Source organism: Pseudophryne corroboree, chromosome 5, assembly GCF_028390025.1.
Source record: "Pseudophryne corroboree isolate aPseCor3 chromosome 5, aPseCor3.hap2, whole genome shotgun sequence".
Lineage (NCBI taxonomy): Eukaryota > Metazoa > Chordata > Amphibia > Anura > Myobatrachidae > Pseudophryne > Pseudophryne corroboree.
In genome coordinates this window covers 510,418,864-510,665,657 of record NC_086448.1, presented here as the reverse complement: position 1 = coordinate 510,665,657, position 246,794 = coordinate 510,418,864, and the positions used below count along the sequence as shown (strand labels likewise).

The 246,794-nt window shown below is 45.2% G+C and overlaps 2 protein-coding genes across 4 annotated transcripts; one reads left to right on the top strand and one right to left on the bottom strand.

Moving 5' to 3' along the window:
* Positions 1-29,795: 29,795 nt before the first annotated feature.
* PSMG4 (proteasome assembly chaperone 4) lies at positions 29,796-48,146 on the bottom strand. 2 transcript variants are annotated; one of them, XM_063923067.1, is made up of 3 exons: positions 47,969-48,146; positions 31,921-31,996; positions 29,796-30,185 (listed from the first exon to the last, which is right to left on the bottom strand). In XM_063923067.1, the coding sequence occupies exons 1-3, from the start codon at positions 48,131-48,133 to the stop codon at positions 30,064-30,066; spliced, it is 363 nt and encodes a 120-aa protein (XP_063779137.1). In that variant the 5' UTR covers positions 48,134-48,146; the 3' UTR covers positions 29,796-30,063. The 2 variants fall into 2 exon arrangements, with proteins under 2 accessions (XP_063779137.1, XP_063779138.1); XM_063923068.1 differs by lacking the exon at positions 47,969-48,146 and adding an exon at positions 47,194-47,566.
* On the top strand, positions 48,146-223,021 carry ACD (ACD shelterin complex subunit and telomerase recruitment factor). Of its 2 annotated transcripts, XM_063923066.1 has the most exons (14): positions 48,457-48,544; positions 62,594-62,715; positions 63,577-63,701; positions 76,771-76,861; positions 109,298-109,377; positions 110,335-110,379; positions 113,607-113,659; positions 158,403-158,545; positions 192,200-192,281; positions 196,152-196,214; positions 204,577-204,702; positions 213,842-214,824; positions 221,501-221,580; positions 222,636-223,021. In XM_063923066.1, exons 2-14 carry the CDS (start codon positions 62,608-62,610, stop codon positions 222,700-222,702), a joined length of 2,046 nt encoding a protein of 681 aa, XP_063779136.1. In that variant the 5' UTR covers positions 48,457-48,544; positions 62,594-62,607; the 3' UTR covers positions 222,703-223,021. The 2 variants fall into 2 exon arrangements, with proteins under 2 accessions (XP_063779135.1, XP_063779136.1); XM_063923065.1 differs by lacking the exon at positions 62,594-62,715 and having other exon boundaries at positions 48,146-48,544.
* The last annotated feature ends 23,773 nt before the right edge of the window (positions 223,022-246,794 follow it).

Here is a 246,794-nt window from a genome sequence, read left to right as displayed (position 1 = left end):
TCCTCCTGGGAGAATGTCTGTGCCAGCTAAATTTCGACCGAGGTTGTTGCAGTGGGCTCATATTTCCAAGTTTTCCGGTCACTCTGGAGTTCAAAAGATGTGGGAGTTTCTACGAAGATCTTACTGGTGGGACACTATGAAGAAGGATATTCAAGATTATGTCAGCTCATGTCCTCAGTGTGCTCAGCACAAAATTCTTTGTCTGCCGCCTGCAGGGTTGTTGCATCCACTGTCCATTCCTAGGAGGCCATGGACTCATATCTCTATGGACTTTGTCACCGAATTGCCTCTCTCCAAGGGTCATAATACTGTCTGGGTAATTATTGACCGTTTCTCTAAAATGGCGCATTTTGTACCTCTGACCGGGTTACCATCAGCTCCCAAGTTGGCCTTGTTATTTATCCGAGAACATTTCCGCCTGCACGGGTTACCTCAGGAGATTGTCTCTGACCGGGGGGTACAATTCACTGCAAGATTCTGGAGAGCTCTCTGTACGGCCTTACAAATAAAACTCAAGTTTTTATCCGCTTACCATCCACAAACCAATGGGCAGACTGGACGCGTCAATCAAGATTTGGAGACTTTTCTCCGTGTTTATCTCTCTCCCTCGCAAGACGACTGGGTGGAACTGTTGCCATGGGCCGAGTTTGCCCATAATCATCTGTACCACTCTTCGACTGGTGAATCCCCATTTTTCATTAATTACGGATTCCATCCTCAAGTTACAGAATTGCCCATTTGTCCTCCGGAGGATGTTCCTGTTGCAGCCTCTACTCTCCGGCACTTTAATCAAATTTGGAGTCAAGTTCATGCTAACCTCAAGAGAGTCTCCAGCCGCTATAAGTTCTTTGCGGATAGGAAGCGACGAGCAGCTCCCCAGTACAAGGTTGGTGACCGGGTATGGCTCTCTACCCGCAATCTTCGGTTAAGGGTGCCCACTATGAAGTTTGCTCCGAGGTTTATTGGTCCTTACCCCGTGTTACAAGTCCTGAACCCGGTTGTCTGCAAATTGGGATTGCCTTCCCACCTCCGGATACCAAATTCCTTCCATGTCTCTCTCCTTCGCCCCCTTATTTTAAACCGGTTCCATTCAAAATCCCTGAGGCCAACCTCTGCAGAGACTGAAGCTGGAACGGACTTTGAAATTAAAGCTATTCTTGACTATCGTTACCTCCACAAGAATCTACAGTATTTGGTGGAGTGGAAAGGTTTTGGCCCCGAGGAGAGGAGCTGGGTTAAGGCTACTGAAGTTATGGCTCCCCGACTGGTGCGGATTTTCCATTCCAGACATCCAACGAAACCTGGAAAGTGTCCGGGGGCCACTCCTGGAGGAGGGGGTACTGTGACACGCCAGAGGCAGCGTTCACCGTGCTTACCCCTGCGTGCCTGCTGGTCGGTGTTGCGGCCTCCGCCTTCGGTGGTCCACGGGCTCCGGTGTCTGGCTGGCGCGACTCCCGGCGGTTCCCCGGGGCAGGGGCGCCGCCATGACACCCGGCATCACGTGGGCAGGGAACTGGTGACGTCATCAGACTGTTCCGCCAATCCTGCGGAGGCGGAAGATTCAAAGTCAGACGCCGTCTTTTCCCCTGAAGTGGATGCCAGTGCTCTTGTTCTCGGCGGATCTCTCCGCAGTAATATCCCAGTGTCTCCGGCATTTCCAGGTGTCAGTTGTTGCACAGCTTCCAGCGTTCCCAGCCGCGGCTGGGTTCCACTGCGCTCCAGTCACCAGTGCTTCTTGGAGTCGGCGTGGGCTGCAGGTTAAACTTCGCTCTCAAGTTTTGCAAGTTACCAGTGCCTTTAAACACCGCTCTCAAGTTATACAAATCCTCAGCGTCCTTTAATCCTCGCTCTCAAGTTATGCAAGTCCTCAGTGTCTTTAACCATCGCTCTCAAGTTATATAAATCCTCAGTGTCCTTTAACCCTCGCTCTCAAGTTATACAAGTCCTCAGTGTCTTTAACCATCGCTCTCAAGTTATACAAATCATCAGTGTCTTTAACCACCGCTCTCAAGTTCTTCAAATCACCAGTGTCTTTAACCACCGCTCTCAAGTTCTTCAAATCACCAGTGTCTTTAACCACCGCTCTCAAGTTCTTCAAATCACCAGTGTCTTTAACCACCGCTCTCAAGTTCTTCAAATCACCAGTGTCTTTAACCACCGCTCTCAAGTTCTTCAAATCACCACTGTCTTTAACCACCGCTCTCAAGTTCTTCAAATCATCAGTGTTTTTAACCACCGCTCTCAAGTTCTTCAAATTATTAGTGTCTCTAAAACCATCACTCATAAGTTCTTCAGTCACCAGTATCTTTTACCATCACTCACAAGTACTTCCTGGACATTTCTCCATACGTTCCTTCGATGTTATGTGAGATTGTGTTGTCCTTTTCCTGCAATAAAGTTCTTCAATAATTTCATCAAGCCTTACTGTCAGAGTCCTGTATGAGGAAGCCATATATCAGGCCATCCCTGTTCCGACCCAACTGTGGTTCCTCTTCCTTACCATCGGAAGAACCCCCGAGTTCACAACACCCCCAACCTAGGTCAGTGACAATGTGCTTCATCTAGAATGGACCCATACCTTGTAATGAGAAAGTTGATATATTTAAAATGCAACTGTTGTCTATAATGTTGGCAGCCATTGTGTGAAAAGCAATGTTACTAGGAACCAAGTGACAATAAATACAATAAGAAGCTTAAATGCTACCCATCTCTTATACAGAGCAGAAGCAAGCAATCTGGGTGAATGGTGTTTGGAGCTCTGGGACTATGAGGTACAAGCAGTGTAAAGAGTGGAGACCATAGTAACCAATCATCTTTGAGGTAGCATTCATCAAGTACAGTTTAATGCCAAAAAAATGCTGAATCATCCACTTGGGTCTCAAGTACCAGAAGGCTATTAATACTTTATAGACTGTACAAAGAACGGCAAATAAAATGGTGCATAGCCTACATCACAAAACTTAACTCGAAAGAGAAAAAGATCTTGACATGTAGTTTGCAGCAGAGAAGGGAAAGCGGGGGGACATATTAGAACTTTCAAATACATCAAGGTTTTTAAAAAGGTATAGCTGAGGAGGGTCCCAGGGCACTCGCTGGACTGAAACTGCCATTCTGTCACCGCACGCCTGCTCCCACTTGCATCTGCTGCCAGACCCAATGTGGCTGCTCTGGGAGGGAAGAACAAAGCCTTGCCCGGCCGCTTGCCTACTCCAGGGCCGGGCTACTGACCTACAATTCAAGAACATCGGTTGTCCCTCTCTCTAGCTGACACCAGAAACCCTCATTCATGAACATTTGTAATGAACGTATCTGGCACTATGTACAGGCCACAGAGGCTCCCGCGTTACCTACAAATACACCAGCAGTTTCTGTCTTGAGGCTGTAGCAACATCTAAGGGCTCTACATGAGCTATTTTACCATAAATTGTTGGATGGTGTGTAAAGGGGCATACACATGTTGCAATTTGTTCTAGCGATTTGTGCTAAGCGATTTAGGGTAAACGATTTCCCTTGAACTTCCCAGTGTCTAGATTGCCCATACACACGTAGCGATGTGTACTGAAGAAAAAAAAAGTTATTTTAAATGGGTAGACGTAGATCACTGTCGCTCATTCTAAACACACGGAGCGATTTGAACTCACTTGCTAAGCGATCTGACTAGAGTTTGACTGCATGCACACAAGATCTGAGCCTGTGATGGCGATGTGCGGGACCGCGCATCGCCATCGCTATGGGATGTACACACGGAGCGATTTATGCTTAATTTCTAAGTGATCTAGACAGATTGCATAGAAAAGAGGAATAAAATTGGCCGGTGTGTATGCCCCATAACTCTGTGTTCTGTTGCAATACCTGTTCTTCGTTGATACTGTCACCTCCAATCCGTCAGCACGTGGTCCCATCATGGATTGTGTCAGCACTGCTTCATTGCTGTATTTTGATAAAGCTGAATTTTTACCTTATAACATTCGCTATATGTGGGTAAGAGACTCAGTACGCAATTGGCGTATGGGGTATCGTAAGGGTACGCACTTAGCGTAGCAGACGCTTAGCCGTGGTCGAGACGCACATGCGGCACGCTCGCTCACAGCTTAACGCTTAGTGTCGAGCACGCTATAGGTGGCCGACTACCGTAACGCTACGCTACTAGCGTAGCGGACGCTCGTGACCACGAGGGGAACACGAGCGGCCCAGACGCTCACGGGATGACACTCCGTAAACCTCGTATGCAACACACTGAAAGATTGAGTTTATACTGTAAACCTTACTACTGAAATACTGTAGCGATATAACGCTGCTTAACCTTGTTAAAACAAAAGCTGCTTGAGCGATTGAGACGCTCTGATTACCCTCAGCAATGTAATAAACACACAATACCTTGCTAAGGCTCCAAAACCTTTACTAACAATAATTAACTATGTAAAAAGGGGAAAACAGTTAACAGTTCATACACTACAGACTAACATCAATATCTAAGCAGAATAACTACACATAAATATACAATAGCGGCACAATCACAAACAATAACATATAATGACAGAGAGAAAGAGAACGTGGCAAAATACAGTCAGAGAATAAGTTGGTTACAGAGAATAACTTACACACACTGGGGAATGATCGCTGCGCAGTCCTGGTACCAGCTCCGAGTTAGTCAATGATGAAAACCGTTTGTGGAGAGAAGACTGAGCTGGCCAGGCTGGCTGTCCTTATATACACTGCGTACAGTATACTACAAAGGGACCTATAATCTCATTGTTCATTGGACACAGGAATGTCTCCTCGCATCATAACAAAAGGTCATAGGTTAGTTTGAACAGGTGGGCTGTGACTATATCAAACTGCTCAGGTGGGAGGGAATCTCAGAATTCCCGCCGCATGGATAATGAACCGCAAATATAGTAAATGTCCAGAAACTACTAATAGACATAACTATACGCAGGAGCGATTAATCTTTACCTAACCAGCACCGGATTGTTTCTAATAAAATGTTCTTTAGTTAGGTACCAAACACAACTGCTCAAACCCTGTCTGACCCTTCGTACCATGCAAAGAGGGATTCCTCTGTCCAGCGACCAGTTACATTAAACAAACTTACTGTTATTATTAAGGGGAACATTACCTATAAAACATACTATTTGAATTTATTATGTAACAATTGAGGCGCCCGCTAGACGCACACAAACTCTACCGTAAATGCACATACCATGCGCTCGAGCGCATGGCCGAGGAGGCGCCGTCACGCAACTGCGAATATGCGCACGCACGGGAGAGAATGTGCACGTGCAGCGGGCAAGCGCATGGGGTGAATATATAGCAACGTGTAGCGTGATATTTTTCCGACTTTGACAATTTGTTATTCCCTGCTTTTTTATCATGTACTTCTGCCTACTGTATGCTATGTGTGCTATACCTCCACTGAAGTGCATTCTTCGTGGGCATCTATTCATACAGGGTATATCATACTGCCACACATGCCAGTTATCCCAGAGATGCTTTAGGTCCCTGTGGGGCAGATTTATTAAGCCTGTGAAGTGATAAAGTGGAAGGTGATAACTGACCAGCCAATCAGCTCCTAACTTCCATGTTTCAGGCTGGGTTTAAAAAATGAGTTAGGAGCTAACTGGTGCGTTATCATCTTCCACTTTATCACTTAACCAGGCTTAATAATTCTGCCCCTGTGTGCATTATCTCCCATAGCGTAACCTCAGTTGTGTGCCCAACATGGCTGCCTTACCTGGTATGCTCGTGCCTTACATGGACCTAACTGTTATGACTGTACTCTACTCCAATCGCTAGGAAGCTGCAACCACCCACTTTGTGTCATTTCTCTAGGAGAAACAGATTCCACCCATGGTAATGCTACACAGTGCGCTCACCATTGCTACCTCATCTGGTACCTTTTGTGGGTGGAATACATGATCTGTGGAAGTTATTGCCCGAAATATGCTTACTGTGCTTTACAGGTTGCTGCTGTTTTCAGTTATCTGTAATACCAAATCCTTCTACAATGTACCATGTTGCTGATGACTGTAAAGTGACTGAGATCTATGGGAGAAATGTGCTGTATAAATAAATTATTATTATTACAGGTTGAGTATCCCATATCCAAATATTCCTAAATACGGAATATTCCGAAATACAGATTTTTTTTTGTGAGAGTGAAATAGTGAAACCTTTGTATTCTGATGGCTCAATGTACACGAACTTAGTTTAATACACAAAATTATTAAAAATATTGTATTAAATGACCTTCAGGCTGTGTGTATAAGGTGTATATGAAACATAAATGAATTGTGTGAATGTAGACACACTTTGTTTAATGCACAAAGTTATTAAAATTATTGGCTAAAATGACCTTCAGGCTGTGTGTATAAGGTGTAAATGAAACATAAATGCATTCTGTGCTTAGACTTGGGTCCCATCGCCATGATATCTCATTATGGTATGCAATTATTCCAAAATACGGAAAAATCCGATATCCAAAATACTCCTGGTCCCAAGCATTTTGGATAAGGGATACTCAACCTGTACTATGATGACAGGAGGGAGACATTCTTCAAAGGGAGAAAAGTAATAGAACACGAGGACATGCACTGGAGGGAGGAAGGTTCAGGGGAAATTTGAGGTAAAATAACTTCACAGAAAGGGTAGTGGACAAGTGGATAGCCTCCCATCAGAGGTGGTAAAGGCCAAGACAGTAAAGCAATTTAAACATGCTTCTAATAGGAATAAGGCTATTCTTACAAAAGATATGAGGATCAAATGTGTTTTGAGGTAGTATTGTTAAAAAAAGGGGCAGACTAGATGGGCCAAGTGGATTTTATTTGCCATCGAATTATATGGGATAAATTTACTAAAACTTCTAAAACAGAGAATTGGTGATGTTGCCCATAGTTCTACTATGAAGATGACAATTTTACAGAGCAGGGCTCCACCAAAATCTATGTATTGGGCAATATAAATATGCTGTTATAAATTTGGATTTAAATTAAGGGGAATTTTTAAACTCTTGCCACTGAATCCAGGTGGTTGAACAACTTAAAAAACTATCCGTTGTCACTATTACATCAATGTGACTAAACCATTCCTTGATAGGGGAAGACCTCTAGTTAGCTGGAATTAGTCATATTGTGATTCCGTATGCTACATTTGTCAGCATTATTGAAATGTTTTAGCACAGATATCTTTAATTTATAAACCGCATGATTATAGTCCTTAGCTACATCAATTACCTCAAGTTCTATAGAGAGCATCATGTCCGTTTCCTAGAATAATGTTAGCATAGAACACTCCCACCAGATATGATAGTACCTAGTGCAATGTTGTATTGCCAGAATAGGGCACACTAAGAAGAATAACTGGGTCCATCTATATCAGTTGTTTTCAAACAACAAGTTCTCCCAACAAGTCCTGTTTTGTTTCGATTCTCACTTATGCATGATTAAAGACATCCACAAAACTTTTCCTGTTGGTAGTACTTTTTAAAAACTGGAGTTGAGAATCCCTGACTTTGCTAATAAACTAAATATGGCCTCCTGCTAATTTTTTGGAATATTTTAGGCCATTTGCCATCTACCAAAGGTCTATATAAATCCACGTTCCATGCCTCGACAAGCTGTGGTGTATAACAAAGCATAATTCAGGTTTCACTTATAAAGATATGTTATAATTGATGAATGCAGAGTTGCATCTGTTAGCAGATGGTATCTTATATGTTTTAGCACTATTCTGGAACAGAGCATATGCAAGTAGGGGAATGCAGTTCTACACATTTCAAGTGCATCTACACTTATCACTAAAGAGGCGTAACTGTATTGCAGTTTGGTGTTCCCATGTAGGCTATGCAGAGTTGGATATAAGCAAACATACAATACAACCTGTTTCCCGGTTTTACTTTTGCACCCAGTAAAATGTGTGCACGGATGAAGTTTAATAGCAAACAGAGCACATCATCACAAGAGACGCACAACTCTAGATACAGCGATTATACACAACAGTTCAGGAGCAAGTTATTTCCAACTCTGGTCAGGCCCAATATGTTTTGTGGCCAAAACAAAAGGACAGTATCTCCAATAGTGTGAGATTACTTAAAATGTTAAGGTGGGTACACACTGGCCGATATATCATCCGTTCTCTTGAACGGCCGATATATTGCGGGTCCGTCGGCCAGTGTGCACGGGCGATACATTTGTGAACTCCGTCGTTCACAGACGTATTGCGTCAGCACCGCAGCACAGCCGACGGCCAATATATCTACCGATATATTGGCGCGTCACTGTGTGTGTACATGCCGCGGCAGCCGGCGGTGATTGACAGCTGAACTGGATCGGGCAGTGTGTATGCTCAACACACTGCCCGATCCGTCCACAGATATATCTGCCAATCAATTGTTCGGCAGATATATCTACCAGTGTGTACCCCCTTTACGCAGCCTGAGCTGGACAAAACCTAGGTAGGTAAGACTGAAGTTCATAAACTGTAAGGGATAAAGACAAATTCCCTTCTTTCCCACCATTTGGCACACAGAGATATCCAGCCCAAGTCCATACCTCCATTGGCTATGATCTGAGCACTGGCAAGAAATCTGCTTTATGAATAATAGGATTGAGAGGAACCAGGATTGCATTTAAACAGGAAAGACCGAATCCCAATTGCAAATCCACCACCCTGAAGACCTTCTCTGCATCTGTAGATAACAGAGCCTCGGTCTTGTATTCCCAGATATACTGTATGAAAGGGTTGCCCAAATTCAGTCCTCAAGTGGTTAACAGTCCAAGGCTATCCACACTTCAGCACAGATAGTTAAACGAAATTAAATGAAGTACTTAATTACATAACCCGTGTTTAAGCACGGATATCATTAAAACTTGGACAATGAAGGTGTCTTGAGGACAGAGTTTGGGAAACTTGCAGGAGATCTGTAACCTTTATAGTGTTATCGTGGGGCCTAATTGCTGTGTATTAAATCAGGTAGATATGGTTTAACATATATAGCAAATAGATGTCGGCGGCGGCATGGCATCGCTTGCAACATCACCAGATTGAGCTGCATGTAGAGCTGACGGGCGATGTCGCAAGCGAAATGTGGGAGCGCATGTCATTGACGATATAATGGGTATACACTGGACGATTTGAACAATAGGTCATTCAGAAATGTTGGAATAGTCCATATTGTTCAAAACATTGTCCAATGTGTACCCAGTTTAAGAGAAACTTTACTGAATTCCGCCCAGATCCTCTTTATGGGTGCTGGACTGAACCTCAGTATTACCGCTTTCAGATCACAATGCCGGGTCCCACCCGGGAATTGTAAACGGATTCTTCCCGGGTGGGACCCAGCATTGGACCCTTACACACTGGCTTCCTGATCTGGTAATATACAGATGGAGCCACACGAGAGCATCCCCGTCCGCCTGGGCGCGCATGCCCGCGATGGAGATGCGCCCCATTTACTGGAATGGGGGCGTATCTGTGCACTCTCGGTGTGACTAGGCGGACAGATCACCCAGTCGTGCCGGGAGTGCTCGTTTGCGATGTAGCCGCGTCAGATGAGCGCGGCTTCATCTGTACCGGTTCGGGTTGCCATTGCGGGCAGGAAGAGGAGGGGGGAGGTGGCACTGTGAGGTGAGATCATCTCTGTGCCGCCTCTACCTATGCTGTGAACAGGTCCTGGGTCGCATTAAACCAGCAACCCGTTCACACTGCACCTGGCCCGGTACTAAATCCAGGAATAACCCTTCTTTATTCCTGGGTTAAATTACTGGGTCAGTTGACCCAGGAATTCAGCAGTGACCCCTTTCACACCGCACAGCGAACCCGTGTCAACCCGACAATATACCGGGTTGATACTGGCTTATTTGTGCGGTGTGAAAGGGGTATAAGTGTGAAGGGCATGTAGGTGCTGTAAAGTTTCTTGGGTAGGGAATGGCTAATTATTTTCATACTTTTCATTTATTTGGGTTTCAGATAAAAGAAGAAAAAAGAAATTAATAACCCATGCATGCATAAAATCACACACACATACACATACATACTATTACACACATGCACATATACTGTCACCCACTTAAACACATACATATATGCACTCACATATATTCAGTCACACACCTGTATACAGGGTCACACACATCCATACAAACACATATACAGTGCTGAAAGTAGGGTGGTACGGAGTACCATTAAGAAATATGGTGGTGGCATTTTTGTGTGTGGGACATAAAATGGTGTCAGTGGCATAAATGTGTGTGGCATAATATGTAATAGGCATTACAGTGTGTGGTATAATATGTAAGGCATTACGGTGTGTGGCATAATGTGTAATGGGTGTTATGGTGTCTGGCATAATGTGTAATGAACATTATGGTGTGTGGCATAATGTGTAATAAGCATTACGGTGTGTGGCATAATGTGTAAGGGGCATTACGGTGTGTGACATAATGTGGTCATGCCCCTATTGTCATGTAGCCTCTCCCTTAGTTTCATGTGACCCCACCCCCTCATGACACGTGGCCACACCCATTTTTACTATCCGTACCACTAAGAAAAAATTCTACTTGCACCACTGTGCATATTTATAGTAGTCCCACAAACACTCATACAGTGCCCCTTCCCTGAGTCACACATTTAGGCGCTGCTGCTGGATAGTGAGGTCTCCTCCCCTCTCTCTCCCATGCGGCTGGCTGGCTAGCACTGACTTTCTCTTGCAGGGTCCACAGTAGTATCCACAGGATTTACATTGGGTTATGAGGTAACATCAGCAGATTGGCACCAACGATCAAAAGCTTTCGGCCTCCCAGAATGCAACGGGCCAGTCCCCTGCCTCCTGGCTCAGGCAAGTTTTTTTTGTTGGTGCGGCAGGAGCTGGACCACAATCTTTGGGCTGCTGATTTTGGCAACCATAAGCTTGTTATTTAATTTATTTTTATAGTCTTACGTTTATTGAGCAAGTTTTTTTAAAAAGCATCTTACACGCACCTTAGAAAGAGTCGCTCCAACAACTCCCTGCCGGGTCGCGACAATGCTCACCCACCTGTTCAATGCTGTTTTGGCATGCATCTTTGTAGGATGTACTAGCAAGTCCAGCTGACGCTACCAGGCTGTGGCCGGAGCACGGGGAGAAGGTAAGGCGTCAGTTGCGCTTAGCAGGGGAGACGCGAATCACAGCTGCACTGTTTTCAGGAAGAGACTACTGAACAGTTGCTAATACGGCTGCCACCTTGGGTGCACCAGCGCTAGGCCCTAGGGATTATAGGCTCCAGGGATTAGTGTGAGGCCGGGATCCCTGGGGTTGATGTCAGCAATGGGGAGTAAGATGCTCCCCTGGTTGTCCCTCCCACCGGTTCATGACTCGTTTCCTCCGAGTTTCCCACCATGAACTGATTTTCCACTTCCGTCTGAGACGCTGTGTAGCTAAAGGACCCAGTAGCAGCATAGGCGGCTGTGTGACTGGTTACATAGTTACATACAGTAGTTGTTGAGGTTGAAAAAAGACAAAGGGGGTCATTCCGAGTTGTTCGCTCTGTAAATTTTTTCGCATCGCAGCGATTTTCCGCTTTGTGCGCATGCGCAATGTCCGCAGTGCGACTGCGCCAAGTAAATTTGCTATGCAGTTAGGAATTTTACTCACGGCTTTTTCATCGTTCTGTTAATCGTAGTGTGATTGACAGGAAGTGGGTGTTTCTGGCGGAAACTCGCCGTTTTATGGGTGTGTGTGAAAAAACGCTACCGTTTCTGGGAAAAACGCGGGAGTGGCTGGAGAAACGGGGGAGTGTCTGGGCGAACGCTGGGTGTGTTTGTGACGTCAAACCAGGAACGACAAGCACTGAACTGATCGCAGATGCCGAGTAAGTCTGGAGCTACTCAGAAACTGCTAAGAGAGGTGTAATCGCAATATTGCGAATACGTCGTTCGCAATTTTAAGAAGCTAAGATTCACTCCCAGTAGGCGGCAGCTTAGCGTGAGTAAATCTGCTAAAAGCAGCTTGCGAGCGAACAACTCGGAATGAGGGCCAAAAGTCCATCGAGTTCAACCTGTATTATAAATTTTAGATTAATTAAGTGCTGTATCCTTGGATATTTCTTTCAGCTAGGAATTTATCTAATCCATTTTTTAACTTATTAAGTGAATCCACCATTACTACCTTCTCTGGCAGAGAATTTCAAATCCTTACTGCTCTTACTGTGAAAAACCCTTTTATCCGCTGTGTATGAAAAAAAAAATTCTTCTAACTTCAGGGGGTGTCCTCGTGTCCTATGTTGCGTTTTTTTGATAAACAAATCGTTTGATAAATCCTTGTAGTGTCCCTTTATGTATTTATAAATATTAATGATGTCCCCTCTCAATCGCTTCTTTTCCAGTGTAAAAATATCTAACCTTTTAAGTCTTTCCTCATAATTCAGTGCCTCTAACCCCTTAAGCAGTTTGGTGGCTCGCCTCTGATCCCTTTCGAGTACCAAGATATCTTTTTTTATAGTGAGGTGCCCAGAACTATACACAATATTCCAGGTGTGGCCGCACCAAAGATTTATACAGTGGCAGGATTACACTCTCATCCCTTGTCTCCATACCCCGTTTTATGCATGCTAACACCTTATTTGCTTTAGTTTCTGCATTTTGACATTGCGTACCGCTACTAAGTTTATTATCGATGAGCACCCCCAAATTTTTTCAACTACCGTTATCCCTACATTTTCCCCATTTAGTATATATGGTGCCCGATTGTTCTTAGTCCCAAAGTGCATAACTTTACATTTGTCTATATTGAACCACATTCTCCATTTTTCCGCCCAGACCTCAAGTCTAGATAAGTAATTCTGTAAAGACTCAACATCTTTGTTTGAATTAATTACCCTACATAGTTTAGTATCGTCTGTGAAAATTGCCACTGTGCTTTCTAGGTCAATTCCTGCGGTATTCCACTGAACACTGAGGCCCATTCAGGGAACATCCCATTTATCCCCACTCGCTGTTCCCTGTTGAACAGCCAATTACTGACCCAAGTACAAATAGTGTTTCCCACCCCAAGCTCTCTTAGTTTGAAAATTAGTCTCTTATGTGGGACCTTGTCAAAGGCCTTAGCGAAGTCCAAAAAGACCACATCCACTGCTTTACCCTGATCAATATTATTGGTCACTTTCTCGTAGTTGCTTATTAAGTTAGTTTGACATGAACTGTCCTTCACAAAACCATGCTGATTCTTAGTAATAACCTTGGAGGTATCCAAGTACTCTAGTATGCTATCCCTTAATATACCTTCCAATATTTTCCCCACTATAGATGTCAAACTTATCGGTCTATAGTTGCCGGGATGAGTTTTAATATCCTTTTTAAATATTGGGACTACCTCTGCTATGCGCCAGTCCTTCGGTATCATTCTGATGCAACTGACTCACTGAAGATCAAATATAGGGGTCTAGATATCTCTGAGTTAAGTTCCATATGAACCCTGGGGTGAATTCCATCTGGCCCAGGAGATTTATTTATCTAAATTTACTCTCCCAGACTACTTCCTTGTTTAACCAATTACTTAGCAACGGGTCGTTATTATAGTTTATGTTGTGCTCTACTCTCGTCAACCTGTCCTCTCTAGTAAATAGTGATTAAAAGAATTTAATCAACTATCAACATTAATCAAGACATCTAACGCGCCTTTTAATGGCCCAATATTCTCCTTTTTTAATTTTTCAGCATTTATATACTTAAAAAACTTTTGGGGGTTTGTTTTACTCTCCCTTGCAATTTGTTTTTTTGTTTTCTATTTTAGCTGCTCTGATTTATTTTTTGCATTTTTTGTTACATTCCTTGTAGAATTGGAATGATTCCGCCTTCCCGCCAGACTTAAATGCTTTGAAAGCACGCCTATTTTTAGTAATTTGTTCTTATTAAGCCACATCAGTTTGAATTTACTACTCCTGTTTTTGTTGACCTTGGGAATAAACAAATGAGTGTACTTATTGAGCGCAGTTGTAAAAACATACCACATTTCAGCCGTATTCTTACCATGAAATGCAATTTCCCAATTTATGTCCTTCCTTGCTTACTTCAGCAAGTTGAAATTAGCTTTTCGAAAGTTAAAAGTCTTAGTTAGACCCTTATAGTGTTGTTTTTGGAAACTGATTTCGAATGTGATCAGATTATGATCGCTGTTTCCTAAGGTCTTCCCCACTTATTTGATATTATTTCCTCATGATTAGTTAGTACTAGGTCCAGTATAGTCCTATGCCTAGTCGGTTCCCTGATTACCTGGGACAAGTAATGATCTTTAAGCATGTTTAAGAACCTGTTACCCCTAGCTGTATTTACTGTTTCGGTGTTCCAAGTTATGTCCTGGTAATTAAAGTCCCCAATGATAATGACGTCCCCATTCCTGCAGCTTTTTTGATTTGCTGCAAGAGTTGTAATTCGTCAGACACACTATTATCTGGTGGTTTATAGCATGTCCCTATCAAGAGCTTTTTTGCATCTTTACCCCCACTTGAAATCTCAACCCATAATGACTCCACGTTATCTCCAGTCGCCTCATAAATGACATCTTTTAAAGACGGTTTTAAGCATGGCTTAACATAAAGACAAACAACCCCCTCCCTTATTATTAGTCCTATCTCTCCTGAAGAGGGTGTACCCCTCCATGTTTGCTGTTCAGTTGTGAGAATCATCCCACCATGTCTCTGTAATGCCTATTATATCATATTGGTCATTAAGTGCAATAATTTCTAATTCCCCCATTTTACTTGTTAGGCTTCTTGCATTTGCAACCATACATTTAAGTTTAGTAGTTCCCTGATCCGCAAGTTTTATTGTAGATAACGTTTCCTTAGGAACTTGAGTTTTCCTTAAATTACCATCGCTATTTTTCTCCCCCCCCCCCCCTCCACCCCCATTATATGTTATAAATCCCTCTTTTCTTCGCTCTCTACATGTCCTACTAGTTCTTACTAATCCCTCCCTCCAGATATCTAGTTTAAAATCTCCAACCTTCTAACCATTCTTCTCCCCAGTACTGCTGCCCCCTCCTCATTCAGGCACAATCCATTGCGACAAAAAAGATGGCGCCTGACTGAGAAGTCTGCCCAATGTTCCAAGAACACAATCCCCTCTTTCCTACACCAATCTCTAGGCCACACAGTTACCTCCCTAATCTCCCTCTGCCTCCCTGGACTAGCGCATGGCATAGGTAATATTTCAGAAAATATTACCTTAGATGTCCTTGCCTTTAGTTTTTGGCCTGGGTCCCCATAATCTTTCTTAAGGACATCCCACCTACCACTAACTTTGTCGTTGGTGCCAACATGACCAAGACCGCCGGGTCTTTCCCAGCCCCTCCCAACAATCTTTCTACCCGGTCCGCAATGTGCCATAGCCGAGCGATCGGGAGACAACAGACTGTACGGCAATCACGGTCACGGTAGCGGATTGCCCGGTCTTCCTAATTATAGAATCCCCTACCACCACAATCTGACTAGATACCTCGCTTTCTCTTATTCCCTTTGTCCTGGAGGGACCACTCCTCCGGTTGCTAGAGGGAATGGTATTGTTCAGCTCCGTAATTTCCTCACTGCCATCCCCAGAATCCTCGGGCAAATTTATTGGGGTTTGGCAGATAAGAGATGTCCTGTCTCCCCCTCTTCTTCTTTCTTATAACTGTGACCCAGCTAGCTACCTGATTGTCCTGATCCTCTTCTACCGGTGTAACCCCCTGCAACTCCTCCACCGTTCTATCTAAGCTCTACTCGAGATTGTGAATACCCCTCAGTCGCTGAACGGTTTGCTCTAGATCAGTTACCTGGGCTTCCAGGGCAACTATTCACATACACCTCACGCAGATGTACTCACACATGGACGGTTGCTCCAGGTGCGCATACATCTTGCACGACATGCACTGAGTGAGATTCTCAATCACGGCCCCATCCATTTTCTTTAAATAAAGAAACAAAATTGGTGCCTGTGTTCACAGGGTGTTTGTGTACACTATTTGCGCCTGGATCCACTCAGCGTTCACTAACGTATTGATCGATCCTGGAAGCGGGGTGAAGTCTCCCTGTATCCCACTCTCCTGAGCCAGGTGATACAGCACTAAGTCTCTACCTACCATTAAGTACGAGTAGTTGAATATGTGCCTGATGCATATGAGTCTGTAAACTATTGCTGCCGTTTCTTTCGCTGTGCGACTGAATACGTTAAATGTCCTATATAAGGTAATGCAATAATATGTTTCTCCTACATACTTGAAATGTATCTGTAGTTGAATATGTGCTCATATTGCTTATTGGGGGTCATTCCGAGTTGTTCGCTCGCAAGCTGCTTTTAGCAGCTTTGCACACGCTAAGCCGCCGCCTACTGGGAGTGAATCTTAGCTTATCAAAATTGCGAACGAAAGATTAGCAAAATTGCGAATAGACACTTCTTAGCAGTTTCTGAGTAGCTCCAAACTTACTCGGCATCTGCGATCAGTTCAGTGCTTGTCGTTCCTGGTTTGACGTCACAAACACACCCAGCGTTCGCCCAGACACTCCTCCGTTTCTCCAGCCACTCCCGCGTTTTTTCCGGAAACGGTAGCGTTTTTTCACACACTCCCATAAAACGGCCAGTTTCCACCCAGAAACACCCACTTCCTGTCAATCACATTACGATCACCAGAACGAAGAAAAAAACCTCGTAATGCCGTGAGTAAAATTCCTAACTGCATAGCAAATTTACTTGGCGCAGTCGCACTGCGGACATTGCGCATGCGCATTAGCGACTAATCGCTCCGTTGCGACAGAAAAATAACCAGCGAACAACTCGGAATGACCCACATTATACTAATGAATAACTTGTGATTGATTGCTAGTGTGATTGCTGACTTTACTATTCTTGTCAGTTTCTGTGTATATACCGATCCTCAATGCTGGTGCAAGGCAGGGAGGGATCAGATTGTATGTCACTTTAACAAGCTATAAAGGGACACTTCAGAGGATGAGGATTCCTCGCATTCTGGTTTTGCATACAGAGATGATGATGATGATGATAAAGGTCCCAGCTCAGTGGATATACCTGAGCTAATTAGTGCTATGAAAGCCATTCTATCCTTAGAGGATGCAGCAAAGCCTTTTGTTTGCGCTGGTGCACCCAAAGTGTCAGCTGCCTCAGCGACTGTTCGGTATTCTCCACCCCGAAACAGTGTCTCAGTGTTAGCTGTGTCTCTAGTTTCCCCTGCTAAGCGGAACCGATGCCTTAGCTTCTCCCCATGCTCCGGCCACAGCCAGGTAACATCTGCTGGACTTGCTAGTACATTCTACTGAATGCCCGGTGAAACAGTGCTGTACATGTGGGTAAGCGTTGTTGCTATCCAGCGGGGAGGTGTTGGAGCGACTCTTTCTAAGGTACGTATAAGACACTTTTTAGAAAGATCGCTCAAAAAAAGAGTAAGACTATAAAAAAAATAATAATAATGAAAAACTTATGGGTGCTAATAACCAGCAGCCCATTGACCATGGTCCGGCTCCTGCTGCACCATACAAAAACCTGAATTGCCTGAGTCAGGAGGCGGGAATATAGGGGACTGGCCCGTTGCATTATGGGAGGCCGAAAGCGTTGATCGTTGGTGCCAATCCACTGTCGCTACCTCATATCCCAATGTTTATTCTGTGGATACTGTGTACTTAGGAGAAATAGAGTTATCGATGGTAAGTCTACTATAACTACATATATACAATATAGTAGGGTGTAGCCCTGCCCCCTTTTCAGGCTCTGGGTGGGATGTATTAATATACATCACCGCCCCTCACCGCAATGTTGATCGCATATGAACTAATGCATAGGGGGTCATTCCTAGTTGATCGATCGCTAGCAACTTTGTGCAATGCTGCGATCAGATTGTTGCCGCCTATGGGGGAGTGTATTTTCGCTTTGCAAGTATGTGAACGCTGTTGCAGCCGATGGCACAAAAAAGTTTGTGCAGTTTCTGAGTAGCTCTGGACTTACTCAGCCGCTGTGATCACTTCAGTCTTTTTGGTCCCGGAATAGACGTCAGACACCCGCCCTGCAAACGCTTGGACATGCCTGCATTTTTGCAAACACTCCCAGAAAACGGTCAGTTGACACCCACAAGCGATCGGCTGTGCGAATGGATTCTTCGTTAAATCCATCGCCCAGCACCAATCCTCTTTGTACCGGTACAACACGCCTGCGCATTGCGGTGCATATGCATGCGCAGTTTTGCCAAGATTTAACCTGATCGCAGTGCTGCAAAACGTTGCTAGCGAGCGATCAACTCGGAATGACCCCCACAATACGATATTCTCCTTCATAAGTTTGGGACTTGTCTCACCAAAAAGCCCTCCCCATCTACTATATGTGGGCTGCCTGCTAGACCGCGAACCTGTGATCTCTACACCCACATGCAGTGGGGTTTGGTACGTAATGTAGGTACCCAGGATGTTCTAACGGCAAGGCCAGTGCTCTTATCCTAAACTACCTTTGAGGTGCAACTATTACCTCTTTTGTAATCATTCTATGGAGATGTCTTGCTAATAGGAAAAACCAGAAGACGGGGGCAGACTCCTGCCACTAAGAACCAGGTGATAACACTTTTCAGACTAATTTATACTGCTGTTTATAAACAGACACTATAAGAGAAGAATCTAATTTAACTCCCGCCTACTCCCCTCCTGAAGATGTTGCATCCATGGCTTCCTCCACTTCTCCAACTTTGGTTAATAATTCTGACACCACCATGGCTGATATGTTAGCCCATTTACATTATCTCCCTACAAAGAAAGACCTCCCGACCAAGCGAGACTTTCAAGAACTTCAGTACAAATTGAGAGAAACTGTTAAGTTGGAGATATTGGTACTTCAAGTTGACTTATCACACATGGCACATGGGGTCTCTGACGAAGAGGACCATCTGGGAAAGCTTGACACTTCGCACAGGGCACTCCATTACACTATCATCCTACAGGCACAGAAACTATGAGCCGTACAGAACCGGTTTGATGATCTCGATAACAGGGGAAGAAGAAACAATCTACAGGTTGAGGGATTCCAGAGGATTGTTCAAGGGCTAGTTATTGTGGCGACCGACTCAATGTTTTACTTTTCGATCGAGCCCACCAAACACTCCATCCTAGAGGCCTCCAAGCAGATGTTCCTAGAGATATAATCTGCAGACTCCACTACTATCATGTGAAGGAGGAAATCAGGCAAGAAAGCTAGATCATTTGGAGTTCAATAGTTCGGTGATACACATATTCCTTGACCTCTCCTGGAATACACTCCAGCAGCGTCGGCTTCTTAAGCCACTGACGGATGTCTTAAAAGGTCAAAATATACGATTTCGCTGGGGCTTTCCTTTGAGCATTCAAGTGTCCCGTGAAGGTCTCCAACTCTCACTTCATTCACCAGAAGATTTGGACACCTTTTGCTCTTGAACCACCTAGCCTCCCTACTCAATGTTCACCCTGGACACCGGTGGAGAAGCGGAAAAGTTGTTCATAGACCTCTCCTCTAGTCCAAAGTGACTCAGGCACCTGAAGCAAGCCCACTCAATAATTTGCTAATTTCTCTTCCCAATGTAATTGGGTATTGAATGCTAGTGACATCATGTGCTTCAGCAACCAGTCTACTGACTTTGGTTATTGATATATATTTTTTTTTGCAGTTTATACGAGTAGGAGGAGCCTGTTGTTCCCCCTTCTGTTATTGTTTTTCTTTTTGCTCTTTGTGCAATGGTCAGTTGCGCCTCGGACACACCATGTTATGACCTCTATATTGATATCTATGTGTCCAACAATTTGCTAAAGACACACCTTGTCGTTCTTTCACGTAGTTTTCTCTAATGTTTCCATATGGTTTCTTTTTTCTCTTATCATGTTCTCACTATTACCCATCTAAACGTGGTAGGGTAACCTATAATGGTAGGCTTGCTACTTTGCTGATATAGTCCTGCTCTTTACCATACAACAGAAATTGAGCACTTCCTGGGTGGCTCAGTTGCCACTTGACCCCAGTTGGGTTGACCGCCTTCCTGCATCAGACTTTGGGCCATGGGGCCAGTCCATGTGGCCCATTGGCGGTTGTCATTTCATTTGTAATTTTACTTGTACTTTCAATTATATTTGTTACTGAACTTTCACTAATAGTGGAAGCACAAGATCACCTCGTTGTTCTTGTATTTGTTTCCTTTTTCTCTTCTCTTCCTATTCTCTACCTTCTTTCCTCCATCCAGTCGTCATCATGGTTAGACGCTTTTCGGCACAAGCATTTCAACGGTCATTCCCAACCATTGGTGAGTAACCCTGTAACCATTTTTTCCTTCCTCTCGGCAATGCATATCAGCATTTCTATAATACTATATGATGACACCGAATATTAAATTGTGCTCCTTTAATGTAAAGGGGCTGAACGTTACTGAGAAACGTTCTACCTTGCTGCGTGAACTCCGGCATCAACGTGTAGACATTGCCTTCATTCAGGAAACACATTTAAATTTCTAGCCTCCCAAAGCTCGGTAACTATTATTTTCCCACAGTCTATTGCAGTGACAACCTCCAAAATGAATCACTTGGTGTGGCTATTTTGGTTTCACGTTGCCTCCCGCTTTTAAACATTACACATACTATGCTGGTAGAAGGCAGATGCCAGGTTCTTAAATGCCAGATTTTTAATCAGTCTTATACATTTGTTAATATATATGCCCCAAACCAAAGACACAGACAGTTTCTCTTACGTCCTAGAGGATGCTGGGGTCTACATTAGTACCATGGGGTATAGATGGGTCCCTTGAGAGCCATGGGCACTTTAAGAGTTTAATAGTATGGGCTGGCTCCTTCCTCTATGCCCCTCCTACCAGACTCAGTTTAGAAAATGTGCCCGGAGGAGCCGGTCACAGCTAGGGGAGCTCCTAGGAATTTTTCTAGTTTTATTGTTTTTCTAAGAGTGTTAGGTACAGGGAGGCTGCTGGCAACAGCCTCCCTGCTTTGTGGGACTTAGTGGGGAGTAGGGACCAACTCTAGAAGTTAATGGTTCTCTATCTCCACTGACAGGACACTGAGCTCCTGAGGGTGCTGATCGCAAGCCCACGAGGCGATCGCTCACTACCGCAGCACGGCTGCCACCCCCTAACAGAGCCAGAAGATAGAAGAGTGGTGAGTATGAGGCCGGCGGCCCACCAGCAGGAATGGCAGCACAAGGGTGGGAGCGCAGCTCTGACAGGCTGCGCTCTGGAAGGCTCAGCGGCACTTGGTGTACAGCACTGTGAGGGGCGTCCTGGGCCAGCGCAACATACCCTACACTGGTCACATATGCTAACAGGGGCTAATCCCACTGTTAGCAGTGCAAAACCTCAGGCCAGTACAATCTCTAAAGTGCGGGAAGACGCTCCATTACAGGGGGTGGGGCTTCTCCACAGAGTGGATCAAGCAATCACCAGCGTCATTTTCTCCCTGCAGATCGCACTGAAGAGATGCTGACAGGGAGCGCTGCCCTCCACATAACTCCAACAGAGTGTTATAATCACTGTCTAATCCTATTAAGGTTATTCAGTCAGCGGCGGCCGTTTAGTCTATTAACTGCCTACTGGGGCGCTGTGTGGCTGGCTCCATATACTCTGTGGCTCTCTGAAGGTACTCTGGTGGAAATTGTGTCTGCATTTTCTTGTGTGTGTTTGTGTATGGCACTGTGAGGGGCGTCCTGGGCCAGCGCAACATACCCTACACTGGTCACATATAGCTCACATAAGCATGTTTAGAAACTCTATCTTGTGCTGCAGAGTGTGTATCTTCTCCAGAAGAGTCTATTCCTCAGGACTGCAATATACTGTCTCAAAGCCTTCTGAATCCGAACCCCTAGGGTGGATTCTCATAGCGGAATAAGATCCCAGATTTCATCTCGGATGGCTCAAAATGAGACTGAAACACAGGTTTTAAGAAAGTCTGTTGAGGTTTTGTCGTATTCAGCTCCCACTACCTCATCAAAAACCCCAATTATATACCCAAAGAAGTGTGCTCTTGCCCAGATAATGCAAGCTGACACGGATACAGACTCTGATACGGGGACGGTGATGGGGATATGCATCCCTTGCTAAGGGGGTGCAACTCATGATTTAGGCTATTAGGGACATTTTACACATTACTGATAAGGCACCTGAGCAGGTAGAGGAGGCTTACTTTACCAGACAATAAGAAAACCTCCCTTACCTTCCCTGCGTCTAAGGATTTAAACGCATTGTTTGAAAAATCGTGGGAAACCCAGAGAAAAAGTTCCAGATCCCAAAAAGGGTTCTCATTGCTTGTCTTTCCCTGAGGAGGACAGGAAAAAGTGGGAAACCCCACCTGTAGTAGACGCTTCTGTATCTAGGTTGTCTAAGAAGGTGGTTTTACCTTTCCCTGGGTCCATCGCTTAAAAGAGCTGGCGGACAGCATGATTGAGACTACGCTCAAATCACTATACACAGCTACTGGTGTAGCTTTAAGACCCACTATTGCTTGTGCGTGGATTTCTAAAGCCATAGTAAAGTGGTCAGGTACATTACTAGAGGAATTAGATACTATGGATAGAAGTGACATTGAATTATTTTTTCGTCACATACAGGATTCTGCAGGTTTCATGGTGGAGGCCATGAAGGACCTTGGCCATCTTAATGCGAGAGCTTCTTCCATGGCTGTCTCGGCACGCAGGGGACTCTGGCTGCGCCATTGGTCTGCGGATGCAGAATTCAAGAAAAGTGTGGAGAACCTACCCTTCACAGGTCAGACTCTGTTTGGGAAAGCGTTAGACTGCGGGTAAGTCAACCTTTCTTCCCTCAGCAACACCGCCGACTAGGAAATCCTCAAAATCCTCGGCATGACGGTGGACCTCCCAGCCTGGAGATCGGGCAAGTAGGAGCAAGTCTAAGAAACTTCAGTCACGTCTGGGCGTCATCGTGCCTGGACCCCTGGGTACAAGATATTGTTACCCAGGGGTACAGACTGGAGTTTCAAGAACTCCCACCTCACAGATTCCTCAAATCAGGCTTACCAGCTTCGCTGACAGAATGTGCTATCCTACAGGAGGCCATTCAAAAATTGCTTAAGTCAAATGTCATTGTTCCAGTTCCACCTCACCTAACAAACAAGGGTTATTACTCAAACCTGTTTGTGGTACCGAAACCAGATGGTTCGGTCAGGCCGATATTGAACCTAAAGTCATTGAACCCTTATTTGAGGGAATTCAAATTCAAGATTGAGTCTCTGAGAGCTGTGATCTCAGGTCTGGAGGAGGGGAAATTTCTAGTATCCCTAGATATCAAGGATGCGTACCTTCACATTCCGATCTGGCTGCCTCACCGGGCTCATCTAAGATTTGCGCTGCTGGACTGTCACTACCAATTCGAGGCACTGCCGTTTGGCTTCTCCACGGCACGAGGGTGTTCAAGGTCATGGCGGAGATGATGCTACTCCTCCGCAAGCAGGGTGTGAACATTATTCCTTATCTGGACGATCTGCTGATAAAAGCATCTTCCATGGAGAAGCTGTTACAGAGCATTGCTCTCTCCACTGAACTACTCCAGGATCATGGATGGATCCTGAATCTTCCATAGTCGCATCTGGAGCCGACAAGGAGATTGTCCTTCCTGGGGATGATCCTCGACACTGAAGTACAGAGGGTGTTTCTGCTGGCAGAGAAAGTGTTGGTGATACAAACAATGGTCCGGGATGTCCTGAAGCCAGCCCAGGTATCGGTTCATCAGTGCATTCGCCTTCTGGGGAAGATGGTTGCCTCCTACGAGGCTCTACAGTACGGAAGATTTAATGCACGGTCTTTCCAACTGGATCTCCTGGACAAATAGTCGGGATCTCATCTTCACATGCACCAAAGGATGTCTGTCGCCAAAAGCCAGAATTTCACTCCTCTAGTGGCTGTAAACTTCTCACCTACTAGTGGGCCGCAGGTTCGGGATTCAGAATTGGATCCTTCTAAGCACGGATGCAAGTCTCAGAGATTGAGGAGCAGTCACCCAGGGGGGAAAACTTCCAAGGAAGGTGCTCAAGTCTGGAATCCATCCTTCCGATAGATTCTGGAACTAAGGGCCGTGTACAATGGTCTTCTACAAGCGGCACATCTTCTAAAAGACCAGGCCATTCAGATTCAGTCGGACTTCCTGGATCTCCATCCAGGAGAGTGGGGCCTCCACCCGGAGGTGTTCGCGGAGGTGACAGGTCTGTGGGGCGTACCTCACATAGACATGATGGCCTCCCGCCTCAACAAGAAACTTCGGAGGTACTGTTCCAGGTCGAGAGACCCACAGGCAGTGGTGACTCCGTGAGTGTTCAAGTCCGTTTATGTGTTCCCTCCACTTCCACTCATCCCAAGGATTCTCAAACTAATATAAAGAACAAGAGTTCAGAAGATCCTCATTGCTCCAGACTGGCCAAGAAGGGCTTGGTACGCGGAGCTTTTGGAAGATCCAAGGTTTCTTCCTCTTCGCGAGGACTTTCTGCAACAGGGGCCGTTTGCTTATCAAGACTTAGCATGGCTACGTTTGACGGCATGAAAGTTGAACGCCAGATCTTAGCTCGAAAGGGCATTCCAAACAAGGTTATTCCTACCCTGATACAGGCTAGGAAAGGAGTAACGTCTAAACACTACCATCGAATTTGGAAAAAGTACGTGTCTTGGGTGTTATTCCAAGAAGTTTCCTGCAGTGGAGTTTCAATTAGGACGATTTCTCCTCTTTCTGCAAGCAGGTGTGGTTGTGGGCCTGCGTTTGGGCTCCATAAAAGTCCAGATTTCGGCCTTGTCCATTTTCTTCCAGAAACAATTGGCTGCCCTCCCAGAGGTTCAGACTTTCTTGAAAGGGGTTCTGCACATCCAGCCTCCCTTTGTGTCTTCTACGGCACCTTGGGATCTTAATGTGGTGCTGCAGTTCCTGCAGTCGGATTGGTTCGAGCCTTTACAGGAGGTTTGTGTCAAGTTTTTTACTTGGAAAGCGGTCACACTATTGGCATTAGCATCTGCTAGACGTGTGTCAGAATTGGGGGCATTGTCCTGCAAGAGCCCCTACTTGAGTTTCCATGAAGATAGAGCTGAGCTCAGGACGCGTCAGCAATTTCTTCTGAAGGTTGTGTCGGCTTTTCATATCAACCAACCTAATGTGGTACCAGTGGCAACTGACTCCTCAATCACCTCAAAGTCCTTGGATGTTGTGAGGGCTTTGAAGATTTATGTGACGAGAACTTCTCATCACAGAAAGTCAGACGCTCTGTTTGTCCTTTATGATCCCAACAAGGTTGGGTGTCCAGCTTCTAAGCAGACAATTTCTCGCTGGATCAGGTTCACTATCCAGCATGCTTATTCTACGGCAGGATTGCCGTGTCCAAGATCTGTTAAGGCCCACTCTACTCGTAAAGTGGGTTTTTCATGGGCGGCTGCCCGGGGTGTCTCGGCTTTACAACTTTGCCGAGCGGCTACTTGGTCAGGGTCGAACATGTTTGCTAAGTTCTACAAGTTCGATACTTTGGCCTCTGAGGACCATAAGTTGGGTAAATCGGTGCTGCAGGAGCCTCCGTGCTCTTCCTCCCGTGCTGGGAGCTTTGGTACATCCCCATGGTACTAATGTGGACCCCAGCATCCTCTAGGATGTAACAGAAAATAGGATTTTAATGACCTACCAGTAAATCCTTTTCTCGTAGTCCGTAGAGGATGCTGGGCGCCTGGCCAGTGCTTCATTTTCCTGCATTTGTTACTTGGTTAAGTACTGCATTGTTACTTGGTTAAGAACTGTTGTTCAGCCGTTGCTGAATTGTTTGAAGATGGTTAGCTTGGCTTTCTGTTGTTATGTGTGAGCTGGTGTGAATCTCACCACTATCTGTGTATGGCCTTCTCTCGAAGTATGTCCGTCTCCTTGGGCACAGTTTCTAAACTGAGTCTGATAGGAGGGGCATAGAGGGAGGAGCCAGCCCACACTATTAAACTCTTAAAGTGCCCATGGCTCCCAAGGGACCCGTCTATACCCCCATGGTACTAATGTGGACCCCAGCATCCTCTAAGGACTACGAGAAAAGGATTTACCAGTAGGTGATTAAAATCCTAGTTTTTCTCTAAAATACAGTACTGCAACTAATAGAAGCTATTAAGGAGGGTTGCCTAGTTTTGGAAGGTCACCTGACCCTGTCATTGACTGTTTCCCTTCCTCTTCAAAGATGCTTACGCGCAATCACAGAAAAATGCGCCGGCTTCTCCATGAGTTCCAGCTTATGGATTTATGGAGAATCCACCATCCAACCGTGAAAGATTGTACCTTTTTTTCTCACCTTCACAATATGTACACTAGACTTGACTACTTCCTTGTAGACCATAGATTTTTACAATTCTTTCCTACAAGCGAGACTGGACACATTTCTTGGTCAGACCATGGGCCAGTCTATGCTTCAGTTAATATGTCCTCATCTGCCCCTGCGCCTTGGACATGGAGGTTTAATTCCTCTTTACTTAGTGACCCTCGCCTCACATCAGATGTAAATACTGCTATTATGGATTACATAGAACTCAATAATACTCCTGAAGTTGGGGCGTTGACTATTAGGGAAGCACACAAATGTGTGATCAGAGGCAAATGCATATAATTATGCTCACGATAGAAGAGTGAGAAAACATCTGAGACAGCTTCTTTTTGATCACATTGCTACTTTAGAAACCCAGCACCAGATTACACTAGATCCACAGGTATTACAAGATCTGACAGAGGCCAGACAGGCTCTAAATAAGTTTTTCAGTGACACCACCAAAAGGGACTTGGGTAAATGTAGACACAAATTTTACTTGTGGGGTAACAAACCAGGAGCTACAGTATGTTAGCTCGTGCTCAGAGACTTCAGTCTTATGTGCACTCAATTCGTACTAATACTCGAAAGTTAGTTCAGACATTTCCACAAATAGCGGAATTTTTTCAAAATTATGCCATATTATGTATAATTTAAGGCCAAATCAGTCATCCTCGGAAGCTCTTGGACTGAATGTCCTACTTTAAATATTTTTTTTTACGCGAGATAGATTTTCTGACACCTTCAGACACAGATTCAGTTTTTCTAGAGCAAACCGTTCTCAATAGAGGAGATGGAAGCGGCACTATCTGCGACCCCGGTTGGTATGTGCCCAGGCGCAGATGGATTCCCGGTGTGCTATTATAAGGCATTTAAAGCATCTTTTACCTCTATTTTTATGGGCCTGTAACTTGATAATCACAGGATAATGGCTTTTCCAAACAAGCTTTGGAGGCTTATTTCTGTTATACCCAAAGAAGGTAAGGACCCTGTGCACTGCTTGAGCTACAGACCAATCTCCTTAATAAATTGTGATTTGAAACTTTATGCTAAGAGGATTGCAAACAGATTGAATCTCTTTCTCCCCGAGATGGTACTTGGGGACCATGTGGGTTTTGTGCCGGGTCGTGAGGTAATAGACAATACGTCCAAAATTATAGACCTCATCCATCCATCATGCTCGTACTGGTGCTGCTCCTGTGGTCCTCTTGTCCACTGATGCAGAGGCCTTCAATAGGGTCTCCTTAGCCATCTGGGCCTGGGGCCTATCTATCTCCAACGTATTCTAACCCTATGCAGATCACAGATGGATAGGGTACAAGTGAACAGAGCTTTCCATCCCCTTTATGATTAGAAATTGGACAAGACAGGGGTGCCCTCTTTCCCCAATCATTTGTGTTGTGCATGGAAGCACTTGCTAGAGCGATCAGAATAAATCCGGATATTCACGGCATTAGAGTGGGTAAACAAGACTATAAACTGTTGTGATATGCTGATGATTTACTAGCTACTATCTCAAACCCAGTTGTCTCTCTCTCCCAGCCTTAATGGCTGAATTTACGTGATTTAAAACTTTGTCCAACTTTAAGATAAACTACAATAAATCGATCGCTCTCACTATAACCACTGAGTGATTGAGGGTCTCTGTGACTTATTCCCATTTCTATGGCACCCTTCGCAGTTTAAATATTTGGGGGTTATACGTTCCTGTGATAACTCAGACTTATATAGACTTAACTTTCTCTTTGTTGCATAAAATTTAAATAGATTTTAACAAATGGTCAGCCCTGAATTTATCCTGGTAGGGCAGAATAAATACTATAAAAATGAATGTTTTACCGAAAATCTTGTATCTTTTGCAGACATTGCCCATTTTAAGACCTAATACTTTTTTCAGGGAGCTTCAAGCTACTGTAGGCCACTTTGTATGGGGATAGAAAGGTCATACTGTAGATTGGCTTAGTCAGTCTTGATCCGAAATCGGGTAGACGGAGGTTTACAACTTCCTCACTTCGTTAGCTATTACAATGCCGCCCATTTAGTCAGGGTTATAGAGATGTCACAATTTCCTCCCATGAAGCAGTGGCCACTGATTGCGGGATTATCCCGTGGCAATGTAAAATCCCCCAAACTAGTCACCCATCATTAAATCCATTACATTGCTAGAAAAAAATTTAAACACCTGCCGTCATTCAGCCCTGGTCCCTCTTTATGCATGCCCTTATTAAATAACCTATACTTGCCACCAAATGCTCTCTCTCATTCCGCATTACTTACATGGACCGAGGCGGGCATTTCCAGGCTGTCTCATTTGGTTACCCCACTGGCCTCCACTCCTTTTCGGAACGGTCATAAATTTACGGTCTGCCGACTAACAGTTTTTGGGTATATTTACAGCTCTGACATTATGTTAATGATTTGCATGCCCGTTCTGGAGGTTGGCGCCCTACTTTTTTTGAGACTCTATCAGACTCTACACTTAGACATTTGATATCTCAAGTTATACCAAAAATGCATAACTTGCCTACTGTATGTCTCCCAACCCCCTCATTTGTGTCAGGATGGCAAAGAGATCTTGGTAGGGAACTCACGGATGACTAATGGATGCGTATATACCGTTATACCTTTGCTAGTTCACCTTCCATTCAAGTTTCAGAAATGCAGTATAAAATAATGTCCAGATGGTATCGCTGCCCTGACTGAGTTCATCAGATGTTCCCTTCTGTGTCTGCACTATGCTAGATATATGGACAGTCAATAGGTACCCCTCTCCACATATGGTGGCAATGTCTGGTTTTGTCTGGATTCAAGCATCAGGTTCAAAAGATAACTCGCCAACTAACTGGGCTCTCAGTCACTGAGTCGCTGGAATTTAGGCTTCTCAATTTGATGGCTATCCCTATTGCTCAATATAAGAAATCTTTACTTCAACATCTGGTGAACACGGCTAGGGCTACCATCCCGCGTTATCTGAGATCTACCCAGCAACCCCCAATATCACATTGGCTTAAAAGGGTGGACTTTTATATGACCATGGAAGAACTTACCATTACCCCACAATCTTCTACCTCTGGTTTTTCGGCAACTTGGTATGAATGGCTTAGATTCAAAGAATCCTTTGCCTATAAAGCCTATATGGCTTCAGCTTAACCTCTACATCTTAAAACCACAATGACGACCCTTTCTTTTTTCTCTTATTACTTCTCTTATTATTCCCATTCCTTTCTTGCTTCTCTCTTTCCACACTTGCCTCTCTCCTCGCTTTATCACATTCTTACCATATTCAATTATTTGGTGATTATGAAATTTTATATGTCACAAGAATTGTCTTATGTAGAATCCATTCTTCTCTCTTTAGGTGATATGTATCAAATAGTGTTATTGTTGACTTTAAACATCGCCTTTGTCAATTTCTATTTACAAACACTTGAAAAATCACCTTGTATGTTGATGTTGTTCACTGTTTTTTTTTTCTTCTTATTAAACAAATAAAGATTGCATAACAAAAAAAACGGAAGTCCATACATTTAATTGCATTAGTTCTTTGCATAAAGTACAAAAAAAAAGAAACTCTCAATTACCCTGGAACCTGGTAATAGAGGCAAATGGTATGAAGTTGGGTCTTAATCACCTTCCACATACTTTATATGCCAGCACTCCATTGGAGTATAATGTCCTGTGTGCTACTAATTTCTTGTTTCCAGCCACCATGTCTGAACGTGACTGCTGTAGGCCTGCCCAAGCAGCCTTACTTGTCCTCAGAGATCAGAGACAGGTCTATTTAAAATCTGTCAGGAAAGGATTCCATCTCCTCCTTGATTCTCTTCTCTATCAGTAGCATTAGCTGGCTGTCATTGCTTGGGATGTTCACGCTAACAAACACTTGTTTTTTAGTTTTCATGGCTGTAAAGTAGAAAGAAAAAAAAAAAAAAAAATACTTTTACTCCTCCATCCATACCAACATTAGTTATTTTTTTCTGTTTTCATTTTAACGTACTAAAATAAGTTGAAAATCAGATATTAACATATTGTGCCTGCCTCTACAGGCATCATACTGACAGAAAAACACAGATCAATTAAACAGAAAAGTGCAAAAACGATGTTATTTCTTATACTGTCATCTTCATGGATTTACTGGGGGGAGATCATGCCAAACAATTCTTAGACTTTTTTTTACTGGGTGACTAAAGTAATAGATGAAGGAGGGGCAGTTGTAGCATATGTAGACTTTAGTAAGGCATTTGACATTGTCCCACATCGTAGACTGCTAAATAAATTAGAAAGTGTGGGTTTGGATTCTAAGATGGTTTCATGTATAAGATCCTGGTTGCAGGATAGGAAACAGAGGGTTGTAGTAAATGGAGTGCAGTCTCAGGAGGGAAGTGTAACTGTTTTCAGTGTGAGCTTATTAGTCCATATAGATAGTTTTAATTATTTTCTGCTTTTGTTTATGGATGTACGTGGACCCTTATTTATGTAAAAGTGCTGCCACAGCAGCTCAACGGAGATGAGGGACCGGATGTAATGCCGTCCGAGTTAGCCAGAGGTGGGGGTTACCGGCCAAACTTGGACATTTTTTTTTTAAAAGCAGCAATCACTTACAAGGCATCGATTAGCTTCAAGATTTTAAGCAGTAATTTGTTTTAACGCAAAAACAAACTGGTTCTGCTTTAAAAATTGCTAACCATCTTCAATGTTCTCTAATTAATCTCTCACAATAGAAAGATGGAAGTTAGATTGTTTGGAAATATTATTTCCAGGCTCATGAGCAAAAATAATTGCTGCTCTGATATCATTACAGATATCTTTTCTACTAGCCACGGGTTAACATAAACCTGAATGCTCCAGATTGAACTATAAACCATTTTGCTTTTACACAGCAGTGGGGGCAATTTATGACTGCTATATAATGGTAAGCACTTTAGTGGCCGGGATTACCTATCGCCATGGAAACAGTATGGGTGTGCTTACTTTTCCACATGTGGCTTCTTCATGGTGGCTTACTATGTGATGAAAATACAATTCTAATCAAATATTTGATTTCAGTTTGTCATTCTAACATTTTGGGACTTGGCTTGGACTAGATGATTGTGTGCCAATATGTATTAACAGATTTTAAAGAAGGTTTACTCTGTATAAACAGACTCAATATCAGCAGTGATCTTCAACTGATGTCATAAGTAGATCTCATTTTTTGCCCAATTGTTTTTTGGGCAATTCGATTAAAGCTATTTTTTTCCCTCGCAAAACAAAATCCCATTTTTGCGTGAAAACACAAAGGTCCGGGAACTTATCTTGTATCCTATGTGTTTTCGTAATTGCGGGTGCGAAAATGTGGCTCATCCCAGGGATTTTGTTTTGGGACCACAGTGGGATTCAAAAACAAAATATCAAGATAAGTGCTGCAGCCCGCAGCACTTATGGGTTAATTGGATAGCGCCGGGGGAGGTAACACATTTGAAGAAGGACTGAGGAGAGCATCTCCAGACAACAGCATAACTCGGGCTTCTGGGACTGAATTTCTTTTGGGTTCAGTTTTTAAATATTAGTGGAAAAAGTACACAAATGGATTCAATGAAGTTGGGTAACGAGGGAGAACTGTGTGCCAGTACTAACATATGGCTGAACTGATACAGACCTAGTCTCTGTGCAAAAGAACTTGAAGTTGTGTCAGATTTGTCACCAAGAATCAATGTAGACAACGGTACAGAGTCCTGGAATAAACACACAAAAAGAAATTAGATATATCAGTCAAAAATAAAAATGATGAATGTTTTAGCATGAGCACATTTTCTTTTTCAAGAGGGCCTCATATGAGTCAATAAATTGTAAGAAAAAGTACTTAGATAATGATCCAACAAGTGTGACACATCAGGCTACAGCTGTCACAGGATATTTTCAAATAAATTACATATGCCATAAGGTTTATATGTGAACAATAATTTAACTGCAAATTAAATCCCATATTATGTATGTATGTATGTATGTATGTATGTATGCATACTAGGTGATTCATCGCGCCCTACGGGCGCTCTTCACACCATCGTAAGGGGCTACACGCTCTTAATCCTTGCACGTCCTTGTGGCGTGCAATATTTGTATTATTTGGCGTATTACCTCCAATCATAATTGTGTGTGGTTAAATATTGCATGGACAAAGGGCATGCGATGGTTAAGGGGTCGTAGCCCCTTGCAACGGCGTGAACAGCGCACGCAGGGCCTGATGAATCACCTAGTAGGTGCTGTGGTTGGGGGAGGGGCGGGTGCGGGACAGACGTGGATGGGGGGGGAGGGGCCGGTGTGGTGGTGCGGAGCCACCGCGGGTGGGGAAGTGGTTGCGGGGGTGCTGCGGGTGGGGGAGGGGCGGTTGCGGGGGTGCCGCGATTGGGGATCCGGAGCCACCGCGGGTGGGGTAGTAGTTGCGGTGGTGCCGTGGGTGGGGGAGGGGCAGGTGCGGAGGTACTGCGGGTGGGGGAGGGGTCCGGATCCACCGCAGGTGGCGGAGGGGTGTGTGTGTGGGGGTGCCGCGGATGGGGCCCGGAGGTACTGCGAGTGGGAGAGGGGCGGTTATGCTTCTGCTTCTCCTCCTGGAAGCAGCTAAGCTGCTGTCCTCTCTTTGGCAGTGGCTCTCCCGGAGACTCGCACAGCAGCCAGTCACTTTTGTTAGTGCCGGTGTCCCAACGCACCGCATTACAGGGAAGTAGACGCACTAAATAAACTACAGCTCCCAGCAGCCCTTAGCGCCGGAATGTTTCAGCGCTAAGGGCTGCTGGGAGCTGTAGCTTATTTAGTGCATCTACTTCCCTGTAACGCGATGCGTTGGGACACAGACGCTAACAATAGTGATTGGCTGGCAGAACTGACTGACTCACTGAATAAATGTAAAAGGTGAGAGCTGTGCAGTGTCAGTGACACTTAACTGCACAGCACTGTCACCTTTTACATTGATTCAGCATCCAGACATTACCCTCCGCGATATCACCCACTCTATCCGGTACATTAGCCATCACGGGGCTTCCAGGCCGGCAGCCCATGTGCTGTGTTGCGGAGTCAGGGCATCTGGGGATCTGGGCGCGGCTGTGGCGGGGAGGCACTTCTTTGACATCATGTGCAGCAGATGCTCCAGGGCTCAGACTATGCAGCGCAGGGAGGGCTTTGAAAGCCTTCCGCTGCGCTGCTTTCATACACATCTATGCCGGTGGCCGCAGCAGCTGTTGTTCCACCTGCACTGTGGCTAGGGGGTGGGGATTGTTGATGCCGGAGGGGGCAGGTGGACTGGCAGCAGGACATAGGTGAAAAAAAAATCCTTTTACTGCAGCGTCCTATCTACAGCACAGAGACTTGCTGCAGATGCAGTGGCATACCATCCAACTGTACCTTTTTGGCATGTACAGTACCTTTTTTTTTTTTTTATGGTCTGTACAGATTTCTGGCTATCTAAACTTCCATTGAAAGTATAGGAAAAGGGGTGTGGCCACACCACTTTACCCGTGACCACGCCCCTTTTTCGAATTTGTACTGATTTTTATGTGTAAACGGTTGAAGGGTATGTTGCTGCAGATGCAGTGAGCCTATTTGGGGTGTGGACCTGGAGCTGCAGCTCCATCAGCAACCATTGTTAATCCTGCTCTGGGAACACACAGCAGCCAAAGGGCAGAGCCTCCCATTGGATGTAACCTGTGTGGGAGGGCGTTTCTCGCCCGATCAGCTGTGGACTTAGTGTGATAGACCTGCCACTAACCCAATGAGAGCTCCTAGCCACGCCCAGCGTTACACACACAGTCACTCTGGGCTATTATATAGGAGATAGAGATATAGAGATAGAGATAGAGATTATCTATATCTATCTCATTATGATGCTGGTTTTAATATTGCGATTTAATAAAAATATATAAAAAATATATATAACTGACAGTGTGTAGCAACAACTATGCTACAGTCATGTTAGTCTTCTTTTAATACTAACAAAATATCAAAAGGGTATTTTAAAAAAAAATTAAGACAGATATTGTAGGATCCAAATCTAAGGGAAGTAATCAATTGCTGCAAGAATTATCCCGCTACTAATTGCTGACAAAAAACCCTCTGGCACGAGGGAAGACTATTCAATTAAATAGCCTTTTTCCCCCCGTGCTGGAAAATCAGGATTCAGGCGCAGAAACACACTGACTCCATGTAAACTGCGCAATAAATGCACCCCCTCCCCACGATTTTGTGGGTTTTTCCGCTGACTTTAGTGTCCAACTGTGGAGAGTCGTGCCCGATGTATGCAACGGTAACTGAATACCTCCAGCATACCAATTAGCCAAGGGGGAAAACCCTGTGGCTAATTGAATTCCCCCTAATAGTCCAAAGCTAGGAGTACCTCATTAAGGGGATGGCAGGAGTTCGATAAACCTACAACACTATTTGGAACACTGCCAGTTTATAATACCTGTGCTCCAAGCAATGTTTTACTTCCAATCCCCGACCACTACATTCTGGCAATCAATATTTTAGTACATAACAATAAAATCATCATTATGGTAGAAATAGAGTTATCAATGGTTAGTCTAAGTGCACATGATAACATTGGGATATGAGGAAGCGACAGCAGATTGGCGCCAATCAAAGCTTTCGGCCTCCCAGAATGCAACGGGCCTGTCCCTATATCCCCGCCTCCTGGCTCAGGCAGATCGGTTGTTTTCCAAAGCTCGAGGCAGAAGCATCATAGAAAGCCCTAATCAGGCGAGAAGAACAAACATGCACACCCTTCCGTACAAGAAGGAAGAGGTTAGTAAGTGAAAGGATCCTCAAATGAGGTGCGTCAGGGTGGGATCCCTGTGGACTTAGGAGAAAGAGTTATCAACGGTAAGTCTACCATAACAATTATTTCTTCTGCAGGGTCCACAGGTTATCCACAGGATAACATTGGGATGTCCCACACAATTTAGTGGTGGGGACGCTACCGATTGGACAGGAGAATCCTTCAACCGAATTCAGCATCCTTAGGGGCAAAGGTATCAAAGGCATAATGTCTAATGAATGCGTTAATGGAAGACCATGTGGCTGCCTTACATATCTGTTGTGATGCCCATGACGGACTTACCTTACGAGTAGAGTGAGCAGAGACAAAAGCCAGAACAGGGAGATCAGCTTGAAAACAGGCTTCTGAAATAGTCAATCGAAGCCACCTCGCCAGTATCTGCTTGTCAGCAGGCCATTCTCTCTTGTGAAATCCGTAGAGAATGAAGAGTGTGTCTGTTTTTCTGATGGTACTAGTACGATCTACGTATACCCTTAAAGCACGGACTACGTCCAACGATGCATCTCCCGCAGAGAGGTCTGGCCCCCTGGAAAGCCAGGACTACAATTTCTTAGTTAAGGTGGAATTTAGACACCACCTTAGGAAGATACCCAGATTTAGTTCTGAGAACTGCTCTATCTGGATTTAAAAAAACAAAAACAAATGGAGGACGACATAACCAAATCTGTAACTCTTCTAGCTGAAGCCATGGCCAGTAGAAAGAGAACTTTAGCTGTCAACCATTTAAAACCACTCTTTTAAGTGGTTCAAACGGAGCAACTTGAAGGGCCTTTAGAACTAAACTTAGGTCCCAAGGCACTGTAGGAAAAACAAGAGATGGTTGAATGTGAAGTATTGCATGGAAAAAAGTGCGCACATCCTGTAGGTTGGCAATTTTCTTTTGGAACCACACAGCTAGTGCTGACACCTCCACTCAAGGAAGCCACCCTTCCTTTATCTATTCCTGCCTGAAGGAATGCTGGGATTTTGGGAACTCTGAAAGACCTAGGGTCAAATTTCCATTCACTGCACAATTGAATTATAGGCTTGCCATATTCTGTGATAAATGCGAGCTGAGGAGGGTTTCCGTGCTCTAAGCATTGTTTGAATTACCTGTTGTGAGAATCCTCTTGACTTCAGGATGGCGGTCTCAAGAGCCACACCGTCAAAGACAGTCGATCCAGATGTCTGTGATAACAAGGCCCCTGAATCAGTAGATCTGGATGTTGAGGTAGTAGGAATGGAGCATCCATCGACATCCTCTGCAGATCTGTGTATTAATGTCTTCTGGGCCAAGCCAGAGCTATTAGTATCATGGCACTTTTTCCTTGTTTTACCTTTCTCACCACCCTGAGTAACACAGCGATGGAAGGAAACACATAGGCCAGATGAAAGTCCCATCTCACTGACAGGGCATCCACAAAGATCGCTTTGGGATCCTTTGTTCTTGGATCCATATGTGGGCACCTTGTGGTTCTGACGAGACGCCATGAGATCCATCTCTGGCAACCCCCATCTGTCGACCAGGGTCTGGAAGATTTCTGGGTGTAAAGACCATTCGTTTACATGAATGGTGTGCTGACTGAGATAATCCGCTTCCCAGTTTAGGACTCCTGGAACGAACACTGCAGACAAGGCTGGATGATGACGTTCTGCCCACTTTAACGATTGACTTACTTTTTTTCATTGCTTTCCGGCTGGGAGTTCCTTCCTGATGGTTGAGGTATGCTATTGCCGTTGCGTTGTCCGAGCGGATCTGGACTGGTTTCCCCTGAAGGATGTCCTTTGCCTGATTCAATGCCATGGATATGGCTCGAAGTACCAATATATTTATTGGCAGGCAGCTTTCTTCCTTGGTCCACTGCCCCTGGAAGCAATTTCTTCCTGACACTGCTCTGAAGGCTGGCATCTGTTGTCAGAATTTCCCAATCTGATATCCAAAAGGGTCTGCCTTTGTTCAGATGGGATGTCTGTAGCCACTAGGCTAATAACCTCCTTACTTCCAGAGGAAGAACCATAGTCTGCGTTTTTATAGTCTGATGAAAAACATTCCACTTGGTAAGGATCAGATGTTGCAAAGGCCTGAGCATACTCTACCATGTCGAATGTTGACATCATTAATCCCATCACACGCATTAGTGCATACGCTCCAACTGTGCAGAAGCTCCTTAATCCTTACCTGAAGTTTGGTTATTTTGGTCAGAGGTAAAGTTACTCTCTGAAGGTTCGAATCCAACACAGCCCCCAAGTGAGTCATCCATTGTGAAGGACCAACGATTTTGCCCAATTTATGAGCCAAACATGCTTCTGCAGACACTCTTGTCTGTTGCAGATGACACAGGAGCAATTCCTGAGACTGTGCCAGGAATAAAAGATCGTCGAGGTATGGAAATATTCTTATCCCCTGTTGGCGGAGATAAGCTTCCATAATCACCATAATTTTGGTGAATACTCTGGGGGCTGTGGTCAACCCGAACGGCAGAGCCTGAAACTGAAAATGCAGTTGGAGGATAGCGAACCTAAGATATCGTTGATGGGATAGGGCTATAGGAACATGTAGGTAAGCATCCTGTATATTCAGGGACACCATAAAATCCCCTGGTTCCATAGCCAAAATTATGGAACGTAAAGTCTCCATATGAAACAGAGGTAGCCAAATGTACTTATTCAGCATTTTTAGATTGAGTATGGGCCGGAACAACCTGTTCGGCTTCTGGACTATAAACAGGTTGGAGTAAAAACCCTGTCCTCATTGTGCAGGAGGAACCAGAATGATTATTCCTGACTGAAGCAATTTCTGAACTGCCTCTTGTAAATCCCTGTCCCTCTTCTCTACTAAAGACAGGGTGGTACAAAAAAAAAACCTTTGAGGAAGGTTTTTCCCGAAAGCAAATGCATAACCGCGAGATACCACTTCTTGTACCTAGGCATCCGTGGTAGACTGCTGCCAGATTTGTGCAAAATAAAGAAGTCGGTCCCTCAGCACTATCGGGTTGATGGCTTATCTTCTGTTTTAGAAGCCGGTCCTCTGGTTGCCCAATGCTTTTTAGTCTCACCAGACCTGATATACTGGGACTGTTTGCCATCACCCTTTCCTTTTCCTTGAGGCCGAAAAGCTGGAATTTTAGGTTAAAATTTGTAAGTAAAAGGAAACTTAACTTTCTTCGAGTCTGCTTCTGACTCAAATACTGGTTAACGCTTTACTAAAGAGAATGTCTCCAGTAAAAGGTATTGACTTTTTTGGATTCAGAATCATCTTTCCAGGTGCGTAGTCAAATTGCTCGGCGAGTGGCTACTGTTGAGGCCGATGCTTGAGAGGCAATAGTACCCATATCTAAGGCTGCGTCTTCCAAGAACATTGCAGCCTGTTTGACATGTGCCACATGGGACTTTTGCTCTCTAGATGTCACTGAAGTTTCCCCTTCTAATGCATCCGCCTAGGCAGCCACTGCTTTAGCCATCCAGGTTGAGGCCATGGCTGCTCTGATTGCTCAGAAAGGGAAAAATAAATGGTTTTTAGCAAACCATCTACTCTCCTATCCGTGACATCATTTAAAGAAATTGAAGGCAATGTAGATTTTCGCACTAAGCAAATCACATGCGTATCTACTTTAGGGGCTACCTCCCTCTTTTAACAGTCCCCAGTCGGAAAAGGATAATTGGAATTCCATTTCCTAGGAATGCTAAATTTCTTACTGGGAGTAACCCAAGCCTCTTCCATAATTTTTGTCAGCTGTTCTGATCCAGGAAACTCAGTCTTAACTGTTTTGGGACATTTAAATACAGGTGCCTTGGATTTTAACACAGGCTCTGCTGATTCTTCTAAGGATAGAATGGATTTCAATGCAGTAATCAACGCGTATGTCCACTGAGCTGAGACCTTCTTCCTCATCCTCATATGCAGAACCAGAGTGTAATGAGTCTTCATCCTCTGATGAATCCTCATCTGAAACGTGTAGACTGTGAAGATGTTGTTTCGTGTCTAAATGATTTACTTACCACTGGCTTTTCAGCCTGTTTCTGTAGAGAGGATACTGCTTCCCCTGCTGGAAATGATAAACTGCAGACGGAATGCTGGAATGCTGCACAGCTATACTGGATAATGTCTGTGCAAACATAGCCCATGGGGAATCAGCTTGCACCTGCCTCTGCCTTGAATTTTTCAGGAGACCTTGGTGAAAGCTAAAACACTTTGCAGCCAACCCATCCTGAACCAGATCCTGAGAGGTTAACCCAGCTTTACATGACAAACATGATATAAGTGTTGGTGCTGTTGCGAGTGCATTTTCCTCACCTTTGCCGCTCTTAGACATGATAAATAATCAGACACTTTCACAGTGTAATACACAATTTGTGACTGTAATCACTTTAAGATGCGTTAAAGTGACATACAGTCCGTCCCTACCCTGCTTAGCACCAGCATTGAAGATCTGAGTAAACAGAGAAAACTGATTTAGAGTAAAGTCAGCAATCACACTAGCAGTCAGTCACAGGTTATACATACTATAATAAGCAATATGAGCACATATTTCACATACAGATACAGTTTAAGTATGTAGGAGAAAATAGGATTTTTATTACCTACCGGTAAATCCGTTTCTCATAGTCCGTAGAGGATGCTGGTGTCCACATTAGTACCATAGGGTATAGACTGGTTCCTTGGAAGCCATGGGCACTTTAAGAGTTTAATAGTGTGGGCTGGCTCCTCCCTCTATGCCCCTCCTACCAGACTCAGTCTAGAAACTGTGCCTGAGGAGACGGACATACTTTGAGAGAAGGAAATACACAGATAGTGGTGAGATTCACACCACCTCACACATAACAGAAGAAGACCAAGCTAACCAGCTTGAATTAAGTCAGCAACGGCTGAACAACATTACTTAACCAAGGAACAAGGCAGTACTGAACCAAGTAACAATTGCAGGAAAACGAAGCACTGGGCGGGTGCGCCGCATCCTCTACAGACTATGAGAAAAGGACTTACCGGTAGGTAATTAAAATCCTATTTTCTCTTATGTCCTAGAGGATGCTGGGGTCCACATTAGCACCATGGGGATGTACCAAAGCTACCAGTATGGGAGGAAGAGCACGGAGGCTCCTGCAGAACAGATTTGCCTCTGAGGGCCTAAAGATTGGTTAAAGTATCGAACCCTGACCAAGTTGCTGCTCGGCAAAGTTGTAAAGCCGAGACACTCCAGGTAGCCGCCGAGGAAGAACCCACTTTACGAGTTTAGAAGAACCCACTTTACGAGTAGCGCTTAGAAGCTGACCTGTGAAGGGTAGGTTCTCCACACGCTCTTTGGATTCCGCGTCCGCAGACCATTGGCGCAGCCAGAGTCCCCTGCGTGCCGAGACAGCCATGGAAGAAGCTCTTGCGTTCAGATGTCCAAGGTCTTTTATGGCTTCCACCATGAAACCTGCAGAATCCTGTATGTGACGTAAAAATAATTCAATGTCACTTCTATCCATAGAATCTAAATCCTCTAGTAAAGTGCCTGACCACTTTACAATGGCTTTAGAAATGCATGCACAAGCAATAGTAGGCCTTAAAGCTACGCCATTTGCTGTGTATAAAGATTTGAGTGTAGTCTCAATCTTGCGGTCGGCCGGCTCTTTCAAAGCGGTGGATCCAGGTACAGGTAAAACCACTTTTTTAGACAACCTATACCCCTTTTCCACTTAAAGCACGGGTCGCCTGACACGGCTGCGACCCGTGCTACAGCCCCCTAATGACAGCGCTCACCAACCCGGCATATTGCCGGGTTGGTGACGCGCTAGTGACGCGGCAGAGGCGGCGCTGGGAGATCACATGGTCTTCCAGCGCTGCCCTCCCTATACACAGTGAACGGGAGCCACGTCGCCTCGACACGGCACCCGTTCACACTAGACAGCTAGCCGGGTTGAACACGTGCTCAACCCGGCTAGCTACCCGGGTAGGATTCCCGGATCACTTGATCCGGGAATTTGCCGGGGGACCCGTTTCCACTAGGGAAAAACACGGGTAAATGTGCGCCCCCGCGCATTTACCCGTGTTTTAAGGAGCTAGTGGAAAAGGGGTACTAGAAACAGAAGCGTCTACCACCGGCAGGTTTTCCCACTTTTTTCTATCCTCAGGGAAAGGAAAACCAATGAGAACCCTTTTAGGGATCTGAAATTTTTTTCTCCGGGTTTTCCCAGGATTTTTCAAACAATGCGTTCAATTCTTTAGACTCAGGGAAGGTAAGGGAGGCTCTCTTATTGTCAGTAAAGTAAGCCTCCTCCACCTGCTCAGGAACCTTATCAGTAATGTGTAAACATCCCTAATAGCCTCAATCATGAGTTGCACCCCCTTAGCAAGGGATGCCTCTTCCCCCCGTATATCCCAATCACCGTCCTCTTAATCAGAGTAGGTATCCATGTCGACATGCATTATTGTTGCAAAAGCACACTTTTTATGATATACATCAGGGGTTTCGGCTGAGGTAGTGGGAGTTGAATACGACAAAACCTCCACAGATCTTTTCAAAACCTGTATTTCAGTCTCATTATGATCTGTCCTAGATGAAATCTGGGATGTCATTCCCTTAAGAGAAGACACCCACTGGGGTTCGGATTCAGAGGACTGAGACAGTATATTGCATTCCTGAGTACATGGAATAGACTCCTCTGGAGAAGATACACACTCTGCAGCACAAGAAACAGAGTCCCTAGACATGGTACCTTCAGAGAGACAGAGTATAAGGAGCCAGCACACACAGCGCCCCAGTGGGCAGTTATGTGATAAATTCCTGGCGCTGACTGAGTAACCTCAATAGATTACACAGCAAGAAGAACTCTTCCCCCCAATCCCCCCCCCCCCCCGCCTTCTATAACCCCCTGGTACCACACAGGATAGCTGGAGTTATGTGGAGGGTCAGCGACCCTGTCAGCGTCTCTTGGCTGTGATCTGCAGGAGAAAATGGCGCTGGCGAGTGCTGGATCTGCTCCGAGAAGCTCCACTCCCTCTAATGGCACGTCTTCCCGCACTTCTGATTTTATACTGGCCTGAGGTAAAGCGTTGCTAGCAGCAGTACAGAGTCCCTGCTAGCCATAGCGACCAGTGTTTAGGGTATTGCGCTGGCCCAGGGCGTCCCTCACATTGACGCACAACTGTACCTCTGAGCCCTCCGGAGAGCAGTCTTACAGCGATGCGCTCCTACCCTTGTGCCGCCATTCTCGCCAGTGACCCACTTATCAGGGAGCCAGCGTCATACTCACCACCTCGATCTTCTGGCTGCTAGGGGGTGGCAGCAGTGCTGCGGGAGTGAGCGGTCGTCTCGGGGGCTTGCGATCATCACCCTCAGGAGCTCAGTGTCCTGTCAGCAGAGATAGGGGCCATTAACCTCTAGGGTTGGATCCTACTCCTCCCCCCCCCCCCCCCCCAAGTCCCACGAAGCAGGGAGACTATTGCCAGCAGTCTCCCTGTACCTCTTTAAAAAAATAATAAAACTAAAAGAACTCCTAGGAGCTCCCCTAGCTGTGACCGGCTCCACTGTGCACATTTTCTAAACTGAGTCTGGTAGGAGGGGCATAGAGGGAGGAGCCAACCCACACTATTAAACTCTTAAAGTGCCCATGGCTCCCAAGGGACCTGGCTATACCCCATGGTACTAATGTGGACCCCAGCATCCTCTAGGACGTAAGAGAAACAGGTTACTGCATACTTTATAAAAATGTTTTAACCGTATTCAGACGCATTGCGTAAGAAACCACAGTAATATTATCAAACTCATATGCATTATGCACTTATCCAACTATTCATACTCAAAGGTAGAGACTTAGTACTGTATAGCCCGTACTCAGGAGAGTGGGATACAGGGATTCTTACCCCACTTTCAGATTTGATCAATAAGTTTGCGAACGCTGAGTGTATCCAGACGCTATAAGTGTACAACGCCGCTCCACGAACCTATAGTGAACACAGACACCCAAGTGAACACTGACGCACCAGTCACACAGCCGCCTATGTTGCGACTGGGTGCCTTAGTAGACAGCGTCTTGGTTGGAAGCGGGAATTCAGTTCATGGCGGGAGACTCTGAGGAAACTGGTCATGAACTAGGGGGAGGGGCGACCAGGGGAGCATCTGACTCCCCACTGCTGACATCAACCCTAGGGATTGCGGCCTCATGCTACCACTGGAGCCTATGATCCCTAAGGCCTAGCGCTGGTGCACTCTCTGTGGCAGCCACGTCAGCGACTGTTTGGTAGTCTCCTCCCAAAGAGTGCGGCTGTGTCCGTGTTCGCCCTCTAAGCGGAACCGATGCCTTACCTTTCCTCCCGTGCTCCGGCCACAGCCTGGTAATGTCTGCTGGACCTGCTAGTTTTATCCGTCAAAGACGCCCGCCAAAACAGCACTGTACTTGTGGGTAAGTGTTGTCGCGACCCGGTGGGGAGTTGTTGGATCAAATCTTTTTAAGGTACGTAAAAGACGCCGTTTAGAAAGATCACTCAGAAAAAAAATAGTAAAACTCTAAATATAACATAAAATAGCTTATGAAAAACCAGCAGCCCTTAGACCAGGGGTGGCCAACCAGTCAGTGACAAAGAGCCAAAAAACCTTGTTAGGTACATCAAAGAGCCGACATCGAGCCGATGGCGCGCATGCAAAAATGGAATGTGGCCTTGTGCCTGCTAAACTACACCCCTGGTATAAAATACATTGAAACGGCCAGAACGACATAAAATTAATTTTTTAAAGCCAGATCCATTGAAAAAGCCACTTTCACAAAATATAATTGAAAAAGCCAGATTCACATCATAAACTTCAGCTCCCCCGTGTCACTCCAGCCAGCTCTCCCATGTGTCACTACTGCCAAGACCCTGCTGTGTCACTCCAGCCAGCTCTTCCATGTGTCACTCCAACCAACACCCTCCTGTCACTCCAGCCAGCTCCCCCGTGTCACTCATGCTAGCTCTCCCATGTGTTACTCCAGCCAACACCCTCCTGTCACTCCAGTTATCTCTTCCATGTGTCACTCCTGCTACCACCCTCCTATGTCACTCCAGCCAGCTCCCCCGTGTCACTCCAGCCAGGTCTCCCATGTGTCACTACTGCTAAGACCCTGCTGTGTCACTCCAGCCAGCTCCCCCATGTGTCACTCCAACCAACACCCTCCTGTCACTCCAGCCAGCTCCCCCGTGTCACTCATGCTAGTTCTCCCATGTGTTACTCCAGCCAACACCCTCCTGTCACTCCAGTCAGCTCTTCCATGTGTCACTCCTGCTACCACCCTCCTTGGTCACTCCAGCCAGCTCTCCCATGTGTCACTACTACTTTGACCCTGCTGTGTCACTCCAGCCAGGTTTCCCTCGTGTCACTACTGCCAAGACCCAGCTGTGTCACTCCAGCCAGCTCCCGAATGTGTCACTCCTGCTACCACCCTCCTATATCACTCCAGCCAGCTCTCCCATGTGTCACTCCAGCCAGCTCCCCCGTGTCACTCATGCTAGCTCTCCCATGTGTTACTCTAGCCAACACCCTCCTGTCACTCCAGTCAACTCTTCAATGTGTCACTCCTGCTACCACCCTCCTATGTCACTCCAGCCAGCTTCCCCGTGTCACTCCAGCCAGCTCACCCATGTGTCACTACTGCCAAAACCCTGCTGTGTCACTCCAGCCAGCTCCCGAATGTGTCACTCCTGCTACCACCCTCCTATATCACTCCAGCCAGCTCTCCCATGTGTCACTCCAGCCAGCTCCCCCGTGTCACTCATGCTAGCTCTCCCATGTGCCACTACTTCCAGCACCCTCCTGTCACTCCAGCCAGCTCCCGAATGTGTCACTCCTGCTACCACCCTCCTATATCACTCCAGCCAGCTCCCCCATGTGTCACTCCTGCTACTACACTCCTATGTCACTCCAGCCAGTGCTCCCATGTGTCACTCCTGCTACCACCCTCCTATATCACTCCAGCCAGCTCCCCCATGTGTCACTCCTGCTACTACACTCCTATGTCACTCCAGCCAGTGCTCCCATGTGTCACTCCTGCTACCACCCTCCTATATCACTCCAGCCAGCTCCCCCATGTGTCACTCCTGCTACTACACTCCTATGTCACTCCAGCCAGTGCTCCCATGTGTCACTCCTGCTACCACCCTCCTATGTCACTCCAGCCATATCTTCCATTTGTCACTACTTCCAGCACCCTCCCACATCACTCCTGCCAGGACCTTCCTGTGTCTTTCCAGCCAGCTCTGCCATGTGTCACTCTAGCCCACCCCCATGTATCACAACAGCCACCCCCCATCCACTCGTGCCATTGCAGCAGTCCCTAATGTGTCCTCTGTTTGCTTGTGGGTGTCTCACCTCTAGTATCTGACTCCTTCAGTTTTCAGTCCCTATAGTGCTGCTGCGTGTCTGGCTGGAGTGCAGCGGTTTCTGTATCTGTTGTGGTCACATGATTTAGAGTGTTGGGAGCCACATTTGAATAAAGAAAGAGCCACATGCGGCTCAAGAGCCACACGTTGGCCACCGCTGCCTTAGACCATGGTCCGGCTTCTGCCGCACCAAACAAAAACTAATTTGCCTGAGCCAGGAGGCGGGGATATATGGACGGGCCCGCTGCATTCTGGGAGGCCAGAAAGCTTTGACGAATTGGTTCAAGATCCGCTGTCGCTCAACCATATCCTAATGTATCCTGTGGATACCCTGTGGACACTGCAGGAGAAAATAAGTAATATTCTACAAAAAAAAAGCAAGAAAAAAAAAAAGCTTGTGGCTGCTAATAACCAGCAGCCCATTGACCATGTTGTCGGCTCCTGCCGCACCAAACAGAAAACGGATTTGCCTGAGCCAGGAAGCGGGGATATAGGGATGGGCCCGTTGCATTTTGGGAGGCCGAAAGCTTTGATCGTTTAGTGCCAATCCGCTGTCGCTACCTCATATCCCAATGTTATCCTGTAAATAACCCGTGGACCCTGCAGTAGAAATCTATATTTCTGTAGTAACAACATTGTTAGAATTGTCAACTCATTTTGTGAAAATCCAGTAGATGGCAGCAAAGACCACACATTTCACTGAACCAGACTTTCCCAAAAATATTACAGTCCAGGTTTTAAGGCTATCCATGCTTGAGCACGGGTGACTTCAGTATTGCAGTCAATTTGATTTAACTATCTGGACTCAAGCATGGATATCCTTAAAACCAGGTCTGTCTTGGCAGAGTTTGGGATCTCTTGCACAGGTGAGTTAATCTATTTTGCAGTACTTATCCCACCTATTTCCAGACAGAAATCCTAAAAACAGGACCTGTTGGGGACACTCAAGGGATGGAGCAGAGACTCACTGCTTAGCTATGCAATATGACGTGTGTAGTGGTATTTTCTATTGCTTGCATATTCTGATTGTAGGTTGTTGCAGAGGCCTCTGACAGCTGCTGCGATAATTTAAGATACTAATTAGAAGACAGATTTTTGTTTACTTGATATTTAATTTTAGTTATTAACCTTAATGTTTTATTAAGCACCATTATTATTAATTTTTCCCACCATGTAGTTACTCCTGTTTTCAGACGGGTTTCCCCCAGGGTCAGTGTTGGTGGAAATGCGCACTGATAATGACAGCTAAGAAGAACCGAATAACTTGTAAAAAAAAAAAAAATCTAATAAAATCGGTCATTCTTAAGTAAAATAACCAGCTGATTCCCATACTCCTATGCACAGGATCTCTGCTGGAGAAACTCACTCCTGCAGCCTGCGAAGTTCCAGGGCTCAAGGCCTGACAGCAATCTGCAAATGCAGGCTGCTCACAGATGGCAGGACAAGCTGCGAGAATATTGGCATCTTTAAGAGTATATGGTCAAAATCCCTGGAGCATTATAAGATGGAACACATGAATAGATACAAGTTTCAGTTGGTCTGCTGATATCCTGGTCAGGGGACACTACCATCTAAACACAAATGAGGGACTGTGCTCTTTCTGATGGATTCTATACCAGAGGTATCTGCCAGTACTAAGTAACACTAATGTATGTAGGAGGGATCACTATTTCCGACAGCAGCTGCAGCCCCATAGGTTTCTATGGGGGCTGCAAAAAGGTCAAATTTACCAATAGTGTGCCGGATTTTGAAGAGCACATAAGCTACTGTAGCTGCTTTGCAAAACCTACCTGCAGTTCTGCACAGGATCGAGGGGCCTGGTTTTCGGACCGCTTCGCCAGATAGGCATTTGTGAAGTCCACCTTTGAACTACTAAATGTTGCATCAATATGATGTGACATACAGTGGTAATTACTGGTAGCCACTTCATGCTATACACGAATAGGCACCACTGTTTGCAAAACCAGTCCCTTAGTCCTATGGGGACTGTGATAATGGCCCCAGAAGCTAGATGGTGTCAGCCCATTGTAGTCTATAGGCTATAGATACACAATTATTTTTTTTAAGCGATTGTTCATCAGCCCGTACTAGCATATGTGCAGTCTAATGGCCTTGCATTAGCATACCTCCCAACATGACCCTCTCCAGGAGGGACAGAATGCTTTGCTCCTGGACTTGACTCTTAATTTATAATTGCTGGCACCCGTGGTGAAATAACTTATCAATTAACCTGTTCAATACAGGTGCCGGCAATTATAAATTGAGAGAAGACCAGTAGCAGAGCATTTTGTCCCTCCTGGAGAGGGTCATGTTGGGAGGTATGCCATTAGACAGGTTATATCTGTAATCTGTACCTGGAAGTGAGAACATAAGCTACTATTGCAGCGGTGTCCCAGCAAGAGATATTTACATGTACTGGTAAAAATGGCCATTATATCAAGCACTGAAAGACATCGTTTGGGTTCCACAAAGCAGCTAGAAATGAGCACATAACTGACGTAATGTACAGTGTCAGAAAGCCAGAGGCTGGCCATGTTCCTGCACATAACGAAGAGGAACACTCACAAATTTGCTGCACATGGCTACGGCCAGATTGCACAGACCGGCGGACAGGCCGACCCACAGGAAGAAGCAGCCCTCCAAGCCCATCACGTGGAAATGGATGAGTCTATCACAGATCTTCTCGCTGAAGTTGTGCACAGTGATGGGGTGATGCGTGGAAGACTCCATGGCTGGCGCACACACCCACCTGCCCGGCACTTCACTTCCGCTGACGTCATACTCTGAGCGCTAACCCCACAGTCTACAGTGAGTTACGTGTGGCCATATTGTATTCGGGTAAATTGCAAAAGTAAGAAACTTCTTGCCCAATGTAAATATGGCTGATTTAATGATTAAAAAAAAAAAAAAGTGCCTCCGTAATCCTGTCTGTTTCTATTGCGTGAGCCCAGCTATGTCGGGATAGAGGTGGTCTGCTACTGCTCTATGCTCCGCAGTGAAAGGGAAGCTCCCATATGGACGCCGTGCACTGTAACGTGTCTCCTGGTGACAGCGCCTCCCGCAGGAGGCTCTTATAGGCTACAGCAGAAGAAGGCGCATCTGCCCGCCCGGGAGCGGCGAGGGATCATCTGTTGTCGGCAGGTCAGTAGCAGCGGGGAGGGCTATGCTGTGTTGTGTTGTGTTGTGTTGCCTGCAGGTCAGTTGGAGTGGGAGGGCTGTGCAAAGTTGCCTGCAGGTCAGTGGGAGTGGGGAGCAGGGTTGGACTGGCCCACATGGGTACATGGGAAACCACCGGTGGGCCCTATTGCCTGGGGCCCCACCCCCTCCTTTAGGGATCAGGTTCCAGTTTATGCTGTTACTAATCTAGTACATTATCTTGCATGCACTACAGTGTTTATTGTATATATTTATCTAGGGTACCAACACTTGCAAAATGGTTAGGTAAACCAATGTGGTGGCTTGGCACACCCACTCTAGAGACTGGCCACACCTCTAAACCTGGGCCCCTACCACTGCATTCCCCCGGAGGTCCCTACATGCCCCAGTCCGACACTGGTGGGGAGGGCTCTGCTGTCGGCAGGCGGGTTTGAGCAGTTGGAGTAGGATCTGTCTGCAGTACAGAGGCAGTGTATGGCCTCCCTGATCAAGTGTGTTTATATAGTTTTGTCACACTGGTGATTTTCTTCCTTCATATAGTCATTATGTCCTACTACTGTAGGTGATTCATCGTGCCCTACGGGCGCTTTTCACACCATCGCCCTTGTGGCGTACAATATTTGTATTACAGTATATGGGGTATTACCTCCAATCATAATTGTGTGAGTGGTTAAATATTGCACGGACAAAGGGTGTGCAATGGTTAAGGGATCGTAGCCCCTTGCAACGGCGTGAACAGCGCATGCAGGGCCTGATGAATCATATAGTAGATGCTGTGGTTGGGGGAGTGGCAGGTGCGACGCGGATAGGGGAGGGGTCCGGGGGGTGCCGCGAGAGGGGGAGGGGCTGGTGCGGTTGGGCCACGGGTGAGGGAGGGGTGGGTGCCGCTGGTGGGGGTCCGGAGCAGCCGCTGGTGGGGGAAGAGTGGTTGCAGGGTTGCTGCGGGTGGAGGAGGGGGTCTGGATCCACCGCAGGTGGTGGAGGGGGGTGCTGCAGCTGGGGCCCGGCGGTACTGCGAGTGGTGGAGGGGCAGGTAATGCTCCTGCTTCTCCTCCTGGAAATAGCTAAGCTGCTGTTTTCCCTTTGGCAGTGGCTCTCCCGGAGACTCACACAGCAGCCAGTCACTATTGTTAGCGCCAGTGTCCCAACGCGCTGCATTACAGGGCAGAAGATGCACTCCATAAACTACGGCTCCCAGCAGCCCTTAGCGCCGAAATGCTTCGGCGCTAAGAGCTGCTGGGAGATGTAGTTTATTTAGTGCGTCTACTTCCCTGTAATGTGGCACGTTGGGACACCGTTGCTAACAATAGTGACTGGCTGACAGAACTGACTGACTCGCTGAATCAATGTAAAAGGTGAGAGTGCTGTGCAGTGTCGGTGACACTGCACACCCACTGCACTGCACAGCACTGTCACCTTTTACATTGATTCAGCGTCCAGACATTGCCCTCCACGATATCACCCACTCTATCCATTACATTAGCCATCTCGGGGCTTCCAGCTGTGTTGCGGAGTCAGGGCCTCTGGGGATCTGGGCGCGGCTGTTGCGGGGAGGCACTTCTGTGACATCACGTGCAGCGGATGCTCCTGCGCTCAGAGACTATGCGGTGCAGGGAGGGCTATGAAAGCCTTCCGCTGCACCACTTGCATACACATCTATGCCGGTGGCTTCACCAGCTTTTGTTCCACCTGCACCGTGGCTAGGGAGTGGGGAATGTTGATGCCAGAGGGGGCAGGCGGACTGGCAGCAGGACATAAGACGCTGCAGTAAAAGGATTTTTTTTTTACCTATCTACAGTGCAGAGGCTTGCTGCAAATGCAGTGGCATACCCTCCAAATGTACCTTTTTAGCAGGTACAGTACATGAGAGTACTTTATTTGTGTCCAGATGGGATAGGTACAGAATGGAATGAACGTACTCATCAGAAGGGCCACTGATCTAGTATTCAGAGTATGCTTCGTTTCTGAACTCACTAACACTCCTTTCCCCCTCTCAGATCACAACCTTATCACCTGCTTGCTCTCCTCCGTTAATTCAAACTCTGTGTTGCTCAAGGCCTCCAATCCTCCTCAAACCCGCAGAAATGTTAACAATTGATCTTCAAGAACTTTCCACCTCACTCCAAAAAACTGCTTTCACCTATTTCTGCATTCACCTCTCCTGCTATGGCTGTATCACACCTGAACGAGACTCTAGAACTAGCCCTTGATGAAGTGGCTCCAGCTACCCATCACACTCCACGTAGGCCTAGATGTCAACCATGGCACTCTAAATTAACAAGACAACTACACAAACTCACACGTAAGCTTGAATGTCAGTGGTGTAAATCGCGTATTTCAAGTGACTTCCTCACATATCAGACTGTCTACCACTCTTATAGAAATGCCCTGTACACTGCCAAACAAACATATTTCCAAACTCTTATCTCTGCTCAAGCCTCTAACCCCAAACGACTCTTTAATACATTTAAATCACTTCTGAATCCTGCATCACCTACCCCACCAGCCACTATCAAGGCACAGGATCTTGCTTCCTACTTCAAGGAGAAGATAGATAAGATCCGAGATGAAATGGTATGCTCTTCAGCAGCCAGTGACCTGCTCAGTTCTTTACCTGACCCCTCTGGCACTCTCTCTTCATTTGACCCCACAAATAAAGATAAAGTATCATTACTCTTCTCATCCTGCTTTTCTACTACCTCTCCTCTTGATCCTTTACCCTCACAAATAAGTAAAGCTCTGTCTCTGGTGCTCATCCCTACCTTAACTAACATCTGTAATCTCTCTCTCTCTACTGGTATTTTTCCTTCACTCTTCAAGCATGCAATGATTACTCCCATTTTGAAAAAACAAAATTCTGACCCTAACTCTCTCTAAAACTACCACCCTATCTCTCAGCTCCCTTGTCTCTCTAAGCTACTTGAGAGACTTGCCTACACTCGACTCACACACTTTCTTAACTCATACACTTTGTTGGACCCACTTCAGTCAGGCTTCCGCTCCCACCACTACACAGAGACGGCACTGACTAAAGTGGTTAATGATTTGGTCACTACGAAGTCTAAAGGCCATTACTCACTACTTATTCTTCTAGATCTATCTGCTGCCTTTGACACTGTTGACCACTCTCTTCTCATACATACAAACAATACAATCCCTAGGTCTTAAAGACACAGCCCTTTCTTGGTTCCTATCCTACTTATCTAATCACTCCTTCAATGTTCGCTTCTCTGAATCTACCTCCTCTTTGCTACCTCTTTCAGTTGGAGTACCGCAAGGCTCAGTCTTGGGTCCTCTGCTTTTCTCTATCTATACCTCATCTCTTGGTAAACTAATCAGCTCTTTTGGATTTCAGTATCATCTGTACACAGATGATACTCAAATCTACCTATCCTTCCCTGATTTGTTCCTATCTGTATTGGGCCGTGTTACTGAATGCCTATCTGCCATTTCATCTTGGATGACGTCTCGCCACTTCAAATTTAATATTTCAAAGACAGAGTTAATTATATTTCCACCGGCCAATAGTAGGTACCAACCTGATATCTCTATCACTGTTGAAAACTCGACAATCTACCCTACCCCACAAGCTCGCTGCCTAGGTGTCATCCTTGACTCTGATCTGTCCTTTGTTCCCCACATTCACTCTGTCTCAAAATCATTTTACATGCATCTAAAAAACATATCCAAAATACGACCATACCTTACACAAGACACTGCTAAACCTCTAATCCATGCTCTCATTATCTCCCGCATTGATTATTGCAATAGTCTCCTAACTGGTCTTCCCAAAATGATACTCCCATCACTACAATCCATTCTGAATGCAGCTGCGAGGCTAATCTTCCTCGCTAGACGTTCATCGTCTGCAGATCCACTCTGTCAGTCCCTCCATTGGTTACCTGTATTCTACCATATTCAATATAAAATACTTTTACTCACGCACAAGGCTATTAACCAAACTACACCAACGTACATCACTTAGTCTATCTCAAAATATCTCCCGACCTCTTCGCTCTTCACAAGATCTGTGTCTCTCATCCACACTCGCTCCCACTCACGATTGCAGGACTTTCATTGGGCTGCACCCACTCTGTGGAATGCCCTACCACGTACAAACCAAACCTTCAAGCGTTCCCTGAAAACTCACCTCTTCAGGCAAGTGTATCCAATTCCAGATCCGCCCACATAACTTTCATAAATCTTCGTATCAAATTACATCCACTCTGCACAGTTCACACACATTCTCACATGTCTTCTCATGCTTCCTCTTGACCCCGGTTCATCATTTGCTGTATGACCATATCATACAGCCCACCAAGAACCTTTGCAATCTGGTGGACAACTATGCAATAGATAGCACCTATCCTCGTGTATCCATGCCTATTTCCCTATAGATTGTAAACTTGCGAGCTGGGCCTTCCTACCTCTATGACTGTTTGTTATTTCCCAGTCTTGCTATATCATTGTTTTGTTATATCATTGTTATTTCCAATTGTAAAGCGCAACGGAATTTGCTGCGCTATATAAGAAACTGTTAATAAATAAACTCTGTATCTAATATCTGTAGTACAATCCAGAAAGACAATAACCACCAAGCTGATACCAAAAGTTAGTGAAAGTCAGAATACTGCATTCACCAGCCACATTATACCTGTAAATAAAGTAGTGCAATTGATCATGCACAATAATAGGAGTGGAAACAATGAGTATACCAGGCTTATTTCGAATGAAACTTAGTGTACACACATTAATCAGGAATCAGGAGCCAGTTACAAGTTTGGGAGATGTGTACCCACATATTTAAGTTGAATAATTCCTGAATGTTGAAGAGAAATTGTGAATATGGTGATGTCCTTTACCATGCTATATAGAACAGGGGAAGCAGCACTATGCAGTTGTCAGTACACTTATAAAAGAACCAAGACCAGCTCAACAAAATGTGGTAGTATCTTTTATTTATATGGCGCTACAAGGGTTCCACAGTTCCCAATTACAGACTACATAAACAAATAATCAAAACAGGAAAACAGCAACGTAAGGGCCCTACAGACATGCCGATCCGCCACCGAGGTGCCCGACGGCCGATACGGGCGACGCGGCGGCGGGGGGGGCAGTGACGGGGGGAGTAAAGTTTCTTCACTCCCCCCATCACGCGGCTGCATTGAAGTGCAGGCAAATATGGACAAGATCGTCCATATTGGCCTGCATGCACAGCCGACGGGGGACCAGCGATGAACGAGCGCGGGGCCGCGCATCGTTCATCGCTGGAGCCTCCACACTGAAAGATATGAACGAGTTCTCGTTCATTTATGAACGAGATCGTTTATATCTTTCAAACAAATAGGCATGTGTGTAGGGCCTATTACAGTTGAAGACAATTTAGGACAAGTACAGGGTAAATAAACATAGCTACATCAGCAAATAACACTGAAATAAGTATCAGGTGGCAGAGGACTGCTGGAGTTGCGATACGTACCTAACTGTGGCCTGATTGCTTGAATCACACAGAGGTACAATTACATTACAGCTAACATAACCTTTATTGCATGTATTTATTTTATTAGGATTAATCTTCATCCAAAATAGCAACGTCTTAAAAAGAATTATGGGTGTAATACATGACTGGACAAGTACTGGTTTGCATACTGAATTAAGGTAACACCGAAAAAGATCTAAAACACACAGGAATACGTTCTCACACTGGTCATATATATATATATATATATATATATTTTAAATTATATATAATTTGTTTAGTCCGTTCAAGGTGACCGATCCTGCCAATAACACTATGTTAATTTCTCTGACGTCCTAGTGGATGCTGGGACTTCCGTAAGGACCATGGGGAATAGCGGCTCCGCAGGAGACTGGGCACAAAGTAAAAGCTTTAGGACTAGCTGGTGTGCACTGGCTCCCCCCCCTATGACCCTCCTCCAAGCCTCAGTTAAGATTTTGTGCCCGGCCGAGAAGGGTGCAATCTAGGTGGCTCTCCTGAGCTGCTTAGAAGTAAAAGTATACTTAGGTTTTTTATTTTCAGTGAGTCCTGCTGGCAACAGGCTCACTGCAGCGCGGGACTAAGGGGAGAAGAAGCGAACTCACCTGCGTGCAGAGTGGATTGGGCTTCTTGGCTACTGGACATTAGCTCCAGAGGGACGATCACAGGTTCAGCCTGGATGGGTCCCGGAGCCGCGCCGCCGGCCCCCTTACAGAGCCAGAAGAGCGAAGAGGTCCGGAGAAAGCGGCGGCAGAAGACGTTCCTGTCTTCAGATAAGGTAGCGCACAGCACTGCAGCTGTGCGCCATTGCTCTCAGCACACTTCACACTCCGGTCACTGAGGGTGCAGGGCGCTGGGGGGGAGCGCCCTGAGACGCAATAAAACTTGATAAAAACCTTATGTGGCTAAAGAAATGCATCACATATAGCTCCTGGGCTATATGGATGCATTTAACCCCTGCCAGTTTTCCAGAAAAAAGCGGGAGAAAGGCCGTCGTGAAGGGGGCGGAGCCTATCTCCTCAGCACACAAGCGCCATTTTCTTTCACAGCTCCGCTGGAAGGACGGCTCCCTGACTCTCCCCTGCAGACTACACTACAGAAACAGGGTAAAACAAGAGAGGGGGGCACTATTGGCAGCTAATATATAATACAGCAGCTATAAAGGGAGTAACACTTATATAAGGTTATCCCTGAATATATATAGCGCTCTGGTGTGTGCTGGCAAACTCTCCCTCTGTCTCCCCAAAGGGCTAGTGGGGTCCTATCCTCTGTCAGAGCATTCCCTGTGTGTGTGCTGGGTGTCGGTACGATTGTGTCGACATGTATGAGGAGGAAAATGATGTGGAAGCAGAGCAATTGCCTGTGTTAGTGATGTCACCCCCTAGGGAGTCGACACCTGACTGGATGGTTGTATTTAAAGAATTACGTGACAATGTCAGCACTTTGCAAAAAACTGTTGACGACATGAGACAGCCGGCAAATCAGTTAGTGCCTATTCAGGCGTCTCAGACACCGTCAGGGGCGCTAAAACGCCCGTTACCTCAGATGGTCGACACAGACCCAGACACGGATACTGAATCCAGTGTCGACGGTGAGGAGACGAACGTAATGTCCAGTAGGGCCACACGTTACATGATCACGGCGATGAAGGAGGCATTGAACATTTCTGACACTACAAGTACCACAAAAAAGGGTATTATGTGGGGTGTGAAAAAACTACCAGTAGTTTTTCCTGAATCAAATGAATTAAATGAGGTGTGTGATAAGGCGTGGGTTTCTCCCGATAAAAAAACTGCTGATTTCTAACAAATTATTGGCACTATACCCTTTCCCGCCAGAGGTTAGGGCACGTTGGGAAACACCCCCTAGGGTAGATAAGGCGCTCGCACGCTTATCAAAACAAGTGGCGTTACCGTCTCCTGATACGGCCGCCCTCAAGGAACCAGCTGATAGAAGGCTGGAAAATATCTTAAAAGGTATATACACACATACTGGTGTTATACTGCGACCAGCAATCGCCTCAGCCTGGATGTGCAGCGCTGGAGTGGCTTGGTCGGATTCCCTGACTGAAAATATTGATACCCTGGATAGGGACAGTATATTATTAACTATAGAGCATTTAAAGGATGCATTACTATATATGCGTGATGCACAGAGGGATATTTGCACCCTGGCATCAAGAGTGAGTGCGATGTCCATTTCTGCCAGAAGGGCGTTATGGACGCGACAGTGGTCAGGTGATGCAGATTCCAAACGACATATGGAAGTATTGCCGTATAAAGGGGAGGAGTTATTTGGGGTCGGTCTATCAGACCTGGTGGCCACGGCAACGGCTGGAAAGTCCACCTTTTTACCCCAGGTCACCTCTCAGCAGAAAAAGACACCGTCTTTTCAAACTCAGTCCTTTCGTTCCCATAAGAACAAGCGGGCAAAAGGCCACTCATTTCTGCCCCGGGGCAGAGGAAGAGGAAAAAGACTGCACCAGGCAGCCTCTTCCCAGGAGCAGAAGCCCTCCCCCGCTTCTGCCAAGTCTTCAGCATGACGCTGGGGCTTTACAAGCGGACTCAGGCACGGTGGGGGCCCGTCTCAAAAATTTCAACGCGCAGTGGGCTCACTCGCAAGTGGACCCCTGGATCCTGCAGGTAGTATCACAGGGGTACAAATTGGAATTCGAGACGTCTCCCCCTCGAAGATTCCTGAAGTCTGCTCTACCAACGTCTCCCTCCGACAGGGAGGCAGTATTGGAAGCTATTCACAAGCTGTATTCCCAGCAGGTGATAATCAAGGTACCCCTCCTACAACAGGGAAAGGGGTATTATTCCACGCTGTTTGTGGTACCGAAGCCGGACGGCTCGGTGAGACCAATTTTAAATCTAAAATCCTTGAACACTTACATAAAAAGGTTCAAGTTCAAGATGGAATCACTCAGAGCAGTGATAGCGAATCTGGAAGAAGGGGACTATATGGTATCTCTGGACATCAAAGATGCTTATCTCCATGTCCCAATCTTCCATTCTCACCAAGGGTACCTCAGGTTTGTGGTACAAGACTGTCATTATCAGTTTCAGACGCTGCCGTTTGGATTGTCCACGGCACCCCGGGTCTTTACCAAGGTAATGGCCGAAATGATGATTCTTCTTCGAAGAAAAGGCGTCTTAATTATCCCTTACTTGGACGATCTCCTGATAAGGGCAAGGTCCAGGGAACAGTTAGAGTTCGGAGTAGCACTGTCTCAGGTAGTGTTACGTCAGCACGGGTGGATTCTAAATATCCCAAAATCACAGCTGATTCCAACACGTCTACTGTTCCTGGGGATGATTCTGGACACAGTCCAGAAAAAGGTGTTTCTCCCGGAGGAGAAGGCCAGGGAGTTATCCGAGCTAGTCAGGAACCTCCTAAAACCAGGCCAGGTGTCAGTGCATCAATGCACGAGAGTCCTGGGAAAAATGGTGGCTTCTTACGAAGCGATTCCATTCGGAAGATTCCATGCAAGAACGTTTCAGTGGGATCTGCTGGACAAATGGTCCGGATCGCATCTTCAGATGCATCAGCGGATTACCCTATCTCCAAGGACAAGGGTGTCTCTCCTGTGGTGGTTACAGAGGGCTCATCTTCTAGAGGGCCGCAGATTCGACATTCAGGATTGGATGCTGGTGACCACGGATGCCAGCCTGAGAGGCTGGGGAGCAGTCACACAGGGAAGAAATTTCCAGGGCTTGTGGTCAAGCATGGAAACGTCTCTTCACATAAATATCCTGGAACTAAGGGCCATTTACAATGCCCTAAGTCAAGCAAGGCCTCTGCTTCAGGGTCAGTCGGTATTGATCAAATCAGACAACATCACGGCAGTCGCCCACGTCAACAGACAGGGCGGCACAAGAAGCAGGAGGGCAATGGCAGAAGCTGCAAGGATTCTCCGCTGGGCGGAAAATCATGTGGTAGCACTGTCAGCAGTGTTCATTCCGGGAGTGGACAACTGGGAAGCAGACTTCCTCAGCAGACTGGTAACACCGTGGGTGTACCAGTCGGTGTATGTGTTCCCTCCTCTGCCTCTCATACCAAAAGTACTGAGAATCATAAGAAAGAGAGGAGTAAGAACTATACTCGTGGCTCCGGATTGGCCAAGAAGAACTTGGTACCCGGAACTGCAAGAGATGCTCACGGAGAATCCGTGGCCTCTACCTCTAAGAAAGGACCTGCTCCAGCAGGGACCTTGTCTGTTCCAAGACTTACCGCGGCTGCGTTTGACGGCATGGCGGTTGAACGCCGGATCCTGATGGAAAAAGGCATTCCAGATGAAGTCATCCCTACCCTGATCAAAGCCAGGAAGGATGTAACCGCGAAACATTATCACCGCATTTGGCGAAAATATGTTGCGTGGTGTGAGGCCAAGAAGGCCCCCACAGAGGAATTTCAACTGGGTCGTTTCTTACATTTCCTGCAAGCAGGACTGTCTATGGGCCTAAAATTAGGATCCATTAAGGTTCAAATTTCGGCCCTGTCGATCTTCTTCCAGAAAGAACTGGCTTCAGTGCCTGAAGTTCAGACGTTTGTCAAGGGGGTACTGCATATACAGCCTCCTTTTGTGCCACCAGTGGCACCTTGGGATCTCAATGTAGTTTTAGGGTTCCTAAAATCACATTGGTTTGAACCACTCACCACTGTGGAATTGAAATATCTCACATGGAAAGTGGTAATGCTGTTAGCCCTGGCTTCAGCCAGGCGTGTCTCAGAATTGGCGGCTTTATCATATAAAAGCCCTTACCTAATTTTTCATTCAGACAGGGCAGAATTGAGGACTCGTCCTTAATTTCTCCCTAAGGTGGTTTCAGCGTTTCACTTGAACCAACCTATTGTGGTACCTGCGGCTACTAGGGACTTGGAGGACTCCAAGTTACTGGACGTAGTCAGGGCCCTGAAAATATATGTTTCCAGGACGGCTGGAGTCAGAAAATCTGACTCGCTGTTTATCCTGTATGCACCCAACAAGCTGGGTGCTCCTGCTTCTAAGCAGACGATTGCTCGTTGGATTTGTAGTACAATTCAGCTTGCACATTCTGTGGCAGGACTGCCACAGCCAAAATCTGTTAAAGCCCATTCCACAAGGAAAGTGGGCTCATCTTGGGCGGCTGCCCGAGGGGTCTCGGCTTTACAACTTTGCCGAGCAGCTACTTGGTCAGGGGCAAACACGTTTGCAAAATTTTACAAATTCGATACCCTGGCTGAGGAGGACCTGGAGTTCTCTCATTCGGTGCTGCAGAGTCATCCGCACTCTCCCGCCCGTTTGGGAGCTTTGGTATAATCCCCATGGTCCTTACGGAAGTCCCAGCATCCACTAGGACGTCAGAGAAAATAAGAATTTACTTACCGATAATTCTATTTCTCGTAGTCCGTAGTGGATGCTGGGCGCCCATCCCAAGTGCGGATTGTCTGCAATACTTGTATATAGTTATTGTTACAAAAAATCGGGTTGTTTATTGTTGTGAGCCATCTTTTTAGAGGCTCCTAAGTTTTATCATACTGTTAACTGGGTTCAGATCACGGGTTGTACGGTGTGATTGGTGTGGCTGGTATGAGTCTTACCCGGGATTCAAAATCCTTCCTTATTGTGTACGCTCGTCCGGGCACAGTATCCTAACTGAGGCTTGGAGGAGGGTCATAGGGGGAGGGGCCAGTGCACACCAGCTAGTCCTAAAGCTTTTACTTTGTGCCCAGTCTCCTGCGGAGCCGCTATTCCCCATGGTCCTTACGGAAGTCCCAGCATCCACTACGGACTACGAGAAATAGAATTATCGGTAAGTAAATTCTTATTTTAACCCGGGTCAGCAATTAAACCACCATGGATGTCATTTTAAATGGACTTTTTTTGGCTCAGAAAGATGAGGTGTCAGAAGGGGACCAAAGGAGAGGGTGGGGACAGCTCATAGCATTGCAGGAATCATGGCTGACATAGGTATGTTTTTATACACAATTGCATCTTTAACTGTTCCAGTAACATACCTCCCAACTGTCCCGATTTTCGCGGGACAGTCCTGTTTTTTTGGGGCTGTCCCACCTGCAGGCCGCAGTGTTCCGCAGTAGGAGGGGGCAGTTGGGAAGCTCCTGCCACTGCTGCTCTGCTTAGCAGAGCAGCAGTGAATAGACGTCATTACAGAGGGAGAGGGGGCATGCCAGCAGCTCAGAGAGCGCTCGGCATGCCCCCTCAGTGACGGTGCAAGGGGGCGTGACTCATGTTTGCGACTCTGCCACTAGACCACGCCCCCTTGCATATAGTCCACACACCCTTTTCGGGTTCACATGCGCTTGGTGCGCCCCAAGGTCCCTCTTCGTACTTTTAATAAGTTGGGAGGTATGCAGTAAGCTGCCTAGCAATCTCTGCCTCACCTCTAATTCTTAATGCTCTCTGTTCTCTCCTGTGTAGCAGGGCTCAGGCTGCTGACATCATCAAGGCACACAAAGAACAGCCAATCAGCACTTTTACATGAATGTAGGGTTGAGTAACCCGGGTTGGACACTTTAGAGTGCACATTGACCTGGATCCAACCCGTGTTTAACACTGCTTTTATACCGGGTTGAAATGCAGGGTTACTCGACGAGGGATATTCAAAAGTGGTGCTTTTAGACTGCACCTCGACCCGCGTCTAGCCAGCTCGACCCGGCAATATCCCAGGATATATTTGCCGTGTGAAAAGGGGTATCATCAGCCTATACTTGTTCTAGTGAGATCCTAAGAACTGATGGTGCACCCCAGGAGATCTACATTACAAACTGGAAACCCAGGGGAGAAAAGGGATGCTCTCTAAGTGGGCACTCTTATGAAATAGATTCATGAAAATTTCATATTTATTAGGAATTGTGTAAAAATATTGGAGCCACACAAGAAAAAATATATAAAAATGGACAAAGACGTATACATATATCATTAATAGCACAGTTACGTGTAAACATGTTGATTATCATCCATAAACAAATCCTATGTATCTAGCAAAGGTCTTCCATAAAATAATCTGACCCAGGAGTTTCCATAGTATTATAAACAATCCAAATGTTTCACAGGAAATAGTACTGATTAGCACCTATAGACTGTATGTGGTTTTTAATTTGGTCTCTATAAAATATTTTGTATAATATGTGACCTCAAATACATTTCATATCATTAGGTCAGGGCGTAATTTCATACTAGAAGCCTGAAGGCAAGATAGTTGTTGGTGCCACCCCCTAACGTCCCAATCCCTGAAGCACTTAGGCAGACATTGCTCCTTACCCACATTCATTACCTTCATTGTACCAGCAACCAGTCATACATCCCCCGCCTTCACTACCAAACACCCCTGCAACACAAAGACACACACGCCTCCCCCTGCAGTAGGGATGGCCATCAGTGGATTCATCGATAGTTGCCATTGATGGTACCATCAGTGATTAACCTCGTTGGTATAAAACCATTCACAGGTAAACCATCGATGGTTTCAAACATTGATGGTCATCCCTGTGCTATGTATTACTAATCCTCTCGGCCAATCACGGATTAGTAATTGCAGGTCCATCAGGGGAGCGGAGCTAGGCTCCGTACCTAGCATTAAGCAGGAGGAGAAAAAAAACTACAATCTGGGTGTTTCTACCATTGATGGTGGAGAACCATTAGTTTTGCCTTCCGTGGCAGAGAACCATTTGACGTCTGCCATCAACCATTGATGATTTGTAATTGATGGTTGATGGCCATCCCTACCCTCCAGTCACTGCCAATACCCCAGCAGCGTCCAGACACACGCACTCCTCCACCTGCATTCTGCCAACACCACCCAGCTTCCCCCTTCACTACCAGCACTTGGATTGTCTCTTGTACCTCTGCCCCTGCATTAGGTGCCGACTGCTTCCTTCCTTTTCTACCATTGTCACTGTAGCCACAATGTAAACCACCTTTTACTTATTTACATGCTATGTTAACAAATCACCAACTATGAGCATCTGAGAGCTTCCTTTACTTCTAGTACATGCAGCACTCACTGAGAGGAATAATTATTTCACCTTCAGGTCACCAAATGTTGAGCTGTTAGAATTAAGGGGGAATACACACGGAGAGATCCGTGCTTAAAATCTAAGCAATCTGACCAGATTGCTTAGAAGTTAAGCACGGATCTCGTGTGTATGCCCCCCAGCGATAGAGTCACACGTGATGCATCGCTATTGCCGGTGCTAGATTCAGGCTCAATCTAGCAGGTCACTCACTTCAGCGCCCCCCCCCCCCACCTTCGCTGGGTCTGTGATAGATCGATCAGCACCCATCTCTATCGTGTGTACCCCTCTTACGTTTGATGTTGCACTTGATTTTCAACCCAGGAGTTTTCGTATTGGTACTGTCCCCCTGTAAAAAGGTGTCTAACAGGCTTTTACTTACAGCTATACTCCGTAATAAAAAGGATATTTTTCATAACCACCACAAAACTCTTCCAGTTTACAGATATCCAGTTATGTGAGAAGAATGGAAACTTGTATAAGTATATATATGAACACTGCTTTATTATATCTACACACAGGACATAAAACCGATATGGCTGCATATCATACTTGCATTGGCTGGCCTTGGATTCTTGATGTCCTTGCTAAATATGGCCAGGGGGTTGTCAAACAAAAACCTGTCCTTGCTCAGGTGATTGAGGTAATTATTTTGTTTTTACAGTATCACATAGTCACAAGATTATAATCAGTGTTGGATGTGTCGGTAATTCTGATCAGCTGGTGACTGCATTGTTTGTCTGCAATGCTTGTCCACTCTCCCACCATGCCTGGGCGACTTGCGTATGCTGCCACAGATCAGCTTAAACAAGTGACTCTAGTGTGTTTGTCCAGCATGTTCTTTCTATTCAAAAGAGTTGAACTGCATAATTATGGTCTCTCACACAGTAATACCCATTTTCACCCTAAAACCCGTGCCTGAAGCGGGTAGTAAACGGGTTTCAAGTTTGGTCATAGTGGCTTGAAACCCTGTAGACACCGCAGGCTGGACCTGGGTTAATGGTGGGTCTTCCCTCTGCTCACACTTGGAGATGACATCCTCTTCAAGTGCTGGTCAACTGGCTCTCCATACTATTTTACCGGGACCCTGGACACCTGTTTACACTGAACCCTGGTAGCAACCTAGGTCGGATTCCCAGGTAACTGGACCCGGGTTATTTTTCAGGGACCCTTTTCCACTGAGCCTAGACCCAGCAAAAATGCAGGTTATTGCGGCAGTGGAAAGAGGGCATGATGGTTTTTGATAGAGAGGATCCAGTGCTCACAAGAAGTTACATGTTGATACAAGATTCATAGTATCTTCCATAGGGCAAGTCATTTATTTTATTCATTTCTGAAATTAATTCACAAAATTCTTATTAAAAAACTCGATCAAAGAATAACTAGTTTTGGAAGCTATAGCAAAAGAAAAAGAAAGGTACAGATTACAGCATAGCATTGTATTCTAGCAATGCAAATCAGCTCCGTTTATTCATGTGTTTTATATTTGTTTTTCTTCTATCAGTTTGTGAAGATGCCAAACCTATCTGCAGAAGGCTCCCAGTATCCGGAAGTTGCGGTGCATATATCAGATCAGAAGTATTATATTAGAGCAGTCCTCACCAGGGAGGCCCAGGAAACATTAGAAAGGTCTGTACAATTACAGATCTGCTTTTGGCACTTTCCTTATACTGTACCAAATATAGGTGACCAAATGTATCAATTCTTTACTCTTTGTAGTTTCTCGTCTGCGCTAATCTGCCATCTTCTTATTCCAGTCTTTCCCTCTCTTTAGTATCTCCATCATTTCATAACTGTATGCTTATGTGGCTGCTATTACTATGGTATTGGCAACCTTCCTTCCGTCATGGGTACGGGATCCCGACAGTGAGGATGCTGGCGGTCAGAATACTGACAGCGGCATCCTGACAGTCAGAATACAGAGATTTCTCTATCGTCCTAGTGGATGCTGGGGTTCCTGAAAGGACCATGGGGAATAGCGGCTCCGCAGGAGACAGGGCACAAAAAGTAAAGCTTTTCCAGATCAGGTGGTGTGCACTGGCTCCTCCCCCTATGACCCTCCTCCAGACTCCAGTTAGATTTTTGTGCCCGGCCGAGAAGGGTGCAATCTAGGTGGCTCTCCTAAAGAGCTGCTTAGAAAAAGTTTAGCTAGGTTTTTTATTTTACAGTGATTCCTGCTGGCAACAGGATCACTGCAGCGAGGGACTGAGGGGAGAAGGAGTCAACTCACCTGCGTGCAGGATGGATTGGCTTCTTGGCTACTGGACATCAAGCTCCAGAGGGACGATCACAGGTACAGCCTGGATGGTCACCGGAGCCGCGCCGCCGGCCCCCTTGCAGATGCTGAAGTCAGAAGAGGTCCAGAATCGGCGGCTGAAGACTCCTGCAGTCTTCTAAAGGTAGCGCACAGCACTGCAGCTGTGCGCCATTTTCCTCTCAGCACACTTCACACGGCAGTCACTGAGGGTGCAGGGCGCTGGGAGGGGGGCGCCCTGGGAGGCAAATGTAACCTATATAAAGGCTAAAAATACCTCACATATAGCCCCCAGAGGCTATATGGAGATATTTAACCCCTGCCTGATTTCTCTAAATAGCGGGAGACGAGCCCGCCAGAAAAGGGGCGGGGCCTATCTCCTCAGCACACGGCGCCATTTCCTCTCACAGCTCCGCTGGTCAGGACGGCTCCCAAGTCTCTCCCCTGCACTGCACTACAGAAACAGGGTAAAACAGAGAGGGGGGGCAAATTTATGGCGATATTTTGATATAACAAAGCAGCTATAAGGGAGCACTTAGTATAAGGCTATCCCTGATATATATATATATAGCGCTTTTGGTGTGTGCTGGCAAACTCTCCCTCTGTCTCCCCAAAGGGCTAGTGGGTCCTGTCTTCGTTAGGAGCATTCCCTGTGTGTCTGCTGTGTGTCGGTACGTGTGTGTCGACATGTATGAGGACGATATTGGCGTGGAGGCGGAGCAATTGCCAAATATGAGGATGTCACCCCCTAGGGAGTCGACACCAGAATGGATGCCTTTATTTATGGAACTACGGGATAGTGTCAACACGCTAAAGCAGTCGTTTGACGACATGAGACGGCCGGACAATCAATTAGTGCCTGTCCAGGCGACTCAAACACCGTCAGGGGCTGTGAAACGCCCTTTGCCTCAGTCGGTCGACACAGACCCAGACACAGGCGATGACTCCAGTGGTGACGGTGACGAATCAACCGTATTTTCCAGTAGGGCCACACGTTATATGATTTTGGCAATGAAGGAGGCGTTACATTTAGCTGATACTACAGGTACCACTAAACAGGGTATTATGTGGGGTGTGAAAAAACTACCTATAGTTTTTCCTGAATCAGAAGAACTAAATGACGTGTGTAATGAAGCGTGGGTTGCCCCTGATAAAAAGCTGATAATTTCAAAGAAATTACTGGCATTATACCCTTTCCCGCCAGAGGTTAGGGAGCGCTGGGAAACACCTCCTAGGGTGGACAAGGCGCTAACACGCTTATCTAAACAAGTGGCGTTACCCTCTCCTGAGACGGCCGCACTTAAAGATCCATCAGATAGGAGGATGGAAAATATCCAAAAAAGTATATACACACATGCAGGTGTTATACTACGACCAGCTATAGCGACTGCCTGGATGTGCAGTGCTGGGGTAGTTTGGTCAGAGTCCCTGATTGAAAATATTGATACCCTGGACAGGGACAATATTTTACTGTCGTTAGAACAAATAAAGGATGCATTTCTTTATATGCGTGATGCACAGAGGGATATCTGCACACTGGCATCACGGGTAAGTGCTATGTCCATTTCGGCCAGAAGAGCTTTATGGACGCGACAGTGGACAGGCGATGCGGATTCAAAACGGCATATGGAAGTTTTGCAGTATAAAGGGGAGGAGTTATTTGGAGTCGGTCTATCAGATTTGGTGGCCACGGCTACAGCCGGGAAATCCACCTTTCTACCTCAAGTCACTCCCCAACAGAAAAAGGCACCGACCTTTCAACCGCAGCCCTTTCGTTCCTTTAAAAATAAGAGAGCAAAGGGCTATTCATATCTGCCACGAGGCAGAGGTCGAGGGAAGAGACAGCAACAGGCAGCTCCTTCCCAGGATCAGAAGCCCTCCCCGGCTTCTACAAAAGCCTCAGCATGACGCTGGGGCTTCTCAAGCGGACTCGGGGACGGTGGGGGGTCGTCTCAAAAATTACAGCGCGCAGTGGGCTCACTCGCAAGTAGATCCCTGGATCCTGCAGATAATATCTCAGGGGTACAGGTTGGAATTAGAGACAGATCCACCTCGCCGTTTCCTGAAGTCTGTTTTACCAACGTCCCCCTCCGAAAGGGAGACGGTTTTGGAAGCCATTCACAAGCTGTACTCTCAGCAGGTGATAGTCAAGGTACCTCTTCTGCAACAAGGGAAGGGGTATTATTCCACTCTTTTTGTGGTACCGAAGCCGGATGGCTCGGTAAGGCCTATTCTAAATCTGAAGTCCTTGAACCTGTACATAAAGAAGTTCAAGTTCAAGATGGAGTCACTCAGAGCAGTGATAGCGAACCTGGATGAGGGGGACTTTATGGTATCCTTGGACATCAAGGATGCGTATCTCCACGTTCCAATTTACCCCTCACACCAGGGGTACCTCAGGTTCGTTGTACAAAACTGTCACTATCAGTTTCAGACGCTGCCGTTCGGATTGTCCACGGCACCTCGGGTCTTTACAAAAGTAATGGCCGAGATGATGATTCTTCTTCGAAGAAAAGGCGTATTAATTATCCCATACTTGGACGATCTCCTAATAAGGGCAAGGTCCAGAGAACAGCTAGAGATGGGATTAGCACTGTCTCAAGAAGTGCTAAAACAGCACGGGTGGATTCTGAATATTCCAAAATCCCAGTTAATGCCGACAACTCGTCTGCTGTTCCTAGGGATGATTCTGGACACGGTTCAGAAAAAGGTTTTTCTCCCGGAGGAAAAAGCCAAGGAGTTATCCGAGCTTGTCAGGAACCTCCTAAAACCAGGAAAGGTGTCTGTACATCAATGCACAAGAGTCCTGGGAAAAATGGTGGCTTCTTACGAAGCAATTCCATTCGGCAGATTCCACGCAAGAATTTTCCAAAGGGACCTGTTGGACAAATGGTCAGGGTCGCATCTTCAGATGCACCTACGGATAACCCTGTCTCCAAGGACAAGGGTGTCTCTTCTGTGGTGGTTGCAGAGTCCTCATCTATTGGAGGGCCGCAGATTCGGCATACAGGATTGGATCCTGGTGACCACGGACGCCAGCCTGAGAGGCTGGGGAGCAGTCACACAAGGAAGAAACTTCCAGGGAGTATGGACGAGCCTGGAAACGTCTCTTCACATAAACATTCTGGAACTAAGAGCAATATACAAATCTCTAAGCCAGGCAGAACCTCTGCTTCAAGGAAAACCGGTGTTGATCCAGTCGGACAACATCACGGCAGTCGCCCATGTGAACAGACAGGGCGGCACAAGAAGCAGGAGTGCAATGGCAGAAGCTGCAAGGATTCTTCGCTGGGCAGAGAATCATGTGATAGCACTGTCAGCAGTGTTCATCCCGGGAGTGGACAACTGGGAAGCAGACTTCCTCAGCAGACACGATCTTCACCCGGGAGAGTGGGGACTTCATCCAGAAGTCTTCCACATGCTGGTAACCCGTTGGGAAAGACCAATGGTGGACATGATGGCATCTCGCCTCAACAAAAAACTGGACAGGTATTGCGCCAGGTCAAGAGATCCGCAGGCAATAGCTGTGGACGCGCTGGTAACGCCTTGGGGGTACCAGTCGGTGTATGTGTTTCCTCCTCTGCCTCTCATACCAAAAGTATTGAGAATTATACGGCAAAGAGGCGTGAGAACGATACTAGTGGTTCCGGATTGGCCAAGAAGGACTTGGTACCCGGAACTTCAAGAGATGATCACGGAAGATCCGTGGCCTCTACCTCTAAGGAGGGACTTGCTTCAGCAGGGTCCCTGTCTGTTTCAAGACTTACCGCGGCTGCGTTTGACGGCATGGCGGTTGAACGCCGGATCCTAAAGGAAAAAGGCATGCCGGAAGAAGTCATTCCTACTTTGATTAAAGCAAGGAAGGAAGTAACCGTGCAACATTATCACCGAATTTGGCGAAAATATGTTGCGTGGTGCGAAGATCGGAGTGCTCCGACGGAGGAATTTCAACTGGGTCGATTCCTACATTTCCTGCAATCAGGATTGTCTATGGGTCTCAAATTGGGATCTATTAAGGTTCAAATTTCGGCCCTGTCGATTTTCTTTCAAAAAGAATTGGCTTCAGTCCCTGAAGTCCAGACCTTTGTTAAGGGAGTGCTGCATATACAGCCTCCTGTGGTGCCTCCAGTGGCACCGTGGGATCTCAATGTGGTTTTGGACTTCCTAAAATCTCATTGGTTTGAACCACTAAAAAAGGTGGATTTGAAATATCTCACATGGAAAGTGACCATGCTTCTAGCCCTGGCTTCGGCCAGGAGAGTGTCAGAACTGGCAGCTTTATCTTACAAAAGCCCATATCTGATTTTCCATTCGGACAGGGCAGAACTGCGGACTCGTCCGCATTTTCTCCCTAAGGTGGTGTCAGCATTTCATCTGAACCAGCCTATTGTAGTGCCTGCGGCTACAAGTGACTTGGAGGACTCCAAGTTACTGGACGTTGTCAGAGCATTAAAAATATATATTGCAAGGACAGCTGGAGTCAGAAAATCTGACTCGTTGTTTATATTGTATGCACCCAACAAGATGGGTGCTCCTGCGTCTAAGCAGACGATTGCTCGTTGGATCTGTAGCACAATCCAACTTGCACATTCTGTGGCAGGCCTGCCACAGCCTAAATCTGTAAAGGCCCACTCCACAAGGAAGGTGGGCTCATCTTGGGCGGCTGCCCGAGGGGTCTCGGCATTACAACTCTGCCGAGCAGCTACGTGGTCAGGGGAGAACACGTTTGTAAAATTTTACAAATTTGATACTCTGGCTAAGGAGGACCTGGAGTTCTCTCATTCGGTGCTGCAGAGTCATCCGCACTCTCCCGCCCGTTTGGGAGCTTTGGTATAATCCCCATGGTCCTTTCAGGAACCCCAGCATCCACTAGGACGATAGAGAAAATAAGATTTTACTTACCGATAAATCTATTTCTCGGAGTCCGTAGTGGATGCTGGGCGCCCATCCCAAGTGCGGATTATCTGCAATAATTGTACATAGTTATTGTTAACTAATTCGGGTTATTGTTGAAGGAAGCCATCTTTCAGAGGCTCCGCTGTTATCATACTGTTAACTGGGTTTAGATCACAAGTTGTACGGTGTGATTGGTGTGGCTGGTATGAGTCTTACCCGGGATTCAAAATCCTCCCTTATTGTGTACGCTCGTCCGGGCACAGTACCTAACTGGAGTCTGGAGGAGGGTCATAGGGGGAGGAGCCAGTGCACACCACCTGATCTGGAAAAGCTTTACTTTTTGTGCCCTGTCTCCTGCGGAGCCGCTATTCCCCATGGTCCTTTCAGGAACCCCAGCATCCACTACGGACTCCGAGAAATAGATTTATCGGTAAGTAAAATCTTATTTTCTTAGTAAGTATGCTAACACTACTCATCCCCATCCTCCTACAGCCTATGTCTAACCCTAACTCTCCCCATCCTCCTACAGCCTATGCCTAACCCTAACTCTCCCCATCCTCCTACAGCCTATGCCTAACCCTAACTCTCCCCATCCTCCTACAGCCTATGCCTTACCCTAACTCTCCCCATCCTCCTACAGCCTATGCCTAACCCTAACTCTCCCCATCCTCCTACAGCCTATGCCTTACCCTAACTCTCCCCATCCTCCTACAGCCTATGCCTAACCCTAACTCTCCCCATCCTCCTACAGCCTATGCCTAACCCTAACTCTCCCCATCCTCCTACAGCCTATGCCTAACCCTAACTCTCCCCATCCTCCTACAGCCTATGCCTAACCCTAACTCTCCCCATCCTCCTACAGCCTATGCCTAACCCTAACTCTCCCCATCCTCCTACAGCCTATGCCTTACCCTAACTCTCCCCATCCTCCTACAGCCTATGCCTAACCCTAACTCTCCCCATCCTCCTACAGCCTATGCCTTACCCTAACTCTCCCCATCCTCCTACAGCCTATGCCTAACCCTAACTCTCCCCATCCTCCTACAGCCTATGCCTTACCCTAACTCTCCCCATCCTCCTACAGCCTATGCCTAACCCTAACTCTCCCCATCCTCCTACAGCCTATGCCTAACCCTAACTCTCCCCATCCTCCTACAGCCTATGCCTTACCCTAACTCTCCCCATCCTCCTACAGCCTATGCCTAACCCTAACTCTCCCCATCCTCCTACAGCCAATGCCTTACCCTAACTCTCCCCATCCTCCTACAGCCTGTGCCTAATCCTGCACATCCCCATCCTCCTACAGCCTATGCCTAACCCTAACTCTCCCCATCCTCCTACAGCCTATGCCTAACCCTAACTCTCCCCATCCTCCTACAGCCTATGCCTAACCCTATACATCCCCATCCTCCTAGAGCCTATGCCTAACCCTACACATCCCCATCCTCCTACAGCCTATGCCTATCTCTAACTCTCCCCATCCTACTAGAGCCTATGCCTAACCCTACACATCCCCATCCTCCTACAGCCTATGCCTAACCCTAACTCTCGCCATCCTCCTACAGCCTATGCCTAACCCTACACATCCCCATCCTCCTTCAGCCTATGCCTAACCCTAATTCTCCCCATCCTCCTACAGCCTATGCCTAACCCTAACTCTCCCCATCCTCCTACAGCCTATGCCTAACCCTAACTCTCCCCATCCTCCTACAGCCTATGCCTAACCCTAACTCTCCCCATCCTCCTACAGCCTATGCATAACCCTAACTCTCCCCATCCTCCTACAGCCTATGCCTAACCCTACTCATCCCCATCCTCCTACAGCCTATGCCTAACCCTAACTCTCCCCATCCTCCTACAGCCTATGCATAACCCTGCACATCCCCATCCTCCTACAGCCTATGCCTGTCTCTAAATCTCCCCATCCTCCTAGAGCCTATGCCTAACCCTACACATACCCATTTTACAGCCTATGCCTTACCCTAACTCTCCCCATCCTCCTACAGCCTATGCCTAACCCTAACTCTCCCCATCCTCCTACAACCTATGCCTAACCCTAACTCTCCCCATCCTCCTACAACCTATGCCTAACCCTAACTCTCCCCATCCTCCTACAGCCTATGCCTAACCCTACTCATCCCCATCCTCCTACAGCCTATGCCTTACCCTAACTCTCCCCATCCTCCTACAGCCTTTGCCTAACCCTAACTCTCCCCATCCTCCTACAGCCTATGCCTAACCCTAACTCTCCCCATCCTCCTACAGCCTATGCCTAACCCTACACATCCCCATCCTCCTACAGCCTATGCCTAACCCTAACTCTCCCCATCCTCCTAGAGCCTATGCCTAACCCTACACATCCCCATCCTCCTACATCCTATGCCTAACTCTACTCATCCCCATCCTCTTACAGCCTATGCCTAACCCTACACATCCCCCATCCTCCTACAGCCTATGCCTAACCTCCCCATCCTCCTACAACCTATGCCTAACCCAGTGGTGTAACTAGAAATTTTTCTCCCCCAAGCCAAAAAATCCTTCGGCGCCCCCCCCCCCCCCCATACCCCACATAATTGGCACTAGCAAAGGGAGAAAAATGCGCGTGCCACCATAAAGGGGGTGTGGCTTTGTTGAAATGGGCGTGGCTTCGTGTGAAGGGCGTGGCATTGCAGGAAAAGACTACCTTATACCCTAGTTTTGCAACCTGCGCGCCCAGACGTTGGCCACCACAGGAAAGAAAAATAATCCTGATTCATGCCCTTTACATTATTTGTAATTTTTCCTCCTTATAGTAATGCCCAGTATACATTATTCCACATACTGCAATGGCCCTTAGACATTATTCCACACACAATAATGCACATGACACAATATGCACACACTGTAATGCCCCAGACACATTATGCCACACCGTAATGCCTGTGACACATTATGACAGGAATCGCAATGCCCGTTATACATTATGCTACACACTGCAATGCCCCTGATACATTATAGCACATACAATGTCTTTGACACAGTATGACACACACCACAATGATCCTGAGACATTATACCACATACCACAATGCCCGTGATATAGTATACAACACACCGTAATGCCTGATACATTATGACACACACCGCAATGTCCGTGATACATTATGCCACACACCGTAATGCCCATTACACATTAAGTTCTACAGTAAGGCTTCTAATTACTTTTAAATTACCTGCTCGTTGCCAGGGGTTTCATGCTCTTGGTTCCATGCACGGTGCCAGGGGTTTTCATGCTCAGGGTGTCATGCTCGTTGCCAGGGGTTTCATGCACTGGGTGTCATGCTCGTTGCCAGCGGTTTCATGCTCTTGGTTCCATGCACAGTGCCAGGGGTTTTCATGCTCAGGGTGTCATGCTCGTTGCTAGGGGTTTCATGCACTGGGTGTCATGCTCGTTGCCAGGGGTTTCATGCACTGGGTGTCATGCTAGTTGCTAGGGGGTAGTGCTTGTTGCTAGGGCCATGCCCCCAGTGCCACATATGCCCCCAGTGCCAGATATTCCCCCACAGTGCCAGGTATATGCCCCCAGTGCCAGATATTCCCCCACAGTGCCAGGTACATGCCCCCAGTGCCACATATACCCCCCAGTGCCACATATGCCCCCTCAGTGCCTACTCCCCCCAGTGCCAAATATTCCCCCACAGTGCCACATATGCCCCCTCAGTGCCTGCTCCCCCCAGTGCCAGATATTCCCCCACAGTGCCAGGTATATGCCCCCAGTGCCAGATATTCCCACACAGTGCCACATATGCCCCCTCAGTGCCTGCTCCCCCCAGAGCCAAATATTCCCCCACAGTGCCAGGTATATGCCCCCAGTGCCAGATATTCCCCCACAGTGCCAGGTATATGCCTCCAGTGCCAGATCTTCCCCCCACAGTGCCAGGTATATGCCCCACAGTGCCAGATCTTCCCCCCACAGTGCCAGGTATATGCCCCCAGTGCCAGATCTGCCCCCACAGTAACAGGTATATGCCCCCAGTGCCAGATCTGCCCCCACAGTACCAGGTATATGCCCCCAGTGCCAGATCTGCCCCCACAGTGCCAAGTATATGCCCCCAGTGCCAGATCTGCCCCCACAGTGCCAGGTATATGCCCCCAGTGCCAGATCTTCCCCCCCCAGTGCCAGGTATATGCCCCCAGTGCCAGGTATATGCCCCCAGTGCCAGGTATATGCCCCCAGTGCCAGATCTTCCCCCCACAGTGCCAGGTATATGCCCCCAGTGCCAGGTCTGCCCCCACAGTGCCAGGTATATGCCCCCAGTGCCAGATCTGCCCCCACAGTGCCAGGTATATGCCCCCAGTGCCAGATCTGCCCCCACAGTGCCAGGTATATACCCCCAGTGCCAGATCTTCCCCCCACAGTGCCAGGTATATACCCCCAGTGCCAGATCTTCCCCCCACAGTGCCAGGTATATGCCCCCAGTGCCAGATCTGCCCCCACAGTACCAGGTATATGCCCCCAGTGCCAGATCTGCCCCCACAGTACCAGGTATATGCCCCCAGTGCCAGATCTGCCCCCCCAGTGCCAGATCTGCCCCCACAGTGCCAGGTATATGCCCCCAGTGCCAGATCTTCCCCCCATAGTGCCAGGTATATGCCCCCAGTGCCAGATCTTCCCCCCCACAGTGCCAGGTATATGCCCCCAGTGCCAGATCTGCCCCCACAGTGCCAGGTATATGCCCACAGTGCCAGATCTGCCCCCACAGTGCCAGGTATATGCCCCCAGTGCCTGCTCCCCCCCCCCCCCCCTATGTGTTGGAGGGACACGGAGCGCACATCGTGCGCCTCTCCAGTGTCCCTCCTGGCTCTCCGGCTGGTCTAATAAAGGAAGTGCCGGTTCGTGAGCCAATCAGAGCTCACGAACGGCACTTCCTTAGACCGGCCGGAGAGCCAGGGAGGGACACAGGAGAGGCGCGCGATGTGCGCTCCGTGTCCCTCCAACACAGCAGGGAGGGAGAGGAGACCGCAGATTGACATGCGGACGCTCGTACGCATGTCAATCTGTTCTAAGTCAGTGGCGCCCCCGCAGCCCCTCGTCCCCAAGCCACCGCGAGGGCTGCGGGGGCAGTAGTTACGCCACTGGCCTAACCCTAACTCTCCCCATCCTCCTACAGCCTATGCCTAACCCTAACTCTCCCCATCCTCCTACAGCCTATGCCTAACCCTACACATCCCCATCCTCCTACATCCTATGCCTAACCCTACTCATCCCCATCCTCTTACAGCCTATGCCTAACCCTACACATCCCCATCCTCCTACAGCCTATGCCTAACCCTCCCCATCCTCCTACAACCTATGCCTAACCCTAACTCTCCCCATCCTCCTACAACCTATGCCTAACCCTAACTCTCCCCATCCTCCTACAGCCTATGCCTAACCCTACACATCCCCATCCTCCTACAGCCTATGCCTTACCCTAACTCTCCCCATCCTCCTACAGCCTATGCCTTACCCTAACTCTCCCCATCCTCCTACAACCTATGCCTTACCCTAACTCTCCCCATCCTCCTACAGCCTATGCCTTACCCTAACTCTCCCCATCCTCCTACAGCCTATGCCTTACCCTAACTCTCCCCATCCTCCTATAACCTATGCCTTACCCTAACTCTCCCCATCCTCCTACAGCCTATGCCTTACCCTAACTCTCCCCATCCTCCTTCAGCCTATGCCTAACCCTACACATCCCCATCCTCCTACAGCCTGTGCCTATCTCTAACTCTCCCCATCCTCCTACAGCCTATGCCTTACCCTAACTCTCCTCATCCTCCTACAGCCTATGCCTAACCCTATACATCCCCATCCTCCTACAGCCTATGCCTAACCCTAACTCTCCCCATCCTCCTACAACCTATGCCTAACCCTAACTCTCCCCATCCTCCTACAGCCTGTGCCTAACCCTAACTCTCCCCATCCTCCTACAGCCTATGCCTTACCCTAACTCTCCCCATCCTCCTACAGCCTATGCCTAACCCTAACTCTCCCCATCCTCCTACAGTCTATGCCTTACCCTAACTCTCCCCATCCTCCTACAACCTATGCCTAACCCTAACTCTCCCCATCCTCCTACAGCCTATGCCTTACCCTAACTCTCCCCATCCTCCTACAGCCTATGCCTTACCCTAACTCTCCCCATCCTCCTACAGCCTATGCCTTACCCTAACTCTCCCCATCCTCCTACAGCCTATGCCTTACCCTAACTCTCCCCATCCTCCTACAGCCTATGCCTTACCCTAACTCTCCCCATCCTCCTACAACCTATGCCTTACCCTAACTCTCCCCATCCTCCTACAGCCTTTGCCTAACCCTAACTCTCCCCATCCTCCTACAGCCTATGCCTTACCCTAACTCTCCCCATCCTCCTTCAGCCTATGCCTAACCCTACACATCCCCATCCTCCTACAGCCTGTGCCTATCTCTAACTCTCCCCATCCTCCTACAGCCTATGCCTTACCCTAACTCTCCTCATCCTCCTACAGCCTATGCCTTACCCTAACTCTCCTCATCCTCCTACAGCCTATGCCTAACCCTACTCATCCCCATCCTCTTACAGCCTATGCCTAACCCTATACATCCCCATCCTCCTACAGCCTATGCCTAACCCTAACTCTCCCCATCCTCCTACAACCTATGCCTAACCCTAACTCTCCCCATCCTCCTACAGCCTGTGCCTAACCCTAACTCTCCCCATCCTCCTACAGCCTATGCCTTACCCTAACTCTCCCCATCCTCCTACAGCCTATGCCTAACCCTAACTCTCCCCATCCTCCTACAGTCTATGCCTTACCCTAACTCTCCCCATCCTCCTACAACCTATGCCTAACCCTAACTCTCCCCATCCTCCTACAGCCTATGCCTTACCCTAACTCTCCCCATCCTCCTACAGCCTATGCCTTACCCTAACTCTCCCCATCCTCCTACAGCCTATGCCTTACCCTAACTCTCCCCATCCTCCTACAGCCTATGCCTTACCCTAACTCTCCCCATCCTCCTACAGCCTATGCCTTACCCTAACTCTCCCCATCCTCCTACAACCTATGCCTTACCCTAACTCTCCCCATCCTCCTACAGCCTATGCCTTACCCTAACTCTCCCCATCCTCCTACAGCCTATGCCTTACCCTAACTCTCCCCATCCTCCTACAGCCTATGCCTAACCCTAACTCTTCCCGGCATACTTCCGTTAAGGATACTGACTACCAGGATTCTGGCGCTGGGCATTCTCAGCAGTGTTTGTAATCTTCTGGCCGTCTGTATACTAACTACATCCCCATCATAGTCCCACTTATGTATTTGTATTGCGCCTTCATTTTATATTTACTTTAATTGTTGAGATGTCTATTGCTGTCCATGCAAACAGTGATTAGGACTGGCTATTTTACACCTGATACAATGTATCTTTTGTTTTTGGTGTATTTAATGCAGATGATTTAGTCCAGGCTATAAGATGGGAGTCATGCAGCAATACTGGTACATGCGGCACACTCAGGTGTTTCTGTTGTTTTCTTATTTCAGGGAAGATGAGCACTTTACAGTTGCCGATATCAAGAACAAGCTAATCATCTTGAAAAAGTTCTCTGTGTGTTTTACAGCAGTGGAAGAACTTGTAAGTGATTATCTAGGATGTAGTCATTGTAAAGCAATATAGATTCAAATGGCTTGAATTGTTGAATTGGATTGCGTCATTCTTTGTTGAATTTAATCGCATCATTCTTGCAATTTTCAAAATAAGAATGTTTTTTTCTGCAGTTATGGCTAATGTGGCTATGCCCGTTTATATAACCTCCTATGGCTATGGCTGGTCAAAATGCTTTAAGCCATTTAATATAGTTTTTTTTTTATACTGTATTTATTTATTCATTTATATTAAAATAAAATATGTACTTTAATAAATTCGAGGACTTCTAAACATTTTATTAAATGGTAACATTATTCCTTAGACAAATAATTCATTACATTTTGTAGTCAATTAAGTGTTGTGACATAGGGCCTAATTCAGTAAGGCCCGCAAAAGTACTGAAATCGCTATTTGCAAGGTCTTCAACTGCGATCGCAGTCTAAGGCCTGGAGGGGGTGGGGGAGGCGTCGACGCCACTTTTTTTGGCGACAACGCTCTGTTCAAGGAGCGCTGTCTGGAGAACGCAGTAGTGTCCGGACCGTTGCTGTGGCGGGCCGCAGTGGCTGCGTGACGTCACACGCAGCAGCTGCAGTCCAAAGGATGACGGCTCTCCGACTGCCTACGCAGCTAGTTACCTTACGCGGGGGCTACCTTTAATCGTGGGCGCATCGCTATCTTGCATGTAAGTGGGGGGAGGGCAGGGCCGACCCAACGCATACGCGGGCTACGCAGCCGCGTTGAGCGCCAGGCAGTAGAGGGTGCTGCTGCAGACAGTGAGTCACAGTGACTCACTCTCTATAGCAGTGGTGACCAGCAAGCGGCTCGATCCGCTCCCGGCCACCGCTGCCCATCGCACTCTGAGGTCTCCAGCGGCTACTGCTGTGAGGCCCCTCCGTCTACAGCGGCGGTGTCTATCTTAAATTCGGCGCCGGCCCGTGTGCCAATCAAGGCTCGCGTACCGGCAGCTAAGGTTCCTGATTGGCTGCCGGACCGCGAGGTCTAATTGGCTCACGGGCCGCTGCCGAATTTAAGATAGACACCGCCGCTGGAGACGGAGGGGTAGGAGAGGCACGCGCTGCGCTCTCCTCCCCTCACACCAGCAGCTGAAAAGAGGTGAGCAGCACTTTTTTTTCGGTGGGGGGGGGGCGAGGCACTGGGGGCATGTATATCAGCAGTGGGGGCATATCTGGCACTGTGGTAGGTACATGTATCAGCACTGTGGGGGCATATCTGGCACTGTAGGAGGCACGTGTATCAGCACTGGGGGCATACCTAGCACTGTGGGGGCATGTGTATCAACACTGGGGGCATATCTGGCACTGTGGAGGCATTTGTATCTGCACTGGGGGCATATCTGGCACTGTGGGGACATATATATCTGCACTGGGGGCATATCTGGCACTGTGGAGGCATGTGTATCTGCCCTGGGGGCATAACTGGCACTGTGGAGGCATTTGTATCTGCACTGGGGGCATATCTGGCACTGTGGGGATATATGTATCTGCACTGGGGGTATATCTGGCGCTGTGGGGACATGTGTATCTGCACTGGGGGCATATCTGGCACTGTGGGGACATGTGTATCTGCACTGGGGGCATATCTGGCACTGTGGGGACGTGTATCTGCACTGGGGGCATATCTGGCACTGTGGGGATATATGTATCTGCACTGGGGGCATATCTGGCACTGTGGGGATATATGTATCTGCACTGGCGGCATATCTGGCACTGTGGGGATATATGTATCTGCACTGGCGGCATATCTGGCACTGTGGGGATATATGTATCTGCACTGGGGACATATCTGGCACTGTGGGGATATGTATATCTGCACTGGGGGTATATCTGGCACTGTGGGGATATGTGTATCTGCACTGGTGGCATATCTGGCACTGTGGGGATATGTATATCTGCACTGGGGGTATATCTGGCACTGTGGGGACATGTGTATCTGGCACTGGGGACATCAGTCATCCACTATCTCCATGTCACCCTGCCTCAGTCACCCACCATCTCCTGTCACCCCTGCCTCACCAGTAACCTATTATCTCCCGGTCACCCACTATCACCCTGTAACACGGGGAGTACAATTGTGTAGCCACACCCCTTTCTTGCAAAGACCACACCCCTTTTATCCCATCAACGGGGGCCAAAATAGATTTTTGTTTACAAAACAAAATAAGCTTGGGCCGGCCCTGGGGGCCTGGGGGGGGGGGAAGGGGGGGTGAGTGGACCTGGCATGCGGGCGGCCTTGTCCTGTGCTGGGACGCCCCCCCCTCTTCCGCATGTTAGAGAAGTGAGTTGTAGTTTCGCGATTTTTTGCAAAACTACAGCTCAGGATGAATTAGGCCCATAATCCAGTATTTCATCTTGTAAATGGTCAGAATGCTTTTTTAATATTTATAATACTATAACAAAATAAATATGTTTTGAAGCCATTTAGGGCAATTATTATGACCTTATTATGACTTTTAAACTCTTAACAATCTGCAGTTTATATAACCTTGTTTACATAAGTATTACACATGTGCAGTACATCCTAAACTTTATCCTAGGATAGTAATATTTTATTATGGGAATATTTTGAACAGAAAATATTGTGTTGTGCAATTAAAATTAATATTTGTCTGGTATTTGTTCTAGTACAGTAGCTTTATTATTTTTATTATTAATAATTATATAGCGCCACCATGTTCCATTCACACAGCTAGGGTCCAGAGTTGTCTTAAAATAGTAAAGCTGAAGCTTTCCTAACCTGTGTAATTTGGTTAAAAAATTTATAAATGTCTTAATCATGGTGGTACAGGTTCCTCCTCCGCAAATAATTACAGATATCTGAAGCTGGTACTGGATAAAGTAAAACTCTGTTTCAATCCAGATACCTTTTTTCTTATTTCTGCAATGTTACAGTATTGACCCTGAACTGGATTTAAGTAAGGTAAGGTAGAGACTGACCTACGCATTTGATATGGCAGATAGGCAGTATATACTGTATGTAACCAATGATTATACCGCTGTTGTGATGCACACTACTGAAGGCTAGTTACCAGGTTAGGGTTTCCATTGCCAACCTTATGGTACATGTACCCCATATTCAATGTTTCCTTCAGCCTACACATTATAGGATGCATAGTATAAATCAGGGTTCTACAAAATTCTGTGGGTAACAACAGAAGGGCATTTATATAGTGATTCCAAATCCCCACAAAGGGGGTCATAAGGGGGAGTCTGTGAAATTGGGGAACGGATCACTGTGACCTGACATTAGAAGTGTCTAATGGGCGGTTATTGATTTATGGTGTAGAAATAATGAGGTAGCAGGGATAGGGAGGGAGGAAGACTTAGGGGGAGGGGTAGAGATGAGCAATAAGGAGGGAGAATAGGAGATGGGATAAATTACAGCTTTCTGATGAAAATGAAGAGGTTATTGGTGATTGTGTCGAGTGGGAAATAAAACCTGCCTGTGTACAGTATGTTATCCATATGGCAATGATTTGTATTTCTCATACGTCCTAGAGGATGCTAGGGAATGCTTCAAGAACCATGGGGTATAGACCGGATCCGCAGGAGACATAGGCACACTCTAAGACTCCGATTGGGTGTGAATTGGCTCCTCCCTCTATGCCCCTCCTTTAGACCCCAGTTTAGATTCTGTGCCCAGTGAGACTGGTCACACACAGGGGAGCTCTACTGAGTTTCTCTGAAAAGACTTTGTTAGGTTTATTATTTTCAGGGAGATCTGCTGGCAACAGGCTCCCTGCTTCGTGGGACTGAGGGGAGAGAAGTCAGACCTACTGAGTTCAAGGGCTCTGCTACTTAGGCTACTGGACACCATTAGCTCCAGAGGGTTCGATCACTTGGTGCGCCTAGCTGCTTGTTCCCGGAGCCGCGCCGTCACCCCCCTCACAGAGCCAGAAGAAAGAAACCGGGTGAGTACAAGAAGAAAAGAAGACTTCAGTGTTGAGGTATCGCAGCGGTCACGCTGCGCGCCATGATACCACACACACAGCGGCACTGGCAGGGTGCAGGGCGCAGGGGGGGCGCCCTGGGCAGCATGAACACTTAAGTTTTTAAACTGGCAAATATGTATATTATAAGTGCCTAGGCACTAAATATAGACCCCCGCCAGTATAATTCTGTAGATTTGAGCGGGACTGTAGCGCCCCGGTGAGAGGGCGTGGCTTAGCCCTCACAGCTCTTCCAGCGCCATTTTCTCCTCACAGAGACACTGGTCCTTCCTAAACACTGCTGTATAGATCAGAGTGGAAAACGAGGGGGGGGCACAGTGGTTTGGTGTAATAAAAATTGTAATAAAAACACTATCATGGGCGCTGGGGAAAATGAGCTGGTAAACTCCTTCTGTGTTTCCATGACAGAATGTACTGGGGTCTATCCCTTATAGCCAGTGTAATGTCGGTGCGTGTTTGGTACACGTGTGTCAGCATATTTGAGGCTGAGGGCTCTGCCACAAAGGGAATAACTATGTCGGTGCTGTCGACTCCTAATGGTACTTGGTACATGTAAATATGTCAACATGTCAGTAGAGGTATATTTTTCCCAAGAGAAAACTATATGGGAGACACAGACGTGGGGGGGGTCCCTGTCGGCACCAACAATATCTGACTGGGTGGATATGGACATGATAATATGATGTATATCAGATAGATCTATACCTATATGTAATATGTATGTATAGTATAATTATATAGGTCTGTGGCATGATCACAGACGTGATAATATTATGGAGGGAGTCGTATTCATAGAGTAGATTTCTCTTAGACCCCTCAGGGGTGCAAAAATGTTATTTTGCCCAGTTACTACTCCCTGAGATCGACTCGAAAATCTCTTAGGTCGACCATGTTTCCTGATCCTCAAAAATTGGCTTTCAGTACCTGTTCACACACATTAGAACGTATTAACGTCACTAGAGACCTTGCTGTTCCTGAGAAAAAATATATATGTGCATATATATATATATATATATATATATATATATATATACACACAAAATCTGAGGGTGCTAGTGACTTAATTCAGACAATCAATAAAATTTAAAATTTATTCTTAAAATTCAATGTATAACTCTACTTCATCTTTTCAAATAACATAGTTATCATACAGGATGGATACAACATCAAAAAATTTCAATATACACCAATCAGGTTTTTGCTCAGTTACAGTACCCAATTCAAATATATACCAATCAGGTTTTAATCAGATGTAGAACCCAACGCGTTTCGTCCCTTAGGACTTCTTCAGGGGTATTAGATCTGATTGAACAGAAAAAGTACAATGACTTACAATTACAATACATAGATGAATAAAACCATCCAGACCCATTGGTTAGATACAAGCATTCCATATAATTTAGACTAGAATTAATATAATTTCCTTTTCAATAGTGCCCATATATAGTGAAATGGCATAATTTGGACTATAATGCAATAGCTATTTCGTTAGTGCCAGTATATAGTGGAGATAAAGCAGGTGTGGTGAACTAAGTGATGAATAGGTATACATACCAACATAAGTCTGAGGCTAATAACTCCAGACGGTATCCATAATGGTGAGATAAAAAAAGAGCCTACACCAAAATCGGACCTATAGTGAAAATGATTTTACATTGTATGTGGGTGTTTCTCAGAATTAATCACCCATGTGACAGAAATATTATTTCATATACATACCTAATAGACTCATTGGATAGAAACCAGAGAGAATTCCTTTGACTGTTATTTATAAAAACAGTCAAATATTGGTGAAGTAGGTCTATAGAATTAGATCAGGCCTATAATAGAAAAAGTTATACTCAAAAGGGGGAACCCACTTAATGTTAGGACCACCATCGTGATAATAAATATTTTAATACATACCCATATACTAGGTGCTTTACACACCACTGGATAGATATAAGATTTTAGTTGGCCTCAAATCATGTAGTTTGAGTGCCTAGAAACATTATAAATTCATAATCAAAATTCTGAATCCATAATATATAGCAAATAATAAATTAATATGTATCAAAAAACCAATAGGTTGGATTCACAATATATACACAAATACAATCAATCCAATAACCCTAATTATATAGAGATATTGAACCCCAGAGTAGTAAAACTTACTTCAGTACTGCCACCTCTCACAAAATCCAGTGCATAACGGGAAGTGGTGGTGATCTACTTATTTATACCCCCTACACAGTGACCTCATTTCCTCTTAATTCTAATTGGTGGGCAATATGCTCCCTATATACCTAAATTAAGGTGTCCGAATCTGGAACCTCATTCCCCAACATGTGCTAGTAGTGCGGCATATGTTAACTGATATAGTTTCTAGTCTAGAATCAGCGTGGAAACGCATGTATTTAACATGCGTTCCACGGCCGGGTATCTACTTCCGGTATCTGCGTTCCACCGCCGTCACTTCCTGACTGGCGGGGAAACACATCTCAGAAGGCAAGCGTCTATAGCAACGAGATGTAACCATATTTTAACGCATTGCGGAGGTTATCATCATACCGCGACAGCCGGAAGTTTACTTCCGGTGTTTGCGTTCCAACTCTGTCTCGTCCTGGCTAGCAGAATCTAACCAGAATGAGGCGGGCATCCACTATTAAAAAATGTGGACATCAACTACTGCGTACCATATGTTGCCATGGTGCCGCCGAGGGGAGGGGAAATAAACATAGCTTATCATTATATGAAGGTTGCCATAGAGACTATTGGTGTAATTATAACGGTTGCTATGACAGCCTTTACAGAGTTGCTGGTATTCCTTAATTAGACGATCTACCAGTGACTACGATCACCATGGCAATGAAAGCAATTGCCATGACAACCGGTACTCAGGATGCTATTATTACTAAAACAGACGATAAGGTTATTTTAACAATCGCCATAGCGATCAGGCAGTATATTCAATAACGGCCTGATCACACCTATGCAGTGCTATTAGTATGGTCCTTATCTAACATCAGTTGTCGATGTACACTGGCTAATACCCCAATTGTCACTTTAGCGGAATTAAGTAGAGACTAATATTACATCTTATATTAACCAAACCTTACATTACTTCCCACTCATACCCCTTATCATAGGTGATATATATTATACCCCTTATTATATCAACTACTCTAAAGGTTCAATACCTCCACATTTACAATAGAAAAAAACTAGTAGTGCCCTATTGAGCTCATGGGTCTAATACCTGTAATTATGGACCTGTATTAATATAGACTTAAATTAAAAAAACAACTAATCATACACGTAACCCACGGCCTATGATGACATGTCAACTTCTTCACACAGAACATAAATCAAATAAACGAAGCAATATCAATCCCTTCATTCAGGCCAAAGGGCGTTAACGTATTCATAGTATATATCCAAAAACTTTCACGTTTTGAGAGTGCTAGTTCCCTGCTGCCCCCTCTTTCAAGTTCTTTGACAGTTTCCAATACGCTAAATCTAAAATTTGAGATTAGAACTTCTGAATTGTGCTTGTCCGCATAGTGCCTCGGTAGACTGTGTGTTCTTACATTATTTTTAATATTACGCATATGTTCTTGCACTCTTAGTTTCAATTGTCTCTTTGTTTTCCCTATATAAACTAAACCGCAACTGCAGGATATTTTATATATGACAAAACAACTGGTGCAAGTGATAGCCTCATCTAGCGTAAAACGTCTTCCTGTGTCAAGTTTGAATTCAAACTTGGTACGGTCCATGAATTTACAACAAATACATTTCTGACAGGGATAACAACCCGATTTCTTGTCTGCCAGGAAATTCTTTTTCCCTAAATTAGACGTTTTCTTTTGTTGTTGAAATCTACTTGGAGCAATTCTACTTTTAAGATTGGTAGATCTCCGAAACACCACCTGTGGTTTCGCTGGTAAGTGGGAACCAAGTATAGGATCTTTCTTGAGTAATCCCCAATGACGGTCAAGCACTTTTCTAATTAAATGGTTCTCTTTATTGTACTGTGTAAGAAATGGTCTGATACGCATTTTCTTCTCCATCTGGGGTTTAGGGACAAGTAGATCCAATCTTTCTCTAATAGAGGCTTTCTCTCTAGCTTCCTCAATCAAGCGAGGATCATAACCTCTCTGTAGGAAACGTTCAGCCAATACCTGGGATTGAGACCAATAATCCTGTAGCTGACTACAGTTCCGTCTTACTCTTAAAAATTGTGAATATGGGACACTTTTTTTCCACGTCGGATGGTGGCAGCTTGAAAATGGAATGTAACTATTATGGTCCACTATTTTGAAAAAGGTTTTAGACCGTATACATTCTCCTGGTATGCCTTCCAACACTAGGTCCAGATACTCGATCTGTTGTGGATCTTCTGAATACGTGAAGCGGAGATTATTATCATTAGTATTAATATATTGGATGAACTCAGGAATTATCCCAGGATTCCCTTGCCATATAATCAAGATGTCGTCTATATAGCGTTTATACAGTACTATGTTTTCCTCGAACTTCGAGCCATAGATATAACTCATTTCCCAGGCTGCCATAAAAATATTTGCGTATGAGGGGGCAAATTTAGTCCCCATAGCCGTCCCCTGGGTCTGCAGGAAAAACTTTCCATTATATTCAAAGAAGTTATGTTCTAATATGAATCTTATGCATTTCAAAAGAAACATAACTTCTTTTTCTTCCATTGCTGAGTTAGTAGTTAAGGCTTTTTGTACCGCTTCCATTCCCTTAGAATGGGGGATACTAGAATACAATGCTTGAATGTCTATGGTAATCCACACCATATCAGAGGACCACACCAGATCTTTAACAATATTAAGTACAGATGCAGAGTCTTTTAGGTGCGATTTATTCAACCGAACAAAAGGCTGTAACTTTAGATCTACATAATGTGATAAATTCGCGGTCAATGAGTCCACCCCTGCTACTATAGGTCTCCCGGGGGGGGGTTACTTTTATTCTTGTGGACCTTAGGTATATGGTAAAAGACCGGAATTAAGGGGAATCTAACCAAAAGGTAATTGTATTCCTCTATACAAATACACCCCTCCTTTAAACCTTCATTCAAAAGTAAGGACAGTTGCTCAAAGAACTCCTCAGTAGGGTTTCTATCAAGCCTAGCATATGTAGTATCATCCAGAAGTATCTTATTAGACTCGTCCATATAAGTTTGAACATCCTGTATGACTACAGCGCCCCCTTTGTCAGCCTGTTTAATTATAGTTTTATCATCCTGTTTCAATGATTTAATTGCTTGTCTTTCTTGGGGATTCAAGTTCCCCGCATATTTAGAATTGATTAATTTGATATTACGAAAATCTTCTTTAACGGAGTCATAAAAGATGTCAATATGACTTCCTCGAGATTCTACAGGATAAAACCGTGACGGTAAGGCCACCACTGGTTTAGGCTTTATCGAAGACGTAATTTCTACACAAGGATTTTTCAAAAAATGACGTTGAACCGTAAGACTACGTATGTACTTATTCAAGTCTATAAAGAGATTAAACTTATCAAGGTGCGCATCAGGGGCAAACTTCAAACCCTTATCTAGAACCGAGAGTTCTGCTGTAGATAGTTCTTTTTGGGAATTGTTGATGACCCCTGTGCCTGAAGGTTCTTCCTTTTTTTGGGGGACCTTTCGTCCACCTCTTGTTCCTCGTCTACGCCAAAACCTCTTTTTTTGGACTGAGGGGAATCTAGTCTCGTGTGGAGTTCTTCCTTCCACTGGCGGTGAGGGATGATGGGGCGTCTTTCTAATCTGTCCTCTAAAAAATGACGTCTGTCATTTTCCTCAGGAGTGGGAGACCTAAACACATCAGGCTTTTCAGTGTACCTTTCCGGTCTCAAATTCAAACGAGCTCTATTCCGTGGATTGTAATACCTCCCACTATTTTCCTCTCTTTGATGTACAGAGTCCCAATATTGGGAAGATTGTTTCCTAGGTGTAGGATACCATCTCCTTTGATAATCATCTCTATGGGATTCATACCGGGGTCTCCTTTCCGTACCCCCCCCCCCCCCCCTATGCATATTCGGTCTAAACCCCCTTCCAATGGGTTGATATTCAGTCTTTGGAGGATACCTCCTATTGACCTTCTGTGTATCTACCAAATATGCATCATTGGTACGATTATAGATCTGCCCACAGATCATCAATCGTACCAATGATGCATATTTGGTAGATACACAGAAGGTCAATAGAAGGTATCCTCCAAAGACTGAATATCAACCCATTGGAAGGGGGTTTAGACCGAATATGCATAGAGGGGGGGGGTACGGAAAGGAGACCCTGGTATGAATCCCATAGAGATGATTATCAAAGGAGATGGTATCCTAGACCTAGGAAACAATCTTCCCAATATTGGGACTCTGTACATCAAAGAGAGGAAAATAGTGGGAGGTATTACAATCCACGGAATAGAGCTCGTTTGAATTGGAGACCGGAAAGGTACACTGAAAAGCCTGATGTGTTTAGGTCTCCCACTCCTGAGGAAAATGACAGACGTCATTTTTTAGAGGACAGATTAGAAAGACGCCCCATCATCCCTCACCGCCAGTGGAAGGAAGAACTCCACACGAGACTAGATTCCCCTCAGTCCAAAAAAAGAGGTTTTGGCGTAGACGAGGAACAAGAGGTGGACGAAAGGTCCCCCAAAAAAAGGAAGAACCTTCAGGCACAGGGGTCATCAACAATTCCCAAAAAGAACTATCTACAGCAGAACTCTCGGTTCTAGATAAGGGTTTGAAGTTTGCCCCTGATGCGCACCTTGATAAGTTTAATCTCTTTATAGACTTGAATAAGTACATACGTAGTCTTACGGTTCAACGTCATTTTTTGAAAAATCCTTGTGTAGAAATTACGTCTTCGATAAAGCCTAAACCAGTGGTGGCCTTACCGTCACGGTTTTATCCTGTAGAATCTCGAGGAAGTCATATTGACATCTTTTATGACTCCGTTAAAGAAGATTTTCGTAATATCAAATTAATCAATTCTAAATATGCGGGGAACTTGAATCCCCAAGAAAGACAAGCAATTAAATCATTGAAACAGGATGATAAAACTATAATTAAACAGGCTGACAAAGGGGGCGCTGTAGTCATACAGGATGTTCAAACTTATATGGACTAGTCTAATAAGATACTTCTGGATGATACTACATATGCTAGGCTTGATAGAAACCCTACTGAGGAGTTCTTTGAGCAACTGTCCTTACTTTTGAATGAAGGTTTAAAGGAGGGGTGTATTTGTATAGAGGAATACAATTACCTTTTGGTTAGATTCCCCTTAATTCCGGTCTTTTACCATATACCTAAGGTCCACAAGAATAAAAGTAACCCCCCCGGGAGACCTATAGTAGCAGGGGTGGACTCATTGACCGCGAATTTATCACATTATGTAGATCTAAAGTTACAGCCTTTTGTTCGGTTGAATAAATCGCACCTAAAAGACTCTGCATCTGTACTTAATATTGTTAAAGATCTGGTGTGGTCCTCTGATATGGTGTGGATTACCATAGACGTTCAAGCATTGTATTCTAGTATCCCCCATTCTAAGGGAATGGAAGCGGTACAAAAAGCCTTAACTACTAACTCAGCAATGGAAGAAAAAGAAGTTATGTTTCTTTTGAAATGCATAAGATTCATATTAGAACATAACTTCTTTGAATATAATGGAAAGTTTTTCCTGCAGACCCAGGGGACGGCTATGGGGACTAAATTTGCCCCCTCATACGCAAATATTTTTATGGCAGCCTGGGAAATGAGTTATATCTATGGCTCGAAGTTCGAGGAAAACATAGTACTGTATAAACGCTATATAGATGACATCTTGATTATATGGCAAGGGAATCCTGGGATAATTCCTGAGTTCATCCAATATATTAATACTAATGATAATAATCTCCGCTTCACGTATTCAGAAGATCCACAACAGATCGAGTATCTGGACCTAGTGTTGGAAGGCATACCAGGAGAATGTATACGGTCTAAAACCTTTTTCAAAATAGTGGACGCTAATAGTTACATTCCATTTTCAAGCTGCCACCATCCGACGTGGAAAAAAAGTGTCCCATATTCACAATTTTTAAGAGTAAGACGGAACTGTAGTCAGCTACAGGATTATTGGTCTCAATCCCAGGTATTGGCTGAACGTTTCCTACAGAGAGGTTATGATCCTCGCTTGATTGAGGAAGCTAGAGAGAAAGCCTCTATTAGAGAAAGATTGGATCTACTTGTCCCTAAACCCCAGATGGAGAAGAAAATGCGCATCAGACCATTTCTTACACAGTACAATAAAGAGAACCATTTAATTAGAAAAGTGCTTGACCGTCATTGGGGATTACTCAAGAAAGATCCTATACTTGGTTCCCACTTACCAGCGAAACCACAGGTGGTGTTTCGGAGATCTACCAATCTTAAAAGTAGAATTGCTCCAAGTAGATTTCAACAACAAAAGAAAACGTCTAATTTAGGGAAAAAGAATTTCCTGGCAGACAAGAAATCGGGTTGTTATCCCTGTCAGAAATGTATTTGTTGTAAATTCATGGACCGTACCAAGTTTGAATTCAAACTTGACACAGGAAGACGTTTTACGCTAGATGAGGCTATCACTTGCACCAGTTGTTTTGTCATATATAAAATATCCTGCAGTTGCGGTTTAGTTTATATAGGGAAAACAAAGAGACAATTGAAACTAAGAGTGCAAGAACATATGCGTAATATTAAAAATAATGTAAGAACACACAGTCTACCGAGGCACTATGCGGACAAGCACAATTCAGAAGTTCTAATCTCAAATTTTAGATTTAGCGTATTGGAAACTGTCAAAGAACTTGAAAGAGGGGGCAGCAGGGAACTAGCACTCTCAAAACGTGAAAGTTTTTGGATATATACTATGAATACGTTAACGCCCTTTGGCCTGAATGAAGGGATTGATATTGCTTCGTTTATTTGATTTATGTTCTGTGTGAAGAAGTTGACATGTCATCATAGGCCGTGGGTTACGTGTATGATTAGTTGTTTTTTTAATTTAAGTCTATATTAATACAGGTCCATAATTACAGGTATTAGACCCATGAGCTCAATAGGGCACTACTAGTTTTTTTCTATTGTAAATGTGGAGGTATTGAACCTTTAGAGTAGTTGATATAATAAGGGGTATAATATATATCACCTATGATAAGGGGTATGAGTGGGAAGTAATGTAAGGTTTGGTTAATATAAGATGTAATATTAGTCTCTACTTAATTCCGCTAAAGTGACAATTGGGGTATTAGCCAGTGTACATCGACAACTGATGTTAGATAAGGACCATACTAATAGCACTGCATAGGTGTGATCAGGCCGTTATTGAATATACTGCCTGATCGCTATGGCGATTGTTAAAATAACCTTATCGTCTGTTTTAGTAATAATAGCATCCTGAGTACCGGTTGTCATGGCAATTGCTTTCATTGCCATGGTGATCGTAGTCACTGGTAGATCGTCTAATTAAGGAATACCAGCAACTCTGTAAAGGCTGTCATAGCAACCGTTATAATTACACCAATAGTCTCTATGGCAACCTTCATATAATGATAAGCTATGTTTATTTCCCCTCCCCTCGGCGGCACCATGGCAACATATGGTACGCAGTAGTTGATGTCCACATTTTTTAATAGTGGATGCCCGCCTCATTCTGGTTAGATTCTGCTAGCCAGGACGAGACAGAGTTGGAACGCAAACACCGGAAGTAAACTTCCGGCTGTCGCGGTATGATGATAACCTCCGCAATGCGTTAAAATATGGTTACATCTCGTTGCTATAGACGCTTGCCTTCTGAGATGTGTTTCCCCGCCAGTCAGGAAGTGACGGCGGTGGAACGCAGATACCGGAAGTAGATACCCGGCCGTGGAACGCATGTTAAATACATGCGTTTCCACGCTGATTCTAGACTAGAAACTATATCAGTTAACATATGCCGCACTACTAGCACATGTTGGGGAATGAGGTTCCAGATTCGGACACCTTAATTTAGGTATATAGGGAGCATATTGCCCACCAATTAGAATTAAGAGGAAATGAGGTCACTGTGTAGGGGGTATAAATAAGTAGATCACCACCACTTCCAGTTATGCACTGGATTTTGTGAGAGGTGGCAGTACTGAAGTAAGTTTTACTACTCTGGGGTTCAATATCTCTATATAATTAGGGTTATTGGATTGATTGTATTTGTGTATATATTGTGAATCCAACCTATTGGTTTTTTGATACATATTAATTTATTATTTGCTATATATTATGGATTCAGAATTTTGATTATGAATTTATAATGTTTCTAGGCACTCAAACTACATGATTTGAGGCCAACTAAAATCTTATATCTATCCAGTGGTGTGTAAAGCACCTAGTATATGGGTATGTATTAAAATATTTATTATCACGATGGTGGTCCTAACATTAAGTGGGTTCCCCCTTTTGAGTATAACTTTTTCTATTATAGGCCTGATCTAATTCTATAGACCTACTTCACCAATATTTGACTGTTTTTATAAATAACAGTCAAAGGAATTCTCTCTGGTTTCTATCCAATGAGTCTATTAGGTATGTATATGAAATAATATTTCTGTCACATGGGTGATTAATTCTGAGAAACACCCACATACAATGTAAAATCATTTTCACTATAGGTCCGATTTTGGTGTAGGCTCTTTTTTTATCTCACCATTATGGATACCGTCTGGAGTGATTAGCCTCAGACTTATGTTGGTATGTATACCTATTCATCACTTAGTTCACCACACCTGCTTTATCTCCACTATATACTGGCACTAACGAAATAGCTATTGCATTATAGTCCAAATTATGCCATTTCACTATATATGGGCACTATTGAAAAGGAAATTATATTAATTCTAGTCTAAATTATATGGAATGCTTGTATCTAACCAATGGGTCTGGATGGTTTTATTCATCTATGTATTGTAATTGTAAGTCATTGTACTTTTTCTGTTCAATCAGATCTAATACCCCTGAAGAAGTCCTAAGGGACGAAACGCGTTGGGTTCTACATCTGATTAAAACCTGATTGGTATATATTTGAATTGGGTACTGTAACTGAGCAAAAACCTGATTGGTGTATATTGAAATTTTTTGATGTTGTATCCATCCTGTATGATAACTATGTTATTTGAAAAGATGAAGTAGAGTTATACATTGAATTTTAAGAATAAATTTTAAATTTTATTGATTGTCTGAATTAAGTCACTAGCGCCCTCAGATTTTGTGTGTATGTATTATTCATGAATCCTTGCTGACGAAGGGTTCTTCTAGAGGAGCTGCTTGTATTTATCCCGAGCGCAACTTGATACCATTTCTGTGTGTATATATATATATGTGTGTGTATATATATATATGTGTGTGTGTGTGTATATAATATATATATATATATATATATATATATATATATATATATATATATATATATACAAAACAGATACTCTCCCTTTTGCGCTATTAAACAGAAAGGTAGAAAGGATTGGGTTAAGGCTGCCAAATTCCACTAAGTCCCTTGTTAGGAGGGACTAAAAAGATACAAATATGTGCCAGTAGAGGAATGGGCGCACTTGGGTTGTTTTTCCACCCAATATTCAACGGGGAAAAACAGCAGTCTCCCTAAGATATTTACTCCTAATTTGTGAGCATAAAACCACATTTAACATGTTCCATGTAAAATTTATTACAACATAAAAGCAATGATACAAAACGGTATAGTATCTCTTCTTGCAGATAACACCATATAGTACAGAGGACCAGTTGAAATAACTTTGATAGATTCCTCCTTCTCCTTTGACAATTCGGAGATTTGATGTTTATGAACAAATAACCCGACGCGTTTCGTCTTACTCTAAGACTTCATCAGGGGTATGTCTAAAAATATATATAAAATATTTATATCAGAATCTTATCCTGATTAAAACAATAATATGAGGGAACATGTCAATAAACGAGGAAAAATGCAAGACAGAACTTAAAACATGGGCAAAATATACAAATATATATATAAATATGTGAGGAAAAAATATACATACACATATGGTTTAACATACAAGGAGGATGATCTTAACATATCCATGGAAAACAATTATGTGATACAATCTCAGAACAAAGAATTCACAATTATACCAAAGAGAAAGAAATAGACATATAAAGAGGAGTTCATCATCACAAGAACATAATAATTACATATGGCATACCTCTAGTGCTTGATAAATACTGTTAGTGCATCAATAAAATGGCAATTACGTATTCTGGATACTTGAAAAAACCACACACCGGTGGGGTACACAGGTGAAAGTTAGATTAAGCCTAATTGGGGAAATATAAGTTTTTAGTACTAACAACAATTAATAACATATTCTGCATAATACTGGGCTCAATAATAACAAATAAATGAATATATCTGTACATTGAACACATACCTTATGGTTAAGTGCTTGAATAGCAAGTTCAAACGCATAGGCCTGAACGCAAGTTCAAATTGGTATGTGACCTAACAAAAATTATTAATATTCACTAATTAGAGATATATAACGTAACAGCCTTTATATAAATTGGTTAATGTGCTAGTAGATTGAAACACATACCTTATGATTCAGGGATTTGGATAACAAGTTCAAATACACAGGTCTACCACAATTTCATATGCGTGTGTAACCTGGTAAATTAGAGGAATATGATTCTTGAGACAGAGAACTTGCTCATACCAGGTGTGAGAAGTTTTAATTTAATAAACTCCCTTTAGAAAGGGGGGGAGAAGGATACACTAGTTTCGAAAATTCATTAATTCGATTAAATCTTACGTGAAATTGGTTCCCCAAGGGGGTATAAAACGTATTAAAAATATCGATAACCATATGTTATCCTTGAAATTCAGAATGTTGAGTTAATTCTCATCATCTCATAAGATAATATTAATAAACTTTCATATTGTTACTAATAGTCATAATAACACCCCCTATTTACAAAATAAGCAGGACATAGTGAAAACAAGGGATTCCATTCACATAAAGTGCTAAATGGAGCCATATTTAAAAGCGGTGTTCACAAATAATAAATAATAAATCTTACCTTGCCAGCAGCTACAATAGCTTCAAGTCACAACCAGTGTAATGAGGCTGTGTGCTGAGACTTACCCTTACATAGGAAACAGAAGTGACCTCACTTCCCCTAATGCAGTGATTGGGGTATTAAAAACCTTAAATAATATTGGAATAAGTCCTATGTTACTAACTGAAATCGTTACAGTGATTAAACATTAAAGTGAGAAAATTAATGGCCTTAAAGTGAACTTTTATAATACACTATAAGGGATAAAAAAACCTTAATAGTAAACACATCCCATAATGCATCTGGTCGTTACAGACCAAACTGACATGATTGACAGGGCTATTCACCAATAAAACTGGTTCAGTGAAAACAGACCTAATCTCTATCCCATACGTCCCATAATGCATCTGGTCGTTACAGACCTGACTGACATGATTGACAGGGCTATTCACCAATAAAACTGGTTCAGTGGAAACAGACCTAATCTCTATCATTATAAGTATAATAATATTATTCTCCTCTGTGCATTACAAACAAAGTGTGAAAAAGCTGTCCTGGTGTGAATTATAAACACCTCAGTAGTAGGGAAATTTATCCCCTTAAACAGTGTTTTCGTGATAAACTAATCCTGCCGCGCTGGGACTAGAACACTGATATCTCGGCGTCGATAAGGCCAGTGTCCCACAGAGCTAGTTACATCTAGATCGCGCCGCTGGGTAAAACGGCTTGCGTTCCAGCGGCGCGATTGTTTGCGTTCCACAGCGCCGAGATGGTGTCACGTGATTGTATCACCTGACACTCGGATACATGATCTGAACTGGCCAATAGGTGCTGAACAGGGCAGCTGGTGTTTAGTGACGCGGACGTTAGTACTCCACGCAGCTGTATCTCACCACATGACCACCCCACGTGACAATTAGACATGTGGTTTGGGCGGCCAATAAACGGATCAAACTAGGTAACCTAGGAGACCGCTATGCAATCGCTACCAAAAATAACATTTATTAGTGTGTAATAATGTGTATATACACATAGTAATGAATAATGTGATAAGTGCGATATTCTACCTAATCTATTAACTAACTCCTACATTATTAGCTACATATATACGATGATTTAGAAAAATATATAAATTGGTCTATTGTTAATTAACCACCTACATTTAAAGCACCGCTCCTAAAAGTGGCTCCACTTTTACAAATAACATATTAAATATTAACAAATGCCCCCTAATAGGAATACAAATGATCATCCTTTTCAACACCATTATTTATAAATACACCAATATTGGGAATATAAATCATAATCAAAGACATAAACAAGGGAATATCTTGAAGTGTGAAAAAACATGATACTACAGGAACGCTACCATATCTATAGTTTCATTTAAACCAAACGGGATAAGAGTGTTCAGCGAATAGATCCAATAGGATTCTCGCTGGGCTAGCAGTCTATCTCTATCTCCTCCTATCTACCATAATATGCTCGATAACCGTAAATGAGAGACCCAGGACTTGAGAGTTCTGTTTCTCCTGAAAATGTCGAGGTAAACTGTGGTTTTGGACCTTGTTGGTAATATTTCGTAAGTGTTCCTGTATTCTTAACTTAAGACACCTTTTGGTTTTACCAATGTAAGAAAGGTTACAACCGCAATCAATTTTATAGATTACGTAGTTAGTATTGCAGGTCACAATTGTCCTCAGTTTAAAGACTCGTATGCTGTCGTCTTTCCAGCAAAAGCCTTTTTTATCGATAAAGCGACAACATTTACATTTATTACAGGGGAAGAGCCCTGATCTCTTCATTACAGGATGTTCATTAAGAGTCTCACCCTTGTTTTTATCATTCTGAAGTTGGCTGGGAGCGAGAATGTTCTTAAGGTTCCTGGATTTTCTGAATACTATGTTAGGCTTGGTAGGTAAGTGTGGTCCCAATATTGGGTCCTTCAAAAGGAGATGCCAATGCCGATTCATAACACGTCTAATCTTGATATTTTCTTGATTATATTGTGTTATGAACGGTCTTTCGGTGAAACGTTCTTCTTTTTTACTTTCTTTTACTTCCAAAAGGCTATTTCTATCAATTTCAGAAGCTCGAACCTGGTCTCTCCTTAGATGGATCTCATTATATCCCCTATCTAAAAACTGTTCTACCAAAATAGAAGATTGTTCCCAGTACCTTTCCAAACTGCTACAGTTTTTCCTAATCCTCACGAACTGGGAGTAGGGTACTGTAGTTTTCCATCGTGACAGATGGCAACTATTTGAAGGTATGAAACTGTTAGCGTCTGTCTTTTTAAAAAAGGTTCTCGTATCAAGAGTCCCGTCATCTTCGATGTTTAAAAGGACGTCCAGGTAATCAATAGTAGAAATATGCTGCTTATAAGTAAATTTGAGATTATGGGAATTAATTTGAATCTCTGAAATGAAATCACTCAATTCCTCCAACTCTCCATCCCAAATAAGAATCACATCATCTATGTATCGCTTATAGAATTTGATGTTAGGGTATCGATAGCCTCCGTCCGCATAGATGGTCACACGCTCCCAGCTGTCCATGAAAATGTTTGCGTACGATGGGGCAAATTTAGTCCCCATCGCTGCTCCCCTGTTCTTGCAGGTAATACTTTCCTTCAAACTCAAAATAATTGTGATTTAAAATGAATTTTATACTCTCCAATAAAAAGGTTCTTTCTTCTTTACAAACATTCACATCCATTGTTAGGATGTTGCTCACAGCCTCAAGTCCTTTAGAATGGGGAATGGATGTGTAAAGGGCCTGTACATCCACTGTGGCCCATCTATAAGTGGATTGCCACTGAAAATCATTAAGTAGCCTGAGAAGACTGGTTGAATCTTTCAAATATGAAGGTTGTACTCTCACATAAGGTTGTAATTTTAAATCGAGAAAGTGTGACAAGTTAGAAGTCAGGGACTCGACTCCAGCCACTATAGGTCTTCCTGGGGGTGGGACTATGCCTTTGTGGACTTTAGGTAAGTGGTAAAATACCGGAACCCGAGGCTTTTTGTTAAACAAAAATTCAAACTCTTCTCGACATATGATGCCTCTACTACATGCATCATTTAATAGCACATACAGTTCTTCTCCAAAACTGGCTGTCGGATCCTCGTTAAGTAGTTTATATGTTGCCGCATCATTAATTTGGGTCATGGCTTCTTTGACATAGGCCGTCCTCTCCTGGATGACCACCGCTCCTCCCTTATCTGCTGTTTTGATAATTTCGTTATCACTCTTAAGTTGTTTAATGGCATACCTTTCCTGTGGATTAAGGTTGCCACAATACTTGTCATCTTGGACTTTCAATCTTCTAAAATCCTCTTTTACTGCGTCAAAGAAAAAATCGATATGATTCCCTCTCGATTCCACTGGATAGTATCTAGACGGTGGAGCCACTAAGGGTTTGCTTTTCGGTTCGTAAGACCATTTCGGTGTAGGATTTTTAAGGAAATGCCTCTTTAGGGTTAAACTGCGTATGTATTTATTGAGGTCCACATAGAGATTAAACTTATCAACGTGTTGGTTCGGAGCAAATTTCAGACCTTTACTTAATACCGAGATCTGTAGGGCTGATAGTTCCTTCTTAGTAAGGTTGACGATGCTTGATTCATTGGCTCTTGTGAGAAGTTGATCGCTCTTCGTTTTTTGTTTGGTGACCTTTCTTCCACCTCTCGTCCCTCTTCTCCTGGGTAAAGTTGTCTTTTCACACCTTGCGGTGAATCCAATCTGGTATGAAGATGTTCCTTTTCTTGGAGGTATGGTAAAACCATCCTCTTTCTTTCCCCTAAAAAAACTTTATTCCTAGGGGATTCATATCTACGTTCAAATTTATTTCGTTGTGCGAACCTCTGTTGATTCCCTCGGGGCGAGTATTGATTATAATATGATGATGTCCTCCTATATCTACGTATCGGGGAAGTGTATGAGCTTCTTCTTCTCGTACCATAGCCGCCTCGTCTGCCTTGATATATGCCATATGTAATTATTATGTTCTTGTGATGATGAACTCCTCTTTATATGTCTATTTCTTTCTCTTTGGTATAATTGTGAATTCTTTGTTCTGAGATTGTATCACATAATTGTTTTCCATGGATATGTTAAGATCATCCTCCTTGTATGTTAAACCATATGTGTATGTATATTTTTTCCTCACATATTTATATATATATATTTGTATATTTTGCCCATGTTTTAAGTTCTGTCTTGCATTTTTCCTCGTTTATTGACATGTTCCCTCATATTATCATATTATTGTTTTAATCAGGATAAGATTCTGATATAAATATTTTATATATATTTTTAGACATACCCCTGATGAAGTCTTAGAGTAAGACGAAACGCGTCGGGTTATTTGTTCATAAACATCAAATCTCCGAATTGTCAAAGGAGAAGGAGGAATCTATCAAAGTTATTTCAACTGGTCCTCTGTACTATATGGTGTTATCTGCAAGAAGAGATACTATACCGTTTTGTATCATTGCTTTTATGTTGTAATAAATTTTACATGGAACATGTTAAATGTGGTTTTATGCTCACAAATTAGGAGTAAATATCTTAGGGAGACTGCTGTTTTTCCCCGTTGAATATTGGGTGGAAAAACAACCCAAGTGCGCCCATTCCTCTACTGGCACATATTTGTATCTTTTTAGTCCCTCCTAACAAGGGACTTAGTGGAATTTGGCAGCCTTAACCCAATCCTTTCTCACTTTCTGTTTAATAGCGCAAAAGGGAGAGTATCTGTTTTGTCTATTTCGTTGCTGTTAGTTACTCCCCATTGCTGCTAGGTGATATGCCTTTATTTAATGATCGGAAAAGTAGGAGTCAGAAATGTAAAACCATTTTTTTAGAGGATATGCAAGACATGGAACAAACGGAGGATGATAATGATGAGTATTATCATTTATTAAATAATATGGAAAAACTGGCCACTAGAGAACTTAAGAGTTGGTACGATCTAAGCACACTTGAGAAATATTTAGAAGTCGGACGAATTCCTAGAGGTCTGAGGTTAAATAAGACCCCGATTATGGGATCTCAGAATGACGAGTTCACTAAGAGTTGGAATAAGATCCTTGATGAGAGCGCAGCCCGATTAGTGGAGTTGATTATAAAGGAGAGAAAGAAAGAGTTAGAAATTTTAGAAGTAGATATAGCTAAACTGGAGGTTTTACTTACCAAATTCAATGAGGATGATGAATTCAAACGAGATGTGTCGGATCTCCAATATAAACTTGATACCCTTGAGAAGGAGATCATCTTGCGAAAGCAAAAAAAGTTCACAAGAGATAAACTGGACTATGAGAATGGTAATATACATGATTGGAGTAATGTCAGTCAAAAACCTGGTCAAAGAAGATACCCTGACCAGGGGGGTTGGGGAAGAGAAACGGACACACTAGATAATGAAGTTTTTCACCGTAGACGAGAATATCCCCCCCCACAATATCAAGGCAGACGAGGCGGCTATGGTACGAGAAGAAGAAGCTCATACACTTCCCCGATACGTAGATATAGGAGGACATCATCATATTATAATCAATAATCGCCCCGAGGGAATCAACAGAGGTTCGCACAACGAAATAAATTTGAACGTAGATATGAATCCCCTAGGAATAAAGTTTTTTTAGGGGAAAGAAAGAGGATGGTTTTACCATACCTCCAAGAAAAGGAACATCTTCATACCAGATTGGATTCACCGCAAGGTGTGAAAAGACAACTTTACCCAGGAGAAGAGGGACGAGAGGTGGAAGAAAGGTCACCAAACAAAAAACGAAGAGCGATCAACTTCTCACAAGAGCCAATGAATCAAGCATCGTCAACCTTACTAAGAAGGAACTATCAGCCCCACAGATCTCGGTATTAAGTAAAGGTCTGAAATTTGCTCCGAACCAACACGTTGATAAGTTTAATCTCTATGTGGACCTCAATAAATACATACGCAGTTTAACCCTAAAGAGGCATTTCCTTAAAAATCCTACACCGAAATTGTCTTACGAACCGAAAAGCAAACCCTTAGTGGCTCCACCGTCTAGATACTATCCAGTGGAATCGAGAGGGAATCATATCGATTTTTTCTTTGACGCAGTAAAAGAGGATTTTAGAAGATTGAAAGTCCAAGATGACAAGTATTGTGGCAACCTTAATCCACAGGAAAGGTATGCCATTAAACAACTTAAGAGTGATAACGAAATTGTTATCAAAACAGCAGATAAGGGAGGAGCGGTGGTCATCCAGGAGAGGACGGCCTATGTCAAAGAAGCCATGACCCAAATTAATGATGCGGCAACATATAAACTACTTAACGAGGATCCGACAGCCAGTTTTGGAGAAGAACTGTATGTGCTATTAAATGATGCATGTAGTAGAGGCATCATATGTCGAAGAGTTTGAATTTTTGTTTAACAAAAAGCCTCGGGTTCCGGTATTTTACCACTTACCTAAAGTCCACAAAGGCATAGTCCCACCCCCAGGAAGACCTATAGTGGCTGGAGTCGAGTCCCTGACTTCTAACTTGTCACACTTTCTCGATTTTAAAATTACAACCTTATGTGAGAGTACAACCTTCATATTTGAAAGATTCAACCAGTCTTCTCAGGCTACTTAATGATTTTCAGTGGCAATCCACTTATAGATGGGCCACAGTGGATGTACAGGCCCTTTACACATCCATTCCCCATTCTAAAGGACTTGAGGCTGTGAGCAACATCCTAACAATGGATGTGAATGTTTGTAAAGAAGAAAGAACCTTTTTATTGGAGAGTATAAAATTCATTTTAAATCACAATTATTTTGAGTTTGAAGGAAAGTATTACCTGCAAGAACAGGGGAGCAGCGATGGGGACTAAATTTGCCCCATCGTACGCAAACATTTTCATGGACAGCTGGGAGCGTGTGACCATCTATGCGGACGGAGGCTATCGATACCCTAACATCAAATTCTATAAGCGATACATAGATGATGTGATTCTTATTTGGGATGGAGAGTTGGAGGAATTGAGTGATTTCATTTCAGAGATTCAAATTAATTCCCATAATCTCAAATTTACTTATAAGCAGCATATTTCTACTATTGATTACCTGGACGTCCTTTTAAACATCGAAGATGACGGGACTCTTGATACGAGAACCTTTTTTAAAAAGACCGACGCTAACAGTTTCATACCTTCAAATAGTTGCCATCTGTCACGATGGAAAACTACAGTACCCTACTCCCAGTTCGTGAGGATTAGGAAAAACTGTAGCAGTTTGGAAAGGTACTGGGAACAATCTTCTATTTTGGTAGAACAGTTTTTAGATAGGGGATATAATGAGATCCATCTAAGGAGAGACCAGGTTCGAGCTTCTGAAATTGATAGAAATAGCCTTTTGGAAGTAAAAGAAAGTAAAAAAGAAGAACGTTTCACCGAAAGACCGTTCATAACACAATATAATCAAGAAAATATCAAGATTAGACGTGTTATGAATCGGCATTGGCATCTCCTTTTGAAGGACCCCATATTGGGACCACACTTACCTACCAAGCCTAACATAGTATTCAGAAAATCCAGGAACCTTAAGAACATTCTCGCTCCCAGCCAACTTCAGAATGATAAAAACAAGGGTGAGACTCTTAATGAACATCCTGTAATGAAGAGATCAGGGCTCTTCCCCTGTAATAAATGTAAATGTTGTCGCTTTATCGATAAAAAAGGCTTTTGCTGGAAAGACGACAGCATACGAGTCTTTAAACTGAGGACAATTGTGACCTGCAATACTAACTACGTAATCTATAAAATTGATTGCGGTTGTAACCTTTCTTACATTGGTAAAACCAAAAGGTGTCTTAAGTTAAGAATACAGGAACACTTACGAAATATTACCAACAAGGTCCAAAACCACAGTTTACCTCGACATTTTCAGGAGAAACAGAACTCTCAAGTCCTGGGTCTCTCATTTACGGTTATCGAGCATATTATGGTAGATAGGAGGAGATAGAGATAGACTGCTAGCCCAGCGAGAATCCTATTGGATCTATTCGCTGAACACTCTTATCCCGTTTGGTTTAAATGAAACTATAGATATGGTAGCGTTCCTGTAGTATCATGTTTTTTCACACTTCAAGATATTCCCTTGTTTATGTCTTTGATTATGATTTATATTCCCAATATTGGTGTATTTATAAATAATGGTGTTGAAAAGGATGATCATTTGTATTCCTATTAGGGGGCATTTGTTAATATTTAATATGTTATTTGTAAAAGTGGAGCCACTTTTAGGAGCGGTGCTTTAAATGTAGGTGGTTAATTAACAATAGACCAATTTATATATTTTTCTAAATCATCGTATATATGTAGCTAATAATGTAGGAGTTAGTTAATAGATTAGGTAGAATATCGCACTTATCACATTATTCATTACTATGTGTATATACACATTATTACACACTAATAAATGTTATTTTTGGTAGCGATTGCATAGCGGTCTCCTAGGTTACCTAGTTTGATCCGTTTATTGGCCGCCCAAACCACATGTCTAATTGTCACGTGGGGTGGTCATGTGGTGAGATACAGCTGCGTGGAGTACTAACGTCCGCGTCACTAAACACCAGCTGCCCTGTTCAGCACCTATTGGCCAGTTCAGATCATGTATCCGAGTGTCAGGTGATACAATCACGTGACACCATCTCGGCGCTGTGGAACGCAAACAATCGCGCCGCTGGAACGCAAGCCGTTTTACCCAGCGGCGCGATCTAGATGTAACTAGCTCTGTGGGACACTGGCCTTATCGACGCCGAGATATCAGTGTTCTAGTCCCAGCGCGGCAGGATTAGTTTATCACGAAAACACTGTTTAAGGGGATAAATTTCCCTACTACTGAGGTGTTTATAATTCACACCAGGACAGCTTTTTCACACTTTGTTTGTAATGCACAGAGGAGAATAATATTATTATACTTATAATGATAGAGATTAGGTCTGTTTCCACTGAACCAGTTTTATTGGTGAATAGCCCTGTCAATCATGTCAGTCAGGTCTGTAACGACCAGATGCATTATGGGACGTATGGGATAGAGATTAGGTCTGTTTTCACTGAACCAGTTTTATTGGTGAATAGCCCTGTCAATCATGTCAGTTTGGTCTGTAACGACCAGATGCATTATGGGATGTGTTTACTATTAAGGTTTTTTTATCCCTTATAGTGTATTATAAAAGTTCACTTTAAGGCCATTAATTTTCTCACTTTAATGTTTAATCACTGTAACGATTTCAGTTAGTAACATAGGACTTATTCCAATATTATTTAAGGTTTTTAATACCCCAATCACTGCATTAGGGGAAGTGAGGTCACTTCTGTTTCCTATGTAAGGGTAAGTCTCAGCACACAGCCTCATTACACTGGTTGTGACTTGAAGCTATTGTAGCTGCTGGCAAGGTAAGATTTATTATTTATTATTTGTGAACACCGCTTTTAAATATGGCTCCATTTAGCACTTTATGTGAATGGAATCCCTTGTTTTCACTATGTCCTGCTTATTTTGTAAATAGGGGGTGTTATTATGACTATTAGTAACAATATGAAAGTTTATTAATATTATCTTATGAGATGATGAGAATTAACTCAACATTCTGAATTTCAAGGATAACATATGGTTATCGATATTTTTAATACGTTTTATACCCCCTTGGGGAACCAATTTCACGTAAGATTTAATCGAATTAATGAATTTTCGAAACTAGTGTATCCTTCTCCCCCCCTTTCTAAAGGGAGTTTATTAAATTAAAACTTCTCACACCTGGTATGAGCAAGTTCTCTGTCTCAAGAATCATATTCCTCTAATTTACCAGGTTACACACGCATATGAAATTGTGGTAGACCTGTGTATTTGAACTTGTTATCCAAATCCCTGAATCATAAGGTATGTGTTTCAATCTACTAGCACATTAACCAATTTATATAAAGGCTGTTACGTTATATATCTCTAATTAGTGAATATTAATAATTTTTGTTAGGTCACATACCTATTTGAACTTGCGTTCAGGCCTATGCGTTTGAACTTGTTATTCAAGCACTTAACCATAAGGTATGTGTTCAATGTACAGATATATTCATTTATTTGTTATTATTGAGCCCAGTATTATGCAGAATATGTTATTAATTGTTGTTAGTACTAAAAACTTATATTTCCCCAATTAGGCTTAATCTAACTTTCACCTGTGTACCCCACCGGTGTGTGGTTTTTTCAAGTATCCAGAATACGTAATTGCCATTTTATTGATGCACTAACAGTATTTATCAAGCACTAGAGGTATGCCATATGTAATTATTATGTTCTTGTGATGATGAACTCCTCTTTATATGTCTATTTCTTTCTCTTTGGTATCATTGTGAATTCTTTGTTCTGAGATTGTATCACATAATTGTTTTCCATGGATATGTTAAGATCATCCTCCTTGTATGTTAAACCATATGTGTATGTATATTTTTTCCTCACATATTTATATATATATATTTGTATATTTTGCCCATGTTTTAAGTTCTGTCTTGCATTTTTCCTCGTTTATTGACATGTTCCCTCATATTATTGTTTTAATCAGGATAAGATTCTGATATAAATATTTTATATATATTTTTAGACATACCCCTGATGAAGTCTTAGAGTAAGACGAAACGCGTCGGGTTATTTGTTCATAAACATCAAATCTCCGAATTGTCAAAGGAGAAGGAGGAATCTATCAAAGTTATTTCAACTGGTCCTCTGTACTATATGGTGTTATCTGCAAGAAGAGATACTATACCGTTTTGTATCATTGCTTTTATGTTGTAATAAATTTTACATGGAACATGTTAAATGTGGTTTTATGCTCACAAATTAGGAGTAAATATCTTAGGGAGACTGCTGTTTTTCCCCGTTGAATATTGGGTGGAAAAACAACCCAAGTGCGCCCATTCCTCTACTGGCACATATATATATATATATATATATATATATATATATATATATATATATAATGTATGTATATAAAGATATTTATAATGAATGGTAAAGTTTGTCCTTCTCAATGGATAGAAGGTGAGAGTCACCCCCTGTTCTGCACGGGGCCCTGTCACAAAGGATCGTATGCAGGAAGATATGTGATCCTCTAATTATGTGTCCGCATGTACGTTGTTTATACTTGCATTACATGCGCATGGGGGAGTAGTTGTATGCAACTTAAGTTGAGTCATGTCTATATCATTGCAGCATACTGCCGTGCGACTACAAGGGATATAGGACTCTTGTTTTCGCGGGCCACTTCCATGGCGGTCTCGGCTAGAAGGGCGTTGTGGATTCACCAATGGAATGCTGAGGCTGACTCTGAGAAGAACTGGATTATCTTCCATATGAAGGTGAAGCCTGGTTTGGGGATGGCTTTGTTAAGTTGATCTCGGCAGATACCACTGGTAGGTCTATCTTCTTGACCTATGTTCCCTCACAACGGTTGGTGACGCATTTTTGTAGGATGCAGTCATTTCGACCGAATGGATATGGTTTTCCCTTTCTTTGCAGGTAGAGGAAGGTGAAAAGGTAAGATGCCAGCAGCCTTTTCAAGTTCGCAGAAACAGAAATCATCCTCTGTTTCTACCACATCCACCGCATGTCGCTGGGTCTATCTTGCGGGATCCCACACCGGTGGGACCACGTCTAATACTCTTCAGTCAGTCCTGGAACGGACATGGACCAGTGAGTTTAAAGAATAGAGTCCCAAGGGGGATATACTGGAGTTTCCAGATGATTCCCCTCACTGATTTTTCAAATAAACCTTTCCAATTCTCCTCTGGACGGGGAGGTAGTATGCGACGCCATACAAGAGTTGGGTCAGGATCAGGTCATTGTCCTGCTGTCCCGGTCACACACACACAAAAAAACAAAAAGGATAAAAGCTGTTATTCAAGCTTTTTCGTGCTTCTGAGGCCGGAAGGCTCGGTCAGAACAATTCCAAACAATTTCTACTTAAGAAGTTGAACTACAAGATGGAATCTCTCTGGGCAGGGATCTCCAATCTGTTAAGGAGAAAGAGGGTCTAAGGGGGTAATTCCAAGTTGATCGCAGCAGGATTTTTGTTAGCAATTGGGCAAAACCATGTGCACTGCAGGGGAGGCAGATATAACATGTGCAGAGAGAGTTAGATTTGGGTGTGGTGTGTTTAATCTGCAATCTAATTTGCAGTGTAAAAATAAAGCAGCCAGTATTTATCCTGCACAGAAATAAAATAACCCACCCAAATCTAACTCTTTCTGCACATGTTATATCTGCCTCCCCTGCAGTGCATATGGTTTTGCCCAATTGCTATCAAAAATCCTGCTGCGATCAACTTGGAATTACCCCCTAAATACGGTTCTTCCGCATTAGGCTTACCTGGTTTGCTATTCAGGATTGTTAGTGCCAATTCACCGGAGTGATGGCGGTATGATTTCAATAGTAAAAGAGTCATTATTACTCTGTACTGGGACGCTCTCCTGCGTACGGGGAGGGAAAGAAACAAGTGGTGCAAAACGTTGTTTTATGCCTGACGGATCTTCAACAAAGTGGTTGGCTCCTGAACTTGCCAGAATCACGGTTGATCCCAACGACGCGGTTGTCTGCGTTGGAAAAGATGTTAGATACAGAACTGTTGAGAGTTTGTTTCTTCCAATGGAAAGAGCTCTGAAGATCCAGAGTCGGGTCAGATCTACAACAGTGTCAATCCATCAATACGTTCCATTGATGAAAAAGAGTTGCGGCCTACGAGGACATTCAGTGAGCAGGTTAAATGCCAGAGTGTTTTTTAGCGGGACCAATTGGACATGTGGTCCATCTTCTTCCAGGACCAGAATTTCTCTCCTGTGTTGGCTGCTCAGTTCTTACCTCCTAGAGGGATGAAGGTTCGGGATCCAGGATGGGATCCTGGTGTCCATGGATGCAAGTCTCCAGGGCTGGGGAGCAGTCATTCAGGGGGGAACGATTTTCCAGGGAAAAAGGTCAAGCCAGGAAGCTTGTCTGCACATAAACATTCTGGAACATCTTGTTCGTGGTCTGCCCGTCTTAATTCAGTCGGACAACATACAGCAGTGGTGTACGTAAACCGCCACGGCGGATCGGAGATCAGAGCGGAGATGGCAGAAGCCACAAAAGTTTTCCGCTGGGCGGAAAGGGCATGTAAACGCTCTGTCAGCGATCTTCATTTCGGGTGTAGAGAACTGGGAAACAGACTTCCTCAGCAGACACGATCTCCATTCAGGAGAGTGGGGTCTTCATCAAGAGGTCTTTGCAGAAGTGTCAAGTCGTTGGGGAATTCCTCAAATAGACATGTTGACGTTTCGCCTCAACAAGAAACTTCAAAGATATTATTCCAGGTCGAGGGACCCTCAAGTAATAGAGGTGGACGCCCTGGTGACACCGTGGGTGTTTCAGTCAGTCTAGGTGTTCCCTCCACTTCCACTCATTCCAAGGTGATAAAGATCATAAGAGGAACAAGGGTTCAGGCGATACTCATTGTTCCAGACTGGCCAAGGAGGGCCTGGTATCCAGATCTTCAGGAGTTGCTCATAGAAGATCCCTGGCCTCTTCCTCTTCTAGAGGTCCTGTTACAACAGGGACCGTGAGTGTATCAAGACTTACCGCGGCTGCGTTTGACGGCATGGCGGTTGAACGCCAAATCCTAGCCCGGAAGGGTATTCCCAGTGAAGTAATTCCCACACTTCTTCAGGCTAGAAAAGAAGTAACGACAAAGCATTATCACCGTATTTGGAGAAAATATGTGTCTTGATGTGAATCCAAGAAAGCTCCTACGGAGGATTTTCCGCGGGGGCGGTTGCTCCATATTTTGCAAGCAGGTGTGGATACGGGCCTAAAGTTATGCTCCATTAAAGTACATATTTCAGCCTTATCAATTTTCTTTCAGAAGGAATTGGCCTCCCTTCCAGAAATAAAGACCTTCTTGAAAGGCGTGTTGCACATCCAACCTCTCTTTGCGCCTCCTGTGGCTCCATGGGATCTTAATGTGGTGTTGCAGTTCCTACAATCTCATTGGTTTGAACCTTTATGTAAGGTTGCATTAAAATTTCTTACTTGGAAAGTAGTCATGATGTTTGCCTTAGCATCCGCAAGGCGGGTATCTGAATTGGCGGCTTTGTCTCACAAAAGCCCCTATTTAATCTTCCATGCTGATAGAGCGGAGTTGAGAACTCGTCAGCAATTTCTGCCAAAAGTGGTTTCACGTAAACTAGCCTATTGTGGTGCCAGTGACTACTGACACCTTGGCGGAATCGAAGTCTCTCGATGTGGTCAGAGCTTTAAAAAATCTATGTCGCCAGAACGGCTCATGTTAGGAAATCAGAGGCTCTGTTTGTCCTATGGGCTCCCAACAAGATTGGGGCTACTGCTTCCAAGCAGACTATTGCGCGCTGGATATGTACTACGTTTCAGCAGGCTCATTCTACGGCAGGATTGCCGTTACCGAAATCGGTGAAGGCCCAGTCTACTAGAAAGGTGGGATCATCCTGGGCGGCTGGCCGAGGGGTCTCGGCATTACTACTTGGCCGGGATCAAACACTTTTACGAAGTTTTACAAGTTTGATACCCTGGCTGATGAGGACCTCTTGTTTGGTCATTCGGTGCTGCAGAGTCGGCCGCACTCTCCCGCCCGTTCCAGAGCTTTGGTATAAACCCCATGGTTCTTGAAGCATCCCCAGCATCCTCTAGGACGTATGAGAAAATAGGATTTTAATACCTACCGGTAAATCCTTTTCTCTTAGTCTGTAGAGGCTGTCGGGCGCCCTTTCCAGTGCGTACTGTATCTGCAGTTATTGGGTATGTTTACACACATGGTGTGTTGTGTTTAAGTCAGCCTGTTGCTGATGATGTTCATGCCATGGCATGTGTTACACACACAGGTTGTGTTACGCTTTATGTCAGCGTATTGCTGCATTTTCTTCATGCCATCGGCTGGTGTTCTATTGAATGCCACGTCCTGCGGCATACTGAGGTGTGAGCTGGTAAGATGCTCACCGTGGTTTAACAATAAATTCTTTCCTCGAAATGTCTGTCTCCCTGGGCACAGTTACTTAAACTGGGGTCTGGAGGAGGGGCATAGAGGGAGGAGCCAGTTCACACCCAATCGGAGTCTTTGTGCCTATGTCTCCTGCGGATCCCGTCTATACCCCATGGTTCTTGAAGCATCCCCAGCATCCTCTACGGACTAAGAGAAAAAGATCCTATTTTTTTTTTTTAGTAACATTAGGAAGTATTGCAAGATGACACATTCACATTCTGTGACTTACTTATTAAGGAATTTTTCTTGAATTTGAACTTCTGTCATATGTCTCTTATTCTAGAAAAACTGTGAGTTTTACCTTTGTGTTCAGCATTTAAGTGTGATGGCCATGGAGACAAATGCAGTGGACCTATTGAACTGGTGAGTGATGCTTACCTACCTAACATTCACTTATATTGCTCTTGTACAGTTGTCTACAAGAGAACAATAATTTAGGGGTACCTTACTAACTAGGGTGCTGTAACTCAAAGCAATGAAAGGAAAGATTACTGCATAGTTATTGATCTTGTACAATTTAGACTAACAAGAAGATAGATGATTAATGTTCTTTGGACGGTTAGGGCTTCTGTGCAATATATGACATTTTAATAAATCACTTACACTGTTTAGGCCTGATTTGGAAGCAAAGCCTATGTTGTACTGATGGTCAGGCAGATTAGATTTGAGAGGGGTGTGTCCAAATGTAAATCTAAACTGTAAAAAATAAAGCTCTCCTTTATTTGTGGCAGCCAGTATTTACCCTGCATGCAAAAAATTATACTTTGACCAATTGCATTGCAGCCTGGTTTGCTCCAGATACAAAGTTACTTGTTTTTTGGGCTTTGCGCTGAACTCAGAAGTTGCGTCACAGTCTTCAGTGTTTTCTACAATTACATAGTTATTGTTATAATATCCAGTATCTGGATTTGAATATCAGGAATACAGGAATATTATTGGCAGATGTAACTCAATATTACTCTATTTTATGTCATGGTGTCTTTCCCAGGATTGTGGATAGGAGAACCCATCTTGGCGGTGGGCATCTGTAAATTGAAATTACAATTGAAAAAAAAAAAAGCTTCTAAGCTTACTGCGTCCCTAAACAGATATGTCCCCCCCCCCCCCCCCCTCATCCAGCCCATGCACCTGCAGCTGCAGGCTGCAACCTGTTTGCAGGAGCATAGAACCCATGCAGTCCTATGGATTGCGGGTGAGTGCGCATGGCACTTCTATCTTACATGCTTTGCATGAGAGTTTCGGGGTTTTATTTAGTCTGTAAGATCTTGTCCAGATACATATTTAAGATAAAATGTAAAGAATAGTGGTCTGTTGTTTCAGTAACATGGATCCAGGAGTGTGGAAGATCATCAAGGAACTGTGGCAGTAAGTTACACATGACATCCCGGAGTTTCCATTACTTCTTTGAACATTAGGGACCCATTTATCATTACATATTTGCAAATATTTAGTATCACTCCCATGTATTAAGGAGGGATTACAGCAGATACCTCAGATATCTGCTGCTGTCTCTCTATGTCCAACAGCAGCTGCAACCCCCAAAGGATTTTGTGGGGGATGCGATGCTGTCAGATTTACCAAGCTTCGAGTTGAGTTGTCTCCGCAGGTAACGCCATCTAGCCCGTTCTAGCCTTTGGATTACACATCAAATCACTGGGAGAGGGTTTCTCCAGGAACCCTCCCCGGTAATGGGTGTTGCATATGTGCGGTCAGTGGACTGCGCATGTGCAGGAGTCTCATCACTGAAGTGAACACATTGCAGGGATTGGCTCCTTTTGGAGCCCCTGTCCCTGGGTGTGCCACTTCATGCATCTGAGTGGTGTAATTGCATTCTGCAGTGCAATTTTGGGTGCTTTTATTGTGCACAAATCACATTTTTGATACATGGGCTGCTTAAATTGAGTGAGTGTTATTAACTATAGAAGTACAAACTTACTGCAATCAATCGAAACCAATTAGTTTGGATAAATCTAGTGGAAGTTACACAATGGAAGCAAAAGTCTCTATGGTGCTAATGGCGCATTTTAACTTTGTGTAAATCCTGTCCATTGTGTTGTATTAATGACTGAATTTTGTGTGAGAATGTCTCTGCCTTTGTCTTACCTGGTGACAGGCAGCAGGGAACTGCCGAGCCTTTATCTGTAACACCCAGCTTTTTGCTCATTTGGCACTTTTTCACTGCTCTATGCCCTATTGGACCAATCTATTATCCTAATTTAGGTCTGTCAAATATCCAGATTTTTTCTTTTGTTAACTTGTTTTGACTTTTATTAGTGAGATTGTGTTAGAAAGTCACACTATAAGGCCCTTGAAGTATGTCAAGTGCCCATCACCTGTTTATAGTTTTTTTTTTTTTTAGCTTATTGTTTTTGTGTTTTATTTTTTTGCATGCATTTTTGTCTTTGGATTTTTTTTCTCTGTTTTATTCCTCCAACTGCTGTGTACCGTGAAGGTGGGTACACACTGGCCAATATATCGTGGGTCCGTCGGCCAGTGTGTACGGGCGATATGTCTGTGAACTCCGTCGTTCACAGACCTATCGCGTCGGCCCCGCAGCACAGCCGACGGCCAATATATCTACAGATATATTGGCGCATCGCTGTGTGTGTACGGGCGACCAGCCAGCCTCCGGTACACATGCTGCGGCGGCCGGTGGGGATTGACAGCTGAACTGGGCGGGCGTGTGTACACGCCTGCCCAGTTCATGACGTCAATCCCCGACGGATTGGGCAGTGTGTATGCACAGCACACTGCCCGATCCGTCCATAGATATACAGGTTGAGTATCCCATATCCATATATTCCGAAATACGGAATATTCCGAAATACGGACTTTTTTGAGTGAGAGTGAGATAGTGAAATCTTTGTTTTTTGATGGCTCAGTGTACACAAACTTTGTTTAATATACAAAGTTATTAATAATATTGTATTAAATGACCTTCAGGCTGTGTGTATAAGGTGTATATGAAACATAAATGAATTGTGTGTATGTACACACACTTTGTTTAATGCACAAAGTTATAAAAAATATTGGCAAAAATTACCTTCAGGCTGTGTGTATAAGGTGTATATGAAACATAAATGCATTCTGTGCTTAGATTTAGGTCCCATCACCATGAAATCTCATTATGGTATCTAATTATTCCAAAATACGGAAAAATCCGTTATCCAAAATACCTCTGGTCCCAAGCATTTTGGATAAGGGATACTCAACCTGTATCTGCAAATCAGTTGATCTGCAGATATATCAGTGTGTACCCACCTTGAGACTCTCAATGAGTAAAACTTCAAAAGTTATCTACTGAGCTATTAAACGGAGACATTTATTGTGGCCATCCAGGCAGGTGTTGCTATGAGACCTTTATCCTGTGGGGCTGTGAGGCATCAGTATACAGATATCTTTGGTCTACCCAATAGAGGCCAAGGAAGGGCTATCCCCTTGGAGGCGGTGCTCTCCTTTTGGTTTATTTATTATTTAAACTTTATTTTTTTCCAAATCTCAGAATCAAGTTGAAAGATGCATTTAGCAAATATACTACACATTTTTTGTGATAAACTGTCACTCTTCCATTAGCTGATAATTCCAAGTGTTTTTAATAAAACTACTACTGCAGTCTATTACTTTTGTCCCTGTGGAAGGGAACTTTTGTAAGATACAATAACAAATGGCCCTTTGCATACACAGCCTGTTATATGTTCTGAAAACTGTTTCTCTATAAAAAATAATAATATGATGGGTCTGTTCAGTGTCCTCCAATGCGTGTGCAGAGGAAGCAAGGATGCGCCGGACAACTCCCACTGCATGGAGATGGGACAGACTTGGTAGAGGAGGTTCGGCCCCTGGGGTAACTGTGGGGGGGTGGGGGGGGTGGTGGAGGGTTGGGGATAGGACATGGTGGCAGGAGGGGAGCTGTGATGGAGTGCATTGGGGCGAGGTGGACACAGCAATATACTAGTGTGTGTGTGTGTGTGTGTGTGTGTGTATATATATATATATATATATATATATATATATATATATATACAGGTTGAGTATCCCATATCCAAATATTCCGAAATACGGAATATTCCGAAATACGGACTTTTTTGAGTGAGAGTGAGATAGTGAAACCTTTGTTTTTTGATGGCTCAATGTACACAAACTATGTTTAATACACAAAGTTATTAAAATATTGTATTAAATGACCTTCAGGCTGTGTGTATAAGGTGTATATGAAACATAAATGAATTGTGTGAATGTAGACACACTTTGTTTAATGCACAAAGTTATAAAAAAAATTGGCTAAAATTACCTTCAGGCTGTGTGTATAAGGTGTATATGTAACATAAATGCATTCTGTGCTTAGATTTAGGTCCCATCACCATGATATCTCATTATGGTATGCAATTATTCCAAAATACGGAAAAATCCTATATCCAAAATACCTCTGGTCCCAAGCATTTTGGATAAGGGAGACTCAACCTGTATATATATATATATATATATAGTTTACATTTTGAGCTTACATTATTATTATTTGTAAGATAAATCTCCCTTGCCACAGTAAATCTCTAGTTTTACCTTTAATATGTAAAATGCTGTGTGTGTTTCAGAAATTACATGAAAGAATGTGAGATGAGGGAGACTTCTGGCATGAATTCATCAGGTAAGTTCGCTGCAGAGATATCCTTTTTTTTTTCATCTTGATTTCTGCTGCGGGGTACACTGGGCTCCACAAGTATAGACATTGGTGTGTAGAGTAGGATCTTGATCCGAGGCACCAACAGGCTCAAAAGCTTTGACTGTTCCCAAGATGCATAGCGCCGCCTCCTCTATAACCCCACCTCCCTGCACTGGAGCTCAGTTTTGTAGTTGGTGCCGCAGATAGCAGGCACGTAACAGAGGGGCTGCTCCAGGCAGCCCTAAAAAGAGCTTTTTTTATGAAGAAAAGTGAAGACTTCAAGGGCTGCAGCAGTGTGTAGATGTCAGGACATTAACTGCTGCAGCTCCATCTCTCCCCAGCGTCGCTGTACACTCCCGTGCCCTGGTTGCCGGGTAACTACAGCGGGAGGCTCTGGTTTTCTTCTGGTCAGGCACACACGACTGGGGCTCTCCGGGATCGCGTGGCCGCGCTTCGGGAGGTGGTGAGTAGGTCCCGCTCGCGGGACCCGTGCTGTATCGCGATCCGGCGCGGCCGGTGGGAGGCGGACCGCGCGCGCTGGCGGTGGACACTGTGGCAGTACAGGCGATCCCACTAGATCACCAGGGCATGGGTGCAGGTCAGGTTTTCTCTCTAAACCTTTTTATTTGTAGCCCGCAGTACCAGGTGGTTTTGCCAGCAGAGGGGATGATAAGGCTTAGACCTGGAGCCCCTCCCTCAGCCCCAGGGCGCCATTTCCAGTAAATGTTCCCGCCCTGGAGCTGCATATCTGTCTCTCCCTCACTCCCTGCCAGTGTTTGGGCGCCATTTCTCTCAGCTACACTGTTCCTGGGACTGCTTGGGCAAATCCTCCTTTTGTAAAGCCGCCTGGTAGTCAGCGATGTGACTTTACAAGACACTTAAGTATTCTACATGTCATTTAGACAGTAATAGTTAAGAAAGAGTGCATTTAGTCAGGGTTCTCTGGTACAAGTACCCTGTGATATACATCCAGTTCTTACTGTGCAGTGTTATATCTATTGACTACATAGCTATATATATATATATATATATATATAAAGCTAGTCCAGTGCAGTATTATTGTTGGTAATAACCTCTGCATTGTATAACTTTGACTATATGTGTGTGCATTAGCTTGCTGGGTGATTTTCTTTCGTGTCTCTCACTCAACTTGCTATCCCTATATTCTATAACCTGAGGGGGCTTGGTGCGTCAGGTTTATAATAATATAATATAGGATATTCACAATATATACTCTAATTGTATTTTTCTCTGTGATTTTAGTCACCGTATCTCTCCTGTAACACTGCGCAGGGGTTTGGGCAAGAGGTATTGTGCTGCTGACAATTGTACTGTGTTACCTGATATTGCAAGTTATATCATGTCTGCTTCTGAGGGTAACGGTTCTGGGGCTGAACACACTACAGGTGTTGCTGACGCCACAGATCCCTATGAGGAGAATATAGCAGCTGTGGGCTCTGGTTCTGGAGGCTCCTTGCCCCCCAGTGGGACTGTGGTAACGGGGGTCCATAATGACCCGCCCTGGGCTACTTTCTCCACACTTCTGAATACGCTAGTTACTAAACTAACGCCCCCTATGGGATCCCCTATGCCGGTTCAACCGTATGTGGTCCCCGCGGCTAACCCGCTGTGGGCAGATAACTTGTCTGCTCAATTGAAGAAATTGAACCAGTCCTTGACTACTAAAAAGTCTGACCCTCGCTCGCCTAAGACCAAGGGGTCCTCTAAGCGAGCTATTGCCTCCTCACAATCCACTGCTGTCACTGACACCTCGTCTGATGAAGATGGCGCACCCCACAGATTCTGACACAGATACTGCTGATGGGGAGGGTAGTTCACATGTGGATATTCCTGATCTTTTGGATGCTATTAAGTTGATTCTACAGATTACGGATGATCCCGAGCCATCCGTCCCTCCTAAGAAACCAGATAGGTTCAAGCGTCAGAAGGTGGTTAATCAAGTTTCTCTGACGTCCTAGTGGATGCTGGGAACTCCGTAAGGACCATGGGGAATAGACGGGCTCCGCAGGAGACTGGGCACTCTAAAGAAAAGATTAGGTACTATCTGGTGTGCACTGGCTCCTCCCTCTATGCCCCTCCTCCAGACCTCAGTTAGAATCTGTGCCCGGCCAGAGCTGGGTGCTCCTAGTGGGCTCTCCTGAGCTTGCTAGAAAGAAAGTATTTGTTAGGTTTTTTATTTTCAGTGAGATCTGCTGGCAACAGACTCACTGCTGCGAGGGACTGAAGGGAGAGAAGCAAACCTACCTGCTTGCAGCTAGCTTGTGCTTCTAAGGCTACTGGACACCATTAGCTCCAGAGGGATCGAACACAGGGCCCGACCTCGATCGTCCGTTCCCGGAGCCGCGCCGCCGTCCCCCTTGCAGAGCCAGAAGACAGAAGAAGCGACGAAATCGGCGGCTGAAGACTCCTGTCTTCATTAAGGTAGTGCACAGCACTGCAGCTGTGCGCTATTGCTCCCACAGCACACCACACACTCCGGTCACTGTTGGGTGCAGGGCGCTGGGGGGCAGCAATTAGATTACCTTTTGGCAAAAAATGCACATAATACAGTTTATAAAACTGTATATGTGCAAAAAGCCCTGCCATTAATATTATACAAAATGCGGGAGAAGCCTGCCGCTGAGGGGGCGGGGCCTTCTTCCTCAGCACACCAGCGCCATTTTCTTTTCACAGCTCCGCTGGAAGGACGCTCCCCAGGCTCTCCCCTGCAGTATCCATTACAACTAGGGTAAAAAGAGAGGGGGGCACATAAATTTAGGCGCAATTGTGATAATAAGCAGCTATTGGGAAAAATCACTCTTTTTAGTGTAAATCCCTGTGTTATATAGCGCTGTGGTGTGTGCTGGCATACTCTCTCTCTGTCTCCCCAAAGGACTTTGTGGGGTCCTGTCCTCAGTCAGAGCATTCCCTGTGTGTGTGCGGTGTGTCGGTACGGCTGTGTCGACATGTTTGATGAGGAGGGTTACGTGGAGGCGGAGCAAGGGCAGATAAGTGTGGTGTCGCCCCCGACGGGGCCGACACCGGATTGGATGGATATGTGGAAGGTTTTAACCGATCGTGTCAACTCCTTACATAAAAGGTTCGATGACGCAGCAGCCTTGGGACAGCCGGGATCTCAGCCCGCGCCTGCCCAGGCGTCTCAGAGGCCATCAGGGGCTCATAAACGCCCGCTAGCTCAGATGGTAGACACAGATGTCGACACGGAGTCTGACTCCAGTGTAGATGAGGATGAGACAAATGCACAGTCTACAAAAGCCGTCCAATGCATGATTACTGCAATGAAAAATGTATTGCACATTTCTGATATTAACCCGGTTACTACCAAGAAGGGTATTATGTTTGGGGAGAAAAAGCAGCCAGTGACTTTTCCCCCATCTGATGAATTAAATGAATTGTGTGAGGAAGCGTGGAGTTCCCCCGATAAGAAACTAGTGATTTCTAAGAGGTTACTGATGGCGTACCCTTTCCCGCCAACGGACAGGTTACGTTGGGAAACATCCCCTAGGGTGGACAAGGCGCTCACACGCTTATCAAAAAAGGTGGCACTGCCGTCTCAGGATACGGCCGCCTTAAAGGAGCCTGCGGATAGAAAGCAGGAAGCTATCCTGAAGTCTGTGTATACACACTCAGGTACTATACTGAGACCTGCTATTGCTTCAGCATGGATGTGTAGTGCTGCAGCTGCATGGTCTGATTCCCTGTCAGACAACATTGATTCCCTCGACAGGGATACTATTTTGCTAACCATAGAACATATAAAAGACGTCGTCTTATATATGCGGGATGCACAGAGGGACATTTGCCTGCTGGCATCTAGAATTAATGCGATGTCCATTTCTGCCAGGAGAGTATTATGGACTCGGCAGTGGACAGGTGATGCTGATTCTAAAAGACACATGGAGGTGTATTGCCTTATAAAGGTGAGGAATTGTTTGGGGACGGTCTCTCGGACCTCGTATCCACGGCAATAGCCGGGAAGTCAACTTTTTTACCGCAGGTTTCCTCACAGCCTAAGAAAGCACCGTATTATCATGTACAGTCCTTTCGGCCTCAGAAAGGCAAGCGGATCAGAGGCGCATCCTTTCTGCCCAGAGGCAGGGGTAGAGGAAAGAAGCTGCACCAGGCAGCCTGTTCCCAGGAACAAAAATCCTCCCCCGCTTCCTCTAAGTCCACCGCATGACGTTGGGGCTCCACAGGCGGAGCCAGGTGCAGTGGGGGGCGCGTCTCCGAAACTTCAGCAACCAGTGGGTTCGCTCACAAGTGGATCTGTGGGCTGTACAAATTGTATCTCAGGGATACAAGCTGGAGTTCGAGGCGACTCCCCGTCGCCGTTACCTCAAATCAGCCTTACCAGCTGCTCCCAGGGAAAGGGAGGTGGTATTGGCGGCAATTCACAAGCTGTACCTCAAGCAGGTGATAATCAAGGATCCCCTCCTTCAACAGGGACGGGGTTACTATTCCACAATGTTTGTGGTACCGAAACCAGACTGTTCGGTGAGGCCCATTCTGAATTTAAAATCCTTGAACATTTATATAAGGAAGTTCAAGTTCAAAATGGAATCGCTCAGGGCGGTTATTGCAAGCCTGGAAGAGAGGGATTTTATGGTGTCGCTGGATATCAAGGATGCTTACTTGCATGTCCCCGTTTACCCACCTCACCAGGAGTACCTCAGGTTTGTGGTACAGGATTGTCATTACCAATTCCAGACGTTGCCGTTTGGTCTGTCCACGGCACCGAGAGTATTTACCAAGGTAATGGCCGAAATGATGATACTCCTTCGGAAGAAGGGAGTTATAATTATCCCGTACTTGGACGATCTCCTTTATAAAGGCGAGGTCCAGAGAGCAGTTGTTAGTCAGCGTAGCACTTTCTCGGGAAGTGTTGCAACAGCACGGCTGGATTCTGAATATCCCAAAGTCGCAGCTGATTCCTGCGACGCGTCTGCTCTTCCTGGGCATGATTCTGGACGCAGAACAGAAGAAGGTGTTTCTCCCGATGGAGAAGGCCCAGGAATTGTCATCTCTGGTCAGGGACCTCCTGAAACCAAAACAGGTGTCGGTGCATCACTGCACGCGAGTCCTGGGAAAGATGGTGGCTTCTTACTAAGCGATTCCCTTCGGCAGGTTCCATGCAAGGATCTTTCAGTGGGATCTGTTAGACAAATGGTCCGGATCGCATCTTCAGATGCATCGGTTGATCACCCTGTCCCCAAGGGCCAGGGTGTCTCTGCTGTGGTGGCTGCAGAGTGCTCATCTTCTTGAGGGCCGCAGATTCGGCATACAGGACTGGGTCCTGGTGACCACGGACGCAAGCCTCCGAGGATGGGGGGCAGTCACTCAGGGAAGGAACTTCCAAGGACAGTGGTCAAGTCAGGAGACTTCACTACACATAAATATACTGGAACTAAGGGCCATTTGCAACGCCCTGAGTCAAGCAGAGCCCCTGCTTCAAAACCAACCAGTGCTGATTCAATCAGACAACATCACGGCGGTCGCCCATGTAAACCGACAGGGCGGCACAAGAAGCAGGATGGCGATGGCAGAAGCCACAAGGATTCTCCGATGGGCGGAAAATCACGTGCAAGCACTGTCAGCAGTGTTCATTCCGGGAGTGGACAACTGGGAAGCAGACTTCCTCAGCAGGCACGACCTCCACCCGGGAGAGTGGGGACTTCATCCAGAAGTCTTCAAGCAGATTGTAAACCGTTGGGAACGGCCACAGGTGGACATGATGGCGTCCCGCCTCAACAAAAAGCTAAAAAAATATTGCGCCAGGTCAAGGGACCCTCAGGCGATAGCTGTGGACGCACTAGTGACACCATGGGTGTACCAGTCGGTTTATGTGTTCCCTCCTCTTCCTCTCATACCCAAGGTACTGAGGATAGTAAGAAAGAGAGGAGTAAGAACTGTACTCATCGTTCCGGATTGGCCAAGAAGAACTTGGTACCCAGAACTACAAGAAATGATCTCAGAGGACCCATGGCCTCTGCCTCTCAGACAGGACCTGTTGCAACAGGGGCCCTGTCTGTTCCAAGACTTACCGCGGCTGCGTTTGACGGCATGGCGGTTGAACGCCGGATCCTAACGGAAAAGGGCATTCCAGATGAAGTGATTCCTACGCTGATAAAGGCTAGGAAAGATGTGACAGCACAACATTATCACCGTATATGGCGAAAATATGTTGCTTGGTGTGAGGCCAGAAAGGCCCCTACAGAGGAATTCCAGCTGGGTCGATTCCTGCACTTCCTACAGTCAGGAGTGACTATGGGCTTAAAATTAGGATCCATAAAGGTCCAGATTTCGGCCCTATCTATTTTCTTTCAAAAAGAACTGGCTTCACTGCCTGAAGTTCAGACGTTTGTTAAGGGAGTGCTGCATATTCAGCCCCCTTTTGTGGCACCTTGGGATCTTAACGTTGTGTTGGATTTCCTGAAATCCCACTGGTTTGAGCCACTTAAGACCGTGGAGCTAAAATATCTCATGTGGAAAGTGGTCATGCTATTGGCCTTGGCTTCGGTTAGGCGTGTGTCAGATTTGGCGGCTTTGTCGTGTAAAAGCCCTTATCTGATCTTCCATATGGACAGGGCAGAATTGAGGACTCGTCCCCAATTTCTCCCTAAGGTGGTATCAGCGTTTCATTTGAACCAACCTATTGTGGTGCCTGCGGCTACTCGGGACTTGGAGGACTCAAAGTTACTAGATGTAGTCAGGGCTTTGAAAATCTACGTAGCCAGGACGGCTGGAGTCAGGAAAACTGACTTGCTGTTTATCCTGCATGCACCCAACAAGCTGGGTGCTCCTGCTTCAAAGCAAACTATTGCGCGCTGGATTTGTAACACGATTCAGCAAGCTCATTCTGCGGCAGGATTGCCGCATCCTAAATCAGTAAAAGCCCATTCCACAAGGAAGGTGGGCTCTTCTTGGGCGGCTGCCCGAGGGGTCTCGGCTTTACAGTTTTGCCGAGCTACTACTTGGTCGGGTTCAAACACATTTGCTAAGTTCTACAAGTTTGATACCCTGGCTGAGGAGGACCTTGCCTTTGCTCATTCGGTGCTGCAGAGTCATCCGCACTCTCCCGCCCGTTTGGGAGCTTTGGTATAATCCCCATGGTCCTTACGGAGTTCCCAGAATCCACTAGGACGTCAGAGAAAATAAGAATTTACTCACCGGTAATTCTATTTCTCGTAGTCCGTAGTGGATGCTGGGCGCCCGTCCCAAGTGCGGACTCTCTGCTATACATGTATATAGTTATTGCTTAACTAACGGGTTATTGTTATGAGCCATCTGTTACTGAGGCTCAGTTGTTGTTCATACTGTTAACTGGGTATGGTTATCACGAGTTGTACGGTGTGATTGGTGTGGCTGGTATGAGTCTTACCCTGGATTCCAAATCCTTTCCTTGTTGTGTCAGCTCTTCCGGGCACAGTTTCCTTAACTGAGGTCTGGAGGAGGGGCGTAGAGGGAGGAGCCAGTGCACACCAGATAGTACCTAATCTTTTCTTTAGAGTGCCTAGTCTCCTGCGGAGCCCGTCTATTCCCCATGGTCCTTACGGAGTTCCCAGCATCCACTACGGACTACGAGAAATAGAATTACCGGTGAGTAAATTCTTATTTTTACCTCACTCTGATCACCTTGTGGATATACGTCGGGAATCCTGGGAAAATCCAGGGAAGAAGTTTGTGCCTCAAAAGAAGATGCTGGCTCGCTATCCCCTCACGCCAGAGCTGTTTAAAACTGGGAAACACCCCCTCCAGTGGACTCGCGTGGCTAGGATGGTGGTTTCCTCAGCTCTACCTGTCACTACCGTCACGTCTCTGAAAGAGCCTACGGATAAACGTGTGGAGGGTTGTCTGAAAGCGATTTACACCCTCACGGGTGCTGCACAAAGGCCCACTATTGCAGCAACATGGGCTGCAGAGGCTATTGAAGCATGGGCCCTAGAGTTGGAAGCTTAAATCTCTTCTGACCATGCTAGACAATGCTTGTCATATATTGTCACAGCTTCTCCCTATATTAAAGAGGCGGCTTCTGATGCCGGTATTCTAGCAGCCAAGGCCTCTACTACGTCAGTCCTGGCTCGCCGGATATTGTGGCTGAGAACCTGGTCCGTAGATCTGGATTCTAGAAAAACCCCTGAGGTACTCACTTTCAAGGGAGATATTCTGTTTGGGGAGGATTTAAATAAGATAGTGGCTGACTTGGCTACTGCCAAAACTGCCTGTCTACCAAGTACCGCTCCTTCTGTGTCGAAGGCTAAAGGTACTTCCTTTCGTCCTTCAGGTAAAGCAAAAGGTCAGGCGTACCACAAGCAGGCCCACACTTCCAAACCTGGTAAGCCAAAGCCCAAAAGAGCCTGGGCGGCCCGTCAGCCAGCTTCCAAGACCGATAAGCCTGCCGCATGACGGGGCGGGCCTCCCCCTGGGGGATCCCATGGTGGGGGGCCGGCTTCTAGGGTTTACCCAGGAATGGTTGAAGACCACTTCAGATGCCTGGGTACGGGAAGTCTTCACTCGAGGCTACGCCATAGCCTTCAAAAACCGTCCCCCCTCATCGATTTTGCCTGACAGACGTCCCTTTGGACCAGACAAAGGCAAAGACTCTACATTTGGTGGTACAGACCCTCCTGGACACAGGAGTGGTAGTACAGGTGCCTCTTGCTCAGAGAGGCTGGGGGTACTATTCTCCTCTGTTTCTAGTCCCGAAACCGAATGGGTCCTCCCGGCCCATTCTCAACCTCAAGGCATTGAACAAATTGGTGAAAAGTCTCCAAGTTCCGTATGGAAACCCTTCGCTCCATAGTTCTGGCCTTGGAACCTGGGGATTATATGGTCTCTCTGGATATACAGGATGCTTACCTGCACATTCCTATAGCAGTGTCGCATCAGCAATACCTGAGGTTTGCGATTGGCAACCTCAATTACCAGTTTCGGGGCGTTACCTTTTGGTTTAACTACGGCTCCGCGAGTCTTCACCAAAGTTATGGCAGTGATGATGGTGGTACTCCGCCGTCAAGGGGTCAGGATCCTACCGTATCTGGACGACTTGTTGATCCTGGCAAATTCCCCAGAACTTCTCCTACGTCATCTAGATCTGACTGTCCGGTTTCTGCAAGCCCACGGGTGGCTCATCAACTGGAAGAAATCCTCCCTGGTCCCTGCTCAGAGCATGGTGCACCTGGGAGCGCTATTGGACACTCACAACCAGCGGTTGTTCTTGTCTCAGGAGAAGGTCGTGAAGCTTCAGCACAGGATTCGTTGCTTCCTTTCTCGTCTGCAAGTGTCGATGCATTCGGCGATGCAGGTGCTGGGCCTCATGGTGTCAGCATTCGACATGGTGGAGTATGCTCAATTCCATTCTCGTCCCCTCCAGAGGCTGATTCTGGCCAAGTGGGACGGCCTGCCTCACTGGATAAGGTCTCACATGATCTCCTTGACTCCGGAGGTACGTCTGTCGCTGTACTGGTGGCTCCAGGACCAACGATTGTGCAGGGGCCGTCCCTTCTGGATATCCGACTGGGTCCTGTTGACAACAGATGCCAGTCGAAAGTGTTGGGGCGCGGTGCTGGAGCAACACTCCCTTCAGGGTCGGTGGACCAAGGAGGAGTCTCTCCTCCCGATCAACATTCTGGAATTGCGGGCGGTCTTCAACTCATTGAACCTGGCCCAGCATTTATTTCAGAACCGTCCTGTTCAAGTACAGTCGGACAACGCCACCACAGTGGCTTACATAAATAATCAAGGCGGCACTCAAAGCCGTTTGGCAATGAAGGAAGCCTCACGGATTCTGCAATGGGTGGAACGCCATCTACCGGCCATATCGGCGATATTCATTTCGGGAGTCCTGAATTGGGAAGCTGACTTTTTCAGTCGTCAGGACGTACACGCCAGAGAGTGGGGCCTCCTTCCAGAATTGTTTCAACTCCTAGTGGAAAGGTGGGGCCTTCCAGCCGTGGATCTTATGGCGTCTCGACACAACCACAAGGTTCCGGTCTTCGGAGCAAGGACAAGGGATCCTCAAGCAGCATTCGTGGATACGCTGGCGGTGCCGTGGAGATTTCGGCTGCCGTACGTGTTCCCTCCGGTGTCACTCCTGCCCAGGGTAATTCGGAAGTTCAAGCAGGAAAGAGGAATCCTGCTTCTCATAGCTCCAGCGTGGCCCAGACGGCACTGGTTCTCAGACCTGCAGGGCCTATCGTCAGAGCGTCCAATTCTACTTCCACAACGCCCAGACCTCCTCGTTCAGGGCCCCTGTGTCTACCAGGACCTAGCCCGGCTGTCTTTGACGGCGTGGCTCTTGAAGTTTCCGTCTTGAGGGCTAAAGGGTTTTCTGAGGCGGTCATTCAAACTATGTTGCGGGCCCGGAAACCGGCTTCTGCTCGGATTTACCATAGGGTCTGGCATTCTTACTTTGTTTGGTGCGCATCTAACAATTATGACGCTTCCAAGTTTAGTACAGCCAAGTTGTTGGCTTTTCTTCAGCAGGGCCTGGACTTAGGCCTGCGTCTGGCCTCCCTCAAGGTTCAAATTTCTGCCTTGTCGGTGTGGTTTCAGAGAAAAATTGCGACCTTACTTGATGTGCATACCTTTACTCAGGGTGTGTTGCGTATCCAACCTCCCTATGTCCCGTCTGTGGCTCCTTGGGACTTGTCGGTGGTTTTGGAGGCATTACAAGAGTCTCCGTTTGAACCTCTTGGTTCAGCTGATCTTAAGTGGCTTTCCCTTAAGGTGGTGTTTCTGCTGGCTATTGCCTCAGCTAGAAGAGTGTCGGATTTGGGTGCCTTGTCTTGCAGTTCCCCATATCTGATATTTCACCGTGTCCGGGCGGTTCTTAGGACTCGTCCCGGATATTTACCTAAGGTGGTTTCTTCGTTCCACCTTAATTTCTGAGATTGTGGTTCCGGCACTTGTTTCTCCTGATCTGTCTCCCAAAGAGCGGTCTTTGGATGTGGTATGGTCTCTCCGTATCTATGTGAAGAGAACTGCTTCTATTAGGATATCTGATTCTCTCTTTGTTCTGTTTGGGTTTCACAAACGGGGCTGGCCTGCTCACAAGCAGACTTTGGCCAGATGGATTAGAATGGTGATTGCACATGCTTATGTGAAGGCTGGTCTGTCAGCTCCTGCTCACATTACGGCCCATTCTACTCGGTCTGTTGGACCTTCTTGGGCGGCCCATCGTGGTGCGACCCTTGAACAATTGTGCAAGGCGGCTACGTGGTCCTCAGTGAACACGTTCATAAGGTTCTATGCCTTCAATACTGCCGCTTCCCAGGATGCTTCCTTTGGACGCCGGGTTCGTGTGCCCGCTACAGTGCGTCCCCTCCCATAAGAAACTGCTTTAGGACATCCCCAATGTCTATCCTTGTGGAGCCCAGTGTACCCCGCAACAGAAAACGAGTTTTATGGTAAGAACTTACCTTTGTTAAAACTCTTTCTGCGAGGTACACTGGGCTCCACAAGGTGCCCACCCTGACGCACTTAGCTTCTTTGGGTTGGTATGGCATTAGCCGCTGACACTTCTCCTGTTGTGAGAATGTGCTGTTTGTGGCTACTAACTGTTGTCGTCTCTTTTCCTGCTACTGCATTGGGCTGGTTAACTAAAAACTGAGCTCCTGTGCAGGGAGGCGGGGTTATAGAGGAGGCGGCGCTATGCATCTTGCGAACAGTCAAAGCTTTTGAGCCTATTGGTGCCTCGGATCAAGATCCTACTCTACACCCCAATGTCTATCCTTGTGGAGCCCAGTGTACCTCGCAGAAAGAGTTTTAACAAAGGTAAGTTCTTACCATAAAACTCGTTTTTTCTTATAATACCATTTCATGCCACTGTACCGATGATACATTGTTTTTACAATTCTATATAGGAATATTATATATATATATATATATATATATATATATATATATATATATATATATTTACACACAGTGTATACATACAGGGTGATTCAAAATTCGCAGTACACCCTTTCGTTTCAAAAACTGTGCAGGAAATGGGAAAAGTGCATACTTCAGTATGGTATGGGTGAGGTGGGCTATCTTTTAGGGTAGAACATGGGTGCCATCTTGAAATCGGCCATCTTGAATCTGTCAGTTTTTTCAAATGGAGAGGGGGTCGTGTAACATCTCAGACAACATCAGAATTTGCTGAAAGGTTTATTGCTGCAAACAGATTTGAAATAGCAGTTATGGTTAAAAAGTTACAATACTTTTTTTGTTGCAGGTAACTGAAGATGGCTTTGACAAAAGAGGAGAGAACTGAGGTAATTCTGCTGGCAAACGTCATATGCTGCTTTGTGGGATGCCAAAACCATTGTTGAGGTTGTCCCATCAGTAGCACTTTTTGGACGACCACTCCGTGACTTGTCAGCCACGGTTTTTCGGAATTTGGAAATTAGGCACCTGATAGTGTTATGTGAAATTGTAGGTTTTTCTGGGTGCCAGTTGTTAAAATCTGCAGCTATGACACGGAAACTTCGTTCTCCAGACATCAAAATGACCACAATTCTCTGCTCTTTTGTCAAAGCCATCTCGGTTACCTGCAACAAAAAAGTGTTGTAACTTTTGAACCATAACTGCTATTTCTAATCTGTTTGCAGCAATAAACTTTTCAGCAAATTCTGATGTTGTTTTACGTGTTATACGACCCCCTTTCCATTTGAAAAAACTGACTTAGATTCAAGATGGCGCCCGTGTTCGGTACATACCCTAAAAGATAGCCCATCTCACCCTACTTTACTGGAGTATTCAGATTTCCCATTTCCTGCACAGTTTTTGAAACAAAAGGGTGTACTGCGACTTTTGAATCAGTCTGTGTATGTATGTGTGGGTGAAATATTTTATTAATACTGTATTATCATTGTATTAATAAGACGTGAATGGATATACAAACCCTCAAGCAATCGATATCTTTTTAGGTGTTTCAGAGAATGTTTATGAAAATGAACTCTTGAATTTTTTTACTTGTAATTTTAAAAATACAGTAAACATTTCTGCAGCGGGGTACACTGGGTTCCACAGGGATAACATCGGGGTGTAGAGTAGGATCTTGATCCGAGACACCAACAGGCTAAACGCTTTGACTGTTCCCAAGATGCTCAGCGCCGCCTCCTCTATAACCGCGCCTCCGTGCACAGGAGCTCAGTTTGTTAGTTGCTGCCTGCAGTGCAGGCAGCTAACAGGGAGCAGCCCTGAAAAGAGCTTTTTTAAGTGAAGATAGAATACTTCAAGGCAGGGATGGAACTGCCGGAGACAATGGAGTCTTTTGCCGCCCGGGGTTCAGCCCTGAAGGGGGCACTTCATCCATTGTTCCCCGGCCGTTCCGTGCCCTTCTAACTATAGTAGATACAGCAGCTGCCAGATGGAGGGCAGCCGCGTCAGCGGAGGTAGCGTGTACAGCGCAGGGACTAGTAACAGGCTCTGCCGTACTATCATCACCCAGCACGGCTTCCCTACTGTTCCCCACCGCTAGCTGCAGCACTGTAACTAGTAACAGGCTTCACCGTACTATCATCACCCAGCACGGCTTCCCCGCTGTTCCCCACCGCTGGCTGTGCTACAGCTAGCGGTGGGGAACAGCGGGGAAGCCGTGCTGGGTGATGATAGTACGGTGAAGCCTGTTACTAGTCCCTGCGCTGTACACGCTGCCTCCGCTCCTTCACACACTGCCACAGCACATACAGCGAGCCGGGCAGCGGCCAGCGCTGTAGCTGCCCGCTGCACGCTCCGCCCCCTCCCGGCTCCCGGCCTCTACTGCTGCTGTACCAAGTGATCCCGGCGGAAACAAGAGAAGACCAGCGCGGGGAGCGGAGAGGCAAAGGTATGGGATGGGGTGCGTGGCTGGGAAGTGGCTGAGTGTTCTCTGTCCTGTTACTCATGTACAGTAGGTAATGTAACAGAACACCTGCTGCTGTCACCGCTTACAGGGTCCTTTTGACTAAGCTTGTCTCTCTCTCCTTCCCTGTTCCCACCCAATCCCCTCCACCTCTGTGCTGGCCCTGTCTCCCCTCTCTCCTGTCCCTGTCACTCCTGTCCTGTCCTATCCCTGTCACCCTTGTCCTATCCCTGCCACCTCTGTGCTGGCCCTGTCTCCCCTCGTCCTATCCCTGCCACCTCTGTGCTGGCCCTGTCTCCCCTCTCTCCTGTCCCTGTCACTCCTGTCCTATCCCTATCACCCCTCTCCTATCCCTGTCACCCCTGTGCTGTCCCTGTCTCCCCTCTCTCCTGTCCCTGTCACCCCTGTCCTGTCCTATCCCTGTCACCCTTGTCCTATCCCTGTCACCCCTGTGCTGTCCCTGTCTCCCCTCTCTCCTGTCCCCCCTGTCCTGTCCTATCCCTGTCACCCCTGTGCTGGCCCTGTCTCCCCTCTCTCCTGTCCCTGTCACCCCTGTGCTATCCCTGTCTCCCCTCTCTCCTGTCCCTGTCACCCCTGTGCTGTCCCTGTCTCTCCTGTCCCTGTCACCCCTGTCCTGTCCTATCCCTGTCACCACTGTCCTATCCCTGTCACCCCTGTCCTATCCCTGTCACTCCTGTGCTGGCCCTGTCTCCCCTCTCTCCTGTCCCCCCTGTCCTGTCCTCCTCACCTCTTACCGGCCCTGTCATCTCTCTCAGCTGACCCTTCTGTACAGTACTTGTCACCCCTGTCCTGACCCTGTCACACCTGTGCTGGCCCTGTCACCCCTCTTTCCTACCCCTGTACTGTCCCATCCCTGCCACCTCTGTGCTGGCCTTGTCTCCCCTCTTTCTTGTCACTGTCACCCCTGTCCTGTCCTTGTCACCTCTGTGCTGCAGGCCCTGTCATCTCTCTCTGCTGACCCTTCCGTTCTGTCCCCTCTGTCCAGTCCCTGCCACCCCTGTCCCTGTCAACTCTGTCCTAGCCCTGTTAACCCTCTCTCCTATCCCTTCAGTTCTGTCCTGGTATCTCTGTCCTGGTTCTGCCCATGTCACTCCTGTCCTGTCCCTGTCCCCTATGTTCTGGTCCTATAGGAACTCTCTTGTTCCTATCACCTCTATCTTGGGTCTATCTTGGTCCTGTCATTTTTGTTCTTCCCCACTGGACTGTCCCTGTCATCTCTGTATTGGCCCTGCCACCTCTGTCCTGTCCCCTATATTCTGTCATGGCCCTATCATCCCTGTACTCTCCCTGTCCCCTATGTCCTGGTCCTGTCACCCATCTCTTCTGCCCCTTTGTTCTGTCCTGGCCCTGTCACCTCTGTCTTAGTCTGTCCTGGCCTCATTGCACTTTCCCTTTCATCTCCGTACTTGCCCTGTCACCTCTGTCCTGGCACTTGTTTTTTCGAGGGGTGGGGGCACCAAGCTCTAACTTGCCTCCGGGCGACAGGGATGAACTTACGCCACTGCTTCAAGGGCTTCAGCAGAGGCACTGTCAGTGCTAGATGTCATTCTGACATCTCCTGCTGCAGCTCCATCACCTCCCCTGGCAGCGCTGTATACTCCCGCGCCCTGGTTGCCGGGTACTTACAGCGGAGGGCTCCGGTTCGGCAGGTCAGGCACACACACTCACCGCAGCTCTCCGGGATCGCGTGGCCGCATTTAGGGAGAAGGTAAGAGGGTCCCCCAGGCGGGACCCACTGGAAATCCCAATCCAGCGCGGCCATTAGGAGGCCGCGCGCACTGGCGTGGACACTGTGTTGGTGCAGGGACCCCACTAGACCACCAGGGCAAGGGCACAGGTCGGTTTCACTAAAAACCGTTTTACTATGCCCACAGTACCTGGTGGTGAAGTCCAGCAAGGGGATAAGGCTCTGATCTGTAGCCCCTCCCCCAGCCCCAGGTCGCCATTTAGAGTAAATGTTCCCGCCCTGGAGCTGCATCTCTCTCTCCCTCACTTCCTGTCCGCATTTGAGCGCCATCTTCACATGCTGAGCTTATCCTGGGACTGTATGGGCAAAGCCTCCTCTGTAAAGCCGCCTGCATTATCAGCGCCGTGCATTTTACAGGACACTTAAGTATACTACATGTCTGTTGACAGTGTTAATTAAGAAACAGTGCATTACTTCAGGGTTATGTAGTACAAGTACCCTGTTATATACATCCAGTGTGCTATCACACTGCACAGGGGGTTCTTGGTTAGGTATTATACTGCTAATATTGTACTGTGTTTCCAGTGGTTCATGCTTTCATATTATTCAGCTTCAAGGGGCGACTGTTCTTTGGCTGATCCCGCAATACGCGATGGTGACGCCGCAGACGCATTAGAGGAAAACATAGCAGTGGAGGGTTCAGGTTCTGGGGGTTCTCTACCCCCTAGTAGGTCTGTAGCACCGGGGGTACATAATGACCCGCCTTGGGCTACTTTCTATACTTTACTAAACATGCTGGTAACTAGACTTACGCCCCCTATGGGACCTCACGTGCCTGTACAGCCACATATTGGCCCTCATTCCGAGTTGTTCGCTTGCTAGCTGCTTTTAGCAGCTTTGCACATGCTAAGCCGCCACCTACTGGGAGTGAATCTTAGCTTTGCAGAATTGCGAACGAAAGATTCGGATAATAGCGAATAGAAATTTCTTTGCAGTTTCTGAGTAGCTCGGGACTTACTCCGCCACTGCGATCAGTTCAGTCAGTTTCATTCCTGGTTTGACGTCACAAACACACCCAGCGTTCGCCCAGACACTACGCCGTTTCTCCAGCCACTCCCGCGTTTTTCCCAGAAACGGCAGCGTTTTTCCGCACACACCCATAAAACCGCCAGTTTCCGCCCAGAAACACCTACTTCCTGTCAATCACACTCCGATCACCAGAACGAAGAAATTTCTTCGTTAAGCCGTGAGTAAAATACCTAACTTTTTGGCAAATTTACTGGGCGCAGACGCACTGCGAACATTGAGCATGCGCAGTTTGCGACAAATCGCTCCGTTGTGAAAACCACTAACGAGCGAACAACTCGGAATGAGGGCCATTGTCCCTGCGGTTAATCCGCCATGGTCAGATCTCCTGTCCACTCAGTTACAGCAATTGAATCACTCACTGAACAAACAGAAACCTAACCCTCGCCCGCCTAAGACCAAGGGATCCTCGAAGTGGGTCATTACTTCTTCACAGTCCACACACATTTCAGACACTTCGTCTGATGAGGATGGCGTGTATACTGACCCCTCAGACACTGACCCAGATGCTTCTGATGGGGAATCTGTTTCACAGGTGGATGTTCCTGACCTATTAGAGGCTATCAGGCTGATTCTTCAAATTGATGATGACCCAGAACCTGTCGTTACCTCTAAGAAACCTGATAGATTTAAACGTCAGAAGCTTACTAAATTAGTTTTATCTCATTATGACCATTTAGTTGACATACGTCAGGAATCCTGGGAAAATCCAGGAAAGACATTCACACCTCACAAAAAGATGCTTGCTCGCTATCCCCTCGCTGCGGAGTTAAGTAAAAATTGGGAAACACCACCGCCGGTGAATTCGCAAGTAGCTCGGCTGGTGGTCTCCTCTGCTCTGCCTGTAACTACCGTCACCTCTCTGAAGGAACCGACGGATAAGCATGGGGAGGGTTGCTTGAAAGCTATTTATACCCTTGCAGGAGCTGTGCATCCCACCACTATTGCGGCTACTTGGGCTGCAGAAGCTATTGAAGCATGGGCTCAGGAGGTGGAAGCAGTGCTGCCGTCCAATTTGTCTGATAATGCTTGATATGGATAAGTGAATACAAAATGGAAGCTGGATGTCAGTTTGTCTATTGCTTAAAAGAAACTGTTGTTTTAAATGTGATTTTTATATGTTTGCAGAAACTTTGATTTTTAGTCAAAACAAGAAGTTAAGGCCAGCTGCGCAGTGTATCATAAGACTGCGGTTAGCTAGTGTTTTGCAAAATAAGGAATTGTATTTTGCAGAATAAAGATAATTAAAAGTAGGTTAAAGGTAAAATGTATTTTGATATTAAACAGTCATAATCACAAGATGTTGAGCTAATTAATTGGAAATCCACCATAAGGGGAGTATATGAATTAATAATATATTCTGATAAATGAATTGTGATTGGTTTATGTATATGATTGGTCTGCAAATTTGATTGGATCATGTAACGCTGTAATGACAAGTATATCAGATGAAATCAATGTGTCAATGTTCAGTTCATGATATTCTTTTATCGTGAGCCCTGTGAATTTCACAATGCAATAAATCTACCAAAGAGACTTCATTGTTCTTCAATTATTTGAACGGCTACAATATTCTGGAGGTTCCCGTACCGAGATCAATCCAACATTGACACACGAAGAAGGAAGGTGGACTGGTGCCGGGGTACCTGGATCAATCGTGGCCACAGGTAAGAGCTGTTATCTTACTTCTGCTCCATGTGTCCCTGCCTCGGTCCGCTGCCTTTGTGTGTTATTGTTGGTTTGTAACTCTTTGAAGTCTTTTTGGAGATTGTGAGTATGGAACCAAATTGAATTTATCTGCATTTTATTACCAGTTACAGTGATTTGTATAAAGTTTTAGGACTGAAATTTGTGTTGTCATAGTTACGGATCACAATTGGATCTTTTGTCTGCCATATCTTGCTAAATTCAGAGTGAAATCTGCGAGTGATTGTGAGTGAGATTGGCCGAGGCTTCACACCGGCAGAGTCTGGACAGGGCCCAGGTAGGAGAGAGGCTCCGGTTAAACTTCTCATGCTGGATAGTATCAGGGATACTCACCCACTGTGAAAAGCACCTTGTACGCAAAAAGGCCAAGCTTAGCAGAGTGTGGAACACGTGTGCCTGTTCAGAGCCGTGGCACCTGACGAGGTGGTGAGGTTTCCTAAGTGGAGTAATATCTCTATAAACAAGGGGAGCGTCCCTGTTTACCATTGTATTGGACATTGAGGCTGGACTTTAAAATAAAGATTAGCCATTACAATGGGTCAAGAGATGTCCACACCGAAGGGCTCTTCTATGTTAGAGATCCCGCAAGGCAGTCCAGCAAGTGTGATGTATCAGAGATATGGAAGTGTGGCTGTGAAATTTCTCAGGAAATGGCATACAAAACAACCTGAAATACCTGTGATAGGAACCTTTGATATGCAGAAATGGACAGACTTAAGGGGTAAAATAAGAAAAAGGGAGGAGTGGAAAGCTTACACACTATGGCTGGAGGCATCTAATGTAACCCCGCCACCAACCTATGTTGCACAAATGTCCTGTCATGTAAATAATGAAGGAACGTTACAATTACAACCCAGGCATGCTTCCCCACGGGTAGTGCAGGCAATGCCAGTAAAGACACTAGAACAAGAAAGCCCAGACCCACTAGAACACATACTCCCAGCAATGATGGCACTGGCTGGTGCCCCAAGTGCTCCTCCAGTACAGGAGAAGAAAAAGGTAATAAGGGTTCTAGTAAACCCCAAGACTGGGAAGCATGACACTTACTTGGTGGGGGAAGATGGGATTTGGGTAGCGCAGATGGATTTGTTTGATGGGGATGGCGACTCTACTGGAATTTACGTTTATGACCCCCTCAGTCAGACATACAAAGCTCAGTACAATAACATAGGTGGTGAAACTGTCACACACACTTTATGCAAGAACAAGCAGGGAAATTTAGTTCCTTATGAAGACAAATGACCAGTAATGGGAGCGCATTTTGCAGACATACACCCATCGAACATTTTGGCTTCTGGCACTCGTAGCACATCCACCCAGGGCAAACCACTTGCAACAATGCCTCTGAGAGTGGTAACTACAGATCGGGGTGCACAGTGGTCCATACATGTTCCTTGGTCAAAGGCTGAATTACACCAAATTTGCACAGAATTAGCAGATTATAGATCAAAGCCAGCAGAAGTTAAAACCAAACTCAAGCGCCTGTACAAAGTACATCAACTAACACATAGTGACATGGCACAATGATTTACTGCTTTGCTCACAACTGAAGAATACAAGAAGCTCGCAACGGACCTAGGGTGGGATAAAGAGGGGTTTAAGCCTCCCGTAGACGTTGCTAGAGAAGAACTGGACCAAGAGTGGAAACATTTAATGACAGCTATTACAGAGCAGTTTCCTTGCCAGCCCAATTGGGGGGAAATAAAGATGATTAAACAAGGTCCTACGGAAACAGTTAGAGATTATTGGGGCAGATTTAAAACTGAGGTCCAAAATTATGGAGGCATTGAAGATATATTTAAGGAGGAAGTGCTTCAGCCCATGTTATCTGGAGCTCTTGTGGAAGGTCTTAAGCCTCAGGTAAAAACCCGTTTGACCATCAATGATCCTCTATGGCGCAAAAAGGGTCCAGAAGATCTGGTCACTCTTGCAATATACCATGAGGACAATTTGGTGGTCAAGGGGTTCCACTAGAACAGGTGACTCAGGGAACTAGTCAGGGGCAGCAGGAAAGACAGGTGGTATATGCTGATATGAGCAAGTCTTATGAAAGTTTACGACTCCAGGAACCTGAGCCCATATACCAGGCTTTAGAGGAGGATCAGGCAGGTAGGGAAAATACACAGCTTGCTAATTTTACTTATGAACTGGATAACAGGGTAGGAGTTAATCAGGGTGAGTATGTTAGACATGAAATACAAGCGATTTTCACCTAACTGTGTCAAAACCCTCTTAGCAAACACCGGAAGGTTCCTATAAAAAAACCAGGGATTCCCGTCCGGTGCGGTGAGCATTGGCGCCAGGCCCATCCCCGTGAACCTACCTTTTGCCTATGTTGTGCGTTTACCTAACCCTCATTAGCAATTGTAAAACCGAACCTTCTGATTTGTGTATTAGAATGCCAAGTATATTGGCAGAGAGAGGAATGATATGGATAAGTGAATACGAAATGGAAGCTGGATGTCAGTTTGTCTATTGCTTAAAAGAAACTGTTGTTTTAAATGTGATTTTTATATGTTTGCAGAAACTTTGATTTTTAGTCAAAACAAGAAGTTAAGGCCAGCTGCGCAGTGTATCATAAGACTGCGGTTAGCTAGTGTTTTGCAAAATAAGGAATTGTATTTTGCAGAATAAAGATAATTAAAAGTAGGTTAAAGGTAAAATGTATTTTGATATTAAACAGTCATAATCACAAGATGTTGAGCTAATTAATTGGAAATCCACCATAAGGGGAGTATATGAATTAATAATATATTCTGATAAATTAATTGTGATTGGTTTATGTATATGATTGGTCTGCAATTTGATTGGATCATGTAACGCTGTAATGACAAGTATATAAGATGAAATCAATGTGTCAATGTTCAGTTCATGATATTCTTTTATCGTGAGCCCTGTGAATTTCACAATGCAATAAATCTACCAAAGAGACTTCATTGTTCTTCAATTATTTGAACGGCTACAACAATGCTAGACAATGTCTTTCGTATATTGTCACAGCCTCTCATTACATTAAGGAGGCGGCTTCTGATGCCGGTGTTCTGGCGGCCTGGTCCCTGCTCAGAGCATGGTGCTTCTGGGGGGCATTGTTGGACACTCACAACCAACGGTTGTTCTTGTCTCAGAAGAAGGTCCTGAACCTTCAGGACAGAATTCAACGTTTCCTCTCTCGCCCGCGAGTGTCGATGCATCGCCGAGTGTAAGTACTAGGTCTCATTATGTCGGCTTTCGACATGGTAGAGTACGCTCCATTTCATTCCCGCCCTCTGCAGAAGCTGATTCTTGCCAAGTGGGACGGCCTGCCATGATCTCCTTGTCTCCGGAGGTTCGTCTATCACTGAGCTGGTGGCTACAGGACCATCGATTGAGCGGGGGTCGTCCCTTCTGGATCTCCAACTGGGTCCTTCTGACGACGGATGCCAGTCTGCAGGGTTGGGGCGCGGTGTTGGAGCAACACTCTCTTCAGGGTCGGTGGACCAGGGAGGAGTCTCTCCTCCCGATAAACATTCTGGAATTGCGGGCGGTGCTCTGAATCTGGCCCAGCATTTCATACAGAACAGGCCTGTTCAAGTACAGTCGGACAACGACACCACGGTGGCGTACATAAATCATCAAGGCGGCACTCGAAGAAGCATGGCAATGATGGAAGCATCAATGATTTTCAGTGGGCAGAACGCCATCTGCCAGCCATTTCGGCTGTGTTCATTCCGGGGGTCCTCAACTGGGAAGCAGACTTCCTCAGTCGTCAGGACGTACACGACGGAGAGTGGAGCCTCCATCTAGAAGTATTTCAACTCCTAGTGGACAAGTGGGGCCTACCAGACGTAGACCTGATGGCGTCTCGACACAATCACAAGGTTCTGGTCTTCAGAGCAAGGACAAGGGATCCTCAAGCAGCGTTCGTGAACGCACTGGCAATTCCATGGAACTTTCGACTGCCATACGTGTTCCCTCCGGTGTCACTTCTGCCCAGGGTGATAAGGAAATTTAAGCAAGAAGGAGGAATCCTACTTCTGATCGCTCCAGCGTGGCCCAGACGGCATTGGTTCTCAGACCTACAGGTTCTCTCGTTAGAGCGTCCTCTTCTGCTTCCACAACGCCCAGACCTCCTCATTCAGGGCCCTTGTGTATACCAGGATTTGGCTCGGCTGGCTTTGACGGCGTGCCTCTTGAAGCTTCAGTTCTGAGGTCCAAAGGATTTTCTGAGGCATTCAAACCATGTTGAAGGCCCGTAAGCCGGCTTCTGCCCGGATTTATCATAGGGTCTGGAATTCTTACTTTGCTTGGTGCGCATCTAACAATCAGGACGCTTACAGGTACGGCCAAACTTTTGGCCTTCCTACAACGGGGCCTGGACTTAGGCCTTCGTCTGGCCTCCATCAAGGTTCATATTTCTGCCTTGTCGGTATGGTTTCAGAGAAAAATTGCGACTCTGTCTGATGTTCATACATTCACTCAGGGTGTGTTACGGATTCAACCTCCCTATGTCCCGCCGGTGGCTCCTTGGGATTTGTCGGTAGTTCTGGAGGGCTTGCAAGAGTCTCCGTTTGAACCTCTTGAATCTGTGGACCTTAAGTGGCTTACTCTTAAGGTCTTGTTTCTACTGGGTATTGCCTCTGCTAGACGGGTTTCAGACTTGATACAAAAACAAAAATTGAAAACCTGACCAGTGCGCAAATAGCTGCCTGTCTGAATCAGCTGATGTGGAGCGTCACCTACACTCCAATACCACAATACAACACCACAAAGACCATCAACCTCGATTCCCTTGGCGCTCAGGATTACAGTCCAAAGGTCCTCTGACTCAAAGTGGATATGAGTCATGCACTCAGAACCTTGAAAGACATAAAATGACACCTCATAGGGCAATATATCCAATTCTTCTATATTGGTGCAATAATAATAAGTGAGGACTCCTACCCCTTGGAGTGGTCTACGTTTTAGGTAGACAAAAACCGCATGTGATATTTCTAGTAGTACGGCCCACACTGGATACTGCACGTATTCATCCTCCAAGAGAAGAAATAATCCCAAAATAGTATAATACTGTTTTTAATAAAATATGCAATAAAAGAACAGTGACAGTGATGCTAGCCTCTCACCCGGTGAGTGGTCTACTCCAATGAGGGCAGACAAATGAGCATAAGAATAGAAAGTCCAGGCGTCCCTGCAGGCTCCAAAACACACCAGGCTCGAGTCAGGACCACTGCTTTCTCCCTCCCCCAACGCGTTTCGATACTTCCTGTATCTTTATCAAGGCATGGAGGAAGTGATGACTCCTTAGGTATTTATACCTTTCATAATAACTTTGTAAAAAACCTATTTCCAGACATAGACTTCTAACTCTAAAACATTCCTATAGTAAAAATGGGGCACATTCCCATGTGGGTAGCCGGTCCGGGATTTGAATCTATCCCGAATCATAGTGGTCGATTGACTTCAGCCGTTTATGCCCGCGAGAACGCTGTATAGAACGTCCATCTCACTTCCTGTTTCCGCCGGAAGTGACGTTTCGTGCGTTCCACCGCAGCGGTCGATGTTTGACGGTCATCCTACTTCCTGTATATACCGGAGGTGACGTTCTCTGCGTTTCACCGGCATCTCATGTTTTCCCCAAACTTCCGCTATTCTTTAGTTCATACATGATGTCTTATACGGAAATATTTGCAGGTCATCTGTCATTCCATTGTTCCATATAGATATCTCCTTCAAAATAATGACACATATTTGTATGATCTGTGCATATAAAACATATCCCTATAATGCCTTAAATAAAAAGCCCAACGATATGCATAAGTTAAAATCAGAGAAACCATTTAACCTCAAAGTCTTTATTTAGACCGGAGGGAATTAAGGTCTTATATCTATAGATAAAACTCATCTCCTCTTTGGCTAACTTCGTTGTTATATCTGTTTGTCTCGGATTTAGACTCACTTTTTTTTTTTTAGCCCATAAATTTTTTTAATTTTAGATACATCACAGTCATGATTAGTTTTAAAATGTGCCGACAAGGCATGGGTATCCAACCCCTTGCGGATATTTCTGAGGTGTTCACTTATTCTGGTTTTTAAGGGTCGACTAGTGCGGCCAATATAAAATTTACCACATACACACTCTATTCCATAAATTACATTTTGTGTGTGTGGCATGTTATGAAATCTCTAATCGTAAATTGTTTTTCATTGATAGTGACATTCACAGCTTTTTTCCCAAAATTATTTTTGATACCCCTACATCCCAGACATGATCCACATCTGTGGAACCCAGATGAGATACTATTTTTATTTGATATTGTGGTATCATGGAAACTCCTAACTAGCTTATGTTTGAGATTGGGGGCTTTCCTAAAGATGCAAACTGGATGGTCAGGTAATTCAGATCCTATTATGGGATCTTTTTTTAGGATCCCCCAATGCTTCCTAAAAAATTTTGTGACCTGATTATGTTGAGTTGAATAGTCCGATATGAATGCCCATTTTAAATTATCCCTATCATGGGGTACCTTTTCTTTATATGTTCTTTTTAATAGGTCCCTACGATCGATTTTTGATACTGATTCAATGGCCAGATCGATCTCTCCTTCGTTGTAGCCACTTGCTCTAAAACGAATCTTTAATTCTTGGGCTTGTTCCATAAATACCTCATGATCTGTACAATTTCTCTTGAGACGTTTGAATTGTCCCAAGGGTATTGTATCCAACCATTCTTTATGATGACAGCTGGATTTGCTAATGTACGTCCTAGAATCTGTTGGCTTAACAAAAATTTTTGTTTTTATAGAGGTGTTCTCATTGTATATGGTAAGATCTAAAAAATCTACATTGGAGGAACTGATGTTAAATGAAAGAAAAATATTCCTGTTATTGGAATTAAGATAACTGCAAAAATTCTCCAGAGAACCTCTATCTCCATCCCACACAAAAAAGATATCGTCGATGTATCGACGCCAGGACACCAGGTTCGCCCCAAAGGGGTTGTGGTTCCATATCACTTCCTCCTCCCACAACCCCATGAAGATGTTAGCATAACTTGGGGCGAACCTGGTGCCCATCGCTGTACCTCTCTTTTGAACATAGAATTCATCCTTAAAAATGAAAAAATGATTGTTTAGAATGAAATTGATCCCTTCAATTAGGAATTCTTGCATTTCTTTGTGTATCTCTGAGCGTTCTAAATATCTCCTCACTGCTTCCACACCTTGAAGGTGATCAATAATGGTGTAAAGAGAAGATACGTCAGCAGTTACCATAAAATATGTATCTTTCCATTCTAACTCATTTAGGTGTGTTAACACATCTATGGTATCCTTAAGATGTGATGAATTCGTCATGACTAAAGGTTGGAGGAAGAAATCAATAAATTCAGACAGATTTGCTGTCAAAGAATTTATCCCAGCAATAATCGGTCTGCCTGGTGGTTGGGTTTCACTTTTATGTACTTTAGGCAATATATAAATTGTGGGAATAATGGACTCTTCTGAAAAAAGAAATTGGCTTTCTACATCAGTGAGTGTCCCTTTATTATTGTATCTATCAAAAATGTTTTTTAATGCTAGGGATACTCTCTTAGTTGGATTACCTCTCATCTTTCTGTAGGTGTTTTTATCATCCAATTGTTTATATATTTCTTTCTCATAGTCACATCGGTTCATGAGAACTACTCCCCCCCCACCTTATCCGCAGGTTTGATTACTAGCTCAGGGTCATCATTAAGAGTTTTAAATGCCTTTCTTTCTTTTATGGAAAGGTTATTATCAATTTTGATCTTTTCAAGTTTTTCTATATCGTCAAGTACAACTTTGCTGAATGTTTCTATAAAGTTCCCCTTTAAATATGAGGGGAAAAACTTTGACCTAGGTTTGAAAGGGGTAATATTCCCCTGGGTCATCTCCACCTCCTCATCATTTTTTGACATGAAAAATTTCTTTAACGTCAGCTTCCTTAGATATTTTTGGACATCCACAAAAATATTAAACTGATCAATTTTTGTTGAGGGGGCAAATTTAAGGCCCTTCTCCAAAAGGGTCCTTTCTTCTTCAAGCAAAACATGGTCGCTTAAGTTAAAAATTTTAACCTTTGCAAATGAGAGTTCATTAGCAGTTCTCAGTTTTTTCTTTTTTCTATATTTCCTTTTCCTAGATCTAATTTTCTTTTTTCCAGCCCTAGTGCCTCGTTTCTTACGGCAGGGTGGTACTACCTCTGATTCTGATAGTACCTCCCTCTGCCTAAAAAAGGGGATCTAGTGTGAGTGTGTTCAAGTGGTGCAGACCTATTTTCATCTCGTCTGGGTGATCGGGGTGGAATGTCTCTATCTCTCCAGTTATATTCTCTATTAATGTCAAAATTCTGTCTGGGTGTGAATTTACTGAAATCGGAACGGGCATTGTTCCTTTGATAATTTGGACGTCTCCAATTATTTACAGGGAGATTAGACCTATTTGTCCTCCTCTCCTGATTATCAAGAGGTTGCCTCTCTGCTGTCCTATTGAATCTGGTATGATCTCTCCCTTTCCATTTCTTATTAATTCTTGGTGTTTCTACATCATTTTCTTTCCTCTCTAAGAATTGGATGTCGGCTTTCTCATTTTTATCCCTTGTATATTTTTTACTTTTATTGTCAATTATGGCTTTGTCTAGTTTTTCAATTTTATCAAGGATTCTTTTTTCTGTGTTCCTATATTCAAGGGAATCCTTTGAGGGTTCTAACAAAATTTTGAGATCATTAATGCTATTATCCAACCTTGTTAGCTCTTTCTTTCTTTCCTCTATAATCAGGGTCATTAATTCATATGAACAGTTTTCCAAAATGGCTGTCCATTTTTCCTTGAAGTGTTCTGTGGCAGTAGTGAAGCTGGAGGTTTTCTGTATTTTCAATCCCTTAGGGATTAATTTATGAGCTATATACTTCTCCAGGGTCACTACTTCCCACCACACCTTGTTCTCCTTTATGAGGACATCTGATAAAGCTAAATATTTATCTTATATAAAACCCTTTATGAGGTCTAAGAACACTATACGCTATTTACATATGGAGTACCGTAAGGGTACGCTCGTTGCATAACGATCGCTTAGCCGTGGTCGAGACGCTCAAGCGTCACGTTCGCTCACGGCCGAGAGATCACAGGCAGGCACGCTATTGGCTGCCGACTAACGTAATGATTCGCTATAGCGTAGCGGACGCTCGGGAACACGAGGAGATCACCAGCGGCGCTGACGCTCACAATGTTAAACCTTTAAATCTAAACCATAAACAATGTAATATGCTGTAAAACCTTAGTGTAGAGATAGGGTGTATATGCAACACAGTGTAACCTTATTAACTTAAAAGCTGTTTGAGCGTCACCGACGCTCTGTGAATACTTAACACTATAAGAAATACACAGATACCGTGCTTAGGGTCCAACGCCTAATATATATATTATGAATGTTATACTTGCAAAAGAATTAATACAATACAAGTCATACACTACAATATAACATAGACTACCTAACCAGATAACTACACAGGAAATACAATACAATACTATTAAGTTTAGGAGAGTACGAGAGAAAGAGAAGAAGAGAGAGAGAGAGAGATATGGCCCATAACATCAAGAAAGACAATATGATTGCGGAGAAAACTTACGCACAAAGGAAACGATCGCATGCGCCTCTGGACATCCAGCTCCCGATTTTCAGCAATGATAACCGTTGAAGAGTGAGAGCTGGATGTGATCGGCTTGTCTATTTATGCCCCACACACAATACAATTCAATGGTCCCTACAATCTCATTGTTCATTGGACACAGGAATTCCTCCTCGCATTATAACAAAAGGTCATAGGTTGATTCATACAGGTGGGCTGTGACTATTTCCAACAGCTCAGGTGGGAGGGAAACTGGGTTTCTCGCCGCATGGATAAGTAAGTGCAAATACAGTAAATGTTCATAAACTTCTTATGTCCATAACTATTCGCACGAGCGATTTAATCCGCTTCAAACCAACACCGGAATATTGCTAATTAAATACTCTTCCGATGGGTACTAAACACCACTGTATTACTCCTGTCTGACCCTTCGTATCAAACAAAGGGGGATTTCTCTGTTCATGAACATTCTATATTAACCAAACTTTCAGAATCTATCAAAGGGACCATGATCTACAAAATACATTATATAGTGGAAATATGTAACGAAAGAGTCGCACGCTACGAACACATGAACTCTACCGTAAATGCACATACCGCGTGCCCGCAACAGCGAGTATGCGCACGCACGGGAGAGCGCACGCATGCGCAGCGCAGACCTGTGTGAGGTGCAAAAATATGGCAGTGTGCATAGAGATATTTTTCTGACTTTGACAGTCCACCCTTTGGCAGTCAACAATAACTGCCACTTCCTAAAACATTTCAAAAAGAGAAAAATATATGTCAGGGGTTAATACATTTACATGGTTGGGTAGGGGAGGAGAGGAGAAGGTAGGAAAAGGGTATGACCTAGTGTGATAGCAGAAGCATGTGTGTATGAATCCGTGCTTGGAGGTCATGTATCATCGTGCCGTACGTGTTTTAAATCAAGCTTCGAGGTATTGCGAAGTATACATTTGAATTCCTTCTTATCCCGTGGTACGGGTCTGTGGATGGGCTGTCAAACTTTACCGAGCTCTTTTCGGCTGTGGTTGTAACAAAATGGGGAGCACATTTTAGTTGATGATACATGAATGGGGGAATATGTGATTGCTGATATCTGTGCCTGTATTCCCTATCGACTATGTGTGTAATTACCTGAAGGTTGTAGAGATGAAGAAAAGACATAATTACGGTAAATGCAGTGGTATTCTATGTCAGGTAAATGAACATTTGTCGGTTGAAGTCTTGTTCGGTGTCTGTTGAATGCAGTCTTCTTTGTGCTTTTGCCAAAAGGCGTGTGGGCAAAAAGCTTTGTCAATGTCCATAGATTTACAAAAATGTTGGGCTAGCGTAATTTTAAAATTTCTAGGGAAACTGGGGATCTATGGCAAAGTTCATCAAAAATCTGCGTATCAGGTTGTCAAAACTTCTTCTTTAATCCATCTGTTGTCTGTATATCGGCTCATCAAATTCCTCGTCCAAGTGGGTCTTTTTACCTTGGAGGAAAATGGAAAAACAGGTGAAAGAAACGGACCGTAGAAATCGCATTTTCATCACATCATTGTTTCTACATTTGGGTCATAAATCAAATCCATTGGAATTACAGTTTCCTCACTCCTTAAACTCATCACCCTGGTACTTTGTTTACACTTCGTTAAAGCCTGACCGCATCTAAATATCAAGCCAATCGTTATGATAACACCTAAGATACATAGGAGAAACTTCCCAACATCCATTATGACTCCTTGAGCCCATTCTCCTAAACCAGTGAACCAATTTCGCGGGTTCAACCATGACACCCAACCAGTCAGCTCATTACCTACAGCAGCAAGAGTGAGATTGTGTCTCCTGCGAAATTCCCACTTCAGTTGGAGAATATCGTCCATCTTTTGGTCTATGACCTCGACCGGGTCCTCGGTACTATTTGTAATATATGTGCAACATTTCACGCCGTACTGCGTTGCCAGTGTGACACAATATCCACCTGTCACTGCCGTGAGATAATTGAGAATCATTCTATGCTGAACCAGTTCTGTTTTATAAGCTTGAAGTTCTCTTCCAGTATACCTAAACGTGTCATCATACATTTCTGAGATATTGTCTAACAAATTTGCGAGCGCAGATATGTATTTATAATTCAACACTCCTCTGGCGGTGCGAGTGATGTCTAACGCGATTAGAAACTGAATCCCGGTGGATTCATGGATCATGTCAGAGGCCGGATGCTCTGTTCTTTCTATCAGGTGCCGTTTAACTACGTGCTCGTAATGGGTGTGAGTATAAGGAGCTTGGGCAACACGGTGTATATCCTTCATTTTGGCATGTGATACAGTCATTACTTCAGGCAGTACTTTTCCAATATAACACAATCCTTCAGAGTTTGGGGCAAGCCACTTATACGCCTTCCTCCCGCATATGAAATATGCATCATCGGGGAGAACATATGGGACGGAGTAGGACATAACCATATTACACATCTTCCATGTGAAATCTCCTAACCCTAATTCTCCCATCTGTCTAGTACACGTATCAGCTTGTACGATATGTGCACAGTATCCTGGTGATACCTCTCCAACTCTCGTAATCCTATTTCCTAGGGTATACCTATATCGGAAAGATTTTCCTCTACTGGCTATGTGGCGTACAAGCTCTGTATCTGTCGGCATTCTATCTGCTCTATATGAAAAGGTCATGGTTTGGTTACTCCATGACACTTCCCAATTTCCCGGCTTTCGGGGATTGGAAATGTTAAAACATATGAGGGATCTATCCACATGATATTGGTGGAGCTTCAAACTAGGAGGACTGGAGATATTAAACCTCCTGTCCACCGGCCTCCCACCACTTAGCTCAAGTACCTCCCCTATCGTTAAAGGAAATGGTACTAGTCCTGATTTGCTATGACCTTGAGGTACTTGAGAGCATACCCAACAATCTGTTTGATTTAACACACTACCCACTAAAGAGTGATAGTCACTCAAGGGATGCCGGTCCATGTGGATATTAAAACTGGATTGGCATTTCTTAATGCACCCATCCTCAACTACGTTGTCACAGAGCCTACAGATACAGTTTTCTTCAGCTAACAATCCTTCACAATTCCTTCTATGGTCAATGCTATCGGATCGTTTTCTGATACTCGCCTTTGCTTGTTGATTATGTTGTTCTTGGGAAACTACGCCTCCATCTCTGTCATCAGAACCTATTCCAGAACCTCTCTCGACCTCCATGGTACTCTCGCCGGAACAGACTGCTCTGGTCAACATCATGGTCAACAGAAAAATCCGGATCACAGTCTCTTGGGGCAAGTCCATCTTATAGGAGGAAACGAAGAAGAATGAGAAGGGGGAAAAAATAATTTGAGGGAGGGGGGATGGGAAGTGGAGAAAAACAATAAAAGGGAACAGGGAATCGACAACTGCTTTTGATCTTGTGATTCTCAATGCTCAGGTGCCGCCTCAGTCCTCCTGGAACAGACACTCCAGTGATACAACTTCCTCTACCGTCTGTTCCTTATCACGGGACCTCTCTGGATCAGCAACCTTCTTACAATGGGACGAATGAACCCAAGTCTCTCTCTCGGCAACTTTCAATGCTGTAGTGCTAGTCAATAAGACTTGGTATGGTCCTTCCCATCTGTCAATAAGGCAACCTGAGCATAGAAAATTCCGTATCATTACATAATCCCCAGGTTCAATGTCATGACAATTACTATCTGGTAAATCAGGAATCACCAACTTCAAATTATCATTTTGATTCCTTAGCTGTTTACTCATATTAACCAGGTACTTTACAGTCACTTCATTGTTACACTTCAAATCATCCTGAGGGTTAATCATAACATGCGGTTGTCGACCAAACAAGATTTCAAAGGGAGACAGATTAAGAGGGGACCTGGGAGTGGTTCTGATGCTGTACAGTACAATGGGTAGAGCTTCTGGCCATGTCAATCCTGTCTCTGCCATAACTTTGCTCAGTTTATTTTTAATAGTGCTGTTCACTCTTTCTACCTTCGCACTCGCCTGTGGACGGTATGGAGTGTGCAGCTTGCTATCAATTCCCATCAACTTACACATTCCTTGAAAGACATCACCTGTAAAATGGGTACCCCTATCACTTTCAATTATTCTAGGGATACCATATCTACATACAAATTCCTGCACAATTTTCTTAGCAGTAAACATAGCGGTATTTGTGGCCGCAGGAAATGCTTCGACCCAATTTGAGAAAACATCTATACAAACAAGTACATATTTCAAATTTCGACAAGGGGGTAATTGAATGAAGTCAATCTGTATTACCAGGAAAGGGCCGCCTGCAGGTGGGATATGAGATGGTTCTGTTGGTATTGCTTTTCCGATGTTCTTTCTCAAACAGGTAAGGCATGACATTGCTCTCTTACTTGCATGAGATGAAAATCCTGGGGCGCACCAATATGCTCTTACCAACTTGCACATTCCCTCCTTGCCCAGATGAGTCAGCCCGTGAGCTGCCTCAGCTAAACATGGGAGATATGCTCTGGGGGCCACCGGTTTACCTTGTCCATCCGTCCAGAGTCCTGAGGACTCCTGGCCATATCCTTTTGCCTTCCAGACTGCCTTTTTTCTGTGGAACACAAATTTTGCATTTCACACAACTTCTGTGTGTTGATGGTATTAAATACCATCAGTTGCGTGGTGTCTGTCTGTCTGGGGGTACCAGCTGCTAACTTAGCTGCTTCGTCTGCTCGGTTGTTACCAAGTGATACTGGGTCTTGGCTATATGTGTGTGCTTTACACTTGATAACAGCCACTCTGTCGGGTTCCTGTATCGCTGTTAGAAGCCTTTTGATGTGGGCTGCATGCGCTACCGGTGTACCAGCTGCCGTCATGAAATTTCTGAGGCGCCATAGGGCTCCGAAATCATGGACTACCCCGAATGCGTATCTAGAGTCGGTGTAGATATTGGCTGATTTGCCCTTAGCCAATTCACATGCTCTGGTTAGGGCGACCAGTTCAGCAACCTGGGCTGAGTGAGGTGGGCCTAGCGGTTCCGCTTCTATGGTGCCTTGGTCATCTACGACTGCGTATCCAGTACACAAGTCTCCCGAGTCTGACTGTCTATGACAACTACCGTCCGTGTAGAAAGTTAGATCTACATCTTCCAGTGGGTTGTCACTGATGTCAGGCCTTGCGGTAAAATTTTGGGTCAAATATTCCATACAATCATGTGTGTCTTCCTTTGTGTTAAATTCTCCTTCCCCACCACTCTCATCCTCCACCCTTTGTGCCTGTCCAGGCACACCTGGGAGATATGTTGCAGGATTTAATGCACTGCATCTCCTTATGGTGATGTTTACGGGGGCCATTAGTGCCAATTCCCATCTTGTAAACCGCGCTGATGAGACGTGCCTGGTTTGGGCAGAATTTAGCAAGGCTGACACTGCATGTGGTGTATGAATTGTGAGGTTGTGACCTAGCACTACATCTTCGCTTTTCGTTACTAGCAATGCTATCGCAGCAACGCTTCGCAAGCATGTGGGGAGGGATCGCGCTACCGTGTCTAGCTGAGCGCTGTAGTATGCTACCGGCCTGCTGGCATCACCGTGCTTTTGGGTTAAGACGCCTGCCGCGCAACCAGCACTTTCTGTTCCGTACAGCTCAAAGGGTTTCCCATAGTCAGGCATACCTAATGCTGGTGCCTGCGTTAGGCACTGTTTAAGTCTCTCAAATGCCAACTCGGACTCGTCTGTATGCGAAATCCGATCAGGTTTGTTTGAGGAGACCATCTCCTGCAAAGGTAACGCTAGAATGGAAAACCCTGGGATCCAGTTACGGCAATACCCACACATTCCTAAAAATGTTCTGATCTGTTGCTGGGTTTGTGGCAGAGTCATGTCTCTAATTGCTTGAATTCTATCAGCGGTCAGGTGTCTCAGTCCTTGTGTCAGGCAGTGTCCCAAATATTTTACCTTAGTTTGGCATAATTGCAACTTGTCTTTGGAAACCTTGTGTCCTGTGTCTGAAAGATGAAACAGGAGCTGTTTCGTATCCTTCAGGGATGCTTCCAATGAATCAGAACACAGTAGTAAATCATCCACGTACTGTATTAATACTGATCCACTCTCTGGTTGGAAAGACTGTAAACAATCATGCAAAGCCTGGGAAAAGATACTTGGACTGTCTATGAAACCTTGTGGTAATCGAGTCCATGTGTATTGGACTCCTCTGTATGTGAATGCAAACAAATATTGGCTGTCAGGGTGCAGAGGTACCGAAAAGAAAGCGGAGCAGAGGTCAATAACAGTGAAAAATTTCGCAGTGGGAGGGATTTGCATAAGGATGACAGCTGGATTTGGCACTACGGGGAACTGACTCTCAACTATTTTGTTAATCCCCCTTAGATCCTGCACTAGCCGGTAACCCCTCCCCCCACTCTTTTTCACAGGGAAGATGGGACTATTGGCAGTGCTGGACGTTCTTACCAGAATGCCCTGTTGTAGCAAGCGCTCTATTACGGGATACACTCCTAACTCCACCTCTGGCTTCAGAGGGTACTGTGGGATTTTTGGAGCTATCCTACCATCTTTTACTTGTACAACTACCGGAGCTACGTTTGCCATTAATCCAGTGTCCTGTCCATCTTTAGTCCAAAGTGACTCTGGTATCTGGGATGTCATTTCCTCTACTTGGGATGGAGTCCTATTTGTCATAATGGTATGTGACATTAATTTTGACGGGGAGTCTAACATGTCTCGCACTTCCTGAGCGTGATTCTCAGGTATGTCCAAGAATACACCTTCAGGAGTACAATAAATGACGCACCCCATTTTGCACAATAAGTCTCTTCCCAGGAGATTAGTCGGTGCCGATGCAGCCAGCAAAAAGGAATGCTTGGTATGTAACGGCCCTACTGTAATCTCGGCTGGTTTGCTAACAGGGTAGTGCTGGACTACTCCCGTTACCCCTATGGCTGGAATTGTCTTACCAGTGGTTCTCATGCCCACTGTCGAATTTATCACTGATTTGGCCGCCCCTGTATCTACAAGAAAGTTTAATGATTTACCAGCTACATTGATTGCAATTTCAGGTTCACTCCCAAGACTTGCAATCAATTTTACTGGCTGCAGATTACAGGTATGGCCACACCCCTATTGGGTATGGTGACCTCCCTGAATCCCGCTGGCAGCAACTGCTTGTGAAGGGGTTAAATGGGAACTACCAGTGGCTTGCCAGTCTCTGTTCGGGGGGTATCTTTTTGTTTCCCCTGTATGTGGCTCATAACTCCGTCTCTGCGGACCTTGCTCCCAATGTCGTGTGTCGTGTCGTTGTCTAGGGGGTTGATATGAGTTTTGTGAATTTTTCACTCTACAGTCTCGTGCCATGTGTCCCTGTCTATGACAAGAAAAACAAGTTACCACATTTGACTTACCCACAGGGTTTGGTGATTTATACAAAGGCTGCCTTGTGGTCAGGGCCTGTATACTTACGGCCATTAACTTATCACCTTGTGACTCCCTGTGTCGGGTGATATTCCGGTCGTGATCAATAGCAGCCTCTCTCAAAGTAGCCACCGACAGACCTCGCCAACATGGTTGCGTGGTCTGTACTCTTGTCTTTAATGTCTCTTTTAAACCATCCATTAGTACAGATACTGCTACTTCTCGATGGTTTATGTTTGTTTTAATGTCCTCTATACCTGTGTACTTTGCCATTTCTAGTAATGCCCTGTGAAAATATTCTGCAGCAGTTTCTGACTCTTTCTGTCTAATGGAGAAAATCTTGTTCCACTTAACTACCGCTGGAAAATACTCCTTTAACTGTAAACTTATTCTTTTTACGTTATCTTTGTTGTACACATCTGTAAGAGGTACATCCTGATCTTATCCACAGTCAGCTAAAAATTGAGTTGCGTCGACATTGGAGGGTAAACATGCCCTCAGCAATACCTGCCAGTCTTTGTTATTGGGCTCTAAAGTGTTCCCTAGGTCTCTGATGTATTTCTGGCTAGCAACTAAGTCTTTTCTAGGATCAGGGAATTCGGACACTATGGTTCTTAATTCCATTCGGGAAAATGGGCTGTACATGGCAATGTTCCTAATAGGTGTGATTCCTGTCGTGTCAGTTTTCCCATTTGGCACTGCTATTACCCTAACAGGATTAAGTTTACTAACATCACTCTGTGTAGGTTCTACAGCCTGTGGTGAAATGGTTTCAGCGTAGTGTATGGTGCCGTACTTACCTGTAGATACGACCTCACCTATCCCTCCGCTAGGGGCTTTTGTTACTAATCTCGTGGGTGGAGCCGTGCCTACTGTTGTCTCTGCTATGGTGGCTGCTAGAGAGAGCGCCGATATTGTTGCCGATTCGTTCTCTTGATCACACTCCTGGGGAAAGTTCAAAACAGGGTACAACTTGCACGGGTTAATACTTGCATTAGTTAACTTATTAACATTTACACAGTTGCTAAGTGTTTGTTTGTTACACCCTAATGCGTCATTCTCCGCAACCAATTTCTCTCCTGATATGTATGGTGGCGGCGGGGCTGTCGCTATCAATTTCTTGATAGGATTAGATCCTGCCGCCAGAGCCAATCCTCTCTGTATTTCACCCTCCTGTTGCCATAACTGCAAATAATCATAATGTTGGATTCGTCTCTTTGTTGATTTAATGAGACATATCCTCCTCCTTAAATTTTGCAACACTTCTGATCTAAAGCTACCTACTCTTGGGAATTTCTCCCCGTCATGCACTGTCATTCTCTCCCATTCATCACATAAAACCTCTGTATGAGAGCCATATTTTTCACACATTACGTACCTTGCCGACCCGACTGGTCGGTTTACTGAATCAACCCGAACCGAGGTTGATCGCCCCCTTCCTGAACAATTGGCCCCCATAACTTGCAGGCGTTGCTTTCACCACCTCTGACCTTATTTCAGGGTCTTCAGCGAACCCTTACAAAAACCAAAATGTTCACGATAGGCTGACGGTGGCGGTTTACCGAGTACCCCACTCACTCGCCCACGCCGACCAATACGACCCACACACTGCCTTAGTGCTGGCGTACTCGACCCAGGGCCCCTATGAACCTCTATTTACTGGAACATGCGAGGGATATCCGCAGAACACTTACTCTTTCCAGTAACTATTGGTTGTTGGACAATTCCTGAGTGACCAGCGAACTTCCCTTCAGAAAATAAAAAATTACACAAATCACATCAGAGTGTACAAATAGTTTTATGACCGGGATCGTACACAAATGGTACTGGTCAGATTTAACTAATGTACACAATTACGTGCGGTACAATCGTTCAGCACATAAGCAACTAATCTTATGTACTGAGCGACCAGTGGAATCGAAAATTTCGGCTGCGAATTCCTTCAGCCAGAGCTTTATTGGCCTATATGAGTTTTGCACCAACCCCCTGGGTTGTGCCCTTTTCTCTTTTATGGCAGACTTCTTAGTCTGCTGTACCTGGACCTCCCGGTCTGTAGTATGACCTCCTGGTCTACTATTCTCTACTGCTCAAATTTTATGTTTAACCAGAGATGCCTCCCTAGCCACCATGCACGTCACTTACATGTATGTACCTCTGCGAGAACTCGACTTCTTGTGGTTCAACCTGTAAAATTGTATAAACTTATATATACAAAACACTCACTCACCACACGTACACTTTTGCTTCTATTTCTATTTCTGCGCAGAAATTTTCTTTAGACCAGATGTGTTGTGAATTTGGAGAAGGATCTGTTAATCTAAATTTCGGACACTAAAAATAGATTTTTGCGCTATTTATCGCCTGATGCGCTACTTATCGCCTGTTGCGCTACTTATCGCCTGTTGCGCTACTTAAAAATCAACTGTCGTGTGACTTGAGTTACGTGGGCGTACCCAGACGCTCCGTTGCGTAATTTACGCTGCGTGCGTCGGCCTTGGCGTACGCGGGTCTCAGCCCTTTGTTAGAGACACGTGTACACAAAACCAATGTCCACCGCAACACAACTAACACTTTTATCAATGTAGATGATCCTCGATCGTCTACCGCGCAACACACCAATCTCTCCTTTTACCTTAGGTAGAGTTGCATGTGGGTTTTACACTTTAACTATGAAATAGCGACAAATCTCTCTTAGCACGTTTTATCAATTATAAAATGGCAAACAGGAGAGTGATATATGAAAATACACGAATGAAAAAGAAATGCAGATATGTGCGTGCGTACGCAAGACAGAAATAAACAGTTTTAAAAGACACTAGCGTGTTGTTCTTACCTCCGGTTCCGGATTCCTTCAGCACCCTTTACTAAGCGAAGCAGACGCTTATCCAAACAGCACTACGAGGAATATGACCTCCCGCCCTTTGCTGCTGGATAATGTCTGCTGAAATTACCTAGCAGAGATATGTGAATGACAGGACGAGCCGCCAATTGATAAAGCTAAATATTTATCTTATATAAAACCCTTTATGAGGTCTAAGAACACTGTACGCTATTTACGTATGGAGTACCGTAAGGGTACGCTCGTTGCATAACGATCGCTTAGCCGTGGTCGAGACGCTCAAGCGTCACGTTCGCTCACGGCCGAGAGATCACAGGCAGGCACGCTATTGGCTGCCGACTAACGTAATGATTCGCTATAGCGTAGCGGACGCTCGGGACCACGAGGAGATCACCAGCGGCGCTGACGCTCACAATGTTAAACCTTTAAATCTAAACCATAAACAATGTAATATGCTGTAAAACCTTAGTGTAGAGATAGGGTGTATATGCAACACAGTGTAACCTTATTAACTTAAAAGCTGTTTGAGCGTCACCGACGCTCTGTGAATACTTAACACTATAAGAAATACACAGATACCGTGCTTAGGGTCCAACGCCTAATATATATATTATGAATGTTATACTTGCAAAAGAATTAATACAATACAAGTCATACACTACAATATAATATAGACTACCTAACCAGATAACTACACAGGAAATACAATACAATACTATTACGTTTAGGAGAGTACGAGAGAAAGAGAAGAAGAGAGAGAGAGAGATATGGCCCATAACATCAAGAAAGACAATATGATTGCGGAGAAAACTTACGCACAAAGGAAACGATCGCATGCGCCTCTGGACATCCAGCTCCCGATTTTCAGCAATGATAACCGTTGAAGAGTGAGAGCTGGATGTGATCGGCTTGTCTATTTATGCCCCACACACACAATACAATTCAATGGTCCCTACAATCTCATTGTTCATTGGACACAGGAATTCCTCCTCGCATTATAACAAAAGGTCATAGGTTGATTCATACAGGTGGGCTGTGACTATTTCCAACAGCTCAGGTGGGAGGGAAACTGGGTTTCCCGCCGCATGGATAAGTAAGTGCAAATACAGTAAATGTTCATAAACTTCTTATGTTCATAACTATTCGCACGAGCGATTAATCCGCTTCAAACCAACACCGGAATATTGCTAATTAAATACTCTTCCGATGGGTACTAAACACCACTGTATTACTCCTGTCTGACCCTTCGTATCAAACAAAGGGGGATTTCTCTGTTCATGAACATTCTATATTAACCAAACTTTCAGAATCTATCAAAGGGACCATGATCAACAAAATACATTATATAGTGGAAATATGTAACGAAAGAGTCGCACGCTACGAACACATGAACTCTACCGTAAATGCACATACCGCGCGCCCGCGGGTGCCCGCAACAGCGAGTATGCGCACGCACGGGAGAGCGCACGCATGCGCAGCGCAGACCTGTGTGAGGTGCAAAAATATGGCAGTGTGCATAGAGATATTTTTCTGACTTTGACACATCTTCCAATTTATGGAAAATATGGCCGAGGTCCTCATCCAAAACATTACCATCATTTTCATCCAAATTAAATAGAGCATCTATTTTTTTTGCTCTATTTTCACGGTGTCTGAACATGACTGCAGCACAACCAGGTTTAACAGTGGTGAACAAATGCAAATACAAAAACAAAAATTGAAAACCTGACCAGTGCGCAAATAGCTGCCTGTGTGAATCGGCTGATGTGGAGCATCACCTACACTCCAATACCACAATACAACACCACAAAGACCATCAACCTCGATTCCCTTGGCGCTCAGGATTACAGTCCAAAGGTCCTCTGACTCAAAGTGGATATGAGTCATGCACTCAGAACCTTGAAAGACATAAAATGACACCTCATAGGGCAATATATCCAATTCTTCTATATTGGTGCAATAATAATAAGTGAGGACTCCTACCCCTTGGAGTGGTCTACGTTTTAGGTAGACAAAAACCGCATGTGATATTTCTAGTAGTAGTACGGCCCACACTGGATACTGCACGTATTCATCCTCCAAGAGAAGAAATAATCCCAAAATAGTATAATACTGTTTTTAATAAAATATGCAATAAAAGAACAGTGACAGTGATGCTAGCCTCTCACCCGGTGAGTGGTCTACTCCAATGAGGGCAGACAAATGAGCATAAGAATAGAAAGTCCAGGCGTCCCTGCAGGCTCCAAAACACACCAGGCTCGAGTCAGGACCACTGCTTTCTCCCTCCCCCAACGCGTTTCGATACTTCCTGTATCTTTATCAAGGCATGGAGGAAGTGATGACTCCTTAGGTATTTATACCTTTCATAATAACTTTGTAAAAAACCTATTTCCAGACATAGACTTCTAACTCTAAAACATTCCTATAGTAAAAATGGGGCACATTCCCATGTGGGTAGCCGGTCCGGGACTTGAATCTATCCTGAATCATAGTGGTCGATTGACTTCAGCCATTTATGCCCGCGAGAACGCTGTATAGAACGTCCATCTAGACTCACTTTTTTTAGCCCATAAAATTTTTTAATTTTAGATACATCACAGTCAAATAAAAATAGTATCTCATCTGGGTTCCACATCACTTCCTCCATGCCTTGATAAAGATACAGGAAGTATCGAAACGCGTTGGCGGAGGGAGAAAGCAGTGGTCCTGACTCGAGCCTGGTGTGTTTTGGACTTGGGTGCCTTATCCTGTCGGTCACCCTTTCTGATTTTTCACCGTGACCAGGCGGTTCTTCGGACACGCCCTGGTTATCTACCTAAGGTGGTGTCTTCTATCCACCTTAACCAAGAGATTGTGGTTCCGGCCTTTATCTCTCCTGATTTGTTCTCCAAAGAGCGGTCTTTGGATGTGGTATGGGCTCTCCGTATGTGTGTAAAGAGGACAGCCTCCATTAGGAAGTCTGATTCTCTTTTTGTACTTTTTTGGTTTTCACAAACGTGGCTAGCCTGCGAATAAGCAGACCTTGGCCAGATGGATTAGAATGGTGATTGCACAAGCTTATGTACAGGCTGGTCTTCCAGCTCCTGCTACCATCAAAGCCCATTCTACTCGGTCGGTTGGACCTTCTTGGGTGGCCCGCCGTGGTGCGACCCTTGAACAGTTGTGCAAGGCGGCTTCGTGGTCCTCAGTGAACACGTTCATAAGGTTCTATGCCTTCGATACTTCCGCCTCCCAGGATGCTTCCTTTGGACGCCGGGTTCTTGTGCCCGCTACAGTGCGTCCTCTCCCATGAGGAACTGCTTTAGAACATCCCTGATGTTATCCCTGTGGAACCCAGTGTACCCCGCTGCAGAAAAGGAGATTTATGGTAAGAACTTTCCGTTGTTAAATCTCTTTCTGCAAGGTACACTGGGTTCCACAGGGCGCCCACCCTGACGCACTTAGCATCTTTGGGTTTGTATGGCATTAGCCGCTGATACCTTCTCCTGTCATGAGAATGTGGTGTACGAGGCCACTAACGGTTGTCGTCTCTTTTACCTGCTACTGCATTGGACTGGTTAACAAAACTGAGCTCCTGTGCAGGGAGGCGGGGATATAGAGGAGGCGGCACTGGGCATCTTGAACAGTCAAAGCTTTTAGCCTGTTGGTGCCTCGGATCAAGATCCTACTCTACACCCCGATGTTATCCCTGTGGAACCCAGTGTACCTCGCAGAAAGAGATTTAACAACGGTAAGTTCTTACCATAAATCTCCATTTTCCTTTTACTTATACAAAAAAACAAAAGGCTTGAGGGAGAGCCTCTTCAGTTACCATATCTGTTTATTTAATTATATGAGGTTTCTCAAACATACAAATGTTTCTTTTCTTATTCACTAGGATACATTTTGTTATACTTCTCATAAACCTCCATGTTACTTTACAAAACAACACTGTATAATTTATGCGTTTATCTATCTGGAATTTCCTTATAACTTTTTATAGGGATATCAAATAGGGACCATCAGTCTTATTTCACATACAGATTAGATCTTCATTCACATATAAATAGATATAATCGCTCGTTCATTATATACATCTCTCTACTCTCAGGAATTTGAATATTTAAGTCTTAATTCATACTTCAGACTTGCTATTTATATAATCCCTATAAGTGTTTGTAAAGGTCAAGTGCGACTTTCCGTGTTGGTTATAATCGTTTCGCAATATACTCATTCAAACTCTGAGAGATGTACAACGAGAGACACTATTAGTATCTGTGAGGCATAACAATAGTGTGACACATTCTCAATAAATAATGAATGGTTTTGAGTGATATTCATACAGTATATTTGGAAAGTATTCATATTTAATAGCAGTATGACTAGTCTTAAATGTTCAAACTCACAAGAGAAGAGAAATGTATGTAATGAATGAGTGATTATACCTATTCATACTGTATGTGCATGATTATACAGAGTATCTCACCTGTATGTGAAATAAGACTGGTGACCCCCTGTTTGATATCCCTGTAAAAGGTTATAAGGACATTCCAGATAGATTATCCCTGAAATTATACAATGTTTTTTTTCCCCCCTCACAGATTAGCAAAGTAACATATTCAATTAGCTGCACTAATTTACAGCAGCTAATTGAATTGCCCATGGGGGAAAAATTGCGGAACATTTTCTTGTGTAACTGAATATCCTCGACTGTGTGCTGCATATTCTGTTACTATGTAGCTGTGTGATTTTCATAGGGTGTCTGCTGTATTACAATAATTTTTTATGGTCTGGTCATGGTGTGTATCGTATATCTGGCCAAAATACCGTATGTGGAGGGCTGACAGTCTTCAGTTCTACATGTTACCTGTTCTACCAGTTTTATTCTATCTATTTATAATACTGTATATTTATAAAGTGGTTATTAGTCAAACTGACTGAGAAGCAGCGGACAATGGGGGTAATTCAGACCTGATCGCTCACTAGCTATTTTTTGCAGCGCTGCAATCAGATAGACGCCGTCTATAGGGGAGTGTATTTTAGCTTTGCAAGTGTGCGATCGCATGTTCAGCCGAGTGGTACAAAAAGAGTTTGTGCAGTTTCTGAGTAGCTCAGGACTTACTCAGCCGCTGCGATCACTTCAGCCTGTTCAAGACCGGAATTGACGTCAGACACCTGCCCTGCAAACGCTTGGACACGCCTGCGTTTTTCCAAACACTCCCAGAAAAAGGTCAGTTGACAGCCACAAACGCCTTCTTCATGTCAATCTCCTTGCGATCAGATGTGCGAATGGATTCTTCATACAATCCATGGCCCAGCACCGTTCCGCTTTGTACCCGTACGACGCGTGTGCGCATTGCGGTGCATGCGCAGTTCTGACCTGATCGCTGCGCAGCATAAAAAACTTGCGTGCGATCAGGTCTGAATTAGGCCCAGTGTTTCCTATATTAATTTTGTGGCCCACTAAACTCATAACATTCTTATGGAAAATACTGCCAGCTGTGGCATGTAGCACACACATACTGGGGAGCTTTATCTGTACATTGAGATTCAGAATTGGATTAAAGCTGGGTAGACGTCTAAACATCGGTGTGAACCAGCGATGCAATGTAACGATACCGCGTCTTCTGTGGAATCGTCCCATTGGACGTGCACCACATCCAATGGAATAATGTGACTGCTTAATTCGTCAAACAATGGGGGTCAATGCAACCTGATCGCATGCTAGCTATTTTTTGCAGCGCTTTGATCAGATAGTCGCCGCCTATAGGGGATTGTATTGTTGCTTTGCAAGTGTGCGAACGCATGTGCAGCCGAGTAGTACAAAAAAGATATGTGCAGTTTCTGAGTAGCCCAGGACTTACTCAGTCGCTGCGATCACTTCAACCTGTCCGGGACCGGAATTCAAGACAGGAACCATCCCAGCGAACGCATGGACACGCCTGCGTTTTTCCAAACACTCCCAGAAAACGGTCAGTTGCCACCCATAAACGGCTTCTTCCTGTCAATCTGCTTGCGATTGGCTGTGCGAATGGATTCTTCATTAAATCCATTGCATAGCAACAATCCGCTTTGTACCCGTACGATGTGCGTGCGCATTGTGGTGCATGCGCAGTTCTGACCTGATTGCAGCGGAAAAAAACTAGCGTGTGATCAGGTCGTGATGACCCCCAATGAATTGGGTGGATTTGAGGGTACACACTATACGTGGATTGCAACATCGTCCAATATATATCGTATTTTCTGTATCCATCTTACGATATTCCCCTCTCCCAATTGTATGACTCTCCACATATTTTACATTTGTCCCTAACCCCTGCAGGCGCACATGGTTTTAAAAACCTGCAAATTGCACCTTCTAGCTGATGTAGGCACTTTGTATCTAGTTATACATATAATGCTGGGATGCCGTTCACCATTGCTTACAATACATAACATACAGTATAGATAATATCGTCCTCATAGAAGTGTAATACTGTTTTTCATATAGTGATGTTCTATTTAGAATAATTTGTGTCTCATTTACTTAGACGTGTGTCTTACCCAATTACTTATGGTTGAAAGTGAAGAGAAATTCAGAGCCTTGAAATCCATTGCTGAACACTGTCTTGATCTTAACCCATTTGAGACACAAGAGATCCCAGCACAAGCCCGGACAAATTGGGGTAATAAGGTACAAACCTTCTAGATAAGCAAACAAATGGTTTTCTTTTGCGCAAAAAATGAGCAGCTGAAATTCTACAGGAGTTATCGAACCTGTATACAAACCAATACAAGAAAAAAGAATCGAATAAGCACTCAACTGCAAGTTACCCATAAAATGTCTCTTAAAGGAAAAACAGTCGGTCATCTGTCGTTCTTTTTATGAATGGTTCCAAATCCTTCTCCTCCTCTAAATATTGCTCCACAACGTGAAAATATGTAAATAAACACAAAAAGAACATGTAGTGTAATACGTTCTATGAATAAAGTCCAACAGTTTTTCCCCAGTCCTTATGTTATGGGTCAGTGTCTTCTATTGATAGAGGGTCACTTCTGGTGTTTCAGAATATACATGTGCTCACGTGTGCTTACTTCTTATAGGAGCGTGCCACACCAGTAGCAGTTTCTTTAAAGTGATCCTTCTGCCATTACCATACACCAATATTACCAAGTTGCTCACATGTATGCTTTACATATAGTAGGTTATGATCCCTCACAAGTACGGGTGTAACACACTCCTATAAGTAGTAAGCCCACATGTGAGCACATGTATATTTTGAAACACGAGAAGGTGACCCTCTATCAATAAAAGACACTGACCCAGGACGGGAAGAACAGGAAAAGATTGTTGGACTTTATTCATACAACGTATTACACTACATGTTTGTTTGTTTTTTGGGGGGCGGTTATGTACATATTTACACATTGTGGAGCGATATTTGGAGGAGGAGAAGGATTTGGAACCATTTATAAAAAGAATGACAGATGACTGACTGTTTTTCTTTTAAGAGACGTTTTATGGATAACGGAGCGCATAATTCCATTCTTTTTTTCTTTTAAAGGTGCAAAGTGAATGACCTAGAGCCTAACTTCATATTAACATTAATCGTTGCATGTACACACTTACTTGTTTAGGCCTGTATCTTCAGTTGCATGTATTTTCAAGTATAAGCATAGTTGCATCTGCAGCAAAGTTATTACAATCATTGTATACTCGTAAACCCGCACCTGTCCTATAAAGCACAATGAGCAGATGTACTAAGCCTTGAAAAGTGATAAAGTAGAGAGTGAAAAAAGTACTTCCAGTCAGCTCCTAACTGTCATGTTACAGGCTGACATGACAGTTAGGAGGTGGTTGGTTGGTAGTTTATCACTTTCGAGGCTTAGTACATTTGACCCAATGGATACACCTCCTAAAGATAGGGGTGTGACTAACTTACATTTCTCCTTCTCTACTGTACTGCACTTCAGCATAAACTCCACATTCCCACCTCTCAATCCCCAACCATGGGGCCAAAAGTGCAGCTCAAGGTGTGCACGTAATTATACATACAATTAAAGAATCTGTAAATGAGGCCTTTTATGATCATGTTGTTGCTTTTTCTTCCTCTGCACTCAGTTGTTACGCGACTTCTCACAGAATGTAAGCTTCTATATATGAGAGAACCATTTATTGAGCGTAATCTTTTCTTATTAAGTACTGTAAGTCAAGTTAACATATACAGTGCCTTGCTAAAGCTTTCACCTCCCTTGGATTTTTACCTATTTTGTAACATAACTTGTAATTTAAAAAAAATTTTATCTGATTTTTATGTGATGGATATGCACAAAATAGTCTAAGTTGGTGAAGTGAAATGAGTTAATTTTATATAAAAAATAATTTTTATCAATAAAAATGTGAAAATTGGCATGTGCAAATGTATTGACCCCCTTTGCGATAAAGCCCCTCAAAAGTTCTGGTGCAACCAATTACCTTCAGAAATCACATAATTAGTGAAATGAAGTCCACCTGTGTGCAATCTAAGTGTCACATGATATGTCAGGATAAACACACCTTTTGTGAAAGGCACCAGAGGCTGCAACAGTACTAAGCAAGAGGCATTACACCATGAAGACCAAGGAGCTCTCCAAACAAGTCAGGGACAAAGTTGTTGAGAAGTACAAGTCCGCGTTGGATTATAAAAAAAATATCCAAATCTTTGATGACCCCCCCCCCGGAGCACAATCAAATCCATCATCTTCAAATGGAAAGAACATGGTACCACAACAAACCTGCCAAGAGAGGGCCGGCCACCAAAACTCAGACCGGGCAAGGAGGGCATTAATCAGAGAGGCAGTACAGAGACCAAAGGTAACCCTGAAGGAGCTGCAGAGTTCCACAGCAGAGACTGGTGTATCTGCGAATGTGACCACAATAAGCGGTACACTCCATAGAGCTGGGCTTTATGGAAGAGTGGTGTCAAAGTCGAAAAATATTGCAGTACACACATCATGTACAAACCACACAGATGGCCTCCGTGCGCGTACTTGCTCTGCTGTGCGTGCACATATCCGCAATTTGCGTATGGTCGCTCCCGCGGTCCTGCGCATTAGCGCGTGGTATGGGTATTTACGGTAGAGTTTGTGAACGCATGGAAAGCTATCAAAACACATTACATATATAATCCAAATAGTGCACAATGTACACATAGCCTCCCTGCACCACATCAGAAAGTAACAACAGTTTAAATGGTTTCAGAACAAAGGGATTCACCTTTACAGAATAGGAGGGGACAGAACAAGGTTATAAGGTGGTGTTTGGTATCCAGCTGAAGGGTATTTTAAGGGTAACATTCCGGTGTTGGTTTGAGAAAGATTGCATGTTCCTGTGGATAGTTATGTGCAGGAGCAAAATATAGATATAAACTGTATTTACTGTACATTATGTATGCGGCGGGAATCCAGAGGAGGCCACCCACAAGAGCAGTTGGGAAAGACATCGCCTACCTATTCAAACCGACCTATGACCTCTCCTGTATTGTAAATGTGCATTCCTGTGTCCAATGGACAAAGAGATTACAGTATCTATTGTATTGCTTTTTGGAAGAATTGTATAAAGAGCTGCTGCAGGCCTGGTCAGACAGAAGACTCGCAAAGTTATCTATCAGATGACCGAGGACCGACCGGGTTGCGCAAGCTGGTACACTCACGTATGTACCATTGAATGTAGCCATTTACTCTGTTATATTGTATTGTATTATTTGTATTGTAACCCCCTTTCAGCAATAATCCACTGTGGTGTCGGAACCCAGCGGTAAAATCACAATTGGTGTCGTGTCTTCATTGCCCTGCTAAGGTTTAAAGCGTATTTTCATTGCATTGCATAACTGTTCAGGGCTTGTGGTGTATCTCTGGGTGTGTACGCGCTGTGAGTACTTTGTACCGTCAGCGCGACGTTTGTACGCGAAGTCCGTACTCCGTACGGGACTTTGTACGCTAATAGTGTACAACGTGCGCAGAGTGTGTGTTAAGTACAGCGACCGCAGCGGCTCCATGGTAAAGTGTATTCAAGGTGTGTTTAAGGTATAGCTTTCTTTCCTAAGGATATTTTCAGCATTATCAATTGGGGGCTCCTCCGGTTTTCCACATTCTTACTACCTAACAGGTCACAGCAGACTTTATCTATCAGCAAAGGGTGGACAGGACAGTATCCTACGTAACCCTTTCGTGGTCGTTGGAGAAAAATTTTTTGGCGCCAAACGCGTACACAAAAGGGCACCCATACTTTGCATACTCTCTCACATTGTTGCCATAACATTCAGATTGCTAGATTCATCTAAACCTGTGTGAAACCGGAGATATTTGTTGCTATATAGTTAAAACTAAAATTAATGTTTAAGGAAGTAAGTGTAAAGCACAAACACAGTCTGGCCTAGTTGTAAAGGTTTATACAGAAAGAAACTGTGTTGTGTTAAGTGAGCGAATATAGTTAGCATTGCTCACATTTATAGAAGTTGTGTGATCTGTTTTATTGCGTACGCACATTGGTATACGTGGTACGGAACGTGAGGACAGCGTACAAAGACGTGCACGTAGCGCAAGGCCGCACGCGTGGCATAGAGGTACGCACGGTTGCGTAATTACGCAAGCTTGCGTAGGGTTGTGCGCGCATAATAAAACCACATGATAGTTTCGCTTAGTTAAAAGGCGGGACAGTAGCCACGCTACAATAGCACCAAACTACCCGGTTTCTAAAGAAATTTAATATAAAAACAAAATTTAGTGTAAATCATTTTTCTCTAACGTCCTAGTGGATGCTGGGGACTCCGTAAGTACCATGGGGAATAGACGGGCTCCGCAGGAGACTGGGCACTCTAAAGAAAGATTAGGTACTATCTGGTGTGCACTGGCTCCTCCCTCTATGCCCCTCCTCCAGACCTCAGTTAGAATCTGTGCCCGGCCAGAGCTGGGTGCTCCTAGTGGGCTCTCCTGAGCCTGCTGGTAAAAGAAAGTATTTGTTAGGTTTTTTATTTTCAGTGAGCTTCTGCTGGCAACAGACTCACTGCTACGAGGGACTGAGGGGAGAGAAGCAAACCTACCTGTCTACAGCTAGGTTGCGCTTCTTAGGCTATTGGACACCATTAGCTCCAGAGGGTTCGAACACAGGCATCTGTCCTCGATCGTCCGTTCCCGGAGCCGCGCCGCCGTCCCCCTCGCAGAGCCAGAAGAACAGAAGCTTGAAGACGGCGAAAACGGCGGCTGAAGACTCCTGTCTTCATTTAAAGTAGCGCACAGCACCGCAGCTGTGCGCCATTGCTCCCAGCACACTTTCACACTCCAGTCACTGTAGGGTGCAGGGCGCTGGGGGGGGCGCCCTGGGCAGCAATTGAAGTACCTTTTTGGCATAACATACATATATACAGTCGGGCACTGTATATATGTAAAAAACCCCGCCATTTTTTTCACACAGAAGCGGGACAGAAGCCCGCCGCTGAGGGGGCGGGGCCTTCTTCCTCAGCACACCAGCGCCATTTTCTCTTCACAGCTCCGCTGGAAGGACGCTCCCCAGGCTCTCCCCTGCAGTATCCAGGTACAAGAAGGGTAAAAAAGAAAGGGGGGGGGCACATAAATTTAGGCGCAAAAGACATAAAATCGGCAGCTATTGGGTAATCACTTATTATAGTGAATATCCCTGGGTTATATAGCGCTGTGGTGTGTGCTGGCATACTCTCTCTCTGTCTCCCCAAAGGCCTTTGTGGGGTCCTGTCCTCAGTCAGAGCATTCCCTGTGTGTCTGCTGTGTGTCGGTACGGCTGTGTCGACATGTTTGATGAGGGTTACGTGGAGGCGGAGCAAGTGCGGATAAATGTGGTGTCGCCGCCGTCGGGGCCGACACCTGATTGGATGGATATGTGGAAGGTCTTAAATGATAATGTAAGCTCCTTGCATAAAAGGTTTGATGACGCTGCAGCCTTGGGACAGCCGGGGTCTCAACCCGGGCCTGCCCAGGCGACTCAGAGGCCGTCAGGGTCTCATAAACGCCCACTATCTCAGATGGTTGACACAGATGCCAACACGGAGTCCGACTCCAGTGTCGACGATGATGAGGCACAATTACAGCCTAAGATGACCAAGGCCATCCGCTACATGATTATTGCAATGAAAGATGTATTGCACATTTCAGAGGTTAACCCTGTCCCTGACAAGAGGGTGTATATGTTTGGGGAGAAAAAGCAGGCAGTGACTTTTCCCCCGTCACATGAATTAAATGAGTTATGTGAAGAAGCGTGGAGTTCCCATGATAAAGTGGTGATTTCCAAAAAATTACTGCTGGCGTACCCTTTCCCGCCAACGGACAGGTTAGGTTGGGAATCCTCCCCTAGGGTAGACAAGGCGATGACACGCTTATCTAAGAAGGTGGCCCTGCCGTCTCAGGATACGGCCGCCCTAAAGGATCCTGCGGATAGGAAGCAGGAAGCTATCTTGAAGTCAGTGTATACACACTCTGGTACTCTACTGAGACCAGCTATTGCTTCAGCCTGGATGTGTAGCGCTGTAGCAGCATGGACAGATACTCTGTCAGAGGACATAGATGCCCTGGACAGGGATACTTTCTTGCTAACCCTGGGCCATATAAAAGACGCCGTCTTATATATGCGGGATGCCCAGAGAGACATTTGCCTGCTGGGCTCTAGAATTAATGCATGTCCATTTCTGCCAGGAGGGTCTTATGGACTCGGCAATGGACAGGGGATGCAGATTCTAAAAAACACATGGAGGTTTTGCCTTATAAGGGTGAGGAATTGTTTGGGGACGGCCTCTCGGACCTGGTGTCCACAGCGACAGCTGGAAAGTCGACTTTCTTGCCTCAGGTTTCCTCACAGCCTAAGAAAGCACCGTATTATCAAATGCAGTCCTTTAGTTCTCAGAGAAGCAAGAAGGTCAGAGGTGCATCCTTTCTTGCCAGAGGCAGGGGTAGAGGAAAGAAGCTGCACCATGCAGCTAGTTCCCAGGAACAAAAGTCCTCCCCGGCTTCCACGAAGTCCACCGCATGACGCTGGGGCTCCACAGGCAGAGCCAGGAGCGGTGGGGGCGCGTCTCCGAAAATTCAGCAACCAGTGGGTTCGCTAACAGGTGGATCCTTGGGCTATACAAATTGTATCTCAGGGATACAAGCTGGAGTTCGAAGTGACTCCCCCTCACCGTTAACTAAAATCAGCCTTGCCATCTTCCCCCACGGAAAGGGAGGTAGTCTTGGCGGCAATTCACAAGCTGTACCTCCAGCAAGTGATAATAATGGTCCCCCTCCTTCAACAGGGAAGGGGTTACTATTCCACACTGTTTGTGGTACCGAAACCGGACGGTTCGGTAAGACCCATTCTGAATTTAGAATCCTTGAACATTTTATATGAAAAAATTCAAGTTCAAAATGGAATCGCTCAGAGCGGTCATTGCAAGCCTGCAAGAGGGGGATTTTATGGTATCTCTGGACATCAAGGATGCTTACTTGCATGTCCCCATTTATCCACCTCACCAGGAGTACCTCAGGTTTGTGGTACATGACTGTCATTACCAATTCCAGACGTTGCCGTTTGGTCTGTCCACGGCACCGAGAGTATTTACCAAGGTAATGGCCGAAATGATGGTACTCCTTCGGAAGCAAGGAGTTACGGTTATCCCATACTTGGACGATCTCCTCATAAGGGCGAGGTCCAGGGAGCAGTTGTTGATCAGCGTAGCACACTCTCAGGAAGTGTTGCAACAGCACGGCTGGATTCTGAATATTCCAAAGTCGCAGCTGATTCCTTCGACGCGTCTGCCCTTCCTGGGTATGATTCTGGACACACAACAGAAGAAGGTGTTTCTCCCGGAGGAGAAGGCCCAGGAGTTAGTGACTCTGGTCAGGGACCTCCTAAAACCAAAACAGGTGTCGGTGCATCACTGCACGCGAGTCCTGGGAAAGATGGTGGCCTCATACGAAGCCATTCCCTTCGGCAGGTTCCATGCGAGGATCTTTCAGTGGGATCTGTTGGACAAGTGGTCCGGATCGCATCTTCAGATGCATCGGCTGATCACCCTGTCCCCGAGAGCCAGGGTGTCTCTTCTGTGGTGGCTGCAGAGTGCTCATCTTCTCGAGGGCCGCAGGTTCGGCATACAGGACTGGGTTCTGGTGACCACGGATGCAAGCCTCCGCTGATGGGGGGCAGTCACTCAGGGAAGAAACTTCCAAGGGTTGTGGTCAAGTCAGGAGACTTGTCTGCACATAAATATACTGGAACTAAGGGCCATATACAACGCCCTGAGTCAAGCGGAGCCCCTGCTTCGAGACCAACCAGTGCTGATTCAGTCAGACAACATCACGGCGGTCGCCCATGTAAACGACCTCCACCCGGGAGAGTGGGGACTTCATCAAGAAGTCTTCACACAGATTGCAAATCGATGGGAACTGCCACAGGTGGACATGATGGCGTCCCGCCTCAACAAAAAGCTAAAAAGATATTGCGCCAGGTTAAGGGACCCTCAGGCGATAGCTGTGGACGCGCTAGTGACACCCTGGGTGTTCCAGTCGGTATATGTGTTCCCTCCTCTTCCTCTCATACCCAAGGTACTGAGAATAGCAAGAAAAAGAGGAGTGAGAACAATACTCATCGTTCCGGATTGGCCAAGAAGGACTTGGTACCCAGAACTACAAGAGATGATCACAGAGGACCCATGGCCTCTGCCTCTCAGACAGGACCTGTTGCAACAAGGGCCCTGTCTGTTCCAAGACTTACCGCGGCTGCGTTTGACGGCATGGCGGTTGAACGCCGATCCTAACGGAAAAGGGCATCCCGGATGAAGTGATTCCTACGCTGATAAAAGCTAGGAAGTATGTAACAGCTAAGCATTATCACCGTATATGGCGAAGATATGTTGCTTGGTGTGAGGCCAGGATGGACCCTACAGAGGAATTCCAGCTGGGTCGATTTCTGCACTTCCTACAGTCAGGTGTGACTATGGGCCTGAAATTAGGGTCCATAAAGGTCCAGATTTCGGCCCTATCCATTTTCTTTCAAACAGAACTGGCTTCACTGCCTGAGGTTCAGACGTTTGTTAAGGGAGTGCTGCATATTGAGCCCCCTTTTGTGCCACCAGTGGCACCTTGGGATCTTAACGTTGTGTTGGATTTCCTGAAATCCCACTGGTTTGAACCACTTAAGACTGTGGAACTGAAGTATCTCACGTGGAAAGTGGTTATGCTGTTGGCCTTAGCATCGGCGAGGCGTGTATCAGAATTGGCGGCTTTGTCATGTAAAAGGCCTTATTTGATCTTCCATATGGACAGGGCAGAATTGCGGACTCGTCCCCAATTTCTCACAAAGGTGGTGTCATCGTTTCATTTGAACCAACCTATTGTGGTCCCTGCGGCTACTCGGGACTTGGAGGACTCCAAGTTGCTGGACGTAGTCCGGGCTTTGAAAATATATGTTTCCAGAACGGCTGGAGTCAGGAAGACTGACTCGCTGTTTATTCTGTATGCACCCAATAAGCTGGGTGCTCCTGCTTCAAAGCAAACTATTGCTCGCTGGATCTGTAGAACGATTCAGCTGGCTCATTCTGCGGCTGGATTGCCGCATCCAAAATCAGTGAAAGCCCATTCCACAAGGAAGGTGGGCTCTTCTTGGGCGGCTGCCCGAGGGGTCTCGGCTTTACAGCTTTGCCGAGCGGCAGTTGGTCGGGTTCAAACACTTTTGCAAAGTTCTACAAGTTTGATACCCTGGCTGAAGAGGACCTTTGTTTGCTCATTCGGTGCTGCAGAGTCATCCGCACTCTCCCGCCCGTTTGGGAGCTTTGGTATAATCCCCATGGTCCTTACGGAGTCCCCAGCATCCACTAGGACGTTCGAGAAAATAAGAATTTACTCACCGGTAATTCTATTTCTCGTAGTCCGTAGTGGATGCTGGGCGCCCGTCCCAAGTGCGGACTTTCTGCAATACGTGTATATAGTTATTGCTTAATAAAGGGTTATTGTTATGAGCCATCCGTTGAGTGATGCTCAGTTGTTGTTCATACTGTTAACTGGGTAAGGTTATCACGAGTTGTACGGTGTGATTGGTGTGGCTGGTATGAGTCTTACCCTGGATTCCAAAATCCTTTCCTTGTAATGTCAGCTCTTCCGGGCACAATTTCCCTAACTGAGGTCTGGAGGAGGGGCATAGAGGGAGGAGCCAGTGCACACCAGATAGTACCTAATCTTTCTTTAGAGTGCCCAGTCTCCTGCGGAGCCCGTCTATTCCCCATGGTCCTTACGGAGTCCCCAGCATCCACTACGGACTACGAGAAATAGAATTACCGGTGAGTAAATTCTTATTTTTTTTTTTAAATTGCCTCTGGGGGTAAAGCTGCCAACTTGAATGAATCCTAATTTTCTGTACAGAAAAATAAAGTATATTTGAGTGAGCGAATGCAGGAGTGAGTGGATACTGAACCCAAGAACTGAAGTGGTCTAGGTGGCCTAAGCTAGGTGGTCTAGGTGGACACACTGGGTTAGTAGAGGCCCGGTGGCGTAGGGTTCGCAACCCAGCGTTATTAACTAGGTGGTCTTAGTGGACTGAGTGGTATCCCATACAACTCTTAGTGGTCTGAAGTGGTCTAGGCTAGGTGGTCTACAGCAATCCTAGGGCATATAGATAACTAGTATCTATAGGCTGTGCTATTGCATCACATGTCCGCTTGTTCTGCACAGCGCAACGTGATATTATTGTGTCATATGCGCTGTGGAAGAGCATACGCAGATGTGATTGTATAGACAAAGGGGTTTTTCTTTGATAACTTCGGGAAATCTCCCTGGTGGGCTTCACTAGAAAGGGTGAAAGATAGTTATCTAATTTCTCTGTTTTTCACCCTACAAACAATTCCAGTTGAAAGATACCGCAAAGGACATTTTCACTGCCTCTCTCAGGAAAATATTCCAAACAGAACTTCCACCGAAAGAAATTACGGTGTAAGGTCTGATAGGAGCCCTAAGTTGGGTACATTGCGATCCGCTACCAACAGTGTATCGTTGTACTGGCCAGCGTGGGCGAGAGCGAGTGGAAGGCGCTCGGGTATACTTCCACCGTCTACTTATATTGAGTATTTTGGTGTTTGTGGGATTTTTTTTTAAATTATTAGAAGAGACCCACAAATATGGGAGCCAGTTGCTCAAGTAAGAGACGTTTAGACAGGGTTCAGGTAGAATTGTGGCCAAAAGGCTCAGCAAGGTTGATCATGTGTGAAAAATATGGTTCACACACAGAAGTTTTATGCAATGAGTGGGTATGTATGACTAACAATGATAGGGTACCATTCCCTAGGGTGGGCAGCTTTGAACCAGAGGTACTGCAGAATGTAAGCAGTAGAATATGTCTTCTTAAATCCAGAAAACAAAGGATTAGACATAATGATTGTTTAAAATTATGGCAACAGGAGGGGGATATGTAAAGAGAACAAATTCGCAAAACAGGTTCAAAACCTAGCGGGAATGAGAACACAAACACACACCAGTGTCGACACAGGTCGAAGGGGAAGAGATGGCTACAGTCAATGGTATATCCGTAAATGATAGTAGTATGCAAAAACAATGTATTAACCCTAATTTTTACAAGATGTATCCTGTTTTGAAGTCTTTTCAAGGTTATAGGTCACAGGAAGATGAAGGATCCAGCCAAATTCCAGCTCTCCTCCAAGCAGTCACTTTGCAGGACACTCAGGTGGGGCCTGTCCAACCAGGTAGAGCAGTAACAATATTCCCCAATGAAAGAACTAGTGAGGTCACAGCTACTGGTAAGTGTGAGGCAGTTCATTGCACAGAGACAACAGCACCTCACAGTAAACAGATTAGGAACGGAATGGTAGAATTACACCCTGTCTTGGAGATAGTAACTCCCAATGGGGGAACCGATAGTCAGGGAGTAGTCCTCACCAGGAATAATGCAATGTATTGCCCGTGGCCCAGAGATGAGCTGCGATCAATCATTTCAGAATTCCCCAACCCTCGGAAGCATTTAGCCAGATGTCAGAAATTTATCAGAGATCTGGGTAATGCGTATGGAACCGACAAACAAACACTGGCGGATATATTTGAAAGCGTGCCTACCCCCTAATATTGACACCCAAAAAAATGTATCACTGATTGTAGATTAGAGTCGGATAGTCTTATGACTGACAGAAACAATCAGGAAAATATAGAACGAATTAATAGGCAACTAGAGCTGCGTTTCCCCATTGAGTAGAGAAGAATTTTCTCCATAAAACAGAGGGAAAATGAAAGGACATCTGAATATTCCATCGGGCCCTGCAAATAATGAATAAATACATTGGGGTATCAGATACAGGGAACGATGCAAATTATAGGGAAGTGGCTGTTTCTGTGCTAATGGACAGACTCAATAAGACAGTAAGGGACAGGGTACAAACATTTTTGCCCGATTGGAGAGGGGCCACAGTAGCTTGCCTTAGAGACTGCGCGATTGAACACCATAAGAATATTGCTAGGCGTAGAGAACTGCATGAGGAGAGGCTGAGGATTGAAAGAATACAGGCTCTTACACCAAAGAAGTATCAACCTAAACCCCAAAACACGGATAGTAAGAAAGGACCTAGGATATGTTACACTTGTAGGAAGGAAGGGCATGTTGCCAGAGATTGTAGGAGTAGTAGAACACATAGCCAATATAGACCCCTAGACAGAGAAAACAAGCCACGTTATTAAACACATAGACGGGATCAAGAGACATATAGTAAGGAATCACGAGCTATATAGAAAACACAGATTCGGTTAATGGGAAGAACAGAATAAATGCAACTTTACTCTTTTGACAGAACTTACTGGGGTTAGGAGGAGGTCTCTAAAACTTCTGCTTCTCTCTCTAACAGAAGTGACCTCTAATTATCTTAACAGGAGTTTTGTAAGAGATGGTATACATATAGAGTGCTCCCACCCAGGAAGCACAAAGTATGTGTGGATACCCACGAAGACTAAGGTTACATTTCACGGTTCTAGATGCATGTCCATCACAGGTAGAGGAAATTATCTCAAAGATACCGGGTTCCCTATGAACTTAGAATGGACAGGACACTGGATTGATGGCTGGGATAGTCCCAGTAGAGCTATAACACACATAGAATTTCTTTTAGGGGAGCAGACCGAGTAGATAATCATTCCCCCGTAGTGCCCAATCCAGATGTCAAATTTTGTAAAAAATTCTTTGCCTCTACAAACTTATCTGTTACTAAACTCTATGTGATTTGTCTTCAAAGTTTCCTCTTCATCTCTTACGTTCACTGACAGGATTATAGTTCAAACGCCACATGCCTACTCGGTCTTTCAGAGCTCTGCCCAAATCCAGTATATCTCACCAGCATAGGGACACCAGTATTTACGCAGTGTGCCTGGTCGTGCACAAAGGGTGGGGAATGAGAATACTGGTGAAGGGAGACTGTGCATAGACACTGATATGCATGATGGTGTGACAGCCTGATGGTGAACGCAAATCTGACAAATTTTCTTTTTATTATTTCCCCTCTCTTTTCACTTTCCACAGACGGTTTACTTCACACAACTGCTAATACACAACAGTTAAACACATCGAAATGCAAGATTTGTGTTCATTACAGGAAAGGGCAGTCTGGAGGTCAAAGGGGTATGGCCAGGAATCCTCGGGACTGTGGACAGGTGGACAAGGTAAGCCAGTAGCCCCCAGAGCATATCTTCCAAGCTTAGCTGAGGCGGCACACGGTCTGACTCATCTGGGTAAAGAGGGTATGTGTAAGCTGGTGAGAGCCTACTGGTGTGCGCCAGGATTCTCTTCTCATGCAGGTAAGAGAGCAATGACATGTTTTACTTGCTTGAGGAAGAATATTGGAAAGTCAATACCAACAGAGCCCTCAAATATCCCTCCGACAGACGGCCCTTTTCAGGTAATACAAATCGATTTCATACAGTTACCACCCTGTAGGAATTTAAAATGTGTTAGTTTGTATTGACGTATTTTCTAATTGGGTAGAAGCGTTCCCTGCTGCCACAAATACTGCTACGTTCACTGCAAAGAAAATTGTGCAGGAATTTGTGTGTAGATATGGTATCCCTAGAATAATTGAAAGTGATAGGGGTACCCATTTTACAGGTGAAGTCTTTCAGGTCATGTGCAAACTGATGGGAATTAATAGCAAGCTGCATACTCCGTACCGTCCACAGGCGAGTGCAAAGGTGGAGAGAGTGAATAGCACTATTAAGAACAAGCTGAGCAAATTAATGGTTGAAACTGGATTGTCGTGGCCAGAAGCTTTGCCACTAGCGTTGTACAGCATCAGAACCACTCCCAGGTCTCCCCTTATCCTATCACCCTTTGAAATCCTTTTTGGTCGACAACCTCATGTAATGATAGACCCCCAGGATGATTTGAAATGTAATAATGAAGTGACTGTGAAATATTTGGTTGGGATGAGCCAGCAGCTGAGAAATTTAAAGCTGGTGATTCCTGACCTACCGATCAGTAATTGTCATGACATTGAACCTGGGGATTATGTGATGATTCGAAATTTCTTATGCTCAGGTTGCTTCATAGACAGGTGGGAAGGACCATATCAAGTCTTGTTAACCAGCACAACAGCATTGAAGGTCGCCGAAAGAGAGACGTGGATCCACTCGTCCCACTGCAAGCAGGTCGCTGACCCGGAGAGAACTCGTGCAGTTTCATCAAGTTTTTGTGGTTTGGTAACTGTGTGTTCAAAGAGCAAAGTGAACTGTGTGTCCAAAGAGCAAAGCAAAGAGACACTAGAGTATTTGTTCTGGGAAAGTTGAGAGGCAGGACTGTTGAAGGGCATCTGAGCACAGAGAGTAACAAGAGCTAGAACGGTTGTCGTACCACTTTCTTTTTTCACCTCCCCCCTACATTTTTCCTTTCTTTTCTCCTTTTTATTTTTCTCCTTTCCCCTAACGAAATGGATCGATCACAAGAGACTGCGTTTCGGGTTGTTAGTAATTCTGGTTTTGATAAGGACAGTTTGTTTTGGTGAGGGTCCCAGAGAGGTCGAGCAGGGATCTGGAATGGGTTCTGATGGCAAGTATGAATTTGTAGGATCTCAGGATCAGCACATCACTTTAGTAAAGGCTCGCATCAGTAAGCGCTCTGGTAGTCAGGGAGCTCGGAGGCACTGTGAGGGGTTATTGTCTGATGAATATTGTATTTGTAGGAATTGTGAGAATATAGTTGAGGATGGGTGCATCCAGAGATGTCAGTCCAACCTTAATATCGACATGGACCGTCATCCGTTGAGTGATTACCACTCACTAGTGGGTAAGGTCTTAAACCAGACAGAATGCTGGGTGTGCTCACAGGTACCTCAAGGTCGGAGCAAGTCAGGATTAGTACCGTACCCTTTAGCAATAGATGAGGTACTCGAATTGCGGGGTGGGAGACCGGTGGACAAGAAATTCAATATTTCTAGGCCCCCTAGTTTGAAGCTCCACCAGTATCATGTAGACAGATCCTTATTATGTTTTAATATTTCCAAGTACCGAAAACCGGGAAATTGGGAAGTGACGTGGAATAACCAGACAATGACCTTTTCACACAGAGCTGATAGGATACCCATAGACTCTGAACTTGTACGTCAAATAGCCAACAGTGGGAGGTATTTTCGGTATAGGTATACTCGTGGAAGCAAGACCATGTGGGTTGGAAAAGTATCGCCAGGGTATTGTGCTTATATCATCCAGCCCGATACTTGTACTGAGCAGATGGGAAAACTAGGGATAGGTTTCTTTACTTGGAAAGTTTGTAATATGGTGATGTCATATTTTGTCCCCTATGTTCTCCCAGATGATGCCTATTTCATATGTGGGAGGAAGGCGTACAAGTGGCTTGCCCCGAGCTCAGAGGGATTGTGTTATATTGGGAGAGTACTACCAGAGGTCATGACCATAACCCATGATAAGATGAAAGACGTTCACCACAGTGCTCAGGCTCCTTATACGCATACTCACTATGAACACATTATCAAGAGACACCTCATAGATAGAACAGAGCACGCAGCCTCTGATTTGATCCACGAATCCACCGGGATTCAATTCCTTCTCGCATTAGACATCACCCGTACTGCCAGAGGATTATAAATTATAGGTATATCCATGCGCTAGCGAACTTGATAGATAATATCACTGAGATGTATGACGACACCTTCAGGTATACGGGAAGGGAGTTACAAGCTTACAAGAAGGAACTGATTCAGCACAGGATGGTCCTAAATTATATCACAGCCGTGACAGGTGGGTACTGTGTTACTCTGGCAACTCAATATGGGGTGAAGTGCTGTACGTATATTATGAACAGTAATGATGATCCAACGGAGATTATCGATCAAAAGATGGACGAGATCTTGCAGTTGAAGTGGAAGTTCAGGAGGAAACACAACCTTACCTTGGCGACTGTGAGTAATGAACTGACTGGCTGGGTCTCATGGTTGAACCCACGAAATTGGTTCTCAGGTTTAGGAGAGTGGGCTCAAAATGTTATTATGAGTGTAGGGAAGTTTCTCCTTTGTATCCTGGGAGTCGTCATAATTATTGGTTTGATATTTAGGTGTGTTCGAATTCTGACGCGGCGCAAGCACGGCACAAAGTTGATGAGTCTAAGGAGCGAGGGCGCTGTTATAGCAGCAGATTTAATTTATGACCCATCCATAGAGACCGTGTTATGATAAGGATTGCTAATGAATTTCATGGCATGTTTCTTTCACCCGTTTTTCTTTTGTTTCCCCCTCTGCCCAGATACATCCATCCGGAAAAGACATCTGCCCTACCCAAAATGTTTATATGAATGTATTTTAGATATGTGTCTTATCTTCACCTCTGCAATCTCCAGTTAATAGCACACATAGTCGACAGGTGATATCCACATATACTAGCACTCACATATGTTTCCCCCTCCATGTATCATCAACTAAATGTGCACCCCATTTGTTTTAACAAGAAGCCGAAAAGAGCTCGGTAGTGTTTGTTGGCCCATTTACAGACCCTTGATACGGGATGAGAAGGATTTAATGTATACTTCGCAATACCTAGAAGCTTATTTAGAACATATACGGCACGATGATACATGCCCCATAGACATGGATTCATACATACATGCTTTTTACTATCCCACTAGGTCATACATTTCCTACTTACCACTCTCCCCCGACCATCCAAACTTCTGTAGATATTGTGTAGATATTTTTCTGTTTTAAGTGATTAGTTAGTGGCAGTTATTGGTGACTGCCAAAGGGTGGACTGTCAAAGTCGAAAAATATTGCAGTACACACATCATGTACAAACAACACACAGATGGCCTCCGTGTGCGTACTTGCTCTGCTGTGCGTGCACATATCCGCAATTTAATCCAAATAGTGCACAATGTACACATAGTCTCCCTGCACCACATCAGAAAGTAACAACAGTTTAAATAGTTTCAGAACAAAGGGATTCACCTTTACAGAATAGGAGGGGACAGAACAAGGTTATAAGGTGGTGTTTGGTATCCAACTGAAGGGTATTTTAAAGGTAACATTCCGGTGTTGATTTGAGAAAGATCGCATGTTCCTGCGGATAGTTATGTGCAGGAGCAGAATATAGATATAAACTGGATTTACTGCACATTATGTATGCAGCGGGAATCCAGAGGAGACCACCCACAAGAGCAGTTGGGAAAGACATCGCCTACCTATTCAACCTACCTACCTACCTACCTATGACCTCTCCTGTACTGTAAATGTGCATTCCTGTGTCCAATGGACAAAGAGATTACAGTATCTATTGTATTGCTTTTTGGAAGAATTGTATAAAGAGAGCTGCTGCAGGCCTGGTCAGACAGAAGACTCACAAAGTTATCTATCAGATGACCGAGGACCGGCCGGGTTGCGCAAGCTTGTCCACTCACGTATGTACCATTGAATGTAGCCATTTACTCTGTTATATTGTATTGTATTATTTGTATTGTAACCCCCTTTCAGCAATAATCCACTGTGGTGTCGGAACCCAGCGGTAAAATCACAATTGGTGTCGTGTCTTCATTGCCCTGCTAAGGTTTAAAGCGTATTTTCATTGCATTGCATAACTGTTCAGGGTTTGTGGTGTATCTCTGGGTGTGTACGCGCTGTGAGTACTTTGTACCGTCAGCGCGGCGTTTGTACGCGAAGTCCGTACTCAGTACGGGACTTTGTACGCTAATAGCGTACGAAGTGCGCAGAGTGTGTGTTAAGTACAGTGGCCGCAGCGGCTCCATGGTAAAGTGTATTTAAGGTGTGTTTAAGGTATAGCTTTCTTTCCTAAGGATATTTTCAGCATTATCAGTGGCCAGAAAAAAGCCATTACTTAGTGTTAAAAATAAGAAGGCACGTTTTGAGTTTGCCAAAAGCCATGTAGACGACTTCCCAAATGGGAAGGTGCTCTGGTCAGATGAGACAAAAATTGAACTTTTTGGCCACCAAGGAAAACGCTATGTCTGATGCAAACCCAACACATCCCATCACCCCAGGAACACCATCCCTACAGTGAAACATGGTGATGGCAGCATCATGCTGTGGGGATGTTTTTCAGCAGCAGGGACTGCGAAACTGTTTCAAGTCGAGGGAAAGATGGATGGTGTTAAATCCAGGGATATTCTTGAGTAAAACCTATTTCAGTCTGCCTGATTTGAGACTGGGACGAAGGTTCACCTTCCAGCAGGACAATGACCCGAAGCATACTGCTAAAGCAACACTCGAGTGGTTCAAGGAGAAACATTTAAATGTGTTGGAATGGCCTAGTCAAAGCCCAGATCTCAATCCAATTGAGAATCTGTGGTCAGACTTGAAGATTGCTGTACACAAGCGGAAACCATCCAACATGAAGGAGCTGGAGAAGTTTTTACTTGAGGAATGGGCAAAAATTCCAGTGGCAAGCTCATAGAGACGTAGCCAAAGTGACTTGCAGCTGTAATTGCTACAAAGGGTGGCTCTACAAATTACTGACTTTAGGGGGTGAATAGTTATACACGCTGATATTTTCCGTTATTTTGTCCTATTTGTTGTTTGCTTCACAATAAAAAAAATTAAATAATAATCTTCAAAGTTGTAGCCATGTTCTGTGAATGAAATGATGCAAACCTTCAAACAATCCTTTTTAATTCCAGGATGTGAGGCAACAAAACATGAAAAATGCAAAGGAGGGGGGAGGGGGTGGGTGAATACTTTAGCAAGGCACTGTACAGCAAATGTAAAAAAATCTGACATTCATTAACATCAAGTATTTTTTTAGTGGTAATATTAATGGTTAACATCAAATAAACTAGCAGACATTCTTACTTTTCCTTATTTTCTCTTACGTCCTAGAGGATGCTGGGGACTCCGTAAGGAGCATGGGGTATAGACGGGCTCCGCAGGAGATAGGGCACCTAAAAAGAACTTTGACTATGGGTGTGCACTGGCTCCTCCCTCTATATCCCTCCTCCAGACCTCAGTTAGATCTTGTGCCCAGAGGAGAATGGGTGCACTGCAGAGAGCTCTCCAGAGTTTTCTGTGGAAAAAGAATTTTGTTAGATTTTTTATTTTCAGGGAGTCCTGTTGGCAACAGGCTCCCTGCATCGTGGGACCGAGGAGAGAGAAGCAGAGCTGGCTTGTCAAGTTGGGCACTGCTTCTAAGGCTACTGGACACCATTAGCTCCAGAGGGAGTCGGAACACAGGTCTCACCTGGGGTTCGTCCTGGAGCCGCGCCGCCGTCCTCCTCACAGATGCCGAAGATAGAAGCCGGATAAAGAAGGCAGAAGACATCAGATCTTCATGAGGTAAGGCGCGCAGCGGTAAGCTGCGCGCCATTGCTCCCAGTCACACACACACAGAGCAGCACTGAAGGGTGCAGGGCGCAGGGGGGGGGCGCCCTGGGCAGCAATAAACCTCACATTTTGGCACAAATACAGTTGGATTAGACTGCTGAGGCAGTAAATCTATGATCCCCCGCCATTTTATTGAAAAATCACTGGGACCGAAGCCCGCCGTCGGGTGGGCGGGGCTTGATCCTCAGCACTAACCAGCGCCATTTTCTCCACAGAAGCTGCATGAGAGAAAACGCTGGCTCCCTGGTCTCTCCCCTGCTGAACACAGGCTGGAAAAAAGAGGAGGGGGGCACATTAGCGACGCAGTGAGTGGGAATTGGCATTATATATATATATATATATATATGAAAAAGCGCTATCTGGACATATTTTTTTCCAGTGTTTTAAGCGCTGGTGTGTGCTGGCATACTCTTTCTCTGTCTCTCCTTAGGACCTGGTTGGGGTTTTGTCCCCTTATAGGTTAATCCCTGTGTGTGTGGGGTGTCGGTACGGGTGTGTCGGCATGTCTGAGGCAGAAGGCTTCTCCAAGGAGGAGGTGGAGCAAATGAGTGGTGTGTCTCCATCGGTTGTGCCGACTCCAGATTGGATGGACATGTGGCATACGTTGAATGCAAGTGTGGCATCTTTACATAAAAGGCTTGATAAGGCTGGTTTAGGGGGGACATCAGGGGGTTAGTCCTCAGATTGGACCGACTCACAGGGCCCGTCGGGGTCTCAAAAGCGTCCCTTAACACAAGACACTACTACCGACACGAATTCTGATTCCAGTGTCGACTATGACTAAGTAAAATTGCACCCTAGGGTGACTAAAACCATTCAGTGTATGATTGTGGCAATAAGGGATGTGTTGCATATTGTGGATGAACCCTCGGTCCCCGACACAAGGGTACACATGTTTAAGGAAAAGAAACAGATTATTAATTTTCCCACATCTCATGAATTAAATTAATTATTTGGAAAAGCTTGGGAGACTCCGGATAAGAGACCGCAGATCCCCAAAAGAATTTATATGGCATACCCTTTCCCTAAGCAGGACAGGGAGATTTGGGAATCACCCCCCACTCTGGACAAGGCCCTGACGCGCTTGTCCAAGAAAGTGGCGCTACCGTCTCCTGACACAGCGGCCCTTAAGGACCCTGCAGATCGCAGGCAAGAAACTACCTTAAAGTGTATTTATTCTCAAACGGGTGCTGTGCTAAGACCGACAATTGCGTCGGCATGGGTGTGTAGCGCAATTGCAGCTTGGACAGATGAGCTGACAGATCAATTTGATAATATGGATAAGGATACTATATTCCTAACTCTAGCCCATATTAAAGACGCAGTCTTATTTATGAGGGATGCTCAAAGGGACATTGAATTGCTAGCTTCTAGGGCCAATGGCATGTTTATCTCAGCGAGAAGATCCTTATGGACTCGCCAATGGACGGGTGATGCGGATTCCAAGAAACATATGGAAGTACTACCCTATAAGGAGGATGTATTGTTTGGGGATGGGCTGACGGACCTGGTTTCCACAGCTACAGCAGGTAAATCAAATTTTTTACCATATATTCCCCAACAGCAAAAGAAAGTAACACCCTATCAGATGCAGTCCTTTCGGTCGCACAAGTCCAAAAGAGGTCGGGGAGCCTCTTTCCTCGCCAGAGGTAAGGGCAGAGGCAAGAGAGCACCTGCTTCGGCAGGTGCCCAGGAACAAAAGTCCTCCCCGGCTGCTCCAAAACCCACAGCATGACGCTGGGGCTCCCCTGAGGGAGTCCGCACCGGTGAGGGCACGTCTTCGACTTTTCAGTCAGGCCTGGGTCAGTTCGGACCTGAATCCCTGGGTGTTGGAAATAGTTTCCCAGGGTTACAGATTGGAATTCGAGGAGGTGCCCCCGAGCTGATTTTTCAAATCGGCCCTACCAGCTTTCACATCGGAAAGGGATGTAGTGTTAGCTGCAATTCAAACGCTGTGTATACAGCAAGTGATAATCAAGGTTCCCCTGCACTAGCAGGGAAGAGGTTACTATTCAACCCTATTTGTGGCCAGAAACCGGACGGTTCGGTCAGACCTATTTTGAATCTGAAATCCCTAAACCTGTACATAAAAAGATTCAAATTCAAAATGGAATCTCTCAGAGCAATAATAGCCAACATGGAGGAGGGGGAGTTTATGGTGTCTCTGGACATAAAGGATGCGTACCTTCATGTCCCCATATATGCCCCCCATCAGGAGAGAGTCACTGTACAGGATTGTCATTACCAATTTCAGACGTTGCCGTTTGGACTTTCCACGGCCCCAAGGATTTTCACCAAGATAATGGCGGAAATTATGGTGGTCCTGCGCAAGCATGGAGTCACAATTATCCCATACTTGGATGATCTCCTGATAAAAGCGAGATCAAGGGAGAAATTGCTGAGCAGTGTGGCGCTCTCTCTGAGAGTGCTCCAGCAACACTGTTGGATTCTAAATCTACCGAAGTCACAGTTGATTCCGACAACTCGACTACCGTTCCTAGGTATGATACTGGATACGGAACAAATGAAGGTCTTCCTCCCAATAGAGAGAGCCCAAGACATCCAGAACATGGTCAGGGACCTGCTAAAACCGAAAAGGGTGTCAGTTCACCAATGCACTCGAGTTCTGGGGGAAATGGTGGAGGCCTACGAGGCCATTCCCTTCGGAAGGTTCCATGCAATGACTTTTCAATGGGACCTTCTGGACAAGTGGTCCGGGTCCCATCTGCACTTACATCGGAAAATAACTCTGTCCCCAGGGACCAGAGTATCCCTCCTGTGGTGGTTGCAAAGTGCTCACCTCCTGGAGGGTCGCAGGTTTGGAATTCAGGATTGGATCCTGGTTACCACGGACGCAAGCCTCCGAGGATAGGGAGCGGTCACACAGGCAAAGACTTTTCAGGGGCTTTGGTCATACCAGGAGTCCTGTCTACACATCAATGTGTTGGAACTCAGGGCCATTTACAACGGCCTTCGACAAGCGGAGAGTCTTCTTCGAAACCTACCGGTTCTGATTCAATCAGACAATGTCACAGCAGTGGCTCATGTGAACCGCCAAGGCGGGACCAGAAGCAGAGTCACGATGGCGGAAGCCACAAGGATCCTTCGCTGGGCGGAAAATCATGTAAGCGCTCTGTCGGCTGTCTTCATTCCGGGAGTGGACAACTGGGAAGCAGACTTCCTCAGCAGACACGATCTCCATCCAGGAGAGTGGGGACTTCATGAAGAAGTCTTTGCAGACGTAACACGTCTTTGGGGAACTCCTCAAATAGATATGATGGCGTCACGCCTCAACAAAAAACTTCGGAGGTATTGCGCCAGGTCTCGGGACCCTCAGGCAGTAGCAGTAGACGCACTGGTAACACCGTGGGTGTTCGAATCGGTCTACGTGTTTCCTCCTCTTCCTCTCATCACGAAAGTGTTGAGGATCATAAGCCGAAGAGGAGTACAGACGATACTCGTAGTCCCAGACTGGCCTCGAAGGGCCTGGTACTCGGATCTACAAGAGATGCTCACAGGAGATCTCTGGCCTCTTCCTCTGAGGGAAGACCTGTTGCAGCAGGGGCCCTGTGTATTTCAAGACTTACCGCGGTTACGTTCGACGGCATGGCGGTTGAACGCCGAATCCTAGCGATAAAGGGGATTCCGGAAGAGGTCATCCCTACTTTGATAAAGGCTAGGAAGGAGGTGACGGTAAAACATTATCACCGTATCTGGCGAAAGTATGTGTCTTAGTATGAGACCAAGAATGCACCTACGGAAGATTTTCATCTGGGTCGTCTTCTCCACTTCCTACAGACAGAAGTGGATATGGGCCTGAAATTAGGCTCGGTTAAGGTACAGATTTTGGCCCTCTCGATTTTCTTTCAGAAGGAATTGGCTTCTCTTCCAGAAGTCCAGACGTTTGTAAAGGGAGTGCTGCACATCCAGCCCCCTTTTGTGCCTCCAGTGGCACCATGGGACCTGAACGTGGTGTTGCAGTTCCTAAAATCACACTGGTTTGAACCGCTTAACAAGGTTGAGTTGAAATTTCTTACCTGGAAGGTGGTCATGTTGATGGCCTTAGCATCAGCAAGGCGAGTGTCCGAATTGGCGGCTTTGTCACACAAGAGCCCCTACTTGATTTTTCATGTGGATCGAGCTGAATTGAGGACACGTCCGCAATTTTTGCCTAAAGTGGTTTCTTCGTTCCATATAAATCAACCTATTGTGGTGCCTGTGGCTACAGGTGACCTGGAGGATTCCAGATCCCTGGACGTAGTCAGGGCCTTAAAAATTTATGTAGCCAGGACGGCTAGAATTAGGAAAACAGAGGCTCTGTTTGTCCTGTATGCGGCCAATAAGATTGGCGCTCCTGCTTCGAAGCAGACTATTGCTCGCTGGATCTGTAATACGATTCAGCAGGCTCACTCTACGGCTGGATTGCCGGTACCAAATTCGGTTAAGGCCCATTCCACTAGGAAGGTGGGCTCTTCTTGGGCGGCTGCCCGAGGCGTCTCGGTATTACAACTTTGCCGAGCGGCGACTTGGTCGGGGTCAAACACTTTTGCTAAATTCTACAAGTTTGATACCCTGGCTGATGAGGACCTAGCGTTTGCTCAGTCAGTGCTGCAGAGTCATACGCACTCTCCCGCCCGATTGGATGCTTTGGTATAAACCCCATGGTCCTTACGGAGTCCCCAGCATCCTCTAGGACGTAAGAGAAAATAAGATTTTAAACCTACCGGTAAATCTATTTCTCCTAGTCCGTAGAGGATGCTGGGCGCCCGTCCCAGTGCGGAAACTCTGCAAGACTTGTATATAGTTGTTGCTTACATAAGGGTTATGTTACAGTTGACATCGGTCTTGAACCGTTACTGTCGTTTGTTCATACTGTTAACTGGTTATGTATGTTCCAGGTTACATGGTATGATTGGTGTGTGCTGGTATGAATCTTGCCCTTGGATTGCTAAATCCTGCCTTGTATTGTCCATCTCCTCTGGGCACAGTTCTCTAACTGAGGTCTGGAGGAGGGGCATAGATGGAGGAGCCAGTGCACACCCATAGTCAAAGCTCTTTTTAGGTGCCCTATCTCCTGCGGAGCCCGTCTATACCCCATGGTCCTTACGGAGTCCCCAGCATCCTCTACGGACTAGGAGAAATAGATTTACCGGTAGGTTTAAAATCTTATTTTTTTTCTGTAGTATTCCAGTATTTTGAAACTCAATTAGCATGAGTGCTGAGGTTAAAGAAAAACTAAATTTGCCACAAATAGTAAAGTGGCCTTATGTTCAGCACTGCATTGGCATCAGGGATGAAGTAGGTATACCATTTCAATATGCCTTAAATCATAGGTTCTCAAACTCGGGACCCCAAACAGTGCATTTTTACAGGTGTCCTCACGGAATCACAACTGAAATAATTAGCTCAACCTATGGATCTTTTAAAATGTAAACAAAAGAGGTTTTTTACAAGAGACGTAAAAAAAGAGACTATGGGTGACATGTAATAGGATGTGAGTTTTAGTAAGATTTCCGAAATCGCCCCCTATCGCATGTTTTGAAAGCGTTTTTTGTTTTTTTGTTGAAATCGCAAATGTAATAGGATGCAAATTAGGGAGTGAAACATGCAATGTCATGCTATTTGTCGCGATATTATGACCCGGTAATGTGCGCTTTTCTGACCAACCAGAATGCGATTTACAACACCACCATTACACACAAGCAAAGAACCCCACCTATTGGCCGAGCTAAATCCCCTGGAATCTGCATCACACACCCTATATAAAGGGCTCCAGCGCCATTTTGCCCTTTGTTAGGCTGGGAGGAGTGTAAGATGGAGAGGAGAGTAACCAAGAGAGGCAGAGAGAGCAGCATGGTGGCAAGGAGGGCAGTGCCTGGGAGGAGTCAGGAGGAGCAGGCTGAGCTGGTGCTGGAAGCAGGCAAAGTGACACAGAGGAGGAGGATTTTGAGAGGGAGCAGGAGGAAGAGTTGGAGGAGCCTCTCCTTAGTGATGTCGACTGGCAGGAGGAGGATGGTGATGGAGGCCACAGAGTAGGTTGAGGAAGGCCCTATGCCAGGGCGTACTCCCAGTGGTCGCCATGTGCGTTTCTCCTATGAGGAAAACTGTGCCCTAGTCAGGGCAATGGTGCCAGTTTTTAATCTGCTTCTGTGGAAGTATAACCACCACACTAATATGGGCATAATTCAGAGTTGATGGCAGTAGCAAATTTGTTAGCAGTTGGGCAAAACCATGTGCACTGCAGTGGGGCAGATATAACATGTGCAGAGAGAGGATACAGGGCTGGGATGAGGAAGCAGGGAATGTAGCACGGAGTCACTAGGGAGAGACAGACTATGGGATGGGTGGGAGGAAGGAGAGATATATACATACAGGTTGAGTATCCCATATCCACATATTCCGAAATACGGAATATTCCGAAATACGGACTTTTTTGAGTGAGAGTGAGATAGTGAAATCTTAGTTTTCTGATGGCTCAATGTACACAAACTTTGTTTAATACACAAAGTTATAAAGAATATTGTATTAAATGACCTTCAGGCTGTGTGTATAAGGTGTATATGAAACATAAATGAATTGTGTGAATTTACACACACTTTGTTTAATGCACAGTTATTGAAAATATTGGCTAAAATTAACTTCAGGCTGTGTGTATAAGGTGTATATGTAACATAAATGCATTCTGTGCTTAGATTTAGGTCCCATCACCATGATATCTCATTATGGGATGCAATTATTCCAAAATACGGAAAAATCCCATATCCAAAATTCCTCTGGTCCCAAGCATTTTGGATAAGGGATACTCAACCTGTATTTATTTTTGTGTATAGATAAATAAATATTTATTTTTTAACAGTGTCTTATATAGCACAGCAAATTCTGTTGCATGTTAACAAAAAAAATGTGTATGTGTCTGAGGGGGCCCCAGCGTTATCACTTTACAGGACCCCAAGATTTCTGTTGCCGGCCCTGGGCTCAGCTTCCTCCACGACTGCTGCAATGCCTTGATCTGCATAATTGTCGTGGCCCAGGGCAGTGTTATGCAGCAAGCCTGGACGATCATCACTACTTTGGGTGGTTGATATAGTAGTGTACCTGATGACCGGTCCAAACACCTAAAACGACTTTTAAGCACCACAAAAGTGTGTTCCACAACATTGCGGGTGGCAATGTGTGCATCGTTATATTGGTGCTGTGAAGGGCCTTGTGGATTACGTAGAGGTGTCATGAGCCACGGTAAACACCTATACCCTGAATCACCTGCAAAACATAAGTCGTGGTTGTGAATGATTAATTACAGTTGTTTTCAGGTATTTGTTACACACTAAGGTATAGTTAATTACCAGACCCTAACAGTCAGTTATTACTACACATAAGCACACTCATTAGAGTAATGTAAGTGTACTTCATGGCACACATAAGTGTGTTACTGACCAAATAAGCACACCATTATGGGTCAGGGTCATGCTGCATTGTTAGGCAGTAAAACAGTACTTTTAAAAGGACATATTAGGAAACACATTAAAAGATAACTTGAATGTACCTACCAAGTAGCCATCCCTCAGGCATGGTGTGCTGCCGGTACCTATGTGAAGCACAAAGTGGTCTGGGGACCTGGTTCTGGTGCGCAGCCTGCGCCGCCCTCCTGTGCAGCTCCACGAAACGTGCAATATCACATACACACAGCTCAACTCCTGACTGCAAAAATCCATTGCTCAATCCCTCACAGATGCCCTGGATGATGTAGGGGTATTTGTAAGCGTGTTTCTGATGAAAGTATGGCTCACCTGTGCAAAGTGTAACCCTTTGTTTTTTGGGTGATGGTGGAAGTACTCCAAATTACCTATCTCTACCTGGTCTGTTTTGTGTGCGGTTTTTAGTAAATTTTTAAGTGCGATTTCCAAAATCACATTCTATTACATTTGCGAGTTGTATACTTTTGAATGGGAAAACATCTGGATGTGATTTGAAGTGTGAAATGAAATCGACAAGTGAAAATATGCGATTTTCTCTGGGAAAAATGCGAATTAGAGTGCAGTTCGCATCCTGTTACATTTGCGATTTACTCAAAACAGGCGATTTCGGCTGTTTTTTTACTAAAAGTCTCAAAAGTCTAAAAATCTCATCCTATTACATGTCGCCCTATATGCCTATTCTGGGGCACACTTATAAATGTATTTGTTTAAAAAAAATTAGCTTTCAATGGTTTTAATATTAAAAATACTAGGCTTTATGCGACATGTAAAAGTTAATACTTAAACGGGTAACATATAGAATTAAATTGGTATCTACTATAGCGAAAATATGAAATTAGGTATCCGGAAATTAAATTTCCCACCATTCATCTATCAATAGTTTAATATCTGGAAATATGGACGTTCTATATTTCCCACCTTTTGTTGTAGATACACATGCAGTTTATCAATTTCTATTAAATTAAAAATATGTATATGTTGGAGTTTGTATGTACTCACATTTTTTCGTTTTACCACTTTAAATAAGTTTAAAAAAAATATGGTGTGTGTTTTCATCCAAAGCACACCACCTAACAGTCGTGTGGATGACACATCACCTGTATACAACAAAAAGAACAAACAATAAGTGTGCCCCAGAATAGGCATATAGTTTCTTTTTTTACGTCTCTTGTAAAAAAAACTCTTTTGTTTACATATAGTCGTGGTGACTATTTATCTGGGAGCACTGCCAACCTAGTGCTATAAAGAATCTTGGTCTAGAAACAGCCTATGGGTATTTTCAATTGCAGTCGAAAGCTCCCGTCTGTTAGAAAGACGGCAGTTTTCGACTTTTTTTTAGGTTGGAAGGGGTTCCAACCTATTCAATACACCCCAGAATTATCCGACAAGTCGGGAATTCTGACTTGTCTAAAAGTACGTGGAACGGCGGAATAGCCGCCAATCCGCGTGCTTCTGTCGGAAACGGGGCCAAATCCGACAGGTTTTGGCCCTGTTTCCAACCATCTCAATCCGACTTTAAAAAAAGTCGGATTGAGTTGAGGGAGCTGAGAGGGGGGAGAGTAGCGTAACAGGAGGATGTGGCACAGCCGCCGCTCACGGCAGCGTCCACCCGGCTCCAGCAAGCGAGGTCTCGCTTGCTGGAGCCGGGTGGACGCTGCTGTGAGGTCTGGCGGCGGTGCCACATTCTCCTACTATGCTGCTGTAGCCGCTGCTCTCCCTCGTCTCCCCGCTGGTCTCCCCCCTCTCCTCCTCTCAGCTCCCTCATCTCAATTCGACTTTTTTTAAAGTCGGATTGAGATGGTCATTGACTAGCCCTTGTTGGATCCATTCCGAAAAATGCATGTCGGAATGTATCCGACTTTAATTGAATATACCCCTATATGTTGGTCTTTAGTATCATCTACTAACTTACACACTAAAGGGTCCTGTGCAATTTCAAAGTATTTTTTCTCCATCTTTTAAAATGTGTCAGTGAGTAACGAGTGCACCTGTTAGGTGACCTGGAAAACGTGAGCTGTTTGGAGCCCCGAGGACCGTGTTGAGAACCACTGCCTTAAATTAATGATATGTACATTACACACCCCTATGCTTAACACTTCATATAGAATTTGTCCATAGGTGACCATAGAACCTTTGCAATCTGGCAGGATCATTATACAATAGGTAGCACCTATCATTGTGTATCAATGCCTATTTCCCTATAGATTGTAAGCTTGCGAGCTGGGCCTTCCTACCTCTATGTCTGTCTGTTATTACTCAGTTTTATTCTATTGCTGCTGTTCCAATTGTAAAGTGTAATGGAATATGCTGCGCTATATAAGAAACTTAATAAATAAATAATAAATTACATAGAAAATACATAGAAAAAAATGGGGTTTTCTTACATACAGTGTGGGGAAACTACTTGTTACTGGACAGTTCAAAAGTTATTGTTTGGTAAATCCAAATAGAGATTGTTCCCATGGTTATTGTCCCTATCCCACTGTAGGCTATCAATACCAGTGTATCTTACATTAGCTAATTGATCATCTTTTCATTACATTAATATATTTTCTGCTGGAATATTAAAATTGTGTTTGTTTAATGCTCAGATAGGTAAGCTATATTTCTCTGACGTCCTAGTGGATGCTGGGACTCCGTAAGGACCATGGGGAATAGCGGCTCCGCAGGAGACAGGGCACAAAATAAAAGCTTAAGGATCAGGTGGTGTGCACTGGCTCCTCCCCCTATGACCCTCCTCCAAGCCTCAGTTAGATTTTTGTGCCCGGCCGAGAAGGGTGCAATCTAGGTGGCTCTCCTGAGCTGCTTAGAATAAAAGTTTAGTTTAGGATTTTTTATTTTCAGTGAGTCCTGCTGGCAACAGGCTCACTGCATCGTGGGACTAAGGGGAGAAGAAACGGACTCACCTGAGTGCAGAGTGGATCGGGTTTCTTAGGCTACTGGACATTAGCTCCAGAGGGACGATCACAGGTTCAGCCTGGATGGGTCACCGGAGCCGCGCCGCCGTCCCCCTTACAGAGCCAGAAGAGACGAAGAGGTCCGGTGAAATCGGCGGCAGAAGACGATCCTGTCTTCAGACTAAGGTAGCGCACAGCACCGCAGCTGTGCGCCATTGCTCTCAGCACACTTCACACTCCGGTCACTGAGGGTGCAGGGCGCTGGGGGGGGAGCGCCCTGAGACGCAATATTACAGTATATACCTTAGGTGGCTAAAAAGAATACATCACATATAGCTCCTGGGCTATATGGATGTATTTTACCCCTGCCATTTTACACAGAAAAAGCGGGAGATAAGGACGTCGTGAAGGGGCGGAGCCTATCTCCTCAGCACACAAGCGCCATTTTCCCTCACAGCTCCGCTGGAAGGACGGCTCCCTGACTCTCCCCTGCAGTCCTGCTTCAGAATCAGGGTAAAAAAGAGAAGGGGGGGCACGTTTGGCAGCAAATAAATATATTAACAGCAGCTATAAGGGAGTAACACTTATATAAGGTTATCCCTGCATATATATATATAGCGCTGGGTGTGTGCTGGCAGACTCTCCCTCTGTCTCTCCAAAGGGCTAAGTGGGGTCCTGTCCTCTATCAGAGCATTCCCGGTGTGTGTGCTGTGTGTCGGTACGCGTGTGTCGACATGTATGAGGAGGAAAATGATGTGGAGGCGGAGCAGTTGCCTGTGTTGGTGATGTCACCCCCTAGGGAGTCGACACCTGACTGGATGATTGTATTTAAACAATTAAGTGATAATGTCAGCAATTTGCAAAAAACTGTTGACGACATGAGACAGCCGGCAAATCAATTAGTGCCTGTCCAGGCGTCTCAGACACCGTCAGGGGCGCTAAAACGCCCGTTACCTCAGTGGGTCGACACAGACCCTGACACAGATACTGAGTCTAGTGTCGACGGAGACGAGACAAACGTAATGTCCAGTAGGGCCACACGTTACATGATCACGGCAATGAAAGAGGCATTGAACCTTTCTGACACTACAAGTACCACAAAGAAGGGTATTATGTGGGGTGAGAAAAAACTACCAATATTTTTTCCTGAGTCAGAGGAAATAAATGAGGTGTGTGAAAAAGCGTGGGTTTCCCCCGATAAAAAACAGCTAATTTCTAAAAAATTATTAGCATTATATCCTTTCCCGCCAGAGGTTAGGGCGCGTTGGGAAACACCCCCTAGGGTAGATAAGGCGCTCACACGTTTATCTAAACAAGTAGCGTTACCGTCTCCTGATACGGCCACCCTCAAAGAACCAGCTGATAGAAGGCTGGAAAATATCCTAAAAAGTATATACACACATACTGGTGTTATACTGCGACCAGCAATCGCCTCAGCCTGGATGTGCAGTGCTGGAGTCGCATGGTCGGATTCCCTGACTGAGAATATTGATACCCTGGATAGGGACAATATTTTGTTAACTATAGAACATTTAAAGGATGCATTACTATATATGCGTGATGCACAGAGGGATATTTGCACCCTGGCATCAAGAGTAAGTGCTATGTCCATCTCTGCCAGAAGAGCGTTATGGACGCGACAGTGGTCAGGGGATGCGGATTCCAAACGGCACATGGAAGTATTGCCGTATAAAGGGGAGGAGTTATTTGGGGCTGGTCTATCGGACCTGGTGGCCACGGCAACGGCTGGAAAATCCACCTTTTTACCCCAGGTCACTCCACATCAGCAGAAAAAGACACCGTCTTTTCAAACTCAGTCCTTTCGTTCCCATAAGTACAAGCGAGCAAAAGGCCACTCCTTTCTGCCCCGGGGCAGAGGAAGAGGAAAAAGACTGCACCATGCAGCCGCTTCCCAGGAGCAGAAGCCCTCCCCTGCTTCTGCCAAGTCTTCAGCATGACGCTGGGGCTTTACAAGCAGACTCAGATATGGTGGGGGCCCGTCTCAAGAATTTCAACGCGCAGTGGGCTCACTCGCAAGTGGATCCCTGGATTCTACAGGTAGTATCGCAGGGGTACAAACTGGAATTCGAGGCGTTTCCCCCTCGTCGGTTCCTGAAGTCTGCTTTACCAAAGTCTCCCTCCGACAGGGAGGCAGTTTTGGAAGCCATTCACAAGCTGTATTCCCAGCAGGTGATAATCAAGGTACCCCTCCTGCAACAAGGAAAGGGGTATTATTCCACGCTGTTTGTGGTACCGAAGCCGGACGGCTCGGTGAGACCAATTTTAAATCTGAAATCCTTGAACACTTACATAAAAAGGTTCAAATTCAAGATGGAGTCACTCAGAGCAGTGATAGCGAACCTGGAAGAAGGGGACTATATGGTGTCTCTGGACATCAAAGATGCTTATCTCCACGTCCCAATATACCCTTCTCACCAAGGGTACCTCAGGTTTGTAGTACAAAACTGTCATTATCAGTTTCAGACGCTGCCGTTTGGATTGTCCACGGCACCTCGGGTCTTTACCAAGGTAATGGCCGAAATGATGATTCTTCTACGAAGAAAAGGCATTTTAATTATCCCTTACTTGGACGATCTCCTGATAAGGGCAAGATCCAGGGAACAGTTAGAAGTCGGAGTAGCACTATCTCAGGTAGTGTTACGTCAGCACGGGTGGATTCTAAATATTCCAAAATCGCAGCTGATTCCAACGACACGTCTACTGTTCCTAGGAATGATTCTGGACACAGTCCAGAAGAAGGTGTTTCTCCCGGAGGAGAAGGCCAGGGAGTTATCCGAGCTAGTCAGGAACCTCCTAAAACCAGGCCAGGTCTCAGTGCATCAGTGCACGAGGGTCCTGGGAAAAATGGTGGCTTCTTACGAAGCGATTCCATTCGGAAGATTCCATGCAAGAACATTTCAGTGGGATCTACTGGACAAATGGTCCGGATCGCATCTGCTTGAAATATCTCACATGGAAGGTGTCGATGCTGTTAGCCTTGGCTTCAGCCAGGCGTGTGTCAGAATTGGCGGCTTTATCATATAAAAGCCCTTACTTAATTTTTCATTCTGACAGGGCGGAATTGAGGACTCGTCCTCAATTTCTACCTAAGGTGGTTTCTGCATTTCACATGAACCAACCTATTGTGGTACCTGCGGCTACCAGGGACTTAGAGGACTCTAAGTTGCTTGACGTTGTCAGGGCCTTAAAAATATATGTTTCCAGGACGGCTGGAGTCAGAAAATCTGACTCGCTGTTTATCCTGTATGCACCCAACAAGCTGGGTGCCCCTGCTTCTAAGCAGACGATTGCTCGTTGGATTTGTAGTACAATTCAGCTTGCACATTCTGTGGCAGGCCTGCCACAGCCAAAATCAATAAAAGCCCATTCCACAAGGAAAGTGGGCTCATCTTGGGCGGCTGCCCGAGGGGTCTCGGCTTTACAACTTTGCCGAGCAGCTACTTGGTCAGGGGCAAACACGTTTGCTAAATTCTACAAATTTGATACCCTGGCTGAGGAGGACCTGGAGTTCTCTCATTCGGTGCTGCAGAGTCATCCGCACTCTCCCGCCCGTTTGGGAGCTTTGGTATAATCCCCATGGTCCTTACGGAGTCCCAGCATCCACTAGGACGTCAGAGAAAATAAGATTTTACTTACCGATAAATCTATTTCTCGTAGTCCGTAGTGGATGCTGGGCGCCCATCCCTAGTGCGGATTGTCTGCAATACTTGTATATAGTTATTGTTACAAAAATTCGGGTTATTATTGTTGTGAGCCATCTTTTCAGAGGCTCCCTTGCGTTTATCATACTGTTAACTGGGTTCAGATCACAAGTTGTACGGTGTGATTGGTGTGGCTGGTATGAGTCTTACCCGGGATTCAATATCCTTCCTTATTATGTACGCTCGTCCGGGCACAGTATCCTAACTGAGGCTTGGAGGAGGGTCATAGGGGGAGGAGCCAGTGCACACCACCTGATCCTTAAGCTTTTATTTTGTGCCCTGTCTCCTGCGGAGCCGCTATTCCCCATGGTCCTTACGGAGTCCCAGCATCCACTACGGACTACGAGAAATAGATTTATCGGTAAGTAAAATCTTATTTTTTATTACATTATGTTTTTCAGAAGAATGAAAATAGTTTTTCTGTTCCTATGCATTTGTTGCTCATCCCTCCACATGAAGAATCGGCTCTGGAGCAGATGACAGGTACATTGACTCAGACAGTTGTGCGAAGCATTGTGTATAAACAACATTACGGAATATATGTACTCGTATTATGTGTTTGAGTCCTTATGTCGTAGAGCCATCATCACTCAGCAGAGAATGCGCTTAGTGTTAGATGATATATTTACAGTGTGTGCGCCCCTGAAGCTGGGGATACTGTGTATGCAGGTGTAGGAAACAACAACCTTTTTATTGTGTTTTTTTTTTTTTTTTTTTTTACTGGGTGTGGATTATTAGATCTACACTAAAATGGTCTACAGTCAATAGGTCTACCACTAATGGTAGACATGGATAAGGTCGGCAAGGTCAAAAGGTTGACACAATAAAAGGTAGACACAATAATTTTATGGACTTAAATGGGTACCATTATTGATACTAACTATATATATATATATATATATATATATATATATATATATATAATAGTCAGGTCCATAAATATTAGGATGTCGACACAATTCTCATATTTTGGGCTCTATATACCACCACAATGGATTTGAAATGAAACAAACAAGATGTGCTTTAACTGCAGGCTTTCCGCTTTAATTTGAGGGTATTTACATCCAAATCAGGTGAACGGTGTAGGAATTACAACGGTTTCTATATGTGCCTCCTACTTTTTAAGGGATCAAAAGTAATGGGACAACCAACTCAAAAGCTATTTCATGGACAGGAGTGGGCTATTCCCTCGTTATTTCATCATCAATTAAGCAGGTAAAAGGTCTGGAGTAGATTCCAGGTGTAACATTTGCATTTGGAATCTGTTGCTGTCGACTCTCAATATGAGATCCAAAGAGCTGCCACTATCAGTGAAGCAAGCCATCATTAGGCTGAAAAATCAAAACAAATCCATCAGAGAGTTGGCAAAAACATTGGGTGTGGCCAAATCAACTGTTTGGAACATTCTTAAAAAGAAAGAACGCACTGGAGAGCTCAGCAACACCAAAAGACCCGGAAGACCACGGAAAACAACTGTGGTGGATAACAGAAGAATTATTTCCCTGGTGAAAAAAAACCCCTTCACAACAGTTGCCCAGATCAAGAACACTGTCCAGGCGGTAGGTGTACTGTATATGTATCAAAGTCAACAATCAAGAGAAGACTTCACAAGAGTGAATACAGAGGGTTCACCACAAGATGTAAACCATTGGTGAGCCACAAAAACAGGAAGTCCAGATTAGAGTTTGCCAAACAACATCTAAAAAAGCCTTTAAAGTTCTGGAACAACATCCTATGGACAGATGAGACAAAGATCAACTTGTACCAGTGTGATGGGAAGAGAAGAGTATGGAGAAGGAAATGAACTGCTAATGATCCAAAACATACCACCTCATCAGTGAAGCATGGTGGTGGTAGTGTCATGTCGTGGGCATGTTTGGCTGCCAATGGAACTGGTTCCCTTGTATTTATTGATAATGTGACTGCTGACAAAAGCAGCAGGATGAATTCTGAAGTGTTTTGGGCAATATTATCTGCTCATATTCAGTCAAATGCTTCAGAACTCATTGGACGGCGCTTCACAGTGCAGATGGACAATGACCCGAAGCATACTGCAAAAGCAACCAAAGAGGGTTTTTTAGGCAAATAAGTGGAATGTTATGCAATAGCCAAGTCAATCACCTGACCTGAATCCGATTGAGCATGCATTTCACTTGATGAAGATAAAACTGAAGGGAAAATGCCCCAAGAACAAGCAGGAACTAAAGACATTTACATTAGAGGCCTGGCAGAGCATCACCAGGGATGAAACCCAGCGCCTGGTGATGTCTATGCGTTCCAGACTTCAGGCTGTAATTAACTGCAAAGGATTTGCAACAAAGTATTAAAAAGTGAAAGTTTGATTTAGGATTGTTTAGTTTGTCCCATTACTTTTGGTCCCTTAAAAAGTGGGAGGCACATATAGAAACCATTGTAATTCCTACACCGTTTACCTGATTTGGATGTAAATACCCTCAAATTAAAGCAGAAAGACTGAAGTTAAAGCACATCTTGTTTGTTTCATTTCAAATCCATTGTGGTGGTGTATAGAGCCCAAAATATGAGAATTGTGTCGATGTACAAATATTTATGGACCTGAATGTATGTATGCGTGTGTGTGTGCGCGCGTGTGTGTGTGTATGTATGTATATATGTGTGTGTATGTATGTATATGTGTGTGTGTGTGTATGTATGTATGTATGTATATGTGTGTGTGTGTGTGTGTGTATATATATATATATATATATATATATATATATATATATATATATATATATAATTTTATTATTAAATCCATAGCCCACTGCCACTTATTCTGGAATTTGTCAGGAAAATACTTCCTGAATATGTACCAATCTTTATTGTTCAGCAGATTACTGTGCTTGCTGTGTGCTCCATTACAGACCATATATCATTGTATATGTGATAAAGAGACCTACAATTATTAACTTATTTATAGAAGAGTATTAAACTCTATTGTTCAAGAACTTGCTTTAAGTAATTGTTAGTAATAGTCGGGTAACATTTGGCTAAAGCTACGCGGGAGCTAGGTACCTATTTGCAGTACCTGCAATACTTTAAAGTACCTTTCCTTCATTATGATTATTATCAGCAAATAGAGTATAAACACACTACAATAACATTTATACAAAGTCATTACTTTATTGGATTGCATTTAAAATAAATGCCATAGCAAAACATTTTCTTGAAGTTGGAACTTTTGTTTCTTAATTGTCTAACCAAAACCAGCAACAACTATCGGTCAAATGTCTAAAGTGCAACTGACTATGTTGGCGAAATATAAATGTTAGTAATAGTAATACAAATATACAAACAACTGAGTTAGGGCTGGTATGGGAATTTGGAAGATGCTTTTTGTGTTGAGAAAGTTGTAAATTTGAGCTTTATAGACTCGTTGAAGTAATCCTAGATTCTAGAATTGTCCACGATTTTCCTTGCTATTGGTATGCTCAGCCTATTAAAAAATACACATCTAATAAACTTAGTAAATAAGTACCAAACAAGTATTGTGAAGCTTTGGTCATTGGGTCCATTATTGTCACAAAAGGTAAAAGCTATTTCTCTCTATATTTTGCTCTTCCAGTAGAAAATGACTGTAATTTCTACTGATATACAGGTTGAGTATCCCATATCCAAATATTCCGAAATACGGAATATTCCGAAATACGGACTTTTTTGAGTGAGAGTGAGATAATGAAACCTTTGTTTTCTGATGGCTCAATGTACACAAAATTTGTTTAATACAAAAATTATTAAAAATATTGTATTAAATGACCTTCGGGCTGTGTGTATAAGGTGTATATGAAACATAAATGAATTGTGTGAATGTACACACACTTTGTTTAATGCACAAAGTTATAAAAAATATTGGCTAAAATGACCTTCAGGCTGTGTGTATAAGGTGTATATGAAATATAAATGCATTCTGTGCATAGACTTAGGTCCCATCGCCATGATATCTCATTATGGTATGCAATTATTCCAAAATACGGAAAAATCCGATATCCAAAATACCTTTGGTCCCAAGCATTTTGGATAAGGGATATTCAACCTGTATCAAGTAAGAAAGAAGCTAACAGCAGCTATGAACCACTTGGCCCATCTAGTCTTCCCTAAACACATGTAAATAGGGTTCATTTATGTCAGAAGCCTCTTTACCTACAGTACATTTCTGGGTTGTAGGAGGAAACAAGTGTACCCAGAAGAAACCCACGCAAGCACAGGGAGAATATACAAACTCTACACAGTGCCATGGTGGGAAATGAACCCATGACCTCAGTGCTGTGAGGCAGTAATGCTAACCATTACACCATCCATACTGCCCAAGTAAAGTAATGTCTGTCTGTGTTTCAGAGTACAGAACTGACGTTCAGCTCACCAGTGACGTTGATGCTTGTTGCGATACAAGTATTTCTCGTAAGTTTTTTTTTTAAATATGTCCAAGGCCCTTTTAAAGGGTGTAGTGAGAACATTATCTTTTAATTCAGTGAGACTCTTTTGTGCCATAACCTCAAGAGGCTAATTACAGTGTTTGTCTGTGATGGTTACACAGTGCATGGTACATTATTGTTCGCTTGGCAGTTGATCTGCTAAATTTGTATTTTTGGTAACCTGATAAAGGTAATGTGCTTGTGATGCCTTATGGGGACACCAGCTGCAAAGGATCTACTCAAGGATAGGTTTTTAAGATGCGTACACACTGGCCAATAAGATATATCGCTGGTACATCGCCTAGTGTGTACCAACGATATCTCTGTGAACGCTGTCGTTCCTGCAGGACACACAATGTCGAATATAGCTACAGATATTTGTACCCAGCATTACTTGGTGATGTGTGACTTTTCCCCACGATACAATGATGTGCACAGTATGGGACAAGAGGAAAAATGCAGTTGACTTTGTCCAGTGTTACAGGGGAATTGAGGAGCACAGTTTTTTTTTCTGCAGTGTCTTGGAGTCTACAGAAGAACAACTAAGTTTGGTATATGTAACAGATCCTGTAGTTACACAGAATTAATTCTACTCCAGTAATTCCCTGAAAACAAATTCTGGCTGATATAAACTCTGATCTTTCGGCAAAACTCTTTGATTTTCAGGCTTCACCCAATATTACTCCCAAATGTTTTGGTATTAATACTAATCTTCAACAGGTTATCTGAGCCTCATGATTCAAAACCGTACAGCTAGATATTAAGAAGACCATTCAGCTTCTTTGCATTTTAGTTTGATGACTGACCCTTCAAACAAATGCTGAGATCTATGGTTATTATTTGTGCCATTTGTGCAAGATTGAAGTCTTCCTATGGACTAAGAGCTTCTCTTGCCCATTTGAAAGTTCTGGTAGATCACATGAAGTCAGGCCACACTACTGCACATTCAGCAAATCACTCACCATTTCTTTTGCTTGAAAACTAATGTACCCGTGTGTCCAGCTAAGGCAGACGCAGTCATAACAGTGCAGCCTGCCATACTGAAATATGCTGATATATGCACTTTTGTGAATGGTTACTAAGCATCCTGCTTATACTGTATATAAGTGCAATGCTCAGATATGTTTTATGATCTTCTCGTCCCATCTTTGTCTGACCCTACCTGTTATATGCCTTTTAATTTGGATTACTATTTTGAGCACTGGTGTTTGACAGGAAGTGAGTCTGGGTGTGACTGCGTGTAGTGTTTTCTGTGTTCTGTGACCCTACATCACTCTGTTTTGCTTTTACAGTCTTTAGTTGTGGAGAATTGTTTTTGTCACATACGTTTTCAAAACATGCTTTTATAGAGCAACTATCCAAGGGATCCACTGTTCCCATGAGTTTAGTTTGTGTTTATATATACATATACATAGTGTTCTATTTTTTCTGTATCTATGCTACCAGTACATGTGCAAATGCCTATTGATTATTTTAGAAAAAATGTTTATCCAAAGGCTCTGTTGTTTTAATATGCTGTATTAAGACCATCTGCAGTGTGGCATTCATGTCATAGCTGGGCAATGGTTTTCTGCCTCAACTGATTTTACTATTTTATATAGTATTGTGACAGAATTTCCCTTTTTCTTACTATAGTACTTTGGTCGGGTCCCTCCATTGAGAACATAACCATTCACAGTATTTAGCAGCATTTAGATGACCTTTGCAGGCAGCCAACACTACTGATCTGTCCTTTAGAGCAGGAGTGATATATTGCTGTTTCTCAAATGTAGTAGCCTGGGATTTGCGGGTATTGGCACCTTTATGGCAAGAAAGCCGTTAGATTTAAAGCGCCACTTACTGTTAAGGCAAAACCAGGTTGTTTTTTGCTTTAAATGAATTGCCGCTTTAAATCTAGCAGCTACAGTATCTCGCCAAAATCGCATCGGTACCCACAGATCACAGGCTAAAACATTTGAGCCTGTGGGGTGTATTCAATGAGAGTCGGAAGCTGTCGTCCTGTCGGAAAGACTGCAACTTCAGACTGATTGATGTCGGAAGTGGTTCCAACCTATTCATTACCGGCAGCTTTGTTCCGACAAGTTGGGAAATCGGAAAAATTCTAATTTTGACAGCTTAAGAAAACCCCAAATCCAAAATCTCAGAAAATTAGAATATTACATAAAGTCAATTAAAAAAAGTATTTTGTCGACCCTCTGAAAAGTATAATCATACATATGTACTCAGTACTTGGTTTGGGCCCTTTTTGTGTGAATTACTGCCTCAATGCGGTGTGGCATGGATTCTATCAGCCTGTGGCACTGCTGAGGTGCTATGGAAGACCAGGATGCTTCAATAGCGGCCTTCAGCTCTTCTGCATTGTTTGGTCTCATGTCTCTCATCTTTGTTTTGGCAATGCCCCATCGATTCTCTATGGGGTTCAGGTCAGGCGAGTTTGCTGGCCAATCCAGCACAGTAATCCCATGGTCATTGAACCAGGTTTTGGTACTTTTGACAGTGTGGGCAGGTGCCAAGTCCTGCTGGAAAATCAAGTCAGCATCTCCATATAGCTTGTCTGCTGAAGGAAGCATGAAGTGCTCTAAAATGTCCTGGTAGATGGCTGCGTTGACTCTGGACTTAATAAAGCACAGTGGAGCAACACCAGCAGATGACATGGGTCCCATAATCAACACAGACTGTGTAAACTTCACACTGGACTTCAAGCATCTTGGATTGTGTGCCTCTCCATTCTTCTCCATACTCTGGGACCTTGGTTTCCATTGAGATGCAAAATTTGCTCTCATCAGAAAAGAGGACTTTGGACCACTGAGCAACAGACCAGTTCTTTTTTTTTTTTTACCCAGGTAAGATGCTTCTGACGTTTGTTGTTCAGGAGCGGCTTGACAAGAGGAATACGACATTTGAAGCTCATGTCCAGGATCCGTCAGTGTATGGTGGCTCTTGATGCAACTCCAGCCTCAGTCCACTCCTTGTGAAGTTCCCCACACTTCTGAATGGCCTTTTCCTGACCATCTTCTCCAGGCTGTGGTCATCCCTGCTGCTTGTGCACCTTTTTCTTCCACACTCTTCCCTTCCACTCAACTTTTTCTATTAATGTGCTTTGATACAGCACTTTGAGAACATCCAGCTTCTTTTGCAATTTCCTTTTTGAGGCTTTCCCTCCTTGTGGATGGTTTTCTGCACAACTGTCAGGTCAGCAGTCATCCCCATGATTGTGAATTGTATTGAACCAGACTAAGAGACCATTTAAAGGCTCAGGAACCCTTAGGTGGTTTGGATTATTTAGCTGATTAGGGAGTGACACTTTGAACCTTTTCACAATATTCTAATTTTCTGAGATTTTGGATTGCGGGTTTACCTAAGCTGAAAAACCACAATCATAAAAATGATAACAAATAAAGGCTTGAAATATCTCACTTTGCATGTAATGAGTATATATAATATATTAGTTTCACCTTTTAAGTTGAATTAGTGAAATAAATGAACTTTTGCACAATATTCTAATTTTCTGCGTTTCACCTGTATAGTCCATAGCCTAGGTAACACATAAGTAAATGGAAAAAGGAGATTTATGGTAGACTTACCATTGTTAAATCTCTTTCTGCGAAGTACATTGGGTTCCACAGGGAAACATTGGGTGTAGAGTGGATCTTGATCCAGAGAGGCACCAACAGGCTAAAGTTTTAGGCTGTCCCAGGATGCATTGTGGGGCCTCCTCTATAACCCCGCCTCCAGGCACTGTGAGCTCAGTTTTGTTAACCAGTCCAATGTAGGAGCAGGCAAAAGAGAAGGCAGATGTTAGTCACATAGAACCACATTCTCACGAGAGGAGAAGGGACCAGAAGGGACCAGCGGCTAATGCCATACAAACCCATAGAAGCTAGGTGCGTCAGGGTGGGTACCCTGTGGAACCCAATGTACTTCGCAGAAAGAGATTTAACCATGGTAAGTCTACTATGAAACTCCTTTTCTGCAGCAGGGTACATTGGTTTCCACAGGGATACATCGGGTGATGTCCTAAAGCAATTCCTCAAGGGAGGGGATGCGCCTTAGTGGGTATGAGAACCCGGCGTCCAAAGGAAGCATCCTGTGAAGCGGAAGTATCAAAAGCATAGAACCTAATGAATGTATTCACTGAGGACTACATAGCCGCCTTGCACAATTGTTCAGCGGACGCGCCACGGTGGGCCGCTCGAGAAGGTCCAACAGACCGAGTAGAATAGGCAATAATAGCAGCAGGAACTGGGAGTCCAGCCTGTGCTTAAGCTTGTGCATTCACCATTCTAATCCATCTGGCCAGGGAGTGCTTATTCGCAGGCCAGCCACGTTTGTGAAAACCAAACCGTACAAAAAGGGAATCTGACCTCCACATAGAGGCAGTCCTCACCACGTATATACGGAGATCACGTATCACATCCAAAGACCGCTCTTTGGAGGACAAACCAAAAGAGATGAATGTCGGAACCGCAATCTCTTGGTTTACATGAAAAGATGATACCACCTTAGGTAAATAACCAAGGCGAGTTCTAAGAACTGCCCGGTCACGGTGAAATATCAGGAAGGGTGGACGACAGGACAAAGCACCTAGGTCTAACACCCTTCCAGCAGATGCAATAGCCAGTAGGAACAGGACCTTGACCATGAGCCATTTAAGGTCCACTGACTCAAGAGGTTCAAATGGAGACTCTTGCAGGGCATTCAGGACAACAGACAGATCCCCTGGAGCCACAGGAGTGAACGTATGAATGTCAGGAATAGATCAGTTCTTCTCTGAAACCACACCGACAAGGCAGATATATAAACCTTGAGGGAGGCCAGACGAAAGCCAAAGTCCAGGCCTTGTTGCAGAAAAGTCAGAAGTCTCGAAGTACCGAATTTGTATGCATCGTAATTCTTAGCAGTACACCAGGTGAAGTAAGAATTCCAGACCCTGTAATATATCCGTGCAAATGCCGGTTTTCTGGACTTTAGCATAGTTTGGATAACCGCCTCAGAGAATTCTTTGGCCCTCAGGAGTGATGCTTCAAGAGCCACGCCGTCAAAGCCAGTCTGGCCAGGTCCGGGTAGACACAAGGGCCCTGAACGAGGAGGTCTGGGCGTTGAAGTAGAAGAGAACGCTCTATCGATAGACCCTGTAGGTCTGAGAACCAATGCCGTCTGGGCCACGCTGGAGCGACTAGAAGTAGTGTTCCTCCTCCTCCTTATTTGAACTTCCGTAGTACCCTGGGCAGGAGTGACACTGGAGGGAACACATAGGGCAGCTGAAAGTTCCATGGAATTGCCAGTACTTCCACGAACGCTGCTTGAGGATCCCTGGTTCTTGATCCGAAGACCGGAACTTTGTGATTGTGTTGAGATGCCATCAGGCCTTCCTCTGGTAGGCCCCATTTGTACACTAGGAGTTGAAAGACTTCCTGATGAAGACTCCACTCTCTGGCATGCACGTCCTGACGACTGAGGAAATCCGCTTCCCAGTTGAGGACTCCTGAAATGAACACTGCCGATATTGCTGGCAGATGGCGTTCCGCCCAACAAAGGATTTTTGACACTTCCATCATTGCCATGCAGCTTTGAGTGCCTCCTTGATGGTTTATGTATGCCACCATGGTAGCGTTGTCTGACCGTACTTGAACAGGCCTGTTCTTTAACAGAGGCAGGGCGAGAGACAAAGCATTGAATACTGCCCGCAATTCCAGAATGTTTATCGGGAGGAGTGATTCCTCCTGGCCCACCCACCCTGGAAAGAATGTTGCTCCAACACCGTGCCCCAGCCCCTAAGACTGGCATCTGTAGTCGGTAAGACCCAGTTGGGGATCCAGAAAAGATGACCCCTGTTGAACTGCTGGTCCTGTAGCCACCAGGTCAGCGATAGACGAACCTCCGGAGTCAAGGAGATCCGATGAGGTAGGCCATCCCACTTGGAAAGGATTAACCTCTGCAGAGGTCGGGAATGAAATTGAGCGTACTCTACCATGTCAAACTCTACCATGACACCATCAGGCCTCGTACTTGCATTGCCGAGTGTATCGACACTCTTGGACAAGAGAGGAAGTATCTTATACTGTCCTGAAGCTTCAGGACCTTCTCTGGAGACAGAAACAGCCGTTGACTGTGTGTGTCCAGCAGTGCCCCCAGGTGCACCATGCTCCGAGCAGGGACCAGCGAGGACTTCTTCCAGTTGATGAGCCATCTGTGGGCTTGTAGGAAGTTTACCATCAGTTGCAGATGACTGAGGAGGACATTGTGGGAGTTTGCCAGGATCAGCAAGTCGTCCAGATACGGCAGAATCCTTACTCCCTGGCAACGGAGATGAGCCGTCATCACGGCCATAACCTTGGTGAAGAGCCGAGGGGCCGTGGCCAGTCCAAACAGCAGAGCCTGGAAATGATGGTGAAGGTTGCCAATAACAAACCGCAGCTATTGCTGATGCAGTATGGTAATAGGTATATGCAGGTAAGCATCTTGTATATCCAGGGATACCATATAATCTCCGGGTTCCACAGCCAGTACAATTGAGCGCAGTGTTTCCATACGGAACTTGGATACTCTCACGAACTCTTCAGTGATTTGATGTTGAGTATAGGCCGGAACGACCCATTGGGTTTCGGTACTAGAAACAGGGTCAAGTAGTATCCTCTGCCTCTCTGGGATAGAGGTACTGGCACCACCACTCCTGTATTCAGGAGGGAACTCGGAACCATTTGTAGAGCTTGCACCTGTAACGGATCCGAAGAGATAACCGTTGTGCAGAACTGGCGAGGGGGATGCCTCTTGAAAGAGACTGCAAACCCGTGAGAGACAGCTTCTCGCACCCATGCATCTGAAGTGGTCTTTAACCAGACCTGGGTGAATCGCAGAAGTCGGCCTCCCACAATGGGATCCCCCATGGGGAGGGTTGTCCCTTCATGCAGCAGGCTTGTGGTGTTTAGAAGCAGGCTGGCGGTATGCCCAGGATTGTTTAGCCTTGGGCTTTGTGGTTTTGGAAGCATGAGATTGTCTCAGGTATGCCTGACCTTTTGCTTTCCTTTGAGGCCGAAAGGAGCGAAAAGTGGTACCTTTTGCCTTCTGTGCAGAAGGAGTAGTGTTAGGGAGAAAGGCAGTCTTAGCAGCCGACAAGGCAGCCACAATTTTTTTAATTTATTTTTTATTCCCCTCCTCCCCGTAGCAGCCACGCGAACCAAGAGAGCGTCTGCGACCGTGTGCCTAGAGCCGGAGCGTCTCCGCCGCAAGTACCCGGGAACAGGCCACGGGAGTATGCAACGCCACTTGGGAGGTGATGGAGCTGCAGCGCTGAAGTGTCACCATCACATACAGCGCTGAGAGCCCAGTGTTGACAAAAATTTCTGTCAAAAAAAAGCTTTTTTTCAGGGTTGCCCAGTGCAGCCCTCCTGTTAGTGACTGCTTCTACAGGCACCAGCTCAAAACTGAGTTCACAGTGCCTGGAGGCGTGGTTATAGAGGAGGCCCCACAATGCATCCTGGTATAGCCTAAAACTTTAGCCTGTTGGTGCCTCTCTGGATCAAGCTCCACTCTACACCCGATGTTTCCCTGTGGAAACCAATGTACCCTGCTGCAGAAATTATGTTTTAAAGTGAGACATAGCTGCTATGGAAGTCTGTTGTAGAAACCCAGGTGACCTACTTTATTCATAAATAAAAAAGGCAAGAATATTAATTTTACATTGTTTCTGTAATATGCTTAAGGTTACCACCTCGTCCCTTTAATTCTGGACACATATTAATTACACAGGTTCTGTGGCTGATTAAAACCAGGTGAAATGGAATCTTGAATTCAACCAGCCACAAAACCTGTGTAATTAATGTGTCCAGAATTAATGGGATGAGGTGGTAACCCTAAATATGCTAAACTTCAAAGTATTTAACATCCTTATTTTGTTTACTGCTCATGTCCCTTTAAATTGTAAGAGGTGATTTCGCAAGTTCACAAAATGACTATACAAAAGGAGTATAATATTCGCTGCATTGTTTCGGACGTTGCTCTGTTTCTTATACATGGAAATGAAAGATGTATACACACCAATATTTTCAGATGGGACTACAATTATTAAAAACGCCTCTGCCAGTAGTGAAACAAAGCTATGCTACTATACTCTGTATTACTATTTAATTTACTACTGCAAGCACATGTAGACATTTGGATCTACAGACTGGTTTAGTTAGGCTAACTGGGAGTGCTATTATGATGTCGCTGGTGTAGGTTACACACATTCCACCAAGGAGACACTTATAGTGCCCTTTAGTGCATTGGAAAGTATTTTTCTGATCCAATGTCTGCATTAAACACCATTATAAATTGTTTGTAGATTTCATCATTAATTTTTGTTGCAGCTCAACTATACAGCACAGCAATATCATCACTGTCTGCGGAGCCAATGGATGATGGTCCAAGTAGCCAGTCCAGAAATCCCTGGAACAAACTGCAGCCACTTTGTATCAGTGTAGCCACATGCTCTGGTGAGTAAGTCAGCGACTGGAGTGCAGCAGTAATAAACTTATATAGACACGTGAAATTAGACATAATTATTGGGATCTAGTACATAGGTTCTCAAACTCGGTCCTCAGGACCCCACGCAGTTCATGTTTTTCAGGTCTCCTCACAGAATCACAACTAAAATAAATAGCTCCACCTGTGGATCTTCTAAAATGTCAGTAAGTAATGAGTACACTGTGCACTTGCTGGGTGACCTGTGAAATGTGCCAGTGAGGAATGTGTACACCTATGCATCTGCTAGTTGGAAATGTGCCAGTGAGGACTGAATACACCTGTGCAGCTGCTGGGTGACCTGGGAAATGTGCCAGTGAGGAATGTGTACACATGCACCTGCTGGGTGACCTAGGAAATGTGCCATTGAGGAATGAATGCACCTGCTAGGTGACATGGAAAACATTAACTGTGAGGGGTCCTGAGGACAGAGTTTCGGAACCACTGATCTAGTGCAAATATATTTACAAGCCTTGTTTATAGGCCATTGCGCTTACAATGAAAGCTACTTTACATGAAAGAGCTTGTATTAATTTACACAAAGATATACAAAAAGTTTCAAGAACACCTGACTTCCTGCGGTAAGCCCATTAAAGGTTGCTATCAAAATACTTTGTGCTGCTGTGAGCATTCTGATCTGGTTGCCTACAGCAGTGGTTACCAAACTTTCATGGTTCAAGTCACCCTTAGTGTGTCCAGCTTTTTTCACTGCACCCCTAGGTGCCATCAGGGACAAACTTCGAAGAGCTACAGTGCATACGGAAAGTATTCACAGCGCTTCACTTTATCCACATTTTGTTGTATTACAGCCTTATTCCACAATGGAATAAATTAATTTTTCCCTCGAAATTCTGTACACAATACCCCATAATGACAACGTGAAAAAAGTTTTTTGAGGTTTTTTGCAAATTTCTAAAAAAATGTAAAAAACTAAGAAATCACATGTACAGAAGTATTCACAGCCTTTGCCATAAAGCTCAAAATTTCGCTCAGGTGCATCCTGTTTCCACTGATCATCCTTGAGACGTTCCTACAGCTTAATTGGAGTCCACCTGTGGTAAATTCAGTTGATGGGACATGATTTGGAAAGACACACATCTGTCTATATAAGGTCCCCCACTTGACAGTGCATGTCTGAGCACAAACCAAGCATGAAGTCAAAGGAATGGACTGTAGACCTCCGAGACAGGATTGTCTGGAGACACAAATCTGGGGAAGGGTACAGAAAAATATCTGCTGCTTTGAAGTTCTCAATGAGCACAGTAGCCTCCATCATCCATAAATGGAAGAAGTTGGAACCACCAGGATTTTTTTCTAGAGCTGGCCGGCTGTCTAAAGTGAGCGATCGGGGGAAAAGGGCCCTAGTCAGGGAGGTGACCAAGAACCAGATGGTATGGTAGAGTGGCCAGACAGAAGCCACTCCTTAGTAAAAAGCATATGGCAGCCCGTCTAGAGTTTGCCAAAATGCACCTGAAGGACTCTCAGACCATGAGAAACAAAATTCTCTGGTCTGATGAGACAAAGATTTAACTCTTTGGTGTGAATGCCAGGCGTCATGTTTGGCGGAAACCAGGCACCGCTCATCACCAGGCCAATACCATCGCCAGAGTTAAGCATGGTGGTTGCTGCATCATGCTGTGTGAATGTTTTTCAGCTGCAGGAACTGGGAGACTAGTCAGGATAGAGGAAAGATGAAAGCAGCAATGTGCAGATACATGCTGGATGAAAACCTGCTCCAGAGCGCTCTTGACCTCAGACTGGGGCGACGGTTCATCTTTCAGCAGGACAACAACCCTAAGCACACAGCCAAGATATCAAAGGAGTGGCTTCAGGACAAATTTGTGAATGTTCTTGAGACGCCCAGCGAGAGCCCAGACTCGAATCCATTGAACATCTCTGGAGAGATCTGAAAATGGCTGTGCACCGACGCTTCCGATCCAACCTGATGGAGCTTGAGAGGTGCTGCAAAGACGAATGGGTGAAAGTGCCCAAAGAGAAGTGTGCCAAGCTTGTGGCATCATATTAAAAAATACTTGCGGCTATAATTGCTGCCAAAGGTGCATCAACAAAGTACTGAGCAAAGGCTGTGAATACTTATGTACATGTGATCTTAGTTTTTTATGTTTAATAAATTAGCAAAAATCTCAAACACTTTTTTCACGTTGTCATGATGGGGTACTGTGTGTAGAATTTTGAGGGAAAAAATGAATTTATTCCAGTTTGGAATAAGGCTGTAACATAACAAAATGTGGAAAAAGTGAAGCGTTGTGAATACTTTCCCGATGCACTGTATGATTTTCAGTGTTTAGTACATATGGGTCAGACCGTAGTCCCCATTGATAATAATAGGACTGCACAATGGTACTCACCTTCTTGTAGTTCTTCTCTATCCATGCTTAACTTTTTTTTTTTTTTGCCTCAAAAAAAAAAAATGTCCAACATGTTATAGCAAAAAACAAATTTTATGGTAAGAACTTACCTTTGTTAAAACTCTTTCTGCGAGGTACACTGGGCTCCACAAGGATAGACATAGGGGTGTAGAGTAGGATCTTGATCCGAGGCACCAACAGGCTGAAAAGCTTTGACTGTTCCCAGAATGCATAGCGCCGCCTCCTCTATAACCCCGCCTCCCTGCACAGGAGCTCAGTTTTTAGTTAACCAGCCCAATGCAGTAGCAGGAAAAGAGACGACAACGGTTAGTAGCCACATACACCACACTTTCACGACAGGAGAAGTGTCAGCGGCTAATGCCATACCAACCCAAAGAAGCGAAGTGCGTCAGGGTGGGCCCAGTGTACCTCGCAGTCTGAGTTTTAACAAAGGTAAGTTCTTACCATAAAACTCGTTTTCTGCTGCGGGGTACACTAGGCTCCACAAGGATAGACATTGGGGATGTCCTAAAGCAGTTCCTTATGGGAGGGGACGCACTGAAGCGGGCACAAGAACCCTGCGTCCAAAGGAAGCATCCTGGGAAGCGGCAGTATCGAAGGCATAGAACCTTATGAACGTGTTCACAGAGGACCACGTAGCCTCCTTGCACAATTGTTCAAGGGTCGCACTACGGCGGGCCGCCCAAGAAGGTCCAACAGACCGAGTAGAATGGGCCATAATGTGAGCAGGAGCTGATAGACCAGCCCTCACATAAGCATGTGCAATCACCATTCAAATCCATCTGGCCAAAGTTTGCTTGTGAGCAGGCCAGCCCCGTTTGTGAAATCCAAACAGCACAAAACGAGAATCAGATATCCTAATAGAAGCAGTTCTCTTCACATAGGTACGGAGAGCCCGTACCACATCCAAAGACCGCTCTTTGGTAGACAGATCAGGAGAAACAAGTGTCGGAACCACAATCTCCTGGTTAAGGTGGAACGAAGAAACCACCTTAGGTAAATATCCGGGACGAGTCCTAAGAACCGCCCGGTCACGGTGAAATATCAGATATGGGGAACTACAGGATAAGGCACCCAAATCCGACACTCTTCTAGCTGAGGCAATAGCCAGCAGAAACACCACCTTAAGGGAAAGCCACTTAAGATCAGCTGAACCAAGAGGTTCAAACGGAGACTCTTGTAACGCCTCCAAAACCACCGCAAGTCCCAAGGAGCCACAGGCAGGACATAGGGAGGTTGGATACGCAACACACCCTGAGTAAAGGTATGCACATCAGGTAAGGTCGCAATTTTTCTCTGAAACCACACCGACAAGGCAGATATTTGAACCATGAGGGAGGCCAGACGCAGGCCTAAGTCCAGGCCCTGCCGAAGAAAAGCCAACAACTTGGCTATACTAAACTTGGAAGCGTCATAATCGTTAGATGCGCACCAAACAAAGTAAGAATGCCAGACCCTATAGTAAATCCGAGCCGAAGCCGGTTTCCGGGCCCGCAACATAGTTTGAATGACCGCCTCAGAAAACCCTTTAGCCCTTAAGATGGAAGCTTCAAGAGCCACGCCATCAAAGACAGCCGGGCTAGGTCCTGGTAGACAGGGGCCCTGAACGAGGAGGTCTGGGAGTTGTGGAAGTAGAATTGGACGCTCTGACGATAGGCCTTGCAGGTCTGAGAACCAGTGCCGTCTGGGCCACGCTGGAGCTATGAGAAGCAGAATTCCTTTTTCTTGCTTGAACTTCCGAATTACCCTGTACACGTATGGCAGCCGAAACCTCCACGAATGCTGCTTGAGGATCCCTTGTCCTTGCTCCGAAGACCGGAACCTTGTGATTGTGTCGAGACGCCATCAGATCTACGTCTGAAAGGCCCCACTTTTCCACTAGGAGTTGAAACACTTCTGGATGGAGGCCCCACTCGCCAGCATGTACGTCCTGACGACTGAGAAACTCAGCTTCCTAATTCAGGACTCCCGGAATGAATATTGCCGATATGGCCGGTAGATGGCGTTGCTCCCAATGTAGAATCCAAGAGACTTCCTTCATTGCCAAACGGCTTTGAGTGCTATCTTGATGATTTATGTAAGCCACTGTGGTGGCGTTGTCCGACTGTACTTGAACAGGACGGTTCTGAATTAAATGCTGGGCTAGGTTCAATGCATTGAAGACCGCCCGCAATTCCAGAATGTTGATAGAGAGGAGGGACTCCTCCTTGGTCCACCGACCCTGAAGGGAGTGTTGCTTCAGCACCGCGCCCCAACCTCTTAGACCGGCATCTGTCGTCAACAGGACCCAGTTGGATATCCAGAAGGGATGGCCCCTGCACAATTGTTGGTCCTGGAGCCACCAGACAAGCGATAGACGGACCTCCAGAGTCAATGAGATCATGTGAGACCTGATCCGGTGAGGCAGGCCATCCCACTTGGCTAGAATTAGCTTCTGGAGGGGGCGAGAATGGAATTGAGCATACTCCATCATGTCGAATGCTGAGACTATGAGGCCCAGCACCTGCATCGCCGAATGTATCGACACTTGTGGACGAGAAAGGAAGCAACAAATCCTGTCCTGAAGCTTCAGGACTTTCTCCTGAGACAAGAACAACCTCTGGTTGTGAGTGTCCAATAGCGCTCCCAGGTGCACCATGCTCTGAGCAGGGACTAGGGAGGATTTCTTCCAGTTGATGAGCCACCCGTGGGCTTGTAGAAACCGGACCGTCATATCCAGATGACGTAGGAGAAGTTCTGGGGAATTTGCCAGGATTAACAAGTCATCCAGATACGGCAGTATCCTGACCCCTTGACGGCAGAGTACAACCGTCATCACCGCCATAACTTTGGTGAAGACTCGCGGAGCCGTTGTTAAACCAAACGGTAACGCCCGAAACTGGTAATGGAGGTTGCCAATTGCAAGCCTCAGGTACTGCTGATTTGATGCTGCTATAGGAATATGCAGGTAAGCATCCTGTATGTGCAGGGAGACCATGTAGTCCCCAGGTTCCAAGGCCAGAACTATAGAGCGAAGGGTTTCCATACGGAACTTGGAAACCTTCACAAACCTGTTCAATGCCTTGAGGTTGAGAAGGGGCCGGGAGGACCCATTCGGTTTCGGGACTAGAAACAGCGGAGAATAGTACCCCCGGCCCCTCTGCGCAAGAGGCACCTGTACTACGACTCCTGTATCCAGGAGGGTCTGTACCACCGAATGTAGAGTGTTTGCCTTTGTCTGGTCCAATGGGACGTCTGTTCGGCAAAATCGATGAGGGGGGCGGTTTTTGAAGGCTATGGCGTAACCTCGAGTGACGACTTCCCATACCCAGGCATCTGAAGTGGTCTTCAACCATTCCTGAGTATACCCTAGAAGCCGGCCCCCCACCCTGGGATCCCCGAGGGGGAGGCCCGCCCCGTCATGCGGCAGGCTTATCGGTCCTGGAAGCTGGCTGACGGGCCGCCCAGGCTCTTTTGGGCTTTGGCTTACCAGGTTTGGAAGTGCGGGCCTGCTTGCTGTACGCCTGACCTTTTTGCTTTTACCTGAAGGATGAAAGGGGCGAAAGGAAGTACCTTTAGCCTTAGACACAGAAGGAGCAGGACTTGGCAGACAGGCAGTTTTGGCAGTAGCCAAGTCAGCCACAATCTTATTTAAGTCCTCCCCAAACAGAATATCTCCCTTGAACGGGAGTATCTCCAGGGTTTTTCTAGAGTCCAGATCCACAGACCAGGATCTCAGCCACAATATCCGGCTAGCCAGGACTTATGTAGTAGAGGTCTTGGCTGCTAGGATACTGGCATCAGAAGCCGCCTCTTTAATATAGTGAGAAGCTGTGACAATATATGACAAGCATTGTCTAGCATGGTCAGAAGAGATTTCAGCTTCTAACTCCAAGGCCCATGCTTCAATAGCCTCTGCAGCCCATGTTGCTGCAATAGTGGGCCTCTCTGCAGCACCCGTGAGGGTGTAAATCGCTTTCGCTCCACACGTTTATCCGTAGGCTGTTTTAGAGACGTGACGGTAGTGACAGGTAGAGCTGAGGAAACCACCATCCTAGCCACATGTGAGTCTACTGGAGGAGGCGTTTCCCAATTTTTAGACAGCTCTGGTGCGAGGGGATAGCGAGCCAGCATCTTCTTTTGAGGCGCAAACTTCTTACCCGGGTTTTCCCAGGGTTCCTGACGTATATCCACTAGGTGGTCAGAGTGAGGTAAAACTTGTTTAACCACCTTCTGACGCTTGAACCTATCTGGTTTCTTAGGAGGGACGGATGGCTCGGGATCATCCATAATCTGTAAAATTAATTTAATAGCCTCCAAAAGATCAGGAACATCTACATGTGAACTACCCTCCCCATCAGCAGTATCTGTGTCAGAATCTGTGGGGTCAGTGTAAGCGCCATCTTTAACAGACGAGGTGTCCGTGACAGCAGTGGTTTGTGAGGAGACAAAAGCTCGCTTAGAGGACCCCTCGGGCTTAGGCAAGCGAGGGTCAGACTTTTTAGTAGTCAGGGACTGGTTCAACTTCTTCAATTGAGCAGATAAATTGTCTGCCCACGGCGGGTTAGCTGCAAGGACCACATACGGTTGTACCTGCACAGGGGGTCCCATAGGGGGTGTTAGTTTATTAACTAGCGTATGTAGAAGCGTGGAAAAAGCGGCCCACGGTGGGTCATTATGTACCTCCGTTGCCACAGTCCCACTGGGGGGCAAGGAGCCCCCAGAACCAGAGCCCACAGCTGCTATATTCTCCTCATAGGGATCTGTGGCTTCAGCAACACCGGCAGTGTGTTCAGCCCTAGAACCGTTACCCTCAGAAGCAGACATGATATAACTTGCAGTATCAGGTAACACAGTACAATTGGCAGCAGCACAATTCCTCTTACCCAAACCCCTGCGCAGTGTAGTCAGCACAAGCAGAGATATAGGAGAAATATGGTGACTAAAATCCCAGATAAAAATACGTATTAAGGTATATCTTGTGAAAATCCTATATAAATATAAAACCTGACGCACCAAGCCCCCTCAGGTTATAGAATATAGGGATAGCAAGTTGAGTGAGAGACACGAAATGGACACCACTCAGCGAGCTAATGCACACACATATAGTCACAGTTGTACAATGCAGAGGTTATTACTAACAATAATACTGCACTGGACTAGCTTATATAGCTATGTAGTCAATAGATATAACAGTACACAGTAAGAACTGGATGTACAGTATATCACCGGGTAATTGTACTAGAAAACCCTGACTAAATGCACTCTTTCTTAACTAACACTGTCTAAAAGGCAGGTAGAATACTTAAGTGTCATGTAAAGTCACAGCGCTGACAACCAGGCGGCTTTACACAGGAGGATTTGCCCAAGCAGTCCCAGGAACAGTGTAGCTGAGAGAAATGGCGCCCAGACACTGACAGGGAGTGAGGGAGAGACAGATATGCAGCTCCAGGGTGGGAACATTTGCGGGAAAAGGCCGCTCTGGTGCTGGGGGAGGGGCTTCAGTTCTAAGCCTTATCCCCCTGCTGGCTAAACCACCCGGTGGTGGGCTACTATTAAAATGGTTTAGAGAGAGAACCTGACCTGCACCCAAGCCCTGGTGATCTAGTGGGATCGCCTGTACTGCCAGTGTCCACCGCCAGCGCGCACAGCCCGCCTCCCACTGACCGCGTCGGATCGCGATAAAGTACGGGTCACACAAGCGGAACCCACTCACCACCTCCTGAAGCGCGGCCACGCGATCCCGGAGAGCCCCCGTCGTGTGTGCCTGACCATGAAGAAAACCGGAGCCTCCTGCTGTAGTTACCCGGCAACCAGGGCTCGGGAGTGTACAGCGCCGCTGGGGAGAGCTGGAGCTGCAGCAGTGAATGTCTCCTGACATTTACACACCGCTGCTGCCCTTGTAGTCTTCACTTTTTCTTCAAAAAAGCTCTTCTTAGGGCTGCCTGGAGCAGCCCCTCTGTTATGTGCCTGCTATCTGCGGCACCAACTACAAAACTGCGAGGTACACTGGGCTCCACAAGGCGCCCACCCTGACGCACTTAGCTTCTTTGGGTTGGTATGACACTAGCCGCTGACACTTCTCCTGTCGTGAGAGTGTGGTGTATGTGGCTACTAACCGTTGTCGTCTCTTTTCCTGCTACTGCATTGGGCTGGTTAACTAAAAACTGAGCTCCTGTGCAGGGAGGCGGGGTTATAGAGGAGGCGGCGCTATGCATTCTGGGAACAGTCAAAGCTTTTCAGCCTGTTGGTGCCTCGGATCAAGATCCTACTCTACACCCCTATGTCTATCCTTGTGGAGCCCAGTGTACCCCGCTGCAGAAAGGTGACGATAAAGACTCCAAAACATGAATAGTAAGTGATTTCTTTAACACATCTGTTTGAGTACTGACCCTTTTTCTACGATATATCTACCTCCCGTGTGATCTGGGATTAAATCTAATTATCAAGGCTGCATACAGTTCTGTCTTGCACACTGTGAACTAGTGCTTACGATTATTACATTACGTTTTCATATCAGATCAGTATGAATGTTTTTGACTTGACTTTGCAATAAGTTGTATTTTCAGCCTTGGTATTTGTAAATTTTGGAATCAAAGACCTGGATGAAATTTATATAACTTTGTTTACACTTCAAAATGCACAAAATAATAATAATAAGAAGTAGTTAATTTTGTTGTTTACGGTGTGGGGTTTTGTGTGTGTTTGTTTTCACTACACTACTGATTTCATGCTGTTACAGATTCCCAACCAGGGGATTCTCGACCTGTTAAGCAGTGGAGTGGTGAAGAAGATCTTGTCCCAAGCCCAGACAGTAGCACTCCAGAGATATTAATGTCCCACCTAGATGTGTCTGCAATGGACTTCACCGAAAGCCAGAATGAGATTTCTCCCCTAACATTTTCAGAAACCTCTAAGAACCCTCAACCACCTGAAACAAAAACTCTTGCTCAGGCCGCACAAAGCATTGACTCCAGTAGTACCTCTGGTCTCTGTGGACAAAGAAGCTTTTCAGACACCAGCCTTACATCTCCCGTCCTGAAACCTCTTACTCAGGACTCCCGATCAGATTGCTCAAATATGATACCCGACTCCCCCCCACAGGGGAGTTTTACCATGGGCAGCAAAGTTCAGATATGTCCAGTTTTGTCTTATAGTTCAGACAGTGAGAACAGACCTAGAATTAGGATAGGACATATCTCACCGAACCATGACAGGAGCAGGGAAATGTACTCACTAAGAAGAAGGAAAGTAATGAAGAGGAAGCTTTCTTCAGATGACTCTGAGAGCACTCTTTCTGACTTGGAGCAACAGACACCTATGTGTGTAGACAGGACACGTTGTGTGAGCACGCTTTCTGGAGTGGAAGTAGTTACTTCAGTGACGCGGACAGATAGTCACGTGCAGACTGCACCCGATAAGCAATTAGAGGACAGAAATAGAACAGAACCTGTTTTAGATGAAGGGAGGACAGAACATGCTGTCACAGCTGGCTCAGAAAGTCCCAAAATCTGCAGAAAAATTACAGTCAAAAAGTGGGTACAGTCCAAAAAACCTAGCTTAGAGTTTGTGACCAAACAAATGCTGGTAACCGAAGGCTCAGAGAGTACACTGTCCTCAGCATTGGAACCAACAACAAGCAGAGCCAACCAAAAAGAAGCATCTTCCAGTACAACACGCGGACAGGCCAATGAGAAACGCACAATACCTGTCATAGATAAACTGGTGAGAGTCCTGCAATCCTGTACACTAACCATATCTATATCTGTCATGTCCTTTTCTATGTAGATATATATATATATATATATATATATATATATATATATATATATAAAATCTCCAATACCATAGAGCATATTACAAGACAAAAATGAAGATAATATCACAAGATGACCAAAGTGCACTCAAAGTTTTCAGTGAAATAACAAATGTAAAGTAATAATAAACGATACAGGCAGACAGAAGAGGGGCCGTGACAAGGAAGGAATGGTGATGACTGGATGGAAAGGGAGGAGGGGGTACATTACTTGTCAGGTACGGAAGCATCATGAAGAAGGATAGGTCTTAAAACAGAAGTGTTGCTGTATCAAGCAGTGATAAGAGTGGAGTAGTGCACCTGTGGGGAAATTGCCCATAGCAACCAGTCAGCTTTGATTTAGCATGTGTAAAGTATTGCAGAGCTAAATTCCTTACACAAAGGGGTAATACTACTGAGAGCGCGGTTTACCATGCAGGGAATAGCTCTGGGTTTCATGACCAAAGCTACTCAACAAAACTGCCTTTTCCCCGCTTGGTAAACCAGGAGCTAATGTACGTTAACCCACTTGTTACACATAAAAATAGGCTTTCCTCCACATGTTAAACCAGATCTGGGTTCACTAGTGCAGAATTGGTCCTGTGAGATCAATCGCAGTCCTCCCTTAGTTGCAGCATGATTAACATGCTGCATTGTTTGAGGAGTGGAGTGGGGTCGGGACTAGGTCTATTGTACAAAACCGGGGCATGCCGTCCCCGTTTTGTAGGCGTGCCAAGCCCAGGGTTTGCATCATTGGTCGCGGGCTTCTTGGACTCGGCTGTCCGGCTCTGATGGGCAGTCTGTGTAATCCACATTCGGGTCGCAGATGCATGCATAAGGTGTCTGTTTCCTACAGACTCCTCCTGCTGTGTTTTTATTTTATTTATGCAGTATTGCACTTCCCTGCTGCTGTGCAATACCGTCCAAATCAGAATGTTCACCCAGACACAAACATGTCCACGGTGTTTATAACACAAATATTTACATATTCATACCTAGAAAGTTACCCTTTTTCACACTTTTGTGAGCTGAATTTGACTGAATTTGAATTTAGTGTGAGAGGTGGAGAAGCACACAGGACACAAAGGCTATCAGTTGTCAGAACTGTTAGATATGGCTATTCTATGAGGAAATATTTAGGTTAGACCTATATGCCAGGATAAGCCTTGCATACAGTATGGATCTGTGTATTGCACATTATCCACTGAAGTGGACATAAGATTTTACATCAAATGTGAAAAAAATAAATTCAGTATTTGAGCAAAACATCTACCATATTATACCCTAAACATTACTTTATTTTTAATTTATATATGCCATCTTGATTAAAGAGATTTTACATAAATCCTTGAACTGCTCGGGCTGGTGAACGTTTCTATTTTCAGTCGGTTTTCCCTTAAAAAAAAAAAAAAGTCCCCTAAAACGACCCAAATATATACTTATACCCATTTTATATACCCCAAATTTTACTTATATTGCTGGAAAAAAATAGCTTTCTATAGTTTTTCAGCATTTAAAAAAAAAAATGCATGTAACAGCCATATGACCCGATTTAATGACACCAGTTAGTTATATTATGCACACTAATAGTCTTCTATAATGTTTTCCAATATAATACACAATAAATATACAGAATAGGCGCTGAGTCCCTTTCAAACGAGTAAAAACTGGAAATAAATTTCACCAAGGCTAATTGTCCTTTTAGGCGTCTATGAGGGTCCCAGGGTGAGGGCAATAGGTGCTTTGTCTCCTCTCTATGTCTTGTTATTGCAATATCCAAACCAGACCATAGTGTAGTAATTCCAAATAAGGTCATCCGATTATTATTCACATAAAAGCCACCACGCACCAAAACTCCCATAGAAGCAGATGGAAATAATCACATAAGGCAGTGGTTCCCAATCTTTTTTCAATCACGGCGCCCTAGAGTATCAGAATTTTTTTTACGGCACCCCTAGGCCAAAGGTTTCTTATTGAGAAATAAAGAAAAATATTAAATTAAGTAAATTTGTGCTTATATGTCATCATTAGGGTCAGTTGTGTGGTGAGGGACAAGATTTGCTTCTTTTGGCCACATACTTTATGATTGGCAGCCACCAGCACTGGCTTTGCCTATTACATTGAACATAAATAATTTTAATTGGTCCTGGACCACCAACCCGAGGCACCCCTGCAAGTGTCCTGAGGCACCCCAGGGTGCCACGGCACACAGTTTGGGAACCACTGACATAAGGGTATCTTTTAACTCGATTAAAGTTGCCAGGGAAGATGTGATGAGGTACAGACAAACCGTACTTCCACAGCCTGATAGAGAATATCCCCCATAAAGGTATCTTTATATGTCACACCTCAAGTGAATAAATCTTCTAGGAGGGAGTTCACCTTATAAATCATCATGAAGGTACATCACGTACCATACTCACACAAACAAGTGCGATAACAATCCTGTAGCGGAATCTTTGGGTACCCTCTCTATAGCGAGACCTTTTCCCTCCAAACAGAAGTGTATCAGAAATACCAAAAATGACCTGAATTAAAATAGATTTTTTAATAGAAATTACTAAAAACACCAATACATGTGGCAGATGGAATCAATTTGTAATTTATGTGGCACCAGTGGCCATCTGGTTTGTCACTGAAAACAAAAAGTATACCTTAACATGCAGGTGTATGGATAAAAGTTTTGAGGCTCCCCGGTCCAACGCGTTTCAACTGCAGAGCAGTCTTTTCCAAGGCAGGGCTTTTTTTTTTTTTTATTCAGGCACAGGCACACTTTTTTCCTATGCTTTTGCTGGCTAGGATTATTGTGATTGCCGTTATCGCAGATTTGTAATAGGATAGGTGCGATAAACGGGAGCGCACAGGCTGCGATAATCTGATTTTTCGGGAGATAGGTGCGAAAACATAGCCGCGATCTCGTATTGCGTTATCGCGGCTAATAGGATACCCCCCAAAATACAGTATAAGTCTCTTGCAGCCAAGGTATTGTAGGTTGTTTTTCCCCCCCAATATATGTTTATTATTTTTTGTTTGTTGATTCCACAAAGCAATAAACAGTGTAACAAAAACAACAACATGGAAGTGTACAAAATCCACTAAGCAGTTACAAAGAAGCATGTATAGAAATCAGTACAATATAGCACAGCAGAATACCAATGGAATCATGACCAATAGAGAGAAACGGCAAAACACACATAATGACGAAGAAAGAACGGAGTAGGAAGGATCAGAATGGGTTGAGAGGAGTATTCTACATACAGTCTCGAGTTCATATTAGAGCAGTTTTATAATCGATGAAAGATTTAAACTCAAGGCAAGGGAGCCATGTGGTGCTAAATTCACTCCAAGACGTAAGTCTTCCATATCCATATAAAGATCCACCCAAGCAAACCATTCTTTCAGAGAAGGTAGAGCCACTGACTTCCAGTCAACTGGTCTAACCGCTTTTGCCGCACTTTTAAGAAATATGAGCAGCTTGTTTGTTTGTAAAGCATTAATGGCCCAGGGTACAAATTTAAGAGCCAAAAGGAAGGGTCTGTGGGAAGTACACAGCCTAAGACTGATGCAGAGCGAGAAATATCTTTCTCTGTAGGTTTTTATTTTTAGTCCTTTTTCCTAAGATTGCCTATTTTTCTCTTCACATGATATGAATTGTTATTTCTGTTCTGCTTTGCAAAATGAGGCTCCACCAGTGCCTTTCACCATACTCAAGCAGTAGTGCATTCATCTGCCCAGGTCCTCCAGAAATGTGACACCTTGCTCTGTAAATGTATGCAGTTGATGTGCTGGTCCAAAGCTGCTTGTGATCCGTGGCGCACCATTATGTAAATAGCATTTACTGTGTGCGCAGGTGGTGGGTTTAGTTCAAGCCATATTTATTTATTAATGAAGCTAGCACATACTACACATCGATTTACAGGGAATATTTAATCATTCACATAAGTCCCTGGACCAGTGGAGCTTGCGATCTATATTCACTACCATTTGTAAACGCACACTAGGCTTAGCTTTGTTTTATTTTGTTGGAAGACAACGTGCCATTATGGTTTTGGAATGAAACGCCAGTGCCCGCAGAAAAACCCATGCAATCATGGGAAAACATAAAAACTCAACACAGAAATGCCATGGCTGAAATCAAACCCACAACCTCATGCTATGTGACAACACCGCTAGACACTGTGTACCATGCTGCACAATATGTATTTACTGTAAACCAGAATTTCCCAAACTTCACCATGACAGGGTTTTAAGGCTATCCATAGGTGGGGTGTAGTATGGTTTGCCGGCGGTCGGGGTGCCGGCGACCAGCATACCGGCGCCGGAATCTCTACCGCTGGTATACCGACAGCTGGGTGAGCACAAATGAGCCCCTTGCCGGCTCGCCACGCTGTGGGCACGGTGGCGCGCGCTGTTTATTCTCCCTCCAGGGGGGTCGTGGACCCCCAAGAGGGAGCAAAGATGTCGGGATGCCGGCGGTCGGTATGCCGGCACCGGTATGGTGGTCGCCGGGAGCCCGCTCGCCGGCAACATGAAGCCCACCCCCATAGGTGACATAAGTAGTATCTCAGTCTATTTGATTTAACCATCTGGACTCGAGCATGGATATCCTTAAAACCTGGACGTTAATGGCAGAGTTTGGGAAGCTCCTGCTGTAAACAATTCAGTTAGCAGTGATTGTGGCAAGGTGCCAGTGTTCTGTCTCTCTCTCGTGGCTACGAACATTGCACATTTTCCTTGTACACCATAGATGTGCGCATATAAATGTGGGATATGCGGTAAAGTAATTCTGTGCGATCTATAATCATCAAGCACCGATTGTCCCTATGGACTTCCAAATGACTTTTATTGTAACATATTGTATATGTTATTTTAATATAGGCAAGTTTAATGTCTACAGTGGGGAAGTACTGTAAATCCAACTGTGGCTCGAAGAAAGAATAGCCTATATAATAAGTTGTGTTCTGTACCATGTATTGTATACTACCGTATATTAGGGCGTCATTCGGAGTTGATCGTAGCTGTGCTAAATTTAGCACAGCTACGATCATCTTCCATGACATGCGGGGGGACGCCCAGCACAGGGCTAGTCTGCCCCGCATGTCATGTCAGCATGCACAGCGGCGATGCTTTTGTACTTGTGGAGTAACTCCCGGTCAGCGCAGCTCCTGCGACTGGCCGGGAGTTGATCGTCGCTGCCCCTGGTCGCAGCGGCTGCATGTGGCGTCACGCAGCCGCTGCGGCCCGCCCCCCTCATGGTCCGGCTACGCCTGCGTTGGCCGGACCGTGACCCCATAACAGCGTCCAAACGCCGCTGTGCCGCCCCCTCCTGCCCAGCGACCGCTTCTGTCTGTCAATCAGGCAGAGTTGATCGCTAGGGAACGACGGCCTTAGGCTGTTGGGCATGCACCGGCGCCGGCACAGTTCCGACTTGATTTATACGCTGCGATAAACTGCAGCGAGCGATCGGATCGGAATTACCCCCATAGTTAGCTCATGTCTGGACAAGTCTGTGAACATTAGTCATTGCAGTGATTGCTCATCTCATGCTCTAGTACTTGTCTTTCTGCAAAACTTGTATAAAAGTGCTTTTTTTTTTCAAGCAATGAAGCAAGAACCCTATAGGATTATGTTTTGCTTGTCAGATGGTAATAATTAATCTGTAATGTTCCTTCTGGGGGACAGCATCCAAATGTGATATGCCTTACAATTTAGATATGATCCCATGGTCATTCATTGACAAACACGTGCTTAGGTCACACATTATTACCAGTTATTTATATAGCGCACACATATTCCGCAGCGCTTTCCAGAGAATATTTGGCCATTCACATCAGTCCCTGCCCCAGTGGAGCTTACAATCTATATTCCCTACCACATGTACACGCACACACATTCACACTAGGGTTAATTTTTGTTGGGATCCAATTAACCTACCAGTATATTTTTGGATTGTGGGAGGAAACGGGAGTCCCCGGAGGAAACCCACGCAAGCACGGGGAGAATATACAAACTCCACACAGCTGGGCCATGGTGGGAATCAAACCCATGACCTCAGTGCTGTGAGGCAGTAATGCTAACCATTACAACATCCATACTGTCACACATGTTTGTAAACCTCAGTAGGGTGAAGTAGTAACCGCATAATACACGAATGCTCTCTCTAGTTGTGGTCCTTACAACAGTTTCTTATAAATAGAGAAATCACCCCCTGAAAAAAGAATTTCTCTTAATAGTTTCTTATAAGTTTGAATTAGTAAACAGTCATAGTATATCCAGCCAGTCAGTCTTTTATTTGCAGCATTTAAAAGCCAATCTTTTATTATTGGTTGACCAAAATATGCATGCAGTCGCTTTGCGGTTCTAATGCCTAGTCTCAATTTCCATGGCTTGCAATTTGAATGTATCTTTAATTGAGATTTATCCCTAAAGGTCTTATGTGAAATCAGGCATATTTTGTTATTACATTGGACACAACATTGGTACAGTATACATATTTTAATGCGCAAAGTATTGATTAGCTTATTGATTTGCTGCTCCTGTAAGAATACGAGATGGTCTGAGCGCTTAAATGCGTGCTTGTGATTTTCTTTCTTACTTTCTTTGTAGACTCACTATGACGGGACGCCTTTTCAGTATAAGTACAAGCTGCCTACTGCTGACCTCTGTGCTCGTGTGAATGCTATACGGTGGGTTGCATCATGTAATGGTAGGAGCTCTTTGAATTCCCCCCTAAACCTGGTAAGGGAAAGTTCAGTCATGGGCAAACTGCTGTTACTGCAGCGTTTAAACACCTGCAACGGCAACCCGATTTGTCCCCTTTACCAGCCTACCAAATTCACTTAAAAATTCTTGCACCATATGGAGCAGTGAGCACTTTTGAGCGAGATCCCCGCAGCCGTGAAGTGCGGCAGCATCAGCCCAGAAAATCCGCCCGGCACCTAATTGAATTCCTCCCTTAGAATATTAGGGTGTCGTTGCCTATTGTAATCGGCTTTACATGCATTGGATAGTGCAGTATAGATATGTGTCCTGCTAAAGCAATGATCTAACATAAATATTACCCATGTGATACTCAACATATGGATACAATATAAATCTATATAATACATAATCGAGGGTGAGCTGTCCCATCTCTTATACACAGTGAGAGCAGTAATGCACACCCTTTATCCCCTTCCAATACAGCTCACATTATAGCAACGGTGAAGGGAGAGAACAACAGAAGAGGACCTGAAAGTGTAGTGGGAAGGGGCAGAGCGGGGACGAGCTGATTTGATCCGGCATATGATGGGTACATTATACCAGTATCTGATAAAGATACCTGAAATACCTATAAAATACCTGACAATGAATGTAAGTAAATACACTTCAAGAGATTTATATATACCATGTATTAAAGTAAAATGGCAGAATAAAATACTGGTATCATAAAAAAGCATCCTAACACATGTAGTGCAGCTCAACCCTAAACACCGCTCAGGGGGACCTTGTTTTATTCTTCATATGGTCTGCTCATCTACTAGCATATTCTGTTTTTTTTATCTGAACTTACTTATTACCACAGCATTTAAGTGCAGTTTGCATTGAATCTCAACAGTCCGTGTGCTATTAACTTTCATATTTTGCAGTTGGTTGCTGTAGTATATTGCACATGTTGGTAAATGAGTCCTGGGGTATTAGAATTATATACACTGTATGTACTTTTTAGTTAAACATTATTACTTTGTATTTCTCTATGCAGGATACCGGCAGACCTGTGTGAGTGGGCGCTAAATATTCTTTCAGATCACAAGGAAAAAAGTCCATAGGTGCATCATATTGTTTTCAGACTCTCTATGTACAATATACTGCGTCTCAGTCCTGGCACACAGACTGCCAGCAAACACCACAAAACAGATTACTGATTTATTAACCTGCGAAGGGATCGGAGCTGCATTTGCCGCCTGTTCTTAGAGAAGCATAATGAAGAACCAGTAACCCAAGACCCACATAATGTTGCACCATTTTTGAATTGTATTTTTTACATTTATTTTTCAATTGTGTTAAGAGGCTGGTGAGCTACAAAAACTCTATATTTTTATACAAGTTACTGAACTATTTTGTCTAATAAAATATTTGTGTTTTTAATTGATTTTTTTTTTTAAACTAAATTGATATAAAACAATATGTGTAATATATTAGTTATTTGCCTTTGCCAAAATGACTGATCTGAAAATGCTGGTTGTTTCTAGTGCAAATGATTGCTTAGCGGTAGTGAATGTTAAATAAAACCTACGGCAGCTTGTGGTAGTCAGGAGAAGACCTAAGTGCAGCTGCTGGGAAGCCGTGCCTCTGGTCCCCAATCTGTAGCCTTCCCAGGCAGGGGTCACCTATCACTCCTGTAGGAAACTCTGGTTATTACAGTATAGAGATTTCCAGTAAAGATGGCTGCAGTTGCACTGATACGGGGCTGTTGTCCAGTTCCTACTCTAGTACAGAAAAAAAAAGTGCACGGTAAATGCAGCCGCTGTTGTAACCTTGATTTTATAAGCCATATGTTTCATGCAGAATTTTTCCTGACATGTGCATAGAATCGGAGCTATGCATGAAGCTCAGTGATCAGGTCCACTTAACGGCATTCAAATTACCTTTTACGCTAGGTAAAAATCTATATATAAATTGTCCCACCTCCCATGGTACTAGCTTAGTAGATGTGTTTAAAACAAACACTGCAAGATGACAAAAGAGATTGGCAGGTGCATTCTGAAATGTAACAGGAAAGTAACTACACTCGCACCAATCACAGGCAGCTAGTGCAAAGCCGGGTACACACTAGGCAACATTTTAAATAATTTTCCGGTAACGACCATTCCCGCAGGTTGCTAGTGACGTCCACTGTCGTCTGTACATGCACCTCAATTTAAAAAATGTCACAAGCGACTAGGAGCAAATCGTGCAATGTGTACCCTACCAATGACGAACAATATGTTAACTTAGGCTGAAACCCAACAATTTGGTAGTGTTGAACAACTCGCATATATCACTTGCTCGTCTGTAAAATTGCTTAATGTGTATACAATATATCGTATGTCCAGGAGTTCCAAGGAAATCATAAGCAACATTGTATGGTTTGCATTTCATCTTGTGTACCCAGCATTAGTCTTATGAGTCATTATATTAGTTTTAGTGACAATATCAAAAATTAAAATGTGCTTCGGGTCAGGTTAGCAGTTTAGCAAAAGTACATGAGGCGCAGGCGTAGTGATACTCGAGGAAACCTTCCTGATATCATGTACTTTGTGGTACATTTTGGGCACTTCCTACAAAAGTAGGTATGCAGTTATCAAGTCGACACTAGAATGTTGAGTTATGCTGTTGCCGTGTTTAAAATGTTGACAGCAGGAAAAAGACTTACCATAGAAGCAGACTGTAGACATTCTGACCATTTCGATATTTCATCAGGGATGAACACGTTCATTGTCAATTTAACGACCATGTTGACGTTAAGAATGTCCACATAATATACCGAAACCAAAAACATACCTATATTTTTTTTTATAAAGATGTCCTCAGTTCTGTAACCCTATAGACATAGCCTAAAGTTGCATTTGCACTAGATAAGTGTGTATAATAAATATATACACTGCTCAAAAAAATAAAGGGAACACTTAAACAACACAATGTAACTCCAAGTCAATCACACTTCTGTGAAATCAAACTGTCCACTTAGGAAGCAACACTGATTGACAATAAATTTCACATGCTGTTGTGCAAATGGAATAGACAACAGGTGGAAATTATAGGCAATAAGCAAGACACCCCCAATAAAGGAGTTGTTCTGCAGGTGGTGACCACAGACCACTTCTCAGCTCCTATGCTTTCTGGCTGATGTTTTGGTCACTTTTGAAAGCTGGCGGTGCTTTCACTCTAGTGGTAGCATGAGACGGAGTCTACAACCCACACAAGTGGCTCAGGTAGTGCAGCTCATCCAGGATGGCACATCAATGCGAGCTGTGGCAAGAAGGTTTGCTGTGTCTGTCAGCGTAGTGTCCAGAGCATGGAGGCGCTACCAGGAGACAGGCCAGTACATCAGGAGATGTGAAGGAGGCCGTAGGAGGGCAACAACCCAGCAGCAGGACAGCTACCTCTGCCTTTGTGCAAGGAGGAACAGGAGGAGCACTGCCAAAGCCCTGCAAAATGACCTCCATAAAGCCACAAATGTGCATGTGTCTACTCAAACGATCAGAAACAGACTCCATGAGGGTGGTATGAGGGCCTGACGTCCACAGGTGGGGGTTGTGCAGGACGTTTGGCATTTGCCAGAGAACACCAAGATTGGCAAATTCGCCACTGGTGCCCTGTGCTCTTCACAGATGAAAGCAGGTTCTCACTGAGCACATGTGACCGACGTGACAGAGTCTGGAGACGCCAATGAGAACGTTCTGCTGCCTGCAACATCCTCCAGCATGACCGGTTTGGCAGTGGGTCAGTAATGGTGTGGGGTGGCATTTCTTTGGGGGGCCGCACAGCCCTCCATGTGCTCGCCAGAGGTAGCCTGACTGCCATTAGGTACCGAGATGAGATCCTCAGACCCCTTGTGAGACCATATGCTGGTGCGGTTGGCCCTGGGTTCCTCCTAATGCAAGACAATGCTAGACCTCATGTGGCTGGAATGTGTCAGCAGTTCCTGCAAGACGAAGGCATTGATGCTATGGACTGGCCCGCCCGGTCCCCAGACCTGAATCCAATTGAGCACATCTGGGACATCATGTCTCGCTCCATCCACCAACGCCACGTTGCACCACAGACTGTCCAGGAGTTGGCGGATGCTTTAGTCCAGTTCTGGGAGGAGATCCCTCAGGAGACCATCCGCCACCTCATCAGGAGCATGCCCAGGCGTTGTAGGGAGGTCATACAGGCACATGGAGGCCACACACACTACTGAGCCTCATTTTTACTTGTTTTAAGGACATTACATCAAAGTTGGATCAGCCTGTAGTGTGTTTTTCCACTTTAATTTTGAGTGCGACTCCAAATCCAGACCTCCATGGGTTAATAAATTTGATTTCCATTGATAATTTTTGTGTGATTTTGTTGTCAGCACATTCAACTATGTAAAGAACAAAGTATTTAATAAGAATATTTCATTCATTCAGATCTAGGATGTGTTGTTTAAGTGTTCCCTTTATTTTTTTGAGCAGTGTATATATATATATATATATATATATATATATATATATATATATATATATACATATATATATATAATTATAAGATATAATTATAAGATATAAATATTAACTGAAACCTGTAGCCTTGTGTGTCAGGTGATCTTGCATTAATTGGATAAGTAGGGTTCCACTTGTGCTCTTCAAATGCATTAGCTCTGCTGACTCTTAGGATACTGTCACTTCTTTCTCCTAGGAGCGTGTTGCTGGTAGTAAATTATATCAGATTAAAAGTATATTAAATATAAACCTATGTCAACTACTTTTCTCATACGTCCTAGAGGATGCTGGGGTCCACTTCATGACCATGGGGTATAGACGGTTCTGCAGGAGCCATAGGCACTCTTTAAGACTTTTCAATGGGTGTGAACTGGCTTCTCCCTCTATGCCCCTCTTCCAGACCTCAGTTTTAGAAATGTGCCCAGGCAGACTGGATACACTCCAGGGGAGCTCTACTGAGTTTCTCTGAAGAGACTTATGTTAGGTTTTTTATTTTCAGGGAGAACTGCTGGCAACAGTCTCTCTGCTTCGTGGGACTGAGGGGGCAGAAGTAGGAACCTACTTCCTGAAGAGTATCATGGCTCTGCTTCTGGCTGACAGGACACCATTAGCTCCTGAAGGGTACTGAACGCTAGCCGTGTCTAGATGCTTACTCCCACAGCACGCCGTCACCCCCCTCACAGAGCCAGAAGTCAGAGGACAGGTGAGTAGAAAAAGACAGATCTTCTATCAAGAAAAGTGACGGCTGAGGTACAGCGCGGCTAGCGGGAGCGCAGCGCGCCATTGCTGCCCACACACACAGGCACTGCAGGGTGCAGGGAAGTGGGGGGGGGGCGCCCTGGGAAGCAAAAACACCTCTATAAATTGGCAAAAAGGGGGCATAAGATGCCCAGGCACAGCCCTACCCCCACCAGTATAAATATTAAGAAAAGTTTCTGAGGTAAGAACGCGCCATTGTGGGGGCGGAGCTTCTTCCTCAGGCAGCCAGCACACTGCTCAGCGCCATTTTCTCCTCAGGCTGCTGAGACATCGCTGGTCCTCCTTCACTTCTGACTACAAGTATCAGGGTGCAAAACGGGGGTGCACAAGCGAATTTGGTGCTGTACAAGTGTGTTTTACTGTGTAAAAAGCGCCGCATGTCAGTGGGCATTCTGTGTTCACAGGCATTAGATACTGGCGCTGGGGTTGTGAACTGGCTGCTCCTAAACTGTGTCCCTCTGACAGATTTTACTGTGGGTCTGTCCCCTATAATTCCCAGTGTGTCTGTGTGTGTGTTGTGCACGTGTGTAAGACATGTCAGAGGCAGGGAGTTCTTCCCCGGAGGAAGCCATTTTAGGGACACAGACTTGTAATGTGGTGGTGCTGCCGGCACACCAAGAGCCTGCATGGGTGAAAGAAATACGTGATAGTATGCATCATATCAATAGGAGATTAGATAAGTCTGAATCTCATGATGAAAATCTATGGAGGATGTGATTTCTCTTACGTCCTAGAGGATGCTGGGGACTCCGTAAGGACCAGGGGCATAGACGGGCTCCGCAGGAGACATGGGCACCTAAAAGAACTTTCTAGTATGGTGTGCACTGGCTCCTCCCTCTATGCCCCTCCTCCAGACCTCAGTTAGATCTTGTGCCCAGAGGAGATAGGGTGCATTACAGGGAGCTCTCCTGAGTTTTCTGTAAAAAATAAGAATTTACTTACCGATAATTCTATTTCTCGGAGTCCGTAGTGGATGCTGGGGTTCCTGAAAGGACCATGGGGAATAGCGGCTCCGCAGGAGACAGGGCACAAAAAGTAAAGCTTTAGGATCAGGTGGTGTGCACTGGCTCCTCCCCCTATGACCCTCCTCCAAGCCAGTTAGATACTGTGCCCGGACGAGCGTACATAATAAGGAAGGATTTTGAATCCCGGGTAAGACTCATACCAGCCACACCAATCACACTGTACAACCTGTGATCTGAACCCAGTTAACAGTATGATAACAGCGGAGCCTCTGAAAAGATGGCTCACAACAATAATAACCCGATTTTTGTAACTATGTACAAGTATTGCATATAATCCGCACTTGGGATGGGCGCCCAGCATCCACTACGGACTCCGAGAAATAGAATTATCGGTAAGTAAATTCTTATTTTCTCTATCGTCCTAGTGGATGCTGGGGTTCCTGAAAGGACCATGGGGATAATACCAAAGCTCCCAAACGGGCGGGAGAGTGCGGATGACTCTGCAGCACCGAATGAGAGAACTCCAGGTCCTCCTTAGCCAGGGTATCAAATTTGTAGGATTTTACAAACGTGTTTGCCCCTGACTAAATAACCGCTCGGCAAAGTTGTAAAAGCCGAGACCCCTCGGGCAGCCGCCCAAGATGAGCCCACCTTCCTTGTGGAATGGGCATTTACATATTTTGGCTGTGGCAGGCCTGCCACAGAATGTGCAAGCTGAATTGTATTACACATCCAACTAGCAATAGTCTGCTTAGAAGCAAAAGCACCCAGTTTGTTGGGTGCATACAGGATAACAGCAAGTCAGTTTTCCTGACTCCAGCCGTCCTGGAACATATTTTCAGGGCCCTGACAACATCTAGCAACTTGGAGTCCTCCAAGTCCCTAGTAGGTGCAAGGCACCACAATAAGCTGGTTCAGGTGAAACACTGACACCACCTTAGGGAGAGAACTGGGGACGAGTCCGCAGCTCTGCCCTGTCCGAATGGACAAACAGATATGGGCTTTTTTGAGAAAAAACCACCAATTTGACACTCGCCTGGTCCAGGCCAGGGCCAAGATCATGGTCACTTTTCATGTGAGATGCTTCAAATCCACAGATTTGACTGGTTTTAAACCAATGTGATTTGAGGAATCCCAGAACTACGTTGAGATCCCACAGTGCCACTGGAGGCACAAAAGGGGGTTGTATATGCAATACTCCCTTGACAAAATTCTGGACTTCAGGAACTGAAGCCAATTCTTTCTGGAAGAAAATCGACAGGGCCGAAATTTGAACCTTAATGGACCCCAATTTGAGGCCCATAGACACTCCTGTTTTCAGGAAATGCAGGAAACGACCGAGTTGAAATTTCTTTGTGGGGCCTTCCTGGCCTCACACCACGCAACATATTTTCGCCACATGTGGTGATAATGTTGTGCGGTCACCTCCTTTCTGGCTTTGACCAGGGTAGGAATGACCTCTTCCGGAATGCCTTTTTCCCTTAGGATCCGGCGTTCCACCGCCATGCCGACAAACGCAGCTGCGGTAAGTCTTGGAACAGACATGGTACTTGCTGAAGCAAGTCCCTTCTTAGCGGCAGAGGCCATAAAACCTCTGTAAGCATCTCTTGAAGTTCCGGGTACCAAGTCCTTCTTGGCCAATCCGGAGCCATGAGTATAGTTCTTACTCCTCTACGTCTTATAATTCTCAGCACCTTAGGTATGAGAAGCAGAGGAGGGAACACATACACCGACTGGTACACCCACGGTGTTACCAGAACGTCCACAGCTATTGCCTGAGGGTCTCTTGACCTGGCGCAATACCTGTCCCGTTTTTTGTTCAGACGGGACGCCATCATGTCCACCTTTGGTATTTCCCAACGGTTTACAATCATGTGGAAAAAACTTCCCGATGAAGTTTCCACTCTCCCGGGTGGAGGTCGTGCCTGCTGAGGAAGTCTGCTTCCCAGTTTCCATTCCCGGGATGAAACACTGCTGACAGTGCTATCACATGATTTTCCGCCCAGCGAAAAGTCCTTGCAGTTTTTGCCATTGCCCTCCTGCTTCTTGTGTCGCCCTGTCTGTTTACGTGGGCGACTGCCGTGATGTTTTTCCCACTGGATCAATACCGGCTAACCTTGAAGCAGAGGTCTTGCTAAGCTTAGAGTATTATAAATTTACCCTTAGCTCCAGTATATTTATGTGGAGAAAAGTCTCCAGACTTGATCACACTCCCTGGAAATTTTTTCCTTGTGTGACTGCTCCCCAGCCTCTCGGGCTGGGCTCCGTGGTCACCAGCATCCAATCCTGAATGCCAAATCTGCGGCCCTCTAGAAGATGGGCACTCTATAACCACCACAGGAGAGACACCCTTGTCCTTGGATATAGGGTTATCCGCTGATGCATCTGAAGATGCGATCCGGACCATTTTTCCAGCAGATCCCACTGAAAAGTTCTTGCGTGAAATCTGCCGAATGGAATTGCTTCGTAGGAAGCCACCATTTTTACCAGGACCCTTGTGCAATGATGCACTGTTTTTAGGAGGTTCCTGACTAGCTCGGATAACTCCCTGGCTTTCTCTTCCGGGAGAAACACCTTTTTCTGGACTGTGTCCAGAATCATCCCTAGGCACAGCAGACGTGTCGTCGGGATCAGCTGCGATTTTGGAATATTTAGAATCCACCCGTGCTGTTGTAGCAGTATCCGAGATAGTGCTACTCCGACCTCCAACTGTTCCCTGGACTATGCCCTTATCAGGAGATCGTCCAAGTAAGGGATAATTAAGACGCCTTTTCTTCGAAGAAGAATCATCATTTCGGCCATTACCTTGGTAAAGACCCGGGGTGCCGTAGACAATCCAAACGGCAGCGTCTAAAACTGATAGTGACAGTTCTGCACCACGAACCTGAGGTACCCTTAGTGAGAAGGGCAAATTTGGGACATAGAGGTAAGCATCCCTGATGTCCCCGGACACTATATAGTCCCCTTCTTCCTGGTTCGTTATCACTGCTCTGAGTGACTCCATCTTGATTTGAACCTTTGTAAGTGTTCAAAATTTTTTTTAGAATAAGTCTCACCTAGCCTTCTGGCTTCAGTACCACAATATAGTGTGGAATAATACCCCTTTTCCTTGTAGTAGGAGGGGTAATTTAATTATCACCTGCTGGGAATACAGCTTGTGATTTTTTTCCCATACTGCCTCCTTGTCGGAGGGAGACCTTGGTAAAGCAGACTTCAGGAGCCTGCGAAGAGGAAACGTCTCTACATTCCAATCTGTACCCCTGGGATACTACTTGTAGGATCCAGGGGTCCTGTACGGTCTCAGCGCCATGCTGAGAACTTGTCAGAAGCGGTGGAGCGCTTCTGTTCCTGGGAATGGGCTGCCTGCTGCAGTCTTCTTCCCTTTCCTCTATCCCTGGGCAGATATGATCTTATAGGGACGAAAAGACTGAGGTTGAAAAGACGGTGTCTTTTTCTGCAGAGATGTGACTTAGGGTAAAAACGGTGGATTTTCCAGCAGTTGCCGTGGCCACCAGGTCCGATGGACCGACCCCAAAAAACTCCTCTTCCTTTATACGGCAATACACCTTTTTGACGTTTGGAATCTGCATCACCTGACCACTGTCGTGTCCATAACATCTTCTGGCAGATATGGACATCGCATTTACTCTTGATGCCAGAGTGCAAATATCCCTCTGTGCATCTCGCATATATATAAATGCATCCTTTAAATGCTCTATAGTCAATAAAATACTGTCCCTGTCAAGGGTATCAATATTTTTAGTCAGGGAATCCGACCAAGCCACCCCAGCTCTGCACATCCAGGCTGAGGCGATCGCTGGTCGCAGTATAACACCAGTATGTGTGTATATACTTTTATGATATTTTCCAGCCTCCTGTCAGCTGGTCCTTGAGGACGGCCCTATCTATAGACGGTACCGCCACTTGTTTTGATAAGCGTGTGAGCGCCTTATCCACCCTAAGGGGTGTTTCCCAACGCGCCCTAACTTCTGGCGGGAAAGGGTATACCACCCATAATTTTCTATCGGGGGGAACCCACGCATCATCACACACTTTATTTAATTTATCTGATTCAGGAAAAACTACTGTAGTTTTTTCACATCCCACATAATACCCTCTTTTGTGGTACTTGTAGTATCAGAAATATGTAACACCTCCTTCATTGCCTTTAACGTGTGGCCCTAATAAGGAATACGTTTGTTTATTCACCGTCGACACTGGATTCAGTGTCCCTGTCTGTGTCTGTGTCGACCGACTAAAGTAAACGGGCGTTTTAAAACCCCTGACGGTGTTTTTGAGACGTCTGGACCGGTACTAATTGTTTGTCGGCCGTCTCATGTCGTCAACCGACCTTGCAGCGTGTTGACATTATCACGTAATTCCCTAAATAAGCCATCCATTCCGGTGTCGACTCCCTAGAGAGTGACATCACCATTACAGGCAATTGCTCCGCCTCCTCACCAACATCGTCCTCATACATGTCGACACACACGTACCGACACACAGCACACACACAGGGAATGCTCTGATAGAGGACAGGACCCACTAGCCCTTTGGAGAGACAGAGGGAGAGTTTGCCAGCACACACCAAAAACGCTATAATTATATAGGGACAACCTTATATAAGTGTTTTCCCTTATAGCATCTGTTTTATATATTTCTAACGCCAAATTAGTGCCCCCCCTCTCTGTTTTAACCCTGTTTCTGTAGTGCAGTGCAGGGGAGAGCCTGGGAGCCTTCCCTCCAGCCTTTCTGTGAGGGAAAATGGCGCTGTGTGCTGAGGAGATAGGCCCCGCCCCTTTTTCGGCGGCCTCGTCTCCCGCTTTTAACGGATTCTGGCAGGGGTTAAATATCTCCATATAGCCTCCGGAGGCTATATGTGAGGTATTTTTAGCCAAAATAGGTTTTCATTTGCCTCCCAGGGCGCCCCCCTCCCAGCGCCCTGCACCCTCAGTGACTGCCGTGTGAAGTGTGCTGAGAGGAAAATGGCGCACAGCTACAGTGCTGTGCGCTACCTTTAGAAGACTGAGGAGTCTTCTGCCGCCGATTCTGGACCTCTTCTTACTTCAGCATCTGCAAGGGGGCCGGCGGCAAGGCTCCGGTGACCATCCAGGCTGTACCTGTGATCGTCCCTCTGGAGCTGATGTCCAGTAGCCAAGAAGCCAATCCATCCTGCACGCAGGTGAGTTCACTTCTTCTCCCCTAAGTCCCTCGTTGCAGTGATCCTGTTGCCAGCAGGACTCACTGTAAAATAAAAAACCTAAGCTAAACTTTTCTAAGCAGCTCTTTAGGAGAGCCACCTAGATTGCACCCTTCTCGGCCGGGCACAAAAATCTAACAGAGGCTTGGAGGAGGGTCATAGGGGGAGGAGCCAGTGCACACCACCTGATCCTAAAGCTTTACTTTTTGTGCCCTGTCTCCTGCGGAGCCGCTATTCCCCATGGTCCTTTCAGGAACCCCAGCATCCACTAGGACGATAGAGAAATAATTTTGTTAGGTTTTTTATTTTCAGGGAGCTCAGCTGGCAACAGACTCCCTGCATCGTGGGACTGAGGGGAGAGAAGCAGACCCACTTCTTAAGAGTTAAGGGCTCAGCTTCTTAGGCTACTGGACACCATTAGCTCCAGAGGGAGTCGGAACACAGGTCTCACCCTGGGGTTCGTCCCGAAGCCGCGCCGCCATCCTCCTCACAGATGCCGGAAAAAAGAAGCCGGGTGAGCATGTCAGACATAAGAAAACATCAGGTGGCAGAAGACTTCAGATCTTCATGAGGTAAGCGCGCAGCAGGAAGCTGCGCGCCATTGCTCCCACACTTACACACACACATGGCACTGATGGGTGCAGGGCGCAGGGGGGGCGCCCTGGGCAGCAATAAACCTCGTTTTAGGCAAAAAAGTATGTAGTTAGGCTGCGGAGGCAGTAAACTATGGATCCCCGCCATTTCTTTTTCAAATTCACGAGCGGGACCGAAGCCCGCCGCGTGAGGGGGTGGAGCTTGATCCCTCAGCACTAACCAGCGCCATTTTCTCCACAGAGGCTGCAGAGAACGCTGGCTCCCCGGACTCTCCCCTGCTGAGCATCAGAGGGCTGAAAAAAAGAGAGGGGGGCACATAATTAAGGCGCAGTGAGTGGGGAAATCTATATACATTTATATATATATATATATATATATATATATAAAAGCGCTATCTGGGTTTTTTTCCCTGGGTCAGTTGGCGCTGGTGTGTGCTGGCATACTCTCTCTCTGTCTCTCCAAAGGGCCTTCTTTAGGGAATATATCTATATCCCAGTGTGTGGGGGGTGTCGGTACATGTGTCGGCATGTCTGAAACGGAAGGCTTATCCAAAGAGGAGGTGGAACAGATGAGTGGCGTGTCTCGGTCGGCGGTGCCGACTCAGGATTGGATGGATATGTGGCATATGTTAAATGCTAGTGTAGCTTCACTGCATAAAAGACTGGACAAAGCAGAGTCCAGTGCGTCGGCAGGTAATCAATCTACGGATTATACCGACTCACAGGACCCGTCGGGGTCTCAGAAACATCCCTTCTCACAAATAAGGGACACAGATACCGACACGGACTCTGATTCCAGTGTCGACTATGATGAAGCAAGATTGCACCCCAGGGTGACAAAAAGTATTCAGTGCATGATTATTGCAATAAAAGATGTGTTACATATCACTGATGAGCCCTCGGTGCCCGACACGAGGATACACATGTTTAAGGGAAAGAAACAAGTTATAAACTTTCCTCCTTCCCATGAAATTAATGAGTTATGTGAAAAAGCATGGGAAACTCCAGATAAGAAACTGCAGATTCCCAAAAGGGTTCTTATGGAGTACCTTTTCCCTACACAGGACAGGGTACGTTGGGAATCCTCTCCCACAGTGGACAAAGCCTTAACAAACCTTTCCAAGAAGGTGGCGCTACCATCCCCTGACACAGCGGCCCTCAAGGATCCTGCGGACCGCAGGCAAGAGACTACACTAAAGTCTATCTACACTCATACTGGTACTTTGCTTAGACCGGCAATTGCGTCGACATGGGTATGTAGTGCAGTAGCAGCTTGGACGGATACACTGTCAGCTGACCTTGATACCCTAGATAGGAATACAATTTTGTTAACATTAGCTCATATTAAGGACACAGTCTTATATATGAGGGACGATCAAAGAGACATTGGTTTACTAGGTTCAAGAGCCAATGCTATGGCTATTTCGGCAAGAAGAGCCTTATGGATCCGCCAATGGACGGGGGACGCAGACTCAAAAAGGCATATGGAGGTTTTACCTTACAAAGGTGATGTATTGTTTGGGGACGGCCTCGCGGTCCTGATCTCTACAGCTACCGCGGGTAAGTCGACCTTTTTACCTTTTGTTCCCCAACAGCAAAAGAAACCCCCACAATATCAGATGCAGTCCTTTCGGTCGCATAGATCCAGAAGAGGTCGGGGCTCCTCTTTCCTCGCCAGAGGTAAGGGTAGAGGCAAGAGGACACCTGCTGCGGCTGGTTCCCAAGAGCAGAAGTCCTCCCCGGCTTCCGCTAAGTCTACCGCATGACGCTGGGGCTCCCCTGCGGGAGTCCGCACAGGTGGGGGCACGCCTTCGACTATTCAGCCAAGTTTGGGTTCAGTCAGACGTGAACCCTTGGGTGATAGAAATAGTCTCCCAGGGCTACAAGCTGGAATTCGAAGAGGTGCCCCACGCCGATTTTTCAAGTCGGCCTTACCAGCTTCTACCCCAGAGCGGGAAGTAGTGCTAGCTGCAATTCAAATGCTGTGTCAACAGCAAGTGATTATCAGGGTTCCCCTGAGCCAACAGGGAAAAGGGTATTATTCAACCCTATTTGTGGTTCCGAAGCTGGATGGTTCGGTCAGGCCCATTTTAAACCTAAAATCCCTGAACCTGCACCTAAAAAGATTCAACTTCAAGATGGAATCGCTCCGAGCGGTGATAGCCTGCCTGGAAGGGGGGGATTTTATGGTGTCACTGGACATAAAGGATGCTTACCTTCATATCCCCATATATCCCTCTCATCAGGAGTACCTGAGATTAGCGGTACAGGTTTGTCATTAGCAGTTTCAGACGTTGCCGTTTGGGCTGTCCACGGCCCCCGAGGATTTTCACCAAGATAATGGCGGAAATTATGGTGATCCTGCGCAAGCGAGGAGTCACAATTATCCCATACTTGGACGATCTCCTGATAAAACCGAGATCAAGAGAGCAATTACTGGAGAACGTGTCACTCTCTCAGAGAGTGCTTCAACAACATGGGTGGATTCTCAATCTACCAAAGTCACAGTTGGTTCCGACAACCCGACTACCGTTCCTAGGCATGATACTGGACTCGGAACAAAAGAAAGGTTTCCTCCCGTTGGAAAAAGTCCAGGACCTCCAGAACATGGTCCGAGAACTACTAAAGCCGAAAAGAGTGTCAGCTCATCAATGCACTCGGGTTCTGGGGAAAATGGTGGCAACTTACGAGGCAATTCCCTTCGGCAGGTTCCATGCAAGTACGTTTCAATGGGATCTTCTGGACAAATGGTCCGGGTCCCATCTACAATGACATCAAAAAATAACACTGTCCCCCAGGGCCAGGGTGTCTCTTCTATGGTGGCTACAAAGTGCTCACCTTCTAGAGGGTCGCAGGTTCGGCATTCATGACTGGATCCTGGTAACTACGGACGCGAGCCTCCGAGGATGGGGAGCAGTCACCCAAGGAAGAAATTTTCAGGGACTATGGTCAGACCAGGAGTCCTGTCTACACATCAACGTGTTGGAGCTAAGGGCCATATACAACGGCCTTCGACAAGCGGAGAATCTTCTTCGCAACCTACCGGTTCTGATTCAATCAGACAATGTCACAGCAGTAGCTCATGTGAACCGCCAAGGCGGGACAAGAAGCAGAGTCGCGATGGCGGAAGCCACCAGGATTCTTCGCTGGGTGGAAAATCACGTAAGCGCTCTGTCAGCTGTCTTCATTCCGGGAGTGGACAACTGGGAAGCAGACTTCCTCAGCAGACACGATCTCCATCCAGGAGAGTGGGGACTTCATCAAGAAGTCTTTGCAGAGATAACGGGTCTCTGGGGAGTTCCTCAAATAAACATGATGGCGTCACGCCTCAACAAGAAGCTTTGGAGGTATTGTGCCAGGTCCCGGGACCCTCAGGCAATAGCAGTAGACGCTCTGGTAACGCCATGGGTGTTCCAGTCGGTCTATGGGGGTCATTCCGAGTTGTTCGCTCGGTAAAAATCTTCGCATCGCAGCGATTTTCCGCTTAATGTGCATGCGCAATGTCCGCACTGCGACTGCGCCAAGTAAATTTGCTATGCAGTTAGGACTTTTACTCACGGCTTTTTCATCGTTCTGGCGATCGTAATGTGATTGACAGGAAATGGGTGTTACTGGGCGGAAACAGGCCGTTTTATGGGCGTGTGGGAAAAAACGCAGGAGTGGCCGGAGAAACGGAGGAGTGTCTGGGCGAACGCTGGGTGTGTTTGTGACGTCAAACCAGGAACGACAAGCAGTGAAATGATCGCAGATGCCGAGTAAGTCTGGAGCTACTCAGAAACTGCTACGAGGTGTGTAATCGCAATATTGCGAATACATCGTTCGCAATTTTAAGATGCTAAGATTCACTCCCAGTAGGCGGCGGCTTAGCATGAGCAAATCTGCTAAAATCCACTTGCGAGCGAACAACTCGGAATGACCCCCTATGTGTTTCCTCCGCTTCCTCTCATCACAAAAGTGTTGAGGATCATAAGACGAAAAAGAGTACAGACAATACTCATTGTTCCAGACTGGCCTCGAAGGGCCTGGTACTCAGATCTTCAGGAGATGCTCACAGAAGATCCTTGGCCTTTTCCTCTAAGAGAGGACCTGTTACAGCAGGGGCCCTGTCTGTTCCAAGACTTACCACGGTTACGTTTGACGGCATGGCGGTTGAACGCCGGATCCTAGCGGAGAAGGGTCTTCCGGAGGAGGTCATACCTACTCTAATAAAGGCTAGGAAGGAGGTGACGGCAAAACATTATCACTGTATCTGGCGGAAATATGTCTCTTGGTGCGAAACCAAGAATGCTCCTACAGAAGATTTCCATCTGGGTCGTTTTCTCCACTTCCTACAGACAGGAGTGGATATGGGCCTAAAGTTAGGCTCTGTTAAAGTACAGATTTCGGCTTTGTCAATATTCTTTCAGAAGGAATTGGCTTTTCTTCCAGAAATCCAGACTTTTGTAAAAGGAGTACTGCACATCCAGCCTCCTTTTGTGCCCCCAGTGGCACCATGGGACCTGAACGTGGTGTTGCAGTTCCTTAAATCACACTGGTTAGAACCCCTTAAAACGGTGGAGTTAAAATTTCTCACCTGGAAGGTGGTCATGTTGTTAGCCTTGGTATCTGCGAGGCGTGTGTCAGAATTGGCGGCCTTGTCTTACAAGAGCCCTTACTTGATTTTTCATGTGGATAGAGCGGAATTGAGGACTCGTCCTAAATTTTTACCCAAGGTGGTGTCTTCATTTCATATGAACCAACCTATAGTGGTGCCTGTGGCTACGAGTGACTTGGAGGATTCCATGTCCCTGGATGTAGTCAGGGCCTTAAAAATGTATGTAGCCAGGACGGCTAGAATAAGGAAAACAGATGCATTGTTTGTCCTGTATGTTGCCAACAAGATTGGCGCGCCTGCTTCGAAGCAGACTATTGCTCGCTGGATCTGTAACACCATTCAGCAGGCTTGTGTTACGGCTGGATTGCCGTTACCGCATTCAGTAAAGGCCCATTCCACTAGGAAGGTGGGCTCTTCTTGGGCGGCTGCCCGGGGCGTCTCGGCATTACAGCTTTGCCGAGCAGCAACTTGGTCGGGGTCAAACACTTTTGCTAAATTCTACAAGTTTGATACCCTGGCTGATGAGGACCTAGAATTTGCTCAGTCGGTACTGCAGAGTCATCCGCACTCTCCCGCCCGATTGGGAGCTTTGGTATAAACCCCATGGTCCTTACGGAGTCCCCAGCATCCTCTAGGACGTAAGAGAAAATAAGTTTTTAAACCTACCGGTAAATCTTTTTCTCCTAGTCCGTAGAGGATGCTGGGCGCCCGTCCCAGTGCGGAAAATCTACAAGACTTGTATATAGTTATTGCTTACATAAGGGTTATGTTACAGTTAGAATCGGTCTTGGACCGATACTGTTGTTTGTTCATACTGTTAACTGGTTAGGTGTATTCCAGGTTATATGGTATGATTGGTGTGGGCTGGTATGAATCTTGCCCTTAGATTAACAAAATCCTTTCCTCGTATTGTCCATCTCCTCTGGGCACAGTTCTCTAACTGAGGTCTGGAGGAGGGGCATAGAGGGAGGAGCCAGTGCACACCATACTAGAAAGTTCTTTTAGGTGCCCATGTCTCCTGCGGAGCCCGTCTATACCCCATGGTCCTTACGGAGTCCCCAGCATCCTCTACGGACTAGGAGAAAAAGATTTACCGGTAGGTTTAAAATCTTATTTTTTCAGGGCTCTGTTCTTCCATCCGCAGGCGACCCCTCTGGGTCACATAAAAGACCATTTGCGAATATTGTGAATACTGATACCGACACGGACACTGATTCTTGTGTCGACGATAGTGACTCCAGAGAAATAGATCATAAATTGGAAAAAAATATACAATATATGATTGTAGCTATAAGGGAAGTTCTGGAAGTCACGGAAGCCACTCCTGTACCTCAGGAGAAGGCTTATTTCTATAAAGAAAATAAATCTAAGGGCACTTTCCCTCCTTCCCACGAGCTTAATACTCTTTTTGAAGGGATGTGGGTGAATCCCGAAAATATATTTTGTATTCCCAAGAGATGTCAGATAGCTTATCCTTTCCCGGTGGAGGACAGGAAAAAATGGGAGTCACCCCCTGTGTTAGACAGTGCACTGTCCAGGTTGACAAATAAGGTAATTCTCCCTGCACCTGGCACGGCTTCACTAAAAGAGCCGGCAGACCGAAAGATGGAAACTACATTGAAATCCATTTATGTTGCCAATGGTACGCTGCTCAGGCCCACAATTGCTTGCGCGTGGGTGAGTCGCGCTATTGAAAAATGGTCAGAAAGCATGTCATCAGAAATTGACACGATTGTTAAAGATGAGATACTCCTTAAGTTAGGGAATATCAAAGACGCTGCCGCATACATGCTAGAAGCGATGAAAGATATTGGACTCTTGAGTTCACAAGCTGCTACCATGGCAGTATCGGCTGGGCGGGCATTGTGGATTTGCCAGTGGAACGCGGATGCAGATTCCAAAAGAAATATGGAGGCTCTCCCATATAAAGGTGAGGCCTTATTTGGCGATGGACTGGATGCGTTAGTCTCGGCGGCTACCGCAGGTAAGTCGACATTTTTGCCCTCTGCGACTGCACCGGCAAAAAAGACATATCACCCGCACATGCAGTCCTTTCGGCCCAATAAATACAAAAAAGCAAGAGGTTCCCCTTCTTTACAGGTAGGGGAAGGGGAAAGGGAAAGAAGTCCACAGCGGCTTCAGGTTCCTAGGAGCAGAAGTCTACCCCTACTTCTGCCAAATCTTCAGCATGATGCTGGGGCTCCTTTGCGGGAGGCCGCTCGGGTGGGGGCACATCTCAAACTGTTCAGCCAAGGTTGGATTCTGTCTGGCCTGGATCCCTGGGTGTTGCAAATAGTGTCCCAGGGATACAAGCTGGAGTTTCAAAACGTTCCCCCATGCCGATTTTTCAAATCGACCTTGCCAGCTTCTCTTCCAGAAAGGGAAGCAGTAACAGCGGCAATCCAAAAATTATGTCAGGATCAGGTCATAGTCCTGGTGCCTTTGTCACAACAAGGGGAGGGGTTTTATTCAAGCCATTTTGTAGTTCAGAAGCCGGACCAATCCTAAACCTAAAAAATCTGAATCTCTACTTGATTCAAGTTCAAAATGGAATCACTGAGGGCAGTGATTTCCAGTCTGGAGGAGGGGGACTACATGGTGTCTGTAGACATAAAGGATGCTTACCTGCATGTTCCCATTTATTCTCACCAGGCTTATCTGAGACTCGCGGTTCAGGATTGCCATTACCAATTCCAGACGTTACCTTTTGGTCTCTCCACGGCGCAGAGGGTATTCACCAAGGTGATGGCGGAGATTATGCGTCAAAAAGGAGTCAATATAATTCCTTATCTAGACGATCTCCTGATAAAGGCGAGATCCAGGGAGCAGTTGTTACAAAACATCACACTCTCCCTGTCAATACTCCAACAACACGGTTGGATCATAAATTATCCAAAGTCACAGTTGGAACCAACGACAAGATTGTCTTTTCTCGGGATGATTCTGGACACAGAAGTTCAGAGAGTATTTCTTCCGGTGGAAAAGGCTCTGGAAATCCAGAAAATGGTAAAACAGATATTGAAACCATCAAGTGTGTCAATCCATCAGTGCATTCGGTTGTTGGGGAAGATGGTGGCGGCCTACGAGGTCATACAGTTTGGCAGGTTCCATGCCAGGGTATTCCAGTGGGACCTGTTGGACAAGTGGTCCGGATCCCACCTACACATGCACCGGAAAATAATCCTGTCGTCAAAAGCCAGGATTTCGCTCCTGTGGTGGCTACACAGTTCTCACCTACTAGAGGGACGCAGGTTTGGGATTCAGGACTGGGTCCTGGTAACCACGGATGCAAGTTTTCGAGGCTGGGGAGCTGTCACTCAGGGGGAAAGCTTCCAAGGAAAATGGTCAAGTCAGGAAGCCTGCCTTCACATAAACGTGCTGGAATTGAGAGCCATTTACAACGGCCTTCAACAAGCGGTACATCTTCTTCAAGATCATCCCGTGCAGATCCAGTCGGACAATGTAACAGCAGTCGCGTACATAAACAGGCAGGGTGGAACGAAAAGCAGAGTGGCAATGGCAGCGGTGACGAAGATCCTCCTTTGGGCAGAAAGCCATGTAAAGGCTCTGTCAGCAATTTTCATTCCGGGAGTAGACAACTGGGAAGCAGATTTCCTCAGCAGACACGATCTCCATCCAGGAGAGTGGGGCCTCCACCAAGAAGTCTTCGCAGAGGTGACAAGTCTTTGGGGAGTTCCTCAAGTAGACATGATGGCATCTCGTCTCAACAAGAAGCTTCAGAAATATTGTTCCAGGTCGAGAGACCCTCAGGCAATAGCAGTGGATGCGCTAGTGGCCCAGTGGGTGTTCCGGTCCGTGTATGTCTTCCCTCCACTTCCGCTGATCCCAAAAGTGCTCAGGATCATAAGGAGAACAAGAGTTCGAGCAATCTTCATTGCCCCAGACTGGCCAAGGAGGGCTTGGTACCCAGATCTTCAGGAATTGCTCATAGAAGATCCTCGCCCCCTTCCTCTTCGCGAGGACCTGCTGCAGCAGGCGCCGTGCGTGTATCAAGACTTACCGCGGCTACGTTTGACGGCATGGCTGTTGAGTGCCGGATCCTAGCCTGAAAGGGTATTCCCAAGGAAGTCATCCCCACCCTTATTCAGACCAGGGAAGGAGTAACGTCGAAACATTACCACCGTATTTAGAGAAAATATGTGTCTTGGTGTGAATCCAAGAAGGCTCCTAGAAGAGTTTCAGTTGGGATGTTTTCTCCATTTTCTGCAGGCTGGTGTGGAGGCGGGCCTCCGATTGAGGTCAATCAAGGTCCAGATTTCGGCCTTGTCAGTGTTTTTCCAAAAACATTTGGCCTCTCTTCCAGAGGTTCGTGAAAGGGGTTCTGCACATCCAGCCTCCATTTGTGCCTCCAGTGGCACCATGGGACCTTAATGTGGTGTTGCAGTTCCTTCAATCGGATTGGTTTGAGCCTCTACAAGAGATAGAGTTGAAGTTTCTCACTTGGAAAGTGGTGATGCTTTTGGCATTGGCATCCGCATGGCGGGTGTCTGAATTGGGGGCCTTGTCTCACAAGAGCTCTTACCTGATCTTCCATGAAGATAGGGCAGAGTTGAGAACTCGTCAACATTTTCTTCCAAAGGTGGTTTCATCTTTCCACATAAACCAACCTATTGTGGTGCCAGTAGTTACTGACACGTTCACTGAGTCAAAGTCTCTAGATGTGGTTAGGGCTTTGAAGATTTATGTCACTAGAACAGCTCGAATACGGAAAACAGAGTCTTTGTTTGTCCTGTATGCTCCCAACAAGATTGGGTGTCCTGCTTTCAAGCAGACTATTGCGCGTTGGATCAGAAGTACGATTCAGCACGCTCATACTATGGCAGGATTGCTGTTACCGACGTCGGTGAAGGCCCATTCCACTAGGAAGGTGTACTCATCCTGGGCGGCTGCCCGGGGGGTCTCGGCATTGCAACTTTGCCGAGCAGCTACTTGTTCGGGGTCAAACACATTTGCAAAATTCTACAAGTTTGACACCTTGGCCGAGGAAGACCTCAAGTTCAGTCAATCGGTGCTGCAGGGTCATCCGCACTCTCCCGCCCGTACTGGAGCTTTGGTATAAAACCCATGGTCATGAAGTGGACCCCAGCATCCTCTAGGACGTATGAGAAAACAGGATTTTAATACCTACCGGTAAATCCTTTTATCCTAGTCCGTAGAGGATGCTGGGCGCCCACCCCAGTGCGTACTTTACCTGCAGTTTTGTTATTAGAGTTACACAAGTTGTGTTATATTAGTTTCAGCATGTTGCTGTAATTGATTTATGCCTGTTGGCGTGTGTTCTGTTGAATGCCATGTTGTGCGGCATGGTTGAGGTGTGAGCTGGTATGTATCTCACCACTAGTTTAAAGTAAATCCTTTCCTCGAAATGTCCGTCTCCCTGGGCACAGTTCCTATAACTGAGGTCTGGAGGAGGGGCATAGAGGGAGGAGCCAGTTCACACTCATTGAAAAGTCTTAAGAGTGCCCATGGCTCCTGCGGAACCGTCTATACCCCATGATCATGAAGTGGACCCCAGCATCCTCTACGGACTAGGAGAAAAGGATTTACCGGTAGGTATTAAAATCCTGTTTTAAATTATCCCAATCAAATTTAGCCATAATCAGGGCACGGGGTGTTCTGGATCTCCAGGTCACCCTTGACCACTACTAATACAGGACAAGAAACACTGAACTAGAGACAGGAGTAGAACCCATCCACCAAGATGGATTAAGGAAGGTGGAACAACCAGTACCTTGTTTGCGCAAGACTCCATTTATATTAATATGAAGCTGGTAGGATACATACTTATCAGCTTGGCGTGCTGGCTAACTCTTTGCTCGTCTATATAATGGGGGTCATTCCGACACGATCGCACGCTGCACTTCTTCGCAGCGGTGCAATCGAGTTGGAATTGCGCACGCGTGTTGTTGCCCAGTGACGGTTGTCGCCGGGCAACAATGCTGGGAATGAGGAAAGCGGTCGCAGCGGCTACCGCAAGAAGATTAACAGGAGGAAGGCGGGTCCGGGCATCAACTAACTGTTTTCCGGGAGTGGTCCAGCGAATGCAGGCATTTTGAAGGCGGATGTCTGATGTCAAATCCAGGACCTGCATTGCTGGATACGCCGCAAATGGTAAGTAGGTGTAGGGCTGGTCTTGTTTTACTTGAAACTTTTTTAGCATAGCATGGCTGCACAAGCGTTCGCAGCCCTGCTATGATAAAATACACTCCACCATAGGCAGCGTCAGGTTGATCGCACGAGCAGCAAAAAGTTGCTACGTGCGATCAACTCGGAATGACCCCCAATGTCATAGCTGCTATCGGGATCAGTATGTAATACCGATGGTCGGGATGCTGGCTGTCAGTATACCGGCAGCGGGGTGAGCGCAGAGGGATGGGAGTACTATTTAAGATGGGATGTTGCCCATAGCAACCAATCAGATTCCAGGTATTACCTTCTAGAAGGTGCTAGATAACTAAGAAGTAGAATCTGATTGGTTGCCAAGGGCAACATCCCATCTTACATAGAACCCCCACCTTAGTAAATGTCCCTCTGAGAGTCCCCTTGCGGGCTCGGAGGCTCGCCACAGGTTCTGTTCCCACTCTATGCGTGTCTTGGACACCAACAAGTGGGAATATCCCCTCTGAGCTGGGATTCCGGATGGCGGCATTGTCAGCAGTCGTGATTCCAGTGTCGGTATCCTGACCGCCGGCAATATAACTGTATCCCCTGCTATCTTGTCTGTTTACAAAGGAGTTTTGTGTGTGCTTAATAAAAGAAAGGAAACAAAGTAATTTTTTTGCTGCACTCTGCTCCTTAAGTTCTCTGGCTTTTCTGTAGTGTGTCATACAAACTGTCCAGGCTAAGACTTCAGGATTGGCAAGCATTGTGATTTCTGAAATGATGTGTAGATGAGAAATCATGGGTATAATATATACACTACATTGTCATTAAAATGCAGTCCAAGCACCCGCCTGCAGCTTCTGGAGAGTGATGTGAATGTGTGCAGCTGTACATCAGCTGCTCATCACTATCTCCTCCCGAGGGGACTGAGCTCTATTGTCACTTCTATACACCAGATGAGCAACCATACATACAGAGCATGTGTTATAGGAAATTAGTGGCGGCATATACTTACCAGCATGTCTTAGTACAGTATCTGTAGCTTGCCTAATCTTACACACGGGTAGCAAATGGATGAAGGAGAGTGTGTGGGATACCTTCTGTTCTGCCATTATCTTACATGTGACTCCACTACGTACGTGAGGGGATGAAACCAGAATCACTGGTAATGCTGGGAGTTTCAGGACACTGGTGAATCAGTAGCAGTGTCAGGATCTAGATATATGGAGCATGACATCCAGCTTCATAAAAAGGATCAATAATTCACAACATGCCTTATAATTGTGATTAAGACCAATTCTGGAAATACAACATTAATGTACATGTAACAATGGAAGATGCACTGTAAAAATAGAAATAGCATTTTGCTTGAAAACTGATGATGTGCAAGTTGTCACACACTATGAATAGTGATCTGTAATTTGGGTGGTTTGTGTTCCTTAAAATACATCCATTGGGAACTTCAGATAGTGTTGTGTCTTGGCTAGCTGCCTATAATGCCACATGCTTTGTGTGCCACAATGATGTTCAGTGTATGGAGGCCGCTTGTCAGAGTTGTACATAGAACTCAGCAGCAACAAAGGATATCAGCCAGCTTAATATGAACGGATGTATGGAAGGTGACATTTAATAGAAGCTGCTCATTAGGATGGGTATGTATTGTTACACTGGATCCTTGTAGCTGTGTACAACTACGCTTTATCTGCCATTTATACCCCTTTTACACTGAAATGCCAGGTTGCACCCAGGATTTTGTACACGGGTCCAACCTCGGTGCATCCCGGCTGAGACACCTGTCTGAGTGGCAGCTGGACCCAGCTTATTTTGGGTTGGTGAAGTCACCATACACGTGACCATTGCTGGTACCTGGTGATGAGATCATCTCCTTGCGCTGACTCTCCCTATGCTGTAAACGGGAGGCCAGGCTTACACGTGTACACTGTACTGCAACCCGGGACCAACTCTGCAAGTTACTGTAGCCGGGTTGGATTCCCGGGTAACTGGATCCGGATTAACCCTTTTCCACTGAGCCACTTCCGGGTTATCACGACAATAGACCGTGTTTTAATGGCAGTGGAAAATGAGTAAAAGAATACAACCTTCTCCTTTATCTAATAAAGCTGGCCATCCACTTTCATCCAACTAATAGTTGAACATCCAGTAATGTGCGGGAGCAAATGACAATCAGCAATTTGCTACCAAACCCTGGGGAAAACAGATGAAAACTGTCATTCAGACAATTTGTTTTAATAAAACAAATTGAAACTATTTATCTAAACAAGTTTTTGTCTATTTTCCAGCGTTTAACCGCAAATGGACGATTCTCATGTGCTCCCATACATCACCAGATTTTCATTCCAACCAGCCAACTAGTTGGTTGGTTAGATGAAAGTTGGTCTAGGTATGGCCAGCTAGAATCATAGGAAGGCCTGAAAGGTATGCCTGTGAGCAGGGGCGGA

Bases quoted from the DNA above. Each gene is read 5' to 3' on its own strand.
- PSMG4 (XM_063923067.1), bottom strand. From the start codon at position 48,133: ATGGAGTCTTCCACGCATCACCCCATCACTGTGCACAACTTCAGCGAG. The intron at 31,997-47,968 runs GTGAGTGTTCCT...TGTTTATTCCAG, and splicing joins TAGCCATGTGCAGCAAATTT to GACTCTGTACCGTTGTCTAC. The intron at 30,186-31,920 runs GTCTGTATCAGT...TCTACTTTACAG, and splicing joins TTCTTTTGCACAGAGACTAG to CCATGAAAACTAAAAAACAA.
- ACD (XM_063923065.1), top strand. From the start codon at position 48,389: ATGCTCCGCAGTGAAAGGGAAGCTCCCATATGGACGCCGTGCACTGTA. The intron at 48,545-63,576 runs GTCAGTAGCAGC...TTCTTCTATCAG, and splicing joins GGATCATCTGTTGTCGGCAG to TTTGTGAAGATGCCAAACCT. The intron at 192,282-196,151 runs GTACATTGACTC...TCTGTGTTTCAG, and splicing joins GGCTCTGGAGCAGATGACAG to AGTACAGAACTGACGTTCAG.